Below are 288,358 nucleotides of genomic sequence, written 5' to 3'. Positions count from 1 at the left end.
ATTTATTGACAATTTTTCTTGAAACAGATTTTATCTAATCCTAGTAACAAACTTCTACTTATAGTAATCAAAGGGCTGCAGGAGTTACTTGCAAATGCACAAATAATTAGGAAATGCAGTTTCCAAAAATGTGTCTAAATTAAGCTCCAGGAATTTTGGAAATAGCAATTAAAATATTTTTAAGAATCAATCATTTTAAAGTTATCATTGAATCTTTTTGCCTTAAAACCAATGTTCAGGATGAAGCATTGATACAGACACCTAAGATGCTCTTAAAATAGACATTAAAGGAGATTGAGGAGCAATCAATGGGGAGAATTAAGTTGGAGAATAATTTAAATTCCAAAAAAGGTCTGGTATTTGTGAGGAATTCTTCTTCTTTGTCAAAGTGGTTTGATAGGTTGTAGAATTCAGTTAATTCAAAAATATTATGTACATAGGTTCAAGTGATATTATCATGTTGATAAACTAGAAAAGCATCCCTCTGAGAAAATCCATCATAAGTATCAATGACATTTCCTGAGTCATCTCATAAAAATTTCTCTCTTAAATTTCCTCAATACTCAATGATAATTTTCTGCGTATCACACCTATTAATGTAGATTCATTTTGAATTTGAATCTTGAAAAGGGAAACGAACCTTGCAAGGAAAAGAAAGAAAACAAGAAATATTGATTAAGATACATTCCAGATGTTTCCCCAGAACACTTTCATTTTGTGAGGACTTGTTTATGGGGGGGGGGGGGGCTAAGTTTTGCTAGAGACTGATGAAAGTGGGAATATCTATCATAGAAAAAAGTAAGAAGTTTTTTGGAAATTAGAATAAAAGGAAATAAAAATCTGATAACAATCCCCAACCTTCTAATGATAGTAACAATTTGGATAGAAATAATAAAGACAGGGGAATGTATAAGTTTCACCAAAACAATTTAGTGGATAAAGAACTAGAAATAGGAATAAATATTACAGTTCAATGTCTGGGGTCAATCTGCTCAAGGATTCCTCACATATGACCATTGTGCTCTCATTTCTCAATTCAACATCTTTCCCCTCTCAATGCAAGAAGAATTGTATGTCCTTGAAATATTGTTCCTTTTGCGGCTATTCAAAATTCAGTAATTTGAAAGATCTCTTACGATTATTAACCTCCAGGTTATGCCAGGTATTCTGTACAATCATGTCATTGTGGAAGTATTTCAGGATATACTATAAATTTTATACTTTGAATTTTAAAGACCCCCCCACAAATGTTCTAAGATAATTTTTACATTTAGAAGACAAACACACACACACACACACACACACACACACACACACACACACACACAACAGACAGAGAGAGAGAGAGAGAGAGAGAGAGAGAGAACATTAAAAACTAGTAAATATTTGATGGTGTTTACTGAAAGAGTGAAAGAGTGTTGGAATTAAGTCTGTCAAATGAAATGGAGTATAGAGTCACTAATTTGTTCCTATAAGGACAGATAATATTTTTCCCTGTTCTGAACCCTTTCCTATTGCAATGATTTCCAAAATAAAATTTTGTCCAAAATGCTGTTTACAACAATAAAAAAATACTAAATTGAATTTTTCATTGTACAAGGTCTATTTACTCAGAACTGACATGAAAGCTTTTAAGATCAATGAAAGATTAATGAACAGTCATGAGAGAAGTATGGTCAATAGATGGGTAGACTGAGTTGTATGTTGCTTAACCCTTGAGCTGGTACAATAATATGAGGAAAGCTTCCGTGATCCTAGAGTGATTATTTTTAGAAAACTTCTAGGAAAACATGAAAAAGCATCTCCCAAGATTAGGAAATGTATAATAGTTGGAATGTACTTAAGTGAAATGAATAATACTTTCAATCAAATCCTAAATCCTTCAAAGTATCAATATAAAGTTTCTTTAAGAAAAGCCAGTGTATTTTATCTCTATTATGATTTTATTTAACACTTCTATCACTCTGTAAAGGAGAAATATTAGTCATTTTTCCTTCACTGATGCAAATTGACATCTAATCTCTGACCTAATCTTATAGAAAAGCTAATAATATTAAAAAATTTCCTTATTTGACCTGTGTGTGTGGCTGTGTGTGGGTGTGTATGTTTGTGTGTGTGTGTGTGTGTGTGTGTATATGTGTGTGTGCATTTTAGACAGGATTTACATCTAGTTGTCTCTCTTTAAATTGTTTACAGATGTGGAAATAGAGATACATGTAAACTAAACAACTAAGACATTGTTAAGCTATAATTTCATGGGAATTCTTTCTTCTTTCTCAGTGTTCTTTCAAATATAACATCCTGAATTATATCTAATCCCCTCTTACTTTTCCGGGGCCAAAAACAGCTTTTCTAAAAAGAATGGATAGAAATTTGAATGATAATATAATCTTTCTGAATTTGGAAAATGCAAACATTATCAAGAAGACTTTTGTTTCTATGAATGGCACATAATATTTATATAAATGTATATGATAATTGTCTTTTGCTCACAAAGAAACCCATGACATCATGGAGGTGATACCATGACAAGAAGATGAATTGGATTTGAGTGAAGGGGTGCTGTGCTATGTCACCATTCTTACTCTCTACTCCAGAGTCATCTGAACCAAGTGGTCAGATATGAATCAGGATGACTTGGCATGGCTCTGGGTGTGACAACACAAGTGAATGTCAAGTTTACTAGTTGTATGGGTTTGGACAAGTCACTTAAACCTGATTGCCCTGCATTCAAGGCCATCTCCAGATCATATCAATTCATATCTGACTAGTGGACCCAGATGGTTTTGAGGGAGAAAGTGAGATCAGTGACTTAGCATAGCACCCTCTCACAGAAATCAAGTACATGTGCTTGTCATGGCATTCTCTCCACTGATATCATGGTCTTCTTTGAAAATAAAGGATAAACATCATTATCATCAAGCTATAGCAACCTGATAAGGTCATTATCATATATAAATATATATATATATGTATATATTCATACACAACATATTAACCCATATATACCTATATACCCATTCACATATATATTTCTTGTGTTACTATGATTTTTTATTGAAACTAATGCATAACTAAACTACTTATGATATATGAGTATTATAATCATCACATTCCTTTTTCTCCTTTTTCTATTCAGTATACAGCTATCCATCTTCAACAAAACTGTCAAATTGATGTTTTTAAGATAGAGATTTGACCCCATCATACCTTCACTCAAAAATTTTCAATATGTCCCTATTTCTTCAAGGATAAAGGGAAAGGCTGAAGTGCCTACAGTATGCCAAACACTGTGCTATGATTTTCAAGTATTGTGTCATGCCGAAATACACTAGGGAAGTAGCCATTATTATTTCTATTTAACAGATGAGGAAATTGAGGTTAAATGACTTGCCTAGGTTCAGATTACTACTACAGTGACTACAGGCACAGAGTTCATATGGTCTTTCATCTCTTGAGTCTTAAAAGAATGCTAGGAGTAATGTAGTAGCTATATTATTAGCCTACTTTTATAGGTGACAAAACTAAGAATCAAAAACAGATATGATTTATCATTAGACACATAGAAGTGTCTTTCAGAGGAAATAAATGAATTAGTTTTTTATCATTTCTAATTCTGCATATAAGAACTATGTCATATTTTTCTCTAGCATAAGATTATATCTAATCTGTTGCCTTTAGCATGACTTAGAAAATGTGTGCTGTTTTGATCTACTAGTAGGTCAAAATGATTGTGAAATTAGCTTTTTCGCTTCCTGAGGAAGGACATTGACATTTTGTTTAAAAACAATTTTGTTAGGACTTCCAGCGAAGATGGCGGAGAGAAGACAGGCACAGTTCTAAAGTCTCCTGATCTTTCTCCATCTATCATATGAAACAAACCTCTTAACAGAAATCTGACCCACAAAACCCAGAAAGAAAAGCCAGGAGAAAGAACATCTACCTCAGAATTTGTCTTCTCCAACTTTGGGTGAGTTTGGGCAGGTGAGTCCAGGTACAGAGGGTGGATCAGCCCCCATCAGCCAGATTAGTGCCAGAATTGGAGCAGGGGAGAATGAGGGCCGGAGAGATGGACCTGTTGGATCAGCCTTGGTGCTAGACCATGGGGGCTTGTGACAACTAGGGAGCAGAGGCACTGGTGTTGGTGCTGACCTTCTGGAGTTTACCAACAGGACTGGGGGCTGGGGGGAGAGGTCTGGTGCAGGAGAGCTGTGGGCACCATCCCTGGGCTCCTCAGCTCTGATGAACTCTGAGTCCATGTCTCCATTGCAGCTGAGGCCCCTTCCAGGAACAAACAATTGCAGACTACTTCCGCCTCAGGCACAGGTGTGTGAGCAAAAGAGCCAGTGGAGCTGACAATAGGGACCCGAATGACCTCACCCCAGGGTAAAGCCCACCATTGTTTGAAGGCAAAAGAATTCAACAGCTTCTACCCCTCCCTTCAAGCTAAGGGAGAAGGCCTCAATCAAGGTCACAGACGCGCCAGAGAAAGCAACAAGCACATCCTACTGAACAGCCAGAGAAATTGCACTCAGTGAGTAAAGCCTCTAGCTATCCCAACACCAAACCCCTGTGAACCAGCCACTCCCCAAGTCAATGTCTTACCAAAATGAAGAAGGGTCAGTGGAAAGGAAAAAAACCCTAACTGACAGAGACCTACAAGCTTTGAGGAGAATGTGATCTGGTCTCTAGTACAGAAAGATTCCTGTGAAGAAATAAAGGAGTTTAAAAATCAATAGGAAAATCTGGCAAAAGAAACCCAAGAGAAGATTAATACTTTGCAACAAGAAAACAAATCCTTAGAAAATACAAAATCAGAATAAATCTCTCCAATCCTCAATTGGGCAAATTCAAAAAGAAAATAATTCTCTCAAAACCTCAATTGGTCAAATGGAAAGCTCTTTCAAAAGCAGAATTGACCAACTTGAAAAGGAATTGCAAAAGGTTAATGAAGAAAACTCCTCCCTAAAAAAACGAATGGAATCTGCAGAAACTAATGGCTTCATGAGACAGCAAGAGGTTGTCAAACAAAATCAAAAAATTAAAAAAATAGAAGAAAATGTAAAATACCTCATCAGCAAAACCACTGACCTTGAGAATAGGTAAAGAAGGGGCAACCTGAAAATTATTGGACTTCTTCAAAACATTGAAGAGAAAAAAAGCATGGACTTAATATTACAGGTTCTAGTGCTGGAAAATTGCCCTGATATCATGGAACCAGAGGGCAAAGTAGTTATTGAAAGAATAAATCGATCCACTCCAGAAAAAGATTTTAAAATGAAAACACCAAGGAATGTTGCGGACAAATTCCAGAACTATCAGATAAAAGAGAAAATCCTGCAAGCAGCCAGAAAGAAACAATTTAAAAAAATATCAAGGAGCCACAGTAAGGATTACACAGGACCTGGCAGCATCAACATTAAGGGATCAAAGGGTCTGGGACAAGGTATTTTGAAGAGCAATGCAGCCAAGAATCAACTATCCCACAAAGCTGAGCCTTCTCTTCCAGGGAAAAAGATGGACATTTAATGAAATGGAAGAATTCCAAAAGTTCCTGATGAAAAGATAAGAGCTAAATAGAAAATTTGAACATCAAACAAGAAGTTCAAGAGACACATGAAAAAGTTAAAAAGGGGGGGGTGGTAAAAGAAAAGGAAAAGATTCTCATAAAGTTTGAGAATTGCAACTCTAACAGAGAGAATATACCTGGTCAGAGTGATGGACATTCATGACTTATCCACAAGACTGCTATCCAATGGGATGTAACTGGCTTTAACCCCACTTGGGAGAAAGACTCTAATAACTCTCAAGAATTTTAATTCTGTTAGATAGAATGCACTTAGCTAGAAATGATAGATACTCAGAATTTTCTGACTCAGAATGAATGATTTTTTTTAAAAAAACACTACCTCCTTAAAATGGGGGGCAGGAAGGAGACAGGAGGAGGGAGGGGATTGAATGGGGTAAATCTCATTACATTAAGAGGTACAAAATACCTATGGTAATAGAGGGGAAGAAGGGAGGAGATAAGAAACACCTGAATATTCTTCTCATCAGACTTCCCTTAAAGTCAATTAACACATACTTAGTTAACTTAAAAAACATCTAACCTTTCAAGTATTAATAGGGGAAAAGGGGAGTAGGGATGGGGAAAGGGAGGGGGATGGGGAAAAGAGGGACCTAACAAAAGGAAGGGAAGAGAAAAAGGGAAAAAGGGAAAGGGGAAAGAAAGGGGATGGAGTGATATAGGAGGGCAAACACACTGAAGGGGTTGATATTCAGAAACAAAATACTGAGAAATATGGATAAAGGGGGGAAAAGGGGGGAAAATACAAACAGAGGGAAGATAGCATGGAGGGTAATAAAGAATTAGTAATCATAACTTTGTGAATGTGATGAACTCTCCCTTAAAATGTAAGTGAATAGCAGAGTGGATTAAAAACCAAAACCCTACAATATGATTTCTCCCTCAACACACTCAATTTGGATCAATGTATAACATAGAAACAAAATAAAGACTGAGAGTTTGCTTTCGATGGGAGGCTGGTGGGAGGGAGGCAAGATTGGCCAAAAAAATTGTTAAACTAAAATAAAATCTTTAATGAAAAACAATTTTAAATAACTGAAATAATGTCAGCATGAATCAAATATAAAGCTTTCTGAACTAGAATTTCCAAAATACGCTTTCTTCTTTTTTGGGGAAAATCACAGCAAATTTAAACTTCTGAAAGCCTAATTTCTAGGCACTTTTCTAAATATTATGTTTAAATTAAGGAAGGTGAAATCTTCCTGGCTTTCAGCACTATTCTATGAGGAGAGATATGATCTAGTTCTTTTCATTCAATAGGAAACAGTTAATCTGAATTGATAATTTTATTTTATCCAGAGAATCTAGGAAAATACTTCATTATATTTTGTTGTTATTGTTCACTTTTTCAGTCATATTTGTCTCCTTGTAACTGAACCTTTCCAATGTGTCCTCTTAACAGAAATCCTACCCACAAAACCCAGAAAGAAAAGCCAGGAGAAAGAGTATCTACCTCAGAATTTGTCTTCTGCAGCTTTGGGTGAGTTCGGGCAGCTCAAAGTATTTGAGTTTCAGTTTTAGTATTTGACATTCTGGTGAATAGTCTGAATTGATTTCTTTAACTATTAACTGATTTCATATCCTTGCTGTCCAGGCTACTGGCAAAAATCTTTTCAAGTACTGCAATTTGAAAGCATTAATTTTGTGGTGCTCAGTTTTCCACACACTCTCACATCCATATATTGTCATTGGATATATGGATGACCTGGTTTTAACTGTATGGAACTTTGTTGGCAAGGTGATGCCACTGCTTTTAGGATACTTTTCATATTTGCCTTATCTTTCCTTTTAAGGAGCAATCATCTTTTAATTTCATAGTTACAGTCTCCAAGTGCAGTGATCTTTGAGTCCAAGAATATAAAATCTGACACTGTTTCAATTCTTCTCCCAACATTTTCCAGGGAGTAAGGCAAACTGCCAAGATGTGAAGGTTCTGATGTGTGTGTGTGTGTGTGTGTGTGTGTGTGTGTGTGTGTGTGTGTGTGTGTGTGTGTGTATTTAGGTTAAATTTCAATATAGCTTTGACACTTGCCTCTTATACCTTCATCACTTTCTGCTATGAGAGTGGTATTGTCTAAATATCTGAGACTACTGATATTTCTCCTCGCAACTTTAATTTCAGAGTTTTATTTTTCTAGCCTGGCATTTCACATGGTTTTTTCCTGCATATAAGTTAAAGAAATAAGGTTACAAAATATAGCCTCCTTATACTCATTGTTGATCTTAAACTAATCAGATATTTGTTGTTAACCTCCATGCTTCCCCAGTAGTCCTCTAAAAAAGGACTCATCTTCTAATTTCACAGTTTTTAGCATTTTAGCATTTTTAAAAATGATCATGGAGAGTTCTTGGTAAAGTGGGTGGTAGGTTTCCATTTTCTATTCAATTATATAATCTGTTGTCATAATTATCTTTTGGATAACTAGCTATGATATGAATTATAGTTTCATTGAGCTAGACAAGGTCTTCTTTTGCAACAAACAATAATCCAAGAGGACAAATTTCTTTATTCTTTTTTAATAGTAACTATTAACTACCATTTTGCTTATGCTGCCTTGCCTAATCCAAAGATTATTCTTATTAAGGAACAACAGCAGTTACAACCCGAAACAAAATGCTAATAACATTGCTCTGTCATCAGTTTATGGTACAATAATCCTATCCTAGGAGTAGATCTCCATTTTATTTCTTATATGGCTTTCAATGCAGATTCCATTATTGTTATAATTATTTCATTTTTACAATTACATGTAAAGATAGTTTTCAACATTCATTTGTGTAAAATCTTGAGATTCACATTTTTCTCCTTTCTTCCTTTTCTTTCCCATTATAGCAAATAATCCAGTGTAGGTTATACATGAATAATTGAATTAAACATATGTCAAGTTGTGAAAGAAAAATAAGAAGAAAAGGAAGAAAACCATGAGAATAAACAATAGTGTGCTGCATTTGGCCTGCTTTCAGACTCTATATTTCTTTCTCTGGATGTAGATGACATTTTCTATGACAACTTTTGTGAATTGTCTTTGACTATATATTGCTGAAAAGAACAAAGTCTAAACTAATTGATAAAGACACAATGTGGCTGTAACCATGGACAATGCTCTCCTGATTTTCATCAGTTCATGTGAGTCTTTCTAGGCTTTCTTGCATTTATCCTGCTCATGATGCCCTTCAGAATAATAATATTACATCACATTTATATACCGCAAATTATTCCACTATTCTCCAATTAAAGGACATTCCATCAATTTCCAATTCTTTGCCATGACAAAAAGAGCTGCAAATTATATTTTCTTTACATGTGAGTTATTTTTCCTTTTGTATCATCTCTTTGAAATACAAACCTAGCCTTACTGGATAAAAGGGTATAAATAGTTTTATAAACTTTTGGACAAATTGTGCTCCAAAATCTTTTGAACAATTCACAAATCAATGCATTAACCTCCCAGTTTTTCTACATCCCCTCAACCATATATTATTTTCTTTTATTTTGTTCATATTGTTCAATGTGATAGGACTGATATTTAATTTACATTTCTCTAATCAATAGTAACTTGAGGGAATCATGGTAGCGGCATGAAGGTAGGAATCTTTCACAGCTTTTCCCCAAAATTTTAAATGAAACCTAACCATAGAAAGCTACTCGTCTAAGAGGGATGATAAAAATTGCATTTCTGAAGAGAAAAGCAGTGACAAAGTGCCTCAAAGAAGTTAATGGTTAACCTCAAATCTATAAATGCATTAAAGGATTAGAAAAGCCAAATAAGAGAGAATGGTGAAATAGTGAGAAAGTAATAAATCATGCAGGAGAATTATGAAAAAAATGATAGAAGAAATCACCTCCTTTAAAAGCAAAACTAATCAGCTGGAAAACTAATGCAAACTATCAAAAAAGTAAAATCAACTACATGGAAAAGAAATGTACCTCATCAAAAAGTAAAATTAACCACCTGGAAAAGCAAATACAAAAACTGGCCAAAAATAACAAGCAAAAAATTATAATTGACTAATGTAAAATTAATGACACTATAAGACAACAAGATTTCATTAATCAAATCCCCAAAACTTAAAAAAATGGAAGAAGCATAAAGTACCTCTAAGGAAAAATGTCTGACCTGGCAAATAGCTTCAGGAGAACTAATTTCTGAATTACGGGTCTACCTGAGAAGCATAATAAGAAAAAGAGATAATGTCTTTCAGTAAATTATAATGAAAAACAACCCTAAATTAATCCATTGATTACTTCAAGAAAGAGAACTAAGAATAAAAATGCTAATGAATACTGTGGCCAGATTTCAGAATTATCAACTGATGGAGAAAATGCTGCAAGCATCCAACAAGAAGCAATTTAAACATCAAATAATATTCAGAATTACAAGGACTTAATACTCTCAACAATAAAATATCAGATAGCCTGGAATATGAGATTCTAGATGGGCAAAGGTCCTTGGGTCACAACCAGAATCCAGTGCCCTGCAAAAAAACAAAACAAAATAAAAACAAGGAGAGCAATCTTAATCTCATAAAAAGCAAAATTAGATCTCATTACAATACCATAAGCAAGGAAGCAATTACATGTTCAAGTAGATAGATAGATAGATAGATAGATAGATAGATAGATAGATGATAGATAGCAAGTGTTATAGCATTCAAATACTTAGAAGAGTTTTAGAGTTCCAAAGAAAACAAAATTATATTAGTGAGGGACCTCAACATCCCTCTCTTCCTTTTGTTCTTATTCTTCTTTCATAACTTGGCATATGTTTAATTCAATTATTCATGTATAACCTACATTAGATTTGAGATGAATATAACCACAAAATAAAGAAGAAAGAAGTTAAGAATGTGAATGGAATTTTAGATAAGTTAATTTGATTGAGGATAAAAAAGAATGTACCATTTTCTATGCTATACATGACAGCTACACAAAAATTTACCATATGTTTGGATGCAGAAAACTCACAGTCAATTGCAGAAAGACAGATGTTATTTGCATATTTTTCAAATCAACATACAATAAATATCACATATGTTAAAAGGCCATGGAAAGATAAAGAAAAAATAATTAATATATATATATATATATATATAAGCTAATTTTAAAGAATGAGTGAATCAAGCAACAAATCATAGAAATAATAAACAATTATATCCAAAACAATAATAATATTGAAACAGCATATGAAATCTTATGGGATGCAACCAAATCAGTTTGTTTAAAGGTGAAATTTTATATAACAAAAGTTTTATGTGAATAAAAGAGAAAGAGATCAATGAATAGAACATGAAGCTAAATAGAGCAAATAAACATCAAAAATCCCCAAACAATTATCAAATTAGAAATTCTGAAATATGTCTGTTCATATCCTTTGACTACTTATCAATTGGGAAATGATTTGAGAAATTCTTATTTTTTTTGTTTTGTTTTGACTCTTCCTAGTTTAGGTGTCAGCGCCCTATTGGTGTCACAGAAGGAATGTGACAGAACTTTATTCATTTTTAAAAATAGTTTATTTAGAGTTTAATTAAGTGTCCCTTGAATGTTTGGTAGAATTCACTTTGAACAAAGAATTCACTTGTGAATTCATCTGTCTCTGGAGATTTTACCTTGGGGAGTACATTAGTGCCTTGTTCAATTTTTTTTCTGAGATTGTATTATTTAAGTATGTGATTTCCTCTTCTTCCAACAATATTTTTGTAAATATTCACATATTTGACTTAGGTTGTCAAATTTATTGCATACTGTTGAACAACGTATTTCCAGCTTCTTTCTTGAACTACTACTTCATTGGATAATCTGGTTTTCTTCTTTCTTTTTAAATTAAATTATCCAATAGCTTATTGGATTTTTCATAAAACCAATTCTTGGTTTTATTTATTAATCCAATAGTTTTCTTCTTTTCAATTTTATGAATTTCACCTTCACATTTTCAGAATTTCTAATTTGTTATTTAATTGGGGAGTTTATTCTTTCCTTTCTGTAGCTTTTTAAGTTTCATGCTCAATTCAATTATCTCCTCTTTCTTTTTTTTATTAAATTAAACATTTAGAGATATAATATTTCCCCTAATAATTGCTTAGACTCTATCTCATAAGTTTCAGTACATTGTCTTGATATTGTCATTGTCTTAGATGAAATCATTAAGTATTTCTATGATTTGTTATTTGATCTGCAAATTCTTTAAAATCAAGTTGTTTAATTTTGAATTAGTTTTAGATCTATATCTTAATGATCCTTTGGTTTTTTTATTGTCCTTGTTGTTGTTGTTGTTGTTGTTGTTGTTGTTTTGTTTTTTAGGTTTTTGCAGGGCAAATGGGGTTAAGTGGCTTGCCCAAGGCCACACAGCTAGGTAATTATCAAGTGTCTGAGACCTGATTTGAACCCAGGTACTACTGACTCCAGGGCTGGTGCTTTATCCACTGCAACACTTAGCCACCCCAAATAACTTGGATATTTGTTTATTAGGTTTGTGCAAGGCAAATGGGGTTAAGTGCCTTGCCCAAGGCCATACAGTTAGGTAATTATTTCAAGTGTCTGAGGCTGGATTTGAACTTAGGTACTCCTGACTCCAGGGCCAGTGCTCTATCCACTGCACCACCTAGCCACCCCTTTCATGATCCTTTGTTACAAGGGATTTTCATTGCATCATGATCTGAAAATTCAATATTTCGTGGTGGAGCCAAGATGACTGCATGAAGGCAGCATTTCCTGGGAACTCCTTCCAACCAAAACTCCAAAAGCCATCAAATTATAACTCTAGCCAAAATTTAGAGAAGCAGAGCCCACAGAAAGACTGAGTTATACATTTTCCCAGTCCAAGATAACTTAGAAGCTCTACAGGAAAGGTCTGTTTCTTCAGGTCCTGGAGTTGAAAAAAATCCCAGGCTACAGTGCAACACAACCAAACACAGACCAGGGATCACCAGGAAAAGCTTGAAGGGGCATTAAGAGAACTCTGCTACACCAGTAAGAGTGATGTGGAGTGAAGAGCAACAGCCACAGAACCTGCAGTGAGAATCATGAGAAACCAGCCTGCATTTCCCAATCACAGCCAACAGATGGAAAGGGGGTCATGAAAGACTGCAGAAATGTCTCTCCTCAACCTGAGGCAGGACTCTGCTGTTTACCCACACTCAGACTCAGCTTGCAGTTTGACTTTCCATACTAAAATAGCAGGGACCCTGATCACAGTTCCAGGGCAAAGGGGAAAGCCTATGGTTATCTAAATATCAAAGCACAGGCAAGAGAGCATAAGACCTTGGAGGAATAAAAGTCCCAGTGGGTTGTCCCCCAAAAAAAACCCCAAACCTTCAATGCTGTAAATTAGTCTTGGGCTGAGAAAATAAGTAAACAACAACAAAAAAGAAGAATCTTACCATAGAAAATTAATTTAGTCCCATGGAAGGTGAAAACATATACTCAGATGATGATAAAATTGAAGCTTCTGTATCCAAAACCAGCAAGTAAGGGAGGTGGAGGAAAAATTGGAAAGAGAAATTAGAGCTATACAGAAAAATCATGAAAACCAAATCAGCAGCTTGGTGAAAGAAATACAAAGAATAATGAAGAAAATAATATGTTAAAAACCAGTTTTGGTCAAATGTAAAAAACAAAACAAAAGACAAATGAGGAGAAGAATGCCTCTCTGAAGAAAATACATTCTTCAAATGCAGGAACTAAAGGAAGCTGATGACTTTGCAAGAAATCAGGAAGAAATAGAACTCTTCCAAAAAAAACCCCAAAATTAGAAGGAAATGTGAAATATCTCATTGGAAAAACAACCAATCTTGAAAACAGATCCAGAATAAATAATTTAAAAATTATTGTACTACCTGAAAGTGATGACCAGGGAAAGAGTCTAGACTTCATTTTTCAAGAAATAATACAGCAAAATTTCCCTGAGATCCTAGAAACAGAGGGTAAAATAGAAATTGAGGGAATTCACCAGTCACCTCCTAAAAGAGATCCCAAAAGAAAAACTCCCAGGAATATTATAGCCAAATTCCAAAGCTCCCAGGTCAAAGAGAAAATTCTAAAAACTGCCATAAACAAACAATTCAATCACTCTGACTCCATAGTCAAGATTATACAGGATCTGGCAGGATCTACATTAAGGACTTGATGTTCTGGAAGGCAAAAGATCTTGATTTACAACCAAGAATCAACTACCCAGTGAAACTAAACATCCTCTTTCAGTGTAAACAATGGACTTTCAATGAAACAGGGGACTTTCAAACTTTCCTATTGAAACAATCAGAGCTGGACAGAAAATTTGATCTTCAAGTAGAGGACTCTGGTGAACTATAGAGGGAGTGGAAGAGAGGGATTAACTATGAGTAACTTAATGATATTGAACTGTTTGTATTCCTGAATTGGAAGAAGATATTGATAACTCATATGAACTTTCTCATTTATAAGAGCTTGTTAGAAGGAGCATATATACACAGGACACAGGAAGGAGCAGAATATGATATAGAAAAAGATGGAGTCAATTTATGATAAAGGGAAGTACTTGGTATAAGAGAAAGGAGAGGAAGAAGGAGCTAAGAAATTTCACATAAGAGTCAATAAAAAGCTTTTTCAATGGAGTGGAATTAGGGAAGCCAAGCGGGAATGAGTGAGCCTTCATTCTCATCAGAAATAACTCAGAGGGAAATATCATACACACTTAATAGGGTATAGAAATCTATCTTTCCCTAGAGGAAAATGAGAAGAGAGGGATGGGATAAGGGGGAATTGGAGGAGGGAAAAAGTGGAGAATAGGTGATAGAAGAGAGGGAAGATTGTGGGAGAAGTTACTCAGATACAGTACACTTTTGGACAGGGCCAGAATGAAAGGAGAGAGAGAGAATAGAATAAATGAGAGTGGGGAGGAAAGGAGTGGAGAGAAATACGGTTAGTAATAGCAACTGGGGAAAATATTGAAGGAACTTCTCCGGTAGACTTATGATAAAGAAGGCAACTCAGCCGAGAGACAGAGCCATTGTAATGTGAACATAGATTGAAGTACATTTTTTTCTCACTATTCTTGATGTTTCTCATCTTCTTGTGGGGGAGGGGGGTTTATGTTTACTCATAACAAAAATACTGTAATAATATAAAATAAATAAACCAAAATCATACTTGAAAAAATTAAAACAATAAAAAATTGAAAAAATAAAATCCACTATTTCTTCCTTTCTGCATTTTATTATTAAACTTTTATGCCTTAATAAAAGGTCAATTTTTATGAAGATGTTACATTATGTATAGTCAATATTAAATAACTTTCTGTCAGGAGTAGGGAGGAGGAAGGTTAGTGAGGCTGAAAAATATAAATCTCAAAACCTAGAAAAAATATTTTGGTTGAAAATTGCCTTTTCTTATAGCTGGAAAAATAAATTTAAAAATTATTATTTCCTACAAAAATAATATGAAAGGAATTAGTGAAAAAAATGCAACAGAAGTTGCCCTAACTGTATCAGATCTAAAATTATATTATAAATTGTCAGTTTTCAAATTTTTTTTTGTTACTGACAAAGAAATAGAGAAATGGATATCAGTATATCAGATTAGACATTAAATACCAAAATAATGTCAAAATGGATACAAGATTTAGCTGTAACAAGTGACTCTATAGATAAAGTAATATACCAAAGAATTACCTATCTGATCTATGGAAAAAGAATAAATTAATGACCGATTCTGACTATACTTAATTTAAAAGTTTTTCACTAATAAAATCAACGCTGCCAAAATTAGAAGAAAAGTAGAAAACTTGGAAACAATCTTCACAACCAGGAGTTCTGATAATGGTCTCATTTCTAAAATAGAGAACTGCATCAAATTTATATCTCAAATCATTTTGAATTGATAAGTAGTCAAAGGATATGAACAGACATATTTCAAATGAAGAAATTAAGGCTATATATAATCACATAAAAATGCTCCAAATCTCTATTGCTTAGATAAATGCAAATTAAAACACAAGGAGGTATCATCTCACATCTCGTACTTTAGCCAAGAGGAGAAAAAGGGAAGATGATCCATGTTGGAGAGGTTGTGGGAGGATTTGGACATTGATGCATTGCTGGTAGAGTTGTGAACAGATCCAAACATTCTGGAGAGAAATCTGGAAATATGCCCAAAGAGCAATAAAACTCTTCATATCCTTTGACTCAGCAATTCCAATTCTAGTATGATATCCAATAGAAATTGTAAAAAATGGGAAAAGTCAGATGTTCCAAATATTCATAGCAGCTCTTTTGGTAGTGGCAAAAATTTGGAAATTGAACGAATGCATATCAATTGGGGAATGACTAAACAATTATGGTACAGGAATACTATGAATACTATTGTTCTATAGGAAACCATAGATGGTCAGACTCTAGAGAAACATGGGATGACTTGTGGGATCTGATACTGAACAAAGAAAGTAAAGCCAAGAGAACAATGTACAAATGAACAACATTATGAGATGTAAAGCCTTGATGGAAGCAACTCCTCTCAACAGTCCGGCGAGATAGGACAACTGTATTTGACTAGCCATTGACTATATTATCCCCAGCCAGGGAGGGAAAAAAAAAGCAAACTGCATAGGAAAAACAAACAACCCTTTCAAGTCTGATGAACACTTTAAAAAGATGTCTTCTGTACTGTTTTCCCTTAATCATAATTCCTCATGCCAAAAATTACTAATTTGTAAATATGTTTGACAAAATATGTATATAAAAATGCTAACCTGACTATTCCCTGATGTGTGGAAGGGGTGGGAAGAGAAGCTGGAGGGAAATTTTGCAACTTGGAAATATGCATGTACAAATGGATGAAAATAAATAAATTAATGCATTTAAAATAAAAACAAACAAGCAGTAAAGAAACAATAGTAATTGGAGTCTTTGGACTCTAGCTTGTATCGTAAGTACTATCCATTTGCAAAACCTTCTGGGAAAACTGGAAAATGGAATGAGAAAGACTAGGCATAGACACACATCTTTAAACCTATGCCAAAATAAAGCTGAAATCACATAAAAAGGTGATACTATAGACCAATTAAGAGGGTATAAGTATTTCTATCCACTGGATCTATGGAGTGGTGAGAAGTTGATGATAAAACAGGAGATAGAGTATATCATAAATTACGAAAAGGATCATTTCAACTATAGGAAAATGAAAAAAAGGGGTTTTTTGCCAATACTAAAAGGGATGCAGAAAGTTGGGAAAAAATTTTGACAATGAGTGTTCCTGATAAAGGACTCATTTCTAATATATATGTATATATGTATATATATATATATACATATATGTGTGTGTGTGTGTATGTGTGTGTGTGTGTGTGTGTGTGTGTGTGTGTAAAGTGAGTTAAATTTATGAGAAAGCAATTCATTGTCCAAATGATAAATTATCAAATCACTTATTTGGGCAGCTTTCAGTTGAAGAAATTAAGACTGTATTCATATAAGAACTTGCTCTAAATCATTAATGATTAGAGAAATACATATTAAGACAACTCTGTGGTACCACTACATGCTTATCAGATTGACTAAAATAATCAAAAAGGAAAATGTTGGAGAGGATATGGAAAAGCTGAGACACTAATGTATTGTAATTGCAGTAGTGGACTAATAAAATCATCCTGGAGAGCGTCAAGTCGTCAAAAATATCAAAGAATGTTAAGGAAAAACTAAATCAAAGGAAGGTGGCCTAACAATACTGGAAATAAAACTCTTTTATAAAGAGACTATCATGAAATGTTTTCGTACTGAATAAGAATTAGAGTGATGGATTGATGGAATACAGTAGGTACAAAAGTAACAGCAGTAAATTGCTATAGCAATCTACTATTTGATAGTAGTAGTTTGTAACGTGCTCTAATTTTTGTTTGTTCATAAATTTATTCCTTTTCCATATATCAGATAGATGATTATTTTTGTCTGTTAATTTATGTATGGAATCTCTCTATGTCTAAAGGTTGTACCTATTTTTGACCTTATTTTGGATTAGGGTGAGAAATGTGGAGATAGAAAGATAGATAGATAGATATAGTATTTTCCAGTTCCTCCAACAATCTTTGTCTTCTCAGTTCTTATTCCAGAAGCTAATGTCTTTGTGGCTGTCAAATAGTAGATTCCTGTAGTCATTTACTGTAGTTTCTTTTGAACCTATCCTAATCCGCTAATGCATTATGCTATTTCTTAACTAATATCAGACAGTTTTGATGACTGCTGTTGGGGGGTCGGCCCTGACCGCCTGAGTGGATAGGACCTCCCCAAGAGTGAGGTCAGGCCAATCCAAAGAAGACACGGCTCCTTAAGGGGAACAGTAGCTTCGCCTGGTTGGCCTGTGTCGCTTGCTCCAATCGGGTGGTAGGTTCCGCCCTCGGGGCGGATCGGGGTGGCAGCCCAGAACTAACTCCCTATATTAGCCAACACCCTGAGCTATTCGGGGGATCCCTCTGCACCTAATAAAACATATGCCTCCTGAAGACATGTCTGCCTGAGTCCCTCCTCGCTGATCCCCGGGGGAGGGAAAAACCAGGGACACCTGAAGCAGTGCCCACTGAGGAGCTCACTCGGGGGTCCGGGGAAGAAGACCCTGGACAGAACTGGCCCCCGAACAGGGACACCCGAAGACCCCGCCGAGTGAGGTAAGCCTGTTTAAGTAAAAACAGAAGAGGCAGACACCCTAGGTCCACGGGACACCTAGAGGGAGTAAACATGGGCAAAGGAATGTCTAAGCATTTACAGCCAGAGGATTCGGAGTATTAGCATGTCAAGTACATGCACTAGTAAAGACTCATGTCATAAGAGTCCGTATAAAAGAATGTAAGGATTGGGTGGAAAAAATATTGGTTGTCTCCCCTTGGGTCTCCCACACCAGCATTGACCCTCAGAAGTGGAGAGTGGTAGGAACTCAAATGTCCTCTTACAACACAGAAAAACCTGGCTTTCTAACGGACACATACTTTGTAATCTACTCCGTGGTGGCCGCGGCCCTTGACCCGCAGCCCCCACAAGGAGCCGTGTCCGGAGAAACACAAACAGGACCCTCGTTACTGGGGGAACCTGAATGGCCCCCGCCCCCTGATGAGGGGACTGACGATCCCAAGGAACCAGCCCCCAAGTACCCTTGGGAAGAACTGGCTGCCGCGAGTCGACCGCCTGACCCGGTACAAAGTGAAAGTAAGATTTTAGAAAAAAAGGGCAAACATACAGAATGGCAAGGGATCTGCGGACAGGGTGCAGATGGCTGGAGGCACGCGCTGATGACAGGAAAGGAAGGGTCTGGGGTGACCGTCCCCAGCCAGACACCCCGCCGGACTCGTTTACAGCAGGCCATTCATAAGGCTTTGGAGGATGGGGAGGAAGTAGAGGAAGAAGACCTAGACTATCTTACCTCCTCAGCAGCTGCTTACCCAGTATTTGTGCAAAGAGAAAACGGCCAACAGGTTAGAGTTCGCCGCCCAATACCGTACAAATTTATCAAAGATCTCAGAGAGGCAGTCCATAATTATGGGCCAGGATCTGCCTATGTAAAACGGCTCATAAGTTCTAACACTCAGACTGCCGCCTGGCTCCCCATGGATTGGGATGAAACTTTACAAGCGGTGTTGGAGTCATCACATTACACCGCCTGGGCTGCCTACTGGCGCAGAGAGGCCAGGCTACAGGCTGAGATCATAGACCCAAATAATTCTGATTTAGTCACTAATCAACTCACTGGATGTGGCCAATTTAACACGGTGGAGGCTCAATTACAACTTTCAGAACCCATTGTTAGGGCAGTACAGATAGCAGGACTGAATGCCCTGAACAAATTGGCTCGAGCAGCTGCCACTCCCCTGCAACAGCTGAAACAAAGGACTAGGGAGTCTGCTGTAGATTTTATCAGCAGAGTGCAGACCACTGTGGAAGGGAAATTCGGGACAGGAAATGCAGCACAGCCGTTAATCATCCAGTTGATAAAGGGAGGGCTAACTCTTTCAAAAGGCTTGCTAGCTACTCTGCCTGCTGACCCCTCCTTAGAGGAGATAATTGATAAGGCCCTAGACGAGGAACCCCCCCCCCCCCCCCCGGATCCTCTCCAAACCTCTATTAACCTCCTTGCTAATGCTTTACAAACCACAAGCTTAGTGCCTAGATCAAAGGGTAAAGGAAACTGTTTCCGTTGTGGGAAGGCCGGTCACTTTCAAGCTGAGTGCCGCAACTCCCAGAAGAGCGCAATGAAATGCTTTGTCTGTGGTAAACCTGGTCATATAGCAAAGCATTGTAGACAGAAAAATAAGAACCAGAAGTATAGCAATGATGGGCCGCAGGGAAACGGGAAGAGGGGTCGAGAAGCCGAGGGCCCGACCCCAGGGCTGATCTATTAAATCCCTCGGTTACTATTCCCCTCTCAGAGAGCACAGAATTGAGCCCATGGACTACGACTACTGTTAAAGCCTCCCCTAGGGACTTCCACCTTTAGTGATTGGAACTGTTCTCGCTCCTCAGGTCATTGTCCACACACAGCTCCTAAGCCCAGGCCAGACTTCTATAACTGTTACAAATCCCCACCATTACCCAATAGAACTAAAAGGCGGTGAGCCTGTTGCTCTTGCCATTTCCCTCCCGTGGATAGATAAGGATTGGAGAGAACGTACCCATGAGGACACATTTGTGGCCTGGACACAGACTATATCAGCCCACCGTCCCACTTTACCACTTATAGTGGAGGAAAGAGAGATTGTAGGTTTAATTGATACAGGTGCTGATGTCTCGGTCATATCCACAAAAGATTGGCAGCCCTGTTGGGAACTTTCAAAAACTCCCCAAGACATCACGGGAGTTTCAGGAGGAACTTTGGCGAAAAAGTCCCTAAGATTTCTAAAATGGAGAAGTGATGATGTGGCAGGGATTTTCTGCCCTTTGGTACTTCCTATTCCTATGTCCCTATGGGGGAGGGATGTTTTGCAAACTTTGGGCTTGTCTCTAACTACAGACACAGCTTTAAACCACTAGGGGTCACTGGAGGGCCGCAACCCATACCGCTGACGTGGCGATCCGACAAACCAGTTTGGGTAGATCAGTGGCCCCTCACCAAAGAGAAATTACAGGCCCTTGCTAACATAGTACAAGGACTTTTATCGGCTGGACAAGTAGAGCCATCCACCAGCCCATGGAATTCCCCAGTTTTTGTAATCAAAAAGAAAAGTGGGAAGTGGAGAATGTTAGTAGATCTAAGAAAGGTTAATGCCACCTTACAACCTATGGGTAGCACCCAGCCTGGGTTGCCTTCTCCAGTTGCCATTCCAAAGACTTGGCCCATAACTGTTATAGATATAAAGGATTGTTTTTATAGTATACCCCTTAACCCTGTAGATAGGCAACGCTTCACCTTTAGTGTACCTGCTGTAAATTATCAAGAACCTGCTCAGGGTTTTCAGTTTAAAGTCCTTCCCCAAGGCATGGCAAACAGTCCCACTCTATGTCAGGTTTATGTTGCACAGATTTTGATGCCCATTAGGCGAGAACACTCGGGAGCCATTATTATTCATTACATGGATGACATATTAATTTCTGCATCCCACCGGACTGTTGTCTCGCTTATTTTACAAAAGATTACCTCAGCCCTAGCAGCATATGGGTTACAAGTTGCCCCTGAAAAGATACAAACAGAACCTCCCTACACATATTTAGGACATCAGGTATACAAGGATTTAGTGAAGAAATATCCTAAGATTGATACAGCTCAAGTTTCTACATTAAATGACTTTCAGAAATTAATTGGTTCAATCCAATGGCTAAGGAATGTAGTTCCTATTTCCAATGATATGATGTATCCATTGTATGATATTTTAAAAGGCTCATCTGATTTGAACTCGCCCCGTACATGGACCCCTGCCGCCATGGAAGCTGTTACTCAGATACAGGACTTGGCATCCACATCAACTGTTGCCCGATTAGATCCAGCCGCTCCGGTTTATGTAACTCTGGTGTGTCATCCTTCATTGGGTAAGGCCGGAGTAGTGTTCCAAGTTACAGGTCCTTTACAATGGGTACATTCATCTAAATCCATTAAGTCTATACCCTCCAAGTTTGAAGTGGATGCACAACTCCTTTTGAAAGCAGCGGAAGCTGCAATCACTATTTTTGGTACCATTCCTATGTTACTGCTCCAGGAGGATCCTGCAATACTTACTCATCTAGCACAGAATTCAGAGGAGTGGGCCATGTTATTGTCTATTTATCCCACTTCTCAGGGTCATCCACCTCCCTCATTACGAGGATGGTTGCAACTCCCTTTGAAGTATCCCTCCAACCCTGTAGTTCCTCAGCCAGTACAGGGAGTCAATGTTTTTATGGATGCTACCAAACACCATAGAGCATCTATTTATATTCCAGACAGGAAGATATTGAAGGTGTTACAAACCCCATATACCTCAGCTCAAAAGAATGAATTGCAGGCCATTGTGATAGCCTTAGAACTGTGTGCTTATGAGCCCTTTAACCTAATTACTGATAGCTATTACTGCTTTGTCTTATTGCAACAGCTAGCTCTAGCAGATCTTTCTTTGTCCAACTCTGCAGTCATAGATCTTTTACACCAAGCACAACGGTCTCTCCTACACCGCTCTGACCCCCTCTATGTCTTACATGTCAGATCTCATGTGTCCACTTCTGGCCCAATCTACTCAGGGAATGCCATAGCTGACTCGGCTCTCCTTGACCCTGATATCAAAAGTGAGATAGTCATGTATGCAGATCCTTCTATTGTTCATGACGCATTTCATCTCCCGGCAAAAACACTTGCACGGCTTTATGGTCTTCCTAAGGAAGAGGCACGTCGCATTGTCCGACAATGCAGGCATTGTGTCCCTTTCCGCCCTGCCCCGCTTGTACATGCCACCAACCCCCGGGGCCTGGCCCTTAATGACATTTGGCAGATGGATGTTACCCACTTTCAGGCCAGCCTGATTCATGTCACTGTGGACACTTTTTCTAACTTTATTATGGCCACTCTGCAGCCTGGTGAGGCTGTACGCCATGTGATTGCTCATTGTCTTCACTGCTTTGCCACCCACGGGATACCCTGGTTGTTAAAAACCGACAACGGCCCGGCCTATACCTCCTCTGCTTTTGCTCGCTTCTGCCACCAATTCGGTGTCACTCATGTTACCGGTATCCCTTACAACCCCACCGGTCAAGCCATCGTGGAGCGTGCAAATCAGTCCTTGAAGCGCACTCTCATTAAACAAAAAGGGGGAGTGCGTGGTAGACTCACTGCAGCTCAGGTAGCAACTGCGGTCTTCACCAGGAATTACTTGATCGGTGATGATCAGGGCATTACCCCTGCTATGAAACAAATACTACCTCCACAAACTCCACTAACACAAGAAACACACACACAGACAAAAAACCTAACAAAAAATAAACCCACGACAGTATGGTGGAGAGATGAGGAAGGACAGTGGCATGGTCCCGCCCGGGTGATGGTATGGGGAAAGGGATTCTTGTGTCTCCACACAGGTGAAGGGACACGCTGGGTGCCCATCAGGTAGACCAGGACCTGTACAGAAGACAAAGAAAAACCGCCAGAGAAACAGGAAGAAGCGCCTCAACAGGACGCAGAGAGCAAAGATGGCAAACAAATGGCTAAGTATGCTAGGACTATTAAGCAGCCTACAACCCACTGACTCCCGAACCGTTCCCCTTCGTTGGAAAAATATCACTGAGGCCACTCATTTTACCTATTGGACAGTAATACCAGGGTTCCCTACGGTTGTTCCGGCCACATGGATAGGAGATCCAGTGGAATTACAGTTAGCAGGCTCTGCCTACCTAGTGTTAGGAGGACTTAAAGGAGCTCCTCCTGAAAGGAAACATGATCTGAAAGGCCCTGTGACTTTGACTTCCGTGCACCTTCCGATATGCCTTACTACAGGCCTTCACCCTCTCTGTGCCCAGGTAGCAAAGGGTACACTTAAGGAAACCCCACATGGGCCAGGAGCGAGCGAGAGGCCTGATCAGCATAGTCAGCTTGGCTGTGGTGATTTCTTGCATTTTTCAATGATTCAACATTACATGGGGGTTAGACTAGCTACGGGAAGGTCCCCAGATCAAGATATACCCCACTCCCTTCTACCACCATGCTCTCCTTCACTTAATATGTTTGAAGTGGTACAGGTATGCTCCACAGGGATTCCGGTACTCGGTCCTGACCTGAAAGGCACACAGGTGTACTTCACTGACGGGGGCCCAGGCCCCTATTTTGTTGCACCTGTACCGCATGTTGAAGTGGACAACAACACCCAAGTACAAAAGCATCTTTGGAAAGCTGCAGCCTCCTTCGGAGATGTGATCCATGCCACAGACAATACCGTACCTGTTGAAGCAAATACAACCATAAAAGACCTTTGGGCTGGACTGTTGTGGGACCGCTCTTATGTTTGCACTGAAGGGCGGTACTCCACCTATGCCTGCAACACCTTTGACACGCAGGCCAGAACTACTCGAGGTTCAGATATGTTCCTTGTCTGCACCAATACCACTTTCACTTGGGCAGATGGACGCTACAATCTTGCTTGTCAAAATGGGACTATGACTGACACCCTTAAATCTGCCTATATAAGGTCTAGCGAGACCCTGGTATTCCTATTGCAGATCCCCCCGGTAACCTTCCTTCCTGTGAGCACTTCTACGCCTTTTGCAGACTCTGATTTCCTCCGAGCCATATTAGATAGGGAAAAAAGAAGCGCTGAATTTCCAGTCTTAGACGTAATTGAATTAGTAGTATCAGTCTTAGAGCAGCTTGAAATCTCAGCATTAGCCAATCAAATGCATATCTTGGCAGAGGATCTGCAAAGATTCATGCAGGCCACTGCTCAGGCATGGTCTGTGCAACAGCAGATCAATAGAGAGGTGCAGATAGAATTGAGTGCCTTAACCTCTGCAGTGCAAGCCCTATCCACTTTGGTAAGAACACAGATGTTGTTAGAAGGACTGCCCTGCCATCATGTCCTCCGCTGACCGGCATGCATGACAGCCGCAGTCAAAAATGCTAGTGAACAACTTGACAGGGCTATACAAACCCTAAATGACCATACTAGCCTACCTACTTATCTAGATGAATTAGACAGAATAATTACCACCATTAGGAATATTACAGATCAGTACAAGAAAGCTATGGAGGATAATCACAGTCTATTCCCTGATTGGATAAATAAGATAGACCTTAATCATTGGATGCATTATTTGTTGATTCTTGGTGCCTGGTGTTTAATGGCCTTATTACTATGTTGCCTGTTTCCCCTTCTTTTTTCTCTGTTTATAAAATTGGGGCGTTGGGCCCTTGAACAACTCAAGGCAGATATACTCATGTTAAACAACACCCATGTTAAACAAAAAGGGGGAGTTGTTGGGGGGTCGGCCCTTACCGCCTGAGTGGATAGGACCTCCCCGAGAGTGAGGTCAGGCCAATCCAAAGAAGACACGGCTCCTTAAGGGGAACAGTGGCTTCGCCTGGTTGGCCTGTGTCGCTTGCTCCAATCGGGTGGTAGGTTCCGCCCTCGGGGCGGATCGGGGTGGCAGCCCAGAACTAACTCCCTATATTAGCCAACACCCTGAGCTATTCGGGGGATCCCTCTGCACCTAATAAAACATATGCCTCCTGAAGACGTGTCTGCCTGAGTCCCTCCTCGCTGATCCCCGGGGGAGGGAAAAACCAGGGACGCCTGAAGCAGTGCCCACTGAGGAGCTCACTCGGGGGTCCGGGGAAGAAGACCCCGGACAGACTGCTGCTGCAAAGTATACTTTTAGATTTGTTACAGCTAATACAATAGCAGTTTCTATCAATCATCATTTTTGCAAGGTTTTGAATTTTACAATTTTTCCCCTCCCTCCCTCCCCTATCCTATCGCCCCCCACAGAAAGCAATCTGACAGTCTTTACATTTTTTCCATGATATGTATATATCAAAATTCAATGTGTTGAGAGAAAAAGACATATCTTTAAGAAAGAAAATATTAGAGATGGCAAAATTATATTATACATAAGATAACTTTTTAAAAATTGAAGATAATAATTTTTGGTCTTCGTTTAAACTCCACAGTCATTTCTCTGGATATTGATGGTATTCTCCAACACAGATTCCCCCCAAAATTGTTCCTAATTATTGCACTGATGCAGTGAGCAAGTCCATCAAGCCTGATCATCACTCCATGTTGTTGTTAAGGTTTACAATGTTCTTCTGGTTCTCCTCATCACAATCAGCATCAATTCTTGCAAGCTTTTCCAAGCTTCTCCAAAATCCTATTCCTCTTGATTTCTAATAGAACAATAGTGTTCCAGCACTAACACATATACCAAATACTTGTTCATATACCACATTTTGTTCAGCCATTCCCCAAATGATGAACATCCACATTAATTTCAATTTTTTTCACTGTAAACAGAGGTGCTATGAATATTTTTGTACATGTGGGATTTTTAACCTTTATCATGATATCTTAAGGATAAAGACACAGTAGTGGTATTGTTGGATCAAAGGGCATGCACATTTTTATTGCCCTTTGGGCATAATTCCAAATTGTTCTCCAGAAAGCCTCGATCAGTTCACAGCTCCACCAACAATGTATTAATGTCCCAGATTTCCCACATCCCTTCCAACATTAATAATTATACTTTATGGTCATATTGAACAGTCTAAGAAGTGTGAGGTGGTACCTCAAGTATGCTTTAATTTGCATTTCCCTATTCAGTAATGATTGTAGCAATTTTTCATTTGACTATATATAGCATTGTTGTCCTTATCAGAAAATTGCCTTTGCGATCGTTTGACCATTTGTCAATTGGGAATGACTTGGGGTTTTTTTGTTTGTTTATTTTTCATAAATTTTGCTCAGTTCTCTTGATATATTTAGAAATGAGTCATTTTTCAGAATGGTTATTTGTAAAGCTTGCTTCCCAATTTATTGTATATCATTGGATCTTGGTTAGAATGGTTTTGTTTGTGCAAAAGCTTTTTTTTATTTAATGTAATCAGTTATCCACTTGCTTTTTATAATGTTCTACCTTGATCATAAATTGCTCTCCTTTCCATAGATCTGAAAGGTAAACTAGGTCTTGTCTTCCTAAATTGATTATAATATTGTTTTTTATGTCTAAATCCAGCACTTATTTTGCTCTTATCTTGGTATAGAGTGTGATATGCTGGTCCAATCCAAGTTTCTGCCATACCATATTCCAGCAATTTTTTTGAAGATTGAGTTATTATCCCAGAAACTGGACTCTGATTTTATCAAACAACAGATTACTATAATCATTTCCCGTCAACCCTTTTGCATATAATCTATGCCACTGATCCACTCTATTTCTTAGCCAGTACCAGATAGTTTTGATGACTGATACTTTATAATATAATTTTAGATCTGGAAAGGCTAAGACACCATATTTTGCATTTTTTTCATTAAATCCCTTGATATTCTTGAATTTTTTTTTCTCCATATGAATTTAGTTAGAATTTTTTCTAGGTCACTAAGGCAACTTTTTGGAAGTTTGTTTGGTATGACACTAAATATGTAGCTAATTTAAGTAGAAATGTCAGTTTTATTATATTAGCTCAGCCTATCTATGAGCAGTTGATATTTACCCAGTTATTTAGATGTGATCTTATTTGCATCAAAAATTGTTTTCATAGTTTCTGATTCTGCCTTGGCAGATATGATTTTATGTTGTCTGGTGTTATTTTAAATAGGATTTGTCTTTCTACCTCTTGCTGTTGTATCTTTTTGGTAATATATAGAAAGGCTGAGGATTTATGTGGGTTCATTTTATATCCTGCAACTTTGTTAAAATTTCTCATTGTTTCCAGTAGTTTTTTTTAGATGGTTTTTAGGGTTCTCTAGGTATGCAATCATGTCATCTGCAAAGAATGAGAGTTTTGTTTCTTTCTTCCCAATTATAATTACCTCAATTTCTTTTTCTTCTAACATTTCTAATAAAATATTTTTTTAGGTTTTTTTTGCTAGGCAATGGGGTTAAGTGGCTTGCCCAAAGCCACACAGCAAGGTAATTATTAAATGTCTGAGACTGGATTTGAACCTAGGTACTCCTGACTCCAGGGCCAGTGCTTTATCCACTGCACCACCTAGTTGCCCTCTAATATAATATTGATTAATAGTGGTGATAATGGACATCCTTGTTTCACCCTTGAATATATTGGGAATGTTTCTAGCTTGTCAATCATTTCAGATATGTATGGCTTATCATTTTAAGGAACAATCCATTTATTCCAATGCTCTCTAGTGTTTTTATTAGGAATGGGTGCTGTATTTTACAAAAGCTTTTTCAGCTATTGAGATAATCAAATGATTTCTGCAAGGTTTCCTATTTATATAGTCAATTATACTAACACTTTTTCCTAATATTGACAGAATCCTGCTTTCCTGGAATAAATCCTTCCTGGTAATACTGTATTATCCTATTGATAACTTGCTTTAATTGCTTTGCTAAGAATGTATTTAATATTTTTGTATCCATATCCATTAGGGAAATTGGTCTATAATTGTCTTTTTCTGTTTTGACTCTTCCTGCTTTAGGTATCAGCACCAAATTGGTGCTATAAAAGGGAATTAGGAAAAGTTCTATATTCACGCAATTTTCAAAATAATTTCTATAGAATTAGAACCAATTGTTCCTTCAGTGTTTCATAGAATTCAATTGGTAATCTATCTAGCCCTGCATAATTATTAAACCTGGGTTCATATCCATCCATTTCACATAGACTATTAAATTTTTTGACATATAGTTGGGTAAAATAATTGCAAATTATTACTATTATTTCTTCTTTATTGGTGGTGAGTTCAGTTTTTCCATTTATGATACTACTAAATTGATTCTCTTCCTTCTTTTTAAAATCAAATACACCAAAGGTTTATCTACTTTATTGGGTTTTTTTCCATAAAACCAAATGGATTTATTTACTAATTCAATATTTTTATTTATTTTTATTTCATTATTTTTTCCTTTCATTATTAGAAATTATAATTTTGTTTATTTAGGGGTTTTTAAATTGTTTTTTCTTTAACTATTTTAGTTGCATGCTCAGTTCATTGATTTCCTCATCTCTATTTTATTCATATAAGCATTTATAGCATAATATATCCCCTAATGACTTCATTGACTATATCCCCATAAGTTTTTGTATGTTGTCTTGATATTGTCATTGTCTTTAATAAAATCAATAATTCTTTCAATTTCTATAATTTGTTGTTTGAGCCACTCATTCTTTAAAATGAGGCTATTTAATTTCCAATTATATTTAGGGTTATGTCTCCATGGCAAATTATTGTAAATGATCTTTTTTGCATTATGATCTGAAAAGTATTTATTCACTATTTCTGCCTTTCTGCATTTGATTAAGGGTCAATTTTTACATAAATTCCATGTAATGAAGAAAAAAAATGGTTTACTGCTTTCTATACCAGTTCAATTTTCTCCAGAGGTCTATCATGACTAAGTTTTCTAAGATTCTATTACTACTTTAGCTTCCTTCTTGTTTATTTTATGGTAGTTTTATCTAATTCTGAGAGAAGGAGGTTGAGGTCTCCCACCAGAAGAGTTTTGCTGTCTGTCTTCCTGTAATTCATTTAACTTCTCCTCTATGAATTTTGGTGCTATACCACACGATACACACATATTTCATATTGAAATTGCTTCATTGGGCCAGCTAGGTGATGCATTGGATAGAGCCCTGGCCCTGGAGTCAAAAGTACCTGGGCTCAAATCTGACCTCAGACAGTTAATAATTGCCTAGCTGTGTGGCCTTGTGCAAGCCATTTAATCCCATTGCCTTGCAAAAACCTAAAAAAAAGATTAAAAAAAAAAGAAATTTCTTCATTGTCTATGGTAGCTTTTAGGAGGATATAGTTTCCTTCCTTATCTCTTTTAATGAGATCCATTTTTGAAGCTGCTTTGTCTGAGATAAGGATTGCTACCCTTGTGTTTTTTTCACTTCAACTGAAGCCAAATATATTCTGTTCCAACTTTACTCTCCATATATATATATATATATATATATATATATATATATATATATATATATATATCCTTTAAATGTGTTTCTTGTAAGCAATTTATTGTAGGATTCTGGTTTTTAATATACTCTGCTATCTGCTTAATTTTATGGGAGAATTCATTGCATTCACATTCAAAATTATGATTACTAACTCTTTATTGCCCTCCATACTATCTTCCCTCCTTTTGTATTTTCCCTTTTTTTCCACCTTATCCCTATTACCTAGTATGTTGCTTTTGAATGCCTCTTTCAGTGTGTTTGCCCCTTCTATTCAACCCCCTCATCATTCTTTCCCCTATTCTTTTGCCTCTTCTTCCTTTCCTTCTTTCTTTCATTTCCTTTTTTCCTCCCTTCCCCCTTTCCCCTCTTAATACTTAAAAGGTAAGATAAGTTTCTAAACTCAACTGAGTGTGTGTGTGTGTGTGTGTGTGTGTGTGTGTGTATATGTGTGTGTTTGTGTGTGTTTGTGTGTGTGTGTGTGTGTGTGTGTGTGTGTGTTAATTCCTCTTTGAGCCATATCTGATATGAATAAGATTCAAGTAGTTCTAACCTCATTCCTTCTTCCCCTCTATTGCAGGAGGTCCTTTGTACCTCCTCACATGATGCAATTTATGTTATTCAATCTCTTCCTTCCTACTGTCCCTTTACTGCCCCCCACATTTAAGATATTATTTTAAAATCATTCCATCAGAGTCACAACCAAGTCATGAGTGTCCGTTATCTCTGGCTAAGTATACTCCCTCTAATAGAGTTATAACTCTCAAGAATTATAAGAATCTTTCTCCCAGGTGGAGATTTAGCCAGTTTCATCTTATTGGATAACAGTTTTTTGTTTTCTTTTCTCCTTTTCTATCTTTTCATGAATCTCTTGAATCTCCTGTTTGAAGATCAAATTTTCTGTTTGGCTCTGTTTTCATTAGGAAATTTGAAAATCTCTAATTACATGTTTTTTCCCCAGAAGAGAAGGCCCATTTTTGCTGGCTAGTAAATTCATGACTGCATAAACGCTTCCTTACTCTCTAGAATATCATATTCCAGGCCCTTCAAACCTTCATTTTTATGCAACCATGTCCTGCATTATCTTGACTGCAGTTCCGTGGCTTTTGAATTGTTTCTTTCTTGATGCTTAAAAGATTTTCTCCTTGATCTGATAGTTCTGGAGTTTGGTCGCAATATTCATTGGTTTATTTTTTTCATTTGGGGATTCCTTTTAGGCGGGTATCAATGTATTATTCAATGATTAGTGTGTCCTCTGGTTCCATGATATCAGGAAATTTTCCTTCTCTATATCCTGAAGTATGAAGACTAGGTTATTTTTTCTCTTCAATGTATACAGGAAGTCCTGTGGTTTTTAAACTGTTTCTTCTAGATATATTCACCAGACCTGTTCTTTTGCTGATGAGCTATTATCTACTTAATCCACAAAATCAGTTCTGGGGAGATCTGTAGTCCATACCTGAGCCTTGGGGGGGGGGGATTTTGTTCTGATGGACATTCCCACAGGAATGAGAGGAGAGGGAGGGCACTCAACAGGAAACATGGTATCTCTGACCAGGGTCTTTTAGATCAAAGGAACTGACCAGTTGGATGTCTCACTCCTTCGATGGAATTCTACTGCCTGTCAAGCACACAGCAAATGCTTCTACTGCTTTTCTCAGGTTAGTCCTCTGGCCTCATCCCACCACCTGAATGCCTACACCCCCAGCTCATTCCCCTGAGACAGATTTTGTTAGTCGATGTTTGTCTTTGGGTTCTTTGGTTCCAAATTCTGTTATGAGGCTTGGCTCATGTTAGTTCTGAGGAAAAGCTAGGAGAGCTTAAAACAGTGCCTGATTTCTTTCTGTGTTCTTGGCCAGAAGTCTTTTATATAATTTTCATTTTACATTAACCTGAAGAATGAAATTTTCATCTCCTGTTCTTTAATCAATAACACTGCCATTCAAAAATCAACAGCAGATGGACTTTAAATTTCAATTTTATTACACTTTCATTACCTCTGTCCCTTTATCATCTCAATATAATTTTATTTTGAGGATTACCTTGTCAGTTCACTGAACAAACTTATGTAATGGATTGAAAGATAGGCTTTGAAATAGAGACAGCAGAATTTCCCAAATTCTTAGAAGACATTGACTGTGAAAATCTTGATTAATATTGAACTCTATTTGTTATTCTTTTAAAGTAAATTTCTCTATTGAATTCTAAATAATAAAAAAAAGATTTCTTATATAGTGCAATGGAGAAGAACTATGGTGGATGTGAGAAAATTACAGCATGCAATCAGTGAGTAAAAGGAAATTTTTAAAAAATAAGAAGAGATGAACTGGTCACCTAGGAGGTCAAGAGATGAAAGATGAACAGGGTCCTAAATTCCACTAGTAATGAATGAATGAAGAAATGGAGTCTCTAATTTGATGAGCAATTCCTTGTGGTACAGTCAAGGGTTGTTTAGTATTAATAGGAAGAGATGAAGTACTTTTGAGTGTGTGTGCATATATATATGTGTATATATATATATATATATATATATATATATATATATGTGTGTGTGTGTGTGTGTGTGTGTGTGTGTGTGTGTGTGTGTAACTAATATGGATTTCTGAAGATCTCAGGGCCCTAGCCTTGACCAAAATTGTATCTCAATATAGGGTCGAGGAATCCCTATAAAGACATTTGAATTTTGACATAATGTCCTTTTTTATCCCTTTATAAATACCACCCTTAAGATTCCTTTATTGCCAATATTTTTTTTAAAAAGCCATTCCTCCTGGAATATCAGAGAAAAAATCTTTCTATAAAAGACTCAGGAAATAACATTGTATTTGGAAAAAGAGAACTGAGAGTCACCCTCTATATCTGACACTTTTTAGATGAATGACTATGAGCAAATGAATTCATCAAGTCATTTCCTCATGTGAAAAATCAAGATATCTATATTATATATCTCAGATAACTATATCTATATATCTCTATATCTATATCCATATCTTAAGATTCTCATTAACATTAAATAGTTTTGTTAATGGAGTTATTGGGCTGTACCCAAAGTCAAAAATTCCTGTTTTCAGATCCTTCTGCCACTGACTAGATTTCTGCTACCAAAAATTTTCTGCTACTTGCTGGCTTTCTGGTCATAAATGAGCATGTACTGTTTGTTTATTTGTCTGGGTTTTTTTTAATACTGGAAGCTTCCCTCATCTGGAAAGGATTGCAAATGCTTAAATTGGAGGAAAGAAGATTCAGGAGATAAATGAGTTACTTTCTTCAAGAGAATGACATGGCTTTGTAGAGAAGGGAATCGTTTTTTTTTTTTTAATTTTACCTTAGAGGGTAGTGTCAGGAATAATCAATAGATGTTATAAAGAAGAAAAAATAGATTTCATGTAAAGAAATATGAATGAAATTTCCTAACAATGCATTAGCAGTCTCTGGACATGAGAGAGCTGGCTATAGGTTCTCTTTCTTTGAAGGTTTGCAATGAAAGTCTTAAAAACCTCTTGTGTAAAATATTATTATAGGTCTGCCTTTGGGTTATAAATGGCACTAGATGGCCACCTAGGTTCTTTTCAGCTCTCAAATTCAGAGATTCCATCATCTATATAATAGGTGTAATATTACTTGAAACATCTACCTCATGGATTTGTGCTTTTCAAGTGACGTAATGTATGCAATCATTAACATTTTATAAATGTCAGTTCTTGCTGTTATCATTTCACCCTTTTTTCACATTCACATTATCCTATTTAGTGTATTCTCCTAATATTTATGATGTTTTGAATGGAATGTCATTATTCTATAAATTTATTTTTTATGATGAAAAGATATAAAGCAATATCTGTCTATCAGAAATGATTTAGGACAAGATTCATATTTCCAAACCATGACATAATTTCCTTAGGCTAAATATCAATAGCAATATGAGAAATAGTTTGCCATTATCAACAAAAGATTAGAACTCTCCCCTTCCATATCTGAGGAATGGGGAACTAATTTAGTCATTTTTCAGTGGTTTCTCACTCTGTTACCACATTTGGTGTTGTTTTTCAAAGATACTGTAATAACTTTCCATTTCTTTATCTAACTCATTTTACAGATGAGGAATGGAAGCAAACAGAGTTAACCGATTTAGCCAGGGTCACACAGCTAGTAATGTCTGAGGATAGCTCAAATTTAGGAAGATGAATATTTCTGCTTCCAAAATCAGGGTAATATCCGCCATACAGTTTATCTATCCCAATGAGAAGCTGTAGAACTGTAACACTAAAGCAGGAAGGTCCATAACAGATCATCTATTCAGCTACCTTGTTTTAATAATGAGGAAATTAATAACTTGCTCAAGATTACACAGTACCAAAGTTGGGATGAAAACCTGGGTCTTCTGACCCTAAACAAGTACTTTTTGCAGTATACCATGTCAGGAATCATCAATTGCTCATGACATAAGCAAAGAGTACGTGTGACAATGTTCACTAGAACCCTTTCAAGAAGGAAGAAATATATTCCCTTTTGATAGATCAGTGAGGAAACAGAGGTCTTTCATGACAAATCATCTCATATACACATCCATCAATTCTTCCCAGGAGGTAAAAATATCGATTCTTTCTTCCTTCTACTTCCATGGTTTCTGAAATGGGCAATGAGACAACACTTTGAAATCTATATTTCTATTGCTTCATTGTGTTCCAATTTCCTATTGATTTCACCTTTCAGGGAACAGCAGAGCACTCAGAGTATCTCAAGGGAATTTTGGACACTACACAAAGAGGAAACAAATGACAGCTTGTCATCCTCTAGTTGTTTGAGACTTCTCCTTTTGATGATATATGTATGTTTACTGAAGTAACAAAGTTGAGAGAATTAAAATGAAGCACTTCATCAAAGATATAATGAGTTTTAAGAAATGAATAAATAAATATTATGAGCATAGTTCCATCATTTTTTTAAACCTATGGGTAGAATGAATTTACAGGTGCATAGAAAACACTGTTGCACAGATGAACATTAAAAAAGAATAAGGATTGTAAATTTGTGATTTCCACATTGGGCAGCTGCCCAGTTGCCCACCTTGGAGAGAATCTTGATTATGAATTCCATTTTAACAACTGGTTCAATGAACTCAACGTAAAAATAGTTATCATTTCTGCTGAATCAGTGCAAACCAACTGAATCATACCACTTTATATGTTTTTATAAATATTTTTCTTCCAGAGCCCCATAGAACACACAAAGGTTAAAAATTACAGTCATTGATGGGAACTTTCAAAAAATTAAAACATCTCTCTAAAATAAAAAAATAAAAATAAAAATGGGTAGAAGTTCCAACTTAATTTCAGGTAATATCGCCTTGTATATAAGGCTGACCAGGGAGACATAAAGACCTGGGTTCATATTTTTAGGATCTTACATCTAGAATAGGAAAGCACTTCAGAGACCATCTAATGAAACTTCTTGCTTTCTATAGATGTGGAAACTGGGGTGCAAGAGATGAGAGAATATTTGCTTAAGTTCACATAAGTAGAAAATACCAAATTTGTACTTTGCAACTAGGTAACTAGAGCCTATACTCTTTGTTAAGCTACTTCTCATTTTTCCCAGAAAATTCCCTGTATCATAGGTCTGAAATATTCTCCCTCCCCTCGCCCATGTGTACACTTATACACTTAAACAATTTTTTTCTATGCATATCTATGTGCATTGATATATATTTATGCTTTAAATGCTCAATAATGATAAGGATAATAGCTAATATTTATGAATTGTGTAAAAGTTCCCAAGTATTACATATATATATATATATATATATATATATATATATATTAGATCATTTGATTTTTGACAAAAACTGTTCAATTAAAGGCTATGATTAAGAATATTTTACATATGAGGAAACAAGTTATGTGGATTAAATTATTTGTCCAGGGCTACATGGCTAGAACATGACATATCTGCTATGTAAACGTATATGTGTATATAGGTAAATATATGGAGATATGTGTGTGTGTGTGTGTGTGTGTGTGTGTGTGTGTAAATATCCATACCTTAAAACCTACACATAGGTTAAATTATTTTATGGTGGAGGAATACAACCCTTTAAAATTAGATTTGTTCGTATCATAATTCATGGTCAAGAATCAGGTTTGATCTCAGCATGCCTGCCAATTAGAGACTTTGAAGCTTTTGAGAATTCAAAAGCTACAGCTCTTTTAATAAAAGCTAGGAACATAGAAAACATTTCACCCTTTTGGGGAGCCATTAAACTTTTTTTCAAAAACTTCAAGTAGCCCCCTGTGGGGATAGTTATTGGAATCCAATAAAAAGTGTTCTTGGTGTAAGACTGTAATTTTCAAAGTTGTTAGAATAAAAATAATTCCATACTTATCACACATATTTTTCTTGCACTTCTACATGGAATGATGTTATTTTACTCCTGGTAGTAGACTAATTATTTAGGCCAGCATAGTACAGGATTAATTTGGAAGATTTGGGGCTCATTTTTGTGAAAAATATTGTTAAGATAAACATTAGTGTATATTTTTACTGAATTTAATCTGCATTAAGAAAACCTATTTCCATGGTAAACACCTGTACTTAATGATGTGGGTGATTATGTTAAATTATTTGCAAAATTGTTTTGTCTTCTTTGCTTTGCAGCTTTTTCTATAACTGATTTCCTGATCAGTTGAAGGTTTGCTTATTTTTTTAAATCTTTTTTGGTAATTAAAATGCCTCCATCTTTAAGGAATGTAACTAGTTTTGTTGATTTTATTTTGTAAACAAAATCTTTCACATCAATTTTGCCTTTCTGATATTTTCTACATGTTTATCAGAGAACAATTTCAGTGAAGTGATTGTATTATTATTACATCCATTATGTAGATGAAAGAATTAAGATATGTGTAGTGTAATGTAATACTATGAGGGAGACAGAGAGACGGAAAGACAGACACACACACACACACACACACACAGAGAGAGAGAGAGAGAGAGAGAGAGAGAGAGAGAGAGAGAGAGATTGAGAGAGAGAGAAAGAGAGAGACTTTCATAAAATTAGTATCAAATCCTGTCCCATTGTTAAGACTTACGACTGAGTCACTGATAGTTTTAAAAATAGTTTCAGCAACTACTTTGTTTGCTTGCTTTCTTATAACAAAGATCATACCCTTTATTTACATAGGATTGGTTAATGTAGCATCTATTCTCTATCATCATTCCCAATTCAAAAAATTATCTCTCAGCAACTTATCCTTCAAAAATATCTTTCCAATATTAAATAGGAACAGAATAAGGATAAGATATGGAGGACCCTCTTTCTATCCTATAATCTCAAAGCAATTTCTAATATTAAGAGATTGGAGTTATATGGATATATATGCTGGGGAAAAAGGTCAGATGATATCCCTTTTTCATTTGTTCTCTAAATTTTTAATTATTTTTTCTAAATAATATGTTGAACCATTTTTAATAATTTTGTTTCAAATTTTGAGTTCCAAGTCTCTGTCATACTCCTTTCCCTGCATTGAGAAAGCAAGAAATTTGACAAATTATGTGTAGTAGTGAAAAAGCAAATTTCCATGTAAATAATGCTGGGAAAGGAAACAATTTCAAAAAATCCCCAAGAAAATAAAGAAATGTATCTGTATTCAGAATCCATTAGTTCTTTCTCTAGAGATGAATAGTATCTTTCATCGTAAGTCCTTCAGAATTTTTTTTGGATCATTGTATTGCTGACAAAAGCTAGGTTACTCACAGTGGGTCATATGACAAGATAGTTGTTTGTGTTTGCAATGTTTTTCTACTTCTGCTCATTTCACTTTGCATCAGTTCATGCTGTCTTTCAACATTTTTTCTATTGCTTTTTTTTCCAATTCTATGCAAAGAGAGCTTTCAGCATTGATTTTTTTTTACAAGTTTTCAGTTCCACATTTTTTAATCATTCTCTCTTCTACTCCCCTTTCTGTGGGAGTGCAATATAGGTTTCACATGTACAATAATGTTTAACAAATTTCCATATTAGGCATATTGCTAAAGAAGAATTATAAAAAAGGTGGGGGAGATCATGAGAGAGAAACTTCAAACACTTTTATTTCCCTTATTCTTTCATCCTTATTTGTGAACTTTTCCTTCCCCCTTCCCCTCACCACTACTCATCACTAGTTTGATTCTGATTGCTGTCTGCCTCGCTCTATTATTTCCCCTTTTCCCTTATAGTGAAGGAAAAATTACTAAACCCAACTGGGAATTTATATTATTCCAATTTTGAGCCAAATCATATGAGAATAAGATTTATTCAGTATTTATATTTTCTTTTATTTCCTGCTACCATAACAGTACCTCTTCATGTAGTGTTAATTATCTTCTAATTGTTTCCATCTTTTTTTTAGTATAATCCTTTTTGCCTTATCTCAATTGCTTTTTACCTCTCTTATAACCCTCCCCCAGTCAAGATACACTCTTTGCAACTATCCTGATAGAAGCATAATTCTTAAGATCCATAAGTATTATTTACATCATAATTTATATGTACTTACAATTTCCTCAATAAAAACATAAGCATCAATTACTTCATGATGATTTTATACCCACACCCCCTAATTGAGTAGCCTCCCTCCAACTCTCTCAAGAGAAATGCAACTCTCATGGACCAAAGTAAATCATCACATCATGGTCAATTTATACATACACCCCCCCACTTAATTCTGTTCCTTTCAATTATCCTAAGAGAAATATGTCTTAAAAGTTCAAGGTATTGTCTTCCTTTTTAGTACTACTGAACAAATATTCTTCTTTCCATTTGCTGTTTTATATATCTCTTGAGTTTTAAATTTGAAGACCAATTTTTTTTCTGTTCTGGTCTGGTCATTTTATCAGAAAAATATGAAATTCCTCTACTTCATTGAAACTTTATCTTTATCTCTAAAAGAATATGCTGAGTTTTGCAGAAAAGTTGATTCTTGGTTGGAGTCCAAGTTCCTTTGCCATATGGAATATCATTCCTGTGCCTTCCCATCATTTAATGTTGAAACTGAGAATTCCTGCTTAATTTATACTGGCTGTTACTCCATGGCATGAAAATTCCTTCTTTTTTTGTGCTTGCAATATTTTCTACTTTATCTAAGAATTATGAAAATTGGTCACATTATTACTTGGAATATTTATTTTGTATTCTATTTTGGGGGGAGATCAATGAACTCTTTCAAGGATTATTTTTATCTTCAGAGACTAGGGCAGATTGCCATGATAATTTCTTATATTTTCCAGGATCTTTTTTCTGATTGTGGCTTTCAGGCAGACCAATAATTCATAAATTATCTCTCCCCAATTCTATTTCCAAGGTCAGTATTTTTTCAATTATCTACTTTGCATATTCTTATTTTTTTCCAGTCTTTTGGGATTATTTGATAGAATCTTTGAATCTCAAAAAGTCACCAGATTCCATTTATTCTATTCTAATTTTTAGGGCTTTCTTTTCTTCAGTTAGATTTCTTTTATGTTTCCTTTTCCATTTAGTTAATTTTACTTTTAGTGGAGTTGATTTCTTTTTCCTGTTGACCAATTTTACCTTTAAAAGTAATGTTCTTGATTTCTACCAAAGGTGGGGGAGAGAAAACAGGCACTGTGCTACGTTCTACTGGTTCCCCCCAAAAATAACATGAAAGAAACCTCTTAACATAATTTCTATCCACATAATGAAGAAAAAGAAGCTAGGAGAAGGACACCTACTAACAAAGTCTCTTTCAGGGGACCATGATTGAACCAGGAATGGAGAGCAGAGGGCCAGCACAAGGGATAGCAGCAGAGTGAAGCCAGAGGACCTAAGGTCATGGAGGCTTTAGTGAGTTGGTTGGAGAACCAGTAATAGCTGTGGAATCTTTGGCCAAGGGAGTAGAGGTCTGGTGAGTCCAGTCAGGCACAGAGATTTACAGAGAACAACCAGTTGGGCACGGGAGATCCATACATTTAGCAGAGCATTCTTCCCAGAACAAGCACTAACTGCCCCTACCCCCCCCCCAGGCTCATGTGGGCAGCAGAGGTCCCTCAGCTGAAAGGGAAATTAACTACCTCCCCCAGGGCCCATCCCATTGTTCCAGGACAATTAGGAAAGGGCCTCAAACATTCAAGAGAAAGCATCTTTCTCTCATTATATTTGGCTTAATGTTAACTTAAACACACTCAGTTAAGTACAGAAAATTATCTTACCTTTCAAGTATTAAAAGGGGAAAAGAGGAGGGGGGACAGCGGAGGGGAAGGGGGAACAGAAGGAAGGGAAGGAAGAAGGAGAAAAGGAAAAGAGGAAAGAAAGGGGAGGGAGGGTTGATATAGGTGGACAAACACACTGATGGGGGTGGTATTCAGAAACAAATTTCTGGGGAATATGAATAAAGTGAAAAAATGGGAAACATACAAACAGAGGGAAGATAGAATGGAGGGCAATAAAGAGATAATAATTAAAACTTTGAATGTGAATGGGGTGAACTTTCCCATAAAACATAAGTGAATAGCAGAGTAGGTTGAAAACCAAAATCCTAGAACAAGCTGTTTACAAGAAACTCATTTAAAGCAGAGAGATACATATAGAGTAAAAGAAAAAGATTGGCACAAAATATTTTTCTCTTCAATTGAATTGGAAAAAAAAAACAGGAGTAGAAATCCTTATCTCAGCAAAAGCAGTTGCAAAATTAGATAGCATTAAAAGAGACGAGGAAGGAAACTATATCCTCCTAAAATGTACCATAGGCAATAAAGTAATTTCAATACTAAATATGTATGCAACCAATAGTATAGCATCCAAATTCATAGAGGAGAAGTTGTAGGAGGTACAGGGAGACATAGACAAGAAAACACTACTAGTAGGAGACCTCAAACTCCTGCTCTCAGATTTAGATAAATCCAATCACAAATTGAACAAGAAGGAAGTTAAGGAGGTAGATTGCTACATATGATAGACTAATGGAGGACACTGAATGGGAATAGAAATGAATACATTTTTTTTATCTGCAATACATGGTACTTACACAAAAATTGACCATCTACTAGGACATAAAAACCTAATGATCAATTGCAGAAAAGCAGAAACAATGAATACATCTTTCTCAGATCATAAGGCAATAAAAATCATAAGCAATATTGGGCCAGGGAGACAGAGACCTAAAACTAATTGGAAACTAAATAACCTCATTTTAAAGAATGAGTACATCAAACAACAAAGCATAGAAACAATTATTTCATCCTAGATAATGACAACAATTAAACAACATACCAAAATCCATGGGATACACTCAAAGTGGCTGTCATGGGATATATTATATCTTTAAATAATTACATGAATAAATTAGAGGAAGAAGAAATCAATAAACTAAATAAGCAACTTAAAATTTAGAGAAAGAACAATTTAAAAAAGCCAATTAAAATTAAAAAAATTTAAAAGCCAATTAAATACTAAATTAGAAATTTTAAAGATTAAAGGATAAATTAATAAAACTGAAAGCAAGAAAACTATTTAACTAATAACAAATGAAATCAAGAATTGTTTATATGAAAAAAATCAATAAAATTGATAATCCTCTGGTCAATTTGATTTAAAAAAGGAATTGCCAGTATTATAAATGAAAAAGGTGAACTTAGCACCTTAAGGAAGAAATTAAAGTAATAATTCAGAACCATTTTGCCCAACTCAATGCCAATAAATTTGACAATTTAAGAGAAATGGATGAATATTTTAAGAAATCTAAGTTGCCCAGGATAAATGAAATGAAAATTAAATAAACAACCCTATTTCAGGAAAAAGAATTTCAGCAAGCCATTATTGAACTCCCTAAGAAAAAATCTCCAGGACCAGATGGATCCACACATGAATTCTATCAAACATTTAAGGAACAACTGGTTCCAATTCTATATAAGCGTTTGGAAAAATAGGTGAAGATGGAAACCTGCCTAACTCTTTCTATGACATCAATATGGTCCTACAACCTAAACCAGGAAGAATTACAACAGAGAAAGAAATTATAGATTTATCTCTCTGATGAATACAGGTGCATAAAATTTAAATAAAATCAGCAAAATGACTCCAACAAGTTATCACTGGGATAGTATATTACAACCAAGTAGGATTTATCCCAGCAATGCAGGGTGGATTCAATATTAGGAAAATTGTCAGTATAAAAAATTACAACAATAACAAAGCTATCAGAAATGATAGGATTATATCAATGGATGTTGAAAAAATATTTTTAACAAAATATAACACCTATTCCTACTAAAAACACTAAAGAGAGTAGGAATAAATGGATTGTTCCTTAGAATAATAAGCAACATCTATCAGGAACCATCAACAAGCATTATATTCAATGGGGATAGGTTAGAGGCATTTCCAATAAGATCAGGTGTGAAAAAAGGATGCCCATTATCACCACTGCTATTCAATATTGTATTGAAAATGTTATTTTCAGCAATAAGAGAAGAAAAAGAAATTGAAGGAATTAGAATAGGGAAGGAAGAGACAAAACTCTCACTCCTTGCAGATGACATGATGGCATACCTAAATAATCTCAAAAAATCATCTTAAAAACTGTTAGAAATAATTAGTAAATTTACTAAAGTTGCAGGATATAAAATAAACCCTCATAAATCCTCAACATTTCTGTATATGACTAGCAATATGTAGCAAAATGCTTGAAAGAAAAATTTCATTCAAAGGAATTTCAAATGATATAAAATACATGGGAATCTATCCACCAAGGCAGACTCAAAAACTTTTTGAAAGCAATTACAAAACACTTCTCACAGAAATAAAATCAGATTTAAATAACTGGTCAAATATCAACTGCTCATGAATAGGTCGAGCCAATATAAGAAAAATAGCAATTCTACCAAAACTAAACTAATTGTTTAGTGCCCTACCAATCAAAATTCCAAAAAGATACTTTAGTGAGTTAGACAAAAATTCTAAATAAATGCATATGGAGAAATAAAAAATCAAGGATTTCAAGTAATTCAATTTTTAAAAGTGCAAAAGAAGGTGGCTTAACCTTACTAGATTTAAAATTATACTGTAAAGCATTAGTCATCAAAACTGTCTGGTACTGGCTAAGTAATACAGTGGTGACTATTCAATATTGCATTAGAAATGTTAGCTTCAATGATAAGAGAAGAAAAAGAAATTGAAGGAATTAGAATTGGGAAAAAAGAAACAAAACTTTCATTCTTTGTTGAAGACATGATGGCATACCTAGAGAATCCCAAGGAATTATCCAAAAAGTACTAGAAATACTTAGCAATTTGACAAAGTTGAAGGATGTAAATTAAACCCTCATAAATCCTCAAATGTTCTATATGTAGTCTAGCAAGCTAAAGCAGGAAGAGCTAGAAAGAGAAATCCCATTCAAAGTAACATCAGACAATATAAAATACCTCGGAGTCTATGTGCCAAGGCAGTCTCAGATAATTTGTTATGGTGTACAATGTTTTTCTGTTTCTGCTCATCTTGCTATGCAGCACTTTGTGCAAATCCTACCATGCTTCGCTGAATTCCCATCCCTCCTGGTTTCTAATAGAACAATAGTGCTCCATCACATACACTTGCCACAGTTTGTTAAAGCATATCCCAATTGAAGGATATTCACTTAATTTCCAATTCTTTGCCACCATTTTGAAACTGTGATATATATATATATATATATATATATATATATATATATATATATATATATATATATATATATATGTGATGGAGCACAAATAAAAATTTCATTCAAAGGAATTTCAAATGATATAAAATACATGGGAATCTATCCACCAAGGCAGACTCAAAAACTTTTTGAAAGCAATTACAAAACACTTCTCACAGAAATAAAATCAGATTTAAATAATTGAGCAAACCTCAACTGATCATGAATGGGTCGAGCTAATATAATAAAAATGACAATTCTACCAAAACTATACTACTTTTTAGTGCCCTACCAATCAAAATTCAAAAAAAAATAACTTTAATGAGTTAGAAAAATGTAAATAAATTCATATGTAGAAATAAAAAGTCAAGAATTCCCAGGGGTTCAATGAAAAATGATACAAAAGAAGGTGGCTTAGTTTTACTAGATGTAAAGTTGTATCATAAAGCATCAGTCATCAAAACTGTCTGGTAATGGGTAGGAAAGAGAGTGCTGGACAAGAGGAATACACTAGGTGCAATAGCAGGAAATGATTATAGCAATCTACTGTTTGATAAACCCAAAGAGTCCAGCTATTGGGATAAAAAACTTTCTCTTTGACAAAAACTTCTGGGAAAATTGGAAGTTAGTATAATAGAAACTTGGAGTAGACCAACACCTCACAACCTATAACAAGATAAAATCAAAATGTATACAAGATTTAGACATGAAAAACAACATTATAAGAAAACTAGAAGATCAAGTAGTATACCTGTCAGATCTATGAAAAGGGAAGCAGTGGAAACAATGTAAAGACTAACAGACAGCCTTCTGTGAGGAATGGGGAGAGGGAAGCAAGCTTGGGGGAATTGTAAAAGTCAAAACAAATAGAATCTCTATTTTATTTTAAAAAATAAAATAAAATACTTTTTTTCTAAAAGGAAACTGGGTCTTAATTAAAAGGATGTTTAATTAGATAGAATCATACCATGATCTTATTTAAAAAAATAGTTCTAAGGAAAAAGAGGGAAAATCCAGATGGTCACATTAATCATCAGCCATAGTTTTGTGAATTTGGGAAATATTCTATTATATAAACTTCTGGCTTTAATTGTTCCTTAAATGTTTGTGAGAATTCACTTGTGAATCCATCTGGACTTTGAAACTTTTTCTTAGGGAGTATATTAATGGTTTCTTCAATTTCTTTTCCTGAAATGGGTGTTATATAAGTTTTTTTTTCTCTTCTGTTAATGTGTGCGGTTTGTATTTTTGTAACTATTCATCAATTTCACTCAGGTCATTCAATTTTATTGGCATATGGTTCAAGAAAGTAGCTCTGAATTATCTCTTTAATAGCCTCCACATTGGTGGTAAGCTCACCCTTTTTTTATATTGTTATTTTTATCATCTTATTTATTTTTTAATCAGATTAACCAAAGTTTTGCCTATGTTGTTGGCTTTTTCATAAAACAAATTCTTAGTTTTATTTATGAGATCAGTGGCTTTCTTGCTTTCAATTTTATTAATCCCTTGATTTTCAGAATTTCTAATTGTGTATTTAATTGGGTATCTTTAATTTGTTCTTTTTCTATATTTTATAATTGCATGTACAATTCATTGATCTCTTTTTTCTATTATATCTATATCTATATCTATCTAATCTCTATCTCTATCTCTATCTCTATCTCTATCTCTATCTCTATCTATATATATTTAGAAATATAAACTTTCGCCTCAAAACTGCCTTGGCTGCATCCCATAGATTTTGGTATGCTGTCTCATTATTATCATTTTCTATTATTCTGTTTCTATTATTTACTGTTTGATCCACCCAGTATTTAAGATAAAGATATTTAGTTTCCAATTAATTTTTGATATATCTTTTCATGACCCTTTATTACATGTAATTTTTATTGCATCATGGTCTGAGAAGAATATATTATTATTTCTACCTTCCTGCATTTGACTATAAGGCTTTTGTGCCCTAGTATATGGTCAGTTTTGGTATAGGCCCCATGTACTGCTGAGAAAAAGATAGATTCTTTTCTATCCCCTTTAAGTTTTTTACAGAGATCTATCCTATTTAAGTTTTCTAACATTTCCTTCACCTTCTTTCCTAACTTCTTGCTTATTTTGTGGTTAGATTTATTTAGTTTTGAGAGAGGGAAATTGAGGTCTTCCATTATTAAAGTGTTACTGTCTATATCTCCTAATTCACTCAGCTTTTCTTCTAATAATTTGAATTCTATATCACTAAGTGCATATATGTCTAGTAATGATATAGCTCTATTATCAATGGTGCCCTTTAAGAAGATGAAGTTTCAGGGCATCTAGGTGGCACAGTGGATTGAGCACTGGCCCTGGTGTCTGGAATACCTGAGTTCAAATCAGGTCTCAGCCACTTAATAATTACCTAGATGTGTGATATTGGGAAAGCCACTTTACCAAAACCTTGCCAAAAAAAAAAAAACAACCTAAAAAAAGATGTAGTTTCCTTCTTTATCCCTTCTAATGAGATCCACTTTTTCTTTCACTTTATCTGAAATCAGGGTTGCTACCCCTGGCTATTTTACTTCAGCTGAGGCATAATATATTTTGCTCCATCTTTTCACATTTACCATGTGTGCATCCCTCTATTTCAAATATTTTTTCCTTGTAAAAAAGATATTGCAGGAGTATGTTTTTATTCCATTCTGCTATCCACTTCCATCTTATGGGACAATCCATCCCATTTACATTTACAGTTAAGATTACTAATTCTGTGTTTCCCTCCATGCTATCTTTCTCCATTTATCATTTCCTTTCCTCTTATTATTCCTCACCAAAATTTTACTCCTTTCCCCTTTAACTTTTCTTTAAAAATTTAACATTCTGTTTATTTTCACTTATACTTTCAATTTCCCTTTTTTCAGTCCCTTCTCCCCTATCATTCCCACCATCCAGTTCCAACCTTCCCTTTAGATTAGAATAGATTTTAAAATCTATGTGGGAATGTATTTTATTTGCTTTCTGGGCCAAATTTTTTGAATAAAATTTACTCAGTATTCACCCTCTTCTTTCCCTCTAAAATTAAAAAGGTGCTCTTCACCTGATGTTATTTATCATTATGTACTATTAATCAGGGATCCTCAATCACAGTATGATTATTTGATAGCTTACTTATATGTTATAAAAGTATAATCAAAGATTGATTGCTTGATGGCTTGATAAGGAGAACTGTCTCAAATTATATAAAATTATAATTTTTCTCCTACCACCCTTTTCAAGTACCCTTCAATGACATATCCTCCTCATGAGGCAAAGTATCATCCAAAGCCAAATCATTTCTTGAAGTATTTGTACCATTCCCTCCAGGTCTGTTTTCTCTTACATTTTACTCTCCCCCTCTCCCCAGGATTTAATCAAACTTTGATCCAATTAACTATATTAAATTTTTTTTATGTTTTTGCAAGGCAAATGGGATTAAGTGGCTTGCCCAAGGCCACACAGCTAGGTAATTATTAAGTGTCTGAGACCGGATTTGAACCCAGGTACTCCCGACTCCAAGGCCGATGCTTTATCCACTATGCCACCTAGCCGACCCTAACTATAAGAATCTTAAAGGACTCTAAGTACTGGGAGGTTCTGAAAGTCTCTCTTGAGAAGTTTACAAATGATTGCAAGTAATAGGAGACCCTGACTCAAGACTGCATGATTTATGATGCCCTCATCAGAGAAAGTGCTAAGCTTTGTCAGGATAGCAGAATTAAAGTGGGTGAAAGGATAATGAGACACTAAAATTTAGAGTCAACACCCCTGCTGTTCATCAGGACTTTTTGGCTCAAACATAGTGATATCATCTTGGACCTTTTGTTTGGCGAGACAAGATTCAACTATACCCATATACTTTAAGTTCAGTATCTTCAATTATATTTAATTCTTTAATTATCCTAAGAAGTAAAGTTCTCAGGAATTAGAAATGTTATATCTTTGCTTTTAGGGTTGTATACAATTTGGTGGTCTTAAACAACCTTTGTTTTGTTTTGATGGCTTTCCCTTGCCCTTTTCATTTACCTTTTCATGTAACCCTTGAGTCATGTATTTGGTGATTGAATTCTCTCTTCATTTCTGGTCTTTGTGTCAAGAAATTATGGAAGACCTCTTCTTTGTTGAACATACATCTTTTCCCCTGACAGTATATACTGAATTTTGCAGATTAGTAAATTCTTGGTTGGAATACAAAAGTACTTTGCCCTCCAATATATGGTGTTCCAGGTTTTCTATCCTTCAGTGTTGAAGCTGATATGTCATTTGTATTCAAACTTTTTTTTCTTTTTCTTGCTTACAATATTCTCTCCTTTATTTGAGAGTTCTGGAATTTGACAATAACAGCCCTTGGAGTTTTAATCCTGGGATTTCTTTGTGGAAGGGTACTGTGTATTTTTTCAAGGGTTATATTATCTTCTTGTTCTAAGAGATTTAGACAGGTTTCCCTAATAATTTTTTGCATGATGTCTTCCAGGTTCTTTTTTTTCCATCTAGGCTTTCTAGGAATTTGATGATTTACAGATTATCTCTCCTGCATCTATTTTCCAGTTCGTTTGTTTTTAATAAAAGATACTTTATATTTTCTTCAATTTTTTTACCCTTTTACATTGTCTTGGTGTAATCTTGTAAATTCATAGATCCATTGGTTTCTAATTGTTCAATTCTTATTTTAAGAGTTTCATTGTCTTTAATTGTCTTTTCTGTTTCCTTCTTAAAGGTGTTGAGTTATGATTTTCCTGCATGACTCATTTCTTTTTTCCATTTTTCTTCTTTCTCTCTTGTTGGTTTTAAAATTCTTTTTTTAAGCTCTTCATTGAACTTTTGGATTTGAGTCCAATTCATAGAATCCTTTGAGTCTCTCTGTTAGTGATTTTTCACTGTTTTCTTCTTCAGACATTGCATTGTTATCATTTGTATCTGTAAAGTATTTTTCTATAGTGAGTGCTCTTTTAACTTTGTTTGCTCATCTCTATTGTTTTAACTCTGCTTATGGGGTATAGGAAGTATATATCCCAACTTTTTATGCTGGGGCTGGGATCTGATCCCTGGCTTGTTGTGGGCCAAGATGTTGTTGATGCAGTCCAGGCCTTGCCTTTTCAGTAGTTTGTTTCCTCCTTTATGTTCAGGTTCTTTCTTAGCAATGGCAGTGGTTTATTCCTGTCCCAGTCCTATGTTTTATCCAAGTGTTCTCAGGGTACAGACATTGCTTGGAGTTGGGACCTTCCCTATTGGCTTCCTCTCTAGCTTCCAGGACCTCTGTTATTGTCATGTTATGGGGATCTGGACAGAACTGTGTCTAAAAGCTTACCAGTGTCTTTCCCCCTCTCTTTCCTCCTGGACTCTACTTCCCCTTTCCCCATAATGAAACAGAACTTCACTGAAGATCATCCATTATATTTACTGTTGAAAACTTCTTTGAATCTTTGTTTTTTCTTGGTGGGATCTGTAGCAGGAATGTCAGTGTGGACACTTCATTTATCTTTGCCAGGAAAAAGCTCTGGGAGCATGTTAACCTCATGCTGCTATCTTACCTCTGCTCTGGAAGTCCCATAAGTAAATATTACCACTTCAATGTAATTGTTACTGATCACTTCAGATAATTTGTTTGGGTTTTATTTTATTGTAGATTCTCTTCAGTTTAGAACTCAAAGAAATTATTTCAATTCAATTCTTTTATATATCTAGTCCCTCTATAATCTTATTTTTTTCCATTTTTTACTATTTCTCTGTGTGTGTGCCTCTCATATACATATACTATTTGTCATGTTTACTCTTCTTCTTTCCCAACCAATATTGGGTAGTCTTTAACAGCATTGTTGTAAATTTATATTTTCTTATATTAACAATATCATTTTGTTTTAAGAATTACATCTTAATTTTATTATAATATTTATTGGGTATATGTGTCCAAAATATTCTGTTAAATTAAGTTTTATCTAGTAAAAATTTAGAAATTTTGTGCCTTGGACAGGTAGCACAAAATGTACCCAGAGGAACATCACGAACCATTCCTACACACATTACTGAGAAGGCCAGAACAACTTATAAAGAGGGGAATAGAAGGTCAGGGTAGGATTCACCTGATAGTTTCTTTTCTTTCCTTTTATTTTTCTTATTGTCACTTTTTTATTTTTCTGATTACATGTTATGAAAGTTTTCCAGCTTTCATCTATGTTCATTATTATAAGCTACATAATCTACATAATGTTCTTCCACCCTAACTTCCTAACTCACCCAGGAGCAAATGCTCTAAAGAACATTGATCATGCACATTTGTGTTTAATGTTTGAATATTAGTCCTGTTCTGCTGGGGAAATTTGGCCTAAGGGAAAGGAATGAAAAGCATGGGATAAGAAGGAACAACATAAGAAAAATTATTAAAAAGAGAATGTAGTATTTATTTAGATTCTATGGAGTAGTTTTTGTTTGCTTTGATTTGCTTTGATTTTTGTCTTTTATTCATCTGGATATAGAAACCTTTCTCCATAAAAAGGTCTCCCAGGATTGTCCTAAATCTGAACTGCTGAGATGACCTTTATCCAGCAATGTTGATCAATTCCCAATGTTATTGATAATACATACAATGTTCTTTTGTTGTTGCTCCCTTCCCTCAGAATTTGTTCTTTAAATTCATTCCATGCATCTCTGGAGCCCAAACATTCATAGTTTCTTTTAGAACAATAGTACTCCATAAAATTCTTATACCATACCTTGTTCAGTCATTCCCCAATTGATGGATATCCCCTCAATTTCAATTCTTTGCCTTTACATAAAGAGCAACTATGAATATTTTAGAACATGTGGACTTTTCCTAATTTTATTATTTCTTCTGGATATAGACCTGGTATTGGCATGGCTGAGTCAAATGGTATGATCAGTTTTATAGATTCATAGCTGAAGATGCTCTCCAGAATGTTTGGATTAGTTTGCAACTCCACCAACAATGCATTAATGTTTCAGTCTTTCAAAAACCTCTCCAACACATCATTTTCACTTTTTGCCAATCTGATTAGAATGAGATGATATATTATACTTTTCTTTACTGTTTCTTTTGTGGCTACATTTATGTAGTTCTGAAAGAGGGAGGTTGAAGTCCTCTGTTTTATAACTTTGCTGTCTATGACTCCTTGAAATTCATTCAGCTTCTTTTCCATAAATATGCATGCTATGCCCCTAGGTGCCTCTATGTTTAATAATTATATAACTTGACTACTTATGATGAAATTTAAGATTTGTTTCTTTCCCTATCCTTTTTATTAAAATTTATTTTTGCTTTTACTTGGTCTGAGATGAGGATTGTTACCCTGAAATTTTTTTCTTCTGATGACACAGAGTATATTTTGCTTCACCCTTTTTCCTTTACCATCTGTGCATCGCCCTGCTTCAAATGTGTTTCTTGCAGGCAACACATTGCAAGATTCTGGTTTTTAATACATTCTGCTATCCACTTCTATTTTATGGGATAGCACAGAGCATTCACATTTAAAGTTCAGATTACTAATTCTCTATTTCCCTCTGTGCGATCTTTACACATTTTTACTTTTTTTACTTTTATTTCCTTTTATTCTGCCCTTTCCCCTTTAACTTTTCCTTTAAGTTTTAACTTTAAGTTTACATTTGTTTTTCCCTTCCTTTTGATATTATTTATTTATTTATTTAATTAGTCATTCATTCATTCATTCATTCATTCATTTCTTTTCATATTGCTACGATAGTCTTGCTATAAAAGTAAACATAATCCCCCATCTCCCCAAAAAGACAGAGAAATCTCAAGAAAAATAAAGTGAGAGAAGAGAAAAAAATGTATACTTCTGTCTATGATCAGTTACCATTAATTCTGTCTCTAGAATGGATCATTTTCTTTATCATAAGTCCATCAGAGGAGTTAATTCAAATTTTTACCCACAGTTCCTATTGCTATCTGTATTTCCCTCCATCATAATTCTCTCTACCTCTATTTATTCTATTCTCTCTCCTTTCACTCTGACCCTCCTCAAAATTTTCTTATCTCTCATTACCCTTCCCTTTCTTCTATCACTTGCACAGTCCTCCTCCCCCTACCTAATTTCTCTAATCCATTTCCTCTCCTTTTTCTTCTAGGGAAAGATAGATTTCTATACCCTATTGGGTGTGTATGTTATTACATCTCTGAGACACTTTGGATGATGAAACCTCGCTCATTCCCCTTCATCTCCTCCCCCCTTCCTCTCCATTGCAAAAGCTTCTACTTGACTCTTTAGCATGAAATATCTTAGCCAATTCTACCTCCCCTTTCCTTTTCTCACCATGTGTTCCTTTCTTGTCATTGACTCCATCTTTATAATATATTATACCTATGTATTTAGCTCCCTCCTATGTCTTGTCTATATATGCTCTATTTAACTGCTCTAATAAATGAGAAGGTGTGAATTATCAGTATCATCTTCATATGCAGGAATACCAAAAATTCCATATCATTAAATTCCTTATAATTTTCCCTGTCTGTTCACCCTCTCTCTGCTTCACCTGAGTCCTGTACTTGAAAATCAAATTTTCTATTCAGTTCTGGTTGTTTCAACAGGGAAGTTTAAAAATCCCCTATTACATTGAATGTCGATATTTCCCCCTAAAAGAGGATGTTCAATTTTACTGGGTAATTAATTCTCAGTTACTATCCAAGCTCTTTTTCCTTCTGGAATATCATATTTCAAACCCTTTGAGCATGTAATATAAATGCTGCTATATCCTGTTCTAATCCCAACGAGAGTTCCACAGTATTTGAATTGTTTCTGATTACATGTAACATTTTCTCTTTGACTTGGGAGCTCTGGAATTTGGCTACAATATTCATGGTAGTTTTTATTTTGGGATCTCTTTCTGGATGTGAACTATGGATTCCCACAGTTTCTGTTTTACTCATTCCTTTTAGTATATCAGGGTAACTTACCCAAAAAAATTCTTTAAAAATTAAGACTAAGCTTTTTTCCTGATCATGACTTTCAGGTAGCACAATAATTTTTAAATTATCTCTTATGGATCTGTTTTCCAGTTCAGTTGTTATTCCAATGAGATATTTCACGTTTCACATTTCACATTCTTTTGATTTTTGTTTTATTGTTCCTCACAAAGTCATAAGTTTCCTTTAATTTCATTCTACATTTGCAGGAGTTATTTTCTTCTGAGAGCTTTTTTGAATTTCATTTCCATCTGACCCATACTGCTTTTTAATAAATTTTTTTATTTCCCACTTTCCCATCTAGCTGTGATTTGTCTGCCCTTTTCCCCCATAGAGTTATACTTTTCATGGAGATCTTCCACATTGAAACAAGTTTTCAGTTGTAGATAATCTTTATTTTTTTGGTGGGAATTGTAGGTTTAATGTATGTGTGGAGGCTTCATTTAACATTATCTAGGGAAAAGCTCCAGAAGCACGCTAACTTCATGCTTTATCTTGACTCTGTCCTAGAACTCCCCTCACTTTATATTTTCTTAATGCAATACATTTTTCTTGCTAATAGTTATTTCTGTGTTGCTGGAGAAATGCCTATACTGCCAGTACTTTATCAGTTACCCTAGGGAAAAATCCCAGTCACTCAACTGGAAGAATGACTTGAAAGACCCTATAAGGAAAATTCTGAGGAGTGTTTTCCCAAAATTATAGACTTCTAGGGTAAATGAGAAATTTCTTCAAGCAGTCAGAAAGATATAATAAAATATATATAATAGAACACATTTAGAATCACACAAAAAAATAGCAGAATCTACTTCCAAGGAACAAAGGGCTTAAAATAGGATATTGTGTAAGTTAATGGAGCTAAAATAAAATTTATGAGTAACTGATACAATAAACCTGAGTATGATCCTTTAGTGATGAAACAGAGAGGTAAAAAGCTAGACTTATTTTAAGTATTCCTTATGAAAAGATCAAAACTGAATAGAAAATTCTACTTTCTATTACAACACTGAAGATAATGATAAAAAGGTAAACATGAAATAAAAATCATAAGGAAATCAATAATTGTAGAAATTTTACTATATGGCAAGATGATAATTGCATTTCCTGAGAACCCTATCATCACTAAAACAGTTAGAAGGAGTATTTATGAACAGAGGGACTTATGTAAGTCAACTGTGATGGAACTGATTTTTAAAAATTAAATTAAAAAGTGAAAAAGAGGGATGCTGTTGGTGACAGACAGAGAGGGGAAGAATAGGGGATATTATCACATAAAATAAGTACATAAGGATAAGTTATTGTGGAAAGAAAAGTGACAGTGAACAATGATGTTAGAAAAAGAAATTGAAGGTATTAGAAGCAAAAAGGAAAGAAAACAAACACTACACAAATGTTATGATGTACTTAAAAAGAATCAATTAAAGCCTAGTTTAAATAACTTCAGCAAAGCTACAGTATATAACATAAACACATATAAATTATCATTTCTATCTTTTACCAACATATTCTAAGAGAAAGAAATGGAAAGAGAAATTCCATTTAAAATAACTGTACATAATAATAATAATAATATAATAATATTAATAATAATAATAACAAATATTTGTAGGTTTACTGCCAAGACAAATTCAGGATCTATAGGAATGAAATTTTGAAAATTTAAGTAAATAAATTTATTTGTTCAATATTTATTCAATTATATAACAAATTATCAAAAAATTATAGAGGTAGCAAAATACTAACAAACTCATGTAGAAAAAGAGAAGGTCAAATGTATCAAGAGAATCAATAAAAAACATACAAGAATTTGGTTTAGCATACCATCTCTCAAATTGTTTTAAAAATGCTAAACATCAAAACAGTTTGACACTTATCTAGAAAAACCAGTGGTGGACTATTGTGGGTTAATTACACAGGATACAGTAATTTTGTATTTGACAAATGAAAATAAACAAGCTTTTAGAATAATAACTCATTATTTGATGAAAATTGTTGGGGAAACTGGAAGGGAATTTGGCAGAAAATACATTTTGATCAAAATCTCAAACTGATTATAAAGATAAAGTCAAAATGAGTATGTGATTTAAACATAATGATGAATAGAATACACAATGTAGGAAATCATGGAATATTTTACTTGTCAAACTAGATTATCTATAAATAGAGATCCCATCAACAGAGTGGGAGGTAAAATTGGATAATTTTTATCATATCAAATTAATTCTTTTTTTCCACAAATGAAGCCATGCAACCAAAATAAGAAGGAAAGTAGGAAACTAACAAGGGTAGAGAATGTGAGGAAGTTTCTTTGATAAAAGCATGATTTCTCAAATGTATAGACAACTGAGTCAAATTTACAAGAATACCATTAATTTCCCAGTTGATACATCTCCAAAGAATACAAACAGGTATTTTTCATAAGAAGAAATAAGTTGTCTATAATCATATGGAAAAATACTCTAAATCACTATGAATAACGAAAATATAAATTAAAAAAAACTCTGAGACACCACTTAATACAAATCTGAATTTCCAACATAATAGAATAGGAGTATTAAATATGTTCGTTGTATGTTGGAAAATAGGGATACTAATGCACTGTTGGTAGAGTTGTGAAATGATTATTATGCAAAACATTTGACTGAGCAAAATCTCTATTTTTTTGGTTTACCAATTAAACCAAAGAAGAAGGAAAAAGACCTATATGTACAGAAATGTTTGTAGCAACTCTTTTTATAATGGAAATGAACTGGAAATTCAGGGGATCATTAACTGGGGAATGCCTGAAGAAGCTGTAGTGCATAAATGTGATTTAAAAAAATTGTGCCATAAGAAATGGTGAATAGATGGTTCAAAAAAATGCCTGGGCATACATGTATTGATGCAAAATGAAATAAGCAGTATCAATGTAATGCAATGCAATGTTCAAAGACACTTCAGAAGGACTTGATGATGAAAAATACCATCAATTCCCAAAGAAAGAACTGATTTAATTGGAGTATAGTTTGATGCATATTTTATTTTTACTTTATTTTTCTTGATTTTGTTTTATTCTGTGTTTTCTTTGGTAATAACATTATTGTGTCTGATAGTGTTTACATTGCTTGCATGATAACACTGATCAAAATTGAATGTTTTGAGAGAAACATCATATCCTAAAGGAAAAAATAAAATACAAGTGATAGCAAAATTACATGAGAACCTTTTTTAAATTAAAGGTAATAGTTTTTGATCTTTGTTTGAACTCCATTACCTTCTCAAGAATTTCATAATGAAAAAGAAATTTAAGTGAACATTAACAATTGTTTTAAATGTAATTGTAAATAAAAATTTTCAGTTAAAAAAGGTTCCCCAAAGTTCACAAAACTCATAATCAAAAGAGATGAAGTAGAATTCATTTATTTATTAATTAAAAGTTTCTTGAGTCTACCTTAGAGCTAAGGGGTGCTTTCCATTATTAGTTACTAGGATGATGGACTGTGGAGAATGGTTTTGAAGAATGCCACTAAAGCTGGTGTATTTTCTGAGAATATATGGATAGTTTTCTCCCCCTACCCTCAGACTACTTCATCTGACCCTGATTTATTTTCCCATTTGTCCCTTTCTAAATCTCCTTATCCCATGCATCCATAAAATAGTAATGCCTTTTTTTATTTTCCTCTATCAATTTCTATTCTTTATCCTCTTCTCAGAACTTCTTCATCTTGTTCTGTTATCTGTATATTGTCTTCCTCCTTCCATGTGTGTCTCTGAATATGTCCTGCTATTTATTGCCCAACCTGCAGTTGCAGCAATTAATTCTATTTTATTTTATTAAGGTAGAATTGTTAAACTATTATTTTCAAAGATCTCACAAAATTGCCCTAAATTTAACTATCTTTTTTCTGAAGTGGTCTGAAGGTGGGAACACAATAACAGTCAAGGGATACACTGAACTCATAATTTATTGTTATAAATATTGTAAAATATGAATAAGGCAGCTTTCCTTATATGGATGAAATCACCATCAGATATTTCACTACTTGAACATTACATGAAAATAATTCTAACAGTGATTTCTAAAAGAAGTAAAAAGTGAAAAGTACAAACAATTTGGTTTAATTTACCTCATTCTTTGGGTTTATTAATTGCACATTTAATATTGAAAAGGGAGTGATTTTATTATAGAACAAAAAGAAAGGGTGACAAGAAGTGAAATTATTTGCTAATGAGTCTAGTCAGATCTCAGAACCTGAATAAGTGATTATTCATTATTGCTTTATATCTATACTCATTCTTTTTGAACTGAAATGAAGGTCTAAGAGAGCTTAGAATTTGAAGAAAGATTACTTTGAAAAAAAAGAATATTTAATATAAAATAAGCTATTCAGGTGCAGAGCCAAGATGGTGACAGCAGAGGACCATCTCTAGATGCTCTCCATCAAAACCTATAAGTTAAGGACTCTAACTAAAAGTTCCAGACAAAAATCCCACAGAGGGATCCAGTGAGGCAGTTCTCCAACCAAAAATAACCTGGAAAAGAGTGGAAAGGCTCAGTTCCATGGGGTCAGAGGGGTGCCCCACCAGAAGGGATGCCCACCAGAATGAAGGAACTTCAGCCTCCCAGGGCAGTCCCAGGGTGCTGGGAGCCATGGCTCACAGCAGCAAGGACAGTTTCCTGACCTATACCCCAGGGGAGCATCAGGCACAACTTGGGGGATCAGTGGGGGACCTCTGCCAGAGCAAGCACGTGAAGCCCAGCCCTCAGGATACACAGCCACTAGGGTGAATATAGCAGCCCAGATCCAGAAACTAGAAGCAGAAGCCAGTAAGCAGGAGCCCCCAAGGCATGAGTGCTGAGCCTAAGGAGGGGAAAGGAGAGAGACTACTGAGCTCTGTCTTCTGTCCCTGGAACAGAACTCTGGGGTTCTGACCAAATTCAGATCCTGATCACAGTCTAGGACACCCGCATAGAACAGCAGGGCCTCCCCAACCTCAGCCCCATGGCAGAGGGCTGTGCTTGTGGTCATTCACAGACCTGGAGGGAAGACAGAGCCTCAACACAATACCAGAGAAATGAGTAAATGGAGTAAAAAGAGGAACACCATTGATAAATACTTTGCCTATGATCCCAAGAAGGATCAAAACACTCAATCTGAAAATGAGTAAGTACAAACTCCTGCATCTAAAGACTCCAAGAAAAACAGAAATTGGGCTCAGGCTATAACAGAGCTCAAAAAAGACTTTGAGGGCCCCACCAAGATGGCAGAGAGAAGACATTCCCCATCTATAATATAAAACAAACCTCTTAACAGAAATCCAACCCACAAAACCCAGAAAGAAAATTCAGGAAAAAGAACATCTACCTCACGATTTGTCCCCAGCAGCAGCCATGGGTGAATACAGAGGGTGAGTCTGGGTGCAGAGGGCAAATCAACCCCAGATGAGCCAGATTAGCTGCTGAATTGGAGCCTGGGAGCCTGAGGGCCTGAGAGACAGACTTGCTGAACCAGCGGTGGGGCTGGACCATGGGGGCTTGACTCAACTAGGGAGCACAGACACTGGTGTTGGTGCTGACCTTCTGGACCTTTCCTACAGGGCTGGGGGGGGGGGAGAGTTCCAGTACAGGAGAGATGCAGACATCATCCCTGGGCTCCTCTGGTCTGAGGAACTCTGAGTCCACACCTGCATTGTGGCTGAGACCTCTTCCCAGAACAAACAATTGCAGACTACTTCTGCCTCAGGCACAGGTATGTGAGCAGAAGAATGAGCCCAGAAGACAACAGAGAGAAGAATGACCTCACCCCAGGGTAAAGCCCACCATTGATTGAAGGCAAAATAATTCAATAGCTTTAATCTCTCCTGTCAAGCTAAGAGAGAAGTCCTCAATCAAGGTCACAGACACTGCAGAGAAAAAAACCCAGAACCTCTTACTAGTCAGCCAGAGGAATTGCACTCATTGAGTAAAGCCTCTAGCGATCACCAAGGCCCTGTAAACCAGCCCCTCACAAACTCAAGTCTTAGAAAAATGAAGAAGGGTCAGCAGAAAGGTGGATCCATAGAAAAATTCTTGGAAGGAAAAGACCCTAACTCACAGAGACCTAGAACCTCTGAGAGGAATATTATATGGTCTTCAGCACAGAAAGACTTCCTAAAAGAAATAAGGAAAGAGCTTAAAAATCAACTAGAAAATTTGGGAGAGACAATTAATAGCTTGCAACAAGAAAAATAATCCTTAGAAAATACAATTGGACAAATACAAAATGAGAATAAATCTCTCAGATCCTCAATTGGACAAATGCAAGAAGAAAATAATTCCCTCAAAATTTCAAAAGTAGAATTGACCATTGGAAAAGGATTGCATAAGGTTAAAGAATAAAAGTCTGCCCTAAACAAAAGAATGGAGTCTGCAGAAACTAATCACTTCATGAGACAACAAGAGCCAGTTAAACAAAATCAAAAAATAGAAGAAAATGTAAAATACTTCATCAGCAAAACCACTGACCTTGAGAATAGGTTGAGGAGGGGCAACGTGAGAATTATTGGACTTCCTGAACACATTGAAGATTAAAAAAAAAAAAGCCTGGACATAATACGACAGGATCTAGTGATGGAAAATTGCCCAGATATCATGGAACCAGAGGGCAAAGTAGTCATTGAAAGAATACATCAATCCTCTTGAGAAAAAGGTCCTAAAATAAAAACACCAAGAAATGTGGTCAAATTCCAGAACTAGCAGATAAAAGAGAAACCTGCAAGCAGCCAGAAAGAAAAAAAAATTAAATATCAAGGAGCCACAGCAAGGATTATGCAGGACCTGGCTGCATCAATTTTAAAGGATCGAAGGGCCTGGAATGAGATATTTCAAAGAGCAAGGGAGCTTGGAATGTAGCAAAGAATCCACTATCCCACAAAGCTGAGCCTTCTCTTCCAAGGAAAAAGGATGGACATTTAATGAAATGGAAGAATTCCAAAAATTCCGATGAGTTAAATAGAAAATTTGGACATCAAACAGGAGGTTCAAGAGACACATGAAAAGGTAACAAAAAAAAAAAAAAGAAAAGGGGGGGAGGCAGTAAAAGAAAAAAAAGCTGCTATCCAATAAGTTGAAACTGGCTATATCCCAGCATGGGGACAAAGATTCTCATAAATCTTGACAATTGTAACTCTAACAGAGAGAATATACCTAGCCAGAAGTGATAGACATTCATGATCTGTCCTTGAGACTGCTATCCAATGGGATGAAACTGGCTTTAACCCCATTTGGGAGAAAGACTGTAATAACTCTCAAGAATTTTAACTCTATCTAACGATAGAATGTAATTACCTAGAAGTGATGGATACTCAGAATTTTCTATGACTCATATAGAATGATAAAAAGACACTACCTCCTTAAAAAGAGGGACAGTAAGGAGACAGGAGGAAGGATGGGATAGAATGGGGTAAATATCATTACACTAAGAGGCATGAAACATCTATGGTAATAGAGGGGAAGAAGGGAGGAGATGAGAAACACCAGAATCTCCTTCTCATCTGACTTGGCTTAAAGTGAACTTAAACATACTTAGTTAACTTAAAAACATCTAACCTTTAAAGTATTAAAAGGGGAAAAGGGGAGGGGGGGAATGGAGAAGAAAGGGAGGGGGAGTGGGGAAAAAGAAGGAAACTAACAAAAGGAAGGAAAGGGAAAAGGGAAAAAGGGAAAAGTGGAAAGAAAGGGGAGGGGGTGATATAGGAGGACAAACACACTGAAAGGGGTGATATTCAGAAACAAAATACTGGGGGAAATGGATAAAGGGTGGGCAAAGGGGGAAAATACAAACAGAGGGAAGATAGCATGGAGGGCAATAAAGAATTAGTAATCATAACTTTGAATGTGAATGGGATGAACTCTCCCTTAAAACTTAAGCAAACAGGAGAGTGGATTAAAAACCAGAATCCTACAGTACACTGCTTACAAGAAGAGAGGTACATATAATAAAGTTAAAAGGTTGGAGCAAAATGTATTTTGCTTCAACTAAAGTGAAAAAAAGCAGTGGTAGCAATCCTTATCTCAGACAAAGCAGCTGCAAAAAGAGATGGCATTAAAAGAGATAATGAAGGAAACTATATCCTCCTAAAAGGTACCATAGACAATAAAGTTATTTTAGTACTGAATATATATGCATGCAATGGGAGAGCATCCAAATTCTTAGAGGAGAAGCTGAAAGAACTACAGGAAGTTTTATGAAAAAAATCAACAAAATTGCTAAACCTCTGGTCAATTTGAATAAAAAAAAGAAAGAAGAAAACCAATTTGATAGTATTGTAAATGAAAAAGGTGAACTCACCACCAATGAGGAGGAACTTAAAGTAATAATTTGAAATTATTTTGCCCTACTCTTTGCCAATAAATTTAATAATCTAAGTGCAATGGATGAATATTTACAATAATATAAATTGCCCAGGTTAAATGAAGAGATTAAATACCTAAATAACCTTATCTCAATAAAGGAAATTCAACAAGCCATCATTATATTCCCTAAGAAAAAGTCTGCAGGGCCTGATGGATTCACAAGTGAATTTTACCAAACATTTAAGGAACAATTGGTTCCAATTCTATATAAACTCTTTGGAAAAATAGGGAAGGATGGAACCCTGCCTAACTCTTTCAATGAAACTAATATAGTGCTGTTTCCTAAACCAGAAAGAGTTAAAACAGAGAAAGGAAAATTATAGACCTATCTCCCTAATGAATATAGATGCAAAAGTCTTAAATAAAATTATAGAAAAATGATTACAAGAAAAAATATCACTGAGATAATATATTATGACCAAGTAGGATTTATTCTAGGAATGCAGGGTTGGTTCAATATTAGGAAAACTGTTAGTATACTCAATTATATCAAAAACAAACCTATCAGAAATTATATGATCATATCAATAGATGCTGAAAAATCTTTTCACAAAATACAGCATCCATTCTTACTACAAACACTAGAGAGTGTAGGAATAAATGGACTGTTCCTTAGAATAATTAGCAGGATCTATTTGAAACCATCAACAAGCATCATATTCAATGGGGAGAGGCTAGAGGCATTCCCAATAAGATCAAGGGTGAAATAAAGGTGTCCATTATCACCACTACTATTCAATATAGTATTAGAAATGTTAGCTTTAGTAATTAGAGAAGGAAAAAGAAATTGAAGGAATTAGAACTGGGGAGGAAGAGACAAAACTCTCACTCGTGGCAGATGACATGATGGTATACCTAGAGAATCTCAAGAAATCGTCCAAAAAACTACGGGAAACAATTAGCAATTTTGGCAATGTTGCAGGTTATAAAATAAACCCTCATAAATCCTCAACATTTCTGTATATAACTAGCAAGATGTATCAGAAAAGCTTGAAGAAAAATTTCATTCAAAGGAATTTTGGACAATATAAAATACCTGGAAATCTATCCACCAAGGCAGATTCAAAAACTTTTTGAAAGCAATTGTCATACAAATTAAATTACATTTAAATAACTGGGCAAATATCTACTGCTCATGGATAGGTAGAGCTAATATAATAAAAATGACAATTCTACCAAAGCTAACCTACCAGTTTAGTGCCCTACCAATCAAAAATTCCAAAAAATTACTTTAATGAGTTAGAAAAACTTGTAAGTAAATTCATATGGTGAAATAAAATGTCAAGAATCTCAAGATTTAATGAACAAAAGTGCCAAAGAAGTTGGCTTAGCCCTACCTGTTCTAAAATATATTATAAAGCATCAGTCATCAAACATGTTTGGTATTGGTTAAGAAATAGAGTGGTGGAGCAGTGGAATACACTAGGTACAAAAGCAGGAGACGATTGTAGTAATCTGCTGTTTGATAAACCCAAAGAGTCCAGCTATTGGGATAAAAACTCTCTCTTTGATAAACCTGCTGGGAAAATTGGAAGTTAGTATGGAAGAAACTTAGAGTAGACCAACACCTCACGCACTTTACCAAGATAAGATCCAAATGATTACAGGATTTAGACATAAAAAATAATACTATAAGTAAATTAGAAGATAAAGGACTCCTTTAACTGTCAGATCTATGGAAAGGGGAGTAGTTCATGACTAAGGAAGAGATGGAGAACATCACCAAAAACAAACTAGATGATTTCGATTACATTAAATTAAAGAGCTTTTGCACAGATAAAACCACCGTAACCAAGATCAAAAGAAATGTAGAAAATTTGGAAACAATCTTTACAAACTGACAAATGACTTATTTCTAAAATACACAGAGATCCGAGTCATAATTATTAAAAAAAAAAAAAGCTCTTCCCCAATTGATAAATGGTTAAAGGATATGCAAAGGCAATTTATGGATGAGGATCAAAGCAATCCATTGCCATATGAAAAATTGCTCTAAATCATTAATTATTAGAGAAATGCTAATCAAAGCTTGTCTGAGGTACCACCTCACACCATTCAGACTGGCCAATATGACAAGAAAGGATAATGATCATTGTTGGAAGGGTTGTGGGAAATCTGCGACACTATTACAATGTTGGTGGAGCTGTGAACTCATCCAACCTTTCTAGACAGGAATTTGGAACTACACCCAAAGGGCAACAAAAATGAGCATACGCATGGACCCATCAATATCACTACTGCATCTATACCCTGAAGAGATGATGAAAAAGGGTAAAAACATGACCTGTACAAAAATATTCATAGCAGCCCTGTTTGTGGTGGCAAAGAATTGGAAGTCAAGTATATGTCGTTTAATTGTGGAATGGCTTAGAAAACTGTGGTATATATATCATGGAACACTATTGTTGTATTAGAAAACAGGCAGGATGGGAATTCAGGGAAGCCTGGAGGGATTTGCATGAACAGATGCTGAGTGAAATGAACAGAACCAGAAAAACACTGTACACCTTATCAGCAATATGGGGGCAATGTTCAACCTTGATGGACTTGCTTGTTCCATCAGTGCAACTGCCAGGGACAATTTTGGGCTGTCTGCAATGGAGAATAACATCTGTACCCAGATAAAGAGCCGTGAAGTTTGAATAAATTTCAAGGACTATTCCCTTTAATTTAGAAAAATACAGATAATCTTTTTGCCTGATGTTGTTATGTCTTATACTTTTTATTTCTTCCTTAAAGATGTGATTTCTCTCTCATCACACTCTATTTAGATTGATGTACAACATGGAAACAAAATAAAGACTGACAGATTGCTTTCCATTGGGGGGGGGTGAGGGGAGGGAAGTAAGATTGGGAGAACAACTATAAAATTAAAAACTGAAATAAAATCTTTAAAAAATTATTTTAAAAATCAAGTGAGAGAGATAGAAGAAAAAATGGGAAACGAAATAAGAGAGATGCAGGGAAAACATGAAAAATAAGTGAGCAGTTTATTCAAGGAGATCAAAAAAAATGCTGAAGAAAATAACATGATAAAACCATGGATAAAACATTTCAAAAATTTATTGAGGAGAAGAATGCTTTAAAAAAGCAGAATTGGCCAGATGGAAAAAGAGATAAGAAAGCTCTCTGAGGAAAACAATTCCTTCTGACAAAAAATGGAACTGAGGGATGTTGCTGATTTTACAAGAAACCAGGATGCAATACTTCAAAACTAAAAGAATGAAAACTTAGAAGAAAATGTGAAACATGTCATTGAAAAACAAACTGATATGGAAAACAGATTTAGAAAAGACAACTTAAAAATTATTGGAACACCTGAAAGTCATGACGATGAAAAGAGCTTTGACATCATTTTTAAAGAATTACTACAGGAAAATTGCCCTAATATCCTAGAAGCAAAGGGTAAAATAGAAATTGAAAGAATACACCAATCTCCCCAAGAAAGAGAACCAAAAAATCCCAACCCCCTGGAATATTATAGCCAAGTTCCAGAAGTCCCAAGTCAAAGAGAAAATATTACAAGCAGCCAGAAGGACAGAATTCAAATATCATTGAGCTGCAGTCAGGATCACACAGGACTTAACATCAATTACATTAAAAGCTCATAGGGCTTGGAATATAATATTCTGGAAGTCAAAAGAGCTTCAAATGCAACCAAGAACAGCTACCCAGAAAAAATGAAGTCCTCTTCCAGGGGAAAAGATGGGCTTTCAATGAACCAGGGGAACTTCAAATGTTCCTGTTGGAATGGCCAGAACTGAATAGAAGGTTTGATCTTCAAATAAAGGACTCAAGTGAAGCATCGAGAGTGGAGGAGAAGGGGAAAATATGAGGGACCCAAAGATGATGAACTACATGTCTTCCTGTATAGAAAAATGATACTGATAATACTCATATGAACCTTCTCATATAATAGGGCAGGTAGAAGGAGCTTTTATAGATGAAGCACAGAAGAAAACTTGAAGATATACTGTGGTGTAAAAATGGAATCAATAAATAAAAGGGAAATATAATGGGAGAAAAAAAAGAAGAATAGGAATAGGATAAGATATTTCATATAATAAAATTTTTCTTTATTACAATGAACCATTGCAATGATGTGGAAGGAGGGAAGGCAAAGGGGAATGAGGGAAACTTTGCTCTCATCAGAGGTGGCTAGGAGAGGAAACAGCATATATACTCAATGGGGTATGGATATGGAGTAAGAAGGAGAGAATGAGGATAGTGGGAAGGGGTGGTGATTTGAGTGATGGAGGAAAGGATAGAACATGGTGGGGGGAGAGTGGTCAGATATAACACATTTGCTTTTTTTTACTTCTTGCAAGGGGCTCAGATTGGATGGCCTGTTTGGGCCTATAGGCCTGGGTGGATGCTGGGCCTAAGGGGTGGTATGTGGGCTCAGGGCCTCTTGGCCCCAGGGCCAGGAATCTGTCTGCTGTGTCACTCAGTTACTCTACAGCAGAGTCAGAGTGAAAAGAGACAGAAAATATAGTACATGGTGGTGGAGAATTACGAATGGAGGGAGTTGCAATCAGCAATAGCAATGGTGGAAACATATGGAAGTAACTTTTGTGATGGACTTATCATAAAGAATGTGATCCACCTATGATACAGTTGGTGGTGTTGGAAGATAGACTGAAGCAAAATTTTATTATTATTATTATTATTATTATTATTATTATTATTATTATTATTATTATTATTTTGGTGGTGTTACAGGGCAAATGGGGCTGTGTAGCCTGCCTGGGGCTGAATAGCTGGGTGATTGTTGGGTGTCTGTGGCTGGATTTGGATGTGGGTGCTCCTGACCCAAGGGCCAGTCAGCCCCTACTATTATTATTATTATTTCTATTTTAGTTTCTGTCTTTTTTTCTGCAGGGCAATGGGGTTGGGGTGGCTTGCACAGGGTCACACAGCTGGGTGATTGTTGGGTGTCTGGGGCCGGATTTGGGCTCAGCTGCTCCTGGCTCCAGGGCTGGTGCTCCATCCACTGTGCCACCTGGACATACCTACAATTATTATTATTATTGTTTTACTTTTCTTTTAATTTTAATTTTTCTCTCTCCCCTTTACTTTATCACCCATGCAGGTCTATATTTTTTGGTGGAGGGGGTTTTATCTTTACTCTTAAACAAGAATATTTTAGTAATGTATAAAAATTATTTGTACAAAATAAGAGTGAATAAATAAATGAGAAAAATAAAATAAAATAACTTATCCAATAAAATGGAAGTTAAAATACAACAATCCTTCATTACCTACATTGTTTATTTTGATTGCATTGTACCTTACTCCAGTTTAAAAGCTATAATACATCTTTTTTGTTTTAACCATAAGAAAGTACATTGTACCAAATTTAAAGGCTTCATTGATATTGCAAGGAAAGTACATAATGATGTCAGCCTGTGACTACAGATTTCTCTACACAAGGTAGCCAACTTATTAAAGAATACTAGATGTTAGATAATTAAATTAAGAAGCTTTTGTACAAACAAAATCACTGTAACAAGATAAAATAAATGTAATAAATTGGGAAACAAATTTTACAGTTAGTATTTCTGACAATGGACTCATTTTTAAAATATGGAGAGAATTGCATCAAATTTATAAAAAAAAAATTCCCCAATTGCCAGTAATCAAAGAATATGCAGAGGCAAATTACAGATGAGGAAATCAAAACAAACTATACTCATATGAAACATTGTTCTAAATCATTACTGATTAGAAACATGGAAATTAAAGTATCTCCGAGATACCACCTCATACCTCTCAGACTGGTCAGTTTGACCAGAAAGGACAATGATCAATGTTCAAAAGGATGTGGGAAATATGAAACACTCATTTAATGTTGGTGGAGCTGAAATCATCCAACCTTTCAGGAGAGCAATTTGTAATTATAGCCAAAGGGCAATAACAATGTGCATACTTTTTACTCCATCAATACCACTACTGGGTCTATACTCAGACAAGATCATGAAAAAGGGTAAAAATATCACTTGTACAAAAATATTCATGTTTGTGGTGGCAAAGAATTGAAAATTGAGTGAATGTCCATTAATTGAGGAATTGCTGAACAACACTATCATTCTATTATAAATCGGGAAGGATGGTAAATCAAAGAAGCCTAAAAAGATTTACATGAACTGATGCTGAGAGAGATGATCAGAACCAGAAAAAAACATTGTACACCCTAACAGCAACATGGGGTGGATGATCAATCTTAATGGACTTGTTCATTTCATCAGTGCAACAATCAGGGACAATTTTAGGGTATTTGCAATGGAGAAGACCATCTGTATCCAAAGAAAGAATTGTGGAGTTCAAATAATGACCAAAGACTATTACCTTTAATTAAAAAAAAGTTCTTATGTAATTTTGCTATCTCTTATATTTTATTTTTCCTTTTAGGTATGATCTTTCCCTCAACACATTCAATTTTTATCAATGTTATCATGAAAGCAATGAAAAGACTATCAGACTGCCTTCTGTGGGGGTGGGGGGAGGGAAGTGCAAAAGGGAAAAAAATAAAAAATTTGATAAAAATGAAAATAATATTAAAGAATATTAAATGTTAACAAAATTCATGCTAATATAATCTTTGCAAGCAGTGACAAATATAATGCCAAAAGTATTTATTTGTTAGCATATTTAACAAAATATGTATGTAAAATTCTAACCTGATTGTTCCCTGTTGAGATTAGGCAGGTGAGAAGGGAAGTAGGAGGGAAATTTTGGCAAAACAAAGGTACTGAATCTGAATCACAGTTCATTCATTTTTATTTGCTTGTAAAGTAACTAGCATATAATAAACACTTAAGCATTGCCTGGGGTCACATTATGACAAGCATTAAATGATAACCACAAGGATTTGTATTTAATCCTGAATGAAAAAGAGAACCAAGAGGTAATACTTCATAGGGCCATGATTTGCTGAAATCTAAATTTATCAATAACAAATTGATGGCTAATCTAGGAGAAAAGAAGTGTAGGTCTTAATTAAAGTGAACATTACAGAAGTATCCACTTGTTCAGAATAAGGAAAGTGATTGTTTAGAGAAAGAATCAGAACATAATTCCAAATTAGATGAGTGGATAAAGATAAGAATATCCACCATTATCTATTTAAAAAAAAAAACAAAAGTATTTATTTAAGGCACTAGGATTTAGGACCTTGCCCAAGGTCATACAACCAGGCAATTATTAAATGTTTAAGGTTGAATTTGAACTCAGGTCCTCCTAACTCCAATACTGGGGTTTTATCCAGTGTGTCACCTAGCTGCCCTCTCTATCACTATCTATTAAAGGGAACTATTGATCACTTAAGGGAAATAGATGAATTTTTAAAATGACTGTATTTTTGTATAAGGGATTTTTTACCCTTTTTGAGTTGAATCAATTTTTCTGATGGATTTATGATAAAGAATTCTATCCATCACAAAGACATAGCTGATTGGATCTGAATATAGACTGAAGTACACTTTTTCCTCTCCCTTTATTCTTCTTGAGGTTCCTCTTTCTTTGAGGGGGTGGGAGTTATGCTTACTTTTGCAACATGACTATTGTAGTAATCTGGAAAAAAAATTAAATGAAAAAAAAATTTTTAGGAAAACAAAAATAATGCTGAGAAAAAGAAAGTGGAGGTTGAGGAGAGAGTAGAACCAAGTGATGCTCTTTCATTAACTGCAATCCACTACAAAAGACCCCATCTTCCTATGGGGAATGAAATTATAATCTTCATTGGTCAAGTAGAAAATCTTTTTTTCTGACAATTAAAGCCCTTTGCTACCTGAACAAGAAAAAAGAAAGAAAAAGAGAAAAAGTGTTAAATCACTAGCACTCTTCTGTTTGACACAACTAAAGACATTAGTTGTGAGAGAAGAACTCACTATTCAACAAAAAGTGAGTTCCGGAAAAACTGGGACACAGTAAGGCAAGCATTAGTCTTGGACAACTTCTCACACACTATGCCAAAATAAAATTAAAATTGGATGGAGGATAGAGTAAAAGACAACAACATAGACCAATAAAGATATTAAGAATTCTCTGGGGGCAGTTAGGTGGCACAGTGGATAGAGCACCATCCCTGCAGTCAGGAGGACCCAAGTTCAAATCCAGACTCATACACTTAATAATAATCTAGCTGTGTGACCTTGGTTAAGTCACTTAACCCCACTGCCTTAAATAATAAAAGAAAAAATATTCTCAGTTTTATCTATGAAAAGGAGAGAAGTTTATGACTTAATAATATATATTATAAGTTACAAAATTAATGATTTTGACTATATTATATTTTAAAGGTTTTATACTTATAAAACCAATTTAAGCAAGATTAAAAGGAAAACAGAAATTTAGGAAACAATTTTCACAACTATTGGTTGCGATAAAGGTCTCATTTCTAAAATATAGAGCGAATTGAATCAAATTTATTAAGGTTTACAAGACTTTCTTCAATTAGTAAATTGTCAAGGGATATGAACAGGCAAATTTCAAATGAAGAAATTAAATCTATATGCAGTTATCTGAAAAAGATATTCCCAATCATTATTGATTACAGACATGTGAATTAAAACAACAATGATGTAGCACCTCACACCTCCCAGATTACCTAAAATGACAAAAAGAGAAAAGTTTCCTGTCAATGCTAGTTAGACAGTGGGAAGATTGGGACATTAATGTATTGTTTGTGGAGTTGTGAATTAATCCCCCCATACTGGAGAACAATCTGCAGCTATGCCCAAAGAGCAACACTAATATTATGCTTGTATCTAAAAGAAATCATAAAAAATAGGAAAATATTTATAGCACCTATTTTGTAGCAGCAAAGATTTGGAAATTGAGGGGATATCCATCAATTGAGGAACAGGCTATGATTTATGAATGCTGGATTAATTTTTTTTCCACAAGAAACCCTGAATGATTTTGATATTAGAGAAACATGGAACAAATTACATTAATTGATGATGAGTGAAGGGAACAAAAGTAAGAGAACACAGTATATGTTAGCAACAACTTTGTCAACTGATCAGCTATGATGGATGCAGCTCGCAGCAGTTGAAAGATCTAGGACAAGCCTGAGAGACGTATTATGGACAATGCCTTCCATATACAGAGGAGAGAAAAAAAATAAGCACAAAATCTTTTCTTACTTTTTTTTCTTCTCAATCCATGGTTTTCTTTAGTTTCCCTTAGTCTTAATTTCTCATACACACACATACACACACACACACACACACAAATACAAACACACAGACACAAACACATACAAACACACACACACACACATACGCACACACAATGTAAATATGTTAAACACCAAAGTAAATGTATGGCTTTACCAGACATTTTGCCACAGAGAGGGGGTACTGGGAAGAGAGAGTGGTAGAAAAATATTTAAATTATAAATACAGAAGCAAAACTTCCAAAATATTTAATCAGAAAAATAACATAAGTATAAATTAATGAAATACATTAAAAATGGAAAAAGGAACTCACAGATGAAAAAACTCATTTTGCCTATGCAAATGAACACCTCTGCAATTTAGTGTCTTAGCTACCTACTGCCATGTTAGGTTAAGTGATTTACATAAATTCACATAATTAGTATGAGTCAGAGGTAGAAGCTAAGTCCATGTCTTCCGAGTTCCAAGGCTATCTCTCTATGCTCAGAAGAAAAACACCACATGAAATGGTGATATTGTGCTAGTATTTCCATAGGCTTCTATTCACTTCAGTAGAGATAATACAACTTTCAACCTTTGCAATTATGAATCAATTACCAATCAAAGAGCATTAACTAAGTTTATTGTGCTAAACAGTGGGAAACCAAATAAAAGCAAAAGTAGTGTATCTTCCAATCAGGAAGACAATACATAAAATGAAGGTGAAAAATTGGGCAGTAGTACTAATCAATATGAATCAAAGAACAATGACTGTAATGAGTCAAATATAGAATAATAAAAGATGAGTAGTAATTCTTAAAGATTCTTGGACCATCCTGTTCATGGCATTTTTCTTCGCAAAGTTACTGATTTAACATGTCCTCCCCCAGTAGATTAAGGCAAACAGAGATTAAGTGGCTTCCCCAGGATCACACAGAAAGACGCTGAGGTCAGATTTGAAAACTATTCTTCCTGACTCCATGCTTAGTTCACTATCCACTAAGGCTTTTAGCTGCCTATTTGCTTCATTGTACAAAAGTAGTATGGAATGTAAAAGACGCTCAGGTAAACTCTCCAAAAGAATTTCAAAAGAATGAAAACGTTTATATTCAGTACATATATCAGAAAAAGAAAGAGAAGAAAGGAAATTGAAAAGGGAAGGGAAGAAAGCAGAGGAAAGATGAGAGACTAAAAATGTCTAAAAAGGAATTAGAAATTCTAAACCACCATACTTAATTTTCTTAATAGCTTATATTTTGATGAATGTGTGATTGCAAACTATCAATGACTTCTCTCCTGGTTGTTACTCTTTGTAATCAAAGAAAAACAAAATGACATCACTAGATCAGAGACAAATTATAGTGTGACCAACTGTGACTGATCAGCCCAATATGAGCTCCAAATGTTCTATCACTGTTGTGTACAAATAGCTCTTCTCAACACCTAGAGTGGATACTGTAAACATAAATATGTCACATTTCCTTTGAACTGCTAGAATTCTGCCTTTTTCATAGACTGCAGCACCCTAGCTGATGAGGGCAAGTCATGCTGGATGGTTCTGTGCTAGTGTCTCCCATGTGCATAATCAATTCCAGCATTGTTAAGAGAGACCTTCAGGGAGAAGCTAGGTGGCACAGTGGATAGAGCACTGGCCCTGGAATCAGGAGTACCTGAGTTCAAATCTAGTCTCAGACACTTAATAATTACCTATCTATGTGGCTTCAGGCAAGTCACTTAACCCCATTGCCTTGAAAAAACCTAAAGAGAGAGAGAGAGAGAGAGAGAGAGAGAGAGAGAGAGAGAGAGAGAGAGAGAGAGAGAGAGAGAGAGAGAGGCCTTCAGGGTGTTCTTGTTCTGGCATTCGAACAACATTATCAATTCACTGTAGTTGCACTCTCTATAGTAATGTTGCAATGCTAGTCAGTTTAGCTCAAGAAAGAATAACCTCAGTGCCTGGTATCTTCTGCCAGGTAATCTTCAGAATCTTCTTAAGAGAATTTAAATAGAAATGATGCAGTTTCTTGACATGGCTCTGGTAGACTATCCAGATTTCACAGGCATCTAGCAATAAGATCAGCACAAAGGCTCCATAGATTTTGAATTTGTTAGCTAGTCTGATACGTCTTCTCTCCCACACTTTCTTTAGGAGCTTCTCAAATACTGAGTTAGCTCTGGAAATGCATGTGTCAATCTCTTTGTCAATGGTACCTCCCAGGAAAGAACACTGCCAAGGTAAATGAAATTATCCACAGTACTCAAAATTTCTACATTTGCTGTTATCGATAGTTCCACATATGAAAGGTGTGGTGCTGCCTGATGGAGCATCTGTGTTTTCTTGGTGTTAATTTTTAGACCAATATTAGCTCAAGCATCAGAGAATTCGACCCATACATAGTTACATCTCAGCTTCAGAGGCTACACTGAGTGCATAATTATCTGCAAAAAAAGAAGATCATGCACCAATACTCCCTGTACTTTGGTCTTGGCTTGTAGCCTTTTCAAACCAAGAATTTCCCAATAGGGAAATGATCTTGAAGTCATGTTTATCTTCAGTGAAGGTGTATGATAACATAACTCAAAACATCATGCTAAAAAATCATGGGAGTAAGGAACCATCCTTGTTTCACTCCATTGGTGCCTGGGAAATCTCAAGAGCATCATCCAACTTTCCAGAAGCCAGGCAAGCATGTTGTCATGAAATTGATGCACCATACTGATGAATTTCTCCAGGCAACCAAATTTGAACACAGTTTTCCATAAGGCTTCATGATTTACGGTATCAATGGCATTGGTCAGATCTATAAATGTTGTATACAAACCTCAGATCTGATTCCAATATTTTCCTGGAGTTGGGCAGAAAACAACATATTGACTGTTTCTCAACCATTTCTAAAGCCATACTAGATCTCAGGGGGTACCATATTCCAGGTGAAGAATGAGTCTATTGAGAAGTACTCCAGCAAGAATCTTAATAGCAATGACTATATATACCCCTGTGACTGTCAGTGTACAATCTATTGCCTTTTCCTTTATAGAACAATAGAGGCCTTCTTGAATTTTTGGAAAATAACTTCTTCATGCCTTAAAACCTGGAAAAATTTCAGGCAGTTTTTGGATGAACAATATATCCCCACCACCAACCTTGAATATCTCAGTTGGATATTTCTACTCATGCACTAATTGAAATCTTGAATAGTGTTTCCACTTAGCACAATGGAGATTTTCCACTGGTTCTCTTGTGACTTTGACAATCAAACTGTCAAATTATTATCTTTCCCTAATACTCTATGAAATGACATTGATTTTATTAATAATGTATCTCATAAAATTTCTCATCCACAAGTTATAGCTAACAATGAGCTATAGTCTATTCCCACCCATTATTCCTCCTTCTATTGCTCTTCAACTCATTAGCAATTTGAAAAATGATCTCTAAACAACTTTATAATTAAGTCTATTCCAATCAATCAGGTACCCTGATAAGTGTTAAGAATGCAAAAAGAGAAAAAAAGACACTTTCTACCTTCAAGGATTTTAAAGTCTAATGGTAGAAGCAAATGTTTAGAAATAAATCTTTAAACAACAAAAATGGTGGTAATAATGGAAGTCACTGAAATTAAAAAAAAATTGAGGGAGGTTTCCTGAAGAAAGTGAAATTTCAATTGAAACTTACAGGGGTAACAGAATATGGATAAAGGAAGTTTGTTACTGAACTATCTATTACGGAAAATCTTCTAAACTTTACAAATTCTTTATGAATATAATATATTTTTGGAGAAGATCACAGTAGAGGAATATGAGCAAAGATGACTGGTAGACTTTTTCATGTGGTTTCCTACAGTAGAACACAATTGATAAGGAGTTGTAGGAAATTTTGTAGCCATCCTTATTTATATAAGAATTAAATGGAGGGAGGAGGTTGAACAAAAATAGAAGGACTGATTTGTTGCAAGGGGTTGTCCTTGTATGTGGCTAATCTCCAGGCTCTCTTCTTCCACCAACTTTCTCCATGGGAGACTTTCAAAATATCACAGTTCTTGAGGTACCTGGTGAGCTCAAGGACTGGGGAGTGTATGTATTATCAATGCTGAGCAGCCTAAACCTATAATTACAAGACATAGAGTGCAAAGCATAATAGTTTAGACTCATGAGAGGCAAGATGACATCGTCCTACTGTTTCAAGGTCTATGAGGAAAGGACATACTGAAGATTAGTCCATTGAGAAACATGTTTATATATACTTTGATGTCACACTCAATCACAGGAAAACCCATTACCCAGCATTGATGGCATACCAAGGTGCCTCCCTGATACGAGAGAAAGAGCAATGAATTCAAAGGCCAAGAGTCACCCACAGAATCTTGACCATTAGCAATAGTCCTGTATCCTATTGGATTAGACCATGGGGCGAAATGGTTCTGGAAAAGCCAAGTGTAAAAAATATCTTGCACCATATACTCCTATATTAAACATAATTGTACAATTCATTCGACCACTTCCTTGGTGGAATGGTACTTTTTGAAACCAAAGGATGACTATTATTATTATTATTATTATTATTATTATTATTATTATTGTTATTGTTATTCCTACCAGGTGGGGAAGCAAAAGGGCGACTCTTATTAAGTATAGATAGATAGATAGATAAGTAGAACAACATCTCACATCAAATACCAATATAAGATCAAGTTGAATTCATAATTTGGACCTAAAGGGTGATATCTTATGCAAATTAATAAATCATGGAAAATTTACCTGCTAGGCATATGGAAAAATGAAATTTTTATAACCAAATAAGAGTTAGATATATGGGATCATGAGAAGTATATTAGATAACTTACATTACATGAAATTAGGGAAATAATTACAGCCAGTTTCTCTGATAAAGACACAATTTCCTAAATATTTGGAGTCAAATTTATAAGTCAATTGACAATTAGTTAAATATATGTATAAAGGAAATTTTTGGAATAAGACATCAAAGATATCTATAGTTATATGAAAACATGCTCTAAATTACTGTTGATGAGAGAAATGCAAATTAAAACAACCTTTGAGATATCACTTCACTCACATCAGATTGAATAATTTGAAAAAAAGAGATGATAAATACTGTAGCGATATAGAAAACCAGGCCACAAATTTATTGTTGGTACCTACTACTCTGCAGAACAGCTTAGAACTATGCCCAAAAGATTTTAAAATTGTACATATAACCTTTAATCTAACAATATCATCATTAGCTCTATTTTACAAATTGATGAAATAAAAGGAGTAAAAGGACCCATATGTACCAAAATATTGTGGGAAATAAGCTGACTGAGCTCAAATTAAGGTGACATGGCATCTCAGCCCAGCAATGACAGCATCTTCTGAAACTCTTGCCTTCTGGCATCTGCAAAGCACCCTTACCCCCTGCCATTCTCCATGCCATTCTCAATGAACCACAACATGCTTAATTCTTGCTACCCTGCTGAGTAGGAGTATCTGGACTTCTCCTCACAAAAGAACCGCATGGCTAAGGTGCTGACAACAGAACTCTAAGAAAAACTTTGGAATAAACCTAAATTCAATAATTTCACATTGGATGATGTCATTTATACTGGTGTGGACAACCCAGTAGCCCCATCCATCATGACTGTGGGCTCTGTGCTCAGAGATTACTTATGTGTTCAAGGATCTGTTTGATACTATCATTGAAGACAGGCATGGATGCAATAAGCCTTCAGGAGAGCACACCGCTGATAAATCATTGGCAATATACAAGGTGATGATGACCTGAATCCCAGCTATGTCCTGAATCCTCATGTGTGAACTGGTCAGAGCATCCAAAGATTTTGCTTACATCTACATTGTAGCCTGGGTAAGCATTATTCCACAGAGAAACAATCTGTGAAAGCTCTGGTCAGCCTGGAAGATGAGCTGAATGGAAAGTACAATGCTTTGAAGAGCATGACTGAGCAGGAAGAGCAGCAGCTGATTAATGACCACTTCTTTCACAAGCCTGTCTCCCCATTCCTTTTGATCTCTGGCATGTCCCAAGATTGGCCCAATATCAGGAGCATTTGGCACAATGACAACAAGATCGTTCTCTTGTGGATCAGTGAGGAAGAGCACCTGAAAGTTACCTCTAAGTAGAAGGGGTTAACATGAAGGAGTTGCGCACAGGTTTCTGCAATAGACTCACCCAAACTGAAGACTCACTGCAATTGATTCACTCTTTTTAAGATCAAGAACTACAAATTCATGGGGAACCCTCATTTATCCTGATATGCCCTTCTTAACTGGGCATAGGTCAACAAATAGGTATCCACATTAAAATTACATACCTTGGCAAACATGATAATTTTGATGAGATACTAAAGAAGCTGAGGCTGCAGAAGAAGAAGAGAGGGATGTGGACACAAGTGAGGGTGGTGTCTTTGATATTTCCAGTGGTTATCACCTTCTAAGAAGTGAAACTGGTACAAACAGTGATGGATGGTATAAAGTTGCTCATTAAGATTGAGAAGCATTTGGAGCAGGGCCAGTCCATTGATCATCTTAGCAGTAAAGAAATAAGCTGTTGCTCCCACTCCAAATTCTACACTTCCTAATTTTTTGGATGAATGAATGGCCACTATCCTTCTTGCCTGAGGAATTCTGTGGTACTCTGGATGCAGTCCATCTAATCATTCTGTAAAGAAGTTTTCCTTCTACCCTTTGGTTATTAGTTTAATATTTTATTTTTGATGACTGAAATATTAATGGATACTGAAATAATAAACAGTGATTTGGGCCTGAAAAAATATTTAAACAGCTCTTTTTGTGATGGCAAAGAATTAGATTTTCATAGATTATAGAATTGCTGAAAAAATATCATATATGCTTGTGATGAAACACATTGTGCTATAAGAAATGACAAGGGTGATGTTTTCAGACAAGCCTGGGAAGACATATTTGTATTGCTGGAGAGTAAAGTGAACAGAACCATAATAGAAATATTGCAAGGATGGTCAATTTTAAAAGATTTAGCTACTCTGATCAATGCAATGATCCAAGATAATTCCAATCAACTCAGGATTAAAAATGCTGTCTACCACTAAGATGCAAGAAAAAATTATCCTCATGATTTCTTTCTGCCTGACTGTGGTGGTCTAGATTGGATAGGGGAATGCAAGGGGTGACCAAAGAAGGCATCACATCATCTGTATGTGTGAATGGTTTCTAATTTTTTTGGTAGGAATTTTGGAATTGAAATCGGACAAAAAATATATTCCAGTCATGCAAAGTTGCTAGATATTGACTTGAGCAAGTTCTTTAAAGTTAGTTTGGAATAGATTTGGAACTTTGAATATAAAGGTCAAATCCTGAAATAGGAATTGTTGTAGAATGAAACTATTTTATCTGAATTGATTTTAAAGCCTAACATTCCTAGTTTGTAGTTGCATGTCTCTTAATTAATACTAGATCTGTGGTATTCCTAAGCTGATTTCTTAAAAAGAATTTCAAGTGTTGAATCCTCTAAATAAAACTGAGTTTTATTGTCTGAAAAAATGCTGTCTACCTACAGAGAGAGAAATGATTACTTGTGAAGGCAAATTTAAGTGTGTATATATATGTATATATATATATAGCTTTATTTTCTTACATTTTTGCTGCATAACTAACATAAATATATATTTCCATGATTTCATTAGTACAATTTATATATTGCTTAACTTCTCAATGTTTATGTAAAGGTAGAAGGAAAACATTTGGTATTCTATTTTTTAAAGTGGTATATAATTTTGTAAAAATTCAAAAGAAATATGAAAATAAAGATGACTTCTCTTTAATATATTTTGAGGACTTCCAGGGCAGAGTTAAGATGACAGTTCAAACTAGGAAGATCCTGGAGTTTTCCTCAACTTTAAATAAAGTCTCTAAACCAACTGTAAACAAATTCTCAATTGAAGATATTGTGGAAGGAAATCCTTGCTGGATAGGTGGCTTGTCTACAAAGGAAGAAAGGTAAATTCCAACTCTGTCGAATCTTGTGATTTCCTCTGGTCTGAAAAATCACTGGACATGACTTTTTTTGGGAAACTGAATTTGCAATAGGAATTCTTCTGATACCAGAAAGAAGAGGAACTTCCAAACTTGCTCTTTTTGAGTAGTTAAAAGAGTCTCATAGTTCGGAAGAAGTCATCTAAGGCAGCTCATATTTGGACAAGAATTCCTCCAACATTTCAAAGAAGTTCCTAGAGTTGAAGATCATCTCTGGACTTTTGAGATTCAAAGAAGACCAACTATTTCCTGTATAACTGCTCCAACAATTCCTAAAGGCTTCTTTCTTCATTGAAATACAGTGAGAAATTGCATTTCAGTGACTTCTATCTGAGAAATGACCATTTTCTCTCCCCCCCCCCACAAATCATCCAGGTAATTTTTTTCCATTATAAAAACCCATTGGAAGAATACTGTGGTGATAGTTACTCACAGATATACCAAGGCAACCCAGGTTCAGGAACTCTGAGACCTGGAAGAAGGCCAATAGTATTTAACTTACAAACCTCAAAGATCCAAACAGTTCCAATAATCACAGAATGTGGAAGTCAGTGCAAGAACCCAAGGGATTAAAGGCAAGACCCTTCTTGGCTAGTCAACCCATCCAGAAGCAATATGTTAGGGGACATAGGAGACCCTAACACAAAACCTCAATTCAGAAATTAAATCTGGAGAAATAGATACATCAAAGATGAATACAACAACCGGTATCAAACCTAAAAATATCCCAGAAGAAGGAAGCAATTCTACAGTAAAGGAAGAAATGGATTTTCCTCAAGGACTTTGGGCATTCTTAGAAGAAATGAAGCAAGACATAAAGAATGAAATAAAAGATCTAGAAGAAAGAATTGGAAGTACAATAAACAACTTAAAAGAGAAAGTGGTAGACATCAATGAAGAAATTGAGTCAATGAAAAGAATAGATCAAATAGAATTCAATGACTCCAGGAGACAGCAAGAAATGGTAGAACAATGTGAAAAGATTGAAAAACTTGAAGAAGAAAATGTGAAATATCTGGTATCTAAAACCACTGACTTGGAGAATTGGTCACGAAGAGATAATATAAAATAATTAGTCTCCCTGAAAATATTGATATAATCAAAAGCTTGGATGCTATATTTCAAGAAATCATAAGTGAGAACTGCCCATGTTTGTTAGGACCAGAAGGTAGAATAGATATAGAAAGAATTCATAGGTTACCTCCTCTAATAAATCCCCATATAAAGACACCTAGGAATGTCATAGCAAAACTTATGGATCCCCTTGTCAAAGAGAAAATATTACAAGAATCCAAAAGCAAGCAGTTCAAATATCGAGGAGTGACAGTCAGGATCACACAAGACTTTGCATCTTCCACTATAAATGAGAGGAAATTTTGGAAAAAAATATTTAGAAAGGCAAAAGACATGAGCTTAAAGCCAAGAATAAAATACCCTGCAAAACTGGGTATAATGATATATGGGAAAAATGGATATTTAATACAGTGGAAGTTTTTGAAGATTTTTTGATGGAAAGACCAGATCTGAGTAGGAAATTTGGAATAGAATCAGAAGAGGTCAGTGAAATCTAGAAAGGTAAATTGATTGGAAAAAATAAGGATTTGTGTGATATAATGGTAGCATTTTAAATGGGTGAGCAGGAAGAAAGTTTGTTAACATTTTTGAAAATAATTATGGTGGAGTATGTTTTAAATTCATGGGTAATAATGGAAATATTTCTTGTTTCCAAAGGGGGGAAAATTAAATTTAACTAGAATCTGTGTTATTTTAGATAGCTTGAGACAATTGGAAAATGCATGAATTAAATAATGTGTGAATATAATGGAATATTTCACCACAGAAAAGGGTGAGAGTTCTTCTTAGAATCCTTGGTTGTGTGAACTGATGCATAATGAAATAAGCAAAATCAAAATTTAAAGATATTACCAACAATGCAGAAAACTTTCAAACTAAAGAATAGAACTAAACAAAGCTTCAGAAGACCTGACCTTGAGGAAATTATCTCCAGGCAAAAGGGATGGACACAAGATGAAAAAAGTAGGCAATGATTTTGAGACATGCTTAGTCTGGATTAATTTTGATTGTTTTACAACTCAACCCCACTGAAGTCCTTTTTTGTTTTTTTTCATTTAGAAATAGAAAGGGCAAAGAGAAACTTCTAAAATGTAATAATTGTAATAATCTCTACAAAGCTTGTAACATTTAAATTCAAAAATTCAACTAGGAATTTGAAGGAAAGCAGCTTTGAATTGCAGGTATAGAATTAAATAGATAGCAGTATGGGGAATGTTTTATGTCTGGAAAGTGGTGTGTAAATTTAGCAATAAAGAAAACTGTTTTGGAAGATATTGTGGAAGAAATTTAGTAAAGGTCTATCTCACATGGATAAAAGGAGAATGTAGTCCAGGATAAATTGGGAGAGTTGCAGAGTTAGGCAACTCAGGTATGAACTTAGCAAGTTAGTGGTGCAGCAGGCCAAAAACAAGGGTCCCAACTACAGCTTGGAAGACAAAAATTAAGCCTTAGGCACACTGGTGCAACAGATACTATTGAGTTGGACTATCCTAACATGGGGAACAAACCACAAGCAACTGAAATATAGGCACCTCTATCTAAGCAGTAAGTCAAGGACCATACCCTAGGCTCCAACACAAAAAGCTTGGCACTGTACACCTTATGCCCCAGGAGCAGAAGTCAACTATCAAAATGAGCAAAAAAAAATACAATACATTGGACTAAGCATAAAAGTTACTATTCTAACAAAAGTGATAAAACCACCATCTCAGAAGAGGGAAGCAGAGAAAATGCTTGAATGTGAATTCACAAAGGGGTTTATAAATTAGTCTCAAATCCAAAAATATTTCTTAAAAGAGGTCAAAAAGGATATTAAAAAACAAAAGAAGAGAGGAGGAAAAAATATAGAAAAGAAATGAGACATGCAGGAATATTATGAAAAATTGAATTTAGAAGACAAAATATTTTAAAGCAAAATTACCCAGATGGACAAAGAAATCAACTCCTATAAAAGTAAAATGTCAACTGGAAAAGGAATTACCTAATCAATAAGGAAAATTAACCAGCTGGAAAAGGATAGCACCTTCTTTAAAAGTAAAATTAGCCTTCTGAAAAATGTAATTCAAAATATTAGAAATAGGCAAATGATCAAGGGAATTTTCGAAAAAAATGCTATAGAATGTGACCTAACCTTGTCATATCTAAAACTATACTTTGAATTCAACAGTCATCAAAATTTCCTAGTATTGGTCAAGCAATAGATAATGGATCAGTGGACTAGAATAGATTCACAAGAAACAGTGGTAAATAACTATAGTAATCTAATATTTGACAGACTCAAAGATATTAACTTCTGGGGTAAGAACTTGCTATTTGACAAAAAAAAAAAACAAAACTGTTGGGAAAGCCAAAAAACAGTATGACAGAAACTTTACTTAGACCCTTCTCATACCCTCTATTAAATTAATGTTGTTATGGGTACAGGATTTAGATCTAAATCCCATGGTGATATCATAGAACAATTAAGAGATCAAGGAAAACTCTTAGATCTATGGAAAGAGGACAAATTTATGACTGAAAAAGAAATAGAACGCATTATAAATTGGGAAATGAGTGACTTTTTTGTTTTTTGCAAGTCAATAGAGTTAAATGACTTGATCAAGTTGACACAGTTAGGTAATTATTAAGTGTCTGAGGCTGAATTTGAACTCAGGTCCTCCTGACTCCAGGGCCAGTATTCTATTCACTGCACCACCTAGCTGACCAAATTGGATGATTTTGATGATATCAAATTAAAAAGGTTTTATGTTTAAAAAACTGCCAAGATTATAAGGAAAGACCTGGGAAACAATTTTCCTAGCTAGATTTTCTGATAAAGTTTTAATTTCTAAAAAATATGGAGAACTGAATCAGATTTTATGGTTAAAAGACTTTCCCTAATTGATAAATGGTCAAAAGAACATGCAGTTTTCAAATGACGAAATCAAAACTGCATATCAAAAAATCTTCCAAATCATAATCTATTAGAGAATACAAAATAAAATAGCAGTTTGTGTCTATAAGATTGGCCAAGATGACAAAAAAAGGAAAATGATCAATGTTTGCTTGGCTATGGGAAGACTGGGACATTGATGCATAGTTGGTCGAGTGGTGAACTAATCCAGCCATTCTAGAGAGTAATCTGCAAGTATGCCCAAAGAGCAATAAGGCTGATCATACTCTTTGACTCAGTGACAGCAATACTAGACCAGTATATAAAAGAAATCATAAAAAAAATTGGAAAAGATTTACATGTTCAAAAATATTTATAGTGGCTCTTTATGAAGTAGCAAAGAATTGGAAATTAAGTGGATGCCTATCAATTGGGGAATGGCTGAACAAGTTATGATATATGAATTTTAAATTGTTCTATTATTCTCTAAGAAATAATGAATGGTTGGACTCTACAGGAACATGGAGAGAATTTCATGAACTGATGCTGGGTGAAGGAAACAGAACCAAGACAACATGGTACCCATTATCAATAATATTGTGAGCTGATCCCCTATGTTGGATGCAACTCTTCTCAGCAATTCAGAGATCTAGGACAAGATAGTGAAGCCTGCACATCCAGAGGAATAAAATTAAAACAAAACAGCAAAAAAGGAAATCAACAAATGGAAACTAATAGTTCTATTAGATAACAAGTTTCCATCAAAAAAAAAAGGCAAAAGACTGAAATAATAGAAGAAAATAACAATATTCTCTTAGGAAAAATAAGTGATCTGGAAAATAGATCCAAAAGAGAAAATTTATGAATTACTAGACTACCTGAAAGCCATGATCAGAAAAAGAGTCTAATTAATATCTTGTAGGAAATTATCATAGAAAAGGTAAAACAAGAAGATAAAAATAGTCCTTGAAAGAATCCATCAATCACTCCTAGAAAAAGATGTCAAAATAAAAAATCCAAGACATATTGAGGCCAAATTGGAGAATGTGCAGGTAAAGAAGAAATTTCTGCAAGGAGCCAAAAAGAAGCATTTTTAATACCAGGGAACCACAAACAGGATTACACAGGACTTAGCTTCATCATTAGAGTGTCATGAAATTCTGGAGGCCAATGGACTTTGAATTATACCCAAGAATCCACTACTCTGCAAAATTCAGCATATACCTTTAGGAGGAAAGATGAATTTTCAATGAAATAGAAAATTTTCAAACTTACCTGATAAAAAGACCAGAACTGAACAGAAAATTTGGTCCTGAAATAAAAGACTTAAGAGATGTATGAAAAAAGTAAAATGAAAGGGGAAAACTGTTCATCAAGAAGTCTAAAATGTTTGCATCATTACAATGGAAGACAATACTTATAACTCTGTTAGGTAACTTAAAAGAAAAAGATGACTGAAAAAATGAAATCCAAGATATTAGAAATAGGTAAACGATAAAGGGAATTGTTAAAAAAAAAAAAGTGGTTAATGGAGTGGTTAAATAAAAAGTGATCTAGCCTTATCACATCTAAGACTTTTTTTGTCATATCTAAAAATTTACTTTGAATTCAACAGTAATCAAAACTTCCTAGTATTGGTCCTTAAATACAAGACTCAAGAGATGTATGGAAAAGATAAACTGAAAGGGGAAAACTATTAGTCAATAAGTCCGAAATTGTGGACATAATTACACTGGAAGACAATACTTATAACTTTCTTAGGACAGTTGAAAGAAAAAGATAATTAATAAAAATGACATCCAAAAATATTAGAAATAGGCAAATGATCAAGGGGAATGTTGAAAAATGTAATAGCATGTGACCTAGCCTATCACTTGGGGAATGACTGAACAAGTTATGTTATATGAATGCTAAGGAATACTATTATTCTATAAAAAACTATGAATGGTTGGACTCTAGGGGAGCATGGAGAGAATATGGAGAGAGACTATGCTGAGAGAATTATGGAAAATTCCATCCACATCCAGAGATGAAACTCTGAAGTCTGAATGTAGAGCAAAGCATAGCACGTTCACATTTTAAACTTGTATTTAGGCAGAGGGTGTTGGTAGTAATTGTGATGTTAGTAACCTTTTTTACTTTTGAAAGTTATACTTCAATTAGGGTGATTTAAGGAAAGGTGTTTTAAAAATGGTATGGATATAAATTGATTATAATTTGATGATAAGAATTGTATTTCTAATGAGACATTTGAGGGGAGGATACTTGCACTGAAGGTGTCAATATGAGTAATTAGTATGTGATGAAGCTTATAAATCATGCAATCATTCCTTGAGAACTGCTCTTCTATCAGGTCAGATAAAAGGAGTATACTGACTGAAGCTGAGATAGAAAACAGTATACTATGACTGAAGGCAGGTAGAAAATGAGATCTGAAAAAAAAGAATTAGAAAAGAAGATAAAGGCATTAGAAGATAAATAGCAACACATAATGAGGCATAAGGGACCTAGTATAGAAAAAAGAAAGATGGGCAGGAATGAGTACTCAATAACTCTTACTCTCAACAGAGGGAATAAATGATAAGTGATCTAAAACCATCAGTAATCAATATGTGTAATGGAAATAAACCAGCAACATATCCAATGAGATCAGTATTGAAACAAGAACGGTGATTATCAATAATGATATTCAATATTATATTAGATATGTTAGTTTTGACAATAAGAGAAGAAAAATTAAATTGAAGGAATTAGAATAGACAATGGGGGAACAAAACTCATTCTTTGCAGATGATATGGTGGTATATTTACAACAATCTAGAAAATCAACTAAAAATTACTTGAAACAATTAACTACTTAAGCAAAGTAGCAGGATATAAAATAAACCCACATAATAAAGTGATCAAAATTTAGATGAAACCTGATCCTACTTCTTAGACTAATAATATTTTATTAATTAATTTTTCTAAGTTTGTTTATTTTGCAATTACATGCAAAGAGACTTTCTCATTTTCCCCCCAAAGGCTTATCATATCAATGTTTTCTAAGATTTCATTCATCTTCTTAACTTCCTTCTTGTTTATTTTTTACCTAGATTTATTTAATTCTGAAAGGTGGAGGTTGAGGCCCCAATATTTTTGTCTATGTATCCCAATAACTTGTTTAGTTTCTCCCCTAAGAATTTAAAGTATGTACCATTGGTTGCGTATATGTTCATTATTGATATTACTTCAGTGGCTCCTTTAGGAAGATGTAGTTTCCTTTCTACTCTCTTTTAATGATACCTTTTTTTTTGCTTTTGATTTTACTGAGATCAGGATTGCTACTCCTGCTTTTCTTGCTTCAACTGAAGCATAATATATTCTGCTCTGGCCTTTTACGTTTACCCTATGTACATCTCTATGTTTCAAATATGTTTCTTGAAAACAACATTTTGTAAGATTCTGATTTATAATCCACTATGCTATCAGTTTCTGTTTTATGGGAGAGTCCATCCCATTCACATTTATAGTTCTGGTTACTAACTCTGTGTCTTTCTCCATACTACCTTCCTCCATTTATGGTGTTCTCTTTTCCACCACCCCCCCCATCCCTTTCATTGTTCTTTAGCTTCTGATTGCTATCTCTTGATCAGCCCTTCATCTGTTATGTAGCATACATTAGTTGTAGTTGCTAGAGGGTCAGGGAACTTGTTTTATTTGGTGCTAAATAACTATTTTAATAAGAAACATTTTAAATTGAAACAAAATTTTGATTAAAGGTCCTCAAATGGAGTGATATTTTTTTCTTTTGAAACAACTACCCTTGACTACTTTGACTTATTCTTATACAAGTTTTCTTTCATCATCATGTATACTTCGGTTATAAGTTCAATTGAAAATTCTATTTGTAAGAACCTTATAGTGATCTCTTTCCCCATGCATTTGGTCTTAAGAAAAAAGACAACTTGTCAAAAGTATCAAAGTAACTTGTGCAATTTTCAAATTAACATCCATATAATCATCAGGAAGCTAATTCCTTTCACAAAGGTTTTTGTTAAGATATTGTTCAAAAGTGTACAAGCTTTGCATAAGTCAAAACTATTCAGTCTTAATATATCCCTTGGATTTTCCATGAAGTCAACAGACTGGTGAAAGTAAGGCCTAGTTACTCTTAAAATTGAATTTCTTATAACTGGAGTTCCTCCTATATTTATGAACATACTTTTGTATCACAGATAATAAGGTTAATTTTTGTTCTGCTATTATATCAAAACAAAAGACAATATAATATAAATACCCCATTTTTCTTCCCTTGAGTCTTCTTCCCTTCCCAATTTATAGAGGAATGTAGGTTATGATAACCTGGCTTTCTAAAAATGAGCAAAGGATATCATCCTCTTCCATTCTCATGATTTTTTGTTTTCAGTTTTCTCCTCTGAAGTCCTTTTCTTATTTAGAAAGTGAAATCATTAATAGGAAATCTTGCTATAAATACCATGTATAAACTGCTTTATGGTTCAAACTTGCAGTTTTGTGTACTTTGGATTGACTCTTTTCAGGAGCCAGAGATTCCTCTGCCTTACACTTCAATTTCTGTTTCAAATGATAAGACTATAGCAACAAGGGAAAAAGTTTTCCCTGAAGCCTTCCTTTCAGGATTATGCTATTGCAATCTCATTTCTTCACATTTCACTATTTCCCCAAGCTTTCTTCTCAACAGTAAGGATATATCAGTGATAGTTCTCTGGTAAGAGGTATAAACTAGAATATGATGGAAAATTAAGACTGTATGTATGAATTTATATGCATTCATATGTATGGAAATATATATGCAGGTTTATGTGTGTATAAATGCACATATGTATATAAGCACACCTATATACATGTAAAAACATAGCTTCTATAGTTTCATACAATGAAATTGTTTCCATTTAAATTCCTCCACTGATATTGTCAGAAAGAAAGGCAGCCATAATGAATATTTTAATACTTTTACTTGTTTAGTTAAGAGGCTTCTGGAACTTTAATCCTTTAAATATCTTTTCTGAGATAACATTTGGAGAAGAAATCCTCAGAAATTGAATAGATTAGAAATATCTGTATATGTGAGTATATAGAAATACAAGTAATATTAGTACAGATATATTTATATATATATATATATATAATTAAAATCTGATTTTAAAAGAGATGTAATGCTAAATATTGGGGATTAAAAAACATAATATTTGCTTTAAGGAATTTACAGCTTGTTGGACTCAATGACCTCTAAGGTCCCTTCCAGATCTAAATAGATCTTAAATATGAGATAAAGTAGTCTGCTTGTACTTCATATTGACAGTACAAAAGTAAATATGAATAGGAAAAAAAGGAAATTATCTTGGTTCGCAGAGATTCTAATTTCTAATTTCAATTGAATGCTTACTGGCAATAAAAACAACAACTATTTTGCAAAAATCAAATATTATTTTGACTATTTTAAATAATTTCTCACCTTGGATTTTTAATTTAATACTAGAAGAAAGGTCATTATGTAGATATTTATATTCTTCTAGAATTGTCCTAAATTAAAAGATTTTGGAGACTAGAGAGGTAATATATTATTTTTCTTATTTTATACCATCGAAACCAATATATTGAGTACATAGCAGAGAGCCAGGGGTTATAAATTTCAATAGAGAAATGAAAGCAATCCTAATAATAATAATATTGCCTAGGAAAAGTATTTCTAGACTAGGGTTACAAACATATTCCCTTAATATAAATATGTAATCATGTTGCAATACACCCTTCCTAAGAGTCATGAACCAAATTAAAATAGGCATTACTTTTTTGATGGAAAATAAAGTAATTTAGATGAAATTTAAATTAATTTCATTTCAAATGTCATAAACATTTATTTCATATGTGGAAAAATTCTTCTTACTGAATAAATGCAAAAATCAATGTTTCAATAAAAATTTTCATAAAAATCATTGATGGTTACAATCTAGTGGTAAATACTTCACATTTGTGATAAAACATTTCCAAGTTGGTAACAGGTATCTGAAAAAAGACAAGGATTTCTCAAATTAAACTTTGGTCCATAAAATATCAAAATATCTAGTTGAAAAGTTTTTAAATGTTTCATAAGTTATTTAGATGATATGGGATTGTAATTTTTGTCTCCATTGCACAGTTATTATAATCATCACCCATATTTGCTGAGCCTTTTCTTTGCAGTAAGCAATACACTAAAACATAAACAGCATCATATTTGTCAGTACACAGTTGACGAAATTTCTCATGTAATCTGCATCTTTTTTCTTCCTTCTAATACTATTAATAAATAATGCTATCAACAAATTTTCTGATTTTCTTACATCACTCCCTTTGATGCCTTCTTTTTTGCCTATAGGAAAAAGGTTCTGCTTGCCAAATAATCTTTCTTCATTTACCTATATTAAAGGCATCTTTTTAGATTCTTATGAATCTTTGACTTCCTGGAATATCTGCTCTAGCTAAACTGACTTGCTTACTGATCTTGAACAAATTCTTTGCTTTCTTCCTCTGTGCTTTTGCTTACCCCATTAGCTCCACTTGTAGTCTTACTTCCTTAAATGGTTCTCAATCTATTCTATGTTAGAATGATTTTTCCCTCTTCCAAAATCCACCAAAAGTCATTTTCTCTATCATTAATGTGTCAATTAATTATAAGGTTTTTGTGACATTCTCATATTTCTACATGAAAATTAATCAAATATCTCTTGATTTATATCTGACATGTGTTTTATTAGATCGAATCTTCTCCTAACTCCTTGAGTTCTTAGATTCTTCTGTTTTGCTCATCTTCCACATAACTATTGAATAATGATGTAGTATACAAAATTCACATTTTGCATTTTAACATATAGTTAGATTTTTTTTTTACTATTTCTAAGTCTTATTTCTATGATGGATTAAGAGTTGAAATGTTTAGACAATGAGGAAGACTGAATCATATGATACTTTTCTTCTCTTACTGATGAACTTTTTTTTTCTTTTTGACAATTGTGATGATAGGGAGAGATCAAGATTTTTCACTTATATAAATAAAATGTCAAAACTAAAGATTCTTGAATGTTAGATATTCGTAATAAAAGCAGGGTTGTAGAGCAGTTTTTTGAGGGGGGGAGAAATTTCTTGCATCCTGGTTTAGGTTTGTTTTAATGCTACAGCTCAGAGAATGGACAGGAATTTAAAAATACTTTCAATAAGCTTTGTAGATTTTCTAGATGTTTGTGACTGGAGGAAAATGTTTATTTTAACCTAGAGAAAATATTGGGATTTTGTTACCTCAATTAAGGTAAGACTAAAAAGGTGTCAGCCTTTATTAGCATGAGACTTTCTAATCACTCTAACCTAGTAGAAAAAATTTGAAGTAACTGATTATTGTCCTGAAGAGAAGAAATAAGAATAACTGACTATTAGGAAATTTTCCAGCAGAGATTATTGAAACAATTGAGTCTAATTGTCAATGAAGGGTAGCAATAAGGAAGTAAATAAATGTAGTTGCTATGTGAAAGGGGAGAAGATGAAAAGGAGAGGTGTAGGTAAGCACAGATTTTCATCACCCTGGAGGTGAAGAGCAGAGACACAAAATGGTACCCATGTTCATGTCTAACAAAGAATAACTATCAGGAAGCTGATCCATAGCACAACGTGATAAGATCCTTATTCAAACATATCAGTACCTCTTTAGTTCTGTAAGAATTGTCCCTCTCTATGTGTTCCCTGGAAAATGTTTAACCATCATGGTTGAGTTCCTTATGTAAACTCATTCTTCTACAAGTAATCCTGAATTTGTGAGACTGATTCAGGTATATGGATGGAATGGTTCAGTGTTACCTTTCTTGCTATGCTATTAAAAAAAAAAAACAAACAAGTATTTTGAACTAATTGTCTCATCTATTTGACTAGTAAAATATGTAGAGACACCCTAGAGAAGCTTGACTTAGGGGTAAATTTTTAGAGGACCCACAAGTGAAAGAGAATAAACCCAGATAACTACCAAAACTTACATTACTCTTCTAACTTGTATAGTTTAATATAATGAAATTGTTTCCATTTAAGTTCCACCACTGACATTGTCAGAAAGAAAGGTAGCCATAATGAACATTGTAATGCTTTCACTTGTTTAGTTACAAGACTTCTGGAACTTTGATCCTTTAAATATCTTTTTCTGAGATAGCATTTAGAGAAGAAATTTTCAGAAATTCAGCTAAAGTAATTACTCAGTACATATTCTAAATTCTGGCTTTTAATAAGTGAGCAGAATCTCATGTCTAAAGTGCTCTTTCCATTACTTTTTTTAAAAACCATGGAGACTTTTCAAAGGAAATATAATTCTTGTGTTTCCTTACTCATTTTCATAGAGCTCAATAAATTATTTTAAGGAGAGCTATTTGATGTTACCTTATGTTTTGCATCTATCCATAAACCTAAGTTGCCCTTTTTTCATCTATAAATTCTATTTTTTTCCCACAGCAAACTAGATGTGAGCACTTCAAATTGTTGAATTGGTTTTCTAATTCCAATATTGTATGTTCAAATGGGACTGGGGAAAATAAAATTTTTCTAAATCCTTATGACATTAAAATTTTGTTCTATTCACATCAAAATTAACTTAGCTTTTCTAGCAAACCTATAATTATGAAGTGAAATGTCTCCTAAAATTATATGGAACTATATATATATATATATATATATATATATATATATATATATATATATATATATATATATGTATGCAGTTAGTTTTCTATCTTCTACATTAAACCCAAAAATAATCAGGCTGCCTCTTTTTTCTGAAATTTCTTGAGAACACCTCAAACTTTAAAAAGAAGAAAAAGAAAAAGGAGGAGGATTGATTTTAAACTTGTAAAAGAAAGACTGATGCACAACTTGAATCCCTTCACCAATGTGGTCAAAGAATCTCCAATGAAGTCCAATTGCATTCTGTGAGTATTATATTATTGTGGCTGGCTATGTGTTGCAACACACAGCATGTCTTTTGATATGATTGTTACAAATCATTTCTAAAAACTCCTGGATTTGACTGGATTTGACTGGGAAGCTATGACTTCCTAGGGGAAAACTGAGAATTCTAAATGCTTAAAGCTATTGTCAAAGGTAACCTGATAATGTGGGTTCTTTTTGGATACACCACTTTGTTCACATATTATAATGTATATTCAAGGGCATCCACTTCTAATTCTTCTCCTAGACAACATGAATTACAATGATCATGACTTGATTATCTGCAGAGTTTATTACTGTCAGTGCAATAAAAAAGAATATGTAACTCAATTTTGTTTCATATTTCACAATGAAGAAATCTGGAAAAATGCATAAATTAAGAAGCATCCTTATATGACCAACCCATAACATTGAATAATCCAAAACTGATTCTGTACTTTTAATTGCTAAGAAATGATAAGGGAAAGATTTTTAAATATATTTTCTATATTTTATAACCTCACCAATTATGTTTAAAAAATAGCATTTGATCAAATTTTGGAGTTCCAAATTCTCACCCTCTCTCATGTCTCTTATTAAGGAGACAAGTAATTTTATATTAAATATATATATGAAATTCATACAAAACATTTAATTATTGTCCATTTTGCAAAATTTAACTGATAAAAACTATATAAGAAGTTTAAGAAAACATATTTCTCATTAAAATTCATTCAGTAAGTAACCAAGTCTTCCAGGAAAATGCTCCCGGAGTTTTTCCATACCAAAGATAAATGAAGCCTCTATACTCTAACATTCAAACTACAGAATGCACTGAGCAAAAGAGAACATTCAAAGAAGTTTTCAGCTGTAGACATCGTGGAGAATGTTCAGTGGAAGTCTGATCTTTGGGGGGGGGGGGAGTGGAAGTAAAGTCCAGGAGGTGGGAGAGCTAGTCACAATGCAATCCAGATCCCAACAATTTAACAGCAGCAAAGGTCCTGGCAACTAGATAGCAAGCCACCAGGGATTAGCCCAACCCTAAACAAAGGCTGAACCCTGAGAACACTGTGATAAAAGATAGGACTGGGTCAGGAGCAAACAACTGCTAAGTCAGAACCTGGATAAGAGGAGGGGAAAAAAACCCTCTACAAATTCAAGGTCTGAACTGCATAGGCAAAATCTTGACCAACAACCAAGTCCCAGCAAAAACAAAACAAAACAAACAAACAAACAAAAAAAACTTGCATACTCCTGACTCCAGGGCGGTGCTCTATCAAGCACTCTATCCACTGAGCCCCAGAAGGGCAGGGATGGGACTCTGTGGCTTCCTGCTTTAACAGTGCTTGAACAGAACCGCTGCTTGATTCTAAATGCTCTGCATTTAGAAAAAAGCGTCAATCAGTCTTTACTGGAACTGCACAAGCTGACAACAACAACCCCCACTTATGTGATTTCATGGAGACGAACAGGTCAAGTCCATCAAACAACTGGGTGATCATGTAACCAACCTGTGCAAGATGGGGCCCTCCGATTCTGTCATGGCAGGATATCTTTTTGACAAGAACACCCTTGGAGACCGTGACCATGAGAGCTAAGTCACCCCTGGCTTCCTCCACACCTGGGAACTGTGGGCGAGATTCCAGCTGTCTTTCAGTGCATGCATATTTTGGTTATCTGACCTTTTCATAAACTGGACTTAAAAAATGACCACCATTTACATCCCAATAAAGTGAATTGGTATTGATGAAAAAAAAAAAAGCTTGGATCTATATTCTCTTTACCCCAGGAGCACAGTTATAACAATAAAAATGAGCAAAACATCTAAAAGAGCTCTCACAATAGAAAGCTACTTTACTGACAAAGATGACAACAATGTCATGTCTGAGGAAGAAACTTGTGGAAAATCATTCACAGGTCATGTAAGAAGACAGTCTATAAATTGGACTCAGATACAAAAGTTCAGGACAGGTGGGTGCAGTATATCCACTGCACTGATCATGGAGTCAGGAGGACTACCTAACTGTGTGACCTTGGGCAAGTCATTTGACTCCATTGCCTTAAATAAATAAAGAACTACAAAAGCTCATCAGAGCGCTAAAAAAAATTTAAAAATTAAGAGGGAAGGAAGAAAAATGGAAAAAAGAAATGGGAATCATGCAGGAAAACTATGAAAAATTGACCAAACACATCAACTCTAATAAAAGTAAAAATAATCAACTGGAAAAAGAAACACAAAAGCTAATTGAAGAAAATAAAATCCTAAAAATTAGAATTGGACAAACAGAAATCAATGAATCTTCAAGACTATAAGATTCTGTCATACAAAATAAAAGGTCTGAAAAAAATTGAAGAAAATATAAAGTACCAGAGACAATCTACAATTCATCACACTACCAGAAAGCTTCATAAAAAAAAGCCCCTGGAAAACAGCATGTAAAAAATTATTAGTAAAAACTATCCAAATCTGCAAGGACAGAAAGACAATATTACCATTGAATGAATATACAGAACTCCTCCAGATAGAGATCCCAGGATAAAAATTCCAAGGGTCAAATTCCAGAACTCTCAAAGAAAGGAGAAAATATTCAAACATAATAAAAGAAAACAAGCCAAATACAAAGGAAATACAGTCTCACAAACTACCTATCAGTATCAACCTTGAAGGACAAGAAGACCTGGAATACCATACATCAGATGGCAAAGGACCTGGTATTACAAGTCTGAATTTACTACCATTCAAAATTCAGCACATACATATCAGGGAAAAAGATGAATATTTATCAAAATAGATGGAGACTATCTTGACACAAAGTCCAGAACTAAACAGAGAATTCAAATACAAGACTCAAAAAATGCATAAAAAAAGGTAAATGAAGGTGAAGGGGAAAAAGGCAAAACAAAATGTTGATCAAGATCTTCAAATTGTATACAACCCTAAAAGATAAGATGCGACACTTTTAAGTCTTTAGAACTTTATTTCTCTTAGGATAATTAAAGGGTCAAATATAATTGAAGAGAAAGGACTTAAAATATATGGTTATAGTTGGGTCTTATCTTTCCGTTGAAGAGGTCTAAAATGACATCACTATGTTTGAGACAAAAGTTGTGAAAAAAAGCAGGGGTGTTAAATTTAAACTTAAATAAATAAACTTAAATTTCATTATCCTTTGACCCACTTGAATTCTTTTGTGCTTAGTACCTTGTCTAATGTGAGGGTATCATAAACTGTGAGGTCCTTAGTCAGTGTCTCCCATAGCTTACAATCATTTGTAAAGTTCTCTAGTGACACCTCCAGAACCTCACAGAACTTAAGAGCCCTTTAAATTTCTTGTAGTTAATTAAATCAAGATTTGATTAAATCCTTGATTCAATTTAGCAAGGGTTTAAGTACCCTGGGTGGGGAGGGAAGGGTAAAGTAGGATAGAAAATGGGGTGGGGCAGAGGGGGCACAAGTAGTTCAAGAAATGATTTGACAATGGATGATACTTTCACTCATGAGGAGAATTGGGTGCCCATGGAAGGTACTTGAAAATGGGATGAAGTTAAAAATGATTATAATTATAATTTGATTGTTTTGAGATAATGCTGCTTAGCAAGTAATCAATCTGTAGTGATATATTGATAACAATAAGACATTATTAAGCAAACAAATAATCAAGTTATGATTGATAATGATTAATAGTAAGTGAGCTATAAATAACATCAGGTGAAGAGACACATAGAGTTATAATTTTAGTGGGAAAGAGGAGAGAGAGTATAAACACTGAGTAAATTCTATTCTATAGATTTGAACAGAGAAGGAATAATGTACATTCCCATGTGGGTTTAAGAAGCTATCCTAATTGACAGTGAGGGGAGATGCAAAGATAAATGAAGAAGGGAATGAGAAAAAGGGTAAAGTATAAGTGAAAATAAATTAAAAGTCATTTTTTTTTAGTTTTTTTGCGAGGCAGTGGGGTTAAGTGACTTGCCTAAGATCACACAACTAAGTAATTTTTGAATGTCTGAGACCTGATTTGAACTCAGTTCCTCCTGAGTCTAGGGCCATTGTACTATCCACTTGAATGTTAAAATTTAAAAGAAAATTCAAATGTTCAAACAACAATTGCCCATGGATAGGTCGAACTAATATAATAAAAATGTCAATTCTCCTAAAACTAAAGTACTTGTTTATTGCCCTACCAAACAAAATTCCAAAATATTGTTTTAATGAGTTAGAAAAAGCTGTAAGTAAATTCATATGGAGAAATAGAGTCAAAAATTTCCAGGGATTCAATGAAAAAAAGTGCAAAAGCATATGGCTTAACCTTAACAGATCTAAAATTATATTATAGGGGCAGCTAGGTGATGCAGTGCATAGAGCACCATCCCTGGAGTCAGGAGGACCTGAGTTCAAATTGACCACAGACACTTAATACTTACGTAGCTGTGTGACCTTGGGCAAATCACTTAAACCCATTACCATAAATGAATAAAATGAAAAAAATAAAATTATATTATAAAACACCAGTTATTAAAACTGTCTGGTATGGGCTAAGAAATAGAGTACTGGATCAGTGATGCAATAGGCGCAATAGCAGAAAATTATTATAATAATCTGTTCTTTGCTGAACCCAAAGAGTTCAGCTATTGGGATAAAAACTATCTCTTACATCAAAACTGTTGGGAAAATTGGAAGTTAAGGAAGAAACTTAGATTAGACCAACACCTCACACTCTATACCAAGATAAGATCAAAATGGAGACAGGATTTTGACATAAAAAAGATAAGTAAACCAGAGGATCAAAGAGTAGTTTACTTGTCAGATCTATGGAAAGGGAAGAATTTTATGATCAAGGAACAGATAGAAAACATCAATAAAAACAAATGAGAATTTTGATTATATTAAATTAAAAAAGCTTCTATACAGACAAAACCTATGTAACAAGATCAAAAATTGTGGGGAAGAATTTTTACAACTAGTATTTCCTACAAAGGAGTCATTTCTAAAATACATAGAGAGATGAGTCAAATTTTCAAAAAACAAGCCATTCTCCAATTCACAAATGGTCAAAGAATATGCAAAGGAAATTTACAGATGAGGAAATCAAAGCAATCTATAGTCATGTGGAAAATTGCTCAAAGTCACTACTTATTAGAGAAATGCAAATTAAAGCTTCTTTGAAGTACAACCTCACATCTCTCAGACCGGCCAATATGACCAGAAAGGACAATGATCAATTGAAGGAATGTGGGAAATCTGGGACACTAATACATTGTTGGTGGAGCTGTAAACTCATACAACCTTTCTAAAGAGCAATTTGGAATTATGACCAAAGGGCATAAAAATGTGGCTACCATTTGATCCAGCAATACAACTCCTGGGTCTATACCTAGAAGAAATGATGAAAAAGGGTAAAAACCTCCCTTGTACAAAAGATATTTATAGCAGCCCTGCTTGTAGTGACAAAGAATTGGAAATTAAGTGAATGTCCTTTATTTGGAGAACAACTTAACAAACTGTAGTATGTATGTACATGTAACACACTGTGTAGTATTTCATGTAACACTATTGTTATCTTAGAAACCAGGAGGGATGGGAATTCAGGGAAGCTTGGAAGGATTTGCATGAATTGATGCTGAGTGAGATGAGCAGAACCAGAAAAACATTGTACACCCTAACAGCAACAGGAGGGTGATGATCAACCTTGATGGACTTGCTCATTCCATGAGTGCAACAATCAGGGACAAATTTGGGCTGTCTGCAATGGAGAATACCACCTGCATCCAGAGAAAGAATTGTGGAGTTTTAACAAAGGCCAAAGACTATTACCTCCAATTTAGGGGAAAAAAAGTTATTAAGCAATTTTGCTATCTCTTATACTTTATTTTGCATCCTTAAGGCTATGATTTCTCATTGCATTCAACTTAGATCCATGTATACCATGGAAACGATGTAAAGCCTAATAGACTGCCTTTTGCGGGGGTGGGGTGGAGGGAGGGAATCAAGATTGGGGGAAAATTGGAAAACTCAAAACTTTTTTAAAAAATCTTTCTAAGAAAAAGAAAATTCAAAGAGAAAAGAGTCAAATTTTGGTGAGGAAGAATAAGAGGAAAGGAAAGAGAACAATATAAATGGATTGAGATAGCATGGAGAAAAATTGTAATGTTAACTGTAAATGTGAATGGGATGAAGTATTCCATAAAATGGAAGCAGATAGTAAAAGGTAAACAAAGCAAAATATATTATGCCTCAGCTAAAGTAAAAAATAAAATCAGGGATAGCAATCCTGATCTGAGATAGAGTAAAAGCAAAAACTGAGCTCATTAAAAGGGATAAGAAAGGAAACTACTTCTTAAAAGGCACCATTGCTAATGAAGCTATAACATTACCAAGCATGCATCTAGTGCCATAGCTTCCAAATTTCCAGATAAAAAGCTGAATGATTTACAAGAAGTTATAGACAACAAAACTTTAATAATGGGAGATCTCAACCTTCTTCACTCAGAACTAGATAGATCAAACAAGAAGAAAGTAAAGAAAGTGAATGAAATCTTAGAAAACTTAGATATGATAGAACTCTGGAGAAAACTTAATGGGGATAGAAAAGAATAAACCTTTTTTTTGGCAGCACATGGAACATATACCAAAATTGCCCATGTATTAGGACACAAAACCTTAGAATCAAATGCAGAAAGGCAGAAATAATAAATGCACACTTCTCAAATCATGATGCAATAAAAATTACATGTAATGAAGTGTAATGGAAAATAAACCTAAAAGTAATTGGAAATTAAGCATCTTAATCATAAATAATAGGTGGATTAAACAGCAAATAATGGAGATAATCAATTATTATATCCAAGAAAATGGTACTAGTGAGACATTATACCCAAATTTATGGAATACAATCAAGGCAGTTTTGAGGGCAAACTTTATATCTCTAAATGCCTATATGAATAAAATAGAGAAAGAGGAGATTAATAAATAGGACATGCAACAAAAAATGCTAGGAAAAGGACAAATGAAGATCTCCAATTAAATACCAAAATAGAAGTTCCAAAAAGCAAGGGAGAGAGACTGATACAACTGAAACTAAGAAAACTGTTTATATCATAAATAACACTAATAGTTGTTTTTTTTTAAAAAGCCAATAAAATAGACAAATTTTTGGTTAATCTGATTTAAGAAGGGAAAGAACATAACCCAAATAATTGTGCCAAAAATGAAAAGGGTGAACTAGGAACCAATGAGGAGGAAATTGAAGAGATAATTTGGAAATATTTTGCCAAAATATATGCCAAGTTTAAAACATGAGTGAAATGGATGAATATTTGCAAATATATAAACTGCCTAGAATGAGAGAAGAGGAAATAACCCCATTTCAGTATAAGAAAAAAACCATCAATAAACTCCCTAAGAAAAAAGTCTCCAGATGGAATTACAAGTGAATTTGATCAAACTTTTAAGAAATAATAAATTCATATTATTCATAAACTATTTTAAAGAATAGGAGAAGTGGGGAGGCTAGGTGGCGTAGTGGATAAAGCACTGGCCCTGGAATCAGGAGTACCTGAGTTCAAATCCAGGCTCAGACACTTAATAATTACCTAGCTGTGTGGCCTTGGGCAAGCCACTTAACCCTCTTTGCCTTGTAAAAACCTAAAAAAAACCAAAACAAACAAACAAACAAAAAAAGAATAGGAGAAGTTCTGCTAAATTCCTTTTATGAAACCAGCATGGTTGCAATACTTAAACCAGGAAAATCTAAAACAGATAATAAAAATGAAGGACCAAACTCCCTAGTGAATATTGATGCAAAGATCTTAAATAAAATTTTAGCAATGAGACTACAGCAAGTTATTACCAGAATAATACACCATGAGCAGGTAGGATTTATGCCAGATAAAATCCAACATCCATTCCTAATAAAAAAAACTAGAAAGTATAAGAATGAATGGAGTTTTCCTTAAAACAATGAGCAGTATCTATGCTAAACCATCAACAAATATTATATTTAATGGCCATAAACTCAGAGAATTATTAACAAAATAGGGGTAAAACAAGGATGCCCATTATCACATTACTATTCAATATAGTATGACAAATGCTATCTGTAGTAATAAGAAGAGTAAAATAAATTGAACGAATAAGAATTTTTTTTGAGGAAATAAAGCTTTTACTCTTTGCAGATGTTATGATGGAATAATTAGAAAAACCAAGAAAATAATCATAAAAAAACTACTTGAAATAATTAACAAATTTAAAAAAGTAGCAGGAAAAAATAAACTGACATAAATTACCAGCATTTCTATAAATGAGCAACAAAGCCCAGGAAGTAAGAGATCTAAAGGGAGATTTCATTTAAAGTACCACTAGGCAACATTAAATATTTGGGAATCTACCTCCCAATACAAACCCAGAATCTGTATGAACACAATTATAAAGCACTTCACTCCCAAATGAAATCAGATCTAAATGATTGGAAAAATGCCAATTCCTCAGGGTTGGGCCAAGCTAATATAATAAAAATTACAATTCTACCCAAATTAAATTACTTATCCAGTGCCATACCAATCAAAATACCAAATAACTTTTTTACTGAGTTAGAAAAAAATAGTAGCAAAATTCATTTGGAGCAACAAAAGCTCCAAAATAGCAAGGAAACTGATGGAAAAAATATGAAGGAAGATGACCTAGATCTACCAGATCTAAAACTATACTATAAAGTAGTAGTCATTAAAACAGCCTGGTACTGGCTAAGAAGTTATAGACAACAAAACTTTAATAATGGGAGATCTCAACCTTCCTCACTCAGAACTAGATAACAAATAACTGGTTTAGGATAGGTTCAAAAGAAACTACAGAAAGCAACAAAGGCAATCTTTTGTTTGATAGACATAAAGATATCAGCTTCTGGGAGGAAAACTTACTATTTGACAAAAAATTCTTGATAAAATTAAAAGATACTATGGCAAAAGAAATACAATGAACCACATCACACATCCTATATCAAAAGAAGGTCAAAATGGGTATAGGATCTCAACATAAAGGGTGACACTATAGATAAATAGACCAAGAAACATTCTATCTATCAGATCTATGGAAAGGGTATATATGACCAAACAAGAATTCAAGTACATTATAAACTGCAAAACTATGCTAAATTAAAATTGTTTTGCAGTAATAATCCTGCCAAAATTAGAAGGAAAGCATAAAGTTGGGGAACAGTTTTCACAACTAGGAGTTCTGATAAAGTTCTCCATTCTGAAAGATATAAAGAAATACATCAAATTTATAAGGTCACAAGTCATTCCACAAATTATATATGATATTAAGCATGTACTGATGTATTTGAACTTGGATCTTCTTCATTCCAGGTCTGGTATTCTATCCATCTAGTTTCTCAAAAGCATTTAATATTAATTGTCATTCACTATACTAAAGACTCTAAGATATAAAGAATGTCAAAAGTCTTACCCTTAAGGAGCTGATAGTTCAATAAAAGGAAAACAACACACAAGTATTTACATAGAAGTTGATAATTAGGTGTAGAAATAATAAATTAGAAATAATTGACAGAAGGAAGACACTAGAATAAAGGAATTTTGAAAAGGTTGTAAGTAGAAAGTAGAATTTTTGACTGAAACTTTGCAATAGTCCAAGACCAAAGAAATGAAAACCTGAACCAAAGTAGGAAAGGTAGCAAATTCAAAAAAAGTAAAGGTGAAATTGTGAAATTTTGGCATCAGATTAGGTGGGAGGTGAGAAATAGTGAAGAATTAAGAATGACTTTTTAGTTGCAAAGCTGAGGAACTAGAAGGTTAGTTGTAACCGACCTAATAGGAAAGTTTGTAAAAGGGAAAGTGTTTATGGTGGAATTTGAGTTCAGTTTTAAATATACTGTTTAATATGTTGATTGGTTATTCAATTTGAGGGATATTAAAGGAAGTTGGAAATACAAAACAATATCAGCAGAACTGTTTGGACTGTATTAATAGATTTGAGAATCATTACTTGATAGATAGTAATTGTATCCATGGAAACTAATGAGAACATTCAGTGTCATTCAGGAAGAAAATATAGTTCAGATAGAATAGATATTAGTGTTATCACTTGATATTTAATGGAACCTATAAATTTCATAAGTAATAAGACATTTAAGTGTATTTACTAATATCCTAAATTAAATTTTGGCAACTTCTACCCATTGTTAATAGTTCTACAATCTGAGTTCAAGAGAAAAATTACAATCTCTTCTAATATTATAGGTTTTCAAATACTTGAAGAGAGATTATTATGCTACCCCCTCCTTAATCTCTTCCTTATATTGTACATCCTCAGCCCCTTCAATCAATATTCACATTACCTCTCATAGTAATTCACAGACTCCTGTAGAGAAAAGGAATATGATAGAGTAGAAAAAAAATCTAAGGAATTAAATATTGTCTCTGAAACCTTATCTATATGACCTGGGGAAAATTACATGCTTTTTGACATCAGTTTCCTCATCTTAAAACTTATTTTATCTTGATAACCTCCAAGGTTATTTACAGGTTGATATATTTTTGTCCAGTGATCACACTTTGTTTTCTTTTATTTTCTTTTTTACTTTGTTTTGTTTTGCTTTTTCCATTCCTGTTTGTTAACAACTTTCTATAATTTGATATATACTATATATACAACATATATATATATATATATATATATATATATATATATATATATATATATACAACATAATACTCCAAATATATTTTAATCATAACAGCAAGCTATCATATTTTTATACCTAGAAGCTATTCCCCTATTGATATAATACAGAATATACTTGTGGCCAAGAGGGCAGAGACAAGCCAGACACTGTCCAAAGGTCTACTGGTTTTCCCTCAGAATTAATATAGATCAAGCCTCTTAACAGAATTCTAATCCACAAAAATCAGAAAGAGCAAAGGAGAAGAACACCTACCAGCAGGGTCTATCTCAGGGGAATGTGGATGAGCCAAAGGAAGAGAGCAGAGAGCCAGCACATGGGTAGCAGGGTGAGATCTACGACTAACCTCAGAACAACTGTGGAAGCTTTTGGCCAGTGAGATTGGAGGGAGAACACCAACATGGCAGCTAGACATCAATCCAGTCAAATCTACTGGCCTAGAAAACCAGGACCCCTATTTTCAGTGGAGTCCCCTTGTTTCCAGTTAAACCTGCCCCCATCCCTGTGAAAGAAAGTGTCTCTTCTCAGAGCAAATAGAGTAAGAATCTTCCCACTGCACCCCCCCTCCCCCAGGCTCAGGTGAAGGCAGCAAGTCTCTCTCAGTACTGAGGGAATAATAAGGAGATTAACAATATAGGCTGAGGACACAGCAGACATTATTCAAGGATAATTCACACCCTGCTGCTCAACACCACCACTACCACCCCTGACCCAGACCTAGGGAATGAACCACAAATCAAAGTCACAAATACTCCAGAAAAAGCCTCTAGCACAACCTACTGAACAGCCCACTTGGAGTTACTAAACCAGTCAGCAAAACCTCTAGGCATTTCAAAACCAAAGGTCTGTGAATTAGCCACTCCCACGGCACAAGATCCTAGGAAAATGAAGAGCATCGAGTGGAAAGGGGGGAGGGTACATAGAAAGGTACCTCGAAGCCAAAGATACAAACTCAGAAAGAGCTTTATGAGGAGAATATGAATTGACCTCTAGTCCAAAAAGACTTCTCAGAAGAAATGAGGAAGGAGTTTAAAAATTAATTGGAAGGGGCAGCTAGATGACACAGTGGCTAGAGCACCGGCCCTGGAGCCAGTAGTACCTGAGTTCAAATCTGGTCTCAGACACTTAATAATTACCTAGCTGTGTGGCTTTGGGCAGGCCACTTCACCCCATTGCCTTGCAAAAAAAAAAAAAAAAAAAACTAACAAAAAAAATTATTTGGGGTGGCTAGGTGGCATAGTGGATAAAGCACCAGCCCTGGAGTCAGGAGTACCTGGGTTCAAGTCCAGTCTCAGACACTTAATAATTACCTAGCTGTGTGGCCTTGGGCAAGCCACTTAACCCCATTTGCCTTGCAAAAAACTAAAAAAAATCAATTAAAAAATGGAAAAAGAAATCCAAGAGAAAATTAACCAATACCTTGCAACAAGAAAAAAAAATTCTATAGAAAACACAATTGGACAAATGCAAAAAGAAAATAATTCTCTCAAAACCACAATTGGTCAAATGGAAAACTACTTTAAAAATATAAATATTCAATTGGAAAAAGAGTCATAAAACTTGAATGATAGATCTTCTTCTCTAACAATAAACAAGTGGTATACATGAAAACCAAGGAATTCATGAGACAACAAGAATGTGTTAATTAAAACCAAAAATTGAAAAAATAGAAGAAAACATAAAATACTTCATCAAGAAAACTATTGACCTAAAGAATAGATACAGGGGAGACAAGTTAAGACTCATTGGAATTCCTTAACACATTGAGGATAAAAAAGAGCAAGGAACAATATTTCAGGATCTTATGAAGGAAAATTGCCTTGATATCATGGAACCACAGGGAAAAATAGTTGTTGAAAGAAAACATCATCCCCTGTTGAAAGGGATCCTAATATGAAAACACCAAGGAATATTGTGGCCAAATCCCAGAACTATTAGATAAAAGATAAAATCCAGCAAGCAACCAGAAAGAAACAAGTTAGATAACAAGGAGTCTCAGTAGGGATTAAACAGGACCTGGCTGCATCAACATTAAGGGATCAAAGAACCTGGAGTATGATATTCTGAAGAGCAAGGGAGTATGAAATGCAGCCAAGAATTCACTGTCCTACAAAAGTCAGCCTTCTCTTCTGGGGAAAGGATGTACATTAAATGAAATAAAAGACTTCCAACTTTTCCTGACAAAAAGACCAGAGCTAAATAGAAAATAGGAACTTCAAACAGGAGACTCAAGAGACACATGAAAAGGTAAAAAAGGGAAAAGAAAAAAATGCTATCCAATACGATGAACGTGACTATATGCCCACCTGGGAGAAAGATTCTCATAACTCTTGAGAACTCCAACTCTATGAGAGAGAACATTTTATCCAGAAGTAATGGACACTCATGACTTGTCTATGACTCAGATAAAATGATTTGAAAACAATATATTTTTAAAAAGTGTGAGGTACAATAAAGAGACAGGAGGATGGAGAAGATTGAATGGGGTAAGTCACACTACATGAAGAGGAACAAAGGACATATTGCAATAGAGGGGAAGAAGGGAGGAGGTGAGAACCACCTGAATCTTATTCTCATCAGATTTGGCTCAAAGAAGGATTAACTGACTTCCAGCCAAGATGGCAGAGAACAGACAGGCACAGTTCAAAAGTCTCCTGATCTCTTCCCCATCTATCACATGAAACAAACCTCTTAAAAGAAATCCGACCCACAAAATCCAGAAAGAAAAGCCAGGAGAAAGAAAATCTACTTAGGGACTTGTCTCCGGCAGCAGCTTTGGCCAAATTCGGTTGGGTGAGTCTGGGCTCAGAGGGAGGATTGTCCCAGATCATCCAGATTCACAGCTGAATTGGAACCAGGAGTCTGAGGGCCCAAGAGGCGGACCTGCTGGATCAGGGTGGGGCTGGACCTTGGGGGCATGAGTCTGCAGGGGAGCAGAGGCACTGGTGTTGGAGCTGTCCCCTGGGAGATCCTGGAAAGTGGGTGGAGGAGAGCAAGAAGGCCTCAGACATCATCCCTGGGCTCCTCTGATCTGAGTCCCATTACAACTCAGACCTCTACCCTAACAAACAAATGTAAACTGCTTCTGCCTCAGGCCCAGGTGTATGAGCAGAAGAACCAGCCCAGCTGAGGAATGACCTCTAGCCAGGGTAAAGCCCACCATTGATGGAAGGCAAAAGAATTCAATAGCTCCAAACCCTACCTTCAAGCAAAGGGAGAAGGCCTCAACCAAGGTCACAGACACTCCAGAGAAAGCAACCAGCACTTTGTACTGGCCAGCCAGTGGAACAGCCATCAGTGAGTAAAGCCTTTAACATCCCAAACCCCTGTGAACCAGCCCCTCCCCAAGTCAGGTCTTAGCAAAATGAAGAAGGGTCAGCAGAAAGGTGGATTCATAGAAAAAATTCTTGGAAGGGAAAGACCCTAACTCAGAGAGACCCGGAACCTCTGAGGAGAATACAATCTGGTCTTCAGCACAGAAAGACTTCCTTGAAGAAATAATGAAGGAGCTTAAAAATTTTGGAGAGACAATTAATACCTTGCAACAAGAAAACAAAACCTTAGAAAATACAATTGGAAACATACAAAATGAGAATAAATCTCTCAGACCTTCAAATGGATAAATGCAAAAAAGAATTTAATTCTCTCAAAACCTCAATTGGTCAAATGGAAAGCTCTTTCAAAAGTAGAATTGACCAATTGGAAAAGGAGTTGCAAAAGGTTAATGAAGAAAACTCCTCCCCCCCAAAAAAGAATGGAATCTACAGAAACTAATGACTCCATGAGACAGCAAGTCAGTTAAACAAAATCAAAAAATAGAAAAAATAGAAGAAAATGTAAAATACCTCATCAACAAAACCACTGACCTCGAGAATAGATTGAGAAGGGGAAACCTGAAAATTATTGGACTTCCTGAAATCATTGAAAAGAAAAAAAGTCTGGACTTAATATTATAGGATCTAGTGATGGAAAACTGCACTGATATCATGGAATCAGAGGGCAAAGTAGTTATTGAAAGAGTACATCGATCCCCACCAGAAAAAGATCCTAAAATGAAAACACCAAGGAATGTTGTGGACAAACTCCAGAACTATCAGATAAAAGAGAAAATCCTGCAAGCAGCCAGAAAGAAACAATTTAAATATCAAGGAGCCACAGTAAGGATCACACAGGACCTGGCTGCATCAACCTTAAGGGACTGAAGGGCCTAGAATGAGATATTTCGAAGAGCAAGGGAGTTTGGAATGCAGCCAAGAATCTACTTTCCTGCAAAGCTGAGTCTTCTCTTCCAGGGGAAAATATGGACATTTAACAAAATGGGAGAATTCCAAAAATTTCTGATGGAAAAGACAAGAGCTAAACAGAAAATTTGGACATCAAACAGGAGGTTCAAGAGACATATGAAAGGTAAAAAAAGGGGTGGCAGTAAAATGGAAAAAAATGCAATCCAGTAAGCTGAAACAGGCTCTATCCCAGCATGGGGGGAAAAATGATTCTCATAAAACTTGAGAATTGTAACTCTAACAGAGAGAAAATACCTAGCCAGAAATGATGGACATTCATGACCTATCCATGAAACTGCTATCTAAAGAGATGTAACTGGCTTTAACCCCACTTGGGTGAAAGACCTTAATAACTCTCAGGAATTTTGACTCGATTCGATAGAATATACTGAATTAAAAGGGATAGACACTCAGAATTTTCTATGACTTAGATAGAATGATCTAAAAATCATTACCTCCTTAAAAAGGGGAACAGGAAAGAGACTGGAGGAGGGAGGGGAGTGGAGGGGGTAAATATCATTACACTAAGAGGTACAAAAAGACCTATGGTAAGAGAGGGAAGAAGGGAGCAGAGGAGAAACACCTGAATCTTCTTCTCTTCAGACTTGGCATAAAGTCAACCTACACATGCTCAGTTAAGTTATAAATCATCTAACCTTTCAAGTATTAAAAGGGTAAAAGGGGAGGGGGGATGGAGAAAGGGAAGGTGAGTGAGGGGAAAAAAGGAGAAATAAGAAAAGGAAGGGAAAGGGAAAGGGAAAAAGGGAAAGGGGGGAAAAGTGGGAGGGTGTGATATAGGAGGGCAAACACACTGAAGGGGGTGGTATTCAGAAACAAAATACTGGGGAATATGGATAAAGCGGGGAGAAAGGGTAAAAATACAAATGGAGGGAAGATAGCACAGAGGGCAATAAAGAATTAGTAATCATAACCTTGAATCTGAATGAGATGAATTCTCACTTAAAATGTAAGTGAATAGCAGAGTGCATTAAAAGCCAGAATCCTACAATATGCTGCTTACAAAAAACTCATTTGAAGCAGAGAGATACATATAGAGTAAAGGCAAAAGGTTGGAGCAAAATATATTTTGCTTCAGCTGAAGTAAAAAAAGCAGGGGTAGCAATCCTTATCTCAGACACAGCAGCAGCAAAAATAGATAGCGTTAAAAGAGATAAGGAAGGAAACTTTTCTTCCTAAAAGGTACCATAGACAATAAAGTCATTTCAATATTGAATATATATGTACCCAGTGGGACAGAAACCAAATTCTTAGAGGAGAAGCTGAAAGAACTACAGGAAGACATAGCAAAACTCTAATAGTGGGAGACCTCAACCTACCGCTATTAGATCTAGATAAATCAAATCATAATAAAAACTAGAAAGAAGTTAAGGAGGTAAATAGATTGTTAGAAAAATTAGATATGGTAGACTTATGGAGGAAACTGAATGGGGTAGAAAGGAATATACCTTTTTCTCTGCAATACATGGAACTTATACATAAATTGACCATGTACTAGGACATAAAATCCTTAAGATCAACTGCAGAAAGGCAGAAATAGTGAATACATCTTTCTCAGATCACAATGCAATAAAAGTCATATGCAATAATGGGCCAAAGAGATATAGACCCAGAACAAATTGGAAACTGAATAACCTCATTATAAAAATGAGTGGACCAAAAGATGAATTATAGAAAAGATTAACCATTTTATGGTTAGATATATAGATATGGTTAGATAGATAATGATAATAATGAAACAACATACCAAACCTATGAGATTCATTCAAAGCAACTCTCAGGGGATATATTATAGCTCTAAATGCTTACATGAAGAAAATGTAGAAAGAGGAAATCAATGAAATAAACATGCAACTAAAAAACTTAGAAAAAAGAATAAATCAAAAATACGCAATTAAATACTAAAATTAGAAATTCTAAAAAATAAAGGCGAAGTTAATAAAATTGAAAGCAAAAGAACGAGCAAGAGTTAAAACAGAGAACGAAAATTATAGACCTATTTCCCTGATGAATGTAGATGCAAAAATCCTAAATAAAATCTTAGCATAATGATTACAACAAATCATCATTAGGATAATACATTATGATCAAGTAGGATTTATTCCAGGAAAGCAGGATTAGCTCAATATTAGGAGAACTGTTAGTATACTCAATTATATCAACAACAAACCCATCAGAAATCATATGATCATATCAATAGATGCTGAAAAAGCTTTTGACAAAATAGAGCATCCATTCCTATTAAAAACACTAGAGAGTGTAGGAATAAATGGACTGTTTCATAAAATAATTAGCAGTATCTATCTGAAACCATCAACAAGCATTATATTCAATGAGGAGAAGCTAGAGGCATTCCCAATAAGATCAGGGGTGAAACAAGGGTGCCCATTATCACCACTACTATTCCATATTGTATTAGAAATGCTAGCATCATCATTTAGAGCAGAAAAAGAAATTGAAGGAATTAGAATTGGGAAGGAATTAGAATTGGGAAGGAAGAGACAAATCTCTCACTCTTTCCAGATGACATGCTGGTCTACCTAGAGAATACCAAGAAATCATCCAAAAAACTACTGGAAACAATTAGCAATTTTAGCAAAGTTGCAGGTTATAAAATAAACCCTCACAAATCCTCAACTTTTCTATATATGTCTAGCAAGAAACAACAGGAAGAGCTAGAAAGAAATCCCATTCAAAGTAACCTCAGGCAATATAAAATACTTGGGAGTCTATTTGCCAAGACAGACTCAGGATCTTTTTGAAAACAGTTATAAAACACTTCTCACACAAATTAAATCAGATTTAAATAACTGGGCAAATATCAACTGCTCATGGATAGGTTTTTAGCTCATATAATAAAAATGACAATTCTACCAAAACTAAACTATCTGTTTAGTGCCCTACCAATCAAAATTCCAAAAAATTACTTTAATGAGTTAGAAAAAATTGTAAGTAAATTCATATGGAGAAATAAAAAGTCAATAATTGCCAGGAGCTTAATGAAAAAAAGTGCAAAAGAAGGTGGCTTAGCCCTACCTGATATGAAATTGTATTATAAAGCATCAGTCATCAAAACTGTCTGGTATTGGCTAAGAAATAGAGTGGTGGCTCAGTGGAATAGACTAGGTGTAAAAGCAGGATACAGTAATATGCTGTTTGATAAACCCAAAGAGTGCAGTCACTGGGATTAAACTCCCTCTTTGATAAAAACTGCTGGGATAATTGGAAGTTAGTATTGAAGAAACTTAGATTAGACCAACACCTCACACCCTTTACCAAGATAAGATCCAAATGGTTACAGGACATAGACATAAAAAACAATACCATAAGCAAATTAGAAGATCAAGGACTAGTTTACCTGTCAGATCTTTGGAAAGTGGAGCAGTTTATGATTAAGGAAGAGATGGAGAACATCACCAAAAAATCAATTAGATGATTTTGATTACATTAAATTTTAAAGCTTTTGCACAGATAAACCAATTTAAGCAAGAGCAAAAGAAATGTAGTAAATTTGTAAACAATCTTTACAACTAATGATTCTGACAAAGGACTCATTTCTAAAATATACAGAGAACTGAGTCATATTTTTAAAGCAAAAAGCCATTCCCCAATTGACAAATGGTCAAAGGATATGCAAAGGCAATTTACAGATGAGGAGATCAAAGCAATCCATAGCCAAAAGAAAAAATGCTCTAAATCATTATTTTTTAGAGAAATGCAAAATAAAGGTTCTCTGAAGTTCCACCTCACACCTCTCTGATTGGCCAGTATGAGCAGGAAGGATTATGATCATTTTTGGAAGGGATGTGGGAAATCTGGGACACTATTACACTGTTGGTGGAGCTGTGAACTCATCCAACCCTTCTGGAGAGCTATTTGGAACTATGCCCAAAGGGCAACAAAAATGTGCATACCCTTTGACCCAGCAATACCACTACTGGGTCTATACCCTGAAGAGATGATGAAAAAGCATAAAAACATTATTTGGACAAAAAATATTTATTGCAGCCCTGTTTGTGCTGGCAAAGAATTAGAAATCAAGTAAATGTCCTTCAATTTGGGAATGGCTTAGCAAACTGTGGTATATGTATGTCATGGAACACTATTGTTCTATTAGAAACCAGGAGGGATGGTATTTCATGGAACCCTGGATGCTTTTGCATGAAATAATGCTGTGTGAGTTGAGCAGAACCAGAAAAATACTGTACACCCTAAGATCAACATGGGAGTGATGTTCAACCTTGAAGGACTCACTCATTCCATTAGTGCAACAATTGGGAACAATATTGGGCTGTCTGAAAAAGAGAGTGCCATCTGTATCCAGATCAGGAGCTGTAGAGTTTGAACAAAGTTCAAGGACTATTCCCTTTAATTTAGAAAAAAATAGATATCTTATTGTCTGATCTTATCACCTCTCAGACTTCTCTTCTTTAAGGATATGATTTCTCTCTCATCACACCCAGTTTGGATCAGGGTACAACATGGAAACAAAATAAAGACTGACAGAGTTCTTTCTGTGGGGGTGGGGGGTGGGGGGAGGGAAGCCAGATAGGGGGGAAAATTGTAAAACTCAAATAATATCTTTAATAAAAATTAATTTAAATAAGGAAGGATTAACACACAGACACACACACATACACAGTTAAGAAATTTATATACCTTTCAAATATTACTTGGAGAAAGGGGGAGGGAGAGGGTCAGTATAATGGGAACCAAGAGAAGGAAGGGAAGGAAGAAAGGGCAATGGGAAAGGGGAAAGATAGGGAGGGGTTGATATAAGGGGACAAACACTCAGAAGAAAGTGGTATTCAGAAGTAAAATACTAGGGAATATGGATAAAGTGAAAAAAGAATAAAAAGAAAGAGAGAAGATAAAATAGGGGCAATAGAGAGTTAGTAACTATAAGTTTGAATCAGAATAAGATGAACTCTCCCATAGAAAATAAGTGAATAGCAGGATGGATTAAGAACCCAAAGTCTGCAATATGCTGTTTACAAGAAACTCATTTCAAGCAGAGAGATACATATAAAAATAAAAGGTTGAAACAGAATATACTTTGCTTCAGCCATAATGAAAAAATGCATGGTTAGAAATTCTTATTTCAGGCAAAGCAGCTGCACAAATAGATCTCATTAAGAGATATAAGGAATGAAATTATAACTTCTTAAAAGGTACCATAGACAATGTAGAAAGTTCAATATTAAATATATATGAACTAAGTGGTATAGTATACAGATTCTTCGAAGAGAAGTTCAATGAGTTACAGGAAGACATAAACAGCAAACGCCTACTGCTAGGAGATCTCAACCTCCCTCTCTCAGATTTAGATAAATCTAACCATAAAATAAACAAGAAGGAAATTAAGGAGGCAAATAGAATATTAGAAAACCTAGATATAATAGACCTTTGGAGAAAATTAATTGGGGATTGGAAGTAATATATTTTTTTTCTGCAGTCCATGGCACTTACACAAAAATTGGTAATGTACTAGGGCATTAAAAACCTTATAATCAAATGCAGAAAGGCAGAAATAGTGAATACATCCTTCTCAGATCATAATGTAATAAAAATTACATGTCATAATGGACCATGAATAAACAGACCTAAAAGTATTTGGAAACTTCATAACTTCATTTTAAAGTTGCTATTTTTTAAAGAATGAGGTTGTCAAACAAGAAAATATAGAGAGAATTAAGAATTTCATCCTAGATAAAGACAATAATGAGAAAACATAACAAAACTTATGAAACCCAGCAGAGGCAGTTATTATGGGATATATTATTATATCTGTAACTGCTGATATGAACAAAACAGAGAAAGAGGAAATCAATGAACTGAGCATGCAACTAAAAAAAGTAGAGAAAGAACAAATGAATTCCCCAATTATAAAGCAAATTAGATATTCTAAAAATAAAAGGAGAAATTAACAAAATTGAAAGCAATAAAACTATTGAATTAGCAAATAAAACCAAGAGTTGTGTTGATAAAAAAATAAAATTGATAAAGCTTTGGTTAATTTGATTAATAATAAATAAGAAAACCAAATTACTAGCATCATAAATGAAAAACGTAAACTTACCAACAATGTGGAGGTAAAGTAAGAATTCAGAATTATTTTGCCAAACTGTATCCCAATAAATTTCATAATCTAAGGGAAATGGATGAATATTCATAAAAATAGAAGTTGCCCAGGTAAAAGGAAGAGGAAATTAAATACCTAAATAACCCTATCTCAGAAAAAGAAATTCAACAGGCTTTCATTGAGCTCCCCAAGAAATAATCTCTAGGACCAGATGGAATCACAAGTGAATTCTATCAAACTTTTAAGGAACAATTGATTCCAGTTCTATATGGGTGAAGATGGATCTCAGCCTAACTCCTTCTATAACATTGTTATAGTGCTGATACCTAAAATGGGAAGATTCAAAACAAATAAAGAAAATTTCCCTAATGAATATGCATAAAAAATCTTAAACAAAATCTTAGCAAATCAATTATAGCAAATTATCACTAGGATATTACACTATGAACAAGCAATATTTATTCTAGGACTGCAGGGCTGGTTCAATATGAGGAAAACTGTTAGTATAATTGACTATATCAATAACAAAACTCATAGAAATCATATGATTATCTCAATAGATACTGAAGAAGCCTTTGACAAAATACAGCACCCATTCCTACTAGAAACACTAGAGTGTAGAAATAAATAGATTGTTCCTTAAAATGATAATCAGTGTCTATCTGAAACCATCAACAAGAATTACATACAATGGAGATAAGCTAGGGACATTCCCAATAAGATCTGGTATGAGGTAAGGGTGCTCATTATCACCCATACTATTCAATATTGTATTAAAAATGTTAGCTTCATCAATAAGATAAGAAAAAGAAATTGAACTAATTAGAATAGGGAAGGAATGATCAAAACTGTCACTCTTTGCAGATGGCAAGGTAGTATACCTAGATAATTGTTTTAAAATCATCTAAAAAAACTACTAGACAATGAGCAACTTTAGCAAAGTCACAGGATATAAAACAAACCCACATAAATCCTTGGCACGTCAATATGTTACTAGCAAGATACAGCAGAAGGTGCTAGAAAGAGAAATTCCATATAAAGTAACTTCAGGCAACACAAAATACTTGCAGAGGCTACCTTCCAAGGCAAACTCAAAAACTCTATGAAAACAACTATAAAATACTTTTCACACAAATAAAATCAGATTGAAATAATTCAGCAAATATCAAGTGCTCATAGACAGGCCAAGTTAATATAATAAAAATGACAATCCTACCTAAATTAAATTCATTTAGTACCTTACCAATCAAAATTCCAAAAAAAATTACTTTAATGAGCTAGAAAAAATTGTAATTAAATTCATATAGAGGAAACAAAAAGTCAATAATATCAAGGTATTTAATGAAAAAAATTACAAAAGACCATGGCTTAGCCTAACCAGATCAAAAAATTATATTACAAATCATCAGTCATCAAAACTTTTGATATTGGCTATGGAATAGAGTGGTGGATCAGTGGAATAGATTAGGTACAAAACAGACAGCGTGAAATGAATATAACAATCTTCTGTTTGATAAACCCACAGCATCCAGTTTTTGGGATAAGAACTCTCTCTTTAATAAAAATTTCTGGGCATCTTAGAAGTCAGAATGGTAGAAACATCAATTAGACCAACATCTCACACCCTACTAAGATTATGTTAAAATGGTTACAGGATTTAGACATAAAAGAAAATATTAGAAGCAAAGTAGAAGATCATAAAATAGTTTACCTGTCAGATCTATGAAAAGGAATGCAGTTTTTGACCAAAGAAGAGATGGAGAACAGCATTAAAAACAAATTAGATAATTTAATTTCATTAAATTAGAACGGCTTTGAACAAACAAAACTACTGTAATCAAGATTAAATGAAAGGCAGCAAATTGGGAAAGAATTTTTATTTCTGACAAAAGACTCATTTCTAAAATATATAGAGATATGAGTCAAATTTATAAAAAAAAACCCAAAAACAATCCACTCCCCAATTGTCAAATGGTCAAAGGATATGCAGTCAATTTACACATGAGGAAATCAAAGCTATCCAAAGTCATATGAAAAATTGCTCTAAATCATTACTAATTAGAGGAATTCAAATTAAAGCAACTCTGAGTTATCATTTCACACCTATCATATAGGTCAATATGAACAGTTACTGTTGGAAGAATGTGGCAAATCTGGGACACTAAAGCATTATTGGTGGAGCTGTGAACTTATCCAACCTTTCTGGAGAGCTATCTGAAATTATGCCCAAAGGGCAATAAAATGTGCATACTCTTTGATCCATCAATACCACTATTGGGTCTATACCATGAAGAAATCATGAAAAAAAGGTAAAAACATCACTTGTACAAAAATATTCAAAAAAAACCAATCCCATTTGTGTTAGCAAAGAATTGGCAATCATGTGAATGTCCATCAATTGGGAATGGCTAAAACTATCAATCTATCAGCTTCCTTGAAATTATTCAATTGGAGTTTATCTGAAAAAAATGTTATTCTGTATTATATTTAAATTAATATTTCATTTGTTTTCCGAAAGTAGTTCTTACCTGTATATATATCCTGACTCCAGGGCTGGTGCTTCTATCTACTGTGTCACCTAGCCACCCCTAGTCATTGAATTTCTTGTTACCTGACAAAAGAATTCACTAGAGTAGAGTGGTATGTGTATATGATGGAACACTATTTTTCTATTAGAAACCAGGAGGGATGGGATTTCAGAAAAGCCTGGAAAGATTTACATGAACTGATGTTGAGTGAGATGAGCAGAAACAGAAGAACATAGTACACTCTAACAGCAACATTGGGGTGATGATAAACCTTAATGGACTTCCTCAATCCATCAATATAATCAATAATCAGGGACAATTTTAGAGTTCCTGTGATGAGGAATACTATCTGTACCCAGAGAAAGAACTGTGGAGTTAAAACAAAGATAAACTCTATTACTTTCAAATTTCAAAAAAAAAGGTGTCTTATATGCAACATAATTTTGATATCTCTAATAATTCATTTCCTCCTCAAGGATATGATTTCTCTTTCAACATATTCAATTTTGATCAATATATAGCATGGAAACAATGTAAAGATCAACAGTGTGCCTTCTGTGGGGGTGGTGGGAGGGAAACAAGGGTGGGGGGAAATTGTAAAATTCAAAACCTTACAAAAATGACAGGTAAGAACTACTTTTGGAAAACAAATGAAATATTAATTTAAATATAATACAGAATAATTTTTTTCAGATAAACTCCCTTTAATAATTTCAAGGAAGCTGATAGATTGACAGTTTCAAAATATTTACCAGCATGAAAGCCCAGCAAGCACTCTTTACCTTGAACTTGTCATAACAATAATCTTTTACTCTCCAGATATCTTCAATCTCTGGTAAAATATTTGGGTCAATACCAGTTGTTCATTGAGGGATCAAGCTCCCCAATTTCTCAGATCATATATTTACCTATTCACAATTCCTATTCCTTGAAAATGTCAGGAACAGCACTCCTGTTCCCATTACAGAACTCTGGTAATCAAATTTGAGACAATGATTATTCCCAAAGGATATCTTTATTATTGTAAGAAATTCCAACAATGAGTATTAAGCATGAAAATGATAATGAGTCTTAGTAGCATTAAAAACTACTTTTCAGGAGGAAATGGGGCTTTGTTTACATTTTCTGTTTGCTATTTTTGTTTCTGTTTCCATTGACATTTTCCTCACTCTAAAAATAATTAAACTTCCTATTGCATCCTGACATACCTCTATCTGTCCTTCTTTGTGTTATGATATTTGTGTGTTTCTGGACAAAATAAGTTTAGATGCCAATTCTTGTCCAATTGACAGTGAATAAAACACTGGCTCTGGATTCAGGAATGCCTGAATTAAAATCCAGTCTCAGATACCTTCTACCTGTATGAGCCTAAGCTAGTCGTTTAATTTTTTTGTTACCTGACAAAAGAATTCACTATAGTAGCCAATGGCAAACCACTCCAGCATTTTTGCAAGGCAAAATGACCATGCAAAATTTGGGTCCATGTATTACAAAGAGTCAAATATTACCGAACAGAACAAAAATCAATCATTTTCCAGATTATACTTGTTGCATTTTAATTTTTGAACATAATGATAGAATTTTATGTTCAAAAGTATTAGCACTATAAAATGATAATTCTAAACCTGGAAGACACCACATAGATTATCTAATCTCAATATTCTGAGTTTTTTAAAAGATATTTGTTTTGGTATAAAGTATATCAACATTTCAGGATTGGATTATAGAATCCCAATTTTCAACAACAACAATAATAATAATAATAATAATAATAATAATAATAATAATAATAATAAGTGAGTTAATTTAAAATACCATTTAATTATAAGTAAAATATAGTGAGAAAAGTCTTATTGAGAATGTAAAACCCATGCATTCTAATTTCTAATATATTACTAAATAGTTCTACAACATGAAGCAAGTCATTTGATTTCATAATGACTCAATTTACTCTTGTGTCGAAAAATGATCTAAACATTTTTTCTTAATTTCCAGCAGTGCTGAAATTTTCTGATTTAGAATTATATACCTATAATTCAATCACTTATAGCAAGTATGTTAGAGATGCAATTATTATCATATTAACCAAATAAGTTCATTCAGGGAACAAAACGTTTGCTAAATACATAAGCATAGAATACTTACAATTTTCCTGGTCTTTATTCCAATACCTATAAGACCTGAAAAATTTTTCAAGAAACTAATCATTTAAATTTAAATTTGTTTGCATGGAAAATGTTCTCATAGCTCACATATAGACCAACTGTTTACTAAATTGAATGATCCATAGAAGCTCATGCTATTTAACAGGAAATGAAGAGGAAAAAAGACACTGTTGATGATGATAGCAATTTCCAAACATATTTATAAAAGTTTCTTTCTTTTCTTTAATAGTGTCTAATTGTGGATCATAGCAATACTAGTACTTTCAAGAGGATGCCACTGTGTACCAGAATATCATTTGATAAATCTTTATGATTGAAACAGCTTTCCATCTTTATAAATTATTAACAATCCCTAAATGATAATATAACTGAAAAGTGACTGTCAAGCAACGTAAGTGGGTGATTTTTTTCTTAGCATCTGCATCTGTAGAGAGCTATCTGTAGAAAGTATTTCTCCAAAGAGGAGTAGAAGAAAATGACCAATGCCCATGGATTTATCTAAATCTCTTGTTTCTCTTCATTTTAAATTCTGTTTTCATAATGTATCCTAGTAGAAACTAATGCAAAATACATGATATCATGCTCATTTCAGAAATTTCTTTTGTCTATTCCAGCTTAAAAAAATTTTAACAGCATGATTCATTTCTATTTTAGAATATTCTTTATCTTTATTTAGTACATGAGAACTATGGAAACAGGTAGGGTGATGTTCCAATAAATAGTTTTTCTGGTCGTTGGTAAATAAATAAATTTATGGAAGCTATTATTTCTAATATCTAATATCTTCTGTCCTCTTCCCCATTAAAATTTTGTAATTTCAAGCTCCCAAAATGTCATAGTATTAACACACATCCCATTAGGTCCTTTTTTCATGTAAATGTAGTCTTAATATCTAAGTGACTTGCTTCACTTTATCAGAAATTCTGTTCTTAAGGAGGATTTTTTTTTCATTTTTCCCCTAAAATCCAACATGGTTCTAATAGCTCCAGCATTTCTTCAGTTATTAGTTGACACTTATCAAGAGATTAGGTATGTCTGAAGTGACCTTTTTCTAACATTATATACATAGATTTTTCATGCATTCTAAATATCCAAAGTGAATGATCCTCATAATTAGAAAAAAGCTCATTCTATTGTAATGGGGCTTGATAAATAACTACTTACCATTTATAACAAGTTTTAATGATTGACCTCACAAATCTGTGAGACCTTTTTTTTTCTTGTTTTTCATGAATGGAAAATGTTTTCCATTAAAAGTTTTAAAAAGGTACATGTCCTAAATGATTTTGTGTTTAAATACTGTCTCAGTTCATACACATAAAGCATAATTTTATTTTTGTCCAAGCTACAAATTCTCTTCATGTGAATTACTGAGTTATTCAATTTCTATGAGGCTGGTCATTGAAGCCAATTTTTGGCACTATCTAGATGAGGCCTTAACTATATTTGATAATTCCATTGTAAATTTTGAAATGGTCAGATGAGAATTCTATCTAACCTATTAAAAAATGAAAAGGCTACTGTACTCATTCCAAAAGTAATTTAACTTTCCTTTAATACTAATGCAAAATTCATTCTTTGATTAGTTTTTAACATTATTTAGATAGTCTCTTCTTAGGCCAGCAAAAGGGCAACTTTCAAAGGTTCTGGAAAAAAATTCCCAACTATGATCATTTCTCTTATACTTGACCATTGTTTTTGTCTTTTTTTAATTACCACAAATTTGAAAACAATTTTAAAGGAATCACATTTGTTATCTTCACTCTCTTCCTATAAAATTGAAATTCAGGAAACCATAATTAATGTATACTAATGTGTTAAAAGGATGTTTTCCTGAATACCTGAGAATACTTGCTAAAATGCTTCATTTTCCAGTGATTTTAACAAATGAGAGAACTAAAACATTTCTGGAGAATAAATTCAAGCTCATCCACCTCCTCTTTGAATAATTCCCTAGTCAAAGCATTCATATTGTAAAACAAACATATATGCATATTGTAAAATGACAAGGTATTGAGTTATATTTACTGTAACTGACTCATATATTTTGAGATTTTAGGGATTGCTGATGTGGTTAATCCAATTCCTTCATTTTACTGTTAAGAATAGAGAGGCCCAGAGATGTTATGTTTTTTCTCTAAATCTGAATAAGGAATAAGTGGTAGATCTAGCTTTTGAACCCAGACCCTCTGAATTCAAACAAAATTCACCATTTTTCATACTAGATAGATAGATAGATAGATAGATAGAGTCTCCAAAAAAAGGATCAGATAATAATATAATTCTTCATAATAATTGTTTATATACATCATCACTATTCATATTGTTATGGCTCTGATATGTCATAGGATTTAAACACAGTCTATATGAAGACACTGATGGGAATCTAGGCAAGCCACATAAGGCTGCTGACTGTCATACAGACAAGACCACCCAAAGCAATTATATACAGTAAAAAAGAAAGAATTCCAAATCACACTAGTCAAGTTTTTTCAAGCTTTATCTCCTCCTTATACTTCCACATACTGCTTTGCAAAAACAAAAACAAAAATGCCTAGTTTAAATATTGCTCCTAAAACAATATACATTTCAGGCTAATTTATAACAGAAACAAGAAAAATACTTTGAAAATATACATTGATGGGGAAAAAAATCACACAATCTCCTTATTATTTTATTCTGGGAGCTTAAATCCAAGAGTGTTGCAGATATTGAAAAACAATTAATGAAGCTTTAAATTTAGTTTAAAGCTCTGATTTTATAATTTTCTCTAAAATTACTGAATTGCATGCTAACCTACTCTCTCTCTCTCTCTCTCTCTCTCTCTCTCTCTCTCTCTTTCACCCCCCCCCAACACACACACACACACTCCAAGAATTAGTAGATAAAACATTTTTGGACTTCCAGTCAAGAAGACAGGGCGAAGCCAGGAACTGTTTTAACTTCTCTTGGTTTTCCCTCAGAACTACCATGAATGAAGAATCTTGATAGATTTTGGAGCCATAGAACCCATAGAAGAACAGAGGGGGGGGGCATTTCCCAGCAAGGTTTAAAACAGGGAGCGTGGGCATGCCCAGGGCAGAGAGCAAAGACCCAGGGCAAGGGCAGCAAGTTGAGGCCCTAGGACTGACCTAAGAACAGTTTTGGAAACATTTTCCCTGTGCTTGACAGACAGAAGTAAGAGCTCCAGCCCTGTGGTCTAGACATCCATCTGGACAAATCTTCTTGGTTATAAGACCAAGCTGAGATGGCTCTTCACCCCCCTGCTTTTCCCCAGGTTTCCAACTGAGCACCCTATTGCTCCTGTGGGAGAGCCTGACTATTTCCATAACAAACAGAAACAAACCCAGATGTTCTTTCAAAAATATAATTGGGTCAATGGAAAAACCTAATTACTTAAATAAAGTATTGACCAATTGGAAAAGGAAATGCAAAGGATAATGAAAATATTCTTCTATACAAAAACTAACAAACAAACAAAAATTATGGGAATCTAATGCCTACCTAAGATGCCAATGATCAGTTTAAAAAATTTAAAAAATGAAAAATATAAAAAGCTGTGAAATAATTCATTGGAAAAACAACTGACCTAGAAAAATAGGTGCTGGGGAGACAATTAAGAATCATAGGACTACTTGAAAACCTGGTAGAAAAAAAATGCCTGGGTCCCATATGTCAGGATAAAGAGAAGGAGAACTGCCCTGATATTCTGGAAACAGAGTGTAAAATCATCATTGAAAAAATATTTCAATCTCCTCCTGAAAGTTATTCCAAAATGAAAATAGCAAAGAAAATTAACTCCAGAACTTTCAGAACAAGGAGAAAATACTGCAAGCAAGAGCCAGAAAGAAACAATTCAAATACCAAGGAGCCACAGTCTGGATAACACAGGATCAACATTACAGATCAAAGGACATGGACCATTATATTCATGAGAGCAAGAGATCTTGGATTACAACCAAGAAATTATTTTCCAGCAAAACTGAGCCTTTGCTTCCTGGGGAAATGATGGACACAACAAGATAGAAGGCTTTAAATCTTTCCTGATGAAAAGACTAGAGTTAAACAAAAAAAAAACCTTTCATTTTCAAACAGGAAACTCAAAAAATACACAAAAAACTAAATAGATAAAGGGAAAATAAACTGTTACTCAAAAAAGATTAAACTGGTTATATCCCCACCTGAGAGGAAGATTCTCATAACTATTGAAAATTGTAACTCTGTTAGAGGGGATATATTTAGCCAAAAGGAATGGACACTCATGGCATGTCCATAATGTTGATGGAATGATTTAAAAATAATGTCTCATTAAAAAGGGAGACAATGAAGAGACAGGAGGAAGGGGGAGACTGAATAGAGTAAATTATATTACATGAGGAAGTGAAATAGAGGGGAAAAGGGAGGACATGAGAATCTTACTCTCCTCAGATTTGGCTTAAAGAGGGATGAACACAAACTGTCAATTGAGTTAAGAAAATTTTCTTAGCTTTCAAGTATTAAGAGGGGAAAGGGGAGAGTTGGAAGAAGGAAATGAAAGGAAAAGGGGGTAAAGGGAAAATAGAAAGAAAAGCAAGGTGGTTGGGGTAGGGGTAAACACATGAAGAAGATGGTATGGAGAAGCAAAATACAGGAGAAAGGGATAAGATGACAAAAGAGGAAGAATGTCAACAGAGGGAAGATAACATTGAAGGTAATAAAGATTTAGTAATTAGTATTTGAATATGAATGGAATGAACTCTCACAAAAAATGAAAGTGGATAGCAGAAGAGATTAAAAAACAAAATCACATAAGCTGCTTACAATAAAGGCATTTGAAGAAGAGAGATTCATATAGAATAAAAGGGAAAGACTGGAGAAGCATTTATTAAGCTTTACCTGAAGTGAAAAGGCAGGTGTAGCAAAACTTATCTCAGACAAAGCAGCAACAAAAAAATAGATTTCATTAAAAGAGTTTATAAAGGAAGCTATATTCTCCTAAAAGATACCATAAACAATGAAGTAACTTCAATAGTAAAATTGTATGCACCAATTTATAAAGCATCCAAATTCTTAGAGGAGAAGCTGAATGAGTTACAGAGGGACATAGACAATAAAACTCCACAAGTGGGAGACCTCAAATTGCCTCTGTCAAAATTAGATAAATATAATCATGAAATAAACAAGAAGGAAGTTAAGGAGGTGGATAATGTTAGAAAACTTATATAAGATAGACCTCTGGAGAAAGTTGAACATGGATGGAATGGAATATAACTTTTTTTTCTGTAGTTCATAAAATTACACTAAAAGCTTTATAAGAAAATGCAGAAAATCACAAATCTTGAGAGAATCCTCCTCAGGTCATGATGCAATACAAATCATGTGCAATAAAGGGCCATGGTGAGATAGACCTAAAACTAATTGGAAACTATATAACTTCATTTTGAATGAGTGGATTGAACAACACATTATAGAAAAAAATTAATGATTTAATCTAAGACAAAGAACATAATGAGAGAACATATTTATGGGATACAGTCAAGGCAGTTTTTAGGGGGATATATTATATCTTTAACTGCTTACATGAATAAAATAGAGAAAGACAAAATCAGTGGAATGAGCATGCAACTAAAAAGCTAGAGAAAGTTCAAATTAAAAATCCATAATTAAGTACCAAATTTGAAATTCTGAAAATTAAAGGGGAAATTAATAAAATTGGAAGTTAGAAAATTATTGAACTAAGAAAGAAAACCAAGAATTGGTTTTATGAAAAAATCAACAAAAAAGCTAACTCTTTGGTCAATTTGATTTAAAAAAATAATGAAAACCAAATTACTTATATCATAACTTAAAGTGGTAAATTCACCACCAATGAGGAGGAAATTAAAGGAGTAGTTTGGAACTATTATGTGCAACAATATGTCAATAAATTTGATAATCAAGGTGGAATAGATGAATATTTGCAAAAATATAAGTTGTCCAGGTCAAAAGAAGAGCAAATAAAATTATTAAATAACCCTATCTCAGAAGAAAAATTCAAAACCCATCAATGAACTCCTTAAAAAAAATCTCTAGTGCTAGATGAATTCACAAGTGAATGCTATCAAACATTAAAGGAAAAATTGTTCTAATTCCTTACAAAATGTTTGGAAAAATAGGTGAAGATGAAACACTGCTTAATTCCTTCTATGACACCAATACCATATTGATACCTAAACCAGGAAGAGTCAAAAAAGAGAAGGAAAATTATAGACAATTTCCCTAAAGAATTTGAATGTAAAATTTTAAATAAAATTTTAGGAAAGTGACTACAGCAAGATATCCCTAGGCTATTCGGTTATGATCAAGCAGGATTTATTTGAGGAATGCAGGTTTGGTTCAATATTAGGGATACTGTCAACAAAATTGGCTATATCAATAACAAGCCTAACAATGATCTCAGTTGAGATAATCAATAGATGTTGAAAAAACTTTTGACAAAATACAGCAGTAATTCCTACTAAAAGCACGAAAAAGAGTAGGAATAAGTGAATTGTTGTTTAAAGTGAAAAGTCATATATATCTTAATCTATCACAAGCATTATATGTAATGGACATAAACGAGAAATATTCCCAAAATGATTAGGCATGAAAAAAGAACATCCATTATCACTACTACTAATGAATAGCTTATTGGAAATTTTAGCTTTTTCAATAAGGAAAGAAAAAGAAATTGACAGAATTAGAATTGGGAATGAAAAAAACAAAATTCTGACTCTTTGAAAATGATATGATGGTATAGCTAGAGAATCCTAAAAAATTATCCAAAAAATTACTGAAACAATTAGCAACTTTAGCAATGTCTCAGGCTATAAAATAAGTTCACATAAATCCTCAGCATTTCTATATATTACTAACAGCAGCAAGAGATAGAGAAATCCCATTTAAAATAACTTCAGAAAAAATAAAATACTTGAAAGCCTACCTGCCAACTCAGTCTCAGAAAATCTATGAAAACAACTATAAGACACTTTTAATTCAAATTAATATCAGATCTCAAAAACTGGACAAATATCAACTTCTCATCGATAACGTGAGTTAATAAAATAAAAGTGAAAATTCTATCTACATTAACTACTTATTTAGTTCCATACCAATTAAAATTCTAAAAATGTACTTTAGTGAGTTAGGAAAAATAGTAACTAAATGTATATAGAGTAACAAAAAGTCAAGATTATCAAGGTAATTAATGAATAAAATGCAAAAGAAGGTGGTCTACCTATACCAGATCTAAAATTATATTATAAATGATTAGTTATGCAAAATGCATGGAATTGTCTAAGAAAGAGTGCTGAATCAGTGGAATATATTAGGTACAAAAGAAATCGCTGGAAATGATAATAGTAATCTATTGTTTGAGAAATACAAAGAGACCTGCTTCTGGGATAAGAAGTCATTTTTTGATATGAATGTTGGAAGATAGTATGGTAGAAAGTAGGATGAGACCAACATCTCGCACTCCATACCAAGATAATATCAAAATGGGTGCAGGATTTAGACATAAAAGACAATATTATAAGCATATTAGGAGAACAAGGAATAATTTACTTGTCAAATTGATGGAAAAGGGAACAGTTTGTGAATAAAGGAGAGATAGGGAACTTTATAAAAAAAGCAAGCTGAATAATTGATTACATTAAATTAAAAGGTTTTTGAACAAACAAAACCACTATAATCAATATCAAAAGGGATAAAATTTTATAACTAGTATTTCTGTCAAAAGACACATTTTTAAAATATATATACGACTGAGTCAAATTTATAAAAAAGCAAGTAATACCCCAATTGAGAAATGGCCAAAGGATACACAAAGGCAATTCTCAGATGAGGAAACCAAAGTTATTTATATTCACATGAAAAATTGCTCTAAATCATTGATTAAATAAATGCAAATTAAAGCATCTCTGAAATACTACCTCATCCCTCTCAGATTGGTCAATATGATCAGAATGAAAATGATCAATATTGGAGGGAATGTGGGAAATCTAGGTGATAATGCATTGTTGATAAAGTTGTGAACTGATCCAATCTTTCTGGAGAACAATTTCAAATTATGCCCAAAGGCAGTAGCAATTTGCTTATCTCTGATCCAAAAATACCAGTACTTTACCTGTGTCCTAATGAAAGGAGGTAAAATTCCCACTTGTACAAAAATATTCATAAGCAGGGTCAGGTTTAGGGGATCTGTGATGGAGAATGTTATCTGTATCCAGAGAAGGAACTGTGGAATTTGCACAAAGACTGAGGCTTATTATCATCAGTTTTTAAAGCTGCCATATGTACTAGGCAATTTTACTTTTGCTAATGTTTTCTTTCTTCTTTGGGAGCTGTTTCTTCTCTCACAACACATTCAGTTTTGATCTACATGATTCTTGGATGCAAATGTAAAGACAATATCGGATTTCCTTCTTTTGGGGGTGGGGTAAGGAAGGGTGGGAAGGAGAAAAAACTTATAAAACTCGAGACTTTGCAAAAATGATTGATAGAAATTGTATATAATTGGAAAACAAATATAATATTAATATATTGGGAAAAAATTCCAGCCTGGCTGTTTCTAGTGAATCAACTATGTCACTGTCAAAAGAAATTACCATTTTGGAGTAATATTAAAAATTTGTCACTCTAAAATTGTCCACATAACTATTATTTTTTAACTATCCCAGCTGTTTGCTGCCCTCATCTCTTGAAATAGGGACTGTTGGTTGTATACTCTTCATGAGATCAATGAATTATGATCCTAATGTGAAGCCGAAATGGAAGCATGGATGGAAGTGAGATCCATTTTCTACTTGGTCCCAGATTCCTTGTAACTAAAAAAACAAATTATTCCCCTAAATATATCAAACTTTGTTAAACTAATTGAATAATATTAATCAAATTATCTAGTGTCTTCCTTTCTTTCTCTTATATTGACAAATTATCACATTTTCATCTTAAGACTCATTTTATTGTTGTTACATAGTTAGTCCAAGGAATTAATGTCTTTTTAAAGGAAACTCATTCATTTTGACTAGAAAGGGTCTTAGAAGTCACCAAATGCAACTTTCTCATTTGGAAAGAAGAGGAAAGAAACCAAGAGAATTAGCAGACCAGGATCTATGATTCCAAATATAGTAAAAATAGTAAACAGTATCAATCCTAAAGAGTCAACAAACAATACATGTAATGGGGATAAACTAGGAACACTTTCAATATCATCAGGGGTGAAAAAAGTATGTATATTATCACCACTACTTTTTAATATATTATTAAAAATGTTAGTTTTAGAAGAAAGAAAAATGAAAGAAATTGAGCAAATTAGTGTTGGCATTGAGGAAACTTTTAATATTTGCAAATTATATCATTTAGAGAACTCTAGGAAATCAACTAAAGACTATTTGAAACAATTGACCAGTAAAGTAGCATAATATAAAATAAATCCACATAAATAATTAGCATTTCTCTATACGAATAATAAAGCCCAAGGGCAAGAGACAGAAAGAGAAATTCCATTAAAAGCAACAATAGACAATATGAAATAATTGAGATTCCACTCATCAAGACAAATGTGGAAACTATATGATCACAATTACAAAATACTTTTCACAAAAATAAAGTCAGATTTAAACAATTGGGAAATGTCAATTACCCAAATTAAATTATTTGTTCAGTACTAATAAAACTACCAAAAAACTATTTTATGAACTTAGGGGTATAGTACAAAAATTCATCTGCAGAAATAAGTAATTAAGAAGAATAAGGTAATTGATGGAAAACTGCAAAAGAAGGAGACCCAGCTGCACTAGATCTAAAAGTGTATTGGAAAGTGTCAGTCTTCAAAAATGACTGGTACTGGTTATGAAATAGAATAATAGACCAGTGGATTACAGGAGGGAAAAAACAAAGGCAGGAGCAAATGACTATAACAATCTGCTGTTTGACAAAAGTGATGATATTAGGTTCTTCAGTAAAAACCCACTATAACACAAAAATTTCTGTGAAAACTGGAAAATAGTTTTGCAAAAACTAGTCATAGACCACATCTCATATTCTATACAAAATTAGGCCGAAATGGAAACAGGTTTTTGACATAAAATGTGATACCAAAGAACAATTAAGATCACTGTGGGACCTATGGAAAGGGGAAAAATTTATGCAATACAAGAGTCAAGAACATGATACATGGGAAAAAATCTATTATTTTTGACTCTAAAAAATTTCACTAATAAAACTGATAGACAATTTTGACACCTCTAAGAAAGGAACATTTCTAAAATATATGGAGAACTGATCCAAATTTATAAGATTTCAAATCATCCCCCATTTTATAAATGGTCAAAGGAGATAACAGGTAGTTTTCAGATGAAGAAGTTAAAGCTATTTATATTCATTCGAAAAAGTGCCTCAAATCATTATTGATAAGAGAAATTGAAATTAAAAGTACTATAAGGTACCACCTAACATGGATCAAATTGATTAATATGACAAAAACATGAAATGATCCAAATTGGGAAGGATGTGAAAAAATTGGGACATTAATATATTGCTTGTGGAGCTGTGAACCAAACCAACTATTCTGGAGAGAAATATGGAGCTATGTTCAAAGAGCAATAAAATTGATCATATCCTTTGCTGAAGCAATGCCAACACTGTCTTTATCCCAAAGAAATCATAAAAAAAGGAAAAAAGTTCCATGTGTTCAACAATATTTACAACATTTCATTGGTAGTGGTAAAGATTTGGAAACTGAGGGTATGCTTATAATTTGGGAAATGATGAAACAATTTATGTTATATAAATATTATGGAGTACTTTTTCTATAAGAAATCATCAATGATTGTCTCTAGAGAATCGTGGAAAGAATTACTTGAACTGCTGCTGAATTGTGAGTATAATCAAGAGAACATTGTGCACATGAACAACAGCGTTATGAGATGATCCGTTATGATAGATGCAGTTCCACTCAGCAGTTCAGAGATCAAGGACAACTGAGAGACCTGCTATGGATAATGTCATTCACATGGAGTCTTTATGCATATGATGTTAACGATTTTTAAAAACTTCTATTATGAAGTAAATCCCAGCTAAAGCTAGAGGGAGGGTTTAAATCCCAGTGCAAACCAGGGTGCCTCAGCTAGACAGCAGCATGGGTCCTGTTAGTTGTATATAAAGCCAGCAGGAAGCATCCCAAACCCAAGCAAAGTCTGAAGTCTGGGGCAAAAGACAAATTTCATTTGGGAGCAAACAACTGCATAGTTAGAGCTTTGATATAAAGGAGTCAACAAACCATTGCATAAGTAAAGCCTGGGCTACATAGGCAAGATCTAGGTCAACAATAAGCCAGGGATTAGACCCTAGTCCCAGCACAAAGTGCATACTCCCTATACCCCAGGAACAGAGCTCAAACAACAAAAATGAGCTAAAAAACTAAAAGAATGCTGGCCTTAGAAAGCTATTATGCACATAGAAATGATAAAAATGCCATCTTAAAAAAGAAATCAGTGAAAACCTACCTACATAGAAAGTCTCAAAGAAGACTAAGAATTAGACTCAAATACAAAACCTCATATAACAGCATAAAATGTTAAAAACCAAGGAATAGAGGAAGAAGAAAAAAATGAAAAAACAAAATGAGAGCCATGCAAGAAAATTATGAAAATGACCAAAGAAATCAAGTCCTTTACAGTAAAATATAATCAAATAGAAAAAGAATGTAGCACTTCAGAATTTCAAAATTGACAACTGGAAAAGAAACACAACTCATATAAAACTCAAATCCATCAACTGGAAAGGGATACAATTCAACAAAAATGAAAATTAAACAATTTTATAAGGAAAAAGCAAAATCTATCTGAAGAAAATAAAACCCTAAAAATTAGAATTGGACAAATAGAAATTAATGAATTCATGAGACACCAAGTTTCCATCAAACAAATTCAAAAGGTTGAAAAAGTCAAGGAAAATATAAAGTACCTTTTAGGAAGAACAAATGACCTGACAACTAGATCCAGAAAAGCTAAATTATGAATTATTGGTCTACCAGGAAAAAGAAGCATGGAAAATATCTTTCTGGATAGAATCAAATTCTCTTTCCAAATATGCTAGATCAAGAAGACAAAATAGTCATTGAAATAATGCACAGAATTCATCCAGAAAGAGAACCCAGAACAAAAGCTCCAAGGATTATCATAACCACATTCCACAATTCTCAAGAAAAGAGAAATTACTACAAGCACCCAGAAAGAAGCAATTTAAATGCAAAGGAAGCATAAACTGAATTACACAGGACTTATTAGTTCCAACATTGAAGGATCTGAGGATCTGGAATATGATATTTTGAATGGCAAAGGACCTTGGATTAAACCAAGAATTTACTACCATATAAAATTCAGCATATTCTGTCAGGGGGGAAGATGGAAATTCAAAGAAATAGAGGACTTACAAAATTTCCAGATAAAAAGAACAGAAATGAAGATAAAATTCCATATTCAAAAACAAAATTCAAGAGATATAGACAAAAAAGTGTGTGTGGGGAACAAACATTAGTCAAGTATATTGTATACAACCCTCCAAGTGAAGCTAATACTTGTAACTCAGGCAAATTGTATTCTAAGAGGAATAGTTAAAAGGTTGAATATAGCTGAAGAGATTGTGCTTAGATATGGGTATGATTGATTCTTCTCCTTTTGTTGAAGGAGATCAAAATAACATCCCTGTGTTTGAGACAAATTACTGTGAGTCTGACTGTGATTGATCAAACTACTATGAGCTCTGAATGCTCTAATATATGTCAGTCACAAATAGTCTTGCTAAAAAACTGGTGTTTTTCAAATTTTATGTGTCTCATATTTCCTTTGACCTTTTAATTTGACCTTGCTCAAAAGCTCAGCACTTTCTCTGAAGAGGGTATTCTCCTATGCTGTGTGGTCCTGTGTCAAAGTCTCCAACACTTTATAATCAACTGTAAAGGTCAGGGTGTGCCAATTCTTAGAGGACTTAGAAGTTCTAAATAAATCAGAAATGCTTTTACTTTCCTAGACACTTAAAGGTTTGTAGTACCATAGGAATACAGGGTAGAAACCTAATGAGGAGCATTGAACATGAAGAGATCAGGAAGTTATTGTTATCTTAATTAATACTTTTGTTAATGAAAGTTTAAGCCTGATAGTTGGAGAACTAAAAGGAGGAAGTGTGAGAGAAAATTGTAGGACTATGGTTGGAGTACTATAGAAATGGAAGGAGAGAGTATTAATTAGAAGTACTGTATATGGTAACATCCCTAAAGATTTTGCTTAACTTGATGCTTTGGTTAAAAATGGAAGGAGTATATTTGATGTGTGTGTGTGGGGGGGAGGGGTAACAAATGCTTCATGATCTGACTTTACATGATGCTTTGGCTCATGAGGATTGTGGGTCAATGGGGGAACTTGAAAAATGTATAAGGTATAAAGGGATTATAATTCGATGTGATTCATGACTCTTGAGAAGTATATTTCTAATGACACAGAAGAGGGGGAGAGTATTTAGTGATTATGAAGCAATATTGTTTCTCAATCAATAAATCAAAGAATCAAGTAATTCGTATTTGATTTATTGTATTTTGATCGATAGTATTTCTATCAAATCAGATAAAAGGAGTATAATTAGGCAAAGAGGATAACAGTACAAGACAAGATTAAAACAGTAAAAACATCACAAGAAGAAAGCTAGTCATATTATTGGTTAAATAACACCAGATGAAAAGACACCTTCAGGTGGGAAGGAAATGTAGAGGGAAAGAAGGGAGGGTGTAAACACTGAGAAAATTCTATTCAATAGATTTGTTACAGAGAGGGAATAACAAGCTTAACCTATCCTACCCTACAAGAAAGGGGAAGGAGGGAAGGAAAGAAAGGGGAAGAAGGGACTCAGAAATGGGAAATTGAAGGTATAAGTGAAGGTTAAAATTTAAAAGAAAGAGGGGAAAGGAAGCAAAACATAGTTGAGGAAAATATAGAGTTAGTAATCTTAACTGTAAATGTTAATGGAATGAAGTCTCCTATAAAATGGAAGAGGAAAGCAGAGTGAATAAAAGGAAAAAAGAAATAATATGTGGTTTACAAGAAACACAGAGGCTAAATGTAAAAAAATAGAGCAAATTATAACATGCTTCAGGAGTAATTATTCTTATCTCAAACAAATGAAAAACAAAAACAGATCTCATTAAAAGGGATAAGGAAGGACATTACATGTTTTTAAAAGTCACCATAGGCAATGAAGTTCAATCATTATTAAACATACATGTACCTAGCAGTATAATATCTAAATTCTAAGAGGAGAAGCTGGAGGAGTGATAAGAAGAAATAGACAGTAAAATAATAGGGACCCTCAACTTCCCTAATTCAGAGCTAGATAAATATAAGCACAAAAATAGACAAGAAAGAAGTTAAGAAAGTGAATAGAATTTTAGCGTAATTAGGATAGCCATCTAGAGAAAACTGAATGAGGATAAAAAACACTATATGGCACATATACAAAATTGACCATGTCCTAGGGCATAAAAACATGACAATCAAATGCAGAAAAGCAAAAATGATAATGCATTCTTTTCAGATCATGACATAAAGAAGTTATATATGATAAAGGATCATAGAAAGAGAAACCAAAAATTAATTGGAAATTAAATCACTTAATTCAAAAGAATCAAACAACAAATCATAAACATAATCTTTCATCCAAGTTAATTGGATGCATCCAATAACAGGTTTTAGGGGGAATTTTATATCTCTAAATGCATATATAACTAAAAGATAGAAAGAGGCAATCAATGAATTAGGTATGCAACTAAAGAAGCTAGAAAAATAACAAATTAATGACTTCCAATTAAATATCAAATTAGAAATTTTGAAAATTTTTGAGAGATTAATAAAATTGAAAGCAAAAAAACATCGATCTAATAATTAAAATTAAGATTTGGTTTGATGAAAAAACATTAAAATAGATAAACCTTTGGTTGGTTAATCAGATTTAAAAAATAAGGAATAAAATCAAATTAACAGTATCTAAAATTAACGGGGTGAAGTTCCCGCCAATAAGAAGGAAATTAAAATGAAAATTTGGAGTTATTTTGCTTAACTGAATACAAATAAATTGGTTAACTTGCATGAATTGAATGAATGATTCCAAAAATTATCAAATTAACAGAAGGGGAAACCAAATAATTAAATAATCCCATTTCAGAAAAAAAAAGAAATTTAAGAAATCATCTAAAAACTATCTTACAAAAAGTCTCCAGGTCAGGATGGATTTCCAAGTGAATTCAAAAAACAATTAAGGAACACTTAATTTCAATTCTACATAAAACTATTTTAAAAAGTAGGAAAAGGAGTTCTGCCAAATTCCTTATATGACACCAATATGGTATTAATCTAAAGTGGGAAGAACCAAAACAATGAAAATTTAAGACCAATCTCCCTAAAGAACATTGATGCAAATATCTTAAATAAAATATCAGCAAAAAGATTACAATGCATCATTACTAAGATAATATGCCATGCTTTACCCCCTACCTAATTCTGGGTCCATTAGAAGGAAAGGGAGTTCACCTGTTGCCCTCTGGATGAGAGACAAGACATAGAAAGCTGAGTTGGACTTCTTCAACTCAGGGCCACGAGTCTTCTCTGACCTGTGGCCCAATCAATGCTGCTTTTAAATAAATATTTGTTTTATTCCAAAAAAAAATAATATGCCATGATCAGGTTGGATTTATACCAGATTGGCAGGGATGGTTCAATATTGGCAAAACAGTCAACATAATTGAACATATCAAAGCAAAACCAAGAAAGATCCTATGATTATCTCAATAGATGCTGAAAAAGCCTTTGACAAAATTCACCTTCCATTCTTATTAAAGACACTAAAAAGAATAGAAATAAATTGAGTTTTCCTTATAATAAGCAGAATCTATCCCATTACATGTAATAGAGATAAACTAGGAGAATTTCCAGTGAGATCAGGGGTGAAACAGAATGCACATTACCACCATTATTATTCAAAACAGTATTAGAAATGGTAACTTTAGCAATAAGAGCAGAAAAAGAAATTAAAGTATTTAGAATTGGCAATGAGGAAGCAAAACTTTCACTCTTTTCAGGTGATATGGTGTTTAGAGAACCAGAGAAAATCACCTAAAAAGCTACTTGAAACAATTAACAAATTTATCAAAGTAGGAGAATATAAATTAAATCCACATAAATCATCAGAATTTCAAAATATATAAACAACCAAGCTCAAGGGAAAGAGATAGAAAGAAAAATTACATTTAAAGTAAGTGCAGGCAGCATTAAATACTTGGGAATCCACCTCCCAAGGCAAACCCAGAAACTATATGAACACAATTACAAAACACTTCTCACACAAATAAATTCAGATCTAAACAACTGGGAAAATGTCATTTTCTCATGGTTAGGTCTAGCTAACGTAATAAAGTTGACATTTCTATTCTAATCAAATTAATTATTCAGAGCCCTACTAAACAATCTACCAAATAACTGTTTTACCGACCTAGAAAAAATAGTAACAAAATTATTTTGGAACAGCAAAAGATAAAGAATATCAAAGTGACTGCTGAAAAAGAAAGAAAGGTGACTTTGCCCTCCCAAATCTAAAACTATACTACAAAGCAGCGGTCATCAAAAAAGTCTGGTACAAGTTTAGAAAAAGCATAGTGGATCAGTGGATTAGAATAGATACAAAAGAAACATAGTAAATATCTACAGTCATCTACTCTTTGACCAACCCAAAGACATTAGTTTCTGGGATAAGAATTTGGACAAAAGTTATTGGCAAAATTGGAAAATAGTATGGCAAAAACAAGGCATCAACCCAGATCTCACGTCTTATACCAAAATAAAGTCAAAATGGATACATGATTTAAATATAAAGGGCAATGCCATAGACCACTTAATAGATAATAGCTGTCAAATCAATGGAAAGGGGAGAAATTTATGACCAAAACAGACATACAGTATATTATGAATTGCAAAAAAGAATGATTTTGACTAAATAAATTCTTAAAAAATTGCAGTAATAAAAGCAATGCTGCCAACATTAGAATGAAAGTAGAAAGCTGGGAAACATTTTCACAGTGAGTCGTTCTCAATTCTAAAAAAATAGAGAGAATTGGATCAAATTTATAAGATTCTAAATCATTCATCAATTGATAAATTATAAATGGTTATGAACAGGTAGTTTTCAAATGGACAAATTACAACTAAATATGATCATTTGGGAAATCATTGCTGATTAGAGAAATGCAAATCGGGGCAGTTAGGTAGAGAATTGGACAAAGCACTCGCCTTGGATTCAGGAGGACCTGAGTCCAAATCCTGCCTCAGACACTGAATAATTACCTAGGTGTGTGACATTGCGCAAGTAAATTGTGCCTTGTAAATACCAAAAAATGAGAGAGAAATTAAAATTAAAAATAACCATGAACTATCACCTCACACCTATCACATTGGCTAAGATGACAAAAAGGGAAAACTATCAGTGTTGGGGTGGTGGGAAGATTGGGACATTAATGCACTGTGAACTAATCCAACCATTCTGTAGAGCAGTATGATGGTATGCCAAAGAGCAATAAAACTGATCATACCCTTTGATCCACCAATATCAATAACTGATCTATATCCAGAAGAAATCATAAAAATTGGAAATAGTCCCCATGTTTCAAAATATTCATAACATAGCAGCCTTTTTATAGTGAAAAAATTGGAAATTGAGGAAATGCCCATCAATTGGGGAATAACTGAACAACTTATGGTATATCAATATAATGGAGAACTATTGTTCTAATAGAAACTATGAATGAAAAAAATTATATAAAATGAAACTATGAATGGTAGGACACAAGAGAAGCAAGGAATAAATTACAGGAATTGATGCTGAACTAAGGAAGTAGAAAAAAAAGAATATTTTACATATTATCAACATTGTTTTTGATCAGTCTTGATGGCTTCAGCTCCTCTCAGGAGAAAAGAAAGCTAAAACAATCCTGATAAAGCTATTATGGACAATGCTATCCAAATCCAGAGGAAGAAAAGTAAAGCAAAAGAACAAACTACAGAATCTGAATGAATACTGTGTTCACTTTTTTAAAATTTCTCCCAGGCTTTTCCTTCTTATGACATTGTTTTTTCCCCTTAGTTCTTATTCTTCATATAGAAAATGATGAATTTGTAAACATGATAAACACAAATGTATAGATACAATGTTCACCAGACTGTTTACAGGTAAGGGCAGAAGGAAATTATGAAACACAAATATGCACATATGTGGATGAATATTGAAAAACTTTCAAACCATGTACTTGGAATAATAAAATAAAATAGAAATTGGTAAAAAAAAATGCTAAATTTGCTTGAGATGCATAGGTGTTAGCATATCAAATGGAGGAAGAGTTGTACAATACCTATCCTCTTTGACTGAAAACTTTCCCAAGAGATTCATTCTAAAATGAAGTTTCAATCCTATCCTTGTTTTCCTTTATGAAGCCTGGAAGTTTGAAAGTTAAGTATAAGCTTTTTCGCTGAAGCCTTGGGAAAATAAGTATATATGTGAGTAAAGAGTTCTCTAAATATAAATAATTAGCCTCTTTTAAAAAAGAGCTGATGTCCAAACTTCATGAGCAGTCTTCTATTAAAAATATTTCTCTGAAAAAATTATAACCAGGCATAGATCCAATGTGGCTGAGAGAAGCCAGGGAATTCTCTGAGTTCTTCCCAGCTTCCCTCAGGAACAACATTAAATCAATCCTCTAAACAGATTCTGGAGCAAGAGGATCCATATGAAGAGATAGTGGAGTTTACGATATCTTGGAAGAACTTCAGAAAAAACCTGCTTATCTAGAATGAAGAGCTGTGGAGACACACAAAGACCAGTTTTGGGAAACTTCCTAAGAGATTCTTAACCACAGCACAGAATAATAACATAATTTTCAGGTCACAGTTCAGCAGGCCAGCAACAAAGCAGACCTTCTCTGAGGGTTCCAGTCGCAGAATAGGAGGCATATTTCAAACCTTAGACCACCAGCATGACTAAGCTGGACAACTTTAGCATAAAGTACATACTGCTAGCAACTGAAGATCTAGTACAAAAAGTCAGTGATCTGGTCCCCAGCATAAGAAACTTGTAACAGTTCCTCCTCTGGTCCAAAAGTGGAACTCTACTTTGAAAATCATGAACTAAGTTAAAACATGAGTAAGAAAAGAAAAAAGCCCTGGCCAAAGAGGGTACCATAGCTACAAGGAAGATCAAAATACTCAGAAGAGGAAAGCAGTGAAAAAATGTTTATATCTGGGACTGTAAATTGGTCTCAATCCCAAAAAGATCTCTTGGAAGAATTCAAAAGAGAATTTTTAAAATATAGTTTAAAAAATTGGCAAAATAAATGAGAAATAACAAAAAGCGAGTAAATAGTTTGGTAAAAGAGGCACAAAAAAATTAATGAAGAAAATACTTTGCTAAAAATTACAATTGCACAAATGGAAAAATTGAATTGACCAATTGGAAATGGTGTTTTAAAAAACTAACTGAAGAATATAATGTATTAAGAATTAGAACGGGGACAGTTGAGACAAAAATCAGTCCAACAAAATTTTAAAAATGATGAATATAGAAGAAAGTCTAAAATGTCTTATTGGAAAAACAACTGATCTGGAATAATAAAAAAAAAAAAACTTGGATAACATCTTGCAAGAAATTTTCAAGGAAAAGTACTCTGGCATTCTAGAACCAAAAAGTAAAGGAGTCATTCAAAGAATTCACTAACTCTGCAGAGATGTCAAAATTAAAAACTTCAAGGAATAGTATAACCAAGTTCCTGAATCATCGCATCAAAGGGAAAATACTGTAGGTAATTAGAAAGAAACCTTCCAAATACCAAGGACCCATAGTCATGATTACACAGAACTTAGCAAAATCAATGCTAAAGCATAAGCAGGACCTGGAATATGATATTTAGTTGGGAAAAGGAGTTTGGATTAAAACCAAGAATCAACTACCCTGCAAAACTGACCATGTTGTTTCAGAGGGAAATATGACATTCAGTAAAATAGGGGACTTTCAATCTTTCCTGATCCAAAAATCAGAGCTGAACAGAAAATTTGATTTTCAAATACAAGACTAAAAAGATTATAAATAAACAGAAAATAAAAAAAATGCTATTCAATAAGAATAAACTCTTTATATTCCTAGACAGGAAGATGATACCTGTAACTGCTGAGAATTCTATCTCTTTAAGAAAAGGTATTCTTAGAAGGTGTGGGCATAAGTTCATTTTTCTGTGATGATATAAAAAATTAAGGCATAAACAAGAATTGTACTGGGAAAGAAGGGGCAGAATAGCAAAAATTGCATCACATTAAGAGGGGCAAATGATCTATTACAATAGCAGGAAAGAAAGGATAGAAGGGGAGAAATTCTTGAATCTTAGTCTTAGCAATTTATTATTTTTTTAGTTTTTTTGCAAGGCAAATGGGCTTAAGTGACTTGCCCAAGGACACACAGCTAGGTCAATATTAAGTGTCTGAGGCCGGATTTGAACTCAGGTACTCTTGACTCCAGGGCCGGTGCTCTATCCACTGCTCCACCTAGCCTCCCTGTCTTAGCAATTTAAATTCTTAAATAACCCTATCTCAGAAAAAATAAATTCAACAACTCATCTATGAACTCCCTAAGAAAAAAATCTCTAGGGCCAGAGGCATTCACAAGTTAATTCTGTCAAACTTTAAAGGAACAATTAATTTCAATTCTATATAAGCTGTTGAAAAAATAGGTGAATATCAAATGCTGCCTAATTCTTTCTATGACCCCACTATGGTGCTAATACCTAAACCAGGAAAAATAAAAATAAAAACAGAAAAAGAAAATTATAGAACATTTCCCTAATGAATTTGGCTTCAAAAATTTTAAATAAACTATTACCATAGTTATTGTAGCAAGTTATCACTAGCATAATACACTATGATCAAGCTTAATCTATTCTAGGAATGCAGGGTTGGTTCAATATTAGGGAAACTCAGTATAATTGACTATATCAATAGCACACCTAACAGAAATGATATGATTATCTCAATAGATGCTGGAAAAGCTTTTGACAAAATACAATACTCATTCCTACCAAAATAGGACTAAATGGATTGTTCCTTAAAATGATAAGTGTATCTATCTGAATCAATCAACAAGCTTTATATGTAATGGGGATAAGCATTCCCAATAAGATGGGGGTGTAACAAGGATGTCTGTTATCACCTGTTATCAACTGTTAACTTTAGCAATAAGAGAAGGAAAAAAAATGAAAGAATTAGAACAGGAAATGAAGAATCAAAACTTTCACTCTTTTCAAATAGTATAATGGTATATCTATTGAACCCTAAAAAAAAAATCTTATAAAAAGTACTGTAAGGGTGGCTAGGTGGCACAGTGGATAGAGCACCGGCCCTGGAGTCAGAAGTACCTGGGTTCAAATCCGGTCTCAGACACTTAATATTTACCTAGCTGTGGGGCCTTGGGCAAGCCACTTAACCTCATTTGCCTTGCAAAAAAAAAAAAACCCTAAAAAAAAGGTACTGTAAACAATTAGCAACTTTAGCAAGGTCTCAGGATATATAATAAATCTACAAAAATCCTCAGCATTTCTATATATTACTAAAAAGATACAGCAGTAAGAGATAAAAAGAAAAAATCCATTTTAAAAAACAACAAATAACATAAAATACTTGGGTGTCTACCTGCCAACACTGACTCAGAAATTGCATGAAAACATCTATAAAATGCTTTTCACTCAAATAAAATCAGATCAAAAATAACTGGGCAAATAACAACTGCTCATGGATAGACTGAGCTAATATGATGAAAAGGGCAATTCTACCTAAATTAAATTACTTATTTAGTGCCATACCAATTAAGCTTCCAAAAATTATTTAGTGAACTAGAAAAAAAATATTAACTAAATTCATATGGAGGAACAAAAAGTCAACATTATCAAGGGAATTAATTTTAAAATGCAAATGAAGGTTGCCTAGCCATACCATATCTAAAATTATATTATCAATCATCAGTAATATCAAAACTGTCTTCTATTAGCTAAGAAATATAATTCTGGAGCAGTAGAATAGATTAGATGAAAAAACAGACAGTAGGAAATGATTATCACAATCCACTATTTGATAAACCCAAAGATCCCAGCTTCTGGGTTAAGAATGCACTCTTCTATGAAAATTGCTAGGAAAACTGGAACATAGTATGGCAGAAAGTAGGAGTGGACCAACATCTCACACCTATGCCAAGATAAGTTCAAAACTGGCTGCAGGGTTTAGACATAAAAGTTGATATTATAAGCAAATTAGAAGAACAAGGAATCGTTTAACTGTTAGATCTTATTAAAAGGGAAGCAATTTATGCCCAAGGAAAAAATAGAAAATATTATAAAACCTATACTGGATAATTTTGATTCCATTAAAGTAAAAACTTTTTGCACAGACAAACCACTGTAACTGAAGTCAAAAGGAATGCAGTGAATTGGGAAACATTTTTTACAACTACTATGTCTTACTTGGGTCTCATTTCTAAAATAGAGACTTGAGTCAAATTTGTTTAAAGAATCATTTTTCTAATTGACAAATAGTCAAAGGTTATGCAAAGACAATTCTCAGACAAGGAAATCAAAGTTATCTCTAGTCATTTGAAAATTTTTGCAAATCATTACTGATTAGAGAAATGCAAATTAAAACCTCTCTGAAGTATGATCTATATCTCTCCAAATGGTCAATGTGGCTAGAAAGGAAAATGATCATTGTTGGAGAGGATGTGGGAAATCTGACACACTAATCCATGTTGGTGGAGTTATGTACTTATATCACCTTTCAGGAGAACAATTTGGAACTATGCTCAAAGGGGAATTAAAATATACATACTCTTTGATCCAGCAATACCTCTGCTGAATCTGTATCATGAAATCATGAAAAAGGGTAAAGATCCCTTTATCATGTACAAAATATTCATAGCAGCTCTGTTTTTAGGGATAAACCACTGGAAAATAAGGGAATGACCATCAGTAGGGGAATGACTGAATGATTTGTGGTATATGTGTGTGGTGGAGCACTGTTGTTCTATAAGCCATCATGAGCAAAAGGATTCCAGAGAAACTGGAAAGACTTACTTAAATTGATATTGAGTGAGATGAGCAGAAACTGAAGAACACTGAACACACTGACAACAACATGGGATGATGATATACCTTGTTGGATATGTTTACCCCGTCAGTGTAATAATTAGACACAATTTTCGGGGATCTGTGAAAGCCATCTGTACCCAGAGAAGGAACAGTAGAATTTAAATGAAAACCAAAGCTTAATATCATCAATTTTTAAAATTGTCTTATATATTATATAATTTTGCTGTATCTAATGTTCCTTCTTCCTTTTGGAGCTGTTTCTATTGTCACAAAGAATTCAATTTTGATCTATGCATATCATAGATGCAAATGTAAAGCCTATATCAATGGCCTTCTGTTTGGAGGAGAGGGTGGGGAGAAGAAATTGTAAAACTCAAAACCTTGCTAAAAAATGATTTGCTGCAACCACTATTGTATATTGTATGTAATTGGAATACAAATACACACACATACACACAGATATATATATATATATATATATATATATATATATATATATATATATATATATATATATATATATATATGATGAAAAAATAAGGAATGGATCAGTCAGGGTAATTATAGAGTAAGTCATATTTGTTGCATTCATCATCCATTGAAGAAACTTTAATTCTGGATTAAATTAACATAGGAATGTCAAGTGACTTACCAAGGAGATAGTCTATTTCTGCACCTTCTTGATACTCAAAACTGAAATATATTAAGTTCTGGAACCAGACTATATGATATCTGGAACCAGAGATCATATATTATAGTAAAACATCAGAGTCTTTTCATCTACTTTATTTGGAAATTGTATTTAAAATTGAAAAAAAGAATACAGAGAATTGTTTTATGGAAATTTAGGGACATAGGTCTGAGAATAGCAGAATCTCTTTATTCCTTCTTCCCTCAATCTCCAAATACTAACTCATGACCAAGTTGGCCCTTCCATCAGCAGAGAGGTAAATGAACCCCTGTTCATTTACTGATATTATATGATAAGACTATAGAGATGTAAGAGTATTCAGATATCTAGTTCAACTTTCTTATTTTACTTACAAGGAAACTAAGGTACAATTGTGAAATTGCCCAAAAACATATAGACTGTTTTTCTCTAATCCTTTAAGTTGTATCCTATTCCTTGTGAACACCCTTTGGGATTTTCTTGACAAAGACAGAAGTGATTTGCCATTTCTTTTTCTCTGACTCATTTAATAGATGAGCAAATTGAAGCTAACAAGATTACATGGCTTGCCCAGAGTCACACAACTAATAAGTTTCTAAGGTTGGATTTGTTCTTAGATCTTCCTGACTTCATGCCCAACCAACCCTGTTATTTTCTGTGCCACCTAAGTGTCAGTAGCATATCTAGAAAGGACTAAAATGCAGATCAGACATTTTTCGTTGTGCTATCATAATCTCCCCAGTTTTTGTTTCAGTCACTTCACTTTGTTCTTCAGGGCAGTGTCTTAGCATTACACACATCAATATTCAATACGCAAAAGTGCATATAGAAAGGAATCCTGTGAAATTCCATTGATATACTTGAACTAGATACACAACTCAATTCATATTTTTCTCTCCAAGGCAACAATGAATTTTATGTCTTCCCAGGGATTATTTTCTCTTTTCATTGTAAAAGTTCATAAAAATTTGGTCATTTCAATGAAAGTATGATTTAACAAGGAAAAAAGTTCAAACCAGAAACAGAAATTAATTTTGTCTTTAATACATGAATGCAAAAAAGATATAAATGTAACAAAACCACTTAACATAATGCTGAAATGAATAAACAGATATGCAGAAAGCAATATTTTTATTTGTTTACATTTGAGTGTCAATTAAAGTGCTGTGTTGATGTGCCTTTTCCTGAGATACCATACTACTTGAAAAGATAATTAAAAGTCTTCAAATGAGGAATGAATTATTTTTCTTTCCTGAATAATTTATTTAATACTTATAAGACAAAGCCTACTCCATTGTCAAGTAATAAGCTTTAAACTAAAATAGAGGAAAAACTGGAAACTTTTCATAGAAATTTTAATTTCTCTTGAGACTCTATCTTTCAATTTCTCCTGTGGTTGGCTTTGATTATACCTCTGGGAGACTGTAATTCTGGCCACAATCATCATCTAAGATATCCCCAGTTCTAAGATCTGTGAAACTAAGAGATCTGCCTAAGTACCTTTTGAACTAATTGAACAACTTTTGTATACTTAGGAAAAGCAAGCTATCTAACACAGAGATATTTAGACTATTTAAACTATTTGAAGATAAAAGCTGACTAAGCTTTTTACATTCAACCAGACCCATTGAGATAGTTACATTATCAATACCTGGGAAAGTCTGGATCCTATAATGTCCTGACTAGGAGTTTCTAATCACTCCTACCCTACCCCTAATGAAAACTCTTGGGATTTTCTGATGGAGCCAGTTCTTCTTCCTGGACAGAGATAGTTTCCTATTTTTTTAACTGTTATTTTATTTTTCCATTAATGGTTGTGAAAGATTTTCCATATTCCTCGACTCACATATTTAGAAGTTACACATTTTTCTACCCCTGCTCCTTTCCCACCCTCCTCCCATGTATTTATGTGCTTAACATGTTTACATATTAGTCATTTGGTGTAAGAGAAAGTAGGACTGAGGGGGGGAAGAAAACAATGGGATAGGCAGAAAAAAATAGGGGAAATTTTAAAAAAGTGAACATGTTATTAAATCAGATTTTTTGCAAGTTTTTCTTTTGCTTTTCCCTTCTAGATGTGGATAGTATTGTCCATAAAAGGTCTCCCAGGGTTGTCCAAGATCTCTGAAGCTGCATACATAAAAATTGACCAACTTATGAGGCGCAGATGGGTGGCACAGTGGGTAGAGTACTGGCCCTGGAGTCAGGAAGACCTGAGTTCAAATCCAGCCTCAGACACTTTCTAATTGCCTAGCAGTATGACCTTGGACAAGTCACTTAACCCCATTGCCTAAAATTAGTATTTGTTTGAGCAACACACAATCTTATTGTTGTTAATGTGTACGATGTTATCTTGGTTGTACTCCTTTTGGTCAGCTTCAGTTCATGTATCTTTCCTTTTTTACCTAAAGTCTGATATTCATGATTGATTATAAAAAAATAGTGCTCCATAATTTTCATAAGCCATAATTTATTCACTCATTCCTCAATTGATGGGCAACCCCTCAATCTCTAATTCTTTAATACCAAAATTTATCAGATTCAGTCAAAACTATTTTAGGGGAAATTTTATATCTCCAAATGCTTATATGAATAAAATAGAGAAAGAAGAGATCTAAGACATTGGTATGCAACTAAAATGTTTGCATAATAACCTGATTTAAATGGATAAATATTTACAAAAATAAGAACTGCCCAGATTAACAGAAGAGGAAATAAATTACTTAAATGATCCCATTTCAGAAAGAGAAGTTGAAGAAACCAGTATCTAGATCCATATAGATTTACAAGTGAATTCAACCAAACATATAAGGAACAATTAATTCCTATTCTAAATAAACTTTTTTTTTAAGAAAGGGAAAAGAATGAGTTCTGCCAGACTCTTTTTATGACACCAATATTGTGCTGATACATAACCACAAAGAAAAAAAGCAGACAAAGAAAATTATAGAGCATTATCCCTAATGAATATTGATGCAAAAATGTTAAGTAAAATTTTAGCAATGAAGCTGCAGCATATTATTACTAGGATGATACACCATGATCAGTTAGGATTCATACCAGTAAGGCAGGGATGGTTCAACACTGGGAAATATTCAACATCATTAAACATATTAGTAACAAAACCAAAATAAATTATGATTATCTCAACTGATGCTGAAAAACATTCATTTCTATCAAAACTACTCGAGAGTTTAGAAAAAATGGAGTTTTCCTTAAAAAATGAATAGTATCTATCTAAAACCATAAACAAATTTTACGTGCAATGAGAATAAACTAGGAGCATTTCCAATAAAATCAGAGGTGAAACAAGGATGCCTATTATCACCATTACAATGTAGTATAGTATTAGCAATACTGGCTGTATCAATAAGAGATGAAAAAGAAACTGAAGGAATAAGAATTGGCAATGAGGAAGCAAAGCTTTCACCCTTTGGAGATGATATGAATGGTATACTTAGAGAACTCAAGAAAAATCATCTTTAAAAAGTTCCTTGTAACAATTAACAAATTCAGTAAAGTAGCAGGATTTCACATAAACACACATAAATCATCAGCACATATATATATATATATATATATATATATATATATATGATATAAAGATAAGTTACATTTAAAATAACTATAGCTATTACTGAAAATCTACCTCTCAGGACAAACCCAGGAACTGTGTGAACACAAGTATAAAGCACTTCTCACCCAAATAAAGTCATATCTAAATAATTGGAAAATGTCAAATACTCATGATTAGGCTGAACTAATGTAATCAAAAGACAATTCTACCCAAATTAAATTACTTATTCAGTGCCATACTAATTAAACTACCACATAAATACTTTCCTGAGTCAGGGGAAAATGGCAACAAAATTCAATTAGAGCTACAAAAGGTCAAAAACAGCAGGGGAACTTGGGGGGGGAATGTAAAGAAGGTGGCCTAGGTCTACCATATCTAAAGCTATAACCATAAGGTGGCAGTCATCAAAATTGCCTGGTACTGGTTAAAAAATAGAGTCCTGGATGAGTGTATTATGATAGGTTCAAAAGAAACCACAATAAATGACTAGATCAATCTACTACTTGTCAAAGCCGAAGACCTCAGCTTCTGGGATAAGAACTCACTATTTGTAAAAAAAAAAAATATTGGGAAAACTGGAAAATGGTATGGCAACAACTAGGCAAGGATCCACATCTCATATTCCATACCAAATAAGGTCAAAATGAGTACAGGATTTTGACCTAAACAGTAACACCATAGATAAATTGATAGAACAGGACATACTCTATCAGATCTATGGAAAGGGGATACATTTATGACAAAACAAGAATTAGAGCACATTATAAACTGCAAAATGAATGATTTTGCCTACACAAGATTAAAATTTTTTTGCACTAATAAAATCAATGCTGTCAAAATTAGAAGGAAAACAGGAACCTAGGAAACAATCATTACAATTAGGATTTCTGATGAAGGCCTTATTTCTAAAATAGAGAATTACATCAAATTTATAAGGTTACAAGTCATTTCTCAATTGATAACTTGTCAAAGGAAGTGAATAGACAGTTTTCAATGAAGAAATTAAAGCTAAATAACATCATATAGGGCAGCTAGGTGGCACAGTGGATAGATCACCGGCTCTGGAGTCAGGAGTAGCTGAGTTCAAATCTGCCCTCAGACATTTAATAATTACCTAGCTGTGTGGCCTTGGGCAAGCCACTTAAGCCCATTGTTTTTTTTTTTTAAAAAAAGGTCATATATAAAAATGGTCCAAATCATTATTGATTAGAAAAATGCAAATTAAAACAATAATGAGATATCAGATTTACCAAGATGAGAAAAAGGGCAAATAATCAATGTTGGAGAGCTTGTGTGAGTATTGCAACATTGATGGATTGCTGGTAGAGTTGTAAATGGATCCAGCCTTTCAGGAGAGCAATATGGAACTATGACCAAAGAGAAATAAAAATGTTCATGCCCTTTGACCCAGAAATTTCAATTCTAGTCTACATCCAGAAGAAATTATAAATAAAGGGAAAAGTTCTATGTACTCCAAAATATTCATAGCAGCTCTTTTAGTAGTGGCAAAGAATTGGAAATTGAGGATATGCTTTTCTATTAGGAAATGGTTAAACAAGTTATGGCACATGAATCCTATGGAATATTATTGTCTAAAAGAAACCATAAATTGTCATAGTCTAGAGAAATATGGAATGACTTATGAGATCTGATGCTGAGTGAAGGGATGAGAGCCAAAATCAATACACACATTAGCAACAGCATTGTGAGATGAGCAACCATGATGGAAGCAACTTCTTTCAGCAGTTCAGAGAGTTAGGACAAATGTAGTAGTCTGGCTATGGCCAATGTTATCCCATCCAGAGGAAGAAAAGCAAAGCAAAACAAAGTACATACATACATACATACACACACACACACACAAACACACACACACACAAACACACAAGCACACAAACAAATAACTGGCACTTCAGAATCTGATGATCTCTTATATATCTCTTTCCCTCAATACTAATTACTCATACTGGAAAATAATTTATCTGTAAACATGTTTGTCACATTATCTTTTATGTATCTCTTTCCCTTAATCCTAATTCTGCATACTGAAAATATATAATCTGTAAACATGTTCATCAAAACTATGTATGTACAATGCTAACCTGATTCTTTGCTGCTGAGGGGAAGGGGGCAGGAAGAAAGGGTGGAAGGAGATTTTGTAACTTAAAAATATACCTGTGCATATGGATGAAAATAAATAAATGAATTTATTTTTAAAAATTAAAAAAAGAAAATTCATAGCTATACCCAACTCTATGTCAATAAATTTGAGAACCTGAGTGAAATAGATGAATATGTACAAAAATGCAAACTGCCCAGAATAAAAGAAGTGGAAATCAAATATTATCTCAGAAAAAAAATTGAAGAAATCATCAATAAACTCCATAAGAAAACATCTCTATGTCCAGATTGTTTTTCAAGAGAATTCTACCAAACATTTAAGGAACAAGTAATTCCAGTTCAACACAAGCTATTTTTAAAAATAGGAAAAGGAGTTCTGCCATTCCTTTTATGACCTCAAATTGGTGTTGATAACTGAACTAGGAAGAACCAAAACAGAACAACTTCCCTAATGAATATTGATGCAAAAATCTTAAAGTTTAGCAAAGAGATTACAGCAAGTTATTACTAGGATAAAATATTATGATGAAGTATGCTTTATACCAAGTAGGCAAGGATTGTTCAATATTAGGAAAACACTCAACATAATAGAATATATCAATAACTAAACCACCAGAAAACACGAACTATTCCTATTAAAAACACTACTGAGTATATGAATAAATGAAGTATTGCTTAAAATAATAAGCAATATCTATCTAAAATAATCAATGAATGGAATAGGGTTAAACAAGGAGCATTTCCAGTTAAGATCAGGGGTGAAATAAGTGTGCCCATTATCACCATAACTATTCAATAAATACTAGAAATAGTGGCTTCAACAATGAGAGATAAAAAGAAATTGAATGAATAAAAATTGGTAGTGAGGACTCAATACTTTCAGTCATTGCAGATGATATGATGGTACACTTCTTAAGAGTAACTGAGAAAATCATCTAAAAATTCTTGAAACAATTAACAAATTCAGTAAAGTAGCAGAAGATAAAATAAATGCACATAAATCATCAACATTCCAATATATGCAAAGTGGAAGGAAAAAAGAAATGTTAGGGAGAAACAACTTTGTTAAAAATAAGGACTGTACAAAAATGAAATAGACTATCCAAAGAAGCTTTGGGTTCACTCTTCTTTCTTCAGGGGATGAATGGGCACTTGCTGAAGGAGGGAGTGTGAAGACAGTTTTCATGTATGGGCTAACCTAGATTCTTTTTTTTAGAAAGGTTTATTTATATTCAATTTTACAATTTTTCACCTGATCTTGCTTCCCTCATCACGCCCCCCCCACAGAAAGCAGTCTGTTAGTATTTAAATTGTTTCCTTAGTATACATTGATCTAAGTTGGATGTGATGAGAAAGAAATCATGTCCTTAAGAAAGAAAAAGTATAAGAAATAACAAAATTATATAATGAGAACATTTTTTTTAAATTAAAGGTAATGGTCTTTTGATCTTTGATCAAACTCCACAATTCTTTCTCTGGATAGATGGTATTCTGGATCACAGATACCTCAAAATTGTGCCTCATAGTTGCACTGATGGAATAAGCATGTCCATTAAGGTTGATCATCAACCCCATGAAGCTGTTAGAGTGAAGAATGTTCTTCTGGTTCTGCTCATCTCACTCAGCATCATTTCATTCAAATCCTTCCAGGCTTCACTGAATTCCCACCCTCCTGGTTTCTAATAGAACAATAGTGTTCCCTCACAAACATATACCACAGTTTAAGTCACTCCCCAATTGAAAGGCATTCACTTAATTACCAGTTCTTTGTCACCACAACCAGGGCTGCTATAAATATTTTTGTACAAGTGACATTTTTAGTCTTTTTCAAAATCTCTTCAGGGTAAAGAACCAGTAGTGGTGTTGCTGGATCAAATGGTAAGCACATTTTTGGTGCCTTTGGGTTTAATTCCAAATTGCTCTCTAGAAAGTTTGGATGACTTCACAGCTCCACCAACAATATATAACTATGCCAGATTTCCCACATCCCTTTCAACATTGATCATTGTCCTTTCTGGTCACATTGGCTAGTCTGAGAGGTGTGAGTTGGTACCTCAGAGATGCTTTAATTCGCATTTCTCTAATAATTAGTGATTTAGAGCAATTTTTCATACAACTATGGATCACTTTGATTTCCTCATCTGTAATTTGCTTTTGCATATCTTTTATTTTTTAGGGTTTTTTTAGGTGTTTTTTTTTTTGTAAGGCAAATGGGGTTAAGCGGCTTGCCCAAGGCCACACAGCTAGGTAATTATTAAGTGTCTGAGACCGAATTTGAACCCAGGTACTCCTGACTCCAGGGCCGGTGCTTTATCTACTATGCCACCTAGCTGCCCTGCATATATTTTGACCATTTGTAAATTGGGAAATGACAGGCCATTATAAAAATTTGACTCACTACTCTGTATATTTTAGAAATGAGTCCTTTGTCAGAAATATTAATTGTAAAAATTGTTTCCCAGTGTACTACCTTTCGTTTCATCTTGGTTACAGTAGTTTTGTGTGTACGAAAGCTTTCTAATTTAACATTGTCTAGTTTATTTTTAATGACCTCTCTCTTTTCCTTGGTTACAAATTGCTTCCCTTTCCATAGCTCTGACAGATAAACTATTCTTTGATATCCTAGTTTGCTTATAATATTGCTTTGCTGTCTAAATCTTGTATATATTTTGATCTTATCTTTGTATAGGGTGTGAGGACTTGGTCAAATCAAAGTTTCTGCCATACTAACTTCCAATTTTTCCAACAATTTTTATCAAAGAGAGAATTTTTATTCCAATGGCTGGGCTCTTTGGGTTTATCAAACAGCAGATTACTATAATCAATTCCTTCTATTGCACCTAGTCTATTCCACTGATTCAACACTCTATTTCTTAGCCAATACCAGACAGTTTTGGTCATAGATGCTTTAAATATATTTTTAGACCTGGCCACCTTCTTTTGCACTCATTTTCATTAAATCCCTGGAGCTTCTTACCTTTATATTTCTCCCTATGAATTTACTTACATTTTTTTCTAACTCATTAATGTATTTTTTTGGAATTTTAATTGGTAGAGGACTAACAAGTAGTTTAATTTAGGTAGAACTGACATTTTTATTATATTTTCTTGTCCTTTCCATAAGCAGTTGATATTTGACCAGTTATTTAAATTTGATTTTATTTTTGTGAGAAGGATTTTGAAATTCTTTTCAAAAAGTTTCTGAGGGGTAGCTAGGTGGCAAAGTGGATACAGAACTGGCCCTGGAGTCAGGAGTACCAAGTTCAAATCCGGTTTCAGATACTTTATAATTACCTAGCTGTGTGTCAATGGGTAAGCAGCTTAAACCCATTGCCTTACAAAAACCTAAAAAAAAAGTTTCTGAGGCTACCTTGGCAGGTAGAATCTCAAATATTCCGTACTGTCTGAAGTTACTTTGAATAGGATTACTCTTTCTAGCTCGATCTATGACAACTTGCTAGACATATATGGAAATGTTGAGGATTTATGAGGGTTTATTGTATATATCCTGTGACTTTGCCTAATTTGCTGATTATTTCTAGTAGTGTTTAAGATGATTTTGGGGATTGTTTAGGTATACCATCATGTCATCTGAAAAGAGTGAGAGTTTTGTCTCTTCCTTCACTATTCTAATTCATTCAATTACTTTTTCTTTTCTTATTGCTGAAGCTAACATGTTTAATACTATATGGAATAGTAGTGAGCATCCATGTTTCACCCTTGATCTTATTGGTAATGCCTCTAGTGGATCCCCATTGCATATAATACTTGTTGAAGGTTTCAGATAGATTCTGCTAATTATTCTAAGGAACAATCCATTTATTCCTATGCTCTCTAGCATTTTTAGTAGGAATGGGTGCTATATTTTGTCAAAGGCCTTTTCTACATCTATTGATATAATCCCATAATTTCGGATAGGTTTGTTATTGATATAATTAATTATACTGACAGTTTTCCTAATTTTGAACCAACCCTGCATTCCTGAGATAAACCTTACTTGATCATAATGTATTATCCTAGTGATAACCTGCTACAGTCATTTTGCTAAGATATTTTAGAAGATTTTTTGCATCTATATTCATCAGAGAGATAGGTCTATATTTTTTCTTTCTCTGTTTTAACTCCTCCTGATTTAGGTATCAGCAACATATTGGTGTCTTAGAAAGTTAGGCAGAGTTCCCTCTTCACCTATTTTGCCTAAGAATTTATATATAATTGGGACCAGGAGTTCCTTAAATGTTTGATAAAATTCACTTGTGAATCCATTTGCCCTTGGAGCTTTTCCTTAGGGAGTTCAATAATGGCTTGTTGAATTTCTTTTGCTGAGATAAGGTTATAAAGGATTTTAATTTTCTCTTCATTTAAAGAGGGCAACTTATATTTTTGTAAATATTAATCCAATACTCTTAAATTGTCAAACTTTTGGGCATATAGTTGGGCAAAATAATTCCAAATTATTAGTTTAATATTCTCCTCATTGGTGGTTAGATCACCTTTTTCATTTGTGATACTAGCAATTTGGTTTTCTTCTTTCTTTTTTTAATCAAATTGACCAGAAGTTTATCAGTTTTATTGTTTTTTTTTTTCATAAAACCAGCTCTTGGTTTTATTTATTAGTTCAATAGTTTTCTTGCTTTAAATTTTATTAATTTCTCCTTTAATTTTTAGGGTTTCTAATTTGGTATTTATTTGGGAATTTTTAATTCATTCTGTCCCTAATTTTTTAGTTGCATATTTAGTTCATTGATTTTATCTTTCTCTAATTTATTCATGTTAGTATTTGAAGATATAATATACCCCCTGACAACTACCATGATTGTATCTCATGGGTTTTGGTAGTTGTTTCATTATTGTCATTATCCAGGATGAAATAAGTAATCCTTTCTGTAATGTGTTGTTTGACCTAATCATATTTTAAAGTGAAGTTATTAATTTCCAATTAGTTTTGGGTCTATATCTCCCTGACCCAATATTTCATGTGATATTTTTTATTGCATTATTATCTGAATAAGTTGTATTCACCATTTCTGCCTTTCTGCATTTGATTGTAAGGTTTTTTATTCCCTAGTACATGGTCAATTTTGTGTTAATGCCATGTACTGCAGAAAAAAACAAAGTCTTCTTTTCTATTCCCATTCAATTTCCTGCATAAGTTCATTATGCCTAGGTTTTTGTTAACAATCTATTTAACTGCTTAACTTCCTTCTTGTTTATTTTATGGATAGTTTTATCTAAATCTGAGAGTAGGAGCTTGAGGTCTCCCACTAGTAGAGTTTTGCTGTCTATGTCTTTCTGTAACTCACTGTTCCTCTAAGAATTTAGATGCTATACTTTTTATGAATATATATATATATATATGTATATATTTATAGTAATGAAATTACTATATTTTCTATGGTACCTTATAGGAAGATATAATTTCCTTCCTTATATCTTTTAATGATATCTATTTTTACAGCTGATTTTTCCAACATGAAGATTTGATATCCCTGCTTTTTTCACTTCAGGTGAAGCAAAATATATTTTGCTCCAAACTTTTACTTTACTCTACTATGCATTTCTCTGCTTCAAATGAGCTTCTTGTTAGCAGCCTATTGCATGATTCTGGTTTTTAAACCACTCAGATATTCACATATGCTTCAAGGGAGAGTTCATCTCATTCCCATTCAGAGTTATAATTACTAACACTTTATTGCTCTTCATGTTATCTTCCCTCTAGTTGTATATTTTCTTTTTTTCCCTTTATACATATTCCCCATTATTTTGTTTTGAATCCCACTACATTCAGTGTGCTTGCCCAGCTATATCAAATACTGCCTTTTTTTCACTTTCCATTTGCCCCTTCTTCCTTCCCCTCTTTCCCTTCCTTTTCTTCCTTTCCTTCCTTTGTCCCTCCACCGTCCCATTTCCCCCTTTTAATACTTGAAGAGTATGATAAGTTTCTTAACCTAACTTACTGTGTGTATGTTAACTTTAAAACAAATCTGATGAGAGTAACATTCAGGCAGTTCTCACCTCCTCCCTTATTCCCCTCTATTACAATATGTACTTTGTACCTCTTAATGTAAGGGGATTTACCCCATTCAGTCTCCTCCATCCTCCCATATCTTTACTGCCCCCCTCTTTTAAGGTGGAATTGTTTTTAAATCATTCTATCTGAGGCACAGAAGAGTCATGAGTGCCCATCACTTCTGGCTACATATATTCTCTCTAACAGAGTTACAATTCTCGAGTCATTAAAGTCTTTCTCCCAGGTAGGGATATAGCCATTTTCATCATCTTGGATAGAAGTTTTATTCTTTTTTTATCGCCCCTCTTTTTTACCTTGTCATATATGTCTTGTGTCTCCTGTTTGAAGTCCAAATTTTTCTATTAAACTTTTGTATTTTCATCAGGAAAAGTTGGAAGTTTCCAACTTCATTAAATGACCATCTTTTGCCCTGGAAAAGAAGGCTCAGTTTTGCCAGATGATGAATTCTTGGATGTATTCCAAAGTCCCTTGTTTTTTAGAATATCACATTCTGGTCTCTTCCATCCCTTAATGTTGATGCAGTCAGTTCTGGTGTAATCCTTAATGTGGCTCCTTGTTATCTAAATTGTTTCTTTCTGGCTGCTTGCAGTATTTTCTCTCTTTTGTCTGATAGTTCTGGAATTTGGCCACAATATTCCTTGGCATTTTCAATTTAGTATCCCTTTCCAGAGGGGATCTATGTATTCTTTCAACAACTATTTTTTGCAAGGCAAACAGGGTTAAGTGGCTTGCCCAAGGCCGCACAGCTAAGTAATTATTAAGTGTCTGAAACCAGATTTGAACCCTGGTACTCCTGACTCCAGGGCCAGTGTTTTATCCACTATGACACCTAGCTGCCCCTTGCCCTTTGGTTCTATAAAATCAGGGTAGTTTTCAATAAATAAATCCTGTAATATTAAATCTAGGATTTTTTTTCTCTTTAATGTTGTTCAGGAAGAAAAATAATCCTTAAGTTGTCTCTTATTGATCTATTCTTGAGGTCAGTAGTTTTGCTAATGAGGTATTTTAAATTTTCTTGTATTTTTTCAATATTTTTGGTTTTAAGATACTCTTGTCTCTTTAAGTCATTGGTTTCCACAGACTTCATTCTTTTTTAATAGAAGAAATTTCTTTATTTTACTTTTGGAACTCTTTTTCCAATTGGTCATTTCTAATTTTGAGAGAGTTTTCCATTTGACTAATTGAGGTTTTGACAGAATTAATTTCTCTTTGCATTTGTCCAATTGTATTATCCAAGGATTTGTTTTCTGCTTGGAAGGTGTTAATTTTCTCTCCCAAATTTTTCAATTGATTTTTAAACTACTTCCTAATTTCCTCAAGGAAATATTTCCAGGCTAGAGAGCAAATCATATTCTCCTCAGAGGTTCTAGGTATCTCTGAGTCAGGGTCTTTTTCTGCAAATTTTTTCTATAGAACCTCCTTTTTGCTGGCCTGTCTTCATTTTTCTAAAACCTTGTGTTGGTGGAGAGGCTGGCACACAGAGTTTGGTGCTGAGGTCCCTAGAGGTTTTACTCACTGGGTTTAGTAGCTCTAAGTGGTTTGGCCAGTTAGGAGGTGCTGGTTTCTTTCTCTGGAGTGTCTATGACCTTTATTTGAGGTCCTCTCCCTTGGCCTGGAGGGGGTGGTTGAAGCAGATGAATACTTTTATCTTTGAACTATGATGGGCTATGCCCTGGTGCCTATTGATAGCTGAGGGAGCTCTGCTACTCACACCTGAGCCTGGGGTGGAGGTGTTTGTTCTGGGAAGAGGCTTCAGCTGGAATTAAATTGTGGAATCTGAGTTCCTCCAGACCAAAGGAGTCTAGGGATCTATTTCTGTAACACTCTGGTACTGTTACTCACTCTCCAGCCATGATGGTAAGTCCCAGACTGTTAGTGCCACAACCAATTCCTCCATTCCCCAGTAGGTTCATAGACCCAATGCCTCCAATGCTGATCAGTTCAGCCCTGCCCTCAGACTCTCACCCATTCCTGTGCTCCTAGCAAAGTCTCTGCTTTCTGTGCTTGGCTCACCCACCATCCCAGAAGACAAAGCTTGAGGTAGATGTTCTCCTAGCTTCTCTTTCTGGGTTTTGTCAATTGTATTTCTGTTAAGAGGTTTGTTTCATATTATATAAGAGGGAAACCATAGCACAGTTCATGTCTTATCTCCACCATCTTGGCCCAGAATTCCCCAGTATTATTGTAGAATTGGAAAGTAATCATAGATTTTTATTTTTTATAACTGTGTTCACAGTTATAAATTTCTTTCCAGAATTGATAGATTCATTCACAAATGCACCAATTAGGTAACAGTTTCCCAATTTTTCTACTAGCTCTCCAACATTTATCATTTAGGTGTGAGATGGTACTTCAGAGTTATTTAAATTTTAACTTGTCAAATAAATAGTTATTTAAAGCATCTTTCAAATAACTAAAGATAACTTTGATTTCATCTTCTAAAATATCCTTTGACCATTGATCAACTTGGCAATGTCTAATATTCTAGATATGATTTTTTTTCCTGTATATTGTATATATTGTAGAAATGAAGCATTTGCCAGAGAAAGTGCTGTAGATATTTTTCCCAGTTTCCTTCTTTATCTCTAATATCAGTTACATTGGTTTTGTTTGTGCAAATATTTTTAATCTACAGTAATAAAATTATTCTTTTATTTTCTCTGTGATGCATTCTACCTCTTGTTGATCACAAATTCATCCCTTATCCATAGATCTTACAGGTGAGATATTTCATGCTTCCTGAATGATCTTATATCAGTTTATATTGTATGCTATATATAGATTCTGCTAGTTGTCTAGTTTTCACAATAATATCTATCAAATAGTGAGTTCTTGTCCCAAAAAAGTAGAATGTCAATTTTTCAAATACTAGATTTCTATGATCATTTATTACTTTTTCTTATATACCTAATTGATTCTGCTGATCCATCATTGTATTTCTTAACCAGCAGAAATTTGTTTAAAAATTTATGATTTTTATATATTTTGAAATCTTTTTCTTACTATGAAACCTTCCTTAATAATTGTTTCATTGATTTTATTTATAATATTGTTCTTTTTTTTAGATAGATTATTGTGACTCTTTTTTCTAACTCTAAAAATTGCTTTTTGATAGTTTGGCATGGTTTTTAATTAGGTAGAACTATCATTTTCATTTCATTTTTTCTTCTTTCCTTGAGCAATTAATGCTTTCCAATGTGGATCTGACTTTATTATTGTGATGAGTTCCATAATATTGTCCATAATCACTCCTGAGTTTAACCGTAACTAATACTATTTCAAATATTTTATATTATCTGCATTTATTATCTACATTTGCATTTTATCTGAATTTATTATCAGCATTTGCTCTTTCTCATACTTCTGGGTTTTACTGGAAGTATACAGAAATGAAATGAATTCTGTGGTTTTATATTCTTCACAGAAACTTTGCTTCTATTAATAATTTGAAATATTTTTAGTTAAATATCTAGGATTTTCTAAATATCATTTGCAATGAGTGAGAAATTTATTTCCTCACTGTACATAGCAATTCCTTCAATTTTTTTTCTCCTGTTATTGCTATAGATACCATTTCCAGCAAAACTGAACAATAGTGATGATCACTGACATTCTTTCTTTACCCTTCATCTAATTGTAAAGGTTTCTAGATCTTCCTTATTAGATACACTGCTTACTTATGATTGTATTTAGCAATTACCTATTAATTATAAGGAAATCTCCATAGATTCTGATGATTTTCTGTGTCTTTGAAAGAAATAAGTCTTGAATTTTCAAATGACTTTTTTTTAATCTCTTCAGAAATGTATATAGTTTTTTGGCTATTGTTACTTAAATGATCAAAAATACTAATTTTTTTTTAGAAATATTGAACTGGAATGATGTACCTGGTATAAATCTGCCCTATAGAGGCAGCTAGGTGGTAGGGTGGATAGAGCACCAGCCCTGGAGTCAGGAGTACCTGAGTTCAAATCTGAACTCAGACACTTAATAATTACCTAGCTGTGTGGCCTTGGGCAAGCCACTTAACTGCATTTGCCTTGTAAAAGCCTAAAAAAATCCCCTATATATACTCTATGATCTTTATGATGTATTGTTATTATCATCTTATTAGAATTTAATTTAAAATTGCAATAAGTCATTGGAGAAAGTGATCCATAGATTTCTACTTTTTTAAAATTCTTTTTTGTGCTAGCATCAACCCCATCTGTTAAATACTATTAGAATTAGTTGTTCATTAATGTTAACAAGACTTTACTTGTGAATTCATCTGGTCCTGGAGCTGCTTTTCCTAGGCACACATTCATGTTTTATTCAATCAAGTTTGCAAATATATAAAACATATTCTATGTTCTCTTCTGTCAATCTGGGAAATTTACATTTCTTTGGAAATACTCATCTATTGTACTTAAAATCTGAAACTTATTGGAATAAAACAGTATCAAAGAGAACTTTTTAATATTTGATTCAATTTCATCTTTACTGATGATTAATTCATTTTATTTTTCATAGTGGAAATTTGGTTTTGTTCTTTTTGTAAAGGAAATTAGTCAATGTTTTTCTATTTTATTGTTATTTTAAATAAGTCTTCTATATTTCTTAATTACTGGTTTTATTACTATCAATTTTATTGATTTCTTGTTTTATTTTAGATTTTCCAACTTTAATAGTTTAATTTGTTCTTATTTTAGGTATTTTTTAAATTTCATCTGCATTCCCAATTTCTTGATAAGTTCATACTCCATTTTCCTGATGTAAGAACTTAGAGATATAAATTTTCCTTTAAGTATAGCTTTGGCTGCATCTCCTAAATTTTGTATATTATCTCATTGCTGTCATTATCTTTATTGAAATCACTGATTTTTTTTATATGTTTTCTTCTTTCCATTCATTATTTAGGATTTCTGTATTTATTCTTTATTTAGTTTCCAATCTTGTTATTGCCTTAGATCTGGAAACAATATAGTTAATATTCTTTCTTTTTGGCATTTTTGGAAGCTTTTTAATGTTTCAATACATGGTTATTTTTTTTGGTGTATGTCATGTCTCACTCAGAAAAAAATTGCTTTCATTTTTTCAATTGATATTTTACTATAATTTTTCAATTATATATTATGAAAATTTTTCAACATTCATCCACATGCTTATGCAAATTTCTGATTTATATCATTTCTTTCTATTCTACATTACCAACCTCCCTTCCCTCAGTGGTGAACAATTAAGTGAACTTTGTAAATAACCATTTTTACAAATTAGTCATTTTGGTTATGGGGAATTAAGATAAAGGGAAAAGAAAGAAACCTGTGAGATGGGAAAGAAATACATAACAGAATTTTTTTAAAAAAGTAATTTAATGTTAGTTCATTTTCTGAAAGGGTTTCTTTTTTGTGTTTGTTTTGTTTTATTTTGTTTTTCCTTCCTCTGTATGGGATATCATTATCTACAGCTGATCTAAAAGGGCTGATGTAGCTCTCTGAAGTACTGGGAAGATCCATCAAGACTGATAAACTCAAGGTATTCTTGGTAATGTGTACAATATTCTGTTCCCTTAGCTCAGCATCAGATCCTGTAATTCATTCCATGCTTGATTAGAGTCTGGCCATTTGTGGTTGCTTATAGAACAATAGTAATCCATAACATTCAGATTCCATAATTTGTTCAGCCATTCTGAAATTCATTACCACTACAAAATGATATGCTATGAATATTTTGGAACATGTAGGACTTTACATTTTTTATGATTTCTTCTGAACATTGGCCTAGTATTGGAATTATTTGGTCATAGGGTTTGGTCAATTTTATTGCTCTTTGGGAATACTTCCATATTGTTCTCCAGAATGGCTGGATTCATTAACAACTCCACTAGCAAAGCAATAATGTCCCAATCATCCCATAAACTCTCAAACATCAATCATTTGAGCTTTCTGTCATCAATCTGATAGGTGTGAGGTGATACCTCATAATTGTTTTAATTTGCATTTCTATAATCAATAATGCTTTGGAACCTTTTTTGATATACTTATATATAACTTTAATTTCTTCGTTTAAAAACTGCTCTTATCCTTTGGCCATTTACCAATTAGGGAATGACTTTTAACCTTATAAATTATATGCAATTCTATATATATTTTAGAAATGACACCTATATCAGAAGATCTAGCTTTGAAAATTATTTACAAGTCTTGTTTTTTTCTAATTTTGGCAGATTGGTTTTGTTGTGCAAAACCTTTTTATTTTAATACAGTCTAAATCATTGATTTTGCAATTTCTAATGTATTTTATTTCTTGGTCATAAATTTCTCCCCTTTCCATGGATCTGATAGAAAGAGTATTTTTGGTCTGCTAATTGATCTATACCATCCCACTTAACGTCTAAATTCAGTGTCCATTTTGACCTTATTTTGGTACAGAGTGTGAGATGTGGGTCTATTCCCAATTTTTGCCTTACTGTGTTCCAGGTTTCTCAACAAGATTATCAGATAGTTCTTATCCCGGAAGCTAAGGTCTTGGGTTTGTCAAACAGTACTAGTTATTTACTTCAGTTTTGATGACTGTCACTTTATAATATAGTTTTAAATCTAGTAGAGCTAGGCCACCTTCCTTTACATTTTTCTTTGATCACTTTCCTTAATATTCTTGACCTTTTGTTGCTTCAGATGAATTTTGTTACTATTATTTTCCAGCTTGGTAAAATAATTATTTGCTAGTTTTATTGTTGTGGCACTGAATAAATTATTTAATTTAGGTAGAATTGTCGTTCATATTTCATTAACTCCACCTAACCATGAGCAATTGACAATTTTCCATTTGTTTAAATTTAAGTTTACTTGGATGAGAAATGTTTTATAATTATGTTCATACAGTTTCCTGGATTAGCCCTGGGAAGTAGATTCACAAGTATTTAATGATGTCTGCAGTTATTTTAAATGGAATTTCTAATTTTTATCTCTTGCTCTTGTGTGTTGTTTTTCATATATAGAAATTCTGATGATTTATAGCAGTTTACTTTTTATCTTGAAGAATTTGTTAATTGGTTCAAGGACTTTTTTTAGATGATTTTCTTGTCTATACTATTATATCATCTGCAAAGAGTGAAAGATTTGCTTTTTAATTGACAATTCTGATTCCTTCAATTTCTATTTTTTTCTTTACTGCTAAAGTTAACATTTCTAATATAATATTGAATAGTAATGGTGTTAATGGACATCCTTGTTTCACCCCTGATCTTATTAGAAATTATCCTGTTTAGTCCCATTACATATAGTTGTTGATGGCTTTAGATAGATACTGTTTATTGTTTTAAGGAAAATCCCATTGATTCCCATACTTTCTAGTTTTTTAATAGGAATGGATGTTGTATTTATCAGGGGTTTTTCAACATCTATTGAGAAAATCATATGATTTTTGTTCATTTTACTATTGCTATGTTCAATTATATTGAGTATTTTCCTCACATTGAATCATCCTTGTCTAATTGTTTAAATCCTACCCGGCATGATGTATATGTACAGCAAGTAATAAATTGCTGTAGTCTCATTGCTAAAATTTTATTTAAGACTTTAACATCAGTGATTTAAAGAGATTGGTTTAGAATTTTCTTTGTTTTGGTTCTTCCTGGTTTAGAAGTCATGATGCACCATCTTAGTGTCATGAAAGGAATTTCCCTGAATTGTTCTTATTTTTTTTAAATAGTTTATGAGGAATAGGAATTATTTGTTCCTTAAATATTGTAAATCCATCTGGACCTGGAGACATTTGCTTAGGGAGTTTTTTATGATGATTTCTCTACTTTTTTTTCTGAATTGGGGTTATCTAAGTATTTTATGTTCCCTTCTGCTAATCTGAACCATTTGTATTTTTGTAAATATTCTTTACTTTCACTCAGGTTATCAACTATATTGGCATACTGTTCTACAAAATAGCTCTGAATTTTCTATTTAATTTCTTCCTCTTTGGTGATTAGTTCACCCTTTTCACTCTTGAAACTGGTCAATATAGTTATGTTCATTCTTTTTTTTAAATCAAATTAACCAAAGGTACATTTATTTTATTGTTTTTTCTCATAAAACCACTTCTGAGTTTTATTTATTAGATCAATGGTTTTGTTCCCTTCTATTTTATTAATCCCTCCCTTGATTTTTAGAATTTCTAATTTGGTATTTAATTAAGAATCTTCAATTTATTCTTTTTTCTAGCTATTTTGGTAGCATGCCAATTCATTGATCTTTTCCTTCTCTAATTTCTTCATATAAGGTTTTAGAGATATAAAATTTATTTTCAAATCTTTCTTGGCTTCTTATAAATTTTGGTATGATGTCTTATTGTTATTATTTTCCTAGACATAGTTGTTCATTTTTTCTATGATATGTTATTTGATCCACTCATTATTTAAAATTAGATTATGCTGTTTCCAATTAATTTTTAGTTTCCCTTTTTATGACACTTTATTGCATATAATTTTTATTGCATCATGATCTTAAAAGGTTGCATTTATCATTTCTAACTTTCTTCATTTGATTAGAATGTTTTTATGTCCTAGTACATGGTCAATTTTAGTACAAATGACATGACATATAATGCAGAGAAAAAAGTATTATCTTTTCTATCCCCGCTAAATTTTCTTCAGAGGTATATTATATATTTAAATTTTCTAAGGTATTATTCACCTTCTTAACTTCCTTCTTGATTATCTTGTATTTATATTTATCTATTTCTGAGAGAGGGAAGTTGAGGCCCCCCATAAATAATGTTTTGTCATTTATGTCTCCTTGTAATCCATTCAAAGAAATTTGGATGTTATAGCACTAAGTAAATACATGTTTAATAATTATATAGCTGCATTATATTTGGTGCCTTTTATGAAGCAGCAGTTTCTTTCCTTTTCTCTTTTATTGAGATCTATTTTTGCTTTTGCTTTATCTGAGATCAAGATTGTTACTCCTGATTTTCTTTTACTTCAGTTGAAAAACAATATAATGGACTCTATCCTTTTACCTTAACCCTGTATGTATCAATCTGCTTCAAATGTTTTCTTGTAAATAACATATTGTAAGATTATAGTTTTTAATCCATTCTGATATCTGCCTTCTTTTGATGGGATAGTTCATCTCATTCACATTTACAGTTAATATTACTAATTCTGTATTTTCCTCCATGCTATCTCCATTTATATTTTCTCATTCCTTTCCTCTTATTACTCCTAATCAAAATTTTCTTGCCTTTCCCCTTTAACATTTCTCTCAAAATTTAGCATTCATTTTACTTTCACTTATACTTTTGAATTTTTTTTAAATCTGTCCCTTCTTCCCTTATCCACCCACTTCCATATAGCATAGGATAAATTCTTAAACCAAAGTGGAAAAGTATCTTATTCCTTCTTGGCCAGACTTATTGAATACAATTTATTCAGTGTTCACATCCTTCTTCCTTCCTTCCCTCTAATATACTAGATCTTTGTGCCTCTTCACTGTTATTCATCAATGGTAGTACTATCAAACGAGCACCATCAATCACATATCAATAAAAGCTTGATTGACTCAAAGCTTGATTGTTTCATAAGCTTAAACTACTATCTATATGCAATCACAGATTGAATGATTGATTCCTTGGTTGTTTGATAAGTAACATTGCCTCATAGTCACTAAATACCCTCTCTTCTTCTGTCTCATTAGAAATATAATTCTTAAAGTCACAAATTACACCAAATTATATTTATTTTATTCCTTACTCCCATTTCAAGTACCTTCCATGGGCACACAACTTGCATGAGTCAAGGTATCATCCAAAGCCAAATCATTTCTTGAACCATTAGTACCCCAAGCATATTTTTTCCAATACTCTCCCCGCTTTAGCTCGGAAACCAGAATCCTTAAACCTTTGTTAATTGAAGTAGGGATTAACTTCAACCCTTTTGAGCATCTCCTCACCCTCTCTTCATAATGTCACATCTGATTTAATAAACTAGAGAAGTACTGGAATACTCTGAAGGTCTCTCTTAAAAATTTTGCAATTGATTATAAGGTTTGGGAGACACTGGTTCAGGACCTCCCAGCATGGCATACCCTACTCAGAAAAAGTGCTAAAATTTTTGAGCAAAAAATGAATTAAAGTAAGTCAAAGTAAATCAAGACACATAAATTTAGAGGAAACACCCCTGCTTTTCATCTGTTTTTATCTCAAACATAGTGATGTCATCTTGATCCTTTTCAATGGAAAGACAAGAACCAAACATGCCCATATCTTCTAAATCCAATCTTGTCAATTATATTCAGCCCTTTAACTATCCTAAGAGAAATATAATTCTCAAGAGTTACAAGTGTTTTATGTTCCCTTAAAAGGTTGTATACAATTTGATTTCTTGACTAATATTTGTTTGTTTTGCTTTGTTTTTTTCTTTCCCCATTTGCTTACTTTTTTGCCTCTCTTGAGACAACTGGCAATTGAATTCTCTATTCAGTTCAGATGCTTTTATCAGGAAATTTTGGAAATACTCTATTTCTTTGAACATCCACCTTTTCCCTAATAGAATAAGCTGAATTTTGCAGAGTAGTAAATTCTTGGCAGTGATCCATGGACCTTTACCCGCAGATACATGTTCAAGTGTCCTTCAATGTTAAAGCTGCTAAATCCCAGGTAAGTCTGATTGTGTTTATTTTTCATTTAAATTGCTTCCTTTTTAGCTGCTTACAGTATTTTGTCCTTTATTTGAGAATACTGGTATTTGACTATAATACGCCTTGTAGTTTTTATTCTGGAATCTCTTTCTGGAGAAAATCTGTGTATTCTTTTTTTTTCTTTTTCAAAAAATTATTTATTTTAGCATTACTACAATAGTCTTGTTGTAAAAATAAATACAATCCTCCCCCGAAAAGATAAAGAACGCTCAAGAAAAATAAGTGAGAGAAAAAGAAAATAAAGTATATTCCAATCTGTGTTCACATACCATCAACTCTGTCTCTGGGATGTTTAACATTCTTTATTGTATGTCCATGAGAGAAGTTGCTACAATGTTTGTCCCCATAGTTGCTATTGTTAACTGTATTTCCCTCCATTCATTTCCTCTCCACACCCATTTAATTTATTCTCTTTCCTTTCACCCTGTCCCTCCTTAATTAAATGTGTATAGAATCTGACTATCCACTCCCATAGTCTTCCCTATCTTCTGTCAACCCCTCTCCCTTTCTCCCATCCCTTTTCTCTCCATTTTCATCTAGGATAAGATAGATTTCAATACCCTATTGAATATATATATATATATATATATATATATATATATATATATATGTTATTTCCTCTCAGAATCACTTCTTTTTTGTTTAGAAAAATTTTGTTTTGAGTTTTAAAATTTCCTCCCATTCTTGCATACCTCTCCCCACCCCCACACAGAAGGCATTAGGTTAGTTGTTACACTGTTTTCATGGTATACATTGATCTCAGCTGTATGTGATGACAGAGAAATCATATCATTAAGGAAGAAAATAATGTAAAATTACATAATAAGATAGTGGGTTTTTTTTCTTAATTTGAAGGTCATAGTCTTTGGTATTTGTTATAATTCCATAATTCTTTCCTCTGGAAACAGATGATATTCTCTGTTGCAGATAGCCCTTAATTGTCCCTGGTTGTTGCACTGATGGAAAGAGCAAGTCCATCAAGATTGATCATCACCCCATGTTGCTGTTAGAGTGTACAACGTTTTTCTGGTTCTGCTCATTTTGCTCAGCATCAGTTCATGCAAATCTTTCCAGGCTTCCCTGAATTCCCATCCCTCCTGGTTTCCAATAGAACAATAGTGTTCCATGACATACATACATACATACATATACCACAGTTTGTTAAGTCATTCCCCAATTGAAGGACAATCAATTAATTTCCAGTTCTTTGCACCACAAACAGGGCTGCTATAAATATTTTCGTACAAATTATGTTTTTACCATTGTGCATAATCTCTTCAGGATATAGACCCAGTAGTGGTATTGCTGGATGAAAGGGTATACACATTTTTGTTTCCCTTTGGGCATGATTCCAAATTGCTCTCCAGAAAGCTTGGATGAGTTCAGAGCTAAACCAACAATGTCCCAGTCCTGTACCCCTTCCAACATTGATCATTGATCTTTATGATCATATAGAGTAGTCTGAGAGGTGTGAAGTGGCATCTCAGAGATGCTTTAATTTATATTTTCCTAATAAGTAATGATTTGGAGCAATTTTTCATATGATTAATGATTGCTTTGATTTCCTCAGTAGAAGTTTGCCTTTACAGATCCTTTGACCATTTGGTAATTGGGGAATGGCCTTTTTATTTGAAAATTTGACTCAGTTCTCTGTGTATTTAAGAAATGAATCCTTTGTCAGAAATACTAGTTGCAAAAATTGTTTCTAAACTTACTACATTTCTTTTGATCTTGGTTACAGTGGTTTTGTCCATGCAAAAGCTTTTTAATTTAATGTTATCAAAATTATCTATTTTTTTAAGGTTTTTGCAAGGCAAATGGGGTTAAGTGGCTTGCCAAAGGCCACACAGTTAAGTAATGATTAAGTGTTTGAGACCAGATTTGAACCCAGGCACTCCTGACTCCAGGGCTGGTGCTTTATCCACTGCGCCAGCTAGCCGCCCCTCTAGTTTGTTTTTAATGATGTTCTCCATCTCTTCCTTGGTCATAAACTGCTTCGCTTTCCATAGATTTGACAGGGAAACAACTGCTTGCTCTACTAGTTTGCTTATTTTTTTTAGGGTTTTTTTTTTTGCAAGGCAAACAGGGTTAAGTGGCTTGCCCAAAGCCACACAGCTAGGTAATTATTAAATGTCTGAGACTGGATTTGAACCCAGGTACTCCTGACTCCAGGGCCAGTGCTTTATCCACTATGCCACCTAGCTGCCCCCTACTAGTTTGCTTATAATATTGCTTTTTATATTGAAATCCTGTTTCCATTTTGATCTTATCCGGGTATAGAGTATGAGGTGTTGGTCTAAATCTAAGTTTTTTCCATACCAACTTCCAATTTTCCCAACAGTTTTATTGAAGAGAGTGTTTTTATCCGAATTGCTGGCATCTTTGGGTTTATCAAACAGTAGATTCCTATAATCATTTCCTGCCATTGCATCTAGTCTATTCCACTGATCCACCACACTATTTCTTAGCCAATACCAGACAGTTTTAATGACTGATGCTTTATATTATAATATTAGATCTGGTAAAGCTAAGTCACCTGTTGCGCTTTCTTTTTCATTGAATCCTTGGAAATTCTTGACTTTTTATTTCTCTATATAAATTTACTTACAAATTTATCTAAATTATTAAAATAATTTTTTGGAATTTTGATAGATAGGGCCCTTAAACAAATGGTTAAGCTTTGGTAGAATTTTTATTTTTATTATATTAGCTTGACCTATCCATGAACAGTTGCTGTTTGCCCAGGTATTTAAAGATAATTTTACTTTTTGTGAGAAGTGTTTTTAAATCGTTTTCAATATTTATTGAGCCTGCCTTGGCAGGGAGACTTTCAGGTATTTTAATTTGTCTTAGGTTGCTTTGAATGGGATTTCTCTTTCTAACTCTTTCTGCTGAATCTTGCTAGTCATGTATAGAAATGCTGAGGATTTATGAGGGTATATTTTATATCCTGTAACTTTGCTAAAGTTGCTAGTTATTTCTAATAGTTTCTAGATGACTTTTGGGGATTCTCTAGGTATAGCAACATGTCATCTGCAAAGAGTGAGAGATTTGTTTCCTCCTTCCCTATTCTAATTCCTTCAATTTCTTTTTCTTCTCTTATTGCTGAGGCTAAATTTTCTAATACAATATTGAATAGTAGTGGTGATAATGGGCATCATTGTTTCACCCCTGATCCTATTGGGAATGCCTCAAGCATATCCCTGTTGCATATATATTGCATGTTGATGGTTTCGGTTTCAGACAGATACTGCTTATTATTTTAAGGAACATTTCATTCATTTCTATTTTCTCTAGTGTTTTTATTAGGAATGGGTGCAGTATTTTGACAAAAGTTTTTTCAGTATCTATTGATATTATTATATGATTTCAGATAGGTATGTTATTTATATAATTAATTATACTAAAAGGTTTTCCAATATTGAACCAACTCTACATTCCTGAGATCAATCCTACTTGATAATAATGTATTATCCTAGTAATAACTTATGGTAATAGTTTTGCTAAGATTTTATTTATGATTTTTTCCATCTATATTCATCAGGGAGATAGATCTATAGTTTTCTTTTTCTGTTTTAACTCTTCCTGGTTTAAATATCAGCACCATATTTGTTTCATAGAAAGAGTTAGACAGAGTTCCATCTCCACCTATTATCCCAAAGAATTTATATAGAATTGCAGTGAATCATTCCCTAAATGTTTGATAGAATTCACTTGTTAATCCATCTGGCCCTGGAGAATTTTTCTTCAGGAGTTCAGTAATGGCTTGTGGAATTTATTTTTCTGAGATAGGATTATTTAGGTTTTAATTTTCTCTTCATTTAATCTGGGCAACATATTTTTGTAAATATTTGTCCATTTCACTTATATTGTCAAATTTATTGGGCAAAATAATGCTAAATTATTACTTTAATTTCCTCTTCATTGGTGGTGAGTTCACCTTTTGCATTTATAATAGCTATTTAGTACTCTTCTTCCCATTTTTAATCAAATTGACCAGACCTTTATCAATTTTGTTGGGTTTTTCATAAAACCAGTACTTGGTTTTATTTATTAGATCAATAGTTTTCTTGCTTGTGATTTTATTAATTTCTCCTTTAATTTTTAGAATTCCTCATTTGTTATTTAATTGGGGGTTTTTAATTTGTTCATTCTCTAGTTTTTTTAGTTGCATATTTAGTTCATTTATTTCTTCTTTCTCTTCATTGTTCATGTATGTATATAAAGATATAATATATCCTCTGAAAGTTGCATTGAGAATATCCCATAAGATTTGGTGTGTTGTTTCATTATTGTCATAATCTAGGATGAAATAATTAATTCCTTCCATATTTTATTTTGCTTAATCCATTCATTCTTTAAAATGAGGTTATTTAGTTTCCAATTAGTTCTGGATCTATTTCTCCCTGGCCCAGTATTGAATATGACTTTTGTTGCATTATGATCTGAGAAAGATATATTCACTATATCTGCCCTTCTCCAATTGATCATTAGGTTTTTATGTCCTAGTACATGGTCAATTTTTGTGTTAAGTACCATGTACTACAGAAAGAAAAGTATATTCCTTTCTATCCCCATTCAATTTTCCCCATAGGTCTGTCATATCTAGGTTTTCTAACAATCGACCTCCTTAACTTCCTTCTTGTCTATTTCATGATCAGAGATTTATCTAAATTTGAGAGCGGGAGGTTGAGGTCTCCCACTAGTAGAGTTTTGCTGTCTATGTCTTCCTATAGCTCTTTTAATGTCTCTTGTAAGAATTTGGATGCTGTATCATTGGCTGCATAAATATTTAGTATTGAAATTGCTTTCTTTCTATGGCACCTTTCAGGAGGGTATAGTTGCCTTTTGTTTTCTCTTTGTAATGCTATCTATTTTATCAGCTGCTTTGTCTGAGATAAGGATTACTATCCCTGCTTTTTTCACTTCAGCTGAAGCAAAATATATTCATGCAAGCAAAACATTTTGCTCCAACCTTTTCCTATTACTCTATATGTATCTCTCTGCTTCAAATGTGTTTCACTGTAAGCAGTATATTGTAGTATTTGGGTTTTTAATCCACTATGCTATCCATTTACATTTTGAGGGAATGGTTCATCCTATTCACATTCAAAGTTATAATTTCTAATTTTTATTGCCCTTTATGCTATCTTCCTTCTGTTTGTATTTTCCCCTTTTTTTCCTTTTATCCATATACTCCATTGTTTTGTTTCTGAATACTTCTACCTTCTGTGTGTTAGCCCTCTTCTATCAACCTCCCTTACCTGTCTTTCCCTTTTCTCTTTTCCCCTTCTTCCTTTCCTTCTGTTAGTTCCCCTTTTTTTCTCTCCTGCCATCTCCCTCCCCACTTTCCCCTTTTAACACTTGAAAGGTAAGATAAGTTTCTTAACTGAGTGTGTCTACATTAACTTTAAGTGAAGTCTGATGAGATGAAGATTCAGGTGGTTCTCTCCTCCTCCCTTCTTCCCCTCAATTACAATAGGTCTTTTGTACCTTTTGATGTAATGAGATTTACCCTATTCAGTCTCTCTCCCTCCATCCTCCCTTCTTTTCACTGCCCCCTTTTTTAAGGAGGGTTTCTTTTTAAATCATTCTATCTGAGTCACAGAAAATGTTTGAGTGTCCATCACTTCTGCCTATGTATATTCTCTCTAATAAAGTTAAAATTCTCAAGAGTTATGAGAATCTTTCTCTCAAGTAGGTGTATAGACTGTTTCATCTTATTGGATATCAGTTTCTTTTTTTCTTTACCCTTTTATTTAAACTTTTCATGTGTCTCTTGAGCCTCCTGTTTGATTCCAAATTTTCTATTTAGTTCTGGCCTTTTCATCATGAAATCTTGGAAGTCTCCCAGTTCATTAAATGTCCATATTTTCCCATGGAAGAGAAGGTTCATTGTTGCCAGGTTGTGGATTCTAGGCTGCATTCCAAGCTCCCTCGCTGTTCAGAATATCTCATTTCTTTGATCCCTTAATGTTACTGCAGTCAGGTCCTGAGTAATCCTTACTGTGACTCCTTGGTATTTAATTTTTTTTTCTTTCTGGCTGCTTGCAGCATTTTTTTTAATCTTCTAGTTCTAGAATATAGCTACAACATTCCTAGGTGCTTCCATTTTGGGATCTATATCTGGAGGGGATCAAAGTATTCTTTTAATACCTATTTTTCTCTGGTTCCATGATGTCATGGTAGATTTTCATCACTAAATCCTGTAATATTAAGTTCAGGATTTTTTTTCTCTTCAATGTTTTTAGGAAGGCCTATAATTCTCAGGGCCTCATGTCTTGTTCTGTTTTCAAGTTTAGTGGTTTTGCTGATTAGGTATTTTACATTTTCTTCTATTTTTCCAATCTTGTGATTTTGTTTAACACAATCTTTTCTCATAAAGTCATTCGTTTCCACTGTTTCTATTTTTTTAAGAAGAGATTTCTCATTTATCTTTTGTAACTCCCTTTTCATTTTGTCAATTATATTTTAGAAAGAGGTTTCCTTTTGCCCAAGTGCAGTTTTGAGAGAATCATTTTCTTTTTACATTTGCCCAATTGAGGATTTGAGAAAACCATTTTCTTTTTGCATTTGTCCAATTGAAAATCTGAGAGTTATTCTCATTTTATATTTGTCCAATTGTATTTTCCAAGGATTTGTCTTCTTATTGCATGATGTTAATTTTCTCTTGAGTGTCTTCTCCCAATTTTCCTAGTTGATTTTTAAACTCTTTCATGATTTCTTCAAGAAAGTATTTCTGGGATGGAGACAAATTCATATTCTCCTCAGCAGTGCTAGATCTCTCTGGGTTAGAATTTGTTTTTTTCTAAGTATTTTTCCATGCCCTCATTCTCTGGTCTTTTTTCATCTTTTTAGGATCTTGATTGGATGGGAAGAGTTGGCTCTCAGAGGTTTGCTTTTGAAGATCCTAGAGGCTTTGTTCACTTGGCTTAGTAATTCCAAGGGTCATCCAGTGGGGTGGCACTGGTTGCTTTTTCTAGAGTGTTTCAAGTCCTCAGGAGCAGGGTCTGATTTGACCTTGAACAGTGGTCTGGGACCTGGGGGAGGGACTTAATCTCTTTCCATTGAGTGAACTGTGTTGCCCTGAAGGGGTGGAGGGATTGTTTATTGTTTCTTCTGGGGAAATGGCTCTGCTAAAAGTATAAAGCTCAGGTCCCTGGTCCAGCTGGTTGTTTCCCGGGTGTGCTCCAAGATACTGTGCTGGAACTCACCCTCCCATAGCTCCTCTCCCCCCAGTCAAAGATTCCTCATCCAAAGTTGGATCTCAGACCCACCATTCACCAAAGTCTCTACGGCTGAGTCTGGCCCTCTGACTTCCCCCAACTGCTGTTCCCATGTTGATCCTCCGCACCTGCCCTGGAGTCAGGAGTATCTAGGTTCAAGTACGGTCTCAGACACTTAATAATTACCTAGATATGTAGCCTTGGGCAAGCCACTTAACTCCATTTACCTTGCAAAAAATATACCTTAAAAATCAAAATTCAAAAAAAAGGAAGAAAATGTAAAATACCTCATCAGCAAAACCATTGATCTGACGAATACATCAACAAGAGATAACTTAAGAATTATTGGTCTTCCTGAAAACATTGAAGAGGAAAAAAACGCCTTGGTTTAATATTACAGATTTTATTGATGAAAATCTCCCCTGATATTATGGGAAAAGAGGGCAGAATAGTTATTTAAAGAATACATTAATCCTCTATGGAATGAAAACCCCAAGGAATATTGTAGCCAAAATCCAGAACTATCAGATAAAACAAAAATCCTACAAGCAGAGAGAAAGTAACAATTTTAGATACCATGGAGCCACAGTAAGGATTACACAGGACCTGGTTGCATCAACATTACAGGATTGAAGTTCTTGGAATGCAAAATATGGAAAACAAAGTGAGCTTGGAATACAACCAAGAATTCATCATCTGGCAAAACTGAGCCTTTGGTTACAGGACAAAAGGTGTATATTTAATGAAGTAGGAAACTTTCAACTATTCCTGATGAAAATACCAAAGTTTAATAGAAAATGATGAAAATAGAAGATGATGAAAATGGCTAGATCCCTACCTGAAAGGCTTTAAAAAGTCTCAAAAATTGAAAATCTATTAGAGAGAACATATGCAGTCAGAAGTGACAGACACTCATAACTTATTCGAGAAACTGCTATCCAATAAGATGAAACTGACTATATCCCTTCTTGAGAGAAAGATACTAATAATTTTTAATAATTGTAATTCTACTAGAGAGAATGTACTTGAGTCAGAAGTAATGGACACTCATGAGTTTTTTATGATTCACATAGAATGATTTAAAAACAAAACCTCCTTGAAAAGGGGGATAGTAAAGAGATGGGAGCATGAAGGAGACTGAATGGGATAAATCTCATTACATTAAGAGGTACAATGGACTTATTTTGCAATAGAGGGGAAGAAGGGAGGAGGTGAGAACTGGTGGAATCTTACTCTCATCAGATTGGTTTAAAAATGAACATACAGACACGCAATTAATTTAAGAAACTTATCTTACATTTAAAGTATTAAAAGTGGAAAAAAAGGAAGGGGAGGAAAGTGGGAAACCAACAGAAGGAAAAGAAGTAAGAAAGGGCAAAGGGAAAGGGGGAGAAAAGGGTGAGGGTTGAATATATGAGCCCAAGCACACCAAAGGTGGTGGTATCCATAAACAAAATAGTGGATAAATATGGATAAAGGGAAAAAATGGGGAAAATGCAAAGAGAAGATAACATGGAGGGAAATAAAGAATTAGTAATTATAACTTTGAATGTGAATGGGATGAACTCCCCCTTAAAATATAAGTGAATAGAAGAATGAATTAAAAACCAGTATCCTTCAACAGGCTGCATACAAGAAATTCATTTGAAGCAGAGAGATACATATAGAGTAAAGGTAAAAGATTGGAGCAAAATATATCAGTGGAATAGATTAAGTGCAATAGCAGGAATTGATTATAACAATCTGTTGCTTGATAAACCCAACAAATATAACCATTGGCATAATTACTCCCTCTTAGATAGAAACTATTGGAAACAAGTGAAAGTTAGGATGGCAGAAACTTGGATTAGATCAACACCTCACACCCAATACTAAGATAAGATCAAAAGGGATACAGGATTTAGACATAAAAAATAATATTATAAGTAAATTAGGAGACCAAGGTATGGTTTACCTGTCAGATCTATGGAAAGGGAAGTACTTTACGACCAAGGAAGACATAGAGAACATGATTAGAAACAAACTAGATAATTTTGATTATATTTAATTAAAAAGCTTTTGCACAGATAAAACTACTGAAACCAAGATCAAAAGACATGGAGTAAATTGGGAAATAATTTTTACAACTAGCATTTCTGATAAAGAACTCATTTTTAAATACACAGAAAGCTGAGTCAAATTTTTAAAAAGACAAGCCACTCTCCAAATGACAGATGGTCAAAGGATATGCAAATCCAAATTACAAAGAGAAAATCAAAGCAATCCAAAGTCATATTAAAAATTGCTCTAAATCACTAATTATTAGAGAAATGTAAATTAAAGCATCTCTGAGGTGCCAGCTCACACCTCTCAGACTGGCCAATATGACCAGAAAGGACAATGTTCAATATTGGAAAGAATGTGGGAAATCTGGGACACTAATATATTATTGGTAGAGCTGTGAACTCATCCAGCCTTTCTGGAGAGCAATTTGAAATTATGCCCAAGCGGCAACAATGTCACTACTGGGTCTATTCCTTGAAGAGATTATGGTAAATGTTAAAAAATATTACCTGTACTAAAATATTCATAGCAATCCTGTTTGTGGTGGCAAAGAAATGGAAATTAAGTGAATGTACTTCAATTGGTGACTGGCTTTCCAAACTGTGGTATATGTCTGTGATGGAACATTATTATTCTCTTAGAAACCAGGAGGGATGGGAATTCAGTGAAACCTGGAAATATTTTCATGAACTGATGCTAAGTCAGATGAACAGAACCAGAAGAACATTGTACATCCTAACAGCAACATACAGGTGATGGTCAACCTTAATGCATTTGCTCCTTCCAACAGTGCATCAATCAGGCATAATTTTGGGGTATCTGCAATGGAGAATGCCATCTGTATCCAGAGAAAGAATTGTGGAGTTTGACTAAAGACTAAAGACCTTTAATTTTTAAAAATATGTTATCCAATTATGTAATTTTTCTATTCCTAATTCTTTATATTTCTTCCCTAAGGATATGATTTCTCTCTCAGCACATTCAACTTATATCAGTGCATACCATGGAAGCAATGTAAAGGCTAACAGACTGTCTTCTGTGTGGGGGCAGGGGGAAGGAAGCAAGATTAGAGGAAAAATTGTAAGATTCAAAATAAATAAAATCTTCATAAAAAAAGATTCTAAGTGGGAAAGAAGGTTGCGACCTATATCGGTAGAATAGTTTTCTCATCTAGGAACTCCTCATATTCCTAAATAATATCATTATATTACAAGTTTAAAAAAAAAACTCTTCTATGAGCTTTATGATTTGGGGCTAATTCACAGACCCTTTTGAGAATTCCCCTGTGGGCAATTTTTCACTATTTTCTTCTTTTGAGGTGGTATTGTTATCATCTTTAACTGCATGGTTGCTTTGCATGGTAAGTGTTATTTTAGCTTTTTGGCTCATCTTGAAATGTCTGAGCTCTAATCCTAGGATATATGCAATATAGGCCCAAGCTTTTATTGCTGGAGCTGGGGTATGATCCCTGGTTTGACTTTAGCCAAAATGTTGCTTATGCAGTCCAGACATTGCCTCTGCAGAGATTTGTTACCTCCTTTATATTTAGGTTCAACCTATGAAATTGCTCCCGACCCAGTTTCATTTTTTCCAGTGTTTCCAGGGTTCTGACTTTGTTTGGAGTTTGGACCCTCCCTGGTGACTTGCTATGTATCTGCTGGGACCTTTGCTGTTTTCAGGCTATTGGGAACTTCATGGCAATGTAACTAAAAGCCTCCCAATGGCTTCACCATTCTCCTGGATCAAGTAGAACATTGTCAATTGTTCTTTCCCGTAAGTAGAAGACAATGGAGGCAAGTGAGCAATCAATAGGCCCTTCAAGTCCCATGGAAGTAACTTCCAGCTATTTTTCAGATAACAAGGGCCAACAAGGAAAAATATCCCTTCAAGTCTCACACTGCCAGATCTAAGAGACATGAATCAGAGTTCAGTGGAACAGAAATAAATGAGAAGAGTAGCCTAGTGTCTGATCAACTCAAAGGTCCCAGCCATTGGAGGCAAGAATTGATTATTCAACAAAAACATAGGGAAAACTGGAAAGCAGCCCAGCAGAAAGTAGGTACCAACTAACATTTCATTCCATTTATGTAGTTAAGCTCTAATGGGCACATTACCTAGACCATCATAAACAAATGAGGGACACAGAAGAAATGACCTGTCAGATTTATAGATAGGGGAAGAGTTCATAACCAAAGAAATTAGAGGGGTTCTCATGAAGTAACATAACCAATTTAGATTATGTAATTTTTTTAAAAAAACAATGCACAAACAAAACCAATTTCACTAAAATTAGAAGAGAAGCAGAAAAAGAAAAAAAAATAAAGTACTTGTTCAAGCTTTTTCTGATAAAGATCTCATTTCTAAGATAAGGAATTATTTCAAATTTATAAGAACAAAAACCATTTCCTAATTGATAAATGTCTAAAGATAGAAATAGGCTTTTTCAGAGGAAAAAATTTAAATTATCAACAGCCCCATGAAAAAATGTTCTAAACAGTTAATAATTATAAAATGCAAATTAAAACAACTCTGACTCACATCCATCAGATTAGCAAAGCTGACAAAAAGGGAAAATGACAACTGCTGGAGAATTTGTGAGAAAAGATACATCAATGTTCTCTTGGTGTAATTGCAAACTGGTCCAGCTGTTCTGTAAAACAATTTGAAAAGAAAACAGTGCCTTCTGAAATCCTGCACTGGGCTAAACAAAAGAGGGTGCTTCAGCAGCCTTGTCTCAAAGGGATGTCCATCAAGTTTGTGGAACAGTGACTGGAAAGCATCACCACATTTTAGAGCTGGAAAGACTCTTAGCAGCCTCCTATCCAATAGATACATGAATCACAAGTGAGCAAGAACCCACTGCTGCCCAGGAAGGCTTCCCACTCCACTGTTGAGCAGCATTAATTATTGGGATTTTTACCTGATACCAAATCTACATCTGCTTTTCTGTTACCACTCCTAACAGAGGGGGTGTTCATTGATCTGGATTCTGCTATGTAGTCTGTAAGGGACCTTAGATGTCATCTAGCACAGGTTCTCATTTTATAGAGCAGAAAACTCATACCCAGAAACATCAGGCAGGGATTTATCTCATCTCGCAGAGGTAATAAGTCCAGAGAGTCAACATTTGAGTTTAAGTCCTTGGTTTTGAAATCCAGGACATTTTCTATTATGTAACACATCTTTAAAAAAATATTATTTCTGTAGAAATCCAATAAATGGTCTTTTTCTCAATTTTGGATTAGTGATCCTCCCTCTAACATGCCTAGAGTCTCAAACAAGGAAAGGTCAAATGGGAAGAAAAAAATCTAATTTCCTGAAATGCAATGGAGAACGGGAGGAACAGGTAGGAAGAAACTGAATGGAGGAGTCAGATTGGACCTCATTATAAAATACCAGGCTATAAAGATGTAAGATAACAGTGTTTAATAGACTTTGAGATTCAATTATCCTTTTATATTTTCCAGTAGCCTCATTGTCTTCTAAATTAATCTTTAACTATAAACATGTCCTAATTCATGAATAGGATATAAATAGAAGAGTTAACTTAATTAACAGAATATCAGTGATTTCTTCACTAGGCTGGGGCCATCAAAGACCTTGCTCAAAGGACTGACCCTTCCAGCACAGTTTTACTAGCTGAATGAAGGGATCTGGTGTACCTGTGTTGGAGCCCTTCCAGATGACCTACTAACATTTGTCTGCTCAGTCAGGATCCCAGGGCCCTTCACTGAAGATCCTACTGGTGTGAAGCTCCTACTGGTCCCCACAGTGACTCACCTCACCACCCCACATGCTAGTTTTCAGTTCCCTAACTTGGGCACATTCCTGTTCCAACTGAAACAGACCTTGCTGGGAAATGCTCCACTCTCTTCTTCTGTGGGTTCTTTCATTCCAGAATCTGGTTAGTGACTCGATTTTCCTTGTGAGGGAAACCTGGGAGAGCTTAGGAAAATTTCTGTCTTCTCTGTGCTATCCTGGCTCCCACAGATATAGGTTTGCTATCTACTTTCTCCATAACACATTTAGCTTTTCCTTTTGCAATTTGGATGTTAGAGCATTTTGTTCATATATGATTAGTATTGATATTATTTCTTTTTCTATTATACCTTTTAGCAAAATGCAATTTACTTTCTTTTACTATATATTGGATTTATTTTTTGTTTGTTTTGTCTGAAATCATAATTACTGCTTTTTTTGTAAAAAAGTCTACTAAAGGGGGGCGGAGCCAAGATGGCAACATGAAGGGATAGAGTCTTAGGAGCTCTCTGATAAAAACTCATAAACTAAGGACTCTAACTAAACTTTCAAGAGACAGAACCCACAAAGGGACCCATTGATGCAGTTCTCCTATTCAAGGAAACCTGGAAAAGAGCAGGAAAGGCTCTGCTCCCCCGGGGTCAGAGGGGCGGCCCACCAGAGGGGTGGCCCATCAGAGCCAAAGAACTTCAGCTTCCTGGAGGCAGCCCCAGGGTGCTGGGAACCTTAGCTCAGAGCAGCGGGGGAGTCTCCTGAGCTGCAACCTGGGGAGCACCAGCACAAAGTGGAGGAACAGCTGGGGACCTCTGCCAGAGCAAGCACATAGAGCCCAGCACTCAGAGCACACAGGGAGCAGCTTGGTCTTTCTGCAGCCCAGACTAGGAAACAGAAGCAAGCGGAGCTGGTAAGCAGGAGCCCCCAGGGCATGAGCCCATTGAGCTGAGGGAGGGGAGTGAAGAGAGAGAGGCTGCTGAGCTCTGTCCTCTGCCCCTGGAACAGGACTCTGGGGCTCTGACCACATTCAGATCCTGATCCCAGTCTAGGCCCCCCCATAGAACAACAGGGTCCCCCCATATTGGCCCCATGGCAGAGGGGGGCACTTATGGTCATTCACAGACCAGGAGGGAGGACAAAGCCTCACACACTGAGACCCTTGTGGGAGTGTCCCAAAAGCTCAGGAAGCACCCCAAAAAACAGGCTTAGGCTGGGAAAATGAGCAAGCAAAGAAACAAGAGGAAGACAATTGAGAAATATTTTGCAAATGAACCCAAGAAGGATCAAAATACTCAGTCTGAAGATGAGGAAGCACAAGCTCCTGCATCTAAAGACTCCAAGAAAAACAGAAATTGGGTTCAGCCTATGACAGAGCTCAAAAAAAGAATTTGAAAATCAAATGAGGGAGTTGGAAGAAAAACTGGGAAAAGAAAGGAGAGAGATGCAGGAAAAACATGAAAATGAAGTCAGCAGCTTAGTCAAGGAAATCCAAAAATATGCCAAAGAAAATAGCATGCTTAACAGCTTAGGTCAAATGGATATAACAGTTCAAAAAAGCTATTGAAGAGAAGAGTGCTTTAAAAATCAAAATTGGCCAGACGGAAAAAGCAATAAAAATACTCTCTGAGGACAACAAATTCTTCAGACAAAGAATAGAATTCAGGGAGATTGATGAATTTACCAGAAATCAGGAATCAATACTTCAAAACCAAAAAAAATGAAAAATTAGAAGAAAATGTGAAATATCTCATTAAAAAATAACTGATGTGGAAAACAGACTTAGGAAAGATAATTTAAAAATTATTGGAATACCTGAATGTCATGATCAGGAAAAAAGCTTTGTCATCATTTTCAAAGAATTACTACAGGAAAATTGCCCTGATATTCTAGAAGCAGAGGGCAAAATAGAAATGGAGAGAATCCACAGATCCCCCTGAGAAAGAGATCCCCAAAAAAACAACCCCCAGGAATATTATAGCCAAGTTCCAGAACTCCCAAGTCAAAGAGAAAATATTACAAGCAGCCAGAAGGACACAGTTCAAATATCATGGAGCTGCAGTCAAGATCACACAGGACTTAGCAGCAACTACATTGGAAGCTCGTAGGGCTTGGAATACAATATACCGGAAGGCAAAAGAGCTTAGAAGGCAGTCAAGAATGAAATACTCAGCAAGGCTGAATGTCCTCTTCCAGGGAAAAAGATGGACTTTCAATGAACCAAGGGAATTTCAAAGGTTCCTTTTGGAACGGCCAGAGCTGAACAGAAGGTTTGATCATCAGATACAGGACTCAGGTGAAGCATGGAGATTGGAGGAGAGGGGGGAAATATGAGGGACTTAATGAGGATGAACTGCATGTATAGAAAAATGATACTGATAATATTCATATGACCCTTCTCAGTTCATAGACCAGGTAGAGGGAGCTTTTATACTTGAAGCACAGGATAAAGCTGAATTCGAAGATAAAATATGGTGTAAAAATGGAGTCAAAAGGAAAAAAGAGAAATGGAATGGGAGAAAGAAAAAGGAGAGGGGGAATAGTCCAAGATATTTCATATAATAAGTTTTTTTCTTTATTACAAAGAGCTATTGCAATGATATGGAAGGGGGGGGAGGCAAGGGGGAATGAGGGAACCTTTGCTCTCATCAGAGATAGCTAGGAGAGGAAACAGCAAATATACTCAATGGGGGTATAGACATCTGGAGTAAGAAGGAGGAGGGAGCAGGGGGAAGGGGTGGGGATGTGAATAAAGGAAGAGAGGATGGACCATGGGGGGAGAGTGGTCAGTTATAACACATTTTCTTTTTTACTTCTTGCAAGGGGCTGGGATTGGATGGCCTGCCCATGACCATAGGGCCAGGTGGATTCTGGGCCTAAGGGGTGGTATGGGGGCTCAGGGCTTCTTGGCCCCAGGCCCAGGGATCTGTCTGCTGCGCCACTCAGCGACCCTACAGCACAGTCAGAGTGAAAGGAGAGAGAAAATAGAGTACATGGTAGTTGAGAAATAAGAAAGGAGGGAGTTGCGATCAGCAATGGCAATGTTGGAAAAATATGGAAGTAAGTTTTGTGATGGACTTATCATAAAGAATTTGATCCACCCATGACAGAGTTGTTGGTATTGGAACAAAGACTGAAGCACATTTTTTGTTATTATTATTTGGGGGAGGGTGAAGGGCAAGTGGGGCAGGGTGGCCTGCCTGGGGCCACATAGCAGGGTGATCTTTGGGTGTCTGGGGCCAGATTCAGACCCAGGTGCTCCTGGCTCAAGGGCCAATGCTCTGTCTGCCACCCAGCCACCCATACTATTATTACTATTTTATTTTATTTTGCGTCTTTTTTTTTTTCTTCTTTTTGGTTTTTGCAGGGCAGTGGGGATCGGGTGGCTTGCATGTCACATGGCTGGGTGATTTTTGGATTTACGAGGCTGGATGTGGGCTCCGTTGCTCATGGCTCCAGGGCTGGTGCTTCGTCCATTGTGCCACCTGGCCATACCTACAATTATTATTATTATTATTTTTAATTTTAATTTTTTTCTCTCCCCTTTACTTTTTTCGCCCAAGCAAGTTTACCTATATTCATGGGGTGAGGGATATTTTGTTTACTTGTAAAGAAGAATATTTTATTAATGTAAAGAAAACCATTTGTATAAAATGAGAATAAAAAATAAATTTAAAAAAAAGAAAGAGACAAGGAATGGGGAGATGGGTGTCTGGGAAGATAGGGGTCTTTTCTACTTAGTGTTAGATACTAAGTCCACAGGTTTCCCCAGACTGCATAGGGCTTAAGAATTTCTGCTCTGAGCTCTGGCCAAGCTGAACAGTTCCCTGGCCCGATGAATAGCCCCTGAACTTTTCTAACCCCTTGAACCTCATAAGATGGTATCTTCTGATGAACTTAGCTTGTAACCTAGATTTCTGAGTAAGGGTCTTTATCTCTCTCCATATTGAATACACACATGTTTTGGCTGAATTGGAGTTAAAAGGGAGTTTTAAATTCTTATTTTTATATTTTCCATTTTAGTCTCACAAAACAGTTGGAAATTACAGTAACAATATCTGGTGTTTGAACCTTTTATCTTCTGCTGTTCTACAAAAACTCGCCTGTTCATTACCCTATTTGACCTTAGCAACACCTGATAGACAGAACAGATATTATAATAATCATCTGACAGATGAGGAAGCTGAGTTACAGAGAGCTTCCCTAATGACCCCAAGTCAATTTGTGGCAAAGCTGACTTTACTGGAAGTCACTGAATCTCAGTCTGCCTCAGTTTCCTCAACAGTAAAATGAAGATAATAATAGCTCCTATCTACCAGGTTTGTTGTAAGGACCAAATGAGAGAATATTTGCAAAAAGCACTTTAACATGTTGCCTGGCACAGGGTACTCACAGATCATTCCCTGGACCACTCTGCTAGTAAATTCATTAGGCACAAAACTTTGAGGCACAAGTGTGAATCCCCAAAACTCCTCTCTTACCAAAAGGTAGATAAATGAATGAATGGTTAAATGAAAAGCATTTAAAAAGTATTTACTGTGTACAGAGCACTAAAGGGGGAAGGGGTTAAATACAAAAACTATACTGTTCTTGTCTTCCAGGAGCTTACATCCTGGAACCTCAGTGAGTTTAAATGACTGGTTCAGTTCCTTCCAGTCAACAGACACTGTTGGGAAAGATAGCATACACAAGGGAGCAAGGATCAGGAAGTAGCATTTTAGCCTTTGAATGAAGGAATGATGATTGCCCACTCTGTGATGGCTCCTACCCACAATGACTTTGGTAAGTTGGAGGGTTGACCTCCAACTCTTTTTCCAAACTATTCAACAAAACAAACTTCTGAAAGTCAATGTCATCCCAGTGATTATAAGAAGTCTTGCTTCTATAGTATTTTATAGCATACAAAGCATTTTTCTTACAACAGCTATGTGAGAATGGGTAGTACAAGTTTTACTTTTTAAGAGAGGTGAATGCCAGGTCTCAGAGAAGGGAAATGAGTTGGCAGAGTCAACTTTGGACTCAAGTCTTCTGCCTTCAAATCTAGGATTTTTTCCATGACATTGCTTTGTCTCATATTCAAGGGTAGGTGTTGGGCTTCAGTTTGAATGTCATATTACAGTTACCAAATCCAGGATATGTATTGTATTTGGAGTTGGGAAAAATTGCAGGGATACTCATTAATGGGTGGCTGGTTGATCAAGTTGTAGTATATGATTGTGATGGAATGCTACTGTGTTATAAGAAATGATGAGCTCAATTATCTTAGAAAAACACAAAAAGACTTGCAAAAAAGAGTGAAATGAACAGAACCAAGAGAACATTGTATACAGTAAAAGTAATATTGTTGAATATGAAGAAAGATGCTATATCCAGAGAAAGAACCAATAAATAGATGTATGCATAGAATGTTTATATATATATATATATATATATATATATATATGTACATATAGATATTTCTATATCTATCTCTCTATGCATATCTGTATCTAATGGTAACCATTTCTAAGATGATGGGGGCAGAAAAAGAAATTTCACACTATAACTGTTGTATATTTAGAAAGAACAATAAGTTGCAAATGATAGTTTTGAAGTTTCATGTACAATCATCTTTTTATTATAATGTTATGGAAATGCTTGCTTTATTCCAGAATAAAATGCATTTAAAAAAAAGTCTGCTAAAGCACGATAATTCTGTTCAAGTCCCTTACCTTTACTGTATGATTCTCTCTGTTAAGTGTATTGTTTATTTTTTTTGTAAACTACATGTTCCAGATGCTGACTTTTAATGCATTCTGCTATCCATTTCCACTTTTGGAGTGTCTTCATCCCACTCACAGTCACAGTTATGTTTACTACCTGTGTTTTCTTCCATCCTATTCTCCCCTTCTCTGTTTATCCTCTTTCCCTTTACTCTACTCTTCCTCAAAAGTATATTTTCTACTACATGCAAGCACCTCCCCATTCTCTCTTGTATCACTGATCCCTTTCTATCATCCTTTTCACCTACTTTTCTTGAGGGAAAAGTATACATACATACATACATACATACATACATATATATTTTATATATATATATATATATATATATATATCAAGCATTATCCACTACTCCTCTTTTATCTTTTTTACTCTAATATTTGTTCCTTTCACATCTCTTTTATGTGAGATAATTTCTCATGTTCTAACTCTCATTTTACACATATTTTAGTGCATCCCTCTCACCCTTTAATATTATTTCTTAAAAATCATCTCATTATTGTCAACTCACAGCTGTGTCTTCCATTTATATTCCTTCTAACAGTTATAATAATTATCCAATTAACTGTTGTAACATCTAATTCTCAAGAGTTTAAAGAGTTTTCTTTCCATATAGGAATGCAAACAATCCTATTAGCTATGAATCCTTTTGGATTGCTATCTCATGTTTGCCATTTTATGATTATTTGAGTCCTGTATATGAAATTCAGATTTTTTTCTTTATTTCTGATCATTTCATCAATGAAGAACAAAAGTTCTCTACTTCATTAAATGTCTATTTCCTTCTTGAAAAAAAATGATGCTCACTTTTGTGGGGTAATTTATTCTTGATTGCAATCTTAGATCTTTTTCTCTTCATTATATACCATTCCAACCACTCTCTTCCCTTTATTGTAAAAATTGCTGTCTTGGGTTTTACTGATTGTGGTTTTACAGTGTTTAAAAAGTATGTTTCACAATATATTCTCCTCATCATTAGAACTATGGAATTAGGCTTTGCCATTCCTGGGAGTTTAAATTTTTCATCCTTTTCAGGAGATGATTAGTGTCTTCTGTCATTTCTATTTTGTCTTCATTTCTAGGATATTTCCACATTCTTCCTTGTTTAATTATTGAAATATGATATTTAGGTTCTTTTTTTCATGATTTTCACATATAATAATGATTCTTGTTATCTCTTCTTCATCAATTTTCCATGATGGTTATTTTTTTCAATTTTGTTTTATTCTTTCATAATGTCTCAAGGAATTGTTAGCTTATACTTGCCCAGTTGTAATTTTTGTGGATGTATTTTCTTCACAGAATTTTTAAACTTTTTTCAAATTGATCAATTTAATTTTTAGGAGATCATTTCTTTATTAGATTTCATAGCTCTTTGTCCATTTGGTCAATTTTTATTTTTAAGCAGTTCTACTCAGTATATTTTTCCCTCTTGTAATATTTATCCATTTCTCTTTTTCTGGCTTATTTTCTTCAGTAATTTTTATGCCTCCTTTACTGAAGCTTTAACTTTTTTCGTCATTCCCATGTATAACTCATTTATTTGCATAATTCTTCTTCCCTTATTATTTTCTTTTTCAAATTATTTTTGAGTTCTCTAGAAGTTCATTTTTAGTCATAAAGCCAATTCACATATTTGAAGGTTAGGAGGTAATGGTTTTGCTTGTTGTCTTCTCATGTTCTGTACTGATCTTTATTGTAACACTAATATCTTTCTTTGGTCAAGTATGTTTACTTTTTGTTTATTTTTCAATCTTATTTTTGAATTAATATCTTTATACTCTGGAATGGAGGAAGTATTGTTCTTAATCTTCACAATTTCTATTTTTAGCATTTATTTTCCCAAATAATTTCAAAGATAATTTTGAACACTCATTATTATATAATTTTCTGTTGCCCAACATTCACTCAGTCCCAGCAACCACCCAGTCATGCAGTCTCAGAAAGGCCACCCAATCCCAACACCTTGTAAAAAGTGAAAAAGAAATGTTTTGTATCTGACTATGCTCTCCCATGATCTACCCTCTCCTCTATTACCTATATGGCCCTTCCTCTCCCCATCCCCTTTAACCCATCTCCTTCCTCTATTTTTCCCTCTAGATTTCTATATCCTATTAAGTATGTATACTGTTTCCTCTCTGAGCCATTTCTATTTCCACCTCCCCTCCCCCCTTCCATTCCCTTACAAAAGTTTTTTCTAGACCCTTTTACATGAAATATTTTAGCTTATTTTACATCTCTTTTCCCTTTCTCTCATGATATTTCATTTTTGCCCATTGCCTCCATTTTTACAATATATTATACTTTCAAGTTCATCTCCCTTTTGTACCCTGTCTAAAAATGTTTCTTCTAACTGTTCTATTAAATAAGAAGGTCCATATGAGTTATCAGTATCATCTTCCCATGTAGGAACATAAGCAGGTCCACATCATTAAAACCCTCACAATTTACCCTTTCTGTCCACTCTCTTTATAACTCAGTGAGTCCCATACTTGAAGATCAAACTTTCTATTCAGCTCTGGCCATTTCAATAGGAATATTTGTAATTTCTCTATTTTTATTGTATGTCCATCTTTTCCTCTTGGAACAGCATATTCAGTTTTGCTGGGTAGTTGATTCTCAGTTGCATTCCAAGTACTTTTGCCTTCTGGAATATTATATTCCAACCACAATGAGCCTTTAATGTAGATGGTGCTAAGTCCTGTGTAACATGACCGAAGTTCCATAATATGTGAATTGTTTTGCTCTGGCTACTTGTATTATTTTCTCTTTTACTTGGGAGTTCTGGAATTTGGCTATAATATTCTTGGGGGTTATTTTTTTATCTCTTTTATGAGGAGAATGGTAGATTATTGCAATTTCTATTTTACCCTCTGGTTCTATGATATTAGGGGAATTTTACTATAGAAATTCTTTAAAAATGAAGTCAAGGCTCTTTTGCCTGATCATGACTTTCAGGTAGCCCAATAATTTTTAAATTTTCTCTTGTAGATCTGTTATATATGTCAGTTGTTTTACCAATAAGATATTTCATGTTATCATTTAGTTTTTCATTCTTTTAATACAATTTTATTGTTTATTCTTTACAAAGTCATCAGTGTCCTTTAGCTCCATTCTATATTTGAAGGAGTTGTTTTCTTCAGAGAGTTTTCTTATCCCCTTCTCCTTCTCACCAATTCTGCTATTTGAGGCTTTCTTCTCCTCATTAAATTTTGGGCTACTTTTTCCATTTGACCTAAATGTTTTTTTTACATGTTGTTTTGTTCAGTATTTTGGTAGAATCTCCTTGACTAAGTTGCTGACTTGGTTTTCATATTTTTTCTGCATTTCTCCCATTTCTCTTCCCAAATTTTCCTCTAACCCCTTACTTGATTTTCAAAATTGTTTTTGAGCTCAGCCATAGCCTCAACCCAATCTTACTTTTTCTTGGAGGCTTTAGATACAGAAGGTTGGACTGTGTTATCTTCTGAGTGTGTTTTGATCCTCCATTAGACCAATGTAATTGTCCATGGTCAGGTTCCTTAAACAGGTTTCTGTTTACTTATTTCCCCCAGTCCATACCCTGGTTTTGGGTGCTTCCTGAGCTTTTGAATTGTTAATAGGACACCCTGAAAAGATCTCAATTCCTTCAATGAGAGGCTTTGACTGCTCTCCTGATCTCAGCTTTGGTCGCTGGATGACCACAAACACACCCACTGCCCTGGTACTATGAGGTTGGTCCCTTCTCAGCTATGGTAATATGGGGACCCAGACTGTCACCAGCATCCAAATATGGACAAAGTACAAGAGCCCTGGCCCAAGGACAGAGGAGAGACCATGACAGTCTCCCCCTACTTGCTTACTTTCAGTGAGCTGAGTGCCCTTGTCATAGTTGCCCAGTGGCTCCCTGCTGGGTAGCTTTATGGGCCTACTTCCATTTTCTGGGATCTGAGCTGCACTGATGACCATGCTGACATGGGCTTCAGGCTCACTCTGCAGGGTTTCCCCACTGATCTTCTAAGTTGTGCTATGTGTTTCCTGTTGTTGGCAGGTCAGGAAATTGCTTCTGCTACCAGGAGCTTGTGCTCCCGCTACCAGGAGCTTGTGCTCCCAGAGACCCAGACACCCAACAAAATGTTTTCAGAAGGCTGGATCTCCTTCACTCATCTGGTAATCCTGGATGCACTGCAGTTCCTTCCAATCCTATGGAACAGAGCCTTCCCACAATCTTTCAGATTTCTTGGGATGGAGAATTGCCTGACTGAATCTTTCTGTGGGTTCTTTCTCTAAAAACTTTACTTGTAGTCACAATTTTAAAGTTTTTGAAATATTTTGCAAGAGAGCTACTAGGAAAGCCTGTCATCTTGCTGCCATCTTGTTTCTTCCATCTTCTGATTGTTTTCTGATTGATATGGTTAATTATCCTGATAATTTTCTTGATATTGAACCAGCCATGCATTCCTTTAAATACCTTTAACCCTAGTATATTATCCTGGTGATAACTTGTACAATTTCTTTTCAACTATTTTATCTAAGAATTTTGCATCAACATTCATTAGGGGTATGGGTATACAGTTTTCATTCTCATTTTTAACTTTTCCTGTTTTAGATTTCAGTGACATACTTGTATCATAAAAGTTTTGATATGGACTCATTCTTTTATTGCTCCAAGAAGTTTACATGGTTTGGGATTGAATTGTTTATTTTTTAAATTGTTTATACATTTATCTTCGTTCATATGTACATGCATATTTTAAGTCATAAGATTTCCTTCCACATTCACTTACCACTCATCTCCCCTCAACAGCAGACAGGTGAGCATTGTACATACACATTTTGGAAAAATTTGTTTACAGATAAGTTATTTTCAGTATGAGGGATTAGAATTAAGGGAAAGAGATAGCTATGAAATAATTTTTATAAAGTGTTCATCAAATAATTCTGAAGGGTTTATTTGTGTGTGTGTGTGTGTGTGTTTGGTTTTGTTTTTCTTCCTCTGGATGAGGGTAATATTGTTCATAGCTGGCCTAATACAATTGTCTCAACTCTCTAAGCTGTTGGGAGGAGCTGTTTCCATAAAGCTTGTTCATACCACTATGTTGTTGTTAAGATGTACATTGTTTTCTTGGTCCTAATCCCTTCTCTCAGTATCAGATCCTATAAGTCATTCCATGCTTCTCTAGAGTTTGACCATTTATGCTTTCTTATAGAACAATAATATTCCATAATATTCATGTCTTATAACTTGTTTAGCCATTCCCCAATTGATGGGTATCCCCTCATTTTCCATTGCTTTTTTGCTACAAAAAGAGCTGCTATAAATATTTTTAAACAGATACGGCTTTTCCCTTTTTTTTTTATAATTTCTTCTTGATATAGAACTAGAATTAGAATGGTTGGGTTAAAGGGTATGAATGGCTTTGCAGCTCTTTGAGCAAAATTCCATATTGCTCTCCAGTAAGGTTGCACCTGTTCACAACTCCACCAACAATGCATCAATATTCAAATCCTCCCACAACCACTCCAACATTGATCATCTTCCCTTTTTTCTCATCTTGAACAATCTGAAAGATGTGAGGTGATAGCTTATTGTTTAAATTTTCATTTTTCTAATGAATAATGATTTGGTACATTTTTATATGATTATATATATATATATATATATATATATCTTTAATTTCCTCATTTGAAAATTGTCTATTCATATTCTTTAACCATTTATCAATTTATCAATTGGGGAATGACTTGCAAACTTATAAATTTAATGTAATTCTCTATATATTTTAGAAATTGGACTTTCATCAATATGCCTACTTGTACAGATTGCTTCCCAACATTCTGCTTTCCTTCTAATTTTGGTAGACTATAAGAATTTAATATTGTCAAAATCATGTGTTTTGCAGATTATAACGTATTCTACTTTTTGTTTGTTCATAAATGTATGTCCTTTCTATAAAACTGATAGAGTATTTCTTGATCTGTTAACTCACCTATGCTGTCAAAGATCCTGCACCAATTTGACCTTACTTTGGCATAGGATATGTGATGTGGATCTTTGTTTAGTTTTTGCCATACTATTTTCTAGTTTTCCCAACAATTTTTGTCAAATAGTGAGTTCTTATCCCTGAATCTTTGGGTTTCCTCAAACTGTGATTTGATGACTTCCAGGAGAAGACAGGCATTATGCTAAGGTCTTCTGATCCTCCCTCATATATAATATGAAACAAACCTCTTAACTGAAATTCAATCAACAAAACCCAGAAAAAGAAGTTAGGAGAAGAACATATATCTCAAGGTCTGTCTTCAGGGATCATGGGTGAGCTGGGGGAAGAGAGTAGATAGCCAGTCCAGAGGCAGTGATTTGAGACAGGGACTAACCTAAGATCATCCACTAACTGTGGAAACCCTGGCCCAAGGGCCAAATGGGGCACTGAGGCTTTGGCTGTGGAATTGACAATGTGAGGTACTCTGGGGCAGGGCTGGAGAGTAAATTCCATTGTGGACAGTTGTAGACATCAATCCTATGAGCTCCTCTGACTCCATACTTTCACTTCAGTGGAATCCTCTTCCCAGATCAAACACAGCAAAACCCCTACCCCACCCCACCCCACCCCAGCCACCTCAGGCTTCAGCAATATCAAGTAAAACAAAATCCCTTCATGATCTATTTATGGCCACATCCCCTAATTACACCCTCCCTCTCTCTGTCTCAATAGAAATACAACCCCATGAGCTAAACTATCCTGATGATTCCCATACCCTTTTAATAACTCCTTCCAGCTATCCCTGTAGAAATACAACACTCATGAGCTAGTGTCAGGTAAAACAAAATCATTTCAATATTCATTTATACCCACACCCTCTAAGTACATTCACTCCAATTATATTTAGTCCACATGAGATAAAATAACAGTTAAATCATCTTCATTTTCATAATCTATGTATACATATACCCTCTCTGCAAGGATGCATCTTTTAACTATCCTAAGAGAAATATAATTTTTTTCAGAAATATAATGCCTGAATTACAAGTATTATAATCCTGTGTATGAATGCATTCAGTTTAATGTTATTGATTTATATTTTCCATCTTTCCATTTATCTTTTGTGCATAACTTGAGTCTTAAATTTGAAGATCAAATTTTCTTCTGTGTTCTGGTGATTTAATCAGAATTTTTTAATTTCTTTATTTCATTGAAAATCCATCTTTTTTCTTGAAAGAATATGCTGACTTTTGCAAGGTAGTTCATTCTTGGTTTTAACTTTCTCTTTGTGGAAAGTGAATGAAATTAACTCTAGAGCCTGCATATGGGAAGCAAATAATGTTTATCTCTAGGGATATTTACCTATAGCTATGCTTACTCACTGCTAATTACTTCACTTTTGTAGCAATTCCGTTGCCTATTGCTTGTAAGATGCGAATCATATCACAGACATTTTGAGTGTGTGAAGAAATAGTTGTTGTGACAAAGTAATTCATGAATGTAGCAATCCCAATAGTAGTTAGATGGAAAAGCCTCTTTTGTTAGAGGACTATAACAAGAAAATAGAAGCAGTAGACTTCTTTGATCAAATGTCAGCGTATGTATATACTCATAATTCTAAAAATTATATCATTTAATTTACTACCATATTTGTGAAATTTCTCCAGTCAGTAATTATATGATGTACTCACAAACTTCCAACCACTCCAACATGTTGAAAACCTTAGAAAAAGGCTTGTTAAAGGACTCCTTGAAGAACACCAGTGTGACATTCTTTACACCTCACGACCATTAACAAATACTCATCTTAATGAGCTGACTGAACATCACTTTCCAGCATCATAATCTAGAAAATCTTAGAAACCCTTCTTAAAAATGTGTAGTAATACAGCAAAAACATGAGAAGCATTAATATAACACATACTGAAAATAGTTTAATGTACCAATGCATTCAAATGCTTGCTTTGAGCACTATCATTCATGACTACAGTATAAATTGTAATTCAAAAACACTGTTTGGAATTATTTTTGCTGTTATTGACAAAAAACATGTCACATTGAAAAAAAATACAAGTTCTATTCATATTTCAGGAAGAAACTTACATAAAGGGCAACTATAATCGATCCCCTGTGAAATATGTATTTTAGACCAATTCTGGCACTATCAAATATTCAGCACTGGGAGTGAAAGGAAAAAAAATATTAGTACTGAAAGAGTTAATTCAAGGTCCTCTTCCCTCCATAATATCTTATTCCAGGTCCTCCAATCCTTTATATTGAAGCTGACAGTTTTTGCATAATCCTAACTGGTTCCTTGATAATTAAATTACTTTTTTTTGGCTTCTTAGAATATTTTCTTCTTTAGCTCAGCATGGTGATATGTGGCTATAATATTCCTTTGAATTTTTCTTCTGGGATCTCTTTCTGGAAATTACTGGTGTATTTTTTCCAGGACTATTTCGTCTTCTTCTAGGATATTAAAGCAATTTTCCATGATTATTTTTCTGAAAAATATTGCACAAGCTCTTCTTTTGTTTGAGTCTTTCAGGAAGACAAATAATTCCTAAATTAGCTCTCCCGGATTCATTTTCTAGGTTGGTTGGGTTTTCCTAAAAGGAAAGATTATTGTTTCAATATTTTGGTTTTATGTGATGGAATCTTTAGTTTCAAAGTGTCATAGGTTTCTATTTGTCCAATTCTATTATTTAGAGTTTTATTGAGTTAGCTTTTGTGTTTCCTTTTCCAGTTGGTTAATTTTACTCTTAAATGAATTTCTTTCCTCTTCCAGTTAGTTAATTTTGCTTTCTCATGAGTTTTATTCCTTTATTCCTTTTTTTTACTTTTAGTTGTTACATTCTTCTGTTTTATTCTAATTGGTCATTTTTATTTTAAAAAATTGAATTTCTTTGGTCAATTTTTCATAGTTCTTCTTTATGGTTCTCATTTCTATACTCCATTTTCCTTCTTACTCTCTTCTTTGGTTCTTAAAATCCCTTTGGAAATATCCCAAGATGTCTTTTTGAATGAGTCCAATTCCTAAATTCCTTTTAAGTTTCTCATGCAGGTATTTTGTCTCAGCTTTCCTCTTCAGAGATAGCATTGTTATCATCACTATCAGGATAGTAGATTTATTTGGTTAGTGCTTCTTTTTTTACTCATTTTGATAGTTGAGCTCTACTCCTGGGGCACAAGTCCTAAGCTTTTAGTACTGGGGCCAGGATGTGGTCTCTGGCTTATTGCTTACTTATGGCATTGCCTATGCAGTGGTTTGTTCCCTCCCTGAGAGAAGTCTTGTCTTTCCACTTCCTATGGTTTTGCCTATGAAGGAGTTTGTTTCTCCTTTAGGGTAGCCTTTGTTTTCCACTTGCCAATGATGTGGCCTATGCAGGGGTTTGTTCTCTGGGATAGTCCAACCCAGTTTTTTCTCTTGTACCACTGCTGCCAAAGTTCAATCTATGTCACTCAAGTTGGGATTGGGATCCTAACTTCTAACCTGCTAAGACAATGATTGGTTGAGACAGAACCTGAGGTACACTGTGGCTAAGAAACTCTGTCTGACTTTCCAGCTCTCCCATCTACAGTCCCCCATTTACCTAGAAGACACTGGCATTTACTGAAATTACTTATTATTAGTTGAGAATTTATTTCATTCTTTTCTTTGTGGAATCTGTAGCTTTAGGTTCTGTATAGAGGTTTCATTTAAAGTTGTTTCAGAAAGAGTTCCAGGAGCTTCCAAGTTTTGTATCACGATCTTGTCTTTGACCTGGAAGTCCCCCAATTCTACTTTTGAAGGGATGTTTTCTTGTCCCATTTGGACAATTCTATTTAAGAGGGAATTTTTTTCTTTAATTAATTTTTGTGCTTCCTTTCCAAATTCTTCATAATTCTCCTGTATGACTCATTTATATTTCCAGTTTTTATTCAAACTATCTATTTTGTTTTTAAAGTACTTTTTTGATCTCTTTCAAAAGCACCTTTTGGACTTGAAATCAATTCTAATACTCTTTGTGACTTCACATGTAAGCATTTGAGATGGCTTTTCTCTTCTGAAATGACATTTTGATCTTCCCTGTCACCACAGTAATTTTCTGTGGTTAGAGTCCATTTTTGTTTTTTTTTCCTTGTTTTAAAAGTTGAACTCTGATCTTGTAGCATAGAAGTCACCATCCCAATCTTTTACATGCTAAAGGTCAGGGATCTCTGGTTACCTGTTTTCTGCACTTATGTCTCAAGTGCTGGTAGCTTGATTCCTTTATTAGGGTAGTCTGTCCCAGTCCTCTCTGTTACACTGGCATTCCAGAGCTCACATTATTTCTTCTGCACTGGGGATGAAACCATCACTTCTACCCTGCTTTATCATTGTCTGAGTCAGGATCTAGGGGACTTGGTAACTGATTTGTCCTATGGTTAGGAACTTCTCACTGGCTTTCTTAGGCTTCACTCCCCCTTTACCCAAGTGAGACAGATCTTTCCTGAAGTCTCTTCAATATATCTTGACCTGAAAAGTTGTTTTACTGTCTTTTTGTGGATTCTGTCACTCTAGAGTCTATTTAGATTTTTTCATTTAACATTTCAAAGGGAAACTGGGGAAAATCTCTTCAACATATTGACTCTGCCTAGGAAGTGCTTTACTGATTAGTTTCAGACTTTTCTTGCTAAAATTCTTAGAACCAGATCTTTGAGATTTTGTCCTTTAAAGTGGAATGATCAAAGAAGAGTTGTTGTCACTGCTTTCAATACCTTGTACTCTGTTGTCAGCAACCAGGAACTCTTCTTTCCACCATAAAACTGTGATTAAGTACCTTGCACTCTACAGTCTTAAGCACTACTGATGAAGTGCTCCTCTTAATTCTGAGACAGAAATTTGATGTGAGTTATAAAACAAGATTCTCCATTCAATAAAATCAAATGATCCCTTAATAACCTCCTTTTCACTAGCTGTTGAACCCTTTTGCTATCTCTGGGTTGAGATCTTCTTGAAGGGTGAAGTGTTATTGTGAGATTTTCCCTATCAGCTGTTTTGGTCCAAGGAGAAGGAACTTCCTAAACACACTGAATCAGAGCATGTTGATTCAGCATGTTCCAAGGCAAGGAGTGCTGGGGGTCTTGTAAATGTTTTGAGTTCCACACTGGGAAACTGACACATCCCTGGGTGTTTACTACAAGAAACCAAGAGGAAGTAATTGTACTCAGGGTCTGAAAGAGTTCTGATTGAAACTTGTGGATCATTTAGTTTGGTTGAGAAAGCCCAATGATCACTGAATTCAGTCTTGTAAATCCTTTTGTCTATGACACAATTTTTTGAGCACTATAAAGTTCTTACTTGGGAAAGTGAGTTTTGGAAGGCACCCCCATTAGAGAGGATGCTCTGAATGAAGAGAATTTCCCAAGAAAGACCCTGGAGGCTGTGTTTGACTTGATTTCCCCAGCTAACTAGATTTTCAATTGTTGGAACCTTCTTGAATTGAGTAACTTTTCTCTTATCTCTCCTTTTCTTTATCTATACTAGTGCTTTCCTTCAAAGGTATGCATATATGTAATTATGCATCTTTTAGGTTATGAGGATATTAATGTTACATTATAATTTTGAGTGATAAGTATAATATCAATAAATTCTCATTTAAAGATTTATGAAAGAATCAGCATGTCATTGTGGGGCAGCAATAAAACAAAAAGTCTGCACAACCAGAAACAAAAGCTCTCCAAAAGCTGTTATTGGTGCCTCAACACAGTCTTTACTAGAAGTCTGCACTAGCCTCTAGGTCAGATCAGCAAATGCCAAGACAGACCTTTATTACCGACCTTTTTAACTTTGCTTACCTTGCTTCACTACAAGAGTCTTATCTTAGTCTTTTACTGGTTTCACTTCTCCAGAATTTATTTGAGGAGTTATTTTAAAGGTTTGTGGAGGGCAATTTGGGAGAATGCAGGTAAATCTTAGTCTCTACACCACCATCTTGTCTCTGTCTCCTGCCCTGCTGTTTTTGATGTATCCAGAGGTGAACCTGGAGTTAATTGAGGTTATTAGCTCTTGGTCTTCACTCAGGTGCTCACCCAGATAGGGTACCAGATCCTAGGCTTATGAAGGCACAATCATTCCTCTCAGCTCTGGAACTAAGTAACAGACAAGTAAGTTACCAAACTGTTCTTGCTTCTGTGCACTATGGTTCCCTGTAATCTCTTCCTAAACATTGATCCAATTCCCTTATTACTCTGTGTGGTGAAAGATCTTATTATTTCTGCTAAAATTCCTCTTATATGCAAAGCTGATATCTTTACTCAATTGCTCTACAAGCTGACCTTCATGCTAAACCTTTCCAAATGATTCCCTTATAATAAAATAATATTCCAAACTCATTTTTTATGGTTATATGACTTTAGAATTTGACTTATTACTTTAAAGATTATTAGGAGGCAATAATGGGAAGTTTCTCCTAAAGCTTGGCTATCCTTGGTCCTTCAAAAAGCATGTAGGGACTCATTTGCATGGCAGAACCTAAAGCTATTTCTAATAAACTTTAGATGTAGAATGGAGTTATAGGGCATTGTTCTGATACCTCTTAGCAAATGTTTGCTCTTACTGTCTAATCTATACTTATGCTTACTATTTTTTTTGAAATGTAAATTCCTCGACAAGAATTTGGAAGGCAATTACATGATATCAATTATGCATGTGCAATCATGAAAAAATATATTTCTGACTAAGGCATGCCACCCTCCAAAAAAACAATAAAAATATTTCAAAGCAATATTCTTTAATCTGTACTCATTTTTCTTCCTAGAGGTGGACAGTACTTTTCATCATGAGACCTTCAGATTTATCTTAGATCATTGTAATGAATTGTTTATAAATTTGATCATTGATACACTATTGTTCTTACTGTGTACAATGAACTCCTGGTTCATTCTGTTCAGTTCTATTTGCTTCAATTCATATAGCTATACTCAGAGTTTTCTGAAAGTATCCCTTCTGCAATTTCAAATAATATTACTTTACAATTAAAACCCTCAACTAGTTTAATCATTACCCAGTTGAAGGAATTGCCCTCAATTTTCAATGCTTTGCCACTCCCCAAAATCAGCTATAAAAAATTTTGGGGTACATATAGATCATTTTTTCTTTTTTCTCTTTTATTTCTTTGGGATATAGATATAGTAGAGGTATTCTGGGTCAAAGGGTACACACAGCTGGATAACTCTTTGAACATAGTTCTAAATTATTCTACAAAATTTTTGGACCATTTCATGACTTCAGCAACAGTGCATTAATTTACCTATTTTTCCACAAAATCTGAAGCATTTGTCATTTTATTTTTCCTTCTTGATAGTCAGTTTGATGGGTGTGAGTTGGTACCTCAGAGTTATTTCATTTGTATTTCTATAATCAAAAGTGATTTGAAACATTTTCATCTGATTACACAAATTTTATTCATTTTTTTAAAAAATACCTTTTTTTATATCATTTGACTATCATTTAAGAAATGGTTATTTTTTTACAAATTTGATTTATCTCTTAAATTTAGCTTTTTTTATCATACAAATTTGTCTTATTTTTTTGGAAGTTATTTCATTGTCTAAGATATCTTTTAACAAAATGTAGTTTCCATGATTATCTCTTTTACTTGGGTCTATTTTTGCTTTTGCTTTTTCTAAAATTATGATTGTTCCCCTACCTTTTTTACTCAACTGAAGCATACAAGATTCTGCAATAATCCTTTATTTTAACTCTAAGCTTCTTTCTGTTTCACATGTTTCCAGTAAACAAGTTTTGTTGAATTTTAGTTTCTAATTCATTTTAGGAGCTATTTCTGTTTTATTTGTGAATTCAATTAAATCATAGTTATGATTATTAACTGCAATTCCTTCCATAATATTTTCTTCTGTTTATCTTCCTCTTGCTCATTTTACTCTATCTTTTGTCAGAAATCTGTTTTGTTGTTGACCACTGACTCACTAATTCTACCATTTCTTTTTATCATTTTCCTTCTTTGATGTTTTTTTCCTGTATGAATGTGTTTATGTGAGTATATATTTTACCTTCTTTTGCACCAATTCAAATTAGAATTGGTTGTTTTATTTTCTGAAAACCATGCCATCTTCCTTTCCATTATGAAAGCTCTTCTTAGCTCTAATTTCCTTTCCACCATAATTATTCTTTTCCTTCTCTCAGTGCATGCTTTTTCTCACCACTTATTTTTTTTTTTAGATTTTTCAAGGCAATGAATGGGGTTTAGTGGCCTGCCCAAGGCCACACGGCTAGGTAATTACTAAGTGTCTGAGACCAGATTTGAACCCAGGTACTCCTGACTCCAAGGCCAGTGCTCTATCCACTGCACCACCTAGCCACCCCCATCTCACCACTTATTTTTTGAGAGTTTTCCAAACCAATTGACTCATTTCCATTCATTCTATGTAAATTCTTTCTAACTGCTATAATAGTTATAAGATTCATAGGAGCTAGATGTATCATTTTCCTATATAGGAAAATATATGAGTTAACCTTAGAGAATCCCTTATGGTTTCTCTTTTATTTTACTTTCTTCTAACTCTTCTCTTTAGTCTTGTTTTTGAAAGTCCAGTTTCCTATTCAATTCTGTTCTTTTCATCAGGAATGCCCCCAAAGTTCTCTATTTCCTTAAATATTCATTTTCCCCTGCAGGATTATATTCAGTCTTGCTGAATAGGTGATTCTTGCTCATCATCCTAGCTCCTTAATCATCTTACATATTACATTCCAAGTGCCTTTTGCCCTTTATCATAAAAGTTTCTATATTTTATTCCACATTTCTTCTATTTTTTTTCATTCTTTTACTTTGTTTTACTGTTTCTTGATGTTCCATAGAATCATTAGTTTGGGCTCAGTTCTAAATAAGGATTTATATACTTGATTGGGCTTTTGGATCTCTTTTGCAATTTGACTAGTTCTAATTTTTTAGGTGTCCTTTTCTTCAATAATATTTTCCTACTGATTTTATTATTTAGTCAATTCAGTTTTTACACTATTGTTTTCTTCAGTATTTTTATATACTTCTTTAATATAATTTTCTCACATTATTTTCCTATCTCTTCTACTCATTTCTTTCTTTTAAATCTATTAATTATTGTTGAGATTGTATGCAAATTTATCTTTTTAAAAATTAAGTCTTAACTATTAAATATTTTTGTCTCCTGAGTTTGTGTCTTGATCTTCCATGTAATTTTATTATATTTTTATGGTCAGGTTTTTTTTTATGGGTTTGCTCATTTTCTCATCCTAGTTCTTGAACTCTAACTTTAAGTTCAAGTTAGGTTCTGCTTTTCCAAGGGTGGGAGGGCACTATCCAAAGTCTTTTTCATGCAGATGTTTTCAGAATTACTTCTGGGAATCTGCAAGTGTTTGGTTTTTCCTAGATGATATTATTCTGGGAGAAACAAAGTCATTGCTTTCCTTATCTGTTCTCTGGCCTCTGCCTTGGAAGAGTCCTTGTATGCCTGTAATCAGAAATTCTAGTGCTTCTTTCTGGCTTGAAACTACAACCAGGTTCCCTGTTTTCTCGTGCAAGACCAATAACATTTCTTTTCACCTTAGAACTGCAAGCCACAATCATATAAGGGCAATGTAATGTAATTGTTGAAATAGGAATTCTCCTGTGCCCTGGTGTCAGCTCAGAATCCCCTGTATTCTCTTTCTGAACAATTGTTTTAACCTATCTTTTCCATTATTGGGCTCAGAAATTCTGAAGTTCCTACTACCACTTTTGCAGGTGCCTGTAAGAATCACCATTGGTGTTGTCCATACATGTGCTCTGGGAGGATCCTATCCTAAAATCACATGCCTTTCTTACTGACCTACTAAGTTGTCATGGAATTGAAAAATATCTTCCTCTGATCTCTTCCTTCCTTCCTTCCTTCCTTCCTTCCTTCCTTCCTTCCTTCCTTCCTTCCTTCCTTCCTTTCTTTCTTTTTCTTTCTTTCTTTCTTTCTTTCTTTCTTTCTTTCTTTCTTTCTTTCTTTCTTTCTTTCTTTCTTTCTTTCTTTCTTTCTTTCTTTCTTTCTTTCTTTCTTTCTTTCTTTCTTTCTTTCTTTCTTTCTTTCTCTTTTCAACCATATGAATATTTCCAGCTTACAAAATTTCTCCCCACCCTCCTTTCCCACCCCACTCCCCTCAGCAAGGAAAAGTGTGGTTAACATTTTGCCATCATAGTTTCATAAATATGTTTAGAAGTTAGTAATTTTTAACCTGAGAAATCATGATTAAGGGAAAAAGATATATAAGAGATAATTTTTCTAAATTGTTCAGAGTAGGAAGGGTTTTTGTTCCATATGTTTTGTTTTGTTTTTCTTCCTCTTGATTGGAATAATATAGTCTATATCCAGTAATAAGACTTATCCTAGTTCTCCAGACTTCCAGGAGAAGCTGTTTCCATCAGGGTTATTCATTTCATAATGTTGTTGTTGATTTGTACATTACTCTCTGTTTCTACCCAATTCATTAAACATCAGATCCTGGAAGTCATTCCATGATTCTCTAGAGTTTGACCATTTATAGTTTCTTTTAGAACAATAGTAATCCATAGTATTCATGTTCCATAACTAGTTGGACTATTCCCCAATTGATATACATCCCCTCAATTTCCAATTCGTTGCCACTACAAAAAGAGCTGCTATGAATATTTTGGAACATGTTGGACTTTTCCCATTTTTTTATAATTTCTTCTGGATATAGACTTAGAATTGGAATTGTTGGGTCAAAGGGTCTAAACAGTTTTACTGCTTTTTAGGCACAGTTCCATATGGCTCTGCAGAAAAGTTGGATCAGTTCACAACTCCACCAGCATCAATGAGCCAATCTTCCAAAAACCTCTCCAATATTGATCATTTTCCCTTTTTTCATCTTGGCTAATCTAATAGGTGTAAGATGATACCTCATTGTTGTTTTAATTTGCATTTCTCCAATCAATAGTGATCTGGAACACATTTTCATATGTAACTTTAATTTCTTCATTTGAAAACTGTTCATATCTTTGACCATTTATAAATTCGTGAATAACTTGTGATCTTATAGATTTGATGCAATTCTCTATATATTTTAATAATGAGTTCATTATCAGAACCCATAGTCATGAAAATAATTTCCCAGCTTTCTTTCTAATTTTGATATAATTGATTTTATTAGTGCAAATCCTTTTTAATTTAATATAGTCAAAGTCCATTCATTTTGTAGTTTATACCATGCTCTAATTCTTGCTTGGGCATACATTTATCCCTTTTCCATAGACTAGATAGATTTTGGTATAGGGTATGAGATGTGGTTTTATGCCTAGTTTTTGCCATACTATTTTCCAATTTTCCCCAATAGTTTTTTTTTTTATCAAATAGTCAGTACTCATCCCAGAAACTAATATCTTAGTGTTTTTCAAATAGTAGATTGTGTTGTAGTCATTTACTGCAATTTCTTTTGAATCTATCCTAATCCACTGACTCATTACTCTATTTCTTAACCAGTAACAGGGAATTTTGATGACTGCTGCTTTATAGTATAGTTTTAGATTTGGTATAACTAGACCACCTTCCTTTACATGTCTTTTCCTCAGTTCTTGAAATTCTTGCACTTTTTTTGCTGCAGATGAATTTTGTTACTATTTTTCTAGCCCAGTAAAGTAGTTATTTGGTATTTTGATGGATATGACACTGAATAAGTAATTTAATTTGGGTAGAACTGTCATTTTTATTATATTAGCTTGATCTTTTTTAAAAAATGTTGCTGTTCCAGAATTTGATTTCACATGTTTGGAGGAGAATGTTGGAAGAGTTCATTTGACTTGTATCCTATATTCTACCATTTTGGTTCTGCCCTTCCATGTACTTAGCTTTTAACTACATTTATAAATTTATTAACAGTACATTGCACTTCCAGGGCAGAGCCAGATTGGCAGTGCAAAGTTAACATGATCCCAGAGCATCCTCTTGTCAAAGATAAATGAAGCCTGTCATTCAAACTAAAATCCCACAAAGAAAGAGGAGAAGATTCAAAGGAGTTTTCAATTGTAGACATCATGGGGGATCTTCAGTAAAGGTTTCTCTCTTTGGGGGAAAAAGGGGAAGTAAAGTCCAGGAGACAGGAGACCAGGAAAGCCATCATGCGGCTTTTAGCCACAGTTCGATCCAGGTTCCAATAGCTTAATAGTATCAAAGTTCCTGGCAGCTAGATTGCAAACCAGCAGGGAGGATCCCAACCCCAAACAAAGTCTTAACACTGAAAAAGCCAGGGTAAAAGACAGGACTGGGTCAGAAACAATCCACTGTTAATTTAGAATCTGACATAAAGGAGGAAGAAAAAAAAAACCTCTGCAAAGGCATGGTCTGGACTGAATAGGCAACATCTTGGCCAACAAAAAGCCAGGGATCAGACCCTAACTCCTGCAAAATAAAAGCTTGGATCTATACTACATATACCTCAGGGGCAGGACTAAAACAATAAAGATGTACAAGAAAGCTAAACGTGTGCTCACTATAGAAACCACAGAAAAAGATGACAGCAATGCCATGTTTGAAGAAGAAAGAAGAGAAAAATCACTCACGGAGGAAGTATCAAACCAGTATATAAATTGAACTGAAATACAGAAGTTTATTGAAGAACTTAAAAAGAATTTAAAAACCAAAGAAGGGTGGAAGAAGAAAAATGGATAAAATAAATGAAAGTCATGCAGGAAAATTGTGAAAAGATGACCAAAGAAATCACCTTTTAAAAGTAAAAAGAACCAAGTGAAAAAGAAACACATAAGATAAGTGAAGAAAATAAAATTCTAAAAATTAGAGTTGAACAATTAGAAACCAATGAATCTAAAAGACTACAAGAATCCTTCAAACAAAATAAAAAGGCTGGAAAAATTGAAGAAAATGTAAAGTAGCTTCTTGGGAAAATTATGACCTGGAAAATAAATCCACGAGAGGCATCATGCAGGGAATTATAAGGGAAAATCTACTAGAACCAGATAACAATATAACCAGTGAATGAATCCACAGAAGCCCTACAGAAAGAGACCCCAGGATAAAAGTTCCAACGGCTGTAATAGCCAAATACCAGAACCCTAAAATAAGGAGAAATTATTACAAGCAGAAAAAGAAAACAATTCAAATACAAATGGAACACAATCAGATGAACACAAGATCTATGAGCCTCAACATTTAAGGATCAGAAGAACTGGAATAGCATATTTTGGAGAACTAAGGTCCAGGGATTACAACCCACAACAAAATTCAGCATATACCATCAGGGAAAAAGATGAATGACCAATGAAATGGCGGACTTCTAGAATTTTCTGACACAAAGACCAGAACTGAACAAAGAATTCAATCATCAAATACATGTCTGAAGAGTTGCATGAAAAAGATAAATGAGGGGTGGCTAGGTGACGCAGTGGATAGAGCACCAACCCTGGAGTCAGGAGTACCTGAGCTCAAATCTGGCCTCAGACACTTAATAATTACCTAGATTTGTGACCTTGGACAAGCCACTTAACCCCATTGCTTTGCAAAAAAAAACACCTAAAAAACCCCCTAAAAAACCTGATAAATTAAATGGGAATGGAAAAAACAAAACTGTTTTAAACAAATGTAGGTTGACTACCAAATTGTATAAAACTCTAAAAGGGAAGAAATAACACTTCTAATTCTTTAGAACTTTACTGCTCTAAACATAATTTGTTTAGAATATAATAGAAGAGAATGTACCTAAAGAATCTATAAATAATTGTGTCTTGTCTCTCAATTGAAGAGGTCTTAAATGACATCATTTTTATTACAAAAAAAGCCCTGAAAAAAGTAGGGATTTTAATTTTAATTTAAATGTCTCATTATCCTTTCACTCACTTTAATCACAAGGTGCTAAACCCCTTTTCTAATGAAGGCATTGTGAACTGTGAGGAGGAACTGAGATAATGTCTCTGTTCCTTAAAATCATGTGTAAAGTACTCAGGTGAGACCTCCAGGGCCTCCCAGTACATAAAGATCTTCAAGATTCTTTCATTTAATTAGATCTGGGTTTGACTTAACTGGTGTTTCACTAACAAGGGGTTAAGTACCATGGGGGAAGTGTAACAGAAAATAGACCTAGGGGTAGGGCACAAATAGTTCAAGAAATATATGGCTTTTGATGATGCTTTGGCTCCTGGGGGAGGATTGTATGTACTTGAAAGATACTTGGAAAGGGGATAAAGTTATAAAGTGATTATAATTATAATTTGATGGAATTTGAGACAGTGCTGCTTATCAATCAATCAAGTAAACAATCTGTGATGATATCTTGAAAGCAACAGGAGCTTATCAAGAAATAAAATGAATTAACTGTGAGTGATGATATCTGATTAATAATATTAGAGTGATAACACCAAGGGAAGATGGTCAAAGATTAATAATTTTAGAGGGAAAGAAGGGAGAATGTGAATTCTGAGTAAATTCTATTCAACAGATTTAATCCAGTAAGGGAATAGAGTACATACCCACTTCACTTGAATTTTTTTTTAATTTTTATTTTTTAATTTTATTTTTTAATTCTCATTTTGTACAAATGTTTTTTTTTATATTAAGAAAATATTCTTGTTTAAGAGTAAACAAAATACCTCCCCCCAATGAATACAGACTTGCTTGGGCGATAAAGGGGGGAGAAAAAAATTAAAATTAAAAAAATAATAGTAATAATTGTAGGTATGGCCAGGTGGCACAATGGACAAAGCACCAGCCCTGGAGCCACAAACATCTGAGTCCATATCCAGTATCCTAAACCCAACAATCACCCAGCCATGTTACATGCAAGCCACCTGATCCCCACTGCCCTTCAAAAACCAAAAAGAAGAAAAAAAAGAGATCCAAAATAAAATAAAATAGTAATAATAGTAGGGGTGCCTGGGTGGCAGACAGAGCATTGGCCTTTGAGCCAGGAGCACCTGGGTCCAAATCCAGCCTCAGATACCCAAAGATCACCCTGCTATGTGGCTCCAGGCAGGCCACCCAGCCCCATTTGCCCTGCACCCTCCCCCAAATAATAATAAAAAATGTGCTTCAGTCTTTGTTCCAACACCAACACCTCTTTCATGGGTGGATCACATTCTTTATGATAAGTCTATTGCAAAAGTTACTTCCATATTTTTCCAACGTTGCCATTTGTCGCTGATCGCAACTCCCTCCTTTCTTATTTCTCCACTACCATGTACTATATTTTCACTCTCCTTTCACTCTGACTCTGCTGTAGGGGCGCTGAGTGGGACAGAAGACTGATCCCTGGTCCTGGGACCTTAGAAGACCTGAGCCCCCATGCCAACCCTTAGGCCCAGAATCCACTGGTACTATGGTCCTGGACAGACCTTTCAATCCCAGCCCCTTGCAAGAAGTAAAAAAGAAAATGTGTTATATCTGGCCAATCTCCTCCCATGGTCCATCCTCTCCTCCTTTATTCACATCCCCACCCCTTCCCCCTGCTCCCCCCTCCTTCTTACTCCAGATGTCTATACCCCATTGCATATATATGCTGTTTCTTCTCCTAGTCACCTCTGATGAGATAAAAGGTTCCCTCATTACCCCTTGCCTCCCCCCTTCCATATCATTGCAATAGCTCTTTGTAATAAAGAAAAAAACTTATTATATGAAATATCTTGGCCTATTCCCACTCTCCTTTTTCTTTCTCCCATTACATTTCCCTTTTTTCCTATTGACTCCATTTTTACACCATATTTTATCTTCAAATTCAGCTTTCTCCTATGCTTCAACTATAAAAGCTCCCTCTACCTGCTCTATTAACTGAGGTCCATATGATTATTATCAGTATCATTTTTCTATACATGCAGTTCATCCTCATTAAGTCCCTCATATTCCCCATCTCTCCTCCAATCTCCATGCTTCACCTGAGTCCTGTATCTGAAGATCAAACCTTCTTTTCAGCTCTGGCCATTCCAAAAGGAACCTTTGAAATTCCCCTGGTTCATTGAAAGTCCATCTTTTTCCCTGGAAGAGGGCATTCAGCCTTGCTGAGTAGTTCATTCTTGGCTGCATTCTAAGCTCTTTTGCCTTCTGGTATATTGTATTCCAAGCCCTACGAGCTTCCAGTGTAGTTGCTGCTAATTCCTGTGTGATCATGACTGCAGCTCCATGATATTTGAACTGTGTCCTTCTGGCAGCTTGTAATATTTTCTCTTTGACTTGGGAGTTCTGGAACTTGGCTATAATATTCCTGCGGTTGGTTTTTTGGGATCTCTTTCTCGGGGGGGATCGGTGGATTCTCTCCATTTCTATTTTGCCCTCTGCTTCTAGAATATCAGGGCAATTTTCCTGTAGTAATTCTTTGAAAATGATGTCAAGGCTCTTTTCCTGATCATGACTTTCAGGTATTCCAATAATTTTCAAATTATCTTTCCTAAGTCTGTTTTCCATATCAGTTGTTTTTTCAATGAGATATTTCACATTTTCTTCTAATTTTTCATTTTTTTGGTTTTGAAGTATTGATTCCTGATTTCTGGTAAATTCATCAACCTCCCTGAATTCTATTCTTTGTCTGAAGGATTTTTGTCCTCAGAGAGTTTTTTCATTTCTTTTTCCATCTGGCCAATTTTGATTTTTAAAGCATTCTTCTCCTCAATAGCTGTTTGAACTGCTTTATCCATTTGACCTAAGCTGTTTTTTAGCATGCTATTTTCTTCAGCATTTTTTTGGATTTCCTTGACTAAGCTGCTAACTTCATTTTCATGTTTTTCCTGCATCTCTCTCCTTTCTTTTCCCAGTTTTTTCCAACTCCCTCATTTGATTTTCAAAGTCTTTTTTGAGCTCTGTCATAAGCTGAGCCCAATTTCTGTTTATCTTGGAGTCTTTAGATGCAGGAGCTTGTGCTTCCTCATCTTCAGACTGAGCATTTTTATCCTTCTTGGGCTCATTTGCAAAATATTTCTAAATGGTCTTCCTCTTGTTTCTTTGCTTGCTCATTTTCCCAGCCTAAGCCTGTTTTGGGGGGTGCTTCCTAAGCTTTTGGGACACTCCCACAAGGGTCTCAGTGTGTGAGGCTCTGTCCTCCCTCCTGGTCTGTGAATGACCATAAGTGCCCCCCTCTGCCATGGTGCTGAGGTGGGGGGCCCTGCTGTTCTATGTTGGGTCCTAGAGTGCTATCAGGATCTGAATGTGGTCAGAGCCCCAGAGTCCTCCTGTTCCAGAGGCAGAGCACAGAGCTCTGCAGTCTCTCTTCAATCCCCTCCCTCAGCTCAATGGGCTCATGCCCTGGAGGCTCCTGCTTACTGGCTCAGGCTGCTTCTGTTTCCTAATCTGGGCTGCAGAAAGACCAAGCTGCTAGCTGTGTGTCCTGAGGGCTGGGCTCCACATGCTTGCTCTGGCAGAGGTCCCCCACTGTTCCCCCACTTTGTGCCCAGTGCTCCCCAGGGTGCAGCTCTGTAGACTCCCCTGCTGCTGTGTGCTGGGGCTCTCAGTGTCCTGGGGCTGCCTCCAGGAGGCGGAAGTTCTTTCGCTCTGGTGGGCCACCCTTCTGGCAGGCCCCCTCTGACCCTGGGGAGCAGAGCCTTTCTGCTCTTTTCCAGGTTACCTTGAGTAGGAGAACTGCCTCATTGGGTCCCTTTGTGGCTTCTGTCTCTTGAAAGTTTAGTTAGAGTCCTTAGTTTCAAGTTTTATCAGAGAGCACCTAAGACTTGATCACTTCTTGTACTCAGCTTGGCTCCGCACCCCTCCTTGAATTTCAAAATTTAACTTAATCTACAGGGAAGGGGGGGGACTGGGAAATGGAAAAAATAAGGGAAGAAGCTATTGATAAAAGGGAAGAGAAGGTTTAAGTGAAAACAACCTGAAAGTTAAATTTTTAAAAGAAAAGTCAATGAGGAAAATTAGTAAAATTTTGTTGAGGTATAATAAGAGAGAATGATAGAGATAACTATGAATGGAGAAAGATGGCATGGAGCAAATACAGAATTAGTAATCTTAACTGTAAATGTGAATGGGATGAACTGTTTCATAAAATGGAAGTGGGTAGTAGAGTGGATTAAAAGCCTGACTCCTACAATATGTTATTTAAGAGAAACACACTTGGGGCAGCTAGGTGGCACAGTGGATAAAGCACCAGCCCTAGAGTCAGGAGTACCTGGATTCAAATCCAGTCTCAGACACTTAATAATTACTTAGCTGTGTGGCCTTCTGCCAGCCACTTCACTCCATTTGCCTTGCAAAAAAAACTAAAAAACAAAAAAAGAGAAACCTACTTGAAGCTTAAAAATACACACAGGGTAAAGATAAAAAGCTGGAGCAACATATATTATGCCTCAGCTGAAGCAAAAAGCATCTGGGGTAGTGATCCCAAGCTCAGAAAAAGTAAAAGCAAAAATCAGTCTCATGAAAAGGGATAGGGAAAGAAATTGGTGCTCCTTAAAAGGCACCATTGGTAATGAAACTATACCATTACTAAACATGCATGAACCTACTTGTATAACATCCCAATTCCTAGGGGAAAAGCTGAATAGATTACAAGGAGAACTAAACAGCAAACTTTAATAATGGGAGACCTCAATCTCCTTCACTCAGAACTAGATAAATCTAACAACAAAATAAACCTTTCACTCAGCAGTACAAGATACCTAAACCAAAACTGACAATGTACTAGGGCACAAAAACCTTATAATCAAATGCAGAAAAGCAGAAATAATAAATACACACCTATCAGACAATGATGCAGTAAAAATTGCATCTAATTAAGGGTCAGGGAAAAATAAATCAAGAACTAATCAGAAACTAAATAATTTTATCTTAAATCATGGGTAGATCAAACAACAAGAAAATGATAATGTTGAGACATCTTACTAAAATATATGGGTTGCAGCCAAGGCAGTTTTGAGGGGAAACTATATCTCAAAATACATATATGAATAAAATAAAGAGGAGATCAATGAATTCAGTATGCAATAAAAAACTATAAAAAATAAATTAAATATACCCTATTAAATACCAAATTAGAAATTGTGAAAATCAAGGAAGAGATTAATAAAATGACAAGCAAGATAAACATTGATCTTGTAAATAAAAGTAAGCTGGATTTAAGAAAATGAGAATAAAACAGACAAACCTCTGGTTAATATGATTAAAAAAATAAAGAAAATAACCAATATCAAAAAATTAAAAGGGTGAACTAAGCACTGATGAACAGGACATTAAAGAGATAATTCAGCACTACTTTGCCAAACTGTGTGCGAATAAATTGTATAACTTGAGTGAAATGGATAAATATTTACAAAAATACAAAATGTTCAGATAAACAGAAGAGTAAATAATTATTTAAATAACCCCAATTTTGAAGAAAAGATATTGAAGAAATCATCAATAAACTCCCTAAGAAAATATTTCCAGGTTCAGATGGATTTACAAGTGAATTCTACCAAACATTTAAGGAACAATTAATTCCTATTCTACATAAACTATTTAAAAAAAATAGGAGAGGAAAGAATTCTGCCCAACTCCTTTTATGATACCCGCATGGTGTTGATATCTAAAGCAAGCAGATCCAAAATAGCCAAAGAAAATTATAGACCAATTTCCCTAATGAATATTGATGCAAAAATCTTAAATAAAATTATAGTGATGAGACTAAGGCAAGTTAGGGACAGGATAATACACTGAACATAATTAAATATATCCATAGTAAAACCAACAGAAATCATTAAGATTATCTCAAAAGTTGATGAAAAAGCCTTTGATAAAATACAACATCCATTCCTACTAAAAACAATAAAAAGTTTAGGAATAAATGAAGGTTTTCTTAAAATAATAAATAGTATAATTAATATTTTTTTATATTTAATGGGAATAAACTTGGAGCATTTCCATTAAATTCAAGGTTGAAACAAGGATGACCATTATCACCATTACTATTCAATATAGTATTAGAAGTGCTAGTAGTAGCAATAAGGGAAGAAAAAGAAATTGAAGGAATCAGAATGGGCCATGAGGAAGCAAAACTTTCATTCTTTGCAGATGATATAATATTAGACAACCAGAGAAAATCATCTAAAAAACTTTGTGAAACAATTAACAAATTCAGCAAAATAGCAGGGTATAAAATAAACCCAAATATATCATCAGCATTTCTATATATGAACAACAAATCCCAAGAGCATGGGATAGAAAGAGAAATTCCATTTAAAATAACTGTAGACAACATTAAATACTTGGGAATCTACTTCCCAAGACAAATCCAGGAACTCTATGAACAATTATAAAGCATTCCTCACCCAAATAAAGTCAGATCTAAATAACTGGAAAAATGTCAACTGCTCATGAATAGGTAGAGCTAATATAATAAAAATGGCAATTCTACCTAAATTAAATTTCTTATTCAGTACCATACAACAAACTACCAAATAACTACTTTACCAAGCTAGAAAAATAGTAACAAAATTCATCTGAAGCAACAAAAGGGAAAGAATAGCAAGGGAACTGATGAAAAATAAATGTGAAGGTTGACTAGCTAAGAGATCTAAAAACTATACTATGATGCAATAGTTATCAAAACTGCCTGTTACTGTATAAGAAATAGACTAATGGATCAGTGGATTAGAATAGGTTTGAAAGAAGCTGACTACAGCAATCTACTATTTGACAAACCCAAAGACACCAGTCGCTGGAATAAACACTTGCTATTTTACAAAAAAAAAATATTTGGAAAACTGGAAAACAGTATGGCAATACTAGGCATAGAGTCACAACTCACATCCTATACCAAAATAAGGTCAAAATGGGTACAGTATTTAAACATAAATAGTGATATCATAGATAAATCAATTGATCAAAAATACTCATCTATCTGATACATGGAAAAGGGGAAAATTTATGCCCAAAGAAGAATTAGAGCATATTATAAACTGCAAAATGAATGATTTTGACTATATTAAATAAAAAAAATTTGCAGTAATAAAATCAATGATGCCAAAATTAAAAGGGAATCAGAAAGATGGGAAACAATCCTAACATCTAGGGTTCTGTTAAAGATCTCATTTCTAAAATATATAGAGAATTGCATCAAATCTATAAGATCACAAGTCATTCCCCAATTGATAAATGATCAAAGGATATGAACTGTTTTGAAATGAAGAAATCAAAAGTATACATAATCATATAAAATGCTTCAAATCACTATTAGAGAAATGCACATTAAAACAATGAGATATCATCTCACAATTATTGGATTGGCCAAGATGAGAAAAAAGTGAAATGATCAATGTTGGAGATGTTGTGGGAGGATGGTGACATTAATGCATTGCTGGTGGAGTTGTGAACTGATCTAACTTTTCTGGATAGCCAAATGGAACTGTATTCAAAGAGCAATAAAACTGTTGTTACCCTTTGACACACAGTCATTCCAATTCTAGGTCTATATCCAGAATAAATTGTAAAAACTGGGAAAAGTCCTACATGTACTAAAATATTCATAGCAGGTCTTTTTTTTAGTGGCAAAAATTGGAAATTAAGGGGATGCTCATCAATTGGGGAATGGCTAAACAAGTTATGGTACATGAATTCTATGGAATATTGTTGTTCTATGAGAAACTATAAATGGTTGAACCCTAGGGCAGCTTGGAATGACTTTCAGGATCTGAAGCTGAGAGAAGGGAATAGAACCAAGAGAACAACTCACACATTAACAACATTATGAGATGAAAAACCTTGATGGAAGCAGCTCTTTTCAACCATCCAAAGAGCCAGGAAAACTGTATGGTTATTGAGATTATTATCCCCAACCAGAGAAAGAAAATCAAAACAAAACAAACCAGTACACACAGAAAACAACAAAAAACACCCCTACTGAATCTGATGAACACTTTATAAAAAACATCTCTTCTGTATCACTTTCCCTCAATACTTATGTCTCATGTCAAAAATCACTAATTTGTAAATATGTTTACCCAAATAGATAGATAGATAGATAGATAGATAGATAGATAGATAGATAGATAGATAGACAGATAGATGGGGGAGGGGTGGGAAGAGATGGTGGAGGGAAATTTTGTAACTTGGAAATAAGCATGTACAAATGGATGAAAATATATAAATGAATTTTAAAAGTAAAAAGAGTAGTACATTCCTTTTAAATTATACTTTTAACACCTTTTGTTATGATTCATCTTCTATTCAAACATTTTCTAATTTAGAACTTAAAATCCATTTACTTTTGTTTGTCTTAATTTTTCTAAATAGTTACTAAACAGTTAAGAGAAGATATATACTGAGTTTTCCTTTTTTTTGAGGGAGGGTCAGGAATGTTCAATCCTACTGGACATGTCAGTTTAAATTAATCAAACCTTTTTACTGTCTTCATGACAAAAACAGCTTTTTCTTTGGTTGGTTTACAGAAACCTTTCTCTAAGATAACATCAATCAGTGTTCAGAAAGGGGAGAAAATCTGTTGCTTTCGATGTGAATAATCTTGCACATATGCTTTCAGTTAGTAGCATCTTTACACTTTTGTTCTTCATCTTAACGCAATCAAACCTTGGTTTTCTGATTATTCACATACTTCGAAGTCAGAAGAAAACTGATGGTGATGACAAATGAAAAGAACCATGTAGTTTTAGTAATTATACATTCCTTAGTAAAAACATTTTATAGCAATCTGTGAAAAGAAGTGGTAAGAAGGATGTTGTGGATATGACACACCTTCGGAAAGGAAATCAATCCATTGGAGATCTACTTATTTTGCAATTAACAAAGAGAAAAATGACTCTCTGAAGTTGGGTTTGAGGACTAGGAATTTGAATTTGTAATGATTTCATATGAAAACTTTTGTAGCATATGGCAATTTAGAAGTCAGTGAATAACTACTCTTGCCTGATACACATGCTTCGTGAAACACAAGAGGGAAAAAAATCCATTTACCATAACTCCTAACAATCTGCATGTTTTTAAATGAATTGTAAAGTGGAACTATCCCTTTCCAGTTGGGTTCAAATAACAAATTCACAGTGTGGGCCAGGATTTCTGAATGAGACTGTGCTGAAACTCCGGAATGTGGTTTCAAAGAAACTCATTTATAGCTTTTAATAGTGCCCATTAATCGCAGTCGCTCTTTGAGTAGACTGCTAATCAACTTTGTCTTCTCCAAAGAGCATTTCCTGTTTATGCAGCTCCACATAGCGTCTGTATTATGAAATGAGTCAGAAATTAGCATGGCCTCTTCCCACGTGGAAATCAGTCTTCCTTCTATCGAAAAAAAAAGAATAGTGCAGCTGGATATTGTGCCTGGTGTCACTGATGTAATGAAGGCATCTCTGCTAAAGGATAAGGTTGAAAACCTAAAGAAAATATTAGAGGAATTGTTTAACTCGTGGCTAAACTGCCTGCTAGATTCCATTAGTGTGTGGATTTCCAAGTGCTCACTCACATTTCTCATGAAAGAAACAAGCCAATTTCATTCAATTGAAAAAGGCAGCAATCTCCCCTCATGCTCAATATTAAGCAGGAAGAGGCTTGGGGAAAAAAGGATTACTTTCCCCCGCCCCCAGCTGTCCATTAATAGCTAGAGCTCCAGTGGCAGGGACAGGGGGCGCAGAGCACAAGTTTCTAATCATTTACTGAAATGCAGGAGGTAAGCAAAATTTCGACTGTTTCACTCTCTAAAGTAGGAATTCTAGCGAGAAGAGACTGAAAAATCAGTCAGAGGGATGTGCTGAGTGGATAGATGTAGATTTCTTGCAGCCTATAACCGAAGAGAGAAAAGGTTTGCACCCACCCCTTCTCCTCGGTTTCCCTCTGACACCTAGAAATATTCTCCTGGTGCGGAAAACTGCGCGAGTTCTGACAGTGATAAGATATGGGGAGCTCTGCATCCTTATCTTTTCTGTACACGTTAAAAATAAAACAAAACTTTGAAGGGCTTATATTTAAGCAATTCTAGTTAATCAGTATTGCTCTTATTATATATTTTACCTTAAATTCTCATCTCCATATTTTGCCATTGGTAAAACATAGCTGACTCGGTAGACTGTTCTGGGTATTTTTTGCACTACATGTCCTACTTCAGGACAACAAACCCAAATGACAAGCGTAGAAAGGCATTATTTTTGAGCAAATTCACTCCTCTACCTAGTGATTCCATTGGGAGAGAGGTGTTGGTAGAGAGCAGATAATGAGGGGAAGTTAAATAGCAAAGTCTGAAGCGATCTTTTCTGAAAGATCTGGGATTTCTATGAGCTAGATACAGCTACAATTCTAGAAAGGTGGGAGGAGAGGGAGAAAGGAAAGAGCTTGGCTATAGTCAGACTTTAAAGGGAGAGAAAATGTCAATCCTTCTCATCAAATGAATATTTTGTTTAATATGACTCTTGCCCGACAAAAAGGTTATATTACCTGAGCTGAACAGGCAGAGGTTTTCTGTTTTGCGCCCTTGCATGCACCCTTGCATACACCCCTGCCAGTCCAAGTATAAGCTTACGAACTGCTTGGCACCAGTCAGGCCCTGGAAGATTCGGTCTTGTGGCTTTTTAAGTCATTTCGCAGTTCCTAAAGGTCCCCTCCTCCGTCTTCCCCCCTCCCCGCCCCCACCATCTTCGCCTCTTCTGAGAATCTTCCATTTGCCCCTGATTTATTTTATGCCAGGTCCCGAACCGTTTAAATGTAACAACGATAAGACATCTTGCTTCTTTATAATAACATTTAATTTCTGTTCCGTAGCTCTGTGGGGACTGAAGTGAAACCAGAAAGCTGAAAGGATTGGAATTCTAGGGCTTCCATACTGGGTTCTTTAAATTTTTTAAATGGTTTGTCAGTTTGGTACTCAAGACCTCTCAGGGTTCCAAAATAGCTCAGCGTCATTTTGGTAATTAGATATTCAAGCTTATGAAAGAATCTAAGTGTTTTTGCTTAGATACACAGTGCTTATCTTTCCCTCTCCTTCCTCTCCTTTCCTCTCTTTGCCTTTCTGCTTCTGCTTCCCTCCCTCTTCCTCTTCTTTTTCTCTCTTCCCACCCTCCTTCTCTGTGTGTGTATGTGTGTGTGTCTGTGTGTGTGTGTGTGTGTGTGTGTGTGTGTGTGTGTGTGTGTGTGTATTTCCAATAAGCTTTCATCTCAATCAATACAGGGGAAACTCTCTCTGCACAACTGAAAAGTCTCGAGAATCTCACGTCCTATTTTTACACAATTTCTTCTTTCTGAATCAGGAAAAGATCAGCACGTTGTCGTCCAAATATGTACGATATTAACACTGTTTCGGGAAAAGCTTCATTCCCTACAGATCCATAAAACAACTGAGAGAGTCCAAGCAGGAAGATACATATACCGCTTGCTGTCATCTCTGGAGGGACGAGACCTGACTCTGGCTGGGGTTTCACAAGCCCTTAGTTCAGCACCGGCGGCGATGGACAGCGCTTCTGGTCGCAGCTGTAGCCACCCAGGCAGAACTACATCGCCTCTTCTCTTGCTGCGGTTGCTGCTGTTGCTGCTACAGATGCCTGGGCTCTTCAGTCCTTGCTGCTAAAAGGCGGTGCTCCAGGATACCACCCCCATCCCGCTCCCACTTTTTTTTTGACCGACAAAAAGTAACCCTCCCCTTACCCCCGGTTGAACTACCTACTGGGCGGTGGAGTTAGCTTGCTTGTGACTTTTAGCTTTCGGAAGCAACTTCAAGACTAACCTTTTACACAGGGGTAGGAGGGCAAGGTAAAAAAGAAGAGAAAGGAAGTTCCCAGAAGCTTTAAGAAACTATGGGCTCTGTGGTAAGGGTCGAGGTACCCGAAGGTCGAAAATACTCCAAATAAGCAAGATGTTCGTGGGTGGATTGCAAATGCTTTGGAAATAGCTTTTCGAGACAAGGGTCGAGCGAGCCACAGGATACATTAGAGAAACTGAAAATACGTCTAATTCCAGCACATTGGCAAGTACGTGATGATGGCATCATTTATTATTATTTATGACTGACTTTTGTATTGTATAAACAAAACAAGTCTTCATTTTCCTAGGGGTGCAGCAAAGGTAAGCCATTTTTGTTTGTTTGATTTGTTTTGATTTACCATATACCTAGAGACCCTCAGTTCTAATACAATGCTGGTTCTAAGTTCTTTCAAGTGTTTTAAGTGACCATAATAAGTTTTATTTCTTTAAGTCCTGCATATATAGACGTTCATTGGAAGAATAATGTAAACCTTTAATGTGCAAGCTTTAGGATTTGACATTTTTGTCATTTATTTCTCTTCCCCTAAAGATTATTTAATTTGGACGTTTATGGAGTATGTCCAAGCTGTTGTGGATAATTCAGCACTTCATGTATAAAGTGACCAAAAAGTTACAGTAGAATCTTCAACTTTCCTCCCTCACTTTTTATATTTGTCTACAGTGATATTTTATTATTTTCTGTGCAAAGTAAAATAGAGATTATCTCTCACAGAGCCTTCACTAGTAGCTTTTTCCTTTTCTTTTTCCTTTCCAGAGAGGAACACCTTATCTTAAACAGACATGTGTGTGGATTTTGAAGATACTGTAGTCTATGATATCCTCATAAGAACTCACTAAATCCTTCAGATGACAGAAGGTTATAGCTTCATTTCACCTTTAGGATGCATGGCATTTGATACACTCTTGATTTGTTTGGATTTGAAAGGCACATTGCTCTCTGAAATAGAGAAAGGGATGAGTGAGGAGCAGTTGATTCTTAGCAAATTGTAAACTTCATAGAGTATTTAATTAAGTTTGCTTTTATTGATTTTTCTTTGCTGGTGTCTTCTCTTGGAGTATTGAAACTAAAATCTTTCATAGTGACCTTGATAAGCATTCTGTTTTAACATGAAAAGTTCACTGGGTAAAGCAGTTGCATAGATTTATAGCCAGAAGAGCTTGATCAATTCCATTGAGCACATTCATGGCAGTGGAGGGTATTTACTTTTATAATCATGAGTATGTTTGTGATGCAATTCACCAACTTAATTCAGTGTGAATATATAATTCCATTGGAAAAATACTTATCTATGAGAATTTGTGAAGATTTGGAGTTTCTTTTCAGTTTGTAGAATAATATATAGAACCAATAAAAAATGATTTAGACAATCTCAATTTCCCCCTCTTTGGTTTTCCTTTTTAATCTGAAATTCACCTATTTAGCTGGAAGGTTGGTGGTGAATAGACTGTTACAATTCCATGTAACACATTCTGATTCTGTTGATAGTAGCCTGAACATTTGTCAAAAAGAAATATCTAAGAATCTTTCTCTGATTACTTGTGGATCTTTTTTTTACTGTATGAATCATTATTGATAGAGAAGAATCTCCAATCATCTGTTTGAATTCCTTATCAGGAGTCTTACAGTATCATCCTAAGATATCATGATTTCTTTTCTTCTTCTTCTTTGTAATGATGAAATAAAAGAACAAGCTAGGAAGAAAATTATAATCTGTAGAGATGTTGAGTCTGCAGGGTTGATGTTTTTATTGTTTTTCCTTCAATTAATTAAATCAGATTGATCACCCTCCTGCTAAGTAGCATATGATAGAAAAATGGTGCTTGTTTCCCAGAGAATTTACCTATGAGTGGACTGTGGTAGTTCCTTTTTCTGTGGCAGAGGGGCAGACTTTCTCTACATCTGTGCATCAAACAGAAAAAAAAACCTGAAAGTTGTGCCTACAAGTATTATTCCTTGGAAGTTTCAATTGCAAAAAATAAATGATTAGAAGTGCCTGATTTTAGTCCTCAAATTCAAAGTATCTATATTGTAACATTTGTCTTGGAATTAAGGTATTTGAAATGTTGCTTCTTTCATCTGTTAGTAATTTAAGAGAAATTAGTGCCAACCAGATTTTTTATCCCCTATTTTAATCCCTTATTGCTGTTTCATATAAGAAATTTGAAAAAGGAGTTAAAGAGATATACAAAATTTTTGTTTTTCTTGCATAATTTGATTTTATGGGGACAAGGCAGTAAATTCAATTATTTATTGGCTTTTTTAAAAATCAAGTCCAAGGAAGCTAGGCAGTCAGTTTGCTTACAAATTTAATGTGGCAATTTAGAGGGTCCCTTTTGCCTCAAGGTATGTCCTTTCCTATTTTAGACTATTGAGTCAGATTTTCTTTCTTTTAACATTTAGAATACATGTTATTGTTTACAATTACATATTGACCATGGAGGGGGGAAACTTATGTTAAGAAACAATAAGCTCTTAGTTGAGTCAACAATAGATTTCTTGTCTTCTCTCCTAAATGTCTTCCTTTCTCATCAAAACCTTACACATATTTGTTTAAGTTAGTTTGTGCTAAATTCATACTTCTGGATAAAGGACATTGTAACTAAAGGAGAGCTTATATGTCCTCAATATCAATCTTTAATTTTAAAGAATTTAAAACTGAAATGCATAGAATTAAAAATTTTCAAAGTCCTTATTGTCCCTGGACCCCATTTAACTTATTCATAAAACAGTGGGTTGGACATTATCTCTAGGTCCCTTTCAGTTCTTAGGCAGTCTCTTACTAAGAAATATGAATTTAAGTAAGATAATTTTTAACACTTTTGAAACTTGTAGGCAAATGGTAAAAATTAATAGATCATGATAAGACCTTGGCATTTATTCATAATTTAATATGGAAATGTTAATTGAATATTTCAGATATGATCATTAGAGATACAAGATAAATTCAATGGAAAAGAATGAAGTTGAAGTTTAATTTTGCTTGAAATTGTTATAAAGTTAGGAAACACAGATTTCAACTTAGTGATTTATATAACCATCAATTTGAGTGGAGATTGTGATGGTAGCCATCAACCTCAACTACAACAATATAATTTATCTGGCTTTAAAATGGGTATTCAAGCATTCTTTCTTTAGATAGTATTCAACAGAGGGAAGCTAAAGTCACCAATGAACCACCGAAAGACTTTTATGTATTACACAACTCATAGGATCATTGGTATTGAGAGTAATAAGGAACTGCTACAGCTTATATCCCCTTCTCTTGAAAAATAAGCAAAAATCAATTATTACAAAGGAAAGATGACTTTTTGATTGAGTGATTTGTAAACCAGAGTATAACTCCACAACCAGAAAAGAAAACACCCCCCCTCAAAATAAAGTAAAATTAAAAATATTACAATTTCTTACTTACTTCCAAAATTAACTGTTTAGTTAATTAAACAGTTTAATGGTATATAACATTGATGCCAAAGGCATTTTTATCAAATGTTATTCCATCATTCCTTTAGTTCTAGAGGACAATGATTGTTCCTATCAAGCCATGACCTGCATTTCCAGCTCTCTAACACATTCAAATGGATTTTATCCACTGAAGAAGGAACACTCCAATATTGGGCAATTTCTCAAAGTTATCATGTCAAAGCCAAAAAGAAATGTGTTTATTTCTTGTATATTCAGCTTTATCTTATGAAATTTTTAAACATCCGCTTGTTACATTTTTGCATCTATAAATTAAAAGTAAGGCATTCTTATTACTACCTTGGCAGGAATATTCTGAGCACTTGTGTGGTTTAATAAAATAATTGTTAGAATCATAGTCATATCTACAAAGTCTTTTGTACTTGAGTTTCACAAAATTTTAATTTGGCTAAATTTGAGCTATGCTTGATTTATCTATAAATATTATTGTGAAAAATCATATAACTATGAGTTGGAGATTCTTCTAAATCCATATTCTATCCATGGTTTAATCTTTGAGTCATTCACAGGGTGATCTTACACATTTAAAAAATACCATCATTTATTTATTTTAACATTTATTTAAAAAATAGTTCTGAATTCTCTTTCATTTATCCATCACCTATTGAGTAGGCAACAAATTTGATATCAATTATACATATGAAATAATACAAAACATTTTCATATCAACTTTTTTGTAAATAAAAAAAGCGATAAAAATAAAATATTTTTTTTATTTGGACTCAGATTCCACTATTTCTTTCTCTGAAGGTGTATAGCATTTTTCATTATAAGTACTTTAGAATTATTCATTGCACTGATCAGAATAGGCAAGTACTTCACTGATGATCATTGTACAATATTATTGTTCCTGTTTATGTTCTCCTGATTCTAGTCAATTCACTTTTGCATCAGTTCATTTAAATCTCCATAGTCTTTTTTCTGAAGCCATCCTACTTGTCATTTCTTATACCACAAAAGTAATCCATCTCAATGATAATCCACAATACTCAGTTATTCTCCAGTTAATGAATATCTTTTCATTTTCCAGTTCTTTGTCACCATAAAAAAAGAGCTGATATGAACATTTTTGTAAATAAAAGTCATTTTCCTTTTTCTTTTAGGTCTTTAGTAATTATATTTCTGGATCAAAGTGTTCATAGTTTAAAACCCTTTATAAATGGTTTGAGACTGTTCTGTAGAATACTTGAATCAATTGAAAATTCCAACACAGTGCATTAATGTCTCAATTCACTAGATGATCTTGGAAAAGAAAAGTTTAAGTTTCATTGACTTTAACTTCCTTATCTATGAAAAAGAAGGGAAAAGAGGGGCATTATTGGATATAAAAGAATTATTTACATCCCTAAAGTTATGCACCTATGATTCAATAATCTACTCTATGATTTATTTTATTCTGTTACACATTCTGTGAATGGCTGCTATATGTAAGACTTAATCTTATATTTATCTATATTGTATATGTCATGTTGTATATATATGAAAGACCAACTCAACACACACAGACATATGCAAATCAAGTTTTCTTCAAATGAGATGCCATTTGTAAAGCATTTTGTAATCCTTGAAACACTATTTAAATGTCAGCTATTTTTTTAAGTTGGAATTTTTTAGATGACTGTTATTTGTCTTAAATTATCTTGTCTATCATTAGGTAGATTCTATTAAGATTACTAAGACAGAAATATTACACAATCTATAACTGGAATTGCATCTTCAAGTGCTATTCTAACAAAGTTGCATATGTGATCATTCCAAGTTTTAAGCGATGTCAAAACATTCTTGTGCTCAAAGAAATGAATAGCATTTTTTTTTATATTTGGCTAGGGCACTTTATAATCCTGAAACCTTCTTGGTCTACCTTATTGAACTTTTTAAAAGAGAAATATATATTTAAAAAGCAAAGAAATACCATCAACACAGAAACCTTGATGACTATAGATAATATCACTGAGACAATTGATTGAATCTAATTCATCATACTGATGAATTTATGGAACATTTTAGGCCCTTTAAAGTGACAAGGAATTTTGGATGAGTTACATTAAAATTTGTGGTCTGCCTAATTTACCTAAATAGATCAAATGGTAAGAGTATAATAATCTATTTGTATTGCCTTTAAGAATCATGAGAAGCAATGTATTATAATAGTGGCTAAATGTATGTTATCCTCTTAATAACAACAAAAGTACAGATATTTTCATGCTTGCATATTTTTAGGAAAACAAAATAAGTCTATTCATATTTTAAAATATATGGCAACTTTCAGAGGGCTAAGTTTCCAGATATTCAAAGGACACTTAAAAGGGAAACATTTATTGTAAGTTGATTAAAATGGTTTTTTAATGGTAATATTGTACTATAAACTCAAAAATAATGTTTAATCTGCAACAGAATGGAGGATGACAATACTTCATCCTTGAATCTTCTTAAGATTTAGTTGATTGAGAAGTTGGAAAACATCATGGATTATATGATTTTTAGGATGTAAAGTAATATTGTACTCGGAAAAAAATCATTATTCCAATTACCATGGAAAATTTTTTTTAATCATAGATTGGTAACATTAGAAAATACATCCAAGAACTATTCTAAACCCTTGTCTTATGTATTTGAAAACCTGAAAGTATAGCTAAAAGGTGTTATTCGACAAAGTTAAAGTTGCATAGAATTGGTGACAGAAGCACTATTCAAATTAAGTCTCTTCATTCTTTATTCAAAACTGTTTCCATTGTGTCATGTTGTATGTATTTGAAAGACCAACTCAACACACACATGGACATTTGGGAAAGATAAATATTATCATTGGCGGTGTGAGCATGGTTTTTTCATATGTACTGTACTCCAGTATTTACAGGATAAACCAAACTCCTTAGGCTGAAGTTTTGTCAATGTTATTTCCTCCAATTAATAAATTGAAATAACCCCACTTTATATACCCCTAATGTATAAAAAGATATCCTTCCATCCTTCCCTCCTCTCCCCTCCAATTTCTTTCTGTCTCTCTCATCTGTGACACAGGTGCTATTATCATTTTAGAGATACAATTGAGAAAGGTTAAATAATAAAACTAAAAAGTGTCTCAAGTAGGACTGAAACTCAAATATTTCTGATTCCTAGTGATCACTCTGTCTACCACACCAAACTCAAATATAATTGGATCACTGACCCATAAAAAAGTCCTGTGGGCTCCATATTGATTTTTATCTTTAAATGTTATGTCATCTATATTTTATTGTATTTATATTTACATTGCTAATTAATTCTAAATTACATTTTAATCTAGTTTGAAGCACACAGGAGTTATATGTTTGATATCTCTACATTAAACCATATTGCCTCCCAAGTTAACCATGCTAATTTACTCCTTTAGGATTTTCCTCATGTTTTGCCTCTAAAATATCCCCACCCTCAATATCTCTGTCTATTCTGATTCTTCATATATAAATCTTTCTAGAAAATCTTCAAATCCTATCTCATTATGGAACTTCTTGAACTCTTGTTCACAGTATCCTTCTTTCCCCTTCAGTTCTTCCTTCCTAAACAGACTCTTTCTCTTCTTTGTCCCTCTGCATCTCTGCTCTCTTAGCCAGTCACTTGCAGGAAGTCAGTTCTACTTCCCCAGTATGCTCTCCTTCCCCAAATGAGTGAGCTGTATCAATGAAGAAATGACCTTTTTTAGTCCTAACAGTCACAGTTCAATAACTATACTATTTTTGGATTTCTTTATCATGTCTTCTTTTCCAGAAAATTCATCACTGGGAAATCTCATTATTTTGCAAGATTCACTCTACTTGGTTGTCACATCTCATAAGCACCTCTGGTGACAGGGCAGGGCCATGAGTTCCAGGGCCTGTATTTAAGGGACACAGTACAGTATTCTCCACACTTCCCACCAACTGTACTACTTTTGGAATTCTTTGGGCTTTTTCCACAATGACCCTGCACAAAGTGCTTCTGCCCCATTCCTCCACCTCGGCCTGTCTCTCCAGGATTTTTTGCTTTTTTTGTGTGTGCTTTTTTAAAATTGGATTGTGAACTTCTTGTGGGTAAGAGTTATCTTTTATTCATTTTGTTTGCTTTTGCATCTATAGTGCTTGAAATGTAGAGGATGTTTAAAAGTGTTAGTTGACTGATTGGAAAGCCTTCCACCCACTTTTCCTTCACACTAATAATTATAGTATGAAATTATCATTTGAGATATAATTATATGACACTTTTGATACTATTATTAGATATTAGGATTTATACCTATAAAAGATCTTAGACATAATATTACCTACCCTATTTTTACAGAATTACCTACCCTATTTTTACAAATGAGGAAAAGAGACTGAAGGAAAAAGAGAAGTGATTTGCTCAATTTTGAAGGTAGTGAATATCTGGTATGAGCCAATATAATGTAATTTTGGAAAAAAATATATTTCCCTCTTTTCCCTGTTGCTTACAGTATTTTCCCATCTTCACAATGAGAATAATAATTATCTCAAAAGAAAGAACTACATGTAGAATATTTTCTCATATCCCAGAGCAGTGGGCATAATATTTGATATATACTAGATGCTCAGGAAATATTTATAATGCATCCCAGATTCATTAAAATAAGAACAAGAAAAGTAAGGAATATAGAATTTGCATAATCTTCAATTTACAAATATTGTTGAATTCGATCCTTACAACAATCCTGGAACACAGGTGCTATTATTATTGTTATCATCATCATCATCATCATCATCATCATCATTATTATTATTGCTATCATTATCACTATCTCTATTTTATTGTTGAGGAGATTCAACTGAATGCTAATTGCCCAAACTCACACAGTAAGTATCTAAGAGAGTTTTGAATTAATGTCTTCTGGATTCTAGACCCCAAAACCTATCTACTTTGCCACCTAGCTACCTATAATTATGGAATCTATTACCATTTCTCCTCCCCCTCAAAAATGAGTAAAATCAGTTAGATATTTCACAAAGGAATTAAATAGTTATTTTATTTACATTTTTGTTAAAACTGGACCTCAGACATTATCTACTCTTAGACATTTTTGAATGAGGAACTTCTTATCCAAATAGATAGAATGATTTTTCCAAGATTATAGAGCTAGGAATTGGCTGAATCAATTTGCTTTTGGTATATAAGTATAGTCATGTTCTAATATAACCCACAATCTCTCCAGTTCAAATAACTCAAAAATGTCTTCTGATATGTTATGCTTCTAATATAGCTTTTGGCTATCAGTTAATAAATATTTTCTGTCGTCTGTCCTTCATGCTTGAAGAACTTGATATCAGGGAGGTAATGCTATGACATGTATATGAATTGGGATTTGAGTGAGGAGAGGTGCTATACAAAGTCAACAGTCTCACTTTCTTCTTGGTTCCACTGACCAGATATGCATCAGGATGATTTGAGATTATCCAGGCTGGGTGGCAATCTGTGTAAGTGACTTGGCAGGATTACACAACTAGTAAGTGTCAAGTTTCTGAGAACAGATATGAACTCATATCTTCCTGACTTTGGGACCAGTGCTCTATTCACTGTCTCTATTCATGTTTAGTTTATTAATGGGACATTATATGACTGACACTATACTATTTGTTTCAGGGGTGAAAAAACAAAAACACTAAAGCAAGACACCCTCAATTGCTTGAACCTTAAGTCTATTAGTTGGGTGGGGAGGGGGGTTTCTAATGCATTCATAGATAAGAAAATGTTCAATATATAAGGGATTGAATCTTTTAACTATCTTGGTATAGAGAATTCTTGGATGAGAAAACTTCCTCTAGAAATGCAGGTTAACTACTTTTAGGAAGCATAATTTTGAGGAGTCATCTAATATACTTTATTGGTCAGGATCATACAATCATTTAGAATTAGAGTCAATAATTAAAACCTGATCTACCTACCTTAGAGGCTACCTCTCTATTCATTATAGAGTGCTGCATTATTATAACATTATACAAATCAAATGCATAGAACTAGGTGAGGAAGAAACTAATAATTTGTGAGATCAAGAAGGATCTCTTAAAGTACACAATTTTTTAATTGAGCTTTAGAAGAAATTAAGGGTTCCATTTATACTACAAAGATGGATCCAGAATGTGAGGAATCTTACATAACAAACATCAGAGGCTATATTTCATTTTAAAGGTAATGGAGAGAGTCTTTAAGATCTTCTATCACAAGTACTAATGTGATACTTAATATATCAAGATGATCAATTTCAAAGCTAGATGAAGGATGAGTTCTGAAATATTTGGTAAGGGAAGACCAGGTAGGACAATATTGAAATAATATAGTACTGGAGTTATTGTGGTGTATGGAAAAGGAAGGACAACAAGATGAGGGATGTTGAAGTGATAAAAACAAAACAAAGAAACAAATGCAAAAAACATAGGTTACTAATAGGGGTGTGGTAGATGATGAATAAGATGTATCAATAATAACTCCATGATTTTAAACTGGGATGTTAAGGAGATAAAAATTGGGAAATCAAGTGATAAGGAGGCTCTAAGGAGAGTCAATTGGTTTCATTTTGATGTGTTGATTTGATGAATTTGTGGAATATTCACATGGAATTGTACAATGGTGGTTGAATATATGGAACTAAAATTCAGAAAAATGATGAAAGCTCAGTATTCAGATTTAGGAGTCATTAGCAAAATGAGAATAGTTGAACCTATGGAAGTGGATGATGAGTATGGACGGTAGAATTGGGTGAAAGGCAGAGAGAAAGAGAAGGTAGGGAAGAGAAAGCTAGCATAAAAAAGTTTTTTGGGTTACTTCAACATATCAAAGGAAGGACATGACTGAATTCTAAAGAGAAAAGAATGAATCATCATGAAAAGTATGAAGAGAACATTTTTAGCTCTGTAAATTTTATCAAGCTAATAATTTGAAATGTTTCTGATTTATAAAGAATGAAAATAATATTAAAATTTCATTCCCTTTTTATTTCAAAAATTAACTGAACTAGATATTAGTTGTAAGATATATTTGAAACTCTTTGAAAATTCTAATACTACATATTTGAGTATAATCATTCTAATATTTTTAGAGATGCAAATAAAATAAAATTTTGGATAAAAGAGTTTTTACTTCTTCAAATGAAGAAGTCATAAGTTCCCAAAATGGACCAGAATTCTCATAAAACAAAGATCTATCATAGATATCATTCCAAATACTACAGTCTCCATATCATTTACTATTCATTCCCTCTTCACCCTACATATTCCTTTTCTCTTTTTTTATGCCAATAAGTAGTTAGGTGGCGAAATGGATAGAGCATTGACTTTGAAGTCAGGAGGACAGGTCTTCAAATTAACCTCAGACATTTGAGACTTTCTAACTGTGTGACCTTAGACAAGTCAATTATCACTGATTGCCTCACATCAAGGGTCATTTCTATCATCCTGATATATATCTGATCATTGAATTCAGATGGCTCTGGAGGAGAAAGTTAGGCTAGTGATTTAGAACATCACCCCTCAACCAAATCCAATTCATGTGCTTTCCATGGGATTACCTCCCCTGATGTCATAGATTTCTTTGATAACAAAGGAAAAACACCATCACCACTATTTTTATCCCAACAAAGATATAAGCTTGGATTAATGAATTTAGGCAATGATCTCAAAAAAAAGTTCTTCATTGATTTTAATGAATCACGAAATATATTTTATCAGTTTATAAAATATTTAGAAGTTGATCATTTATGAATTGTTTTCATCTTGAATTTCCATACCCTATCTAGTCATGCACTGAGGGATAAAACTAAGTGCATTGATATGTTTGATATGTTGAAACTGATCTCCTCATCATACCTACTTAAAACATATATACATATATATGTATGTATATTTGTATGTGTGTGTGTGTGTGTGTGTGTGTGTGTGTGTGTAAATAATGACCAGAAATAAGAACTTAAGTACTGTTGCCATAGTACATTTAGCAAAGGACTGTACATTTTCACTATCATCTTTCAAAATAAAGCACACAACATCCTTCTATGTGGATAGAACACTGGTCTTGTGATAAGAAAAATGGGAGTTAGAATCCAACCTCAGGCACTGGATACTTACTAGCTTTGTGATGTTGGGCAAATCACTACTCTTATGCAACCTCTGGTAATTTAGTAAAACCAAGGCAACTAAATAATCATTACTTGGTGATCATTTTTCATTAGGCTAATCAGAGGTAGCAATGATGGAGAAAAGATCCTTTTGACACAGCAAATTCCAAAAAGTAGTTAAACAAAGGGAAGGATTTCATGCCCATGGGTAGAGACTTCTAAAAAAAGTTAGTTCAAAAGGAATTAAGGGTTCCATGAGCATGAAATTCTAAGAAGACTATCATGGGTTTTCCTTGATGAGTACACTGAAGAGGAGGCCTCTAAAGTGGTAAATGAAAAAAGTATTAGGGAAATGTTCAATAAATTCAGATTTTAAAATGATATATAGAAGAAGAAAATGAAGAAATGTAATAAAACCAAATACAAAAGTGCTTAAGTTCCTTAAAAAATCTATCAGGGAAGCTAAAAATGAAAAGTGCATATAAGTAAGTGTTGGGAAAAGAAGAAAGTTCAAAAATAAAAAAGACAAGAAAAAAATTGGGGGTAGTTCTATTGACTGATAGGAAAGTAATAATGTTTATGCATCGCAATGGTATATTCATGGTTTCTCTACCAATATTGCAGAATTATATCTAAATCAAAATGAAAAAAGAAAAAGGCTTAAGTAATTGGAATCCAAGAAAAATGAGGAAGAAATCATCTAACTGCTCTCTATAGTTTCACATCTCTTAGAAAACTTACATCCCACAATGGAGAAATTTGTATTGGTTGAATCAGTGGTGATGTTTTTTGAGAAATCCTAGAGAATAGGGAAGGGATGACAAACCTGGATATGGGCAAATGCATTACAGTTTTATGTAAGAAAAAATGTGAGGGAAGCAGAGGGGAAGGGAAATCTTAGGAATGAGTCACAGATAGAGCATTGGGGAACACTTACACATGAATAAAATAACAGAAGAAATCAAGAAGAAACTATGTCAAAGAAAGAAGAGAATTATATGCTATATTTCTATAAATTATACAGATCTACTAATATCAAATTTCATTGTCTGAAAAAATGGAAGTTTTATACAAACTAACATTCAGTGGGTTTGGTTTTTGACACCTGATAGAAATCCATGGTGGATGAAATTTAATGATTGATGAGAACTCATAAAAGGAAATTATGATTATTATCAATCATTAGAAAGAAATCTGACCTAATGACATTTTTAGAAAGATTTAATTTATTCTGAGTTTTACAATTTTTCCCTCATTCTTGCTTCCTTCTCCCCACCTCCCACAGAAGGTATTCTGTAGTCTTTACATTGTTTCCACAGAATACATTGATCTCAGTTGAATGTGATGAGAAATCATATCCTTAAGGAAGAAAAATAAAGTATGAGATAGCAAAATTACATAATAAGATAACGGATTCTTTTTCTAATTTGAAGGTAATAGTCTTTGATCTTTGTTCAAAGTCCATAATACTTTCTTTAGATACAGATGGCATTCTCCACTACATATAGCCCAAAATTGATCCTGGTTGTTGCACTGATGGAATGAGCAAGTTCATCAAGTTTGATTAGGGAGTACAATATTTTTCTGGTTCTGTTCATCTCACTCATCATCAGGCCATGCAAATCCTTCCAGGCTTCCCTGAATTCCGAGAGCTCCTGGTTTCTAATAGAATAATAGTGTTCCATGACACACATATAACACAGTGTGTTAAGCCATTCCCCAGTTGAAGGACATTCATTTAATTTCCCATTCTTTGCCACCACAAACAGGGCTGCCATAAATATTTTTTTGCGCAAGTATTATTTTTACTCTTTTTCATAATCTCTTCAGGCTATAGAACCTGTAGTGGTATTGCTAGATCGAAGGGTATGCACATTTTTCTTTCACTTCGCTCTCTAGAAAGGTTGCATGAGTTTACAGCTCCATCAATAATGTATTAGTGTTCCAGATTTCCCACATCTCTTCCAACATTGATCATTGTCCTTTCTGGTCATATCGGCCAGTCTGAGAGGTGTGAGGTGATACCTCAGAGATGCTTTAATTTGCATTGCTCTAAAAAGTAATGGTTTCGAGCAATTTTTCATATGACTATGGATCACTTTGATTTCTTCAGCTGTAAATTGCCTTTGCATATCCTTTGACCATTTGGCAATTGGGGAATTGCTTGATTTTTTGAAAATTTGACTCAGTTTTCTGTGTATTTTAAAAATGAGTCCTTTGTCAGAAAAACCTAGTTGTAAAAAATTGTTTCCCAATTTAGTACATTTCTTTTGATCTTGGTTACAGTGGTTTGGTCTGTGCAAAAGCTTTTTAATTTAATGTAATCAAAATTATCTAGTTTGTTTTACAAGGAGTTCTCTCTTTTCCTTGGTCATAAACTGCGCTCCTTTCCATAGATCTGACAGGTAATCTAATATTTGATTCTCTAATTTGCTTATAATATTATTTTTTATGTCTGAATCCTGTATCCATTTTGATCTTATCTTGGTATAGGGTATGAGGTATTGCTCTAATCTACCTTTCTTCCATATTAACTTCCAATTTGTCCAACAGTTTCTAACAAAGAGAGAGTTTTTATCCCAATAGCTGGACTCCTTGGGTTTATTCAACAGCAGATTACTATAATCATTTACTGCTCTTTCACCTAGTCTATTCCACTGATCCATGAATCTATGTCTTAGCCAATACCAGACAGATTAGATGACTGATGCTTTATAATATAATTTTAGAGCTGGTAAGGCTAAACCACCTTCTTTTACACTTTTTTTCATTGAATTCCTGGAAATTCTTAACATTTATTTCTACATATGAATTTATTACAACTTCTTCCAACTCATTAAAATAATTATATAAATATATATATATGTATATATATACGTATATACATATATATATATATATATATATATGAATGAGGGTTTATGAGGGTTTATTTTATATTCTGCTACTTTGCTAAAGTTGCTAATTATTTCTAGTACTTTTTAGGTGACTTTTTGAGATTCCCTGGGTATACCATCATATAATCTAAAGAGTGAGAGATTGCTGAGGCTAACATTTCTAACAATATCCAATAGTAGTGGTGATAATGGGCATCATTGTTTCACCCCCATCTTATTGGGAATGAGTCAAGCCAATCCCTGTTACATATAATGCTTGTTGATGGTTTCTAATAGATACTGCTTATTATTCTAATGAACAATCATTTATTCCTACAATTTCTAGTGTTTTTAATAGGAATGGGTGCTATATATTGTCAAAAGCTTTTTCAGCATCTACTGATATGATCATATGATTTCTGATAGTTATGTTAATGATGTAATTGATTATACTAACAGTTTTACCTTAGGTTTTACCCTCTGCCTAATTCCAGGTGCAGTAAGAGAAAAGGAGTTCATCTTTTGCCCTCTAGATGAGAGGCAAGACACAAAAACCTGAGCTAGACTCCAGTTCAGGGTCACAGTCTTCTCTACCAACCTGTGGCCATCCAATGCTGCTTGGCTGTTCTTTTATCTCTCTCTCTCTCTCTCTCCCTCTCTTTCCCTTCCTATGTCTTGTAACCTTTTAAATAAATTTTTGTTTTATGTCCATCCATGATTTCCCTAGTCTGAATAATGATTTTTCATAGGCAGAACCGAATACAAGTAGCCCATGGCTACAGTTTTATCTTGGGAAAATCAACTTTCCCCAGTTAAGAGGCAAGAAGAATAATGATCTCAAAGTTTCTTTCCGTCTCCATATCTATGGTCCTATTATTTTATAAACTTAAAAAAAATGATTTTGCCATTTGTCATTCCACTGAAGCACACTTGTGGAGTTGTGGGATTAGAGTACATGACACAGTGAATAGGAGTAGAGGAAGTAGCACTGCAAAGTCTAGACATGTTACTTTAAAGGAAGATTCCCAAATATTTTCTTTCAAAAATTGGTGTAGAATGTGGTCAAAGATTATTATTGAGATATCAACAAACTAGAAAAATAGTTAAGAGATATACTGTGAGGAATATGGGACTGTTTGGGTTCCACCAGTATGTGGAGGGAGAATTATTAGTTTATATTACAAAGACTGGGGTCTACCAGTATTGCTACATAAGGGCAGCAACTTGAGATAAGAAAAAAGACAGACTCAATCTGATCAAAACCTGAGATTAGATGAGGTCTGCCCCATCTGGTTCTAAGTTTACCTAGGGTCTGCCTCTTCTCCTTTGCCCATGGTCAAGGAGGTAGCTGTTCTTGCTCATTAATATAATTAGTATAATGTGCATGGGCAGGGAAAACAGGGGAAGGGATGTATTAATTAGATTTGTGACTCCAGTCAATGATTGGCACAAAGGGACAGGAACAAAGCCTTTCAAAGAACATATAACACCTAGTAGTTCTGGATTTCTGGGCTCCCTCTCCCCTTGAGAGAGGTATGCCATTTATTATGATGTCTTAATTAAAAAAAAATAATCACTCCAGATGAAGTTTTCATGAACCATTTATAACACATATTATGGTCATTTCTGCATTCTTTCTTTTCCTCTTTATGATCCTAGACACCCTGTAAACAGAGACTGAATATGCTTGTTAGATAGCTTACCCTACTTCTGTATAAAAGAGAACATAGGTTTCCACTAATCTTTTGTTGCTTAGTCAGTCTAGCTTCCTACATGTGAAATTAATATGAAGATGGAGAAAAGGGAGATGCTGTTGCTGCTAAAAACAAAACAAAGCTAAATAAAACCTACTGTCATAATGTCTGGAGAGATTAATTTCTTCTAATTTGAAAATTATTTTTATATTAAGTTAATATAAATGGGGTGATTAATCCTTCCCTTATTTCATGTGTTCTCAGCATCAATATGTTTTGCCCTTTGTATTTTCTACATTTTATTGATTTCATGTAGCTAAACATTTAAAACCTTAGGTTCTTTTCAATTTCTGAATCTTCCTATTTATCTCCCTAATATATCTTTCTCTGGTAATGGCAGAATATGTTCAGTTCCCTGAAAAGAGAGTTATACCAAAACACTATTTGTATATTTCTTTATTACTCTTAATTCAGACTATGTGATCTTTTATTGTTTACTTTTTCTTAGGTTTTTGCAAGGCAAATGGGGTTAAGTGGCTTGCCCAAGGCAACACAGCTAGGTAATTATTAAGTGTCTAAAGCCGGATTTGAACCCAGGAATTTGAACCCAGGTACTCCTGACTACAGGGCCGGTGCTTTATCCACTGCACCACCTAGCCACCCCATGATCTTTTATTTTAACCATCTGATTAGGAAATAATTTTGTTCTTGTTCTTATTAAGGTATTGCAATCATGTCTGACTCTTCATGCTCTTATTTGGCATTTTCGTGGCAAAGATACTAGAGTGCTTTTACAAATAAGGCAACTGAGGCAAAAATATTAACTGAATTGTCCAAGGTAACACAGTTGGAAAGTGTCCGATATCTGATTTGAACTGAGGACAATAAGTCTTCCTTATTTCAGGACTGGTCCTCTATCCACTAGTCCCTTTATCTGATCTTGAAAGATAAAATTACCCATAGACTTGAGGGAAATAAAAGTGATGGTGTGGGTGGCTAGGTGGCATATGGGATAGAGGACCGGCCCTGGAGTCAGTAGTACCTGAGTTCAAATCTGGCTTCAGACATTTAATACTTATCTAGCTGTGTGGCCTTAGGCAAGCCACTTAACCACATTGCCTTGCAAAAAAAAGAAAACAAACTAAAATAGAAAAAAGAAAGAAAAATGGTGTATCTGACATCAATCTTGCTTCATTTCTTAAATTCGTCATTGTCAAAGTTATAGTTTATGGTAAAGAAATGAAGTGCAACCTAAACCTTGACATTGAGATTATTCTCTTTCCAGAGACAAATTAAATCTTTCTAACCCTCAGTACATTATTTTGTAAACTGCCTTCTTAGTTCACTGAATGGATCACTGGCAACCCAGAAGATTTAATTTTCCCCAAGCAGTGAATAATTACTGTCTTTTAACTGATAGTATTTAATGTTTTAAAGGATTGTGAACTTTTATATTGAGTCATTGTGTTTAAATTTTAATAGAGATATCAGAGTAGAAAAATTGCTAGAGTTATATAGTATTACCATTTCTGCATATTTTTTCTTCTTTACCATCCTAAACTACCCATCCCATCAACAGAGAATGAGATAATACATAATGTACCATAGAAAAACTATTTTAATTTTTCTGTGATTTACATTATGATGGGTTTATAGTGGCTATGCCTTTAACTTGATACCCCTTATGAGTCTGTAAAATTCTTGGATTAGTTTTCTCTTCTTTGTCAGGACCAGTAGACTTCAATGAAGAAATCTCAATATCAATGAATTTTAGGAAAATGATGAGTCTATTGAAAAGGTGAAAGGCAAAAATTTTTTAAAGATAATAAATAAAAATAAACCATTACTAAGTTTTAGAAAGGCAGGTATTTTCAGTTTACAAATCAACACAATTAAGGATGGTACAAAATAAATACAGATGTAGCTACTGATGTTAGTTTATATTGAGAAGGTATTTTTTAAAGATATAGAGCAGGATTTAATGAATTTAGCAATCTTTGTCATTGCTTTCTTTACATTCTGGATACTTTTCACCTCAACATCAATCATTGTTCCATTATTCATCCAGTGTTACAGTCTCTAAACCTACATAGCTATTAATAGATTTGGATGAAAACACTTTTAAATACCCACATATCTTAAAGAATTTTCTTTGTGGATGTTTCCCTGCTTCCAACATACCAAACTAGAATCTTACCCTGGATGCTGAAATGAAACTGTGTATAAAGTGGTTTACATGCTTTAAAGTGCCATATAAAGGTTGCTCTAATCATTGTCTTTTACATTTAGTAAATGTTTGATGTTTTTGATTGACTAAATAAATGTCTGAAAAAGTTATCTTTTGAATGTAGCTAAATATAGAATATAGCTAAATATAGAAATGGGGACCTGAGATTTTATTGGCATATGAAATATCTGGTTGAGGAAACACCTCTTTCAGTGTTTCAGGTCAAACATCAAGAGGGTAAATCTGCTTCCTACGATCATTCACACACAAGAATAAGAGGCAAAATTTGAAATGAGGACTTTTTCACTTGGAGATCAGTTTTGCAATCACCATGCCATTATGGTTCTCTGCTAAATATTTAAATATCATGGTTCCAAAAGGATGAACTCATTGAAAAAAGGAATGTGTTGATGCCACAGAATAACAAACTAATCCTCTTTCATATCTTAACCAAGCATGTTTTCTTATTTCTTTCTGTACATTTACTTTTTTCAATTTGTACATTTATTTTTATTATGTCCCCTCTCTCCCCTCCCCACTTATAAAAGAAGAAAAAATGAAAAAAATAGCTTAAAGGAAAACATATAATGAAACAAAGCAAATTCCCTCATTATACATATATCTAGTATTGAGGTTCCTAGTTGGCGATTAAAATCTTTAAATGTGAAGACAGAAAAACTATGAAAACACAATGACTATGGCTTTGGTAATTTTCTCCTAACTTTGACTACCAAAATCAGACAATAAATGTAGGTCTATTTGGTCAGTGTGAAGTCTTAAACTAATTGGTTCAAGATTAGCACTCCACTGGGTTTAACTGAGTCAAATACTTGAACCTTTTTTTAAGAGTGTTCAGCATTGATTATAATAGCTATTAAGAGATTGAATCTCTAAGAACTGAGGTGTCTCCTGAATAGAGAAAAATTCTTAGCACCTTGAGTCGATATTATAACCATTACTAATGAATACAGCAATTGGTCATTGGAAGAAATCCAGAGTGAAGTCTGAAAAAAAATTACTTGGCACTCAATGAATTACTTAGCATTTTGAAAGAATAAAAGCTCACTGGCTTCCTACAAAGAATCTGTAGCCTTCATAGCAGTACTTTGAAGAAAGAGGTCATTTATAAATGCTTTCTTTATATTTAGGAAACTATTAGGAGATGCAGCTGCAGCCTTTAATGACTTTTAATAAAGCATGCCTCAAAATGCATTAGCAGTGAATGTTTAGCAGATGATGCTGTGACAAACCATTACTAAATGTCATAAGATCGATATATTGGTTTGTTAAATAGCATATGTGCCTTTGCATTTCTAATATTTCTGTTATTTTTGTGCATGCTATGAAGAGAGATTCCCTGAATTGTAATACATAGTTTTAGTGGATGACATAGTTATATGGATTTTCACTGTTACACTTGTGGAATTTTGGCTGCATTTATATCAGAATGAAGAAGTTTAACTCTTATAAATATTACATAATCATGTAACAAAATAAGACTCTTCTGTTGATAGTAAGTCAGAAATTCTATCATTTTTTAATTATTCATACCCTTTCAAAAAAAAGAGATCACTTAATTGTGGTTAAGTGCCACATTTGGCATTGTCATTAGAATTCGACTTTTGCGGAATCCACCAAATATTTCTGAATCCTTGTATCAAAAAGGTAAGTTACTGAATGCAGAGACAGGCTAAACATAGCATTTTGCTGACTTCTGGCTTTTATACAATTGATGATCAGAGGGGTGCTGTCTCTTTCCCAATGTTATACAACTAATAATTTAGCCTCAACTGAAGTCTCTGATTCCAAATTGATTTTTTTCCTCCCACTTCCTAATGCTTTATCTCTAGAGCATGCAGTCTTCTCATTCAGGGAAATAAGCATAAATGGCAGAGGAGAAAGCAGAAATAATACATTTTAGGCTACAAAAAACCTTTAAAGATGATCTCATTCAACATTTTCATTTGATAGATGAAATGAAGCATGTAGTAAGCAGAGAAACAGCATTCTGAATTTAGATTCACTGACCCCAAATCAAAAATTCTTTCTTTGTCAAGCTTGAAATGGAATCCTAGTCTTCTGACTTATACACTAGTGTTCTTTCCACTACTCCATATACTTATGGTACAAATCAATAATGTTGATTCAGCAGCTACCAAGGTCTGAAGAGACAGAAGACTAAGTCAAGATTTCTAGTGATAGGCATTCCAGTAAATCAGAGTTTACCTTGGGAATAAGGAGAGAAGATCTTTAGTGGAAGGTCCCAGGAACTCCTTTTCATTTCAGTGCTGTTTAAAGATATTTCAATGATTTGAATAAAGATATGGATAGTGACCCCAGAGACAGAGCCATTGGGATTTGAACACAGACTGAAATACATTTTTTTCTCTCTCACTATTTTTGAGGTTTCTTATCTTCTGGAGGGAGGGGGATTTATGTTTACTCTTATTGTAAAATATAAAATAAATAAACCAAAATCATACTTAAAAAAATATGGATGGTATGCTTTTCAAATTTATAGATCAGATAAATTTGGGAAAAATACCCTCAAACTAGCTAAAAGCATAAGAATCACAAAAAATCCTAGTAATATAGAAATTGAAATAAATCAAATAATGTGAAGTTTAATATAAATATATTAACAATTTTATCTTTGGTTTAAAAAATTGAATCCTGGATGACATAGTTATATGAATTGTCACTGTTACACTTGTGGATTTTGGCTGCATTTTTGTCAGAATGAAAAAGTTTAACTCTTCTAAATATTACATAATCATATTACAAAGTAAGATTCTTCTGTTGATAGGAAGCTAGACATTCTATCATTCTTTTACTTCTTCATACTCTCTCAAAAAAAGAGGTCACTTCATTGTAGTAATATAGTAGTAATCTAGTCTTATTAAAATCAAGTCTAATATGAGAGAAGCATGAAAGTTAAATCTTAAAATACTCTGGTCGTCTTGGACAGTAGGTTTAAAATTAAACAACGGCATGCAAAACTTAGGTTATGTTAAGAGAGGCCTAGATTCCAGGACTAAGAAAGTAATGTTCCCTCTTTGCTATGGTGAGAATAAATCTGGCATATTATGATCACTACTAAATGTTAAATTTAAGAAAGATTATTAATAGGTAGATGCAAATTCAGGTGAAGTTAACTGGAATATGACATATGCCGTATAGTTGAAAGCATGAGTAATGATTAGCCAGGAAAAGAGAAGACAAATGGAGATATTATGGCTGACTTTATATATGTTTGAATGTCTATCATGGAGGATTTATTAGATTTAATCTTTTTAGTCCAGGAGAATAGAACTAGAAGAAATAAATGAAGGACAGAAGGAGAAAAATTTATATTTGATTTAAGGAAAATCTTTCTATGAATTAGAAGCATCTCAAAAATAAATATGTATCTTAGGTCTGCTCAGTAGAGATCTTCAAGTAAACATTTAGCTAGCTGCTTGCCAATAGATGGTAGCAGTGATTCTTGGGTAGTTGTGGGAATAAATTTTTCCCTTGATGTTTCTTTCAAAGTATCCCTTCTAGATTTCAAATTTCTTGATTCAGTTATACAGAAAATATAATTGATTATTTTAAGAGAAAAATAGTGGGTGGCTAGGTGGCGGAGTGAATAGAGCACTGGCCTTGGAGTCAGGAGTACCTGGGTTCAAATCTGACCTCAGACACTTAATAATTACCTAGTTGTGTGGCCTTGGGCAACCATGTAACCCCATTACCTTGAGAAAATATATAAAAAAAAGAGAAAAATACTCTTTTTATGAGAACATCACTGCATTTCATAGCATACTATTTTTTAGTGAAATGACTTACGTAATTTCATCTTTACAGCTATGCCTATTGTTTGATACCTACAGAGATAGTAGTTAACCTCTCACCTAATGCTTCAAATGAACTCTTGATAATTTGTTAACATGCTGGAGAAGAAATATACATTCCAGTATAGATTGATGGTATTGCTTCTGAGGTATTACGCAAGTTTCTGTGGTTGTGAGACATAGCTCTTTTTGTGGAAGTATTAGAGACAGCTAAATGGTATGGTGGAAAGTGTAAGATGACATGAGCTCCAGTTCAGACACAGGTTTATTGGATTTGTTTGTCAAAATGTTTAAATTGACTATTTTATATATGGACATATGAATATACATATATCTTCATATGTATACATATGAGTTTGCATGAAAGAGATGAAAATATATAAGCATAAAACCTAGTCCCCTAATGATAAACAAATAAAGGTATGAAAAGTTAACAAGAAATTGAAAATGATTAATATTTTTAAGAGCTGTTGGAAAAGATATATTGTTGCACTTTTAAATAACCTATAGATACATACAATCATTCTGGAAAGGAGTTTGGAATTATATAAAAAGTTACTAAATGTTATATGACCTTTGACCCAACTATATCACTGATAGGCCTATTCCCTAAAAGATCAATGAAATAGGAAAAAAAGTCTTCTGCATACAAAAATGTTTGTAACAGTTCTTTTTGTTTTGGAAAAAAAAGAATCATCATCATAAAGTGAGGACCATCTGATTAGGTTTTATATAAATATGATGAAATATTATATAACAAAAAGAAGGAAATTCATGATTTCAGAGAGATATGGAAATATTTTTAAAGAATGATATAAGCTGGAAACATGAGAATCAGAAGAAAAATTTATACTATAATATTAATATTATAATAATTAAGAACTTTGAAATGTTTTATAAACTGGTGAGGAATTAAAATGAGCAGAACTTGGAGAGTAATTTATACAATAAAAATACTCTAAAGAGAAAGAAAGTTGAAAATTATAAAAGCATAATAAAAACATTGATCATTTATAATAAAAAAAGGATCAGTGAAACATGCTTTCCACTTCCTCAAAGACAAGGAGATAATTTTATAATTTAGAATGAGCCATCTATTTTTTTGTATATGATCAGTGAGGAAATCTGTTTTACTTGGCTAAGGCTATTTTTGAAAGCAATTAAAAATATTTTCTTAATTTTTAAAGGTGTGGGAAGAATGCAAGGGAGAGAAAAGTTATTTCTGTTTATTAGAATTATTTATACATAAATATATTGGTGTGATGCTATGAAAGTGGAATTATGAATGTATTTTCAGATGTGGTCACATATTTCTTTTGCTTAATAGTTTTATTTATTTACAAGTGACATATGAAAAGCACTGCATTGTAAAAAAGTCAATAAAATTTTTTTTATATACAAAATTCAAGATCTAGACATTTTTATTTATGTGAACTTGGGCAAGTCAATATCTGTCTGAATTTTCACTTGTAAAATGATGATAATTATTGAATCTATATACATAGACATAATATCTGTTGTGAGGATGAAATGAAATGACATCTATAAGACACATTGTAAACCTTAAAGTTCAATATAAATAAAGTTTATTTTTATAATATTTTAATTATTTATTTAAGTATTTGTGGAAGGGGAGTGGGATCCTGATGGCACCTACTTTTACTATAATTTCATCATTTTGAGTTCCTCAATGATTTGTAAGGGAAAAAACAGAGCCTATATACTATAGCCCAGTGAGCTTGCCATTGATTCCTGGTAAAATTGTGGATCAGGTTGTTATAGAATTGATTGGTAAGCATTTAGAAAGGGAAGTAGTGATTATAAAGAGCCAACATGACAACATTATTCCCTTCATCAGATATCTCTACTTGACTCGGCTTGACTCTTTGTTTAATAACATTTCATAAGTGATTGGATAAATGTATAAATATCATGTTCATCCAATTTGCAGATAGTACAAATTTGTGAAGGATTAGTGAATTAATGAGCAAACTTTCTTAATAGATTAGAGCATTGAACCAAAAATTGGTTGCTCTATAGACATGTTAAATATGTTTGAAATAAATTAAATTAATTGTTTTTGATTCAATGAACTTTATTCTTTTTAAAAAGGCATTTCAATTATTTCAATTACACATGAAGACAATTTTAGCATTCATTTAAAAATGTAAGTTCCAAATTTTCTCTCTTTTTCTTCCCTAAAACACAAACAACTTGATAAAGATTATTTATTTGCAATCATGTGAAACATATTCCCATATTAATTATGTTATGAAAGAAAAAAACAAAAAGGTCAAAAATTATTAAAGTAAATATAGTGTGATTCAATCTTCAATCAGTTCTTCCTCTGGATGTTTATAGAATTTTCCGTTATTGGCTTTTGGACTTGTCTTAGATTAATGTATTTTTAGAGGAGCTAAGTCATTTGTAGCTGATCACACAATGCTGCTATTACTGTGTACACTGTTCACTAGTCTTTGCCTCAGATCATGCAAGTGTTTCCAGATTTTTTTTTCCTCAAATATGCGTGCTTATCGTTACTTGTGGTATAATAGTATCCTAAAGAATATATTATATGCTATAATAGTATTCATATAGATTTAATCATTCTCAATTTATGGGCATCTCTTCAAATCTAGTTCTTTGCTGCCACAAAAAGAATTGCTAAAAATGTATTTTTGCACAAATAGATACTTTCCCCTTTTTGAATGCTTTCTTTGCCATACAGTACTGATTCAGAAAGTATGCAGAATTTGATTGCCCTTGGGGCTAATGAATTGATCATCTTTCCCTTCAAACCCTTCCCTCTAAGCTACCTGATGACTGTAAAAAGGTACAATCAATCTCCAAGGAAATCAAACCCACAACCTTCAAATCATTGTCAAATTCTTGACCTCACTCAATCCCCATATCCTACCTATTTCTGAGATTTGTTGATTTTTATCTCTGTAATATCTTTTGAATATTTTCCCTTTTCTTCTCTAACACTGGCACTGCCTCAGGCCTTGACTATTGCAATAATATTCTGGCTCGTCTCCTAAATTCAAACTTCTCTATTCCATCATTTACTTAGCTATCAAATTATCTTCCTAATTTTCAACAATGATTATGTCATCCCAGTACTCAACATGCTTCATCTGCTTCCTATTACTTCCAGGATAAAATATAAAATCCTATAACCGTCACAACTTCACACCTTCATATCTTCCTGGTATTCTTGCACATTATTCATTGGTTTTCCCTTGAAATCCAATGCTGCTGATCTCTTTACCATTCCTTGCATGATGCTCCATATTTTGATGCTATCCATCTTTACTAGCTATCCTTTATGCCAGAAATTTTCTCCCTCCTGTCTTTTTTATTTTTCTTTGCATCTGTATATTTTCCACAGTGTCTGTCACACAAAAGGTGCTAAATAAATGCTTGTTAACTTGAGATCAAGAAACTATGAATTGGACATTTTTAGCCTGCAGAAAAGAAGACTTGGGAGTGGACCGGGGTATACTATCTACCTTCATTTATATGAGAGGATGTCATGTGAAAAAATAACTCTCCTTGTTCGGTCATTAGAAGGCAAATACCTAAGTGATGGGTGGAAGTTACTAGGAAAGAAATTTAGGTTTTATATCAGAAAAAATTTCCTAAAATTTAGTGTTATTCAAAAGTGGAATGAGTTTCCTTGAGACAGTAGCTATTCATGTTCATTGGAGAACTTCAAAGCAGATATTGAAAATTCATTTCTCAAGCATATCATAATGATAAATACATAAATAAATAATTTACTAAATACTTACTATGTCCCAAATTCTGTACTAAATGCTAGGAATACAAATTTAACAAAAAATATAGTTGTTGTATTTGTTGTTGTTTACCTTTGAGAAGCTTGCATTTCAATATAAAATGGACTTAGCAGATGAAGTGGAAATTTGTTTTCCTGAATGTGGAAAATGCATCTGGAAAGAAATTCAGAGTGACTCAAATCAGAAGTGAAGTTTAGTTTGCCTGAGATTCTATTAGGTGTGAGGGTCCTCAATCAGGGAAAGGAGAATTGTAAGGCCTAATTTCTTCAGATTATTCAGGCAGTTCAAAAAGCTGAGCAGAATCTTGGAGAGCAATTTGTGTATTCCTTTGGTGTGTGGTTGAAAAGGTTGATGCTGACTTCCCTACCATCTTGCAAATGCTATAATTCTAGGAATAATATTGAATATTTCTTTTACTTGAACTCCACCCTGAATCTTCTCTAGGACCATGATCAATATTTTGGAACTTTTCTTTTTTTTCTACCACTGAGATATCCAAATGAGGAAAATAACCAAAAATGCATGGGTGTGGGGGATCTCTTACTTATACCTTCATGGAACATAAACAAGCATAAACCACATATATTCTTTCCCATTTAGATAAAATATCTTTGGGAATATTTGGGAGGAATTCCAATAAGTTAATAAACAATTCTCTGCCTTAATGACTGTTTAAAGAATGAAAAGAGTTATACCAAAAGTAATTTAATATTTCATGCATTTAATACTCAAGTAAGAACCATAAAAGAGGACTCAAAACTAGATTATGTTACATTACTCAAAATAAGTAAATATTTCCTTATTGAGTGACAGCAGTTATATGAAAACAGCAGTCATTCTATCTATTCTAACTCTTTTTTTCCTTCTACTTCTATGGCTTCTGAAATGGGCAATGAGATAACCCTTGAAAGCTATATTTCTATTGGTTCATTGTGTCCCAGCTTCCTATTTCAATGTTCAGGGAACACAAGTACACTCATATAATATCATGGGGGAATTTCGGACTTAGCACAATGTGGAAACAATTTACAGTTTGTCACCTCATGGTTTGCCACTTTTTCACTTTACATTATATGTTTGCTTACTGAAGTAACAAAAATGAGGGAAATAAAATGAAGTATTTAATCAAAGGTATAATAAACTTTAAGAAATGAATAAATAAATATTACAAGCATAGTTCTGGCAATTATCTTTCACCTATGGACAGAATGAACAATACTATTGGTGCTTAGAAAATGTTGTTGCTCAGATGAATGTTAAGACAGTAAGGAATGAAAATTTGTGATTTCCACATTGGATGACTGCCCAGGTGCCCATCTTAGAGAGAACTTTGATTATCTTGATTATCTGCCATTTTCACAACAGGTTCACTGAACTCAACATAAAATTAAGTATCGGTTCTGACAAACCAGGGGTAACCAACTGAAACTGACCACTAAAATATAGTGTACATGTACACTAAACCAATTATCAATGACAGTATTAGTAAGCCATGTAGGATACTATATCTTTACATTTGTACAATTGAATGAAAGAATTGGAGAAAACAAGATCCCATTGATTTATTACTTGACTTATTGTTAAAAAATGATTCATTATAACCAAATACTATATCCTGAAGTAGCTCCCATTTTTCATATATGAAATTATGTTTGATGTTTTGAAATATGAAACATGTGATCCTACAACCATTTCATATATATATAGTAGAATTATAAAAATATAATTATATAAGTAATACATAAATAATTATATAACTGAATAATATGTAAGTAAAATGTAAATATATGATAGTGATGATGATGATGATGATTTTGATTCCACAGAATGAATATTTAAGGCTTTGTTAATTGTATGATTAGCTGCAGACTAAAAATCTAACTGATTCCATTATGAAAAAAATATATAATATTCCAAAAAATTAAAATTACTTCCATAAGAGGATACTTAGCAAGCAGATGGTTTTAAATGAATTTTTAAATAAAATCATTGACTACCATTTGAAGAATAACTTGTACAGTCAGTCATCATGCAATATAATTTGCCATATTGTAAGGCATCCCAACATTCCTTTCATGCCTAAATTTATTGTGTTTTCAAATGATTTTAATGGAAAATTGAAATTCTTGAAATATAGCATGGCCTTGTTAATCACACACACACACACACACACACACACACACACACATATATATATATGCATACATATATATATATATATAGATAGATAGATAGATAGATAAATGATAATAGATGAAGCATTTTGCAATGGAGGCAACCCAAATAAGAAGTTTTAAGTAGTAAATGAGTTTATATGTAGATGATGCTAAAGTGGAATAATAAAAATTTATCAAGTGGTCAATACACACACATTACATATATATATATATATATATATATATATATACATATACACACACATATATATGAGAGAGAGAGAGAGACAAAGAGAGAGAGAGAGAGAGAGAGAGAGAGAGACAAAGAGGATAGGCATTAGGGGAAATACAAAGGGAAATACAAAGCTTGAATAAATAAGGTCCCTGACATCAAGGAATTTAGAATTTAATAGGAAGATAAGAGAAAGATAAGGATGAAAATAAGATAGTTTTAAATGATAAGAGGAAAGTTGAAAAGGAAATAATTAAAAGAAATTTACAGGAGAATATTATTACTGACAAGAGGAGATCAAAAAGAGTAAATTAAAGAGGATAGATTTAAATGTGGACGGCAACTTGGAAAGCTTTCCAATCCTGTTTCCTCATCATTAGTTGAGAAAATTGAGATCCAGGGAAGTTGCAATTTCCCCAAATCAGGGGAACTGAATATCATTTAGATTTTAAAACTTCATCTGACTCCAAATTAATTCTTACTCCATTATACCAAAAATTATATAGAATGAGTCAGAATCAAGCAGGTGAAGTGTAGGAAAAAGTATATTCTATACAATTAAAAAAGTGAGCAAAAACATGGAAGTTACAAATTTAAGTATATAGTCAGAGAACAGAACATGGTAAAGATTAGTGTACAGTTTTGTGGAGCAAATGAGTAGTAATGAGAAATGGTTCAACAAAGAAAATGGCATCAAATATTTGAAGGTCTAGAATGCTATCAATATTAGTAGTTTGGACTATTAAAAAGACATTGCTAAACAAGGAAAGAAAATCAATATGAGCCAATGCTCATATATATATATATATATATGTGTGTGTGTGTGTGTGTGTGTGTGTGTGTGTGTATATATATCAATGCATATGTTCTCCTATAATTACCATATTTAAGGAATATTTTTCTATGAAGCTTATGGATTAGAGGGGGGGCACCAATGAATTTAGAAAAATTGTTTGAGAAATTGTATGTGTATTGTAAGAATTCTGGTTTTCCCTCTTAAATTGCTTTTTGTATTAATGTTGTCCCCTCAGAAACTAAGGGGTAACAGAATAAAATATAGAGACAAGTACAGGGAAAAATAGGGAAGAAAAAAGTAAATATGTGAATTTGAGTATTATCATTAGAAAAATCACAGCAGAAATAAATCTGAGCATTCTACACTGCCTTAGCTGAAGTTTCTAATCTAGCTAAAATATATAAATTGTTACCAGTTATATGGTAGTGGTTGGTTGGTTTTCGACCTTTGTTATTGAAGAAGACTAAATGACATCTCTGTCATACAAAAGTTACAGTGTGTCTGACTGTGACTGATAAGTTCAATATGATCTTGGAATGCTCTATCACAGGTCAGGCACAATTATTCTATGTGGACAATTGGAGTAGCAATCATGATATATCTTTGAAGATTCCACCATGTGTAAATTTGCAATATCAAAGCAAAGCAAAATACAAACCAACGTTACTTTATAAGGTGGAGCAAAAATAAATTAGAAAAACAAATTGCCTGTGTTCTCAGTTTAGGTTTTTATGCAAAATATGCAGGAATCTGAAATATAATATGATGAACTGTTTGAAAAGCTTTGAACTCTTTGAACTCTTCAAAGTCATTGCTCATAAAGTTGTGATAGTAACAAATCCAACTTGCATCTTTTATGACACTGAAAACCTTAGAAATATGATTTCTAGGTAGGTTAGAATGCTTCACAATACTATGGTTTCAATGTTAGAGTACTGTACAATCTATAAAATTGTTTAATATAAGCTGAATAAAATGGAGGAGAAAGGTTTGTTTTATGTAACTTTGTGCAGTATAACAAATTCAACAATTCTGTGTAGGGAACTAAAAGTTGTCAGTGATAAAACTTTGGTTTCCCATACTTCCTTAGAATTTGTGTTTTAATATAAATTTTTGTATGAAGCTTTTCTTCATATTTATATCTAACATTCATCAAAGGAGACAGTCAACTGGTGCAGCAAATGTGTACAAATTGCCTATTAGGTGTCAGACACCTAGTAAGAGTTTTGGCCCTTAGTGAATATAATTATACTTGGAAACACAGATAAATACAAAATACAAAATACAAAATATAGGCATAAGAACAACATTTATTATTTCATGAGTATAGATAAATTCTTTGCTGAGGAATCTTTTTAATCAATTCAGATTGGACTCTTCTCTGAAATTTTAATGTCTATGACATTAATGTCTTAGAGAGCTGTCTTGAAGATAAGAGGTTATTTCAGATCTCATTACCAAAATATGTCAGATATATTTAATTAGTCTTTGTGATACCAACCAGGAAACCTAGCTGTTATAAAGTAAAATTTGAGGATGGAACAACTGCTAACTGGATCAAGAAAGTCTTTGGTGACTGCATGACTGCATTGAACTTTAAATAGAATTTGAGAATCTAAAAGGTAGAGCTGAATATATTTTCAAATATCTTTTCCTCTTGTATTTTTTTCCTCTTCTCTCATGGAAAGCACCTCATGAGTCTTCAGGCAATGTTCAATATCTTTTATTGCTGTCATGTTCTCTTTCAAACATTTTTCTCCATCTGACTTCATTTTTTCTATCTATGATACCATAACTTTACCAGTTTCTCATTTTTAAAATCATAAAGATTTAAGTTTTTCCTCTTTTTCTTCATCTCTTATATCTAATCAGGAAACGGGACATTGTCAATTTAAATTTGTAGACCCTTGTTACAGTATTTTATTTGGCACTATGAAGGTCCAAAGGTGTGTGGAAATTGTAGAAACATTTGACAATTGCATAAGTATAGGGCACAAATGAGAAAATTGACTACTAAGGATTTCTTTCAATCTATTCCCTTCTTCTCATGATCAAAGACATGATTATGGGTAAGAAGTAAAGGACCATACAAGGACAAATCCACACTTATTTATCTTTGCTTCTGGTGTTTAATTATAGTTAAAGCATTCTCCTTGGTTTCTTGACCATAACATGATTATCATTTGATCATTTACTTTAAATGTATTGGCCACCTAGCAAATTCTCATTGGATAGTCTGTGTTCAGTTGGTGTGCATAGAAAGGAAGGAGATCTAGAAGATGATCAGCAATGGCTTAATTGGTCCCCCCAGGGAAGCAAATTGGCTTCCTGAGGGAAGTCTTGCTAAAAATCTACTCTATCATGAAGTACTTTAAAAACCAATGTTCCAGTTGGCTAGCATGAAAGTTACTCAATTAATAAAATGAAAAGAAAAAGAAGAAGTGAACAGAATGAGAAGGCATGAATGCATTGACTGGCATCAGTAAGATCAGAAATCTTTCAAAGTATTGAAGTATTATTGTTTCTACCACGATCACTGGCATACAAACAACACTGGCACTGTCCCTTCTTTAAGGAACTTAGAGGATATTTTGATAAAACTAGGTATAGACATAAAAAAGTTAAATAATATTAATTGGAGTTTGTGTCAAATCAGTGCCCTGAGTCAATAAACTTTATTAGAATTCAGAGGAAGGAAAATCATCTTAGGCTAGACTTGTAGAAGGAGACTCTAAAGAAGTAGTACTTCAAATATTTTGCTTTATATTGCAATGCATTGAGACAAGAAGCATTTCTTAGAGTGTATATTACTCCCCAATGTCTAGTAAGTGTCATAATGATAGCTACAACTTATTCAAATAGAACAAAACAACGGCAAACTTGTTTTCATAGTGGATTAAAAAATATCCTCACAAGAGAAAGGGAAACTATGAATTCTATTTTTTACCCTTTTCTTAATGGAAAAATCAAAATAAATATATAAATATATTGTTTGGGCGATTTCTATTCCACCAGGCAGATATATGCTTAAAAAATTCTATGAAAAGAGTAGCCTTTACCAGGAATCCCTCTAATTAGGCAATTCATTTCAAAACATCTAGAAGACTGGAAGGAGAGGCCTGACAAAAATTAAAAAAAAATTCAAGATCACACACTTGAAGAAATCATCTGTTCCTTTATTTCCTTTCCAGTGGTACATCTGTAAGATAAGTTTCCCAGGAAGCTGTGGTTTTTGATTTCCATGAAAGTTTTGAGAAGCATAAGTGATAAAGATGATGAATGTTTGAGACCATAATGAAAGAAAGCTGGTTAAGGTAATTGAGCATACTTAAAGGGAATATAATTATCTTGAAGTATTTGGAATGCTCTAATGTGGAAGATGACTAAGGATTGTACTTTATTAAGCCTCAGAAATCAGAATTAGGAGTTAAAGGATGGAGAAAGAAATTTCAACTTGATGTAAGGAAAGAAAAAAAAATTCATAACAGTTATATCTTCCTAATAGTATAATGGACTGCCTTAAAGGATAAGGTTCTCTCCTTCACCACAGGTCTTCAAACAAAGTTTTCTTGACCAACTCAATTCAAGAAATACTTGAGAAATGCCTACTACATGCAAAGCACAGTTATTGAATAAAGTTCACTTTGAATAAAACACATAGGCCCATAAGTAAATGCAAGGCAATTTGAGGAGTTAGAGAACTGTCACAATTGGGGGGAAGACCCTATTAAAGGTTAAGGTATGCTTTGTAGGTCTATAAAGTACATTAAAAAGATTCCATCATATGAAAATATTTCACTTTCTAATGATGTGAATTCTATCATTAAAATTGTTACTTATTTTTTTAAATGTGCCTGCATATTATGAGAGGAAGACTGGGCTGAAAACTGAAGGAATTTAATAATTTTCTAAGTTTTGAGAGAAGATATTCAGTAATCCACACTGATGAATTTCTGTAGGAACAGATTTCTAACAGGTTTTTGCCAGCTCTTATATGGATGTTCAATCCCTGATTAAAGTGCCTGCATCCTTTGCATAGCAAACTGGACAGTTCTAATCGGTTTCTATAGATGCTCCTTGTATGCCTACACTGTTTGGCAGAGAGCATCATTAATCTATTTCTTTTCACTCCACTGATTGCAATTATAACAATTCAGCTTCCTTTATAATCACTGTCTCAGCATTCTACTTTTGTCCATTTTTCAAACAAATCCAGATTTTGCATTATTTTGAGCATTCTGTTATATAGCCCAATTTCCTAGGGATGTTTTGGTAGAAATGTTGAATGAAATAAAGAGAAGTTTCAATAGCTGTTCAGACCTCATCCAACTTAAATGTTAGGAGATGTTATGAAATATCTATTATCTCAAGTTGCATAGTCTATAGAAGTTAGCAAGAAGCTTTCCACCTAGAAGCTATGATGATGATGATGAAAATGATGATGTTTGTCCTTCATTCTTGAAGAAGGCAGGAACATCAGGGGTGATGTCATGACAAATTAATGAATTGTATTTGAGTGAGGGGGCATTATGTTAAGTCACCAGCCTTACTTTATCCTCCAGAGCAATATGTATCCAGTGGCTAGGTATGAATCAGGATAACTGGAGTTGCCCTAAAGGAGAGACAATCAGGGCTAAATGGCTTTCCCAAGGTTCCATAGCTAGTATGTATCAGTTGTCTGAGGCTGGATTCAAACTCCTGTCCTCTTCACTCAAAGACTAGTGTTCTAGTCACTGTACCAACTAGCTGCCTCATAGAAGCTATGAGATAGTTCAGGTTCTGACTTCAAGAGGTAAAACAAGAAAAGATGGAAATTAATGACAATTTTCCACCTACTTGAGATTTAATTTAGGATTTACCCTATTTTTGATCTTGAGGCTTAAAAAAACAGTAACAATATTAGGATAGATGTATCTCTGACTCTTTAGATGAAAGGTAACTTATAGTAATTAATTGAGAGATCACTTAGGAGTTAGGAGGGCTAGTTTCTAACCATCCCTCTGATTCTTGCTAGTATGAAGTTGGGAAATACATTTAACTTCTCAGTTTACTCTCAGTTTCCTCTGTTTCTCTAAAATTGAAAAATACTTGATGATTTCTATTTGTAAAGGAGTTTTTTCACTGAGTTCACTATAACAATGAAATCAAATATCTAGACTTTCAAATCCCTCCACCTTAAAAATAAAAGCAAAATTAATCATTATCTTGAAAAAATGATCAGCAAATATTTATTAAAAGTGCCATATTCTAGGCACTAAGCTAAGTGATTGTCATGCAAAGAAAGAAAAAGGAAGTCACTAATCCTCCTTACCTTGATCACCTCTTATCTTATGATTTGTGAATAGGTGACAGATTTTCTATCACTTAAACAAATCTCAAAACCAGATTACACATAAAATCTTTGATAAAAATAATGCTAGCATATTAAAAAAACTGAGACAGGGACAACTAGGTAGTGCATTGAATAGAGGACCTGCCCTGCAATTAGGAGATCATGAGTTCAAATTCTAATAATTACCTAGCCAGGTGAAATTGGGCAAGTTCCTTAACCCCATTGCATTGCAAAAAAAGAAAGGAAGGAAGGAAGGAAGGAAGGAAGGAAGGAAGGAAGGAAGGAAGGAAGGAAGGAAGGAAGGAAGGAAGGAAGGAAGAAAGGAAGGAAGGAAGGAAGGAAGGAAGGAAGGAAAAACTGAGATACAATTCCTTGTACTATATAAAACAGACCCATATAATAATGACAACATTTAAATAGATCATCATCAGGGGCGGAGCCAACATGGCAACATGAAGGGATGGAGTCTTTGGAGCTCTCTGATAAAAACTCATAAACTAAGGACTCTAACTAAACTTTCGAGAGACAGAACCCACAAAGGGACCCAGTGAGGCAGTTCTCCTACTCAAGGTAACCTGGAAAAGAGCAGAAAGGCTCTGCTCCCCGGGCTGGAGGGGCGGCCTGCCAGAGGGTTGGCCCGCCAGAGCCAAAGAACTTCAGCCTCCCAGAGGCAGCCCCAGGGCGCTGGGAGCTTCAGCTCACAGCAGCAGGGGAGTCTCCTGAGCACCCGCACACAGTGGGGGAACAGCAGGGGACCTCTGCCAGAGCAAGCACGTGGAGCTCAGCCCTCAGGGCACACATCCAGCAGCCTGGTCTTTCAGCAGCCTAGACCCCAAAACAGAAGCAGGTGGAGCCAGCCAGTAAGCAGGAGCCCCCAGGGCATGAGCCCATTGAGCTGAAGGAGGGGAGTGAAGAGAGACTGCAGAGCTCTGTCCTCTGCCCCTGGAACAGGACTCTGGAGCTCTGACCACAGTCAGATCCTGATCCCAGTCTAGGCCCCCCCAAAGAACAGCAGGGCGCCCCCCCACCTCAGGCCCGTGGCAGAGGGCGGTGCTTATGGTCATTCACAGACCAGGAGGGAGGACAAAATCTCACACACTGAGACCCTTGTGGGAGTGTCCCAAAAGCTCAGGAAGCACCCCCCAAAAAACAAGTTTAGGCTGGGAAAATGAACAAAGAAAGAAGAGGAAGACCATTGAGAAATATTTTGCAAATGAGCCCAAGAAGGATCAAAATACTCAGTCTGAAGATGAGGAAGCACAAGCTCCTGCATCTAAAGACTCCAAGAAAAACAGAAATTGGGCTCAGGCTATAAAAGAGCTCAAAAAAGACTTTGAAAATCAAATGAGGGAGTTGGAAGAAAAACTGAGAAAAGAAAGGAGAGAGATGCAGGAAAAACATGAAAATGAAGTCAGCAGCTTAGTCAAGGAAATCCAAAAAAATGCTGAAGAAAATAGCATGCTAAAAACCAGCTTATGTCAAATGGATAAAACAGTTCAAAAAGTTATTGGGGAGAAGAATGCTTTAAAAAGCAAAATTGGCCAGATGGAAAAAGAGATAAGAAAACTCTCTGAGGAGAATAAATCCTTGAGGCAAAGAATAGAATTCAGGGAGATTGATGAATTTACCAGAAATCAGGAATCAATACTTCAAAACCAAAAAAATGAAAAATTAGAAGAAAGTGTGAAATATCTCATTGAAAAAACAACTGATATGGAAAACAGACTTAGGAAAGATAATTTGAAAATTATTGGAATACCTGAAAGTCATGATCAGGAAAAGAGCCTTGATGTCATTTTCAAAGATTTACTACAGGAAAATTGCCCTGATGTCCTAGAAGCAGAGGGCAAAATAGAAATGGAGAGAAACCACCAATCCCCCCGGAGAAAGAGATCCCAAAAAACCAACCCCTGGCGATATTATAGCCAAGTTCCAGAACTCCCAAGTCAAAGAGAAAATATTACAAGCAGCCAAAAGGACATAGTTCAAATATCATGGAGCTGCAGTCAGGATCACACAGGACTTAGCAGCAGCTACATTGGAAGCTCGTAGGGCTTGGAATACAACATACCGGAAGGCGAAAGAGCTTAGAATACAGCCAAGAATGAACTACCCAGCGAGGCTGAATGTCCTCTTCCAGGGAAAAAGATGGACTTTCAATGAACCAGGGGAATTTCAAAGGTTCCTTTTGGAATGGCCAGAGCTGAACAGAAGGTTTGATCATCAGATACAGGACTCAGGTGAAGCATGGAGATTGGAGGAGAGGGGGGAAATATGAGGGACTTAATGAGGATGAACTGCATGTATAGAAAAATGATACTGATAATATTCATATGAATCATCTCAGTTAATAGAGCAGGTAGAGGGAGCTTTTATAGTCGAAGCACAGGAGAAAGCTGAATTCGAAGATAAAATATGGTGTAAAAATGGAGTCAATAAGGAAAAAAAGGGAAATGGAATGGGAGAAAGAAAAAGGAGAAGGGGAATAGTCCAAGCTATTTCACATAATAAGATTTTTTTTTTATTACATTGAGCTATTGCAATGATATGGAAGGGGGGAGGCAAGGGGAATGAGGGAACCTTTGCTCTCATTAGAGATGGCTAGGAGAGAAAACAGCAAATATACTTATTGGGGTATAGACAACTGGAGTAAGAAGGACGGAGGAGCAGGGGGAAGGGGTGGGGATGTAAATAAAGGAGGAGAGGATGGACCATGGAGGAACAGTGGCCAGATATAACACATTTTCTTTTTTTACTTTTTGCAAGGGGCTGGGATTGGATGGCCTGCCCAGGACCATAGGGCCATGTGGATTCTGGGCCTAAAGGGTGGTATGGGGGCTCAGGGCTTCTTGGCCCCAGGGCCAGGGATCTGTCTGCTGCACCACTCAGCGCCCCTACAGCAGAGTCAGAGTGAAAGGAGAGAGAAAATATAGTACATGGTAGTGGAGAAATAAGAAAGGAGGGAGTTGCGATCAGCAATGGCAACTTTGGAAAAATATGGAAGTAACTTTTGTGATGGACTTATTATAAAGAATGTGATCTACTCACGACAGAGTTGATGGTGTTAGAACAAAGACTGAAACAGATTTTTTGTTATTATTATTTGGGGGAGGGTGCAGGGCAAGTGGGGCTGGGTGGCTTGCCTGGGGCCACATAGCAGCTTGATCATTGGGTGTCTGGGGCCGGATTCCGACACAGGTGCTCCTGGCTCAAGGGCCAATGCTCTGTATGCCACCCAGCCACCCCTACTATTATTACTATTTTATTTTATTTTGGGTCTTTTTTTTTCTTCTTTTTGGTTTTTGCAGGGCAGTGGGGATTGGGTGGCTTGCATGTCACATGGCTGGGTGATTATTGGGTTTACGAGGCTGGATATGGACTCCGGTGCTCATGGCTCTAGGGCTGATGCTTCGTCCATTGCACCACCTGGCCATACCTACAATTATTACTATTATTTTTTTTTTATTTTAATTTTTTTCTCCCCCCTTTACTTTTTTGCCCAAGCAAGTCTATCTATATTCAATGGGGGCAGGTATATTTTGTTTACTTGTAAACAAGTATATATTATTAATGTAAAGAAAAACATTTGTACAAAATGAGAATAAAAAATAAATTAAATAGATTATCATCAAAACTGTATCAAAATAAATATTCATAATCTCTAAATTACATGGAATGAAAAAATTTTTAAATATAGATATCTGGGTGAAAATAATCAAAACCAAGGGGTAATGGGATAAATTGCTTTTCCATAATCCTGTCCAAAATCATCCAAAAGATGCTTTCAGTGAGGTTATAGATGACCTTAAGTCACATTACTTTTATTCAGTTGCAAAGGGCAATCACTTTATCATCCGAAATAATAATCCACAGTATGCCAAATATAAGACAATAATAATATTATCAGCAGTGTGACTTATTCCCATAGTTGATTCTGTTTAAACTTCACTGACCAAGAGAACAAAATGATGGAAAGATGAGATATCTTAAAATAGGTTCATGTCCATTTCATTCTCTCGTATGCATATTTGCATTTGTTTATACACAGGTTACCTAGGTGGTATGGTGGAGAGAGTACTGACCTTGGAGTCAGGAGGGCCTGAATTCAAATTTGATCTCAGATAAACTTGATACTACCTGTGTGAACTTGGATAAGTCACTTGATCCTAATTTCCTCTAGTCATCCTGATTCATATCTGTCTTCTGGATTCTCCAGAGGAGAAAGTTAGACTGGTGACAGCACAGCATCCCTCGACTCAACTCCAACCCACTGACTTGCAATGGCATCACCTCCCTCATGTCATGAACTCCTTCAAGAATGAAGTACAAATATTATTTACATGTACATATATATGGATATATAGATCTGTAAGCATACACACATATAGATATAAAAATATAAATATAATATGCCTACCCATTTATATTATATATATATATATTACATATACAATATTATGGGTACATTTATCAATAGTTCTAATTTCTATAAAATAATTTATTTCAGTGGTTGAGATCTTTGGATTGAAATATATATAAAACCATTTCCAGCTTTGGCTTGAGATAAATGGTTGTCAATATCAATCCATTAACAATAAATCAAGGGCAAAATACTGGGAAATGAACATGACAAAGAAATTTACAAGAATTCAGCAATATGGAAAAAATCATTTGAAACTTGGTTATGAAAATTTAATTGACATTGTTTCAGTCTTGTCAACACAAAACATATTAATGATATCTGTAATTTGGCATCTTTGCAAATTAAAAGATAAAATTAAATGGAAGCAGGAGCTGTTAAATAAAATCATTAATATAAAATTCAAAAAGTATTTCTGTCAAAGAGAGCAAAAAAATTCCCATAATATTTTCTTTATTTATAATGGAGTAAAAGAAAATTTGGAAACTCTCTAAGATATTTATCTTTGAAAAGTCAACATATTTTATACTCATTTTGTACACATTTAATGTAACACCATGGCATAGTAGATAGGGAAAAATACCTTGATCTTAGAGAACCCAGATTCAATACCTGTCTCTACATCTAAGATCTCTGTGATCCTGAGCAAGTCATGGAATATTCTTTCCTAGTTTCAATGCTGACTCATTCTCAAAGGACTTTCTTTACCATGCCATTGAAACCTCTCATACCTGGAAGCTCACTCCAGTCTTGTTCTTCCCTTTTACATTGCATGGCATCTTCTGATCGATCAGTTCTTCCCACACCCAACATTTTAAAGAGGAGATCCAGTCCAATCTTTTCTTTATTCTTCTCCATCTGTACTGCTTATTCATCATTAGCTCCCATTAACTGCCCCTATCTCCTCCTTTACACTTGCTTTTTAGGGTTGTCTACCCCCATTAAAATTCTTGTTTTTTGATGGCACCAGTGACACTTTGCTTATATTTATATTCCCAGCACTTAGTATAGTGACTAGGCTAGCCACCATTAACCAATAAGTACTGACTGACTGCGTAATTTGATTTAAATTCTTAGTGATCAAGGCAACTTTCTAAAGTTATTAATTTCAGAGAATGTAAAGTTCTGCACTAGTAGATAGAGTTTCTTCACCTGCAAGATTCCTGTACCAATGAAATCATAGGTTTAATTCTTTGTCCCATTATGTGTACATATTTTGTCTATCTATAGAATTCAAAATCCTACAGAGATAGTTAAAATTTGCTTCATCTTGAAATTTGATATTGAATTTTTGCTTTTAAGCTTCCTTTCCCTTTTTGTTCTTTAAAGTACATTGCTATAAACATCTATGTGTTATTTAAATTATTTGATTTCCCTTTAGTTGTGACTGTCTGCTAAAAAAGCTTTTCAAACCTCTTAAAACCAGCCTTCTACACCTACTGAGCCATTGCTTAAATCAAAAGCTCTCTTTTTTTCTTTTCAGCTAAAAATAACAGCAAAGTCTTTGCTACAGTGTTTCTTAACCATTTATTCATGGGATTTCATGAGTAAATTTCAAATGTATGTGTACTTGGATGGAGAAAAATGCATCTTTACATTGATTAATCTCTAAATGAAATTCCAAATTACTCAAATATTTCAAAAATATTGTTCTGAGGAGTCCAACACACAAATATTTTTAAGAACCCATGGTTTAGGTAGAATTGACCTATACTAATTTGTATTAAAATATGTCAAATAGGGAACTTTTCTGTACTCTGGAGTCCTCAAATGAATGAAATCATTTTTCTGTGAATTTAGTTTGTCTTTGGTTTGATTTTGCAGACCAAGACTGTGGAAAACATTTTATAATATGTTCTCCAAAATGTTAAAAAAATTTACCAGGATTCCTCACAGAGAGTAAAAGGATCATTCATATATCTAATATTGTATAATCTGCTTAGAAGCTTTCTGTAACCAAAGAATGACTGTCTATATGGTGGACTAGCTTGTACACTGATTTTATTTCTAACTGAAGTAATAGATTTTGAACCAGGGTCAGGCATACCTTACAGGCTGATAATTAGTTTGTCCTATTGATTGTGTAACTTTAGCCCCATCCTTAATCCAGTCCTACAAACCTAGAGGTAATTCTTTTTGCTCCCTTTCATATACTCCCAATTACAGCCAAACTGTCCTGTGGGCTATCTGTCTCCTATATAATACATCCTGTCTCCTGACTATACCTTTTTATTGGTGTTCTCTCATACCAGAAATATACATCCTCCTCTGCTTCATAAAATCATTAGCTTCCTTCCCAGCAGAACTTGGAAGCCACGTACAGGACTACTCTCTGAATCCTCTCTGAATCTTGATTTCCTTTCTCCTCTTCTTTTTTCCTTCTATTCAGTTCTTGTCTAGTTTCATCTCTTTTCTTTATAGTTGTGTTTTTCTATCTTTCTATTTCTGTCTTTCTTTGTCTCTGTGTCTTTCTCTCTGTCTCATTCTCTCTCTCTCTCTCTCTCTCTCTCTCTCTCTCTCTCTCTCTCTCTCTCTGTCTCTGTCTCTGGGTGCGTGTTTGTCAGTGAATGTCTGTCTGTCTCTCCTCTATCTCTGCCTCTGTCTCTGTCTCCCTCGCTCTATTTCTCTATCTAACTCTTTCTATCTATTTCTCTTTCCCTCACTGGAATATTAGATAAATTTTTTTGAGGGAAAAGTCTATTCTTTTTTGAAAATTCTACTTAGTCATGAAACATGATATCTTAAACACAGTAGATACATAAAAGATTTCTTAAATTAAAATGAATATCCCAATGAATCATACAAGGTCTTTACTGTCCTAGATGTGAAATTAGAAGATGAGAATACATATTTGGATAAGACTATGGAAAGAATACTTTAGGGGCTCACAATAGTCTGAACAATCAGCAGGTTGTCACAGTGTTACTTGTTGCTATTAGAGAGTTGGTCTTTTTTGTTTAAACCCCTACTGTTCTTAGTGCTTTATTCAAAATGAGGTACTAAGATCAATATTTCTGTCACTTATATGTGAGTTGTCATTAGGTGAGTGACATTTTCCTAGCACTTGTTTTAATTTGCTTGTGATTGTTAATTTGATCTTCCCTTCAAACAGTTGCTTAAGTATAAAAAGTATTAGACTTTTTTATTAGTCAATTTTATTCAGGAATGTGATTTCTATGTATTTAAAAATTAATGAAGTTCATACCTGGTGGCCCAAGTAACCACATATGAATTGTTTTCCTGCTTCATTAGCCTATTTATTACCTCTCTCATCTTATGTCTTTAGGTAGATCTGCCCTTTTCATATTTGCTTCATGTCAGTCTGTCTGCAGTCTGTTTGGCCATAGGAAAGTAAGAAATTTTGGAATAGGTAATGAATTTTTGGAATAGGTGAAGGATTTGGAATTTTAACCTGTTTTTAACTACCTTCTGTAAAGACTCAGATGTTTTCTCCCTCTAGCATCTTTAATTTTTATTACTCTTTAGAGTTTTAGTTCTCAAATTTTTACTGTTGTAGGGTTCAGATAGTAGTTTTAGCTGAGAAGAGAATAGGCCCTGTGAGACAAAGTTGTGGGAATAGGAGATATTTAGCCTGGAGAAGAGTGAGATGATGAGTGACATTCAGAGCTCTCAGTTCTGTGAATGGGGGATGTATAGGTTGTAGAATGCTGCCATTATTGCTTTCCTTGAGGCAAAGAAAAAAGATAGTACAACTGGAAATTAAAGTTAAGCATGAAAAAGTACTGCTAGACCGAAAGGTTGATGAAACATTGGAATAGGGGAAATTCTAATATCTTCTGTATTTTTGACTGTTAAAATTTTGATCTAATTTGAATCAGGACACTAGATTTAATAATAAACATAAAAAAACAACAGCAGCAAGTGTAGCAGCAGGAACATCAACTATGATATTTCATTGTTGATCTTATGGTCTTTTGACCTTTTAAATATTCTTGCATGTTTGTGTAATAGTTCTCTGTAAGAACAAGACAACAAAAGTTCTTTAAAAAAACAATTAATTTGTTATATAGGGCTACTTGTTGCTTACTTTCTCACCAAAGAACTGGTTCACCTATCGCCCTATTTTGGTCTCTTTAAAGCTAGCTTAGAATATACTTTCTTCATGAATTCCTCTTTACATACCCATAGATGATAATAATCTTTTTCTCATCTACATTGAAAGTATTTTGCAGTTTGTTTCTCTCATGAATTTAGTGTGGATGCTAGTCCTTGATACTAAAGAAACCAAGGTCAACAGAAGAGATGCATTGCCAGCCTTATGGAAATGTTGCTCTCAACACTTTAGTTTTTGGTTCTTCTCAAATTAGTTATTTCACAAACCATTTTATTTCCTTTAATTTAGTATTTTGTTTTTCTCCAATTACTTGTAAAACACAATTTTTATCATTTGTTTTAAAAGCTTTTCAGTTCTAAATTCTCTCTCTACTTCCCCTACCAATAAAGGTATTCAGTTCAATATATGTTATATATGTGTAGTTCTGCAAAACATGTGTCCATATTACTCATATGATGAAAGAAAATATAGACAAGAAAAAACTCATGAAAAAATAAAGTAGGAAAAGTAGGTTTCAATTTGTAATCAGACACCATCAGTTCTTCTCTGAGGATGTATAGCATTTTTTGTCAAAAGTACTTTACAGATTCCATCAAACAAAACAAAAAAGACTGAAACTATAGAAGAAAATTTAAGGTACCTCTTAGGAAAAATGACCTGACCTGGAAAAAAGATCCTGGAGAGATAATTTATGAATTATTAGTTTACCTAAGAAGTCACAATCAGAAAAAAGACCTTCAATAATATTATTTACTTAGTTCTAATTTTTAAGCAATTATCTTCTTCAGTCAGTTTTTGTAACTCCTTTTCCATTTAGCCAATTCTACTTTTTTAAGAATTTTTTTCTTAAGTAAATTTTTGTACTTCTGCTTCTATTTGATCAATTATACTTTTCAATGCTCATCTAGTCATTAGGTTTTTGTGTCTTTGCTACAATTTGGAGATATTTTCTTCATTGTGTGTGTGTGCGTGTGTGTGTGTGTGTGTGTGTGTGTGTGTGTGTGTGTGTGTGTGTTTTACCAAGCATTTGACTCATTTTTACCTATTTTCCTGCATCACTCTCGTTTCTCTTCTTAATTTTTCTTCTTACTCTCTTGATATTGATGTTTGTCCTCCATTCTTGAAAAGATCAGGGAGATGGTGCCATGACATATATGTGAATTGGATTTGAGTCAGGGTGTACTTTATTCTCTGGAGCCATCTAGCTCCAGTTGCCTGAAATGGATCAGATTGATTGGAGATGGACCTGGATATGAGATAATCAGGGTAAGTGACTTTGAATAAGTGGTGCTCCACCGAGACTACAAACTGTGGTGTCCTAATGTTCTTCCTTGTCCTTGGACTCAGGATTTCAACCAAGATCTGACTATAGGCAAATCAACAGACTCCTGCCCCCCGCCCACCACCACTACCCCTGCAATCATCTTCTGAGCAGTTGTTAATACTCCCTTACTAACTGTAGGCTGAGAACTCTGAAAGAAGCTACAGCCAATACAGATTTCATTTCTCTCAAAGCCTGCTCTTTGTTTGCTAGGCCAAGTCTGTGCTGGTGTAGCCTGTACTAGACTGTGTTCCATTTTCATTCAGATGTGATAGAACTTTTCTGCTGAGTTTCTAAGTTGTCATTGGTTGGAAAAGTATTTTACCCTCTTCTTTTATAGGTTCTGCCACTTTTGGAACCATTTTATGGTATTTTAATGGTATTCATATGGATTTTGGTAGACTAAGGGAAGACTCTTCCTTTTTTCTATCATCCTGGCTCTGCCTTCTCAACCCATTCTATTTCTTAGGCAATGACCTCAACTTATTTTCTGTTGACATTAGTTTGATCCTGGTTCAAAATGTACTATTTCAATCAGAAATACAAACAGTACACACACCAGTTAACCATTTGCACAGGGAATCTTTAAGTATAGGTATATTTCTAAGCTATTTGCACTGTGATATGTGAATAGATGATCCATTTTGCTATCTATGAAGCAACCTTAGACACAAAACCATTTAAAAAGTTTTCTGATAATTATTAAGGGTTTGACTTTGAGGAAGACTTTTAACTCTTGAATTTCAATTTGCTCTGTAAAATGAATAATAGGATTTATAATATTGATATTCCAGGATTCTTTTAAGCAAAGTGTTTTACAAGCATAAAAGCATTCTACAAATCTGAGGTACTACTATTTGCATCTTGGCATTAATTATATTTATTTGTAACTGTATTATAAATCTTATTTCAGTTTGAGATACCAAACAGATTTTGTATATGAACTTTGTATCTCCTATAGTGACTAGCACAAAGATTTTCACTTAGAAGGCACTTTGACAACATATATGAAGTTAATGGAATGTTTATGATCATTAAATAGTTTCTTGATAAAAAAAAATCTTTAATACTTATCTCACTGGATGTGAAGCTCTCATTCAGTTTCAATTCCACAACTCCTTATCTTATACCTACTTAAATTTAATTTTTCATTCCCATATTCAGGGGATTAGTGTATTTATTATAGCATTAACTCCTATATAATTCTTGCAGAAAATTTCACTTGTAATTGCTAATTGAAGAAACATCAATCTTAATGTGAAGAATTCACAAGAACCTATGGTGTTTTAAGTTCAGTGCAAAAGAATGTCAAAATGTTAAAGGGTTCTTGTTGTAACTGTAACTATCATGCTAAAGATTTCATTTCCATGTTGTATTGGGCCCTGATTTCCATCTGAGACTTATCCATTCTGAAGAGCATTCTATAATCTTTGGAAATCATGAATGTAATTAGCTTTGAGAAGCTGAGAGACAGGAGAAATAGTGACCCAAAGAATTAATGCAATTGGTTAAGAGTTCTTCCTGAGTTCAGACTAGGATATTTTCAAGATTAATAAAAATGACTACCCTTCACCTTTCACAGATAGCACAGGTGTTATTTGAACAAACATAAAAAGGGAAGTGAGAGACTTGTGAGAGCAGCAAGTAATCCAGTTTGCTACTAAAGAACATCTTTTTTTTTCCTAAAAGAAGACATAGTAGTGAGAAATTTTGCATGTTCACACATGAGCATAGAAACATATATGTATATACACTCATGTATACATATACAAACATATTCCCATAATATTAATAAGAATATTTTAATTCTAATAATTCTTAATTTGCTACATTCATATTACTATTAAATTATGATTGCTATCATATTTCTGAAAATTTCTAAAAATTCCTCCAAATTATTCAATAATATTTTTTCAGAAAGGTTAAATTATAATTGTGAAATTATTTTTCCATTTAACATATCTTCTATATAATTATATGTTTTAGCCTTCTGCCTATAAGATTAACATATTTTTACTTAAAGGATTTTTATTGGAAAAGTAAATAACATTATATGCTTATTAAACTCAAATCTCAAAAACAAAATATTTAAATATTTTAACAGAATCATAGATTCTAATCATGAGAGAAGTTAAAAGGAATTATAAGGTAAAGAAACTTCCACTGATGTTTGTAATTCAATATTTACTCTGTGATTTTTAGTTTAGAATTATATGAATTACCCAAATCATACAGACAATCTGAGTCCAAAGAAGAACTTAGAAACAATTCTTTCCAACTTTTCTCTATGTCTTTCCATTGTGAAATAACAACTTTCTACATTCAGTAATTTTTATATGCCTATATCAATGATTATGTATAGAGGAAAAGAAAGAAAGAAAGAAAGAGAGAGAGAGAGAGAGAGAGAGAGAAGGAGGAGAAGAAGAAGAAGAAGAAGAAGAAGAAGAAGAAGAAGAAGAAGAAGAAGAAGAAAGAAGGGATAATGGGAGGGAGAGTAGGAAGGAAGAGAAAAAGAGAGAAAGAGCAAAAAAATAATAGAATCCATATTAGCAATAAAAAGAACTAATCTAGATACTGAGTATTTGGCTATTTATTTTTAATCCACCATCTCTTTTTTATCTATCTCTAAACTGGTCCTAAAATTTCAATGTAATAAAGAAATCCAAGAGAAGAAACTTCTTTTGCTCATGAAGAAAAAATTTATTTGTTATTTATAATTTTAGAGAGTAGCCTGTGTCTTTGAGAAGATAAATGTCTTAATCGAAGTAAATATAAAAATATAACATTATATATATGTGTGTGTGTGTGTGTGTGTGTGTGTGTGTGTATCAGAGACAAGATTTGAAGCTAGGTCCTTGTGACTCTAACAGATTTTCCATATCCTATACAGCATTTCAGGCTTTCTATTATGTGTGTTATGTCCATTAGTCACACACACACACACACACACACACACACACACACACACACATATATGTGTATATATATATATATATACACATATATAGTTTAAAATGCATTCGTAAAGTATATGTGTATTTAATGAATATATAGAAGGTAAGAAAATATGATTTTAATATTCATTAAATATTTATCAAAGTTTCCTAAGACCAGAAGAGAAAATAAAAATATTATTATTGAATTTATAATATTGGAGAAGTGATTTTTGAAAATATCATGGTTTGATATAAATTTTATAATCAAAAGGATTGTAAACACAAAATGCTAATTGTACAATGATACTAAAAGCATTTTTTGACATTTTAAGTTTTGCAGAGCACTGTAATAAATACCACCTCATTTAATTCTCATAAATAGCCCTGGAAAGTAAATATTGTTAACCTCATTTTGTGCATGAGAAAATTGAGATGAATATAAGTTAATGAACTCTTCAGGATCACAAAACTAATAAGCATTCTCTAGCCAGATTTGAAATCTAATAGTCTTCCTGACTGTAGGTCCAGATAGTATTCTATCTATAGACTCTCTCCTAAACTTTATCCTAGACTTTAAGTATGAAAAGATGTCAAATACAATATAGGTCAAAAATTATTGTGGCAAATGCCATTACAATTAAAATTTCTCTATATTAAAACTATGTTCCAGGTATACCTGATTGTTTCACTTTTTCCCCAGTAGTAGTCAATACCCTAAAATTCCCATTCAATCAGAGAATTTTATTTGATTTGATTATTTTTAAATGCCCTATAGTTCAAAATAATCATAAATTAGATTATTAAGGTGAAAGTATCCCCACTTTGAAATACGCCTATAATAAATTGTACTAATTCATCGACATCATACCTAAAATTTCTAAATCCCAGTTAGATTCTGTGTTATTTGAACTTTAACGTGTGAGGGGAGGAATAGAGTGAAGGAGATAACTAGAAATCAGAATGTTTTGGGTGGGAGGGATTATTTCTTTTTTGGTTTTTTTGTTTCATTTTTATGGCTAGCAAAAGTTAAAAGATGCTAAATAAGTAGAAAATGTTGTTAAGCATGATTACTAGCTTCACTTACTTGAAAGCTTATCATGTGGAAAAGTTCTCAGGTTTATCCTCTATTGCTCCAGAAATAGGCCTACAATATTTATTTTTGGAGTACTTGAGCTCAATGAATTCATATCCATTTTCATCCTGACTAAATTTTCTTGAAAATATTTGGGTTTCTGCCTCCTAGCTCCTAGACTTCTATGCTAAGCAAACCAAGTTGGGGCTAATCATATTTATAACTTGGCTGGATTATTTTAAATGACAGCTCTCACAGACATTTCCACAGTATCCAATTGTTACCTGTACTATGTAAAAGCAATCAGAGCTGACTTTTGCCCTTTCAGGCATAATCTCAGAGAATTCAAGTTCGAAGTTACATGATTTACAATCTAATGGCGAGGGGAGACGTAGAATTTTCATAGTATGTCTCTGATCAAGGACATGCCAACTTTGGTGACACAGCATATTGCTAGATGGGTCTAGACATCTGTTTCTCTCAATAAGGTCTTTGCCCAGTTAATGAAGCCTTTACCAAATGTATAGAATTGTTTCAGTGAATGTTCCCTTTTGTTGTCCATTGAAGTTACTTTGGGAATTCCAAGGTTTTATAGAAGAGAGGGAATATGTCTTTATTATGGGTACAATATAAATCATGAAATATAATGTATCAAGAGTAACTTGAGAAACCCAGGGCCTTGGTAGGGAGTATGGCAGGAATGAGAGGGTACCAGTCAAAAATGCATCTAGACTGTAGATTATCACAGTCACCAGAAAAAAACCATATTACTCACTATCTCCAAAATAGAACTCATGTTTCCCAAAAATAATTTTAATCTTTTTCCTCCCAAAATAGCACATCCTTAGTGTCATCCTTTACCCCAAATATCATACCACAAATAGTAAATTTCTCTTTAAATCTTTTTTGACCTCCACAATATATATTGCATAGGTCCCCTTCTGTCCATTCACAATACCATTGCCTTAATATAAGGCTCTTTTCACCCTTCTTCTAGACTAATGCAACTGCCTATTCGGTCTTCTCAAACTTTACTTCCTTCCATATAGTTTTGACCCAAATACAAGCACAAGTCTACTTATCACCCTGTGCATACCCCATCTCCCAGTTCTGGACATTTGCACTGGCAATCTCTTATATTTAGAATACCAATTCTGTTCTTCCCAGACTTTGAACTTTTCTGTATTCGTTCAAAAGCCAGCACAAATTCTACCTTTTATATAAGAGGTCTTTCCCAAGCTATTGCAAGCCCCATTAAACCCCTAAATCCATTTCCTCTGAGTTTAACTTTTATTAATAGAGTTTGTATCTTGAAGAAACATAATTATTTAGATGTTGTCTCCTCATAAAAACATGAGCTCTCTGAGGGCAGGGATCACATTATTTTGTTTCTTTGTTGTCCTAGTATTGACCATAGTTCCTAATACAAATTATTAATAAATATGAGTTGACTGACACCTGCATCTCAGTCAGTAAATGGAAAAATATACCATTTCAACCAGTTTTGCTGGTGTCCTGGTCTTCTGTGATTCATTTCATAACATAGTGAGAAAAAGGACGAGGGACTCTGTGGGAATTTGCCTACTGAACGTGGCACCCATAATACACCAGGTTCTCCTTTCATCTCAGAGAGTGGGATTTGGTAAGTGATATAGCTAAGGTCTAACAGTTTCAAAAGTAGGTGATTTGGGCCTCCTGAAGCTATCACTAGGGAAATTCCAATGACTGAACAGAAAAGTTTCCATGATAGAAAATTTTAACATGGAAGGTTTCAATAAAGAGACAGAAGAGGGAGAGAAGATGGTATGACTTACGAAGCCACAAATTTTCATTATCAATGTTGTACCGTATTTTTATTTACTTGCTAAATATATTCTGATTACATTTTAAATTGCTTCATGCTGCGGTAAAGAGTTTTAGGACTGGTTGCAACCAGTCTCAGTTCTAAGCAATTCTCTAGAAAGAGTTGGTGGTGATCTACACCAGAACAGGACATTTCTTTCCAAAAACAAAAAGCAAAAAACAAACCCTGAAATGTTTTCAATATAGCTGGAGCATACATAAGGTTAGGGAGTGTTCAGGACTAATATCTCTACTGTGAGAGTTTACAGAATACTCTTCAGGGCAGTTCATCCACTTTTGATGATCATTCGATCCAATCAACTCTCAATTGCAGTTCCAAAAAGTTGTAGTTTCCAAGAAGCATGTGTGGGTGCCCCATCCCAATAAACTTGCTCAGTAGACCAAGCCAAATTTGACAATGGATTAGGCTGATATTTGCTTCAAAACTTTTTCAAGTCAAATGGGTGTGTGAGAACAATTGATTCCAATAACCCAATCAAGAGGCTTTTTCAGACAATGAAAGTGCCATCCTAAGTCACTGTGTCTTTTTTACAAAATTTACATATTTTCATTCATATGTGTATACATTTTTTAAAGCCACAAAATTTCCTTCTTCCTTACCCACCCCCTTCCCCTCAGTGACAAACAATCATGTTAGCATTGTAGATACATATTTTGATAAACATGTTTACAAATTAGTTACTTTTGGTATGAGAATTAGAATTAAAGGAAAGAGATACACAAGAGATATTTTTTTTTTGCAAGGCTATGGGGTTAAATGGCTTGCCCAAGGCCACACAGAAAGGTAATTATTAAGTGTCTTAGGCCAGATTTGAACTCAGGTACTCCTGACTCCAGGGCCGGTGCTCTATCCACTGCACCACCTAGCTACCAAGAGATAATTTTTAAAAAGTTTTCACCAGATTCTGAAGGGTATGTGTGTTTGTGTGTCTGTGTGTGTGTGTGTGTGTGTGTGTGTGTGTGTGTGTATGTGTTGTTTTGCTTTTCTTCCTTTGGATGAGGATAACATAGTCCATAGCCAGTCTAATACAATTGTCCTTGTCATTGTGTCTTGAATTTTGGTCTGCTACTAGACTCTAATGTCTCAGGGAAAGAGAATGAGATTCATGACTTACTTAAATCCCATGATGTCACTGTTCTTCCTTGAAAGGGATGGACAAACAGTAAAATAACAATACCACAAATCGCTAGTCATTATTGCATTAAAGATCATAAAAAGGTGGAATAAAGACTAATATTATCAAGCTTATTAGTGATATTTAGAATGTAATCTAAAGCAAACCTGAAGGTACTGCCAGTTTTATGAACTCTTCATTGTTTATACTTTTGTTGTATTTATTATATATGCATATGTGTTTGTATATGTATATACATATTAAATTCTAAGCTCTTCTGTTTCTGTTTATCAAAAAAGAGGACAAACTTTCTAGCTTAATTTAGTTTTTTAATAGAGAAGATTTAAAATAGCATTTCTGTAAAGGTAAAAAGCAGATTAATGAGTTTCTGGCTTCAGAAAAGTATTTTTTAAATTTGTGATTTTTAAAATTTATTCTTATTTTATTTGAACTTTATTTTCTCACTTAAAAATTCTTTAGTGAAATTTCCTATGATCCCAAACCTGTCCATGGACCTTGACCTTTTGCACTGTTTTCCTCTCATGCCTTAAATTCTCTCCCACCTAAAAATGTTCATTCCCTTTCACCCAGCAATTCTAGGCCTATGTCCAGAATAAATCATAAAAAAATAGAAAAGTTCTATGTGTTTCAGAATATTCATAGAAGTTTTTTTTGTAATGGCAAAGAATTGGAAATTGAAGGGGTGGCCATCAACTGGGGAATGGCTAAACAAATTAATACTATGGAATATTATTGTTCTATAAGAAATGCTACATGGTCGGATTGTAAACAATTATGAATTGAATTACAGGATCTGATGCTGAGCAAAGGGAGTAAGAACCAAGAGAACAGGTACACATCAACAACACTGTGAGATGATCAACCTAGATGGAAACAGCCCCTCTCAGCAGTTCAGAGAGTTAGGACAACCCTATTAGACCAGCTAAGCACAATGTTGGGGGTGGGGGGGAACTCAGTGCCAACATCAAGAGAAAGAAAAACAAAACAAAACAAAACAAAAATCCTTCAGAAACTGATAAATACTTTATAATAATTATCTCTTATACATCTCTTTCCCTTAGTCCTAATTCTTCATGCCAAAATTGACTAATCTGTAAACATGTTTATCAAAAATATCTATGTACAATGCTAATTCTGCTGAGGGGAGGGGAGCTTGGAAGGGAGGGTGGAATGAAATTTGGTATCTTAAAAATATATATTTGCATATGGATAAAAAATAAATGAATACATTTAAAAAATGATCTCCCACCTCACTTCCAGCTTTTACCATTCCTGCTTTCCTTCAAGAATATCTCAAATGTCAACTTCTGCAAGAGGCTTTTCCCTGTTTTCAAAAGTTCTTGCATTATTCCCCTTTAGACTTAGCATAGCATCTGGCAGCTAATAAGTTCTTAATAAATGCTGATTAACCAACAACACTATTCTCCCATCACCCACTTTCAAAAACTCATTTTTATCTCTTCCTGCTCCTACTCCAGATTGGCATATTCATTTGTTAAGTTCTATCGTTCTTGTATTTGTAGTATTTCTCATGTATATTTTATTTGGTCTTTTGATTTCAACTATCAATTTTTTTGTAAATAACTCCAAGTCTTGCAATTGACATAAAACTTGAGCTCTAGATCTTAATTTTTAATGGTCAAAAATGATGAGTTTGCAGGAATCACTGGCATTTGAAATACAGTGTTTCCACTAATCATCATTATCTTTTTTTCAGGAACAAGATCCTCCTTTTACTTTACAATTTCTGTCACTACTTCCTTACCTTCCATGTTCAGACATTTGATTTATTTTTAATTCTTTCCAGTTCTCCTCTAATTTCTTTTTCTAAATGTACCAGAAACTTGAGAAAGATGACCAAATGTAGTCATTTATATTTGAAGAACAGAAAAAAGATTCATATGAAACTATGAATCCATATTAAATGCAACTTAAGTATATTCACAATGAATATGGCATTTTTTGAATAATAAAAATATTACTAGATAGTTAACTAAGAGTCAGAAGTTATTCTCTCCCATCTCCTCCTTCAATTGTTTCCTTGTGTATGCCTTATTTTGAACATCCTACTATTCTCAAGGTAAATCATGCTTTTGTTTTTGTTTTTCTCCTTTCTTCTCTTTTTTGACATTTCTATCACAACCCATTCCAATTTCTCCTATCCCCCCCAAAAAAAATCTTCTTCCAACAATCAAAAAAAATCATTTGTGAGAAATACATATAACTAAGCCAAAAACAAACAAAAAAAAAAAAACACAGACAGTGAGGATAGCTGAAAATTTCTCATTCTTTACTTCCAAACTATCAAATTTGCCAAGAAGGGAGAAGCATGAATCATAATCATTTTTCTGGTGGAAAGTTTTGTTATTGATTGGAAGAAAGTTCTTAATTCTCTCGTGACTATTTTTCTTCCAAATATTTTAATCAATGTATACATTTTTCTCCTGGTTCTGAATTCTTGTTATCATGGAATTATAGATCATTCCTGCCAATTTCCTACATTATCCTGGACTGGAAAATTGTTTTATTCTGATATTTTTTTATCCATGCTACTTCCAAATATAATTTGAAACTGTATTTTAAAGTTGTTTGGAGGGGAGTTTGGATGAATTCATGGGAATTCCTGCCATTTAATCATATCGTAAACTCAAATCTCCTCTATTTCCTCTATGAGCCATTTCTGATGAGAATGAAGGCTCACTAATTCCCCCTCTCCTTCCCCCATCCCACTCCATTGGAAAAAGCTTCTTTTGACTGTTAATGTGAAATATCTTAACCCCTTCTTCCTCTCCTTTCTCTTCCTCCCAGTACTTTCCTTTGTCACCCTTTCACTTCATTTTTTTTTATTATATTAAGTAAGCTCCTTCCTGTGCTTTGTCTATATATGTTCCTTCTAACTGCTCTTATAAATGAGAAATTTCTTATGAGTTATCACTATCTTCTTCCCATTCAGGAATACAAAGAGTTCAACATCATTAAGTTCCTCATAGTTAGTCCTTCTCATCCAACGCCTCTATGATTCACCTGAGTCCTGTACTTGGAGATCGAACTTTGTGTTCAGCTCTGGTTGTTTCAATAGGAAAGTTTGAAAATCCCCCGTTTCATTGAAAGTCCATCTTTTCCCCTGAAAGAGGATGTTCACTTTTGCTGGGTAGTTGATTCTTGGTTGTAAACCAAGATTTTTGCCTTCCAGAATGTTGAGTGGGGGGGGGGGGGGAACTCAGTGCCGACATCAATATGATGCATAAGCTGGTTCGTTTATTGATCACAGGATACATACTTTTATACTCTACATTTACATAACCAATTACATAAGTGTTTTAGCAAGCATTTTTTTTTTCACATGCATACCTTGTGTATGTCTTAGGTGATTGTTTTGAGAACCAAACAGTGTTTTGATAAACAGAGTGAAGATTGTTTTGAGAATCAAACAGTGATTTGATAAACAAAGTGCAGAAGGTAATTATCTCAGAATGCGCTATCTATCTGAGCCTGGGAATACACCTCCTTAACTCAGACATGCAGCTACTCCCTTATCTAAGCTCTGAAGCACATCTTGCTTGTTAAAGCACATAACAATTCTGTGTTAACCCTTCATAGCTCTTAGCCTGGAATACATATGACACAACACAGAATATCATATTCCAAGCCCTAAAATTCCTTAATGTTGATGCTGCCAGATCCTTTTGTAATCCTGACTATAGAGCCATGGTAGTTGAATTGTTTGTTTCTGGCAGCTTTTAGTATTTTCTCTTTGACTTGGGAGTTTTAGAATTTGGCTATAATATTCCTGTAAGTTTTTCTTTCTGAATCTCTTTTAGGAGGTGATTGGTGAATTCCCTCAATTTCTATTTTTCTCCTATATTTCTAGGATTTCAGGGAAATTTTTATGTGTTATTTCCTGAAAAATGAAGTCTAGGCTCTTTTCTTGGTCATGAATTTCAGCTAGCCCAATAATTTTTAAATTATCTTTCCTGGATTTGTTTTCGAGGTCAGTTGTTTTTGGAACTGTTTTTATTTCTTCCTGATTTCTTCCAAAGTCATCAACTTCATTAAGTTCCATTCTTCATTTCAAGGAATTATTTTCTTCAGAGAACTTTTGTATCTATTTTTCCAACTGGCCAATTCTGCTTTTAAAGGCATTCTTCTCATTTGCTTTTTGTACTGCTTTTTCCATTTGGCCTAAACTGGTTTTTAACATAATATTTCCTTCATTATTTTTTTGTATTTTTTCACTAAGCTGCTAACATGGTGAAGCTCCGCCAGCAATGCATCAGTGTCACAATCCTCACACAACCTCTCCAGAATTGATCATTTCCCCTTTTTCTCATCTTGGTCAATCTGATAGGTGTGAGGTGATAAGTTTATATTTCTATCTATCTTTTGCTCTATCCATCTATCTGTGGATGCATAAAATTTTCATAGACATGCGTCTATTTATCAATTCTTTCTTTGAATGTAGATAGTCTTTATTTATATGCCTTTCATAATTAATTTGGGTATTTATAATAGTCAAAAAAATTATTCACTCAAAGTTATATTGAAAACATTATTACTGTTACTGTATATACATATGTAGTACATATATATGTGATGTTCTTTTTGTTATGCTCATTTCCCTCTTCATTATTTTATGCAAGATTTTCCACATTTTTCTAACATTGAACTCATCATTCCTAATAATCCTATGTATGTAGTGTATTCCATCATAATCATATGCCACAACTTGTTTAGCCATTTTTCAATTGATGGGTACCACAAAAATTTCTAGTTCTTTGTCAACAACAGAAAGAACTGCTATAAACACCAGAGAACCAATAGATTCTTGCACTTTTTCCCTAATCATCTCTGGAAATGTATTGCTGGATCACTGGGTATAGATAGTTTAATAATTCTTTGGGAATAATTCCAGATTGCTTTCCAAAATGATTGGTTTAAGTTCACAATATTACCAAGAAAAAAAGTGTCCCACTTTTCCACATGCCTCTTAACGTTTTTTTTATTTTTATTTGTAATTATTTTAGCAAATTTGGTAGGTATAGAGACTCTACTAAAAAGTTAGTTGACAAAATAAATAGCTTCAGCCAGATAGAAGGATATAAAAAAATCCACATAAGTCATAAGTATTTCTATACATCACAAATAAACTGTGCAAAAAATGACAGCAAAAGATGCCCCATTTACAATAAGTGTGGACAGTTTTAAATAATTGTTAATACACTTTCCAAAGCAAACCCATGAACTGTATGTACAAAATTATTAAGAGACCTCATGTTATACAAATACGATCAGATTCAAATAATTGTAGAAATATTACTTATTCATGTGTAAGTAGATTTAATATAATAGACATTACAATTTAATCCAACCTAATATATATCTATAGCTATATATATACATATATATATATATATATATATATATATATGTATATATATACATATATATTCTCACATTACGAAAAAAGTTCTACTAATTAGAACAAAAATCAAGAATATCAAAGAAAATGATAAAAAATTGAAAGGAAGAGGTTTAGTATAATCAAATGTTAAATTTATTTTAAGATAGTAATTATCAAAACTATGTGGAACTGTCTAAGAAATATAAAGGTAGATCAAGAGAACAGGGTAGACATAAAATTTACAGAAGTAAATAATTAAAATAGTCTAATATTTGACTCAAGTGTAAAGGCTTAAAATTTTGATAGAATTCATCATTTGGTAAAAATTGTGGGGAAAAATAAAAGCAGTGTGGCATAAAATATATGCAATATATATCATATATTATATATATATATGAAATATATGAATATATGCTATATTACAATATCTAATATCATTTACTAAGATAAGGTCAAAATGGTTATATGACCTATATTTAAAAAGACATATTTTATACATTTAGAAGAACATGGGACAATTATTTATCAGACTTATACATAAAGCAACTTATAAATAACCAGAGATAAATAGTTAGATGTAAAATGGATAATTTTAGTTATGTTAAATTAAAAAAAATTTACAAATAAAAAAGTAGCCAAAATCATAAGGAAAGAAGAAAATTGGGGAAAATATAAATAATTTATCAGATAAAGGTCTGATATCTAAAATATATAAAGAACTTTGTTAAATCTATAAGAGTAGAAAACATTCCCCAATTGATTCCAATAAAGTTTTCTTGCCATTTGCATTTATCTTTCATGATGTTGCAATGGTCCTGTTGTCTGTAGATTTCTCTGATCATATCACTACTCTGCTTAAAAATCTTCTGAGTCTCTTCATCACATGCTGAATAATATATGTATTTTCCTGGAATTAAAGGTTATTTGCTCTCTGACTCTTACCTTCTTCTTTTCTCTTGTCACATAAAACTCAATTCTGTCATAGCAAAATTAGATGAATTGTTCTTTTTTTCTGATTCTGTTCCCCTCCCCCACTACATATTTGACTTTGCATATGCTATCTCTGAAGGATGGAATTGACCATTCTTCCACCATAAAACAACTAGAAATTTCTCTCATTCTTCAAGATTTAATTCCTGACATTCTTTTATGCCAGCTTTCCTGATTCTTTAGATATCAAATACTTGGAGTTTGTCCATTAACTGTTTTAAATTTCTCTTTCATTGAAGTTATTTTTAGTAGATGTCTCATGTCACATTATATTCATCTCCCTCTCTACCATTCTAATCATTAGACCATAAACAACTGGAAAGCAAGGACTTTGTATCATTGACATCAACCAAAATATCTTACCCAGTTTATACTTTTAATAAACATTTGCTGAATTTCAATGGCATATTTATTGATTTTTATAGCTTAAAATGAACTAGGATTCCATGGAAACTACATAATCTTCACTTTTTAAAACTAGTCAGATTTTTTCCATCACGATTAAATTTGCCTATGTTGACATTATGATAATCATAAAACAAGATTATATATATATATATATATATATATTTAATAAGCTGATATTTACCATTGTTGCATAATATAAGAAACCAAGTTTTTGTTTTTCTTTTACTAACATGAATTTTGGGTCTTCTTTTCTTCTGAAAATTTGAAGATGTATTTTTATCCTTGACAGTGTCTTTAATCAAAACTTTTTCTTAGAATATTTTTAATGCAAATCATTAAGAAAAAAAGACTATTTGGAATATCATGGAGTAAAGACAACCAATCTAAACTCTCTCAACATACCCCTCCAAACAACCTTAAAATAATGCTGCAAGACCTATTTTTAAGCAGAAAATTTAACAAAAGGCCTGAATGAGGCATGATTCCAGTCTAAGAATATTTAGGAGAAGCTTGGAACACCAGGAGAAATGTCTGTCTGGAACTCACAAGGGCTGTAATAGCAGCAGTTTTGGGATCTCCCAGCCCAGAAACAGTAAGAAAGTGAACAACTGTTGAGAAAAAAAAAGGTTATGGGGAACTTTGGCTGGCATTGAGTATAGCTGGCACTGACTAACAATATTATTGCCCCTATGCAATTCTAGGCTTCTGTTGCAGGTGTAGAGGAGTATAAGAGGTAGGTCACAAGGGAGCAGAAAACTTTGCAGGCAAAGAGAGTTCTAGCACTTAGGGTTTTCAGGGGATCTACAGACCAGGAAAAGTGTGATCATACTTCTCTTCATACCTCATCATTTTGGAAGCAACCAAAACTTATAAATTCCAAAAAAGTCATGAAAATAGCAGTATGACAAAGGTTGAAGCTTGGGACATTGCCCCTGAACTCTAAAATTCTTACATAAAGTTCAAACTAAAAAAAAAAAAATAGGTGGACAAATTGAGTAAACAACAACAACAAAATAATTTTACCATTAAAAAAAAAAGTAAAGGAGCAGGGAAGACCAAGACAAGAATTCAGAAATAGATGATAATGAGAAAAAGTTACAATCAAAGCCTCAAAGAAAAATGTTAGTTGAACTGAAGCCAATAAGACTTCTTGGAGGAGTTTTCTTTTTAGAGATGAGTTATAGAGGAAACTGGGAAAAAATATGAGAGTGATGCAAGAAAATTATGCAAATAGAATTATCAGTTTTATAAAAGCAGCATGAAAACATACTCAAGAAAATGACATCTTAAAAAAAAACACAATTGGTCAAAGATCATCTTAAAACCAAAATTGGCTGAATGGTATATAAAGTGATACAAAATCTCCGTGATGAAAAGAAATCCTTAAGAATTATAATGTGCCAAAAGTAAAATAATGACTTAATGACACAGCAAGAAACAAAGTGAAAAGAATGAAAAAAATAGGGGGGGGATGAAATGATATAAAACCAACTGACCAGTAAAGCGATCACAGAAAGACAATTTAAGAATTATTGGACTACACGAATGCCATGATCAAAGAAAGAAACTATCATATTTCAAGAATTTATCAAGAATAACTGTTCTAAGAAATAGAGTATTGGATCAGTGGATTACAATAGACTCAAAACAAAATGAAGTTATTTACAGCAATCTACTGTTTAACAAACCCCAAAATATTAGCTTTTGGGATAGGAACTCACTATTTCACAAAAATTGTTGGAAAAAAGGGGTAAACAGTATACCAGTAACTCTATACTGAAATAAGGTCAAAATGGGTACAGGATTTACACATGAAGGGTGACACTACAGATGAATTAATAGACCAAGAAATTATCATATCTATGAAAGGGGGATAAATATATGACCAAACAACAATTAGAGTACATTATAAATTGCAAAATGAATGATTTTTACTATATTCAATCATATAATTTTGCACTAATAAAATCTATGCTGCCAAAATTAGAAAGAAAGCAGAAGGCTGGAAAACTATTGCCAAACTAGGAGTTCTGATAAAGGTCTCATTTCTAAAATATATACAAAATTGCATCAAATCTATATATTTACAAGTCATTCCCCAATTGATAAATAGTCAAAGGATATGAATAGATCATTTTCAAATGGAAGAAATTAAAGCTACATATAATCATGTGAAAAATGATCCCAATACTTATTGATTAGAGAAAATCAAATTTAAAAAATTTATGAGGTGTCACCTCACATATCTCATATTGACCAAGATGAGAAAAAAGGGAAAATGATCAATGTTGGAAATGTTGTGGGAGGATTGGGACATTAATGCATTTGAGTTGTGGTGGCGTTGTGAATAGGTCCAGCCATTCTGGAAAGCAATATAGAACCAGGCCCAAAGAGTAATAAAAAATGTTCATTTATTTGGACCCAACAATTCCAATTCTAGGCCTACATCCAAATAAATAATTAAAAAATGGAGAAAGTCCCGCATGTTTAAAAATATTTATAGCAGCTCTTTTTGTAGTGGCAAAGAATTGGAAATTGAGGGAATTCCTGTCAATTGGGGAATGGCTAAATAATTTATGGGACATGGATACTATGAAATATCACTGTTCTATAAAAATCCATAAATGGTCAGACTCTAGAGAAGCATGGAATGGATTACAGTATTGAATTTTGAGTAAAGGCAGCAGAACAAAGAGAACAATCTGCACATTAACAATATTGTGAGATGATCAATCTTAATGGATACAGCTTTTCTCAGCAGTTCAGAGAGCTAGGGCAAACTCATTAGACCAACTATGGATAATGTTATTCCCATATAGAGGGAGAAAAACAAAACAAAACAAAACACATACACAAAAAACACCCCAAAACCCTTCAGAATCTGATGAAAGCTTTATAAAAATCATATCTTACGTATCTCTTTCCCTTCCTAATTCCTCATACTGAAAATGACTAATTTGTAACATGTTTATCAAAAATATGTATATACAATACTTACCTGACTATTCACTGCTGAGGGGAGTGGGGTGGAAAAAAAATTGTAACTTAAAAATATACAAGTGAATATAGGAAAAAAAATAAATTTTCAAAGGAATAGTTTTCCTTCTATCTTAAATCCAGAGCATGAAATAGAATTGAAAAGAATCATTTAATCACAACCTGAATGAAATAACATAATGAAAACTTCCAGGAAAATTATAGCCAAATTCCTCAGCTCCCACGTCAAAGAGGAAAAAAATACCCCATCAAATAGCTACAAAGAAATATTTCAAATATTATAGAGTCAATCACAAATTTCATGATTGCCATGTTAAAAGAATAGAGGACTTAGGTTATTGTAGTCCAGATGGTAAAATAACTAGGATTACAACTAAAAATAATCTATCCAACAAATCTGACATTTAAACACAAGCCTCAGAAAGAAGCATAAAAGGATAAACCTTAAAGATTCATCATATTAATCTCAATAAAGTTAAACTGCTCACATTCCTGCATATGAAGATGATAAATTTAACTCCTAAGAACTTTATGTCATAAATGTAATGCAATTAAAAGTCATTTATATAGAAATGACTGTGGTTTCATTATGTGGAAATGATTTTCACCAAAAATGATGAACTGAGAAAGGGACCCCACTTGGAGCAACAGGAAAGGAGAGTTTGGTGGAATGGTAAATGGGGAATTTTTTCTCACATGAAAGGTATGCAAAGAAAAGCTTCCCAGTAAAGAGAAAAATGAGGGGGTAGCAGTGTTTGATTATTATTTTCATAAAAATTAGTTCAAATCAAAAGATTGGCGCACCCCCCCTGCACACACACACACACACACACACACACACACACACACACACACACACACACACACACACACATAATCAGCACTATATAGAAATCTTACTTTCCCCATAGAGAATTAGGAGAAGGAGATTAGAGGAAGGAACAGTGAGAAAAGGCAGACAGGGGTCGAAATCAAAATAGACTTTTGAGAAGAGATACTAAAAGGAAGAGACACTGACAGAGAAAGGGGGGGGAGAGAGAGAGAGAGAGAGAGAGAGAGAGAGAGAGAGGAGAAACAAAAGAAAATGTAATGATAGGTAATTCAAAGTAATCAAAGCTCAGAATGTAAATGATGAGAAAACAAAGAATTAGAACAGAATTTATTTTGCTTTAGCCAAATTTTGAAGTTAGCAAATATCAATCATGATCATGGACAAAGCAAAAGTAAAAATAGACCTCCTTCAAAGGAATAATCAGGAAAACTATATTTTGCCAAAAGATACTATAGATAATGAAGTCATAGCAAACAATAAGCTTCTCCTATAAGGATTTCATTTATCAAATATATACTAAGGACAGAACTGAGTCAAATTTATAGAAATAAGAGCCATTTCCCCATTGATAAACAGTCAAGGGTTATGACCAGAAAGTTTTCATAAGAAACTATCGCAATTTTCTATAATTATACAAAATATACTATAATCCACTATTGATAAGAGATAGAGAAATTAATATAACTACTTATCAAAAATGACAAATGCTGGAGTTGATTATGGATAAACAGATAGGCTCACGAATTCTTGTGAACTGGTCTAATCATTTTAGAGAACAATTTGTAACTAGGTCCAAAAAGCTGTAAAATTCTCCATATCTTTTCACCTTGCAACACCATTATCATTTCTCTATTCCAAAGAAATTAAAGGGAAAAGTCCCAAGAGGTAAAAAAAATATTTACAGCAGTTCTTGTTTTGATGGGAAAGAATTGAAACCAAGGGGATTCTCATCAACTGAAAAATAACTGAACATTTTGCTGTCATACTATGGTGAAGTGGGGAAATGATTGAGGTTGGGGGGTGTTATTTAAAAAAAACACATTGAAAAATCTAAATGAACTGATTCAAAATGAAACGAGAAGAACTGGAAGACCACCATGTACAGTGACAATAATATTGTAAAGATGATCACATGAAAGTCTTAGGTTACTCTGATCAATACAATGATGCAAAATAATTCCAAGATTCACACTTAAAAAATGCTATCCACCAGTGAGATAACTGATCAACTTATGAATGTAAATTAAAGTGTGATTTTTTCACTTTTTTCTTGCTTTTTAGAAAAATGATTAATATGGAAATATAGTTTGTGTGATTTCACAGGTATAATTGCTATAATATTATTTGCTTTCTCAATGAATATGGGAGAGGGAAGGATTAAGAGGATATGAAATGTAAATGCAAAAATGTTATGTAAATATAAAGTAAAATGTAAAAATAAAATGTTAAAAATAAAGTCTAATAAATATTTAAGTAAAACTGTGTATATCATTACTCTATCAAATTCCTAAGTAATTAGGATAAGATATGAATCAGACTATAATTTGACTGTATTATCTATATCCATGATATGAATGTGATTAAAATTAGTTTACCAGAAGGGTTTTATGATTTTGATTCATAAATGAGTGTAGTCATTGTTAACCCTCTAAAGAAATTATTTTTCTTCCTAGGGAAATTGTTTAAGAGAGAAAATGAATTGTCGATATACAGGTACTGATGCTTAAGCAGTATTGAAGCAATCTTAATGTGGATAGAAAAAAATAATAAGTTATAGACATCAGAGATGATGAAACATGTCAGAATTTGACAGAATTGATAATTTTTTTTCACTTTAAGAGCAGACTGATTATAAACTATGTTTTCCCTTACTAAGTCTTCAAAAATTAGAAAAGACTTTGCATCTGAATTTTAGTCATGGTCATAAATGTCCTCAAAGAAATATTCTTTCAATGTGCCTATTTTAAATTCACTTGTAGTGATTTTTCTGTGGTTTCTTTCATCTCTTACTGTTCACTGAAGCATCTTTAATAACGTAAACATCCAATGGTATGAAAAGGAGATAATATCTGGTCCATTTAACTGCACAGGGTTTTTCTAAGGATCAATGAAATAATGAATGCAAAAATGTTTTAAAAATCATGATTTTTTTCTAAGGAGTTTTTCTTTTTCCCTCAGAACTGCATTCATTTGGAAACTAGGAGTCTTTCTGCTAGGAGGAATTTCTTAGTCCCCAGATTTTAACATTTAGTACCCCTAATAAAGTATATGTGAAAATTTCTGAGGTAGTCATTGACTGTACAATGACAAAGGGAAGGGAAGAGATTTAATGCTTCCTCATACTATTATGATAAATCATGGGTTATTGCTGTTGTGTTTCTACCAGCACATTGCTGGAAATTGTACAGCTTAGTGTCATGTGAGAAAACAGATAAAGGAATGAAGTCATCGGAAAGTGTTTTGGAAAACATAAGCTATATTTGCTTCATCATGGGGTTTGAAGATGGAGTTCATCTGCTGTTTGTTATATCTAATCTCTTCTTTTTCTTCCATGGGAAAAAAAGATGTGAAAGATTAGAAATAATACCTACATTACTATCTATTTTAATTTGATTTTCTTCCTCAGATACTAATGGATTTATTTATATTTTAAAAGTTGTAAAGACGATAAGAAGATATTCAGCTTGAAAGGGAAATATATATATATATATATATATATATATATATATATAGATAGATAGATATATTGAATTATGTTTACTTACTGACAGACATTTCGTTTCTAACCTATAGATATTTGTTGGTGTAAAAATATGTGCAGAAGATTCCTAATCCAATCAAATATAAACTTTCTTAGGAACCAAGTTCTAGTGAGACCATGCAGAACCACAATTGGTTTAGCTTCCAAAGTCTTCTCAAATGTCATACTTCTCAACCTGAAAAACACCCTTGCATATTATTCCTATCACATATGACTCCACAGGTCTCCATTTTGTGGGGGTAATTGAACTTCTGAGTATGTTCCTGATTTAAGGACTTCATAACTATTTCCTGAGCAGGATATCTTCATCTCCCCTCTTCATATCCTTGATCTGTTTTCTTCTTTGGGTTGTTGTCTCTGCATTAAAAATGTAAGTTTTGCTTGAGCAGAGGAAACATTCTTTTTAAATATCTTTTCATTGATTATTTTAATATAAAGTGTGGGACATAATTAATGCAGTCATAAATGTTTGTTTCCTTCCTCCCTCAAATTTCCAAGTATCTTATAGTCTATTTTGGTGGAGATGGAGGTGAGCCATATACATAAATAATTATCAAATAGTATTTGAGAATGGAGAGAAACCACTAAAACTGAAAGAATTAGATAACAGTTCTCTTAGAAGGCAATTCAAGAACTGAACTTGAAGGAAATTAAATATTCTAGGCAGCAGAGGTGAGGGACCTTGAGAGAGAGCTAAAGTTCAGAAAAGAGAACTTCTGTCCTAGGGGATAATAATCAAGACACATGAACTCATAAGTCAGGTACAAATAATATGAGATGCTAATATCAGAGAGAGATATATGCAAGGTGCCTGAAACATCTGTGAATGTAAAGATCATACTTGACTGGGAATGTGGGATCAAGAGAGGACTGAAAAACCTACTACACTGAGAGAAAGCAGGACATGGTCAAAATGAAATACTTTGATGGGCAGCTATGTATAAAACATAAACCCCTTTGCTCACCAAATGTTCTACTTAGCAGAAATTATTTTGGTTTCTAATGGCTCATAATTATCATCATTTAAAACTGATTTGTAAGTGCTGCTATGTAGGGAAAGAGGGAGATTTCTTCTAAGCTTTATAATTGCTAGTGTGATTTTCACAGAGAAATGTGGCAGAATGAGTGATTTGGAATCCTGAGAATTATATTGTGTCTCTCTATTGAAGCCCAATAATGTCTTGTTTCCAAATTTAGGCACACAGTAGGAAATCCAGTGCAGCACCCTTTTCAAGTTTCTGACAGTCAGATAGGGCTTTATGAATTGCTTGAATACCTGTGTTTTATCATCATCATCATCATCATCATCATCATCATCATCATCAGGAATATTTCCAGAAGGAATTGTTCCCTTTTAACCATTTTTGACTTAGATTGCATTGTCAGAAAAACATACAAGACACACAACAATATAGTAATAGTATAAATGTGATTTATCTTCTACGATTCTCTATGGAAATGGTGAAATTATAATCTATTGTAGCTCCCCAGGAATCATATGCATCAGAATATTGTCTCATGAGCACTGTGTCAACCAAATACCTGTTAACAAGGAGTTTCACACTCTGCCAAGAGTAATAATTGATATTCTATTCATATTAATAATGCCAAAGCTTTGATAAATGCTTTGATCTCTTCTGGATCATCAAATCAGATGAAATTACATTAATTATAGTTTTAGATATAGCATGGCATAATGATTTGCATAGTTGCTTTCAGAGTGTTAAGTGTGTTTGAATCCCACTTCTAACACTGGCAATGTGACTCTGAGCAAGTCATTTAATCTCTGTGTTTTCTAAGGGCAATTCCCCAAGACTCTAAGTTACAGAGATAATGCTGACCTGCATTGGTAGAGAGAGTTCCCCTCATTGGGAGTTCTTTATATCAGTGAAATCATAGGTCCTATTCTTATACCCAATAATGCATTACTTCCTTGGGAGTTCTTTATATCAGTGAAATCAAAGGTCTCATTCTTATCCACAGAGTTACATTATTTTGTTTTCCAATGTATTTTAATACTTTAAAAGTTGGCATCTAATGGCACTTATGCTAACAGTATGTTTCCTGTGATTTGTGATTAAACTCCACATACTATCTCTGAATCGTTGGGATTTGTTGCCTTTCAATTTATTTATAGATACTTCATACATTTATTACATACAATGAGAAGATGATTTTGTTTTCTTTCTTAAGTTACAAGCATTTTTCTAAGCCATATATGATCACACAGGGATTGAACTTTTCATACTCATATTCCTTTCTTATCCTTATATTAATGATCATTCCAAATGACAGGGATTTTTAGCAATCTAACATAATTTCTCTAGGGGGACACTATTAAAAGTGAGAAGAAGCTGCTGATTTAAAGTAGTCCTGAATGCTTTTTTGTTCTTTAGTTAATATTGGAGAACTAGATATTACTCTTCTAACATTGCAATCTAATTGATAAATAGATACCCCAAAGATTTTCCTACATATTAGTGTGATACCTGTCATCAGGTACTTACTAGCAGCAATTGGTTCTTATGGATGACCTGTTCAAATTGCTGCTGGCACACATGAAAGAGAAGAGTTAACAGTCTAACATTCTCATTTGCCATGTGCTACTCAATAAAAGGATTGAGAGAAGAATTCATGATCAGTAATACCAGATGTCCCACAGAAGCACTCTGGTTAACCAGACAGCCCAAAAAGCAATTGTCACATAATCTCAGGTTTCATAATTCATCATTACTTCATTATCTAGATTAAAGCAATTTGTAAGCTTTACAACATTCCTGTCTAATGCAAGGCCCATAGACACTAAGGAATATTCAGCCGTGAGTCAAGTGAATAACAATGGAATTGCAGAAACCATTTATGTAATTAGAAATTTTATTTAGTTTTCCTTATTTCCTTCTTTGATTGATGTATGTTCATTTTCTAAGACAAATTTCCATTATGTCCAGCTGGATAGACTTTTTTTTTTATCATAGAAATTGCAGCATTCCATCTACTAGTTGCTGCTATTTTAATACGTCTTTGATGAAAAGTATTTAATGATTCAAGGGATCAAGACATTTTTACTATATTATTTACCTATCAAACTTTAATTGCTGTCATTTGAAAACTTTGCCTAAAGTGACTTTAAGGACAATATGATTGGCTAACTGACAATTATACTTTTATATGGAATTTTTTTTCTTAAATCCAGTTCCAAGTGCCTTGGGTTAGCTCTGGTTGTGTGGACAGGATCTTTAGGTGTTCCAAAAATGCTTTTTAATGTGTTTCATTGTAATAAATTGTTTTTCTCTTTTCCATAAATACATATATATAAAATACATATATATTTATGTGTATGTATTCATATATATCTAAATCAATATATATGTATATGCATGTACATATCTATATCTATATGTCTATATCTATATGATCTATCTATATCTACATATCTATCTCTATCTCTATATCATCTATATTATCTATCTCTATGTCTGTCTCTGTCTCTATCTCTATCTCTATCTCCATCTCTATCTCTATCTCCATCTCTATCTCCATCTCCATCTCCATTTCCATCTCCATCTCCATCTCTATCTCTATCTCCATCTCCATCTCCATCTCCATCTCCATCTCTATCATCTCTATCTCTATCTCTATCTCTATCTCTATCTCTATCTCTATCTCTATCTATATCTATATCTATATCATCTATATCTATATAAAACACTAATGCATTAAGATTAGTCAGGACTTCCAGATAGTCTACCCCAACAATTCAGAAAACAAAACACAGCCAACAAACAAATTTTCACTAATCCAAATGCTTCTGAAACAAATAGAACTACCACTTTCCTTCAATTTCCATCCTTACAATTCAGATGGTCAGTCATCACGGTAGCTGTTTCACTTCTGCTTCCCCTACATTTTAAATAGAGATATCACAATGATTACTACTCAACAACCAAGGCATGGTCACAAGACTGTTCAATGACTACACTGGATCAATCTATGAGTCTAATTTTCTCATCTCTATAAGGAGAAAAATAATTTTTATAGCATGTATTTAGTTTTAAGATTGTTATAAGATAATGTGATGCAATTGATGGACAGCAAATCCAACAATACTATGAAAAGGTGAGTTAATATTAACTAATGTGATTTCTTAAATACTATCATGCACTTGATGCAAATGATACAAATGCCTGTGTATGAAGAAGCAAGACAAATGGCAAACTCTCAATAACTGAGTATACATTCAGCATAAAACCTTTTTCAAGTCATTACTTTTGTCCCTTAAAACTATAGAATACTGATATATAAATATATATATACACACACACACACACACACACACACACACAAACACACACTCACATACCTAAGAGATTACCTATGTCAACTCACATATTCTTCAGAAAAGAAAACCAAGACTCAGAGAGGTGAAATTCCTTTTCCAGGTTTCTATGGGACAATAGTATTTGAATCAAGACCATGGTGAATGTCTCTTTATTTCTAACTCCAGAGATCATATAATCCTACCATTTTCTGTATAATTTTAGGTTTTCTGAAACCAGAAATATGCAAATTATCTTTGAAACTCTCCTAATAGCTAGAATGAGCTCTTATATTTCAGAAAGTTACGTGATATTTCTACTGCACAAGAAAGATTTACTTACCTAAAATGGATATTTGTGATTTTTTATGCTTTAATTAGTAATGGAAACTTTTCTTTAGTTAAGATCCACCTATTCATATCATAAGAATTTCCCATTCCTCCATTGACTATGCTCATTAAATTTAAACATTTTCCTTACATTTCATGCTAGAGAACAGAGATTTTGCAATGAATTAACAGTTTTTTTTTAAGCAAGCTAGCTGCAGATGTCTTTTTTATACAGATTTCTAAAGACCAAAACAAGTGTGGTAGAATGAGTGGCAGAAAACTTCCTCTTGTTATCCCCCATGCATCCAACCACCTTCTGTTCAGATTCCAGATGGTTATTTGGAAGAAGAAATTCAGGGAACAGGAAATGTAGAGTCACCCAAGCATGGCATTAAATGGGATATTATACATAATAGCCATTAGTATATTCATTATTTGTTGAGAGTCCAGATCAGAATCCTTGCCAATTAATTATTTGAGAAATTTGCATGAATATCTATAAAATAATTGTACCAGTTGCCATAGGCTCTTCTTAAGAAAGTTTCATATAATTTCCACTCAATACTTTCCAGAAAAAAGTATAAACTATGCATGGTTAATGTTAAGACATAACTCTAGAACTGGGAGAGACATCTGAAACTGTCTATATTTACATAGCATTTTTAGATTTCAAAAATGTTTTTTTATGTTGCTGTTGTTCAGTCATTTCAATTATGTCTAATCACATTTGTAGATTGCTTGGAAATGATACTGAAGTGGTTTGCCATTTCCTTTTCCATATGATTTTAGTGAGGGAAACTGAGGCAAAGAGTTAAGTGACTTGCCCAGGATCACACAGTGAACAAATATCTCAAGTTGGTTTGAGCTCTCAAGTTCATGACTCCAGGCCACAAGGCTGCCCTAAAATGTGCTTTATCTATTTTATTTCAGTTGCTATTGTTTACCATGCAATAGTTGCTCTTTTTGTGCTATTTTATAGATGAAGAAATTGAGGTAAACAGAGGGGAAATGACTTATGCACATTCATAAAGATAGTAAATTCTAAACCAGAATACAAATTCACATCTTTGTGATCTGTCTCTATGCACTGTCCTACTTATCCTATCATTGCAAAAATGAGAAAGAAGAAAACCAGGTGGATTTTATCCCCTTTCCCAAGATCACATAGGTAAAGAAGTGACATTTGAGCTCAGGTCCCCTGATCCCAGATCCAGTTTTATTTCTACTATAGCATATTATTTTGTTCCCTTCTCTAATTATTGAAGTTATTCCAATTCACTTGTTTTTCCATCTGCAAATCCTTTTCCTCCAAAATATTTCTAAATAAGCTTTTGGTGTCAGCTCGAGGGTGGTAGACATTATTTTCAACTTGCGACCTTAAATGTGGCATCATCAACAATAGAAGAGGAAAGAGATAAAAATAGGAAAAAATAAGGGGGGAAGTTTGTTGAGTAAGTAATGTTTGGGCTGATCAGTAGATAGCACATTCAAACATCATGAGGACACCAGTCAGTCATTCAAAAGACTTAAAAATAATGTATCTAAAGTAGAGTCCTGTCCAGCAACATGTGGTTGCTCTTAAACCAGTGTTCTTACAGCCCTAATTGCTATTTCCTGTATGTCTCATTAAAAGCTAAATCCTGGAAGTAATCAATACAGACTAGTCTGTGTGGGCTGACTCATTCCAGTACTTTTTTTGTGAGCAAGTGATGCTCTTCGATTAAAAGTAGGAATAAAATCAGCAGACCTGTCATTTTCCTGGGCTAAATTTAGTTATAGCTGCCCTAACTATAGTATTTACCCTGAATATTGTTTCCATTGTAATGGAATGAATTCTTAACGACTGTGAACATTACTAAGTACACCTGCAATTTCTCTCTTAACACTTATCTTCCATCTCTGCCTTTTATTATTATCAAATGCTAAGTGTTCCCTCTTCTCTTAGTGAAGTGGGAAGGTGAAAGGAATTAGAGGAAAAGGAGGACAAAAGGTTCTTCTATAGAAAATTGAAAGCTGAAACATTGTTTTGTTCCAAATATTCATCTAAAGAAGAACAATGGAGTTTGGATAATTTTAATGGTTATTTAATTTTCCAATTTGCTAAATTTAAAGATTTTGGGCTAGGGCCACCCTTGATTATATGCAGAAATGGCATAAGCCATTTCACAGCTACAATGAAGGGACCATTCCCAGATGACAAGTTTTAAAATGTCACCCAGGTATTATGATTAGTAAATAGCTTTCTTATTCTGTTTAAATTCAAATGTCAGTGAGAGAGATACAACAGTGAGCCTTATCAACAATGCTAAAACCACACTGCAGCATAAAGGTCAGGGACACCAGGGTCCCTCAGGAAGAATCAATTCCCTCAGGTTACATACATTTGAATATGGCCTACAAATATTAATCAGTAAAACCTTTTGCTTAGTTGAAGAGAAGGATTTGTCAGTTTTTTTCCTGGTTGCATATTTCAAAAAACAGGAAGAGAAAGAATATGAGTGCTCCCCAAGAGCCCGAAAATCAGTAAAGGGGGGAAAAAGGGGGGCAGAAATGAAATGCTTGGTACTTTAAAGACAAAGTTCTCTTCATATTTCGAACCTAGCCAAGTCAACAACTATTTAATTAGATTCCAAACACTTTGCTATGTACTGGGAATACAAAGAAAGGCAAAAATAGTTCCTTCCCTCAATCAAAGAGCAATAAAAGTAATCATGCTCTTTGACCCAGAAATACCATTACTAAGCCTGTATCCAAAAGAAATCATAAAACATGTGAAAAATGCTACATGTTCAAAAATATTTATATAAGTTCTTTTTGTGGTGATAAATAATGGAATACTGAGGGAATGCCTATTGATTGGGGAATGGTTGAACAAGTTATGGTATATAAATGCTTCGGAGTACTCTTGTTCTATAATAAATCACGCTCCTGGACTTTAGAAAAGCATGGAAAGTATTACATGAACTGATGCTGAGTGAAGGGAGCAGAATGAAGAGTTCATTGTACACATTAACAACAACATTGTAAATTGTTCAACTTTGATGGATGCAGTTTCTCTCAGCAGTTCAGAGAACTAAGATAATCCTGGGAGACCTGTTATGGACAATGCCATCCACATCCAGAGGGCGGAGAAAAAAAAAAAAAAACCACAGCCACAGTCTGAATGAATACTATATTCACTTTTTAAAAACTTCTGTTACATTTTTCCTTCCTATCCCATATTTTCTTTCTTTTCCCTTAAAGTCTTTCCTCATTCTCAAAATGACTAATTTGTATATAAGCTAAACACAAAAGCACATATATAATTTTTTATCAAAATATTCACTGCCAAGGGAAGGAGGGTAGGAAGGGAGAATGTTAGAAAAAATGTGTAACATAAATATGCAAGTGGATGAATGTTGAAAAACTTACATGACATGTAACTGGAAAGGTAAAATACAATATCAATTAAAAATAAATAAAATTAAGCAGACAGCATGTGAATAACTGAGCAACCTGCATATAAACAGGGTAAAACTGGAGATGGTCTCAGAAGAAAGGCACTAAAATTAAGGATGAATAGGACAGTCTTCTTGCAGAATTTGGGATTTGGAGTGAGACTTGAAGAAAGTCAAAAAATCAGAAAGAACAGGTAGGGAGGGCAGGAATTTAGGCTTGGAAGTCAGTCAGTGAAAATATACAGAATTGGGAGATATGATAGCTTGTGTGCCAAGTCTTAAAGATCTAGAATAACTGAATGACAGAACATAGGTATTGTAAGGTGACAGATTTAAGAAGAATGAAAATCAAGGAAAGGACCAGATTACTAAGGACTTTAAAGTCAAAGAGACGAATTTATAATTGATTTTAGAAGTAATAATAAGCCACTGGACTTTGTTTAATAAGAAAAATCAGTTGGACAATTCAGTAGAAGATGGACTAGAATGGAGAGAGACTTGAGGTAGAGAAAACAAGCAAAAATCTCTTATAATCTTTCAAGTTTGAGGTGATGGAAGATCTGTTGCAGTTTGATTGTTGTGTCAGAATTAAAAAAGGCAGGTATCATGCATGAGAAGTAATAAATTAATATCATTAGAGGATTTAGCAATTGGTTTGGTATGGAAATAATACTGAAGTGTTGAGCCTGATTCCTAGGTATGATATCTAAGAGACTGGGAAGATAATGGCATCCTCAAAAGTCTTGGAGAAATTCATAGGAGAATAGTATTTGGGGAGAGATGGGAGATAATGAGTGCAGTTTTAGATATTTTGAGTCTGAGATGTCAGAAATTCAGAACTTAAAAATTAAAATGAGATTGAGAAGAAAGGAAGTAGAGACATCAATTAAAGATGACCTTAGGTGTTCAGCCATGAAAAAGAGAGATAAGATAATAACTAATGGAGATAGACAACTTAGTAATTATTTTTTGAGGTTGAGGTTGATTTGCAAATGTTTGTAGGCAACAGAGAAGAGGTCTATAGCCAGAGAGAGATTAAAGAATCATGAAAATAGGGATGATAGAGCCAGTAATCTGTTGGAGAAACAAGGATGGTATGGCAAGAATGGTTGCCTTGGCAAAGATAAGATTCTTCTCTTTTTGTAAGATGTGTAAAGGAATTGATAAAGATATGTGATGATAAGAGAGAAGAAAGAAGGGAGATCTGGGAGTTCTTTGGGAATGAATTATCTTAGGTTTTATAGTAAAGTATGAAGTGAGATTCTCACCTGCCAAAGGGTAGGAAAGAGAACCATAAGAAATTTAAACAGGCTTAAAAATTTTCAGAAAAGCTACTGTGCTGAGTGACATGATGAACTGATTAAGAAATTGTGAAAGGATTCCTTTACTGCAATGAAAACTCAGTAGACATTGCATAATACAAATTTGTAGGTGACTCAGTGGATAGAGTGCCTAACTTGGAGTCAGGAAGACCTGAGGTCAAATTTGGTCTCAGATTAGTTATTTACTAGCTGTGTAACATTGGGCGCTCAGTTTCCTCATGTGTAAAATGAACTAGAGAAGCAAATGACACACCACTCCAGTTGTCTGTCAAGAAAATGCCAAACAAGATCATGAAGAGAATAGAAGAAACTAAAGTATATAAATTTGTAGTGAACTAAGCATGACTTTTTTTATAATTTCCATTTACTTTCAGCAGTAAATAAACAGGAGTGAAAGTCCTAGAATTGGGAATAATCCAAGTCTGAGGCTTATCAGAGTCAGATTGTATGAGGATAAGGGACAAAGAACTTAGGAGAAGAGGATAATATAGAGTTGATCTGGGTAAATAAGAGAAAAGATAGGCAAAGAAGCAGAGTATAGCTAGTGCAGGAATGATGACTTGGGAAAATGAGGTAAATGGAAATCAAGGTGAGGACAAAGAACATGGTTCTAAAAGGGGAAATAAGACTGAAAAACTGAAAGGACAAATAATTATAATCAGAGAAAGGAATTTCAGATTTCATGAACATAGAAATGAAATTCTTGTGGCTGATGACAACATAAAGAATAGTATATGAGTAATTAAAAATGGAGTGGAAGTATGGCTGATAGAATATGAATAAATTGCAAACCTTGTAATATAGTTAGTATATTTGAGGTATTATCAATATTTATGCTAAGGGCAGTAGTGTAACAAAACTGAACTCAATGTAGAAAGAATAAGATTGTCCTAGATACTGAGAGATAAGTTACCAGAATAATGCTTGGATAAGAAAAGCAGACTGAATGAACTACAAAGAAAAATGACTTTGCTGAATAATTGTGTAAGATTAAGAATCTGGAAGTGACAGTGGGGAACAAGTATTACTACTCTACTACCACAACCAATAAGTTTTTGGGGCAGAGGGGTAT

The 288,358-nt window shown here is 34.0% G+C and overlaps 1 protein-coding gene and 1 pseudogene across 1 annotated transcript; both read left to right on the top strand.

Annotated features, from left to right (window-relative positions):
• Positions 1-17,930: 17,930 nt before the first annotated feature.
• On the top strand, positions 17,931-25,308 carry LOC141500893 (uncharacterized). The gene is made up of 2 exons (XM_074204433.1): positions 17,931-18,216; positions 23,078-25,308. Exon 2 carries the CDS (start codon positions 23,189-23,191, stop codon positions 24,575-24,577), a length of 1,389 nt encoding a protein of 462 aa, XP_074060534.1. The 5' UTR covers positions 17,931-18,216; positions 23,078-23,188; the 3' UTR covers positions 24,578-25,308.
• A 49,883-nt stretch (positions 25,309-75,191) lies between these two features.
• On the top strand, positions 75,192-76,360 carry LOC141499229 (creatine kinase B-type pseudogene; annotated as a pseudogene).
• Positions 76,361-288,358: the final 211,998 nt, after the last annotated feature.

Source organism: Macrotis lagotis, chromosome X (genome assembly GCF_037893015.1).
Source record: "Macrotis lagotis isolate mMagLag1 chromosome X, bilby.v1.9.chrom.fasta, whole genome shotgun sequence".
Classification (NCBI taxonomy): Eukaryota; Metazoa; Chordata; class Mammalia; order Peramelemorphia; family Peramelidae; genus Macrotis; species Macrotis lagotis.
This window is presented reverse-complemented; position numbering and strand designations above follow the sequence as displayed.

Coding starts and splice junctions, on each gene's coding strand:
- LOC141500893 (XM_074204433.1), top strand. CDS start 23,189: ATGGCAAACAAATGGCTAAGTATGCTAGGACTATTAAGCAGCCTACAA.